Genomic DNA, 269,957 nt, shown 5'->3' with positions numbered 1-269,957 from the left:
CCAGGTATAAAGAAGAAACTTGGTGATACACAGGGAGGGGAGGGAGATCTTAGAGTACTAGGTTAATAAAAAATTATTCGACAGTGTTCCTGATCACACATTTGAAAGGGTTTTAGGCTTTCCCACTAAAACATGAAAGGATCTAACATTCTGTTGAGACTTGATACCGTCTTACGATGGAAGCTGATTTCTTCATTTTTCCCCCGGTATTTTCATGAACCACACATACCTGCCGGGATCTTGTGGGTGTCCCAGGACAGTTCTGGGTTAAGACTGTTGCTCCAGAATATTGTCCCCTTTCATATATGTCGTGGTTTGGGCAGTAAATCATATGACCACCTCATACATGCCTATATATTCGTCAGGCCATTCGTGCAGGAGTTAAAAATTTTCCGCCACTGACAGATGTGGGAGGTGGGGAAAATGGGTCCTTCTGCAGTGAGTGGGGACAAGGGTGTCCTGTGACAAGCCCTGAGTCTTCACAGCTCGGGGAGGTCTCATGAGGTCTCAGTGGCTGTGGGTCCTGCAGAGGGGTGAAGGGCAGGGGCACTTTCCTACGCTTTTCAGTTTAGCTTATTAATTTACTGTCGCATTAAAAATGGTCAGTCTATCGACTTTTATCATTTACTTTCAAGGGGACTTTGATCCCATCGATGCACGTAATGGAACACTTCACGACATTTCTAACTACATTTGAAATTCTACTTCCTTTTTAAGCACCTTTCCTAAGTGCTGAATAATTACTGCCAATCTAGCCAATTAAGCCCAAAAATATGGTGAACTTAGAGGTTCATTAGATGTTTCGCTGCCAAGCATAAATTTAGATTTCATCTCGAAGTCCGAAATGTTAAGGTACACATTTTAAATTAGTTATGAGGCGATCGCGCTAACAGGCCCTAATTTTTTTACAAGTTCACAAAATACCTACTATGTGCGGGTTCTTGCAACACAAAGTTGTTAATACTATGGTTTGGGTTCGTGAAAGTCTTTCTTTTCTCAATTCTATCCTTGTGCCAAGTCTAAGTTCCCACTGGGCTTTGGCTGGGAATCCTGGCACCTAAGAGGGTGTGAGGAAGGCCCGCTTCCTTGCTCCGCTCAAGTGGCTCAGATTTCCAGAGAAGTACCAGATTTTCGCTTTATCACAATCCGGTCCATCTACACCAACCACGTAGTTATTAGTGCAAGATTTACACGCAAGTTGCAGCCAAATGAGTTCTGCCTCCTCCTACATGTTTTTGAGTACATTAGAGCCTTTGTATTTTAAGGTTTCCTTAAATTTTAACAAATTCTGGCTTTGTAGAGCTTTCTTTTAAAAATAGGCTTTATTTTTTTAGAACAGTTTTTGATTTACAGAAAAACTGAAAAGTTAGTATAGAGAGATCGCACATACCCTCCAGCAGCTTTCCCTGTTATTGGCATTTCACATGCATGTGGCACTTTCGTTACAATTAATGAACCAATACTGATTGACACATTCTCATTCACTAAAACCCATACGTTAGGGGAGCCTGGGTGGCTAAGTTGGCCAGGCATCTGCCATCGGCTAGGGTCATGGTCCCAGGGTCCTGGGATCCAAGCCCCACGTCAGGTCCCTGCTCAGCAGGGAGTCTGCTTCTCCCTCTCCCTCTGCCTTCCCCCCACCAACTCATGCTTTCTCTCCCTCTCTCTCTCTCTCTCTCTCTCTCTCTCGTGCACACACACTCTTACTCTCTCTCTCAAATAAATAAAATCTTTTTTAAAAAACATACTTTATTCAGATTTCCTTAGTTTTTATCTAATGTCCTTACTCTGTTTCGGAATCCCATCCAGGACACCACAATCACCACAATACGTTTAGCTGTCCCATCTCCTTGGGCTCCTCTTGGCTGTGACAGTTGTTCAGACTTTCCTTGTTTTTGATGATCTCCATAGTTTTGAGGAGTATTGGTCAAGGTGTTTTGTAGAATGCTCCTCCATTAGAACGGGTCTGCTGTTTTTCTCAAATAAATGGTTAGTCCGGTATTAGGGGTTCGGGGGAGGAAGACCACAGAAATAAAGTGTGTTTTACCACATCATATTGAAGGCAATACTGTTGGCATGATTTATTACTATTGATGTTGACCTTGATCACCGGGGTAAAGTCAGGCATTGCCTTTTAAATTTACACCATTCCCTTTTAAGACCTCCAAGCTCCTTTTTTCACAAAATGCTACTTTCTGGGGGCACCCGGGTGGCTCATTCGGTTAAGTGCCTGTCTTTGGCTCAGGTCACGATCCCAGAGTCCTGGGATCAAGCAAACTGAGTCAGGCTCTCTGCTCAGCAGGGCACCTGCTTCTCCCTCTGCCTCTACCTGCCACTCCCCCTGCTTGCGCTTTCTCTGTCTGTCACATACGTAAATAAGCAAATCTTTTTTTTTTAATGCAACTTTCTTAAGCAACTAAGAACACATAACATGCTATGTATTGTACTGAATTTTGTAGGCACTTGCTAAATGATTCTCCTAGTTATGACTTCTTTTTTATTCAGTATCAGTTGCAAAGACTTTAATTTGACTATGGGAGATCAAGAAGATACCGGTGTCTTAGAATGGTGCGTGATTAACAAGAAATAGTCACATTAAACACAGGCTCTTGAGGTTTTATCCGAACCCTTAACTCCTGTGTCAAAATGTAAACATTTACACACACACAAATGCATGCATACACACACACACACACACATACACACACACACACACACACACACATTTTTATCTTCACTATATAACCCAATTTCATGAGGCCTTTGGATAAATACTTTTGGATAAATACAAAGTATCTTCTACCTTAATGCTATTTGAATTCAAACTTCCAAAATTCAGTTAGAAATTCTAGGACACTAAGCAGATAAAGTTAATAAGCTAATGTTGGGGAAACATATATTCTTTTTTGGGGGGAGGGTGAGGGAGGAGGAGCAGAGGGAGAGAGAGAATCAAGCAGATTCCCCCACTGAGCGTAGAGCCTGACGCAGGGTTTGAACTCACAACCCTGAGATCATGACCTGGGCTGAAATCAAGAGTCGGATGCTTAACCGACTGAGCCACCCAGGTGCCCCAATGTATATTATTCTTCTAATGCTACACAGGAAGTTAAGTTGAAACTTTTCTATGGATTTATGTAATTTTGGATTATCTGAGTTTTAGTGAATGAATTGATAAAAGACACATTTTTCCAGTTGTAGCACATTTCAGTCTCAATGTCTTATACTACTATCAAAACACTGTGTCTCACATCATATTTACAAAAATGCTTTAGCTATTTCATTTTAGTGCAGATACTCAAATTCGTGTTGAAATCAGTTAGGCCAAATTCAAAATCCCTGATCTCACATCATAGATTATCATCTCAGGAGGGGAAAGCAAAATTATGTTTAAAAAAATGAACTCATTGAATTTCCTGGCTGAAACGTTATATAGTGTGTTTTAAAATATCTTTTTAATTTGAGAGGCGGTTAATCCTCTCAAATTCCCGAATTTGAAACAGCATTTTAAAACAGCAGTAAGAGTTACAAATGATCCTCTTACCAACGAAAGGAGTGGAGATCTCTGGGTCAACTACCAACTTTCTAGAAACGTCTTTGCCTTTTATTTATTCTTTGCCCTATAACCTGTTCTTATCAGGAATTTTTCTTTTTGATCTTAAGACTATGCTAAAAATTTGATTTAAAAACATCTTAAATTTCATAGTTTTTAGCTTTACACAATTACACACACACTGTCATACTGCCTTTCTGGCTTGAATCACACAAATGCATTGAATATTTTCCTGGAAATGCAAATTCTTCACATTTTTACTAGTAGAAGCAAATGATCGTTCTTGAGACCCTGAGATTTCTGAACAATATTTTTCTTTCTGACAACATGTTATATGAATTACAGCCCTCCAAGCCCCTTTGGGAAGAAACAGATCCTTCACTTGTAAATTAAAGATCGCCTCAAAATGGAAAACAATTGTTTACATTGGTGCATATGTAAATTTCACCATGCCTCTCCGTTTATTCGCATTCTTGGTTTTGAACTGTCCTCAGAATCTTTGCCGTCCCCTTACCTTGAGGGGAGGTGTTCCTTTTTTTTTTTTTTTTTTTTTTTAGGTTTTCAGCTATAGATTTTATTAAATACAAAAACAGATCAAGTATCTCTGATGCAAATTTAGTATTCAAATTAAGATGTGCCGTAAGTATAAAACATACATGGGTTTTGAAGGCTTGATACAAAAAAGGCATGGAAAATATTTCAACAAGGTCTATGTTTACTACAGGTTAAACTCATATTTTGGATAGCTGGGTTAAATAAACATATGATTGAAAACTAACAATTCCTATTTCTTTTTATTTTTTTAAATGAGACCAGCAGGAAATTTAAAATATACAATGGAATATTACTCAGCTATCAGAAAGAACGAGTTCTCAACATTTGCTACAACATGGACAGCACTGGAGGTGTTCCCTTTTGATCAATTTCAAAAGACACCAAGTTTCAAGGCACTGCAGCAGCCCTTTTCCGTAAACTAGACTTCTGCAGTTAGTCTCGGATCCCTTTACTGCTGTGGGAGCAGAAGTCGCTGGGGAACAATGTCTTCGGGGAGGACCCAGCGGGGTCTTCGGGGGGCACTTCGATCCCCAAGGGAAAGGAGACGTCGATGGCAGGACCTCGAGAGCCTCAGTTGTACAACACAAGAATTCCTGATGCCCACAGAAGGAAAGATCTGGAAGCTCCCCCAAGGACGTTTTAGGACAAAGCCCCACATGCGGGGGTTACTGAGGCTTTTTACTTACTTTTCCAACGGCCAGGCCTTTAGAGCTAATTTTTTCCCACCGTGGGCTGGTGGGCAGTCAGGGCCTGTCTCTTATCTAAGTTGTGAGGGCTTAAGCTTGTGCCTTGGGAGCACTTTATAGTTTTGACTTGATGTCCAACATATGGTTTGGTCATTTCTCCCAGGTATCTGGGTGGAGAGCTATGAAAGGGTTTGGCCTTTCTTTTCGAACTCACCCTGTCATAGCCATCACAGCTTCACCTGGCGTGCTGATCACAGGAACTGTCAGGACAAAATTGTACTTTGAGGCATCTCTGCTGTGCCTGTTCTGCTTTTTAAACAAACTGGATAGGTTGGGGTTTATAATGGTTTAACATGAGCTGAGCAAATGTGGGGCTCCCTTTCAAGCTCTTGAGCTGAAGCATCCCATTAAGTCAGTCTGGCTCAGTGCTTGTCAACCAGGGGTGATTTTGTCCCCCAGGAGACATTTGGCAATGTCTGGACACAATTCGGGGTTGTCAAAACCAGGAGGGTGAGAGAATCCGGTGGATAGAGGTCAGAGGTGTTGTTAAATATCCTACAATCCACAGAACAACCCCCCCCCCAAGAAAGAATTGTCCAACTCAACATGTCACTAGCACCAAGCTTAAGAAACCCTGGTCTAACCTAAGGGTGAAAATGGGGAATTCTAGCATTTTAAAAAATCATGTGGGAAAATTGTAAAAAAGGGGGAGAGGTAGCTTCATTTATGATGCTTACCTTATATGGCAAAGTTTTTTAACTAACAACACCCCAGGAGTGGAGCTGAACCACGGCATCCCCAGGCAGCAGAGGGGAGGAAAGAAAGATGCCTAGAGAGTAAGACATCAAAGGGTCTTAACGTGTGTACACCCAGGCCTCATCTGGCAACGCCCTGCCACCACTCTCTGGGTCCGTGTTGTGCCAGATCCCGCCATGACGATGTTAAAATGTTGCGGGAGGGACTCCTGGGTGGTTCAGTCGGTTAAGCGTCTGCCTTCGGCTCAGGTCATGATCCCAGGGTCCTGGGGTCGAGCCCCCGCATCAGGCTCCCTGCTCAGTGGGGAGCCTGCTTCTCCCTCTCCCACTGCCCCTCCCCCTGTGTGCTCTCTCTCTCTGTCAAATAAATAAATAAAATCTTTTTAAAAAATAAAATAAAATAAAATGTTGCAGGAAGTAAGAGACAGGTACAGAATTGAAAATTAGATTTTGTCATTTACCGAGGCTCTGCATGAAGGGAGGAAGGAGGTTAAGCACTCACCAAGTGATAGCTTCATGACTATTCACTTCTCAATTCCTTAACAGTCAAAAGTATAGGCTTTTTTGCTCCATTGGTATAAACTACGACCCTCTCCAGGAATTGCCTTATGGCCAGTAAAGGAAAGAGGCTTCTTAAGACCCAGGAAGGGGAAAGATCTCATGATACTCACTTGGAGAAGGGAGGGTATTACGGTTACAATCGAGATCAGAAAAGGCTGTTTGAAGAAGTGACAGAATATACATCTGTAAAGGGTCACAGTGTTCATACCTTTAAAAATGTACCTTTTTTTCCCCTCAATTAAAATGCTTTACTTTGAGTGTAACAGGTTTACAACAAAGTACATGACAGTGTCCCCTGCTGCTTGTAAGGGGCTTGGAAGGTGCCGCTCCGTCCCAACCACAAGTAAAACGCTGAACAGACTGAAAAATCAGCAAGGCTTCTTGGATCTACAAGACAGGGAGGACCCAGGGCAAACCAATGCCCCCAAGATCGGAGAGAGAGGCAGATAAAGTTGGAAGAACCCCACTTCGTGATTTTATTTTAATTTTTTATACTGGAATTTCTTTTTTTATTATTTTTGATTTTAAAAACTTGAGTATAATTGATACATAATTTTTTCCACTTCCTGATTTTAAAAGCTGCTACAAAGCAGACTGGAGGTTACCAGAGGGGAGGGGGTGTAGGAGGACTGATGAAATAGGTAAAGGGGATTGAAGAGTACACTTACCACGATGAGCCCTGAGTAACATGTACAAGTGTTGAATCACTATCTTGTTCACCTGAACCTAACATAACACTGTACATTAATTATACTAGAATTTAAAACACAAATGATTTTTTTTTTTTTAAAGAAAACTACTAGGATGGGGCGCCTGGGTGGCACAGCGGTTGGGCGTCTGCCTTCGGCTCAGGGCGTGATCCCGGCGTTATGGGATCGAGCCCCACATCAGGCTCCTCTGCTATGAGCCTGCTTCTTCCTCTCCCACTCCCCCTGCTTGTGTTCCCTCTCTCGCTGGCTGTCTCTATCTCTGTCGAATAAATAAATAAAATCTTTAAAAAAAAAAAAAAAAAAAGAAAACTACTAGGAAGCAACAGTGATCCAGACAATAAACACAGGGGACATCTGGCTAGCTTGGTCGTTGGACCATGCGGCTCTTGATCTTGGGGCTGTGAGTTCAAGCCCCATGCTGGATACAGAGATTACTTAAAAATAAAATCTTAAAAAAAAAAAAAAAGACAGTACTAAGCTGTACTGGCATAAAGACAGACATACAAATCAACTGAGCAGAATATTGAGATGCCAAGATGATTTAATGGGGGAAAATAGTGTTTTCAACAAATGGTGCTTGGACAACTGGATATCTACATGCAAAAGAATGTAATTAGAGGGGCGCCTGGGTGGCTCAGTCGTTAAGCGTCTGCCTTCGGCTCAGGGCGTGATCCCGGCGTTATGGGATCGAGCCCCACATCAGGCTTCCCCACTGGGAGCCTGCTTCTTCCTCTCCCACTCCCCCTGCTTGTGTTCCCTCTCTCGCTGGCTGTCTGTCTCTATCAAATAAATAAATAAAATCTTTAAAAAAAAAAAAGAATGTAATTAGATATTTACCTCAGACCAAATGTAAAATTTTACTCAAAATAGACCAACGACTTCAACATGAGAGGTAAAACTATAAAACTCCCAGAAAAAAGACAAAGGGATAAATGCTCATGACCTTGGGTTTGGCAACAAATTCGTAGATATGACACCAAAAGGCATGAGTAACAGAGGGAAAAAATAGATATATTTGAGTTCATCAAAATTAAAAACATTTGTGTTTCAAAGGACACTGTCAAGAAAGTGAAACAACAACCCAGGGAAAATACTTGCAAATCATGTATCTGATAAGGGACTTGTATCTGGAATACATAAAAAACTCTTTATAACTCAACAATAAAAAGATAAATGACTCAATTTAAAAATGGGTCAAAGATCAGAATAGACATTTTTCCAAAGAAGATCTACAAATGACAAATAAGCACATGAAAAGAATCTGAACATCATTAATCATTAGGAAGATGCAAACCAAAACCATACCCGTCAGGATGGCTAGAATCAGAGTCAGATAATAATAAGTGTTGACAAGGATGTGAAACACTGGAATCCTCACACACTGCTGGCGGGAATGTAAAATGGTGCAGCCACTTTGGAAAACAGTCTGGCAGTTCCCCAAAAAGTAAAACATAGAGTTACCATATGATCCAGCAATTCCATTCCTGCAACAAATGTGATGAAACATTTTATAATGCCAGAAAGTAAGGAAGTGTTCAAAAATTGATTAGGGCATATGATCCCTATGCCCTTATCCTCATATCCCATAATAATCCCACTTCTGCGTATACAGCCAAAAGAAGGAAAAGAGAGATCTTGAGGAAATTTACACACTCATGTTCATCATAACATTATTCACAATCGTCAAAAGGTAGAAGCAACTCAAATGTCCATTGACAGATGAAGGGATTAACAAGATGATACGTGCGTGCAGCGGAATACTATGCAGCTTTAAAAATGAAGGATAAATAAATAAATAAACAAAAATAAAAATAAAAATGAAGGAAATCCTGTCAAATGTTATAACCCGGATGAACCTTAAGAACATTATACCAAGTGGAAGAAGCCAGTCACAAAACGACAAGTAATGTACGATCCCCCTTATATGAGGTATCTAAGTCGTCGAACTCAGAAATAGAAGTGGAATGGCAGGTACCAGGGGCTGAAGAAGGGGCAAGAGGAGAATTGAGTAATGGGAATAGAGTTTCAGTTCAGCAAGATGAAAAAATTCTAGAGATCTATGTAACAACAGCGTAAATATATTTAATTCTACTGAACTGTGCACTTAAAAATAGTTAAGATGGTCAATTTTATATGTCTTTTACTACAATAAAAAGAGAGAATTTATTATAAAAATGGACCATTTACCAGACCACAAAGCAAGAGTCAAAAAATTCCAAAGCATCAATATTGCACAGACCCCGTTCTCTGCCCACATTGCAGTTGAATTAGACGTGAACTACAATCTCAATAAACCCAGATGTTTAGAAACTGCTTTAAGCTGCTGAATAATTTATCCATTAAAGAGAAAAATACAAGTAAGTTGTGTTTATGCAAAATATAAATGTTTTAGTATGAAATATTAAAATTGTGGTATTCAGCTAAAGTGGTATTTTGAGTTAAATTTATCATCTAACGCTTCCAAAACAAAACAAGAAATTTCTACTCAAGAAATGAATAGATTGATGGTTAAATATGGCAGAGTAACAAATATATTTCTCTCTGCCCCGTCTCAAATCCTCACTAAAATGGTATTCAAAAGAGGTGTTAAGCCCTAGGGAAAACGAGATGGGAAATGACATGACGGCAAATGAGGGCTATCAACAGAAATGTGGGGGGAAAATGGTAACTAACCCTGCAGTGTAAGGAAAGCTGACATTTCTGCCAGGATGGGGGCCGCCAATAAGAAGCCACCTGACACCCCAGAACCCAGGGAAGAATCCAGGGTAGAGGCTCTAGGGGTCTCCAAAGGCCAAGGCGTGGAAGCAGGAGGATTGGCTAAAATCCCCTATGAGGAGCAATAGGACCCGTAGGTCCTGCAGCCCTGATGAGCAACTGCCCCACCCCCTTCCAGGTGCTGAAGGGAGAGGACAAATTTAGGTGGATTTAGTGCAGAGGAGAGTGCTGACCAGTGAGATCAGCCTCCCCCAGCCTCCTTTCCCTGTCCCCTCCCATAACCAGTGTAGAACATTGTATACCCCCAGACGAGAAATCTGACCATTCCTCTGCGCAAGCCGATTGGCCCAGGAGAAAATACCCACTTTCTGGTATCTGGAGAGTCCTGCAATGATTTGGCCAGTTCGTATCCAATTCTGTGGTGAAACCCTGCAGCCAACATGCCCCATCCATGAGCTCAAACCTTCCAGTCAGTCTGTTTATGTCTTACTCTTGAAGATGAAGAAAAACCCTCAAAAGAGAGACAGTACAAAACAAACATAAGAACAAATTATCTCAGAGGAAAATGAGATGTATCAAGGAGTAAATGAAAAATTCCAAGAACTCTTCCAGAGAATACAGACTTAGAAAAAGAGACCAGAAAAAAAAATTGGAAAAGCAAGAAGATTAGATGATCAATTTGTCTAACACGAGTTCCAGAAATAGGAGTACAGAAAAATCAAGGAAAGGGAGTTTATCGAAGACATAACAGAAGAAAATTTCCAGATTTTCTGAAAGATATGAGTTTCCGGATCGAAGAGACATCACCATGACATTTCTAAACAATGAAAACAATGCTTTGAGAGGCAGCAAGAGAAAGAAACACTAGCTGCCTACAATGAATTGGAAATTGAATGTCACCTGACTTAGCAACAAAACTATTAGGAGATGGAAGATCATGGAGCACGTTTTCTACATTCTGAGGGAAAAATAATTTCCATCCTGGAGTTCTATACCCAAATATTCTGTCAACCAAGTGCCAATAAAAAGTCACTTTCAGACATGCAAGATTGAAAAGATTGACTTGCCTCTTAATCTTTCTTGGGAATGTCCTTGATGACGTGCCCCAACATATTAAACTAATAATAAAAAATAGAAAAATATGGGATGGAAGAAATAGCAGGTTCTGGGTAATGGTAAGGAATGGCGGTAGAGGGAAACCTCTGGAAGACGGATACGCAGCAGCTTAGAGAACAACTGGTCCAGACGGGGCGGTCCTGAGAAAATCCCCAATAGTTGACAAGAAAAGCCATTTGCTCCTGTATTTGCTCTTTTGTGACTATGTGCAGTAAAGACTTAGCTGGAAGTGGTTCTCGGAAATGGCGGAACACCCAGAAAGCATTGCTGTCGCTCTTGATAAAAGACAGCTGACAAAAAAGAGAGGATTTGCAAGAAGAATTCATGGTGGATTCTCTCAGTTTGGAGATTTCCTACATCTGATTTCACCTCTGCAGAGATTTCTACCACATCCCTGATTGATCATCAGGCCCAGCGATAGAGATGTGCCTTCACCAGGCACACGTCACACTCCCCAGAAGTTCTATTTGCTCAATGGTACCTCCTTAGGTAAAACCAAGTTCTGGGGCGCCTGGGTGGCTTCGGCTCAGGTCATGATTCCAGGGTCGATGGGCTCCCTGCTCAGCGGGGAGTCTGCTTCTCCCTCTGCCTCTGCCCCTCCCCCCACTCATGCTCTCTCTCAAATAAATAAATAAATAAAATCTTTAAAAAAAAGAGTTCTGTCTCTCTGCAACATGTGCCCCTTTCCCCTAGCTCTTCCTCTTGGGGCACACAGAACAAACAGCCATCCCATTCATATTTGCTCATTGCTGTGGGCTTCTCCCCTGCCCACCCTACACATCTTTCTTCTAAGTGTTCTCAAATGTCAGCATGAGCCAGAATCACCTGGAAGCTTTATTTAAACACAGCTTGCCAGGCTTCATCCCCAGACTTTCTGACTCAGTAGGTCTGGTGTGGGGCCTGAGAGCGTGCATTTCTAACAACTTTTCAGGTGTGCTGAGAACCCCTGCGAAGCAAACAGCTCCCCTTTCCTCAGCTGTCGTCCCATGGCAGTTTCTCCATGCTGCTTACCCTCATCTTAAAAGGTGGCACCAAGCCTCCAGAGTGGAGGTAATGATCCTTCTCATAAGCCAAGGACTTCCAGCCTGGGGAGGAGCAAGGAAGAGCCGAAAAGGCGGAGGGTGGTGAGAAAGTGAATCTCTAAGCAATGGCCTCCTGTGGAGGGCAAGTGCCTCCAGTTCCTAGGCAGCCAGAGCAGCAGCCGCAAGCTGAAAATGCCAGGAAGGTATGTCTTCACCTGATCCTCTCCACTGCGAGACTGGCCTCTTTCTACCCTGTCTCTGCCTTCTTTGGCCTTTCCCGGCTCCCTAAAATCCTGGGTCCATGGGATGACCCCTGACCACAGTAGTAGTACCCAAAAAGGCCTCCAGGTGGCGCTTTAAGCTCATTAGTGGCTGCTTTTTCCTCTTCAAGGTGCCAAGCGGACCTAACCTAGGAGAACAGGTAAGCACCCCCCCCTCCCCCGGAAAGGCCGACCCATGAAGGTTACCATGGCCTCAATCCCAGCCCCCAGAGCAGCTGCGGATCAGGTCAGTTTTGTGTGTGAGTGAGGGGTCATAGCGGCCCTTCTGCCAGGAGAACCCCTGCGGCCAATCTCAGAGTTTAGGTTAAGGTCGCCAAATTTAGCAAATAAAAATACAGGATGCTCAATTACATTTGCATTTCAGATAACAAATAATTTTTGGGTTTTCCTTCATGTAGATGTGTCTCAAGGTGTGTGTGTGGCATACTTACGCTAAAAAAGTATTTGTTGCTTAACTGAAATTCACATTTAACTAGGCATCTTGCATTGATTTATCTGGCAACTCTAGTTTAGGTTTACTTACCCTTTTCCACCTACCACACCATGCACGCTTATGGAATACGTGTCAGGCACGTGTTAGACACTACAAGAGGGGAGCAAGTGTAAAGGAAGCATTTACAGATGAGTTTGAGGAAAAGACATATTGACAAATAATTATAGTACAGAAAGTATAGGAAGCAACGGGATAATGGAAGAAGTTCAGGTTTTGGTGTTGGCTTTAGGTTCAAACCATGCTTCTGATGTTCACTAGCTGTGTGATCTTAAGCAAGTTCATTAACCTCTCTGGGCCTCAGTTGTTTATTGTGAAAATGGGAATGATCCCAACCTCAGGAGGTGATCAGGGAGGTTCTAGGAAATTAATCCAATGAGGCCCAGCCTTGATTACCCCTCTGATCATTACGGTGGGCATTTTCCACAAAAAGCAGGGTAACATCTTGCAATCTAAGCCCCGGGTCTAGGGTTGCTGTTCATTCTGGATACAACATGTCATTCATGTTCACAGGTGTGTCTTAAGACCTTCGCAAATTCTACATTTGCACATTGGCTACTATATGATTTAATAGGATATAACTGAGGGGGGGATCAAGTGACCTCCTGACCCTCATGAAAGTTTGGTTATTACTCATAGTTACCATTTATTTGGGTATTTACTGTGTGTGAGGCACTGCTAGGCATTTTTCATACATTATCTCATTTAACCATCACAACAATAGATGAGAAAAACCAAGGCCCAAGTCACATAGCCAGGAAGTATCAGCCCCAATGCTTATGCAACGCCCCCGGGGTAGAGGGCTAGAGTCACTCTCTAGATAAGGTCTCATCTGCTTCATGTCATGTGATTAGAATTCATCCCTCAGCAAACTTACATATTGCTTTACACAGTTGTAAATTTTAAAACCATGTCAAGGCTTTCCTATAGGTGGGAATCAGTCCTATTCGAGAACTTGTTGCACTTTTAGCAGGTTTCAAATGAATCATGAACATCGTTCCTAACACTTCACAGCATCAGAGCTCCCTGTCTCCACCTCATCACCAGGCAGAGCCGCCCTGCATGTTCACCCCTAACATCTAGCCCCCACCAGCCAGAGTTAACCCATTCACTTAGATTCCCGCCACCACTTGGCTTCCCAGTCACCCTGGGAAAAGTGCAGAAAGGTCAGATTGTTTTTAACTTGCTTGGCTGTTTTCAGTTTTGTGTTCGTTGCTAAGAATACAAAAGTAAATAAAAAGCGGTCTTTCAGTTGAGGACCTTCGGTGGGGCAAGAACTGAACGAGCATGGTAACACCAGGTGAGAGGGGACCATGATAAAGAATGTGCCTGGTCCCAAGGAGAATGTGTCAGCTCTCTGGGGGAGGTCCCCGTGTCCCAGGGAGATGACACTAAAGCTTGTCTGGCAGAATAAGACTTTGCCTAACAAAGAGAAAGGAAAGATTCCAAGCAGGGGGAACCTCCTGACACAGGCTTGGCCACAAAGCACAACCACTTGCTTGGTTCACAGCAGGTGGCTTTGTGGCTGACATACAGGGCAAGAGGTGATGAGGCTGGGGTGCACAAAAGGAGAGGCAGGTGAAGTGCGAATGGCTGGTAAAGACCAGATTATAATACAGCTTGTCCACCATGTGAAGGAGACTGAACCCTATCATTTTATCCTCGCCAGCATTTCTTAAACTTTCTGCTAAAGTACAGACATGAAGGTATCTTGAGTTCAAACTCGTCTTTGGGACGCCTGGGGGGGCCTCAGTCCGTTAAGCATCTGCCTTCCACTCAGGTCACAATCCCAGGGTCCTGAGATCAATCACAGCAGCAGGGCTCCCTGCTCAGTGGGGAATCTGCTTCTCCCTCTCCCTCTGCCCCTCCCTCTGGCTTGCACGCGCTCTCTCGATCTCTCTCAAATACATAAATAAAATCTTTTAAAAATAAAGTCGTGTGATTCTTGCATTCTTGTTCATCATATGTCTGTCTTCACATTTGAAAATGTTTTACTGAATCTCCAAGTAAAAATTAAACCCAAGGAAGATGTAACTATTCTCTAGCTGCTCCCCTCCATTTCCTTACATGAATCCCCCATGGCCAGAGGTTGCTTCAGCCAATCTGAGAAGGGCAGCCATGAGGATTTAAGCAGAACATATGTGATAAGATTTATCTTCTAGAAAGAGCCTTCTAGCAGTGGTGTTGAGGATGGATCGGAGGTGGGAGAAGTTGGAAGCAGAGACAGCAGGGGGGAGACCCTGCAACCGTCCAGGCAAGAGATGGTACAGGTGATGGAGAAAAAAGAAAGGTCATATCTGAAAGACATTCAGAAGTGGAACGGGTAGTGTTGGAAAACTGTTCTGGTACAAGGAGTTGGGGAGAAGGTGTGGGATAAGGTCATCCTCGGGTTTTTCTTAGTGATGCCATTAACAATAATAGGAAATACAGGAAGGGTGGGTTTGGTGGAGGAAGGGTAAAAAAGTTTAATTTAAGCCCACTGAATTTGAGGCGCCTATGGAACATAGGGTTGGAGATATCCAGAAGGCAATTCCATATAGGTCTGATAGCTGGGAGAGCTGCTTGGGTCGGAGATACAGCCCCAGAAGTCACGGGAATAGATGAGGCCACTCAGGGAGTATGTATAGAGGAAGGAGAGAGAAAAATGAGATGGGAACCCAGGGAATCATCAGTGTCTAAGGGCAGATTTAGGGAGCAAGGGAGCAAGGGAGCAAGGGAGCAAGGGAGAATGGAAAACGGAACGTCAAAAAGTCAGGAGGACCCATCGTTCCCTGGTGAATGGCCAATTCCAGGGGTGGGGCGGGAAAGGTACAAGATGAGCCCGGAACATCTTGTGTCAGAAAGCAAGGAAATGTTCAAAGAATGATGAAAACAAATCCAAAGGGCACATGAGCCAACTTGGAATTTCTTCCGCGGGCCAAATCTGTGACAAATTGTGTATCAAAACAAATAATTATAGGACAGGATTATAACCCACTGGGAGAAAAAGATCCATGTCAATGCTAACATAAGTAACTGGGAGTGGGTCTGAGCCCTAAACCAGGAACTGGCAACATGTGCCCGGCTGAACTTCAGAATTGCTATGAACTGCAACTGATGTGTTTGCCTTCTACTTTTCTCCTTTTTAAAAAAAGATTTTATTTATTTGACAGAGAGACAGCCAGTCAGATAGGGAACACAAGCAGGGGGAGTGGGAGAGGAAGAAGCAGTCTTCCAGCGGAGGAGCCTGATGTGGGGCTCGATCCCATAACGCCCTGAGCCGAAGGCAGACACTTAATGACTGTGCCACCCAGGCGCCCCTGCTTTTCTCCTTTTTGAGGTGATAACGTCCATAGCAATAATCCCACGCCTGTGCCACTAGTGTATGCTGGGCGTATACGAGGCACACGATGCGTTTCCTTACTTTGCAACGTCTTCAGATCAAGACGATTGATACTCAAGGAGCTATACCCAAGGAACTAGACCTGAGGAGCCATACCCACATGGGGACCTGATTTAGGTGATGAGATCCTGCACTTCAAGCTGGTGCTGTCATGGAATGAGACGTGGGGTCTCAGGGGTGGGGATGAATATATTCTGCATTGAATGGGATGTGGATCGTGGTCATCAGAGGGTAGGGTGTGGCAGATCGTATTTTCCAAAGATGACTTCAACAGTCTCTCGCATCCATGTGCTCATCTTATATGACTTGGACATTCCTCCCATTGAGAGGTGGGGTCTATGCTCCTTCTCCTTCAAGTAGCCTTTTGTGACTTTTTTTCCCAAACAAAAAGATATGTCAAAAGTGATATCTGAGGCTAGGTTGTAAAAAGGGATGCATTGTTTCACTTAGTCACTGTCATGCTCCTCCTTGAAAACTTCAAGTACCATGTAAGTAGTCCAACTGCCCTGAAAGCTAGTTCTGAGACAGCAGGAGGAGAGGAGAGTGGACTGTCTAGCCGGCCCCCTGCTGTTTAAGCTCCTGCCACCATCTGACTGCACTCACAGGAGAAACCCTCAGCCAGAACCACCCAGCTGAGCTCTTTTTGCACCCCCATCCCACAGAAATGGAGATGATGAAATGGTTATTGTTTTAAACCACTAAGTTGGAGAGTTTTGTTTCGGAGCGATAGATACCTGGCACATGGTGAAATGCTAACATGGAGAATCTGGGTGAAGGGTATGCAGGAAATCTTTGTTACGTGGTCCTCTATCCCATGTGTGGCGAACAGGTGGAGCTACAAGCACAGAGTCTCTTCTCAGGATTACTCAGTGCAGTCTATACCACCCCGGTCTATACCGACAACCATGGAGCTGAGCTGGAACTTCAGAATGGGGAAGCAAAATCAACTGAATCTGAAATTTTCCCCTCGTCTTTATAGCATCTAGATGCCCCATGGATACGGTGAGGAGCAGCTTCTGTTCTCCAACTCTGTAGCTAGGAAAACATATAGCCTGGGTTTTCACTCTCCTTACTCCTTGATTTGTCCTGGGAATTATCCTCCACAAGGAGCCCTCTCCTTTCTGAGTTACCTTGGATAGGAGGACAGGGTCTTGACACTCTCTTTTCTTACTTTATTTGTGATAGCTGCCTCCTCCTTCTCCCCCAAGAAAATGGGTTCAGTCCAAGTCCTTTGACACCAATAGTCCTCGGATGGAATCTCTGGGAGCTAAACAGGGAGACTAGGAAGAATGAATTCTTACTTCTGAGTCATTCAGAGAGAATGCAGCATCTCCAGTATGCCAACAAGCTCAGCAGAATCCAGTGATGTTCACCTAGAGAGCTCGATCCACGCTGGGTCAGCAGATGATGGAATGGTAAGGTGTGAAGAGCTTACACTGATTATAGAGGGTGACAGGAGTCATGGAGGAGGTCAGTACCCAGTGAGGAAATTTACTCTAGTGGGTACATCTGGGATAGTATAGAAGGGGACTAGCTAGGGGCAAGGGTTCAGGAAATACAGAATGCCAGAGTCTCCGATAATAGATGACTAGAATTTTGGCATTAAGATGGAGAGCTAAGGGAGTGAGAGAGTTATAATAGTAGCAGTAGTATTAAAGATTAAATATGTGTAAAGATCATAGGGAAAAGGCTGAGACTCGGAGGCAGCCCAGTCAGAGAAAGCGAGAAAGAATGAAAAGAAAATTTTTTTCTGTTTACATTTTTACCTTTTGACTCCCTTCACCTATTTCTTTGGAGTCAAAAAAAAAATCTTGTAGAATCTTTGAAGAAAATCTTTGTCTTCACTTGATTCAATTACAGACACACGTACTGGAACTCGACATGTGTCACCTTCTGTGTCACATTCTGTGCTAGATGCCGAGGGAGCTGATGAATAAGATAGAATTCCTGTCCACAAGGGGCACATAATCTGATTGGGCAGACAGACATGTAAACCAAAGACAATACTGTAGGATGTGCGTAATAAAAGAGATATGTATGTTCAAGGTGGGTACAGAGGTGACCTCAGACGTCTGTGGGAATGAGGGGTGAGGGAGGGAGAGCCAGAAACAGATCATCTGCGGGAAGAGAACCAAGCCGATGAAATCACAAAGGGCGTGAGCATAGTAGAGCCCTGGGTAGAGCACTGAAGGACAAGGACAGTAGGTGTGGACAGGGAGAAGAGGAATCTAGAAGAACTAGGGAGAGCCATAAAAGCAGACTTGGTATATGGAATTTGGGAACACCAGTGAACAACATATCGAGGAGGGAACTAGTTATGAGAAGGCAGAATCTCAACCAGCTAATAGGCAAGATGAAGAAACAAGAATTGCCTACAAGTGCATCGGGAGACAGACAATAAGGTTGATAAAAACTCCAGTGATATGTGTATAGACGATTTTGTTAGCTCAGTTTGGGGGTAAAGGTATGGACCTGGTAAGAAATGAAAAGGTATATTTAACACAGGTAGGAAAAAATTGAATTTGGAGATTAGAGTAACGGGCTGTGATTAAAAACCATAAACCGCGAGGAGATCCTCAGCTCTCTCGTGTTGCTGGAAGAGAAGAAATATGCTCAGTTTTTCCTTTGCAGTAGCCCTGGGGCAGATAGGAATCCGTCATCTGGCTACTACGGAATCAGGTGTAAACGGTTGTTCCTTCTGTGATTAGTTAGACAGGGTGGAGGAATTGTTACCGTGTTGCTAAGGAAAAAGGAAGGGGCTGTTCCCAGTTGCCATGGTGACAAGGTAAGAGAGTTCCCTCGGTACACCATAAATTTATGAGGCGGTTTCTTCTCCTTGTTGCTATGGCAATGCAGAGGGACTGTTCTCGTCGCCCCCCGCCTCCCCGCCGCCGTCGCTAAGACAAGGTGGAGGTTGGGGTTGTCCTTCCCTCGCCGCCCAGTTGCCGTGGAGACGGCGGGTGCCCTGGCCCCGCCCCGCTCGGACTGACAGCGGTGGCCGCATCGCGCCTGCGCAGTGCTCTCTTCCCCCGCAGTCCCTGTGCGTTGAAGCCGGAGACCGCGGCGGCCTCTGCTAGGACCCTTCGCCCCGAAGCCGCCGGCCGGAGCCGCAGCCTCAGCCGCAGCGCCCCCGCCGCCTGTCCCCCGCCCCGCCGCCTCCGCCGGAGCAGCCTCGCGCACTGTGAGTCCGGGCCGAGGCGACCGACGCCGTGGGGCTGAGTCAGCGGGAGGCCCGGGCCCGAGCTGGGGGAGGGGAACCGGGCTGCCCCCCTCGCCTCCCTACCGGCGTACCCGCCCCCCAACCGCGCCTCACCCCCGCCGCCTCTCTCCCTCCATCCCTCTCTCCTGGGGTTCCCGCGGCGGCCGTCAGGCCTTCGAGCCACTCCCCCTCCCTGCCCGCCCTCCGGACTCACCTCGGGGGCTCTTCCTCACTAGATGTGGCGCCACCGCACCTCCACCCCGGACTGATCTCCCCGCATCGCCCCAAACTGCCTCCGGTCCGCGCTTGTCGCTTCTCCGTACTCCTCTTGGGCCTGACACCTCCGGCCTCTCTGGTTTTCCCCAGTGATATGCCAGAAAAAGAGTGACAAGGGAGAGGGCGAGGGGAGACTTGGGGGAGGGGGGGGAACATTCTGCCTGGCCAAATCTTGGGGCCTCAGGTTTCTTACCCACACACTCCTGCCCTGGTTGGTGTGGGGAAGCAGGTCTGGACAGTTCTCACTGACTGCTGAGAGCTTGTGGGGCTTTCAGAATAGATTTTGCTGAGAAGGACTCAGCCCCATGATGATCAGCTAATGTTGAGTGAACACCCGCTAGTGCATGGTGGCCTTCTAGTGGGCTGGGCTATTGCCTTGGCTGGTGCCACGGAGGGGGACTAGAGGTAGTGGAGGGAGGGAGGGGGGAAGATTTCGTTGGGGAACTGAAGTTCCTGCGCTTCCGCTGTGTTGTTGTGAATAAGCATCTTGCAGTACTCTTCAGTATGCATTTTATTTATTTATTTATTTATTTATTTATTTATTTATTTATTTTTGCAGTACAACCCTGGTATAATGTGAGGCCTGATACCATCCATAGCAAGAACTTACTGTTTGTATGTTGAGGGGTTGCGGCAGGACTTAATCTCTGATACCTGTAAATTCCATGTAGTAACCAACTGGGTGACAGTGAGTTTTAACATAACACGTGCAGAGTGGAGAGGAAGGAGGAGAGCCAAGATTTCTCTATGGTATATAGGTCTGCGGCCTCTTCCCCCCGCCTCCTGCAGCTGTGAGTCTTTGTGGGGGCTGTCACCCGATAGGGGTTCTAGCACATTTGGACAATTCCCTGGGTTAGGTTTGCTACCAGTCCACCTGCCCACCCCACGTTGCCTGATCTTGGAGGATCCCAAACTGTTTTCTTTTTCCAGCAGAAATTGAGCTGAAGTCAGAGTTGGTGCCCGCAGCCAGAAGCTCTCTTAATAAACGTGCCTCAACTTGAGGGCTCCTAGCTACTATGCATGTACCTCACTGCCAACTTCCTTTGATTCTTTTTTTTTTTTTTTTTTTTTGGCTTCCAGATTCCAGTGTCCTGTTAGCAAATATATGTAAATATCAGGCAGTTAAACCCTACGAGAGGCTTTGTATTTTTTTACTCCAGCTTGCCAAAGGAGTAGATAGTTTACTTCTAAAAATCATAGTGAAGGACCTACTAATTTGCAGTTTGGGGGATTGCAAACAATGAGAAATAATGATTTTGCTCCTTGACTTTGCTCAATCATGGCCTATTGGCAGCCTCCTCAGAGCCACTCCCCACCCCCATGCCCATCAGATTAGTTTACAGTAGCAAAGACGGCTGTCGCCCTAGTTTTAAACATAGAGATGAAGTTCAGGAAAACTACAGCCCCCATGTAGCAATGCAGTTTCTTCTGTTTCGAATGCCAGTCTGGGGTTTGGCGGGATGCACCTGCCGGTGGGGCAATGGGAGCTGTGGGGCTGAGAGTTACATTCCTTCTGTGTGGTCCTCTGTGTTGCATAGCTCACCGAAATACCCGGGCAGGGCAGGAGCAGACAGCTGTGCCGGAGAGCTGCTCCTCCTGGGTTGAGTGTATTTTGGGAATCAGCAATATTACAGGGGGTGGAGGGTTGTGAATTAAGAAGCAAGAAAATGTGTCAAGGCTAGATAGATGAGGAGGGTGTGAGTAAAATGTTCCCTTTCCAGTTTGCTCTGGGACAGAACATTTTCAGAGCATCACAGTGGTTTTTATATGGGTTAATTTGCCTTTGAAATCTGTACCAGTGTTTTATGAGATAATGATGGCATGCTTTTTAAATGGCTACTACTGGGAAACAGACTAATACCTGTGTCTCACACGTTGCCTATCCTGTTGTTACTGAATGTAATTGTTAAGATCTGGGAGAGGGACATGGTTTGAATGAAGTTAGACCTAAATCTATGTAATCTGTGTTGTGGTTTTGTAGCATTATATTCCTTTGATCCTAAGACACACCAGCAATTTACCAACAGTTTTTAGTAAAACAATTTAACACAACCAGACCAAAATATATCTGTTGATTCTAAGGCACATCCTAATTTCGGAAACAGTAAAACAGCCAGGAAGTGGCAAGACTTGAAGGAGGGATTTGTGTGTTTTAGAACCGAGAAAGGGTGATATTTATAATATTTCTGGCTACGTGATGATGCCATTACTGACCTACCATCCTGAGAGTGCGTGCACTATGCGGATGGATTTCTTCCAAGTCCTTCCTCCAAGCTAGCCCACTTTATGGGCTTATGTGTGTAAGACGATGGACTGCCATTAGGCACAGTAGTTGGCTATTGAACAGAGGAAAGTTCCTATGTGGGAATCCAACCCAAGGTCTTACTATGGTACCTTCCAGAAGCTGAGCCAACTAGCTGGCAGCAAATGTCTTATGAGCTATACATGAATTTGGCTGGGTCATATGTTTCAGAAGCTGAACAGAAAATATTATTTTTCTCAAGCAGAATGCATCTGCCCTGATTTGTTTACAGACACTTTTGTAAAGGTCCTAAAGTACATGCCCAACCCCTGTACGATGTGAGGAGTAGAGGGGACTTCAGATGATACAGCTCAGTGTTCTCATTTACAGATTTTTAGCATGAGACACCAAGAGTTCAGTGATTTGTCTAAAGTCACCCAACTAATGTAGAAAGTATGTGAAAACACTTTGTAAACTGTGTACACCATAGAAATGAGTGGTGGTAATTAGTGGCTGAGTCAGGATTAGGACCCGGATTTCTAGAGCCAGTCTACAATGCTACATTGTCTCATCCCTCATGTTTCATACTCCAGAGGGTTTTAATAAAAATAATTTAGTAGTCTGTAATTAGTCCTGTAGACAAGGACTTGTTTTATTGTCAGAGATGTTGCAGAGCTAGGTAAAATGTAGTGTCACACTGTCTAATTAAATATTTATTCTTGCCACCTTAAAAATAATAATTTTGCCTCACACACTCTGACTTGAGGAAGGTTTTCCGTTCAAAACTTTGCATCATCTAATATAAAGCAAACGTGATGTTGGGTGTGTGTAGACCTCTCAGTTTGTCATCTGTGAGGCTGCCGCGTCCCAGGAGGCAGGGTGCAGAGGGCTGAGAGGGGCCAAGAGGAGCAGTAAATTGGATTATCTTCCAGCTCCCAGACTAGAACCTTCTGTAGTTCCCGGAAGCCCCAGTGAGATTTCTAACCCTTCTCCCGGAGAAAGTGAAGCAGTCTGGCCTCCGAAAGCAGACAGACCCGAGTTCAAATCCTGGTCCTATCACCTCCTGGCCATGTGGCCTTGGGGGGGCTGTGGAACCCCTGCGTGCCGGTTGCTCCCCTACAAGCCTGGGATGATAACCATGTTTTGCCAGGTAATCATGAGGGTTAAATGAAAGAAAGTATGTAGCATGCCTGCTTACCAAGACGTAACAATCACTATTTCCTATTGCTAGGGTATCAAATTAAAAAATAAAAATACTTACAAATTTTTATCATGACTTAAGTCCATCTCGGACCCTCAATTCCCAGCAGCACACTCGTGGCGTCTGACACGCACAGAGATATCTGTCCCCTGAAGACCGGGCTCTTGCAGTGTTATTCCAACTGCCAAAATAGGAGTATATGAAATGCCCCTTTGTATCCGTGTATTCAGCTGACCTGGTTCTCTGAAAGTCTAGCAGGCCAGGAGCACTTGCCTGGGAGAGCACAGACTTGGTGTGTTTTTGCGTGTCTTGGGGGCGGTCCATCCTCCAGTTGCGGAGGCCAGTCTGGGGAGCGAGCTTAATTGGACATGAAAAAGCTGCTGAGCTCTCCCTTGTGACTAAAGCTTCCCTGGCCTTCATTCACTTTCGCTACTGTTAGAGGTGTAGCTCTGCTCCGTGACTTTGCTCGGATCGGCTTCTGCATCTGTCCAAGAGATCTGGAGGGCTAGGCGAAGGAGCCTTCCCTCTTAGCGGGGAAACCTCCTTTCTAGTGAAGAGAGGTAAAGGGAGATCATTTCGGATGGCAACATTTCCAGATGGGGTCAAGGCCGAGACTACCAAGTAATTAAGGAGCCAGGGCAAGCCATTCAGGAACACAAAGGAACCTAAATTCATATAAATTTCATTTGGGAAGAAAATACCCAGGTATAGGCAGCTAAAGACTGAAAAGATAAACACAGTTTTTACCTCTTGGAAGCAGAATTTGGCTGTAGAGGAGAGAAAGGGAGATGCAAAGGAGAACTTTTACTTTATGTGCCTCTGTATGTGAATTGTTATAAGCAGCATGTATGTTTTTGTAAATTCGTGCAGACCAACAGAGTTAGCTGTGGCTGTTTTTCAGTGAGTACATTTTGATACAAAAGAAGCCTTTGCCCTTGCTTGGAGCCTTCAGTACATGGGGCAGTTAAGGTCAGGCTGCTTCCCTCTGGCAGGCCACACCGGTTTGCACCAAGCCCGCCGCACGTGAGGGCAGGAGGCTCCAAAGTGGCCGCTTCCCTGGCAGCCCAGGCTGCTTCATTGACCTGCCACCTCCCCACTTCTTCCTCCTGTTTTCCTTTCCTTCTTAAGAACAGTCCCCTCCTCTTGCCCAGCTGAAGTCATCATTACTAGTCCAATATGCTAATTTAATTTACAACTGTTGATGAAATACCATCTGACCAGATGACCTTTATGAAAAATCCACGACCCTTACTTTACATCAAGGAGGTTTGAAGTTTAGGGGGCCTGGGTGGCTCAATTGGTTAGGCATCTGTCTTCTGCTCAGGTCATGATCCTGGGGTCCTGGGATTGAGCCCCAAGTCAGGCTCTCTGCTCAGCAGGGAGCCTGTTTCTCCCTCTGCCTGCCACTCCTCCTGCTTGTGCACACCCCCCCCCCTCTCTGTCAAGTAAATAAATGAAAAATCTTAAAAAAAAAAAAAAAAAGGAGGGCTCGAAGTTTAAAGGACCTCCAGCTAAAGTGCTGACAGACTCTATGGCATTAGCTGCGTTTTCGATAGAGCACAGCTTTCACACAGCTGATGTGCTACTGCTTCTAGGAAGTACCGATAAACACTGACCGAATACTCACGTACTATCGAGCTTTCATCTTCTCATAAGTTGGTCAGTTGTGTTTCCTGTCCTATTTATTATAGAAAGAAGACCTATCATTTGGACACGTGCTTTGGCTTGCTAACTAGGAGTGGGGATGGGTTATGCTGAGTAATCCACATTCCATCGCCTAATCTTCCCTTTGGCCAAGAGTACAAATTTGGGACAGTTGGCCAGGGCTGGTGAGGCATTCTGTTGCCAAGGATGGTTTTTCCTCTGTGTTGAGTTGACCAGCCAAGACTAGTCTAAGCCCCGTATCTTTCTCACTAGCATCGTGTCCCACCAACTTTGCTAAACAGGCATGATGGAACATTAGCATTTTGAGCTCTAGATGCTTCATTTGCCTGAAGTAAATAGGACCTGACCTATCTAAAATGTTTCGATTCCAAGTAAAATCATTTTTTTTTCCTGAAGCTATTTCCTGTATATGGGAGATACATACCACTGTGTGATATGTTTAAAATAACCGAGCGAGAAGCATTGCTTCAAATCTGACGAGTAATTTTGACAACGTATATCATAAAGCTTTAAAAGGACATACATCCTTCAATCAGAAGCTGCGATTCTAAGAATATTTAGAAAATCGAGGGTGTTTATAAAAACACTGTATAAGGATTTTTATTAATGTAACTTTATTAATAATATCTAATAGTTAAAACAACGAAAGGGTCAACAATTAGGGATTGGTCAGGTTTACCCAGATACAATCCTGCGTGAGCGCACACACACACACACACACACACACACACAAACTGCACATACATTAAAAATCTTGTAGAAGAATATTTGTTGATACCAGAAACTTTTGATACAATAAGTGAAAAACAGATGCAAAATAGTCTGTTAAGAACAATACCATTTTAATAAAGAAAAATGTGAAAAAGTACCAGGGGAGCATCTGCCAACCATAAGTGATAATCTTGAAGTAACGGGATTATAAATGAATAGGTTGTTTTGGTAGTGCTTTTCACTATTTCCCAAACTTTTCTGTGTTAAGCAATTATAACTTTTATTATAAAACTTTTTAAAAAGATTTTTCTTTATTGGAGAGAGAGAGAGAGCATGAGTGGTGGGGGTGGGGGCAGAGGGAGGAGGAGAAGCAGGCAAGCAGGCTCACCACTAAGCAGGGAGCTTGATTGGGGGGGGGACATAGGGAGGGGGTTCGACACAGGGCTCGATGCCAGGACCCCAGGATCATGACCTGAGCCAAAGGCAGATGCTTAACCGACTGAGCCACCCAGGTGCCCCATTATAAAACTTTTAAACCAGTGCTTTACAGATTCCATATAGTAGAGTAATCTCTAAGAAAATCACAAGATATTTAATTTACTTATTATTATTTTGTTTCACCGTTGTCAAGATTAATGAAAAACACATCTCTAGGGTGTTTCTTTAGATACTACTTTATATTCTTTGAAGGAGAACGTGCCTGGAGTAGTACTGTGTGGGTGTGTGACTTAAAACATGGCCTAGAAATGCCGGAGTCCATCATCCAGAGAAGTAATCTCTCTTGACTCAAATGAGATGTAAAAAAAATTTATGAAAAGAAAGTATCTTTTTTTTTTTTTTTTTTTTTTTAAAGATTTTATTTATTTATTCGACAGAGGGAGACAGCCAGCGAGAGAGGGAACACAGCAGGGGGAGTGGGAGAGGAAGAAGCAGGCTCCCAGCGCAGGAGCCTGATGTGGGACTCGATCCCAGATCGCCAGGATCACGCCCTGAGCCAAAGGCAGACGCTTTAACGACTGCGCTACCCAGGCGCCCCAAAAAGAAAGTATCTTAAGATAGTCTTCTTTGCCTCTTACCTTTTGCTGTTTAAATTTATCAGAAGATTTCAGTAAAACCCTGTATATAGGGCTCTGTTTTGGGTGGGCTTTCTTCCTCCATGTCTATTCAGATTCTTTGGATTCCCAGTTCCCCTGTGTCTTGGGGACCTTATCCGAGGCTTGCTCTCATGTTTTGGTGGTTGTACACCTATCTGAACTCCTTTTTTTTTTTTTTTTACGATTGTTATTTGTTGTCAGAGAAAGAGAGAGAGAGAGCACAAGGAAGAGGGGAGAAGCAGGCTTCCTGCTGAGCAAAGAGCCCAATGTGGGACTCGATCCCAGGACCCTGGGATCGTGACCTGAGCCGAAGGCAGCCACTTAACCAACTGAGCCACCCAGGCGTCCCGATCTGAACTGAAAGACCGTGTTCCAGCCTCCTGCAGGCTCCTTCCTGCCTTTGCTTTTGGCCATATTCTGGTCAGCCATCAGCTCAGACGTCCTTTTTCCTCCAAGGCTAGAGAAGGTGGGATGCCCACCACTAGCCACCTGATGGGCAGAAGCCCTCTGCAGGGACAGACTGGGCAGTTCCCTCTTTGCTACACCAGGTCCATGGCTGTGAAGGGAGGGGTGGCCCAGTAGCTGTCCTCTCGCCTCTCTTCCCCATCCACACACACATCGCACCCTGCTTCCATGGCCCAGCCCAGAAGACTGACTCCTGCCTTCCCCCAGTGGTGGTGTCGGCTCACATCGGAGCCCTGGGGATCCAGGTTTTAGAGTTGAGGGACATATGGCCTGTCACACAGTTCGGCCTGTGCTGCCATAAATGTTTGCAGAGCAGACTCTGTCTTCTTCCAGATGGTTCTGACTACCCAAACATTTGTCCCAGATGGGGTGGAGGCCTTCCTACCCTCCTGGGGTTTTTAGTGAACAAGTCTTTGGGTATGGCTAGCAGGAGACACTCCCCACTTGGCGAGAGTGATTGTCAGAGAGGCATCCGTCTCCTCTGGAGGGTGTGGTTGTCCTGGTCACCTTGTCATTGAAATGGGGTTTCCTGATTGGTAGGAAATGAAATCTTAGCCTCTCTGAGTCAGCAAGATCGTAGTTGGACTAGCGTGTGTTGGGCCATGTGAACGGGGCAGGCCTTGCACCACTGGATGAAATTAAATCTCTCTTCCCATGTGAGGAGTGTTTCGCGGAAGGCTTATCTCCCCCAGGGTAATATGCGCTGTGTAGCCAGACTTTTCTACAGCACCAGACTCTTGGCAGATGACTGCCACCCCCAGCCCCTTCCCTGTGGATTATTGCCACTTACCAGGGACTCTGATTTAGTCTCTGATACGTTCTGATTTTAGACAGGTGGAGTTCACAGCTGAAAGCTCCCAGTTTGGGCATCCTATTAACACCTTTAAGTGACAGGACCACTGCTAAGTACAGAGATGTGTTATGCTGGCCCCAAAATAGCACAGTGCAGTGTTTCGAGACTTGACAAGACTTGTATTCCCCAGAAAGGACCATTTCCAGGTTTATAGGTTATTCATATACATTTACATATTTTCTTCTCAAGGCTTTATTCTAAGCACACCCTCAACAAGTACTCCCCAGGTCCTTTCTGTTTTGTATTCTTAGTCGCCATGGGATTTCAAAGAAACGAGACTTAACTCCTGTCTCCATGAGGAGATTGCAGTCTGGTTTGGAAGATAAGATGCATGTGTGGAACGACTCGTGTGTTTGACGACATCAGATGTCCGCAACACATCTGTGATGCTTTGTTGTGTAAGATGTGGTCTTTGCGCTTAAGGAACTTGGCTAACATTCTGCTGAGAGTTGGACGAAAATGATGTAAGTCACTACAATACAAGGGGATGGGCACTCCAGCAGCGGTGGGAAGGGGTGCTTGGGTAACCCAGGAGGAAGAGTGACCCTGAGCCTGTGAGAACTGGGAGGGCTTCAGAGAGGGAGATGCAGGAGCCTGCCCCCCAGACGACAGGTGGGTAAGAGAGTTCAGGTAAACGATGTGAAAAGAACAGTGCATTGCGTGTCCTTAGTACTATAGAGTATTAATTCAACAAGGGTTCTGAGAGGAAAATAATCATTGTGAACTGAGGTAACTGGAAAAGACTTCACAAAGCAAGCAGAGCCTGAGCTTGCCCTGAAGGTAAGCAGGCTTTCAGGAGACAGGACAGCGGAGAGGGCTCTCCAAGAGGCAAGGCATCCACCAAGGAATGACTGGGAGTGAGTGTGATGAGGACCATAAGCAGGTCACCCTTACCACATTGAGGGTGTGACAGTTTGGGACAACATCGGTGACATTAGCCAGAAGTTAGGTAGTTGAAGAGACAATTTGGAGAGAAGTTTCATTTCAGACGTGAAGAATGAGAGGTGACGGTTGGAGGCCTCCAAGTGGAGTGATCCCATAGAACCAGAAGCCGAGGGTGCGGCTGGGACGGAGCCACAGACCTGACAGTCAGTGACACAGGAGAGATGCCCTCCCTGAAAGGGGCTCTGTTCAGAGGGCTGGGTACAGAGCACGGCAACCAGCGCCCCAAGTAATAGGCTTCAAGAATTGTCCATGATGAGGAAAAAAGCAAAGAGGTGTGGGGAAGTTAGGATGCTTCAGCAGCAAGGGAGGAGAAGAGAAATGTCGAGAAGAGCACTTCAGTGCTGTTGGCTGAACTAGACTCAAGGATCTATCCAGAAGAAAATCATGATGATTGCTGAGGGTGCGAGTCCAGTAAAACACTGAAGATGGAAGCCAGGTTGGGTAGTGTGAAGGGGCAAATAGGATAGAGAGAAAACGAAGGCAATGGATGGTCACCAGAGAGCGGCAACAGGAAAAGGGAGAAAAGTAGTTGCCGGAAGAAGCAGCAAGATCAAATTGTTTATTATTGTCATTCTCTCCTTTATCAGCAAATGTATGTAAAAAATTAATAAGAGTGTATTTTTTGCTTATGTAATTTTTATGTATTAAAATGTGCTTCATCTGCAGATTTCTCTCTATCAACATAATCCACGTATTTGTCACTTCAAATATCCCATTCCAGTACGCTTATCTTGATGAGCACTGAGTAATTATATGGAAGTGTTGAATCACTCACTATGTTGTACACCTGAAACTAATATAACACTGTATGTTAACTACACTGGCATTAAAGTTAAAAAATAAATAGTAAAAATAAAATAAACAGAAAACAGATATCCCATTCCTTCTGTGGTGTTCCATTGTACTGATAGCAAAGTATGCTGAACCATCAATCTATTATTGGGCAATTAGGGTGTTTCCAGCATTTTGCAAGTTGCAAGTATAAATATCTCTGCTGTGAACATCACTGTACAAGGCACTGTTTTTCTTTTGTGGGTTATTTCTTCAGAGTATATCCCATAGAGTGGAATACAGAGGCAAAGGGTACAAACAATGCTGGATTTTGTTTTGTTTTGTTTTGTTTATGATTTTCCCATTTGGCCCATTACCCCACCCCTCTCCCTCTGGCGACCTCCAGTTGTTCTCTGTATTTGTGGGTCTTTTTCTTCAGGGCTTTTTTAACTGAGATCTAATTGACTCATAACATCGTAGTGGTTTCCGGTGTACAACATAGCGATTCGGTATTCACATGTATTGTGAAATGATCGCCGCAGAAAGTCTGCTTAACATCCATCACCACACACAGTTACAAATTGGTTTTTGTTGTGATGAGAACTTTTAAGATTTGCTTTCTTAGCAACTTTGAAATATACCATACAGTTGTAACTACAATTACGACGCTGTACATTATATCCCCAGGACTGGCTTCTTTTGTACTTTTTGACCTTCACTCATGTCCCCTAGCCCCTTACCCCATCCCTGGCCCCCCTCTGTCCGTCTCTGTATCCATGGATTTGGTGTTTTTAGATTCCACATGTAAGTTTTTGTCTTTCTCTGTCTGACTTATTTCACTTGGCACAGTGCCCTCAAGGTCCATCCATGTTGTTGCAAATGGCAGGATGTCCTTGTGACAGTCCAGTCTGTATATTACCACATTTTCTTTATGCATTCGTCCGTCAGTGGATATTTAGGTTGCTTCCATGTTGTTGTTTTTATACTAGGCTTATTATGCATTGTTCTCCATGGTGATCCAGCCAACTTACAATTAGAGTAAGAGTATGGCATTGACTTAGAATGCTTTGTGATAATAAGGAGATCTAAACATGTGTAATGGCAAAAGGAAAAGGAGTTATTTGAGGAAAATAATTTGAATGTAAGAGAGAAAGGGAGCAAATGGAGAAGATCTTGGGGACACCAGGGAAGGGGTAACTTTGCAGAGGAAGGTAGGGCTCCCTTCCACAGACTGGTAAGGGGAGAGGGTGTGGCTCTTTCTACCCATGACTTGGAGGGTGAACCCCAGGGGAGATGACTGGCATTCCTGCTAAGAAAAGACCTTTTCCTCAGTGAAATGGAGCCAAGGCCACTTGCTGAGGTAGGGGGTGAGGTCTTGAAGGTCTGAATTAACCGCTGTAAGAAATGAGCCTGGGCGTATGAGAGATGAATAAACGTCTTGTTCAGGGCCGAGGGCTGACTTGGACCCAGGGATTCCTAACGGGCTAAGTCTCTGAAGTCCTCTAGCCTGGGGAAGCAGCAGTGAGTGGCGAGCAGCAAGGGTGGGGGGCATGTTCGGCCCAAGGTTTCTGAGGAGGCAGGATCTAAGATGGCATTGAAGCAGCTGGCCCTAAGGTCAGAGGAGGAGGGAAGCCTACAAATCTAAGAGAGGCCTTGGCTGTCAGCAGAAGGAGGGGGCAGAGTAGTTACCAGCTCAAGTGAGAACAGAAAGGTTTGGAATATGAGTGACGAGTGGTTAGGAGATTGTTGACAGAAGATTTTAATTTTAAATTTTGGAAGAGACCACTTTTACTTTTCATTATTTACCTTTGTGTAATGTTTGCTGTCTTCTTACATGAGCATGTATTACCAGTAACATTTTTTAAAAAGATTTGTTTATTTATTTGAAAGAGAGAGAAAGTGAGCAGGGGTTGTGGCAGAAGGAGAGGGAGAGAAAACCTCAAGCAGACGGCACACTGAGCGGGGAGCCCGATGGAGGGCTCGGTACCACGACCCGAGATCATGACCTGAGCTGAAACCAGGAGTCAGATGCTTAGCTGACTGAGCCCCCCAGGGGTCCCATCAGTGACATTTTTTTTAAACTAATTTAGATCTCAGGAGTAGAGCTGTGCCTCCGGAGTGTCGCTGGACTAGTCTGAGATTGATGAAGGAGAAATAAAGATGCAGGAGGATCCCAGAGTCTGGCTTGATGAGTGTTAAAACTGCAGGGTGTCTCTACTTGTCAACCAAGAGCTCCTGTGGTCACAGCTCATCACTGCAGAGTGGCACCAGCCACCAGCCTGTAAACACCCACATGCCAGTAGTGTTTCAAACCTGAGGACGTCGACCTTCCCTAGGCTTGGCAGCATTTTCAACGTGATGTCGTGTGGTTCTGGCTGTTTCCAACCCTCTGACCAGGTGCCCTACAGAGCCATTCCTCTCTGGCCTCTGTCAGTGAGGGTTCTTCCTTCAGGCAGATCCAGCCCCTTGCCAGGAACACGGTTTTGTGAGTGGAGTGTGGGCTCCATGTCAACCTCACAAATCCCCTCCCTGGGTGCTTGGTGCAGTGTACAACCTCTACGTCCGTATACAGCAGCCCTGTTTCTCTTCTTGCCTGTTTTGAAAGAGGCCCTTCCCTCCTGACCCCTCTTCTTCTCATGCGCTCCTGGATCACCCACTTTGACCCTGATCCTGACCGACACCCATGGCTGTGGCCTGTATTTCACTTGCCTGATTCACATTACCTCCAGGCTGCATAACTGAGCCATTTATACAGCTCACTGTTCACAGCAGTCACAGGGGCTGATAGCAGGGAGCTGAGCAAGGTGGAAACACGTGGAAAGTCAGGTGCCGGCATCAACATGGGGAGGTGGAAAAGTGGGGACCAGTGCTCAGCATTCTTTCCAGGGCTTCAGCTAAGACTAAACTTTGCCTGGCCATTTTGTAAATGCTGTTCCGGTAAAGCCAGGACTGAGCAGGAGTATGGCTCCCTGCCAGTCCCTACCAGGAAGGAACAAACAGCTTGCAGGGCAGGCCTCAAGCCAGGTGGGGTAGGAGCTAACGTGCATTGTTTTGCATGTAGAATTTAATGGAATCTTTGTAAACATAGCCTCCTGCCGTTGCTCTTTTCTCTTTTCTCCTAGGCAGCCTAGGTGAGAATAATTAGTCCTTGGCCCATAACTACTAAATGAAGAGGAAGAGGACAACTGATAGGCTGCAGTACACGAGAGAGCTTGAACCTAGAGTTGGGAGACCTGGGCTCGAAGTTATGTGACCTCAAACAAATCACAGCTCTCCTTGACCCCGTTTCCTTTTGTGTAAAATGATGGGTCTTTGCACAGGCTGCCCCCCCCCCCCAACATTCTTTCCTGGCCTTTTTGGGCTAACTCTCCTTAACCTCGAACATCCGGACCTAAGTGTCATTCCCTCAGGAAAGTGTTTCCAGACCTCCACCCCAGCTCCACTGCAGGCTGGGGCCCCCATGTCAGGCTTTTTCAAATTGTGGATCACAAACTTTAATTGGTTGTGAGATCAGTTTTTTGGGTTGTAACCAGCATTTTGTAAATGAGTAAACCAGAAAATGTCCGAGTGCAGAGTTCATAGTAAGAATAAGAATTGTTTAACGAAACTTTTGTTTTATTCAACGTGTCCATATGTGTACATATATCTCTCCGATTATAATGTAAAATGTATTTTTTACTAAAAGGTTGAAAGCCATTGCTTTCAAAACGCTCTAGTCCTGCATTTTTCCCCTGTAGCACTTAATGTGATCATAATTATAGCGTTACTTGTATGATTATTATATTACTATTTGTCCATTTCACTAGACAACAAGCTCTGTGAGTCAAGGACCAAGACTGACTTACTCATCCACAGCAGACCCAGAAATAATTGAGGCTCAAGAAATAGGTGCTGAACGAGCGGCTTTCTGAGGGGTGTTTTTTTTTGCCCTCGGTTCTCTGTAGTCATTCCTAGGAGAGAGGAGACAGGGACTGTAATGGTAAACTAACGAGCCCGCACACTCCTCCCTAATAGACAAGAGGGCGGGAAAGAGCAGATCTCTGACTGCTCCTGTCGCGGTTGGGAGTGGCGCTGGAAACCAAGAAGGCTCAAACCAGCTCCTCTCAGACAGAGCTAGAAAGCAGATACCACCTCCACCACTCTATTCAATAAGGCCTCACTTGGGCTGAGTCAGCTTTCCAGTAACGTTGAGACCGAGACATGCTGGGAGCAAAACCCACCACGTAATTTGTGCTTACGTTAGAAGAACGTGGGCTGGTCTAGCGCTGCCCTCTCCCAAGGGCGCGTTTCTGGCTCTCGGGGGTTTGGGTGATGGGACCCTGACCTGGGAGCCCACCAGGTGCCCAGGGTAGACTTCAGCAAGCCTTTTCTCCCCACAACCCCGCCACCCTGCCCGCCAGCACTTGCGGAGAACTGATCTACTTCCCGGGGCGTCTTTCCGAAGCGAGCCCGTCTAACAGCAGACAGACTGTGCCTTCCCTGATACAACGAGCCTCTGACTGTAGCCCAGAGACCTTCCTATGGCCGGGAAGGCTCCATTAGCAAGACCCAGCCAGGCACCCCTCTGCCCAGAGCTGTTCTGGGATGTGCTAAAGGTCCTAACTCAAGAGGACTTGTCACTCCTGAGGGCACTAGGAACCCAGTGATAACCAGGCCCTCTGAGGAGTATTTAAGAAGGCCCAATTCGCCCGTTTATCTTTAAAGCTTATCCTTTGAACTCAGATGGTCCTGCCAGCATCTAGCCGTTTTGTGGAAATTATGTTGCCTGCTGCCTGGAGCAGATGACCTCTTTTCGGGCAACAAGGGAATAAATAGTTGTTTTAGAGCTCCCAGAACTGTTAGCTGAAACGCCTTAATGTGTACATTGTGTTCAGCTTGGTTTTCTGGAATTGGCAGCCTTTCTAACTGTCTCTCCAAATAGGCTGCCTGTCGGCTTCTCTCAGAAGCTTTCCCAGGTATCTGAGGCGCAGTTGGGTTGCTGAAGGGAGGAAGCCAGCTGAGAGAAACAACTGAAAACCTCTCACCCCACCCCACCCCGTCCCTTCCCCATACGGGCTGGGGGCTTGGACAGGCATTTCTCCACAACTGCCCGCCACCCGTCGGCTCGCCAGCTATTTCTCTGAAGGACACTCTTGGGAGTTTTGGGTCGCTTGTCCCACTCTCACCCTGGTAATCCATGCATTCTCGCTTGGATCCATGCATTAGCTTCCCGATGAATTAAAAAGAATTCTTGAAAATCACTATTAACTTGCCCATATTTGAGAGAAACTTCTAAGAGTAATGTGTGTTTAACTAATAACTTGAGTGTACAGTAGTCATCAAAACCCCCTTTTTGGATAGCAAGTGTAAGTCAAAATTGTCTTTAAAAGTATTTTAAAATTAAAGCATTATGGGGGCACCTGGGTGGCTTAGTTGGTTAAGCGTCCAGGTCTTGATCTCAGAGTTGTGAGACCAAGCCCCACGCGGGGCTCCACACCCTGGAGCCTACTTAAAAAAAAAAAAATTAAGGCATTATAGAAACACATTAATCAGGAAGTGGACATCTTCCATGACTTTGTCCCCCAAAAAGAATCACTGCTGCTGTTTTGTTGAATATTTCAACTTTTTTCTACACACATACTATTCCTTTAAAAAAAAAAAAAACATGGGATCTTACTATTTTTCATATACAGAACATTGGAAAAGAGAAACAAGTAATTGAAACATGAAAGCCATTTATAATTGTACCACTCAGGTGGTAGTAGTATCACAGAGTGGCTTGGGCGCTGCCCCTCTCCCGGAGCCACCCCAGGGAAACCTACAACCCCAATGCAAAGGTGTGCAAAGGCAGCTTTAAAGACCCTCTTCTAGCTCCCCCTTCCCACCAGACCGCCAGCCCTAAGCCCCCCTACAGAAAACCTGGTGCTGTCATTGCTATTTACTACAGTGACCGTATTATTGCTTTTTCTCCCCGTTTTTAACTAAATTAGATTCCTATCCATTTACCGTTTTTCTAGCAGTCATTTTCAAATCCCAGTGCAGGACACATGGGCAAAGCACTTCCCATTGCTCCAGATAGCATCGCATTTTGTTTTGTCCCCAGTAGCGCTATTTCCAAGACACTGACATAACATGTTGGGGGACTTTGTTTTGAACTCTCCCCTGGAAGACACTGTCACTGTGCTCGTGGAGAAGAGGAAACATAGGGGCGATGACTTGTCTTAGAGCAAAATAAAACTCTGGCTTATTTCAACGTACTTACAGGTGTCTAAATGCCCAGTATCACTGGTTGAACTGCCTACGTTTGCTGAAACTTCTGGAAAGAAGTAGAAGGGACATCCCTAAGTCCTGAATTCTTCCTTTCCTAGCCTGGGTATCAGCTGCTTAGTACCATTTAGGTAGACGTGCTTCAGCCCTGAGACATGTCGGTAAGACATGTGCCATTGAAACCCTTTTCCTCCCTTTGGGGAAGGATCCTGGCCTTTCCCCAGTCAGTCAGAATCCCACCTGGCCCATCCTCCCAGTTCATGACATGTTCCACAATATTCTCGTTCTCGATTCTCTTCTGTACATCTCGTTTCTTCATGTGCAAACACAGCCAGGGAGAGTTCTGACAGTGTGGATCTGAGCGGGCGAAGCCATTCTCATAGGACGAACCTGGCAGAAGTAGGCTCTGGAGACCCACTCCACCACCTCAGGTTTGGCCCAGAGCAGTGCTAAGACCACCGAGCAATCACCATAACCCCTAACCACCTCCGCAAGTGAGAGCAAAGAGGGACTCACGGCTGAGAGTGCAGGTGAGGGCAGGTAGGATCGGTCTGCGGTTCCTACAGCTGCTGGAACAAATTGCCATGTACTTAGTGGCTGTAGAACAACTCATATCTTTTGTACAGTTCTGGAGCTCCCAAGTCCAAAATCAGTGTCCGTGAGCATAGCGGGCTGAATGGTAGCTCCCCAAAAGTCCCATTCCCCAGAACCTGCGAGTGTTACCTGATATGATGAAAGAATGATTACCTTCTCTGACAAAAGGTGTGGTTAAGGATCTGGAGAGGAGGAGTTTATCCTGGATTATCTGGGTGGGCCCTAAATGCAATCACGTGCATCTTTATAAGAGGGAGACAGAAGAAGTTCTGAGAGAGAAGAGGAGGAGATGGTGTGACCAGAAGCGGAGATTGGAGTGATGTGGTCACGAGCCAAGGAGTGCCTGGACAACTAGAAGAGGCACAAACAGATTTCCCCCAAGAGCCTTCGGAGGGAGTGCAGCCTTGCGGACACCTTGCTTTTGGACTCCTGGTCTCCAGAGCAGTGGGACAATACATTCCTGTTGTGTTAAGCCAGTCAGTTTGTGGTAATTCGTTACAGCACCATAGGAAACTACTATAGTGGGCTAAAATCACGGTGCTGGCAGGGCTGTGTTCCTTCTGGAGGCTCTAGGAGAAAATTTATTTCCTTGCCTTTTTCAGCTTTTAGAAACTGCCTACACTCCTTGGCTTGTGGCCCTGCATCCCTCTGACCTCCACTGCCATCATCACATCTTCTCTCTTACAAAGACCCTCGTGATTATATTAGGCCTACCTATAATCCAAAATAATCTTCCCGTCACAAAACCCTTAACTTAACTACATCTGCAAAGCCCTTTTGCCATTTAAGGTAACCTCTTCCCAGGTTCCAGGGATTAGGACATGGACATCTTTGAGGGCCTACCGCAGTCTATACAATCCTCAAGGGCGTGAATAGGAATGGTGGGTCTGTTCACCACATCCCCATGTGTTCAAATTAGATGAACTCATTCAAGTGAGAAAGTATCAAAGGAAAACTTCTTTGAGCAGAGATAGGAAACTGGGAATGCGTTACCCCCACAGGTTCTTCTAGGCAGGAATTATAGAAAGGATGAGGTCAGCTGTGGTAGAAAGAAGGGGTATGGATGTGAGCTGGGCAATGTGAAGTTCTCCCCTTAAGTTTTCAAAGTGATGATGTGTGTGTTGGGGGGTGGTCTTCTATAGCTCTCACCTCTGGTGCTTCTCAGGCAGACTAAGCTGAAGGGGTCTGCAGGCATTTCATGCGGCCATCGGTCATAAAGCTGGTGCCTGTAGAGACACAGCTCCCTGAAGATGATTCGAAGGATGAGTCACCAGAAGTGTACCTGGTACTGGGATTAGAGGTAATGGGGCAAGGTGGTTGTACTGGGAGAGTGACAGCCCATGTGAGAAATATATGGGTCCATCGTAAAAGATGGAAGCCTTTCATGCAGGGTGCTTACTGGTCAGAAGGGAGAGTGAGAAGCTGAAGAGCCACCATGTGGGACATGTTTCCATCTAGAGGCAAGAACTCAGGAGAGAGCAATCCATAATAGCTACTCTTGAAGGCAGGTGGGGTGACTTGAGGGGGTTTGAATCTACATCAAGACCGTCAAAAGCAAAGTTTCATTCTGCTTCTGCCTGTCTCTCCAGCTCTGAGAAAGAATACTTTCTTCCTCAGAAGTAACTAAAACTTCCTACTTGGAAAGGAGAAGGAGGCATTAATTATTAATGTTTATTTTCATATTTACAGATGAAAGGCATGCCAACTTCAAAGAAATAGAGTTGGGACTGGGGAAGAGAACTAATTCTCAGCATTAAAATTATCTACTAGAAAACACTTGTGAATATTTTGAAAGTTTTTCGTGACTGAATATAAAGTTGGAGAATTTTTTAAAGAAATTTGACAACCAATAAAGAGACCGGAGCAGAGTCTCTTAAGACAGAAGTGTTTGTGTTCCTAATCACTCAAACTCATCTCTATGACAAGGCATTAGACAGAGGTGTCCTGCATGCTTGCAAAACATGATAAGAAGTTATGGTGAAATCCTTGGAACCTTGCCAAATAATTAATGGCTTAAGTCTCCTTCAGCTCCTCTTTTTATAACACAGAGGTCTGAGACTCCAGTTAATGAATTTCACTGCAAAAAGCAGCAGCCTGTTGGATACTTGCTCCAGTTTAGAGCATAAAACTCAAGGTAGGAGACAAAAAGAACCCAGCATCCTGGGGCATCTCTCTGTGGTCAACCCTACTCCCACATTGTGGGCAGGTGGGCCAGATGGAAGCTGGGTTCTAATGACCAAGGCCATTGTTATATGGTGTGTCTCTTGGCCCACTGGTCTGTGGTCAGCCATAGCGATGGGGCACCAGTGTCTTTCATGGGACCAGCATGCTGACTTGATGGAAAGGGAGGCTCCTCCTGGATGGTTCTTTAATACAAGGACTTCAGTGTCTCAGCATTGTGGGATGCTGTGAGGTAATATCTGTCCCAATATCTAGCTGTGTGTGTGTGTGTGTGTGTGTGTGTTTAATTTGCATATGTGATCTTCGAGAAAGAACACTGTGTACATTTAGCTTCTTTTCAAATGTTGGCAAAAGAAACCAATTAGCTAAATGAACATTAATAGCTGTGACCCTACCCTGAAATTTTTTTCAGCATCCATATAGGAAGTCAGCACATTTCTTTATATTTGTTTCCAAGTTGCTTTACTCCATCGCAACATTCTAGAATCCAACCAGAAAGAAGACTGAAGCTTTTGGAGACGAGGGGAAACTGCAGTATAAAAATTCATGCTTTTCCATGACTCAGCTTAATGCTGCTCAGGCCACTGATGGTTCACAGTGACAGGAGCCTCAGCTCTGCCTCAGAGCTGGTAAATGGAAAAATCTTGCACGTGCTTTCTAGAGCAGGGTGGTCTCTAGTGTTGTCCTGCTGCTGTCTCATGAGGAAAGCCTGTGAAAAAATGCAGACTTCTGAGCCCTAGCCCACATCTGTCTCTCTCAGGGGACGGGCTCAGGAATCTGCATCAGTAATAGACCAGTCAGATGATCCTTGTGCGCCCTAAATTTGAGAACCTCTGCTCTAGAGAGTTTGGGGTTTGAAGGGGTGGGGTCAGTCTTGGTTTTCAGGGCTTCGTTCAAAGCCAGATGTGACCCTGGCACTCCTCTATCTCCTCCGACCTAGGAAGAGTTGTGCACTAGCTCGGCACCATGGCGTACTGTGAAGTCTCAGGTTTATTATTTATTCTTGCTGTGTGCCAGGCAGACAGCTTCACCTCCTTAACTGTTTTTATAAACAGCTCTGTAATTACAGCATCCTTGTCTCCCAAACTGACACAGAAGTGAAGCCTTAAGATGCAACTTTCTTTGTCTTTTTCATTGTCTGGTAGCATTCTAAAGCTTTTCTTGACACCCTTAGAAGAAAAACTTATGTGGAGTCTCTGATGACTGTTTTGCAGAACACCAAGAAACATCCACTAAGCTCCAGAGCCCCTGGGCAGCTCCTGCTTGGTTGTGGTCAAGGAAAGAAAGGACTTTTCTCTGCTATGAGCTGGGCGCTGGATGCCTTCCATATTTTGCCTCAGTTAATGAGAAAGGTGATCCAGAGTCTGCATAATTCAAGGGAAAGGACAATAATATATGCACAGAACGAGAGGCAGGCTTGAATTCTGTTCTCAGCTTCAGTTTTGACTCAACATGGTGGGAGCCCCCCAGTGCCTCTGTTTATCCTTCTATAAAATGAGGTTATTACCAGTTTCCATTGTCCAATCATGAGGTTAGCGTTGGGAATACTTTGAACTTCTCAAATGAAAGAGGATATAAAACTACAAAGTGAAGAGTTGGTGTAGGAGAAGATGCCACAAGACTAAGAATGAGAGAACTATGTAAGGATATCAGAATCTTCTACTCTGCTACCATGGGTACTTTCTGGGCCTCCATTTCCCTTCCTTGCCTTAATGAAGGATGAGATGAATACACACTCATAGAAAGAAAGGCAGTCTAGTGTAGTGGGTAAGAGCAAAAACTCTGGGGACATCAACCTACCGAATCAGAATCCCAAGGTAGGGGGTGGGGCAGCTGCCCTTTAAAGAAATTCCCGAGGTGATTCTGATGCACACCAAAGTCTGAGGGACAACACGTCCTCACCAGACCACTGGCTGGTGGTCCCTAAGGAGACTGTGTATTTCCACACCTCTCTTACATGCTCAAGCTGTCCACATTCCCTGAACTACCTTTCATCCATCACAGACATTATCTCTTGGCTTTGCTTACTACTAAATGAACCCCAGCTCCTCCTTCAAGGCCCAGATTACAAATTACCTTTGGTCCAAAACTTTCCCTAACCTTTTCAAAGAAATTAACTATTCCTGAATACAAAAGACTATGCAACCATCCAGGAGAATGAGATGAATCACTATACACTTCATAGAAATGTAATCATGATATTTTTAGATGAAAAAAATCCCAACATTTTTATAATATTTTTCTTTAAACATGGAATAAATATGTGTATATGGTTATGTATATTAAAAGGTCTGAAGAATACATATTCCTGGTACCAGAAAACTCTACTTTTTAATTTTATACCCATCCGTGTTATTTGAATTTGATCACCATTAATGTAATTTTTCAAATTCAATAACAATTGAAGTAATGACTAAGAGAGTAATTGCTCAAATAATTACCAGGGAAGAATTGATTGATGCTAAAGCTCTTGTATCTGAGGTTATCTTTGTGTGCATCTCTCTGCACAGTTTAGCTGTGAGTTCCCTGATAGCGGGGGACTCATTTGTTCATCTGCCTATCACCAGTGCCCAGCATAGTCCCTGACACTCAGTGGGTGCACAGTGCATACTTACTGAATTTCAGAGATCTCAAACACAGTCCGGGGATGCTTAGTTGATCAACCCCAGGGATGGTCAGGTCTGCAGCTGAGTTTCAGCCTATCCATCAGTTGGCATGTCTAGTCCTAGTAGGAGGACAATAGCAAAAAGGAAGTGGTAGTAGTGGTTGAGCCAATACTGCCTACAGCCTTGATCATTATAAATATAAAGAGCTTGGCAGTGATGGTAGGGAGAAGAGGACTTTGGAGGTAGTAATTGGCTACAAAAGGTCTGTGGGTCACTGAAATTCACTTTATTAAAAGTCACTACTCCATAGTTATGATCCATGTCTGCTTGTTTCAAAGTGGCACCTACTGTTTTTCAACACAGAATAAAACTCCCCATTCACTCTGTCGAACCTACAGAAGTAAAAGAAATGGGTTAATTTTTACACATTGTCCTTAGTATCTCCTTTCTACCTCTATCCCTCCAAATCCTGCAATTGTGAGATTGCCTAAACCATCTCTCTGGGAGGCCCTGGCAACTTCTAGGCATCCACTCCCTGTCTTACATTTCTAGATCAGACTCTCAAACTCTAAATTAGGCCAAATGTAAACAGGTAACAAGTGTCTGTATTTTTTCCATTCCACTAAAATTAGTGGGCACTCCTCCCCTCCTTCCCTCGTTGAAACAACTCACTCTCATAAATCATGCTGGACTTTAACCTTGTGAGAATTGGTTCCCTGTCCTTCTTAGGCCACACTTGTGAGAATTGGTTCCCTGTCCTTCACTACCACCACCATCCCACACACATCCTTCCTTTATGCCAACTTCCTAAGAGAAAGTGGATATGAGTAATTGTTTAATCTCAATAGTTTGGGAAATCAGAAACTTATTCCTCCTATAATTAAGGGAGACAAATAAATGAGATATGATTGTATTTATTATAGTTACATCTAAAAACTATAGCAATTCCTTTTCTGTCAAAAAATGTGATTTTAAAGTCATATTGTAGTCATTCTCATTGAGTAGTGTTCTCTGATACTTTAAAAAAAAATACTAACCTACTCTATGAGTTGGGGATGGGTTGTTTGAGGGGAAGAGAAGACAGGTTATTCAACAAACATTAAGCACCTACTTTGGGCCATGCTTTGGAATTAAAAATACAAATATAAGACACTGCCTCTGCCTCTGAGTTCCTGTTAATACATTCTGCTGTAGTTACTCAGTACACGTGGGTGTGAGTCCCTGGCTAGTGAGATGGTCAAGTTGAGGACCAGCTGGTAAGCCTTCTGTTTTCTTCTCCACCTTACCAACTCTGTTTGCTGGTTTTAGGAGATAGGGTAGTTCCTGCCCTTTATGCTACTACTGTAGGTCCTAGCCACTGGTCAGGTTTAAAAGGTTAGGTCTGGCAGGAAAGCCAGGACTATAATGGACACCTTGAAAACCATGCTCTTCTGAGTAGGAGGTGGGCTTCTCCCAAAAGACAGAGACTTATTGGGAACATTGACTCTAAGGAACACTCCCAGGATACCCCCAGGATTTGGCTGCAGCCCTAATCTTTGTGGGTGGGAGCTGTCCAACATTTCAGCATACTTTTGTGTCAGCCCACTTTGAAAGAAATATAATAATGATCTGGCTGTTTGACTGTTTTATTGTGTGCCATGTTCTAAGGGAATTGACACAGTTCAAGATCTAGCCTTTCAGGTACTTTTTAAAAGATTTTACTTTTAAGTTATCTCTACACCCAACATGGGGCTCAAACTTACAACCCCAAGATCAAGAGTCACACACTTCACCCACTGAGCCAGCCAGGCACCCCCGTCAGTTCTTTAGATCTGATACTTTAATGATCAGTTCTCCTTAAGGCCACTGAGCCCTGAAAAAAAAAAAAAAACTTACTTGCTCAGGCACATTTGTACCAGAACGTAAATTTAATATAGAAAGGGATATACTTGTTTCCTGTCATGGTGACTTGACAATCAGAAAGGTAATCAAAGCTTGCTTTGTGAACATGAAATCAGAACAGGTAGAATTGGAAAATGTTAAGAAATGATGTGTCATCCACACTATGGTCAAGCTTGATTAATTCTCCCCTCTCCACTAGAAGGCACGCTGTCCTAGTGACCAGAGTACCAATGTCAGTGAAACAGAGTGCCACTTCATTGGACGGTGTTAAAATTGCACTAACATAGTTTCACTTTCCAGCCGTCATTTTTTTTCTAGATTCCATAATAGCCAACCCTGATGTTTATAATTGACTTTACAACCAGATTCTACAACATGCCATATGACAGCTTTTCCAACTTTGTATTTTATTTTTGCATTGATAAAGGTGACATCTAGAGAGACATAGGGAGAGATATTAATCTTTTTACAATTAATCCCAGTCACACTATTCCTCTTGATAGGTGTCCTGTCTATAGTATGTAAATACTTGTTAGCAAAGATCAGCAGACATTTTCTGCAAGGGCCAAATAGCAAATATTTTACACTTTGCAAGCCATACAGTCTTAGTCAAAATTACTCAACTCTGCTGTTGTAATATGAAAGCAGCCATAGATAATAATAGGTGAATGCACATGGCTGGTGTTCCAGTGAAACTTTCCTTACAAAGATATTTCCTTACAATTTGAAATTGCTGACCCCTGCTTATTAGTCATAATCACAGAGGGGGCTCTTTCTTGTCCTTTCCTGTCTTGCTTTGGTCCTCTTTTATCATAAATATTAATATGATGCTTAAGTCTTCAAAAGCGGTTTTCACTCTTCCCTCAAAGGACCAGGAATCCTTAGAGAAATGGCTTCTTTCAGACTGAGGCAGGGAAAGTACAAGTTGAGCCTGGAACATCTTATCCCACCAGAAAGTAAGGAACTTTAAGAATGATGAGAATGTGTCAAAAAGACATGGGAAGGGGCTCCCAGTGGCCAGTACCAGGAAAAGGTGAGCATTAAAACAAATGATCATAATGTATTATAACTCATTAAATAAAATAATCTGGAAAGCTGATCTAAAGAGATAAATGCAAAAATTAACAGGGTAGGAAGGGAAAGCTCTTCCTTAATGATAGGGTAACAAGAAAAAAGTGTTTCTCAAACAGGTTGGAGAGCAATCAGAACCACTTGGGGAGCTTCCCCACATACCTGCATCTTTTTTGAGAGGGGTGTGTGTGTGTGTGTGTGTGTGTGTGTGTGTGTGTTAGAAAAGCTACCCTAGAGACAGTGCTGGGCCTTCCCTGTTTGGGGACCACTGATATGTGATATGTGTTGGGTCTTGAGCTTGCCTGGCCCAATCATGGCTGCTTCTCACCTCTAGTCCTTCTGTTAGTTATCCTTTTCAGTGTGTTTGGTCCTTTTGGAACCTGGTGGGTCCAAAAGGAGGAGCTCCTGCCTTGAGGGTCCTTGGGCAGCCATGGGAAACAAATGAGACATTAAAAGACAGGCGTTTCCTTAACTAGCAGAGACTGCCTCCTCCAGTGTTTCCTTTTTAAGCTCTTGAAAGGAATAACAAAATACCGGGAGGAAAAGTATCTAATGAAGAATTAATTCTTACTTTCCAGGGAATTTTCAGGAGATAAAAGATAAGCCTATTAACAGACAAATTAAAGTCAAGTTGCAAAGTGAGAATTTAAAACATTTGTTTTCTATTTTGAACAAGTAGTAGATATGTGGGACCAAAGAGCTGTAGTACATGATATGTGATGCCTGACTTCGAGGCATGTATCTGTTTGGGAATTTGTTGGGGAAAAATTAAATGACAATATAAAGGATTGGTAATTTAAATATTGTGCAGCAGGCTACATATATACTTAACCACCAAATGAACTATGTAAACTCATAAAATTCACTAAATATAGAGGAGTAAGGGATTGCCAAGGGCTAAGGAGGGCAAAGAAAACAGAGTAATAGAGTCAGCATCTATTGGAAGAGACCTGAAAATAAAAGCTCACCTAATTCAGCCTTCAGGCTGGTTCTTGACACTACTAGAACATCCCCACGGGGTGTCACCCAGCTTAAAAACTTGCCATGATGGGACCTCACCCCTTCCTGGGATAGGCTTGCTGCCTTTAGCCCTGCTGGGTACGTTTTTCTTCAATGGATCAAAATCTGTCTTTCTGTACCTTCAACACTTGGATCAGTGTTTTACCCCTTGTGACCACAGAGAAGTCTAATCCTTACTTGTCCATTCTAGCCCTTCACGTAATTAAAGATAGTTCTTCGGTCACACTGTTTTTCTTCTGTCTCTAAGCTAAACCCCCACCTTCTCCAGCAGTTCCTCACAGGACCTAGTAGGAGTATATTTGCTACATTCACCATCATGGTTACTTTGTTATACTAAAGGTATGCTACCCCTGAACTGAATTCAGAATTCCAAGGGGGAATATTATCACCTTCCCATGCTAGCAGGACTTTAAAATCAGTTATCTGGCTTCAAACCAGTTCTAACCAGTTGTGTTACTTTGGACAAGTTACTTAAACTCTCTGAGCCCCAGTTCTGCTCTGCTAATATCCAAGAACATAGCGTGTGCTGGGCACCATACTAGATGTCAAGGATGCAAAGACTTAATGCCAGCCCTCGAGACACTCATAGAGAAGTAGAAGAAATAACTATGGTAAGTGCTGTCTGCATCAGATGTATGCTCACACAGTGTTACAGAAATACCTAGAAGGCCAACCTAACCCAGACCGGTAGAAGGGGGTAGGAATCAAGGGAAACTTTTCAGGTGAGGTGACACTTGAGATGAATCTTGAGATTAGGTGGGCCTTTTCCAGGTGAAGATTAGTGGCAAGGAAGTACAGGCATTTCCAAAGAAGAAAAGTATGAACAAAAAGCTTCCAAGTTTGACTCCGCTGGTATGGTGTCTTATAGCTGGAACATGCAGTGGGAAGGGGGAGAGGTGATGGGAGGTGAGGCTGGAAAGGCAGACAGGTGCCAGTCACAGGGAGTTTAATGAGGGGCAATGGGAAGACATTGAATCAGGGGTGGCTTTAATGGTAGTCTGCAGAGAAGTAGACATAAAGCCTGTAAAACGGGGCTAATGAGACCTCCCCCCATTGTGAAGAGCAGATGAGATCAATAAAATGTCCAGGAGGGGCAGGCGCATGCCAGGGGCTCAGTCAGTGGTAGCCCCTTCCCCAGCTTCTGTCAGCTCCGTCACAAAGATAACTCATGTCAAGCTCCTATCTGCCTAAAAGCCTTCTGTACTTTGCGCACTCCATTGCAAAGCCTTATGTCTTCTGCCACATCTCTTCCTTCCATTTGGTTTTTAAGATCCAGGTGCAGAGCCTCATGTGTATTTCTTTTGAGTGGTTTAGCCTCTTGCCATGGCCTGTCACAGCAGTTTGGGATCCTGATTCCATCAGCCAGAACTCCTGGAAATGGTGGGGTAGGAGTTCCACCTTAAAAGGAGGAGGGCATCCAGGAACAAGTCAGGGAGGGCATGGAGGGAGTCAATATTAAGAAGACTGGAAGAAGGAGGGCGCCTGGGTGCCTCGGGTGGTTAAGCTTCTGCCTTTGCCTCGGGTCATGATCTCAGGGTCCTGGGATCGAGTCCAGCATCAGGCTCCCTGCTCAGTGAGGAGCCTGCTTCTCCCTCTCCCTCTACCTGCCGCTCCCTCTGCTTGTACTCTTGCTTGCTTACTCTCAAATAAATAAATAAAATCTTAAAAAAGAAGAAGAAGAATACTGGAAGGAGAACAGTCCGAAGCTGAGGGCTTAAAGGATGGAGAAGTCACAGAAAGAATGGGGGTGCTGTGGAGTGAAATTGTGAATACCAGTCCAAGACATTGGTCTTTATCCTATAGGATCTGCATAGACGTAAAGGGCCCCTGGAGCTTTGGGGGAGTTGGATTAAAGCAGCATTTTTGTAAAGTTTATCTTACAGTGAAAGGCAACAAAGTTAAAAGGAGACTAAGAGAAGAAATACTGTTTGGTCATAGAATGGCAACAATCTGGACCAGGATGAGGTCAGCAAGAATGGAAGGGAACGGGAGGGATGCGAAAAACCAATGATTTGACAACTTGGCCGAAGTGGGAGAGGCAGGATTAGGTTCCAGCGTTCCACTTTCAATGCTCCGTTTCACAGATCCTCACAGACTCTTTTTTAAAGCATTTTTGTAGATAATACAGATTTAAAATATAATTTAGTTCTAATATTTTACTGTTAAAATTTTGTTTCCACATTATCATTATTAATGTTCCCATTCCCCAATATTTTTAAACTGCAGTTTGGAAGAAAAAATTCATTTTTCAGGGGCATCTGGGTGGTTCAGTCGGCTAAGCATCTGACTCTTGATTTTGGCTCAGGTCGTCTCAGAGTCACGAGATCCAGCCCTGCGTCAGGCTCTGCTGGGAGTGGAGACTGCTTAAGATTCTCTCTCCCACTGCTTCTCCCCCCACCTCTCTCCCCCTCTCTTAAAAAAAATTTGTTTTTCCAACCTACTAATCTTTCTGCCAATTCTCAGTTATTGGTTCATAAAAATAAAAGTTCCACAAGACTTTAATTTTTAGGATGCAAATAACACATTGCCACTCATTTATATGGATGGCTGATTTTACACCTGAGTGTGTATGTCTGTGTCAGTATTGTGCTTTATCCAAATAACAAAACAATCGAAAACGTGTATTTCACGGTGTCAGGCAAACTTTCGCCACAGTACACAGGAGTGTACTGTGAGTCAGGTGTTATGAAAGGTTCTTGAGAGTCGAACGTCGCGGTGGCTGCTCAGTTTGCTCACTGCTGAGCAAGGGCAAGAGTCCCGTGAACAGAGGAGGACAGTGCAAGGTCATGTGGAATGTGACCGAAGCACAGGTCCAGGGCCGTGGAGGCCGGTCATGCCCATTACGCCATGGCCAGAGGAGGCAGGAGGGGGATTGGAAAAAGGAAGGAGGGAAGACGAGGAAGGAGAAGAGTGAAAGATTTTAAAACAGGGAGGGGAAAGAGGGAGGGAGAGCAAAGTATAAACACGAAGTACAAAGGAAAATACCTTACCCTTTGTTCCAGTTTGTAACGGATGAAGACTTTCAGATAGGTTATCTCATTTGATTCCACCAAGAAGCTCATGAGAAAGCACAAAATGAGCAATGGAGGGGAAGAGATGGGAAGCGAGGCGTACAGTGGAGAGGAGAGAGGAGCTGGGAAGAGCTAGGAGCCCCTTGTGGCCTCCTGGCCATCCCAGAGGCTGCACCCCACTGCTGGGTCCAGACTTCAGCCGGCTTGGTTAGCAGCTAGTGTGGACCTTTTAAAAAACCAAACCAACTAGCCAGGAAGGGCTTGAACCACTTCAAAGAAGTCTGAACCACCCAGACAAAGAACAACAGAAGCCTCTAAGTGGTTCTTTTGTCAAGAACTACTTGCTGCCTGACGACAGCTTTCTTCCACACTTCTCTCCCCTGTTTTTTAAAAATATTTTTGAGTTTTTTCTTCTCACAAAAGTTATACATGTCATTTTTAAAAAATTTAGAAAGTCCAGACAAACCCGAAGAAGAAAATAAAAATCCCCTGTGACCATATCATCAGGTAGAGCCACGATTACTATTTTAGAACACATCCTCACAGGTGTATTTCTGCTCCGTAATACCTTCCCTTCACCTAATATATTGTAAATGTCTTTCCATGTCTTTAGCAGTTGGGATTGTGTTTTGATACAAGTAAACTCTAAGGACAACTAGCAGTGTTAGTTGACAGCAGACCCCAATCCAAACTAACAGTATTCGTTTAAACGAATAATAGGGGTAATTTTCTCACATGATGGGAGTCTGAAAGTAGGAGGTACAGGCTGGTAGAACAGCTCAAGGACGTCATCAAGGACACTCCAGCCCCTTAGCCAGTTGGGTGTTACCTCATGTCTCCAGGTGGCTCTGAGCCATAAGGGAAGCGGGAAGCAAGTACTTCACTTTTCTTCCCCCTCCGGTGGAGACGGGCAAGGGGGAAGGGTGCGGGGCGTGGGTGCTGAGTCCGCCGGCCGGCGGTGCCCGCAGCATCACACAGTCCTACAGCGGCGCTCTCTTAAGCAGCTACGCGGTTTAGATGTCCCGTGATTTATTGAACTGTTCATTATTGTTGATCATTTCAGTTTTTCCCAGTTTTTCATTATTATACATCTATTTTACACATACCCATAATTACTGCTTTAGTACAAAATTCGTAGAAGTAGAAATAAGGTCAAAGAATGTACAAAGTGTAAAGGCTTTTAATATCTTTTTTTTTTTTTTAACCAAATTGCCCTCCCGAAAGACTGCTGAATGACACTCTCACCACCCATGTCTAAAAGAGTACGTTCCTCTGGACTCCCAACAGCAGGTTTTTGTTTGTTCATCATTAAGCTATTATCCTCTGACCATTATGTGGATTTCACTGTGAGCCAGCCCTGACCAGATTCTGAAGTGCCCAGCAGCTCGTGGGGACCCCGAGCAGGGACCCCGAGAGCTTCGGCCAGCCCTTCACCCTTCTCCATTGCTGCCTGGACGTGTGGGTGGGCGGGGCGTTCTGTGCCCCCAGGCAGCCAGTGTGGGTCCTCGTGTTGACAGGCGTCGCGGGGACTCGTGAGGTCTCTGGCGAGCATGTACCTCACTCTGCCGCCACGAAGTCATCCTCTGTCCCCTCTGTCCTAATTCAACACCACCGTGGCTTATTTGGAATTGAGGTGCCCCTGGTACCTGGCCGCTTTTGAAACAGCCCTCCCATACTCTCCCACATCCTCACACCTCACTCTTACCTGATGTACCTCTAGGGTAGCCCCGCAGGCCTGCTTCATAATCTGTGACACAGAGAAGGTGATAGAACAGTATCCGTAGATTCGTGGGCAATGTTCATCCTATTAAGCTGCTTTTGTGACAGGCCGCGGTTTCCTGGGGAGGTGGTCGAAGGGCATCACTACCCTTTGAAATGGTTATTAACTTGTCAGCAGTTGGCCACGATGTACAGTCCTACTCATTAAACAAGGAGCGATCCAAGGACGAGAGCAGCATTCCTCTGGCCCAGCCGTCTCTCTGTACGGAGTAGGCGCTTCCGTGCTCTTGTGTGTGGGCATATGTTCACGTGCGAACACAAGTGAATGGGGAATCCAAGCAAGCCTTGTGCTTAGTGCAGGAACGTAGGCCAGCTCTCAGCACCACACCATGACCCCTCTAAAAGAAAAAAGAAAATTCCAGAATTCTGGTTCCAGGAAGGAAATGAAAAGGATTCTATTTTGGTGGTCCCCTCGGGACCTTACCCTGACCTCCGGAGAGGTGACACCTGAAACGTGAGAAGCGCTCTCTGAAGGAAATGGAAAAAAGCTCTCTGTGAGCTTTCCTCCCAGGGCACGGTTTGGAGCTACTCTCAGTTATTAGCACAAGGGAAAAGGAAGGAAGAGAAACTAAAATGTATGAAGCACCTATTACAAATCCAGGATCATGACACCCTGGCCAGTCACTGCTGCCAAAGGCCCAGCTCAGGGCCCTCTACCCAGGCCCCTCACTTTTCCCAGCTGTGGAATGCTGCCTTCTAAGAGGCCCACAGCATAGATCCCACTCACAACTTACTGTATTTACCAGCATAATAGTCTCCAATCTCCTCTCCCTACCGAATTACATTGTTACTGGCTCTATGTCAAAGACTGAAAAATTCTGTCAGAATTGCATTACCAACCTCTCAGCAATAGCTGTGACTATACAGGTTCTGTGGGAGAGCCCCACTTAGGGTAGCCTCAACCGTCATGCCAGCCCAGCGACGTAGCTACTGAACAGTCATTCATAGAGTTGAACCTTTTTCCTATTTCATGCTTGCCGGCGTTTGTACTTCTTCCATGAATTGTCTGTTCAGAGCATCTGTGTTTTGGGTGCTCACGAGCCGTCCACAGAGTGAGTGACGTCCAAGAGGCATTTTTGTTGCACCAGAACAAACCAAGGCCTAGAGAGGCTGCCTTTGCCCAGAGCCCAGAAGATCATGAGAGGCCGGGCTGGAGCTGGGTTCTTTGGGGTCTGTTTTCCTGTACCATGCTGCCGGACCCCACCGCCAAATGTGCGCATCTGTTTCCTAGGAAATACACCATAAGGCTGCCCATTTTGGACGTGTAGTTAAAGTGGGTGCCTAATTCTCTATTTTTCCTACTTTCAGCAGACTGGTGAAACCCTAAGTTATTTTCCCATTCTTAACCTCTTTCCCCAAAACACTAGGCAAAAATAGGAGAGGCACATATCTTGGTAATGTCTGGCTTTCTCTTGGTTCCCTGGTGATGTGCATTTTTCTCCATTGTTACCAAACTTCCACTTTTTCCAAATCAAAATACATTTTAGCGTAAGTGCAATATAGCAACAGTATTTTTTTTTCATTTTTTAATTTCCTTAAGTGAATCTTCAAAACCTTCATATAAGGACATTTTCTAGTATCTCGTGCTCAGAATAAATTACATGGACTATCAGGCATTTACTAAAAAAGTAACTGTGTCTGGGGCCAGTACAAATTCATCCCAGGACCTTAGATCTTCAGTAAAGATGTGAATAGTGAGAATTTACTATCAGAATTTCCAGATGTTTGTTAGACCACATGGATGACTTGTGAGTTCCTCAAATTCTACAACCCAAATAGTTCATAGACCGATACATTTATATGGGCAATAAACGTAGAACTAATGTTCTCCTTCACTAGTAATCAAAGCAATTTTTTAAAAGAACAAAAAAGGTTTTTTATTAAATCAACACATTTTTTAAAATACTAACATTCTTGTTGGTGAGAGTATGTTGAAATGGGCTCTCAAACTTCTGGAGGAAGAATAAAAGATACCATCTTTTTGGAAAGCTGTTTGGCTTTAAAATACACCAGGCCCTTTGACATAGTAATTCCCTCCCCAGAGGGTAATATTACATTTAGACAAAACTTGAATGTTCAAAGATATTAATTCTAGCACTATCTCAATATCAAAAATGTCCCACTACTGAAGATTGATTTAATTAAACATGGGATATTATGCCCCATTAAATATGACGTTTCCGAATACCCTTACATATTCTTCGTATTCTTCGCAATGTCTGATATGAAGTGAGCTCCTGGTCTAACCCCGTCCTCAGACCTGGTTCTCCTGTACTTTTCTCCATCCTTCCAGTGCTGCGGCCAGCAGCTGTGGGGCCATCCTGGACCTCTCTCTTTCGCGTCCCACAGCTGGCCTGCAGCACATTCTGTCGGTCCCACCTTCCGTACGATCTGCCCTACTTTTCAGGCCTCTTGTAAAGCATGAACTGAAAAGGCTTGAGGAGAAAAGAAAGCAACCCTGAGTGCCCTTGAGTGGCTACGGTTTTGGTTCTTAAATAGAGGCCCAGTTTTTCTCCTTCTTGAATTATCTCATGATCTCTTTTTCCTGGAACAGAAACCGTTGGGCCAAAATCACCTCATTGAAAAGATGACATCTGGAAGTAGGATAGCAGGATTCAATGTATTAGCGCAATGAATAGAAAAAGACGTGAGGGAGAAAATAATAGGATTTCACTGGTGCTAAGCCTACTTACTGAGAAAGGTTGTGTATTTTCAGTGAGCTACAAATACTGTACCGTCTGACAGACCATCCGCTGTAAAGGAGACCCTAGGACCAAGTATACAGAAGCCTCCACTAGCCGAGCTGCTGGGCTGTTGCCCTTAGGACAGGTGTGTAGGCTTTGCCACGGGGAAGAGACACTGCCGTAGACTGTTGATGTCTGATGATTCCCATGAGGTTGAGTCATAACACCAACGGTTCGTCCAGACCTCACATGTACAAATATGTAGAGAGGTTTGTGATAATTAGGTAAGCCCAGACTGGGAAGATGTTGAAGGGCTATTTTAGTTCACAAAAGGCCTCATCATGTTTAAATTCCTAAGGAAGAGGTCTGCATACCGAGGACTTAGGTAACTTGTAAGTGTGATGATTTAGAAATGTTGGAAAGTTGTGAATGGCCTGCAGTCTGTTGAAAGTTTAGGATTTACTTCCTTGGGATGAATCCTGTCCTAGGCAATGAACTTCACTTTGACCACACTGTAACTTCTCTTTGAAAACACTGTGCCCTTTCTGAAAGAAAACAGTAGATCACTGAAATCAGTCTTGGAGTTTACCTGTCTTTAGAGCACAACCCAAGGTCATCCACATGAAGAATCAGGCGGAAATTTAAGATCCTTGAGGTTGTGGTTGAGGTCTTGTGAACAGGAGGTGAGGCCTCAGGAAATCTTTAGGGCGTAACAGTCCAGGTATATTGTTGATTTTCCCAGAAGAAGGCAAAAAAATGTTGACTCTTAGAATCTAAAGGAACACTAAAGAAAGCAGAACATATATTTGCAACTGTAAAATACGCCACCTTGGGAGGCACTAGAGATAAAAGAGTATTTGGTTCTGGGGGCCCCTGGGTGGCTCAGTTGTTTAAGTGTCCGACTCTTGATTTTGGCTCAAGTCATGATCTCAGGGTTCTGAGATTGAGCCCTGTGTCAGGCTCTGCACTCAGCATGGACTCTGCTTGTCCCTCGGCGTCTGCTCCTCCCCCCCCCCCACACTCTCTCTCAAATAAATAAATAAAATCTAAAAGAAAAAAAAAAGAAAAAGAAGGGTGCCTGGGTGGCACAGTTGGTTAAGCATCTAATTCTTGGTTTCAGCTCAGGTCATGATCTCAGGGTCCGGGGATCAAGCCCCACATTGGGTTCCGCACTGGGCGTGGAGTCTGCTTGAGATTCTCTTTCTCTGCCCCTCCTGCTTGTGCTGTCTCTCTCTCTCTCTCTAAAATAAATAAATAAAATCTTTTTAAAAATAAGAAAAAATTTTAAAAAGAGTATTTAGTTCTGGTCAGGGAATGACTATTCTGTTATGGCCCCAAGGTCCTGAGTAAATCCATATCCCCTTCCACTGGGTTTTTTGTCTGAAGGGTAAGGGTGTTACAAGGACTGTTCAAGGTATGATGAGTCCTTTCTGTATTATGCTTTTGACTGTTTTAGTCCTCCTTTGGTTTTAAGAGGGTATTGTGCAAGTTTGGGTAGAAATTTAGACAGGCCATTCTGAACCTTAACAGATTCATCCCTAATAATCTTGCTAATAATTGAATGTTTGAAACATTGTTCCCTTTTTGTTCTAAAGCACTTCTCAATTTTGTTCATATTGAAGGCTCCCCAAATCAACTGCTATACCTCTAAATTATCCTTGATAAAATTGTGCCATAATAAGTTCACAAATTTGGGTTATAGAGTGAATACATGTAAGAAACAAGAATCTGGTCTACAGGGGCAGACCTGGGTTTAGATTGAGCAAACCCATAATTTGGGGAACAGTCAGTCCTCAAAGAGTTGCTTGTGCCCCTGTGTCTCAGCCTCTCCCCCAAACCCAATGCCTGGGCCTCCCAACTACAAACCCCAACCAGCTTTGTAGTTCCAGAGGACAGAAAAACATGGAGAGATCTCTCCCAGGGCCAGACCTTCATGGACAAAGCAAAAGAACACTGAGGAAAGTTCTCATGGGATTTTTTGTAATCACCAAATACTGGAAGCACCCATATATCCTTCAGTGCGTGAATGGATAAACTCTGGTATATCCATATGTGTACCATTGTTTTGGGAATACTACTCAGCAGCAAAAAAGGATTATTAATCTATGTAACAACTTGGATAGAACCCAAAGGGATTATGCTGAGGGGGAGAAAAGCTAATCTCAAAAGGTTACTATATAATTCCATTTATATAGCATTCTCAAAATTACAAAATTACAGCAATGGAAAACATCTATGCTTGCCAGGGGTTAGAGTTGAGGACAAGGCATGGCTGTAGAGGGGCCACACTGGGGAGTTTCCTCGAGGTTATAGAACAATTCTGCATCCGAGTAGGGTGGTGATTATATGAATCTACACATGTGATAAAATTTCGTAGACTGCACACCAAAAAAAAAAAGTGCACATAAAAACAGATTAAATCCAAATAATGTCTGTAGCTTAGTTAATAATGTACCAGTGTCAACTTCCCGGGCTTCACAGTTGTTATGTAAGCTGTTATTGGGGAAGCTGGATGAGGATACATGCGAATTCTTTGTCCTATTTTGCAATTGTGAGTCCAAAATTATTTCAAAATAAAGAGTTTCCAAAAATTTGGAAGGCACTGATTTCCACAAAGCAGCACTTGGGGATCTCTTCAGTTTTTACTAGAAAAGATAATATAAAATAAAGCCTCAAGAATTATAAATTTAATACAGCTTCTAATCGCTGTAACTTCATTTGCTGTAATTTTGATTTGGAAACTATGCTCAGTTTTTTAACTCTAGTATGGTTACAAATATTTTTGTGGTGTTATAAATATATTGTATCCAGGAGGGGAAAAAAATCCCTCCTTGAGTTTCCCCCAGGATGAAATACCCGCTAACCTCTTTACGGAACTCCTGGCGTGTGGCTTCTGTCTACCTTCTTAACCTCATCTCCTGCTCCCAGCATGCATTCTGGTGTGAACTATTTGTAATCCTCTCCCTCTTCCCAGCCTATTCTTCTCTCCTCTTAACACTCTGTTTGATGACCTTCTCCTTCAACACCCACATCAAACTATGCTTCCTCTACAAAGCCGTCCCTGGCCCAGGAAGCAGAGTTGCTCCAACAGCATGCCTTCCTGCCTGTGGGATTGTAGCATAATGTGGAGCCCTTGGATTATTTGTTCAATGGCCTAGCTCTGACCCTGGTCCAGGAACGCCTTAAGGGCCCCAACCAGGTCCCATTCCTTCCTACAGGCCCTGCACCTGGCTCAGTGCCTAGAGCACACACTCCGTAAATGGCGATAAGCAAGTGAGTGAATCGGAGGCTCTGAAAAGTCCTTAGTAATAAATTTTGTGCATTCCATCCTGCCTTAATAGAGTACTTTTCAACAAGATTTTCAATGAAACTAAAGATCGAAAGGGGTTCTGATTAACTACAGTTAAGCACCATGGCAAAGGAATATTTAAAGTATTTTCCAAATGTTCATCTTAGTTAAGACTTTATTATATTTAAAATTCTTCCCATTCTTTCTTTTCATTCATGACACAGTGTTGTAAGCAGCTTTAGAAAGACCATGAGGTTGCACTTGTGAGTCCCCTTGGACAGATAAGACCTAGAACTTAAGAACAGTATATGGATTCTGAAGGAGGAAGGGTGGGATGTCAAGATGAAGAGCGCAAGCCTACCCTCAACCTTGCCTACTGCTTCCAGCTTTGACGAAGAGCAGCACGGTGTCCCCACCTTGTGGGCAAGCCGCTTGCTACTTCGCCCGCCTTGGCAACAGGCACAAATGCCTTGGGTGACAAACTCCCGATTTCCCCCCTCAGCATCCTCATGGGCAAATGATCTGGGACTCCGTAACTGTCTTTGGGTCCAGCTTCTGTCTCCAGCCTCCAGCAAGATGACTCAAACTTTCACCACTTCTTGCACAATCTAATGACCATTTCTCCACCAGAGGTCTGGTAACTTCATTAAACAGGGCAGATAACCTCCTCCTTGAAACCAGCCCCTCCCTTGGCTCCTGACTCATCACCTGCCTCTCCTATCTCCTCTCATGATCACATCCCTAAGAAATCTCCTCAAAGACTCAATCACTGGTCTTCAGCTCATTTTATTACAAAATAAAAAGAACAACAAACTTCTTTCCCATGTCTCTAATTTCCCATTTTCTCTTCACTGCTTTCTGATATCCTATCATCTTTAAAGGCCCAAGTTAGGTGCCCCCCTTCTCCCAGACGTCATCTAACGGAGCCCACGCTCACCCTTTACGCTCTCTTGGAGCACTCGGAAGCCAAATGTACTTTCACTGTTGAGCACTTCTTATGTTCTGTTTTTTTGAGTTACTCTTATTTCTTCAGTCAAACAAAGGTCCTTAAGGACAAGATCCATGTCTTAAAATGACCCCATGTCCCCGTGCTGCCTCGCAAGGTGTTCAGCACCTTATGTCAGCAGTCAGTACGTACTTGGTGATGGAGATTAAGACAACATTGCGGTAGCTTGGAAAAAGAAACCCAAAGAAGAAAACCTTTGAAATTTCTTTTCCCTTCTCCTAATGCTCGGGGGCCTAAATCGGAGCAGGTCATTGCACACTGGAGCTGTGCGAGATCAAATAGCTTTTCCGCCACAGCGTCGGGGTGTAGCAAGAGCGTGGGGTCTAGATGGGTTCACACTGTCGTCTTGCCAGTGGGTGAGCTTGAGCAAGTCCCCTGAACCCAGAGCCTTCATTTCCTCATATTCAAAATTGAGGTAATTACTAAGGCTTTTTGGAGATGAAGGCTATACACCATGAGAGTGTCATTTGTGGTGGGAATTTCAGGAACCATGGTAGACCAGGGGAGAAGCTATTTGAAAGTAGGCAGGCCTTCCTGTACCCTCCTCCCCCAGTGCATAGCCCCATGGAGGGGGGCCCACTGTGTCCTGCAGGGCAGGCTGCTAGAGTCTCAGGGACCTGAAGAATGACAGTCTGCGTGAGAAGACAGAAAACCAAACACTGAAACATGCCAAGTTTGTTCTAGACATCACCAGGGTATTCCTTCTGGTGGCAAGGTTAGAGGATTAAATGAGCAGTCCATCAAAAAGGCAAGGAAATAAAGCCGGAGAATTCTGAGAGGGACTGGCTGTGGGGCAGGAGGAGCTGTGAGAGCAGAGGAGGGCTGAGCTGGGGATCAAGGCAAAGAAGGCTAAACAACCGGTCAGACCCACTCATTCCAGACGTAGGGAGACCATGTCACTGGGCCCAATGACAACGGCAAGCCACAAAGTCTAAAGAAACATCGTTTTAAAGGAAGATAAAGTGACAGGGCTTATATGTGCCCCCTGAGACACAGACCGGCCTTTGAAGCGTGAAGGATCATTACGGAAACATCAGGCGCACTGGGGCTGCAGAAACAAATGTTCTGTCCTCAATGCATCACAGCAGCCGCTGCAGCCCTTCCCTGTCTGTCCTCAGGCTAGCCACCCATGGGCCAGCAGCCCGCCCCTCAGAGCAGGCCAGGGAGAAGCGGGCTGAACAGCAGCTGCGGGCGTATGGCAGCATTACCCAGACCAGCCTGGGGATGCCTCTTTAACAGTTGAGATCATTGTTCAATAGGACATGTCCAGGACCCTGGTAGCAGGACCTCGGCAGGGTTCGGGACCTTAGAGAACAGCCACGTGACCTCAAAGTGTTGTGAGAACAGAATCCTGGAGAGGCTCCAGTCCCTACCTGAACCAATACCATCCAGGTCCCTGGCCTAGATCTGCTGGAGTGGGCGTGTGCTGGTTCCCCACCAGCCCCGGAGCTAGTCCACCTGCCTCCTCTCTACCTTTGACTAATTCAGCTCTGAGAGGCTGAGCCTCCATGTGAGTCAGGTCCTTGCCCCGCCGTGAGAAGGTGATTGGCTGGGCCTGCCAGGGCTTTGTGACCCGCCGGCAGGGCCCCTCCAGCCCCTCAGAACCCTTCGTGCCTGCCTGCACAAATTGCCTCCATGCAACCCCAGAATAACCTGGATGTGTGACCCAAGGGCACAAGGGGTAGCAATTTTGCAGATTTTCCAAACAGGTGACTTCAGCCCCCCTGGGCCTGGGCAGGAAGGGTTAGCCCAGTGACAATGGGCATAGCCCTACGTCAGGAGCGGGAAACGTTTTGGCAGACTCCTGAGTCATCCTCTGATCCCACAGTGCCTGTTCCAGTTCTCCTGGCCGGTAGGATGGCGTCGACAAAGCCGAATAGATGGGGAATCTGGAGTTGGGGAGGGATTGTGGTCAGAGGCCCAGCTTCAGGAAGCCCAGATGGCTGTCCCCAGGCAGAAAGGGTGGAGTTCTGTAGTCTGTCTCCCCCCTGGACTGGCCTTCCTTGGGCTCGGAGACCTGAAGCTGGATACATGTTGGACACCTGCCTCCTCAAACAAGGGCCCTTGGATTCTCGCTGTCTGTCCCAGTGATGCTGGTAACACTGAAACTGTGCCGTGTGCTAGGCTCTGCTCAGTGCTTGGTATGTGTGGTTCACTTAACCCTCATAAAGGCTCTATGAAGTGGGAACTGTCTCCATTTTATAGATGAGGAAATTGAGGTCCAAAGCCAAACTGCTAGGAAATGTTAGAGCCGGGATTTGAATCCAAGTATTCTTAAAGCAGCACCTTTTTGGAGGCTGCTGAAGGCCTGCCCAGTACCCATACGCAGAACTGACAGGCCTGTTCTTTCATAGCCATGCTGGATAGAGGGTAGAGTCCTGGGAACTGCAGGGGCTTCTCCTAGGGACCAAAGAACTGGGGACCCTAGAATTATCTTCAAGACACATTTGTAGAAGATGGATTCCCACTGAAGACTTGGAAACGAAAAGCCAAAATCAGATTTAAACTCGTGATACCGTTCTTAAATATTGAAATGTGAGTTTTCAGAGTTATATAGACTTATTTATGATTTAGGAATATACATACCTAGAGCTAATGTCATCCTAGGTATCTGGGAAGGAATTGGATGGTTTCTAGAAACTCTTCTGACCATGGGAGATTGAGATTTAGTCTTGCCTGTTTCCAAGGCCTTAGGCCACAGAATGGCCAGCAGGTTCACGTCTCCTGATGAGAACTGTAACTGCCTTTCCCATCGCCAGTAAATGCACCCCGAACCTTATGGGCCTAGCATAGGAAATGATTTCGCAAAATCACCAGATTAAACCTCATCACCTTGTCCTTCCCATGACTCCAGACCTGGTAGCCAGAGTCAAGGTCCTGAAGAGCAGGCTTTTCCCAAGGCCACATTCTCAGTCTGATCCTGGAATGGGGTTTCCAGCTGACTTGGTGGGTGACACGCCACAACCCAATCAGGGACTGTTTCCCTTGACAGTCACCATGTGCCAAAGATGATGGTAGAAACCAAGGGACAGGGAAGACCCCACATGGTAGCTTTTGGAACAGAGCCTGACCCCTGGTGTGGTTGCCTACCATTCTCTCCGAAGAGGGAAAGTAACCCTTGGTAACAAGTGTGTTAACTTAAAGAGTTTAGTCAGACCTTTTCTCTGCTGTAATTGGAGGCAATTGGACCACACAGAGCCAGATGCTTGGGTAAATGCTTTATAAAATATCTTTGCCGCCAGAAGCTGGTCTGGTTTAAGTCTAGGTCTGAGTTAACACCCAATACAAAAAGTCATCAGAAGTGGGACCAATTGATGCGTTTAATGTGTGGCATGGGGAGGTCGGTGTAGTTCAGTCCAGAATCTTAGACCCAATGTTCCAGGCCACTCCAGCTGGTCCAGTTCTTAGAGGACATCCAGGTCAGAACGAAGCACTCCATTCAACCACGCCCTGTGCCCTGATACCACGAGCTTTTGACAGAACCAGGCTTCCTCTTTGGGGGACCAGATCAAAGTTAGAGGCTCTCTTTTTCTAAATGGAGCTAGGGAGAGGAGGATTTGGGGCGGGGGGAATGTTTAGGGGAGGTTTTGCTCAGGACCTGGGTGCCCCCTGCTGGCCATAATTCAGTTGTATGTACAGGGCCAAATCTAGGAGAGGAAAATAAAATCCTGCCCTCCCTATCAGAATGAGAGATAAGAGAACTAGGGGGCTGTTTCTTTGTGACCATCTGGCAAGTGTGACAGAAAATCTTTGCAGAGACCCCTGGGTGCCTTAGATGAGTCCTCCTGAGCTAAAATGGACCCCGACCAAGGCAGAGAGTAAGCCAGTCCTGAGTGGAGGTAACGGCTCTGTTCCTAGTATCATCCTCCCACCTCACTCCACCCCACCCCCACCCACTTTCCCAAAAGCCCCATAGGAGGTAACAACAGGATTGTCGGCCCTGAAAAGAGATTTTTTTTTTCCAACTTCCTTCTTACACGCCCTGTTGCCACTTTGGGCACCCTAGATGCAGACTGATGAAAGTTGTGGAAAATGCCCTCCCACCATGAGGCACAGACAGAACTGGGGATTTCTGGCCCAGAAGACTTTGGCATTTTTCAAGTACCTGTGTAGCTCTTGGTGACTCTTGGAGCAAGGTCTTTAGTTGTATTCTGAAAGAAAAATTGGAAGTTTTTCCTGTGCATCCAGGAGGAAGATGTCTAACACTTTCCGCCCAGGGAGGTAACAGAACGTGCCAACATCCCAGCCGATGCCACTGCAATGCCGGCCAGTCAGTCCGAGGCACGCACCTGCGTCAGATGAGGACGGCGTTCTAGCACCTGGTTGTGCACCAGAATCACCTGGAGTGTGTGTGTGGGTGTGCGTTTATGTGTGTGTGTGTGTGTTACTGTAGACAGTTGACTCTTGAACAACACAGGTTTGAACTACACAGGTCCACTTATGTAGATTTTTTCCAGAAATACAGTATGGTACTGTCAATGTATTTTTCTCTTCCTTGTGATTTTCTTAATAACATTTTCTATTCTCTAGCTTTCTTTATTGTAAGAATACAGTATATAATACATATAACATAGAAAATATGTGTCGATCAACTGTTTATGTCATCAGTAAGGCTTTTGGTCAACAGTAGACCATTAGTTCAGTTTTTGAGGGAGCCGAAAGTTATACAGATTTTCAACTGTGCAGGGGATCAATTCCCCTGACCCCTGTATTGTTCAAGGATCAACTGTATACAGTACACTATATATGTCATATATTATATATAAATATATACTAATTTTATATGTAGTACATTATATATATACATAATAGATATCATGTAATTGTATATAATACATATATAGTTATACACACACACATATGCACTTGGGCTTTACTCTGACCTACTAGAAAATCTCTGCAGGAAAATCTGATGTGCCCTTCTAGTAAAGAATGTGAACCATCCCCTGTTCAGTCCCATGGAACCCCAAGAAGGCTGCCTTCAGGCTGGAAGACCCTCGAAGCTCAAATGCTTTCAGTCAAAACCTGGAGAACGAAACCTGGACCAATGCCTCTGCTTTTATTCAGTAGTCAGCCCTTGAAGCTCATATACGCTCAACAGAAAAAAAATCCCTAAAGTGGCTCAGGAACTCCCATGGCCAACCTAAGACCTCCCCCTTTACCTCCCTGAACCAGTCCTGACCAGCCCACACCCTGTGAGGTCTAGCAGAGTGAAGAGCCAGAGCCCCCCCAGTCCCCTGAATCACCCTGCCCCAGGGGCCTTGGGGAGAAATAATCCCACCGAGCTCATGGAAAGCCAGTATTCGCAACAGCTCATCCCCTCTGCACTCAGCTTGGCAGGGCTCTGCAAGGCCCCTGGAGGCCTGGCAGGGTCTGACCACTCCTGTGGGGGCCGTTCAAGCCCATTTCTCTCTAACTCTACATGCTCTCCTTCCTGACTTTCTGTCACACCTACTGTTTCACCACACTTAGGGGGCATTTGGTAATACTCTTCTCCTTTGTGTTTGTCTTCCCAGTAAGACTACAAACTCCCTAAGGAGAGGAGCAAATCTTTCCTATTTCTCATAGTCCCTAACTAAACACTCATCAAAATAAAATGCAATTTCCTCGACCCTACCCATTGCCCCTTTATCAAGTTTGATGTCCATCCATTCCCACTAGCTTACTGATTCAGGTTAGGTGAGTTTCCTAGAAACTCAGAAGCACTCTCCTAAATCCAGTCTCTGCAATTATCGTTCACGGGGAATTGGTCTGGAACCCACAAGTGAATGGAATACAGCCTGGCCATTGAGGAGCTTACATTTAGGTGGAAAGGACAGACATACGAGTGATTTCAAGAGAACTGACATGCTGTGACTGAGCATGCTCAGAGTACTATAGAAACAGAGCGGGGCAGGGCATGTCTCCAGGCACAGGACACAGAGACAGCGTCCTGGAGGACATGATGCCAACATCCCAGCCAACATAAGGTTGAGTGGGGGGAGGGGGCCAGGCCGGAAGTTGATGAAAGATGATCAGAAAGAGGAGAGGCCATGAGGAGGCATCACTCAATCATTCAAACAATTTGCTGAATACCTTGCCTGTGACAGGCCTGGAAACCCCACTTCTGGCTTCAAGGCTCTTACTAACAAGGGGGCATGCATTTAAACAAGTCTTGTGGTTAGAACAAGGGTCAGAATGCAGGGCACTGGGCTCAAAACCATTGTGTAAGAGGAGAAGCAAGTGTAGTCAAAATTACCCTCGGAAATCTCTCGAATTCCTAGCTTCTGAGTCCTTAGAAGCTCCCAAGACAATAATTTTTGTTTGTGTTGGCTTTTTGGCCTGCCTGGCCTCCCTTCCCCTGGGCAATGAAGGGCAAAACAAGAGGGTTTCTCTCTTGATTTTTCTCGAAAACGTCACTGAAGTTAAATGTGCATCTGCTGAGGTTCTATTATGTATACTTGGGGTGGGGGGCGCAAGGGAGCACAGCCTAGTGGATGCCAACTGAGTCTCCTCTATAAAGCAGCTTCTCCAGTTTGCACCCACAGACTCTCTGGCATCATGGTCAGGTGCAGATTCTGACTCAGTAGGTCTGGGGTGGGACTCAAGAATCAGAATTTCTAGCAAGCCAAAGCCCATACAGCACCACTGCTGGGGCTCCAGGGACCACAGTTTGAGAACCATGGGAGCAGAGAATGAGTGGACTTTGGAGTGGGGGCAGCATTCCAGACAGGGTAAGTAAGCATCTGCTGGTGGCTCCCAACTTGGGGGGCAAAGTGAGAGATAGGGCTGGAGAGGCGGGGCCCATTTAGGAGTGTGATAAGTGGTGGGGAGGGTCCCATGATAAGGGCAGATGCCTACAGGGCACAGGGGAGTGATCTGGGCATAGTTCTCCTTCACAGAGACACTTTGTGTATTAAACCTAGAGAAATATTCTTCACTCCGGAAATAAGCACTCTCACAATTCTCAAAATACGCCATGCCTTTGTCTATTTTCTGTTTCTCCACTTCTTATAAAGACCTAGTTACAAGATATATTTCCCTCTTAACAGTGCAAGTCAGTGATAAACAGCAGCTGACACTGGCCCCCCTGAGCGGCTGGGGGTGGCTGGGGAGGTTAAGGAGGAGCTCACATCCACTGGCCAGAAGGGGGCGCCCCTGCCCAGCTCCCACCAATGGTGGCTGTGCAGGAACAAAGGCCCAGGGTTGCCAAAAGAAGCCAGAAACCTCAAGTCGTTTGTGTGAAATGTCCCAACGTTAAAATACTGGGCACTAATTCAAAAATGTTTCCAACACTGCGAGTGCTGAACAGTTGGAGTCTGCAAGGCAAATTCAGCCAGTGGGTGTCTTGTTCATGACGGCTGTGCAGAGCGGTGTGGTTCAGGCTGCTTTTACATAGACTGTGATGGCAGCAGCGTCAGGGACGTGCTGGGAGAGAGACTGGAGGCTGGGTGGCCTTCAGGAAGCTACTGCTGGCCTTGGCCAGAGAGCGCGCATGCGTAACCCCCAGCGCAGCAGGAGAGGTGGGAAGAGCAGGGCACACTGAGACCGCAGAGCTGCGGGACTGGATATGAGGATGCGAGGGAGGAGGGCTATGGAGGGTAACCCCCAGGTTTCTAACGTGCGTGACCGAGTGACTGGTGGTGACGTTCTCTGGGATAATGAATACAAGAGCAGAAGCATGTATTGAGGGGAGGTTCTCGATAAGCAGAATTAAGTCCCTATGGGTCAGCCAGCAGGCCACCTGATGCCGAAATGTGGGGTTTGAAGTCAAAGGAGAGGCAAAGGTTAGTCAGCTTTCTACAACACAAATCTGGTCAGGTTACCGCCTGCTTAAAATCCTCTAATGGCTTCCCGTTGTCTGAACAGAAAGTCCAGACTCCTCATGGAAAACAAAGCCCTTTGCAGTCTGTCCCTGCCAACCTCACTGTACCACACCCCAACACAAAAACCTGCTCCCCAGGGAACAAGCCGTGCCTTTGTTCTTGCTAGCTGCGGTCCCCTTCTACCCCTTCCCTTGTATGTTTGGAAAATTCCTAGTTCTCTCAGGCTCTAGCAGCTCTGCCCTGAAGCCTTCGCTGACCTTGTCAAGCAGGAGAGATCACTCCCACCTTTGTGCCTCCTCGAAACTTTGTGTGTGCTGCTTTTTCTGCCCTGCCACTCCCTTCTGAAAGGATGTGCCTGTGTGTAAACTCCTTGAAGGCAGAGAGCACATCTTACTGCGTCGCCAGTCCCTTAGCACACGTCTGGCACGTAGTAGACACTCAGGAAATGGCTGAAGAGTGAAATGGCTGAAGAGTTTTCCAGGAGGGAGAACTGCAAGGCTGGTCTCGAGGAAGATGCCTTTCACTCCCCCAGGGATTATCTGGCTCTTTCTCTCCTTACAGTTAAAGAACAGTACGAGGACCCCGGGGGCTGACCTTGCCCGTCTTCTTTCTTTGCAGCTGGGGTATGGCCGTCAATGTGTACTCCACATCCGTGACCAGTGAAAATCTGAGTCGCCATGATATGCTTGCATGGGTCAATGACTCCCTGCACCTCAATTATACCAAGATAGAACAGCTCTGTTCAGGTAGGAGCCTGGGAGTGGGGAGAGTGGGCCCTGCTGGAGGCAAGGGGAGGGAAGGTGGGAGGCAGAACGGCCCCAGGAGACAATGGAGTTTGTAATCAGGATTAAGGAGGAGAGCTGCAGAGCCCTAAACTAGTCAGAGTGTTTGGAGGTGATGGAAATGAGGGTCTCATGGAATGGAAAGGGTCAAAAGTGAAGAGCAGGAGAGGCTCAGGGAAGGGCTGCAGGAACGGGCGGGAGCCCCGTATCAAGAGCTAGGACAGGCAGTGAGGCCGGAGGGAAACAGCCTGAGGTCCGGTCTTTCCACTCGGGGCCCAAAGCTCGGCTCTTCTTGCAGCCTAACCCTGGGCAAATCACTAGGTCTCAGTTTTCCCGTCTGTAAAATGGAGAGCACATGCCCTATCAAAGCAGGGCTGCCGGTAGGATGGAGTGCCGTATATGCGGTGTTTGGTGTGGTGCTAGGACGGGACCGCATCAGTCCAGAGTGATTGCTTTTATTCCTGGAATCTGGCCGGGACAAGGAGAGGGAAGAGACGGGGTAGTTTGGGGGAGTGGCCAGCAGAGGGCCTGGGGAAGGGAAGGCGAGGAGCCCAGGCAGGGGAGCGGCCGGACCCGCTCACGGAGCCGAGCTTCCCCACAGGGGCAGCCTACTGCCAGTTCATGGACATGCTCTTCCCGGGCTGTGTGCACTTGAGGAAGGTGAAGTTCCAGGCCAAACTGGAGCACGAGTACATCCACAACTTCAAGGTGCTGCAAGCCGCTTTCAAGAAGATGGGTGTTGACAAAGTAGGTGCCTGCGCTCCGGGGCCCTGAGGAGCTGTGTGACCCTGGGGAAGAAGATGGCCCGCCAGCCGGGCGGCAGGGGCCGCTGGGGTCATTCCAGCTCTCACGCCTCTCTCCACCCCCCTACTTTCCAGAGGGAATGTTCCCCCAGCTCAAGGCATGGTGGAAAACCCCACACTTGACATCCCATCCTGAAGACATTCCTGCCCCTTCCTTCTCTCTGGACCCTATCCAGCTCAGCAACCGAGGCTCAGTCTACCGCTCCTATTAAGTTCCTTCTCTGTAGGGCCTATGAAAAGTCTCTGGGCTCACTCTGCTGCCTCAATGGCCCACAGCCCCTGGTTCCAGCAGCCCCCAGCCCACATGCACACGTCAGCGCCAAGGGACACATCCTCACACAGTGCCTCCCACGCCGGGAGGAGCGGGCCGTCTCTGGATCGCAGGCCCGGGCCACAACCGGGCCATGGGCTCCGGGGCCGCGGGAGGGGCCCCCCCGCTGTGGAGGAGGCTCAGGCCGCTGCAGCCCCGGGGGCTGGCTTTCCTGAGAGCAGCGGCCGGCTCACAGGTGGCTAAAGTTCTCTGCTTGTGTGGTCTATTTCAGATAATTCCCGTAGAGAAATTAGTGAAAGGAAAATTCCAAGATAATTTTGAGTTTATTCAGTGGTTTAAGAAATTCTTTGACGCAAACTATGATGGAAAGGATTACAACCCTCTGCTGGCGCGGCAGGGCCAGGACGTAGCGCCACCTCCTAACCCAGGTGATCAGATCTTCAACAAATCCAAGAAACTCATTGGCACAGCAGGTAACGTGCCCGAGCTGGGGGAGGGAGTGTGGGGGGCCGGGCCGGCAGGGCTCCACAGCCAGGAGCGCCCCCTGGGCCACCGGCCCGGCCCTGCCAGCCTAGAGGAGACTGTTATCACGGAGTTCAGATGACGCCGCCTGCTGCCTGCCTAGACCAGGGGGAGTCACAGTAGGGAGGACAGGGCCGCAAAGATTGCTGCAGATGGAGAGCCACCGGCACCAGCCATGGGGGCAGTGGCGGTGGGAGGCCCAGGACCCTTGCTTTGGTAGCGTGAGCTAACTTGTTTGCCTCGAGATGACGGGGCGGCATGTGGCATGGTTCGTCTGTCCAGGTCCCCCCAGGCCAAGGGCCTGGTGCCAGCAGCACACACTCTTCTTGCCCCCTGCCCACTGGATGCCCCGGGACGGGAGTTTGCCAAGCTTCCCCCATTGGGATCACATCTTCCCCTACTCCAAAGGCCCATAGCCCGAAGTCCTCAAGAGAGGAGTCTTTTGAAAGGAGGCTTTGTCTGGGTTCTAGAAGAGAAGGGAGAGAAGCAGTAGGGCCTTTGGGGGATGAGAGGGTTGGGGAGAGGAAGAGAGAGGGGCAGCCCCAGCATCTGAACCCGTCATAGCAGAGCTGCTCCTCCGTTTGCGCTGCTGCCCCGCCCGGGCCTGCCCCCATTCACCTGCTTGCTTTGCGTTAGAAGCAGCCAGCTCGGACTAGGGAGCGGCCATAGCTAGAAGACAAGTGGCCACAGCATGCCCGGCCTGTGGGGGAGGAGCCAGGGGCCCTGAGTCAGGCCCAGCAGAGAGCACAGAGCCCATCCTGAAGCGGGGAGCCTGGGAGCGGCCGGGGCCCTGAGACTCTGAGGTCACCGCAGGGAGGCTGGGGCTTCTGGTAGGAAGGACCCAGCAAGTGCCAGATTTGAGACCCTGCACCAGCTGCTCTGCCTCAGACTCTGGCTGACAGGACTAGAGGCCCAGCCCTCCCAGCCCCACTTCCCAAATTCGCCTTCCCAGTTCCCCTCACCTCCCCCTCAGGCCAGCTCTCCTCCCTCCCCACACCTCATACCTTCTTTACTCCCTGAAGTCCCAGCTCTCCCAGGCTTGCCAAAGAGCTGCCCAGCTGCTGTGGTGTCAGTGTGGCCATGGCTTGAGGCCTAGATGTAGACGGCCCTCCTGAGTGGGAGAAGAGGGAAGGGCTAGAGTGCCTGCCTTTCGCATGGGCCTGCCCCCGCAGCCGTCACACCAGGCCGTCTCATGCCACGTGAGCTGTGGGCTCACGTGGCCCCATCCGACTTTTCTCCCCTGGGCAGTTCCACAGAGGACGTCCCCCACAGGCCCCAAAAATATGCAGACCTCTGGTCGGCTGAGCAATGTGGCCCCACCCTGCATCCTCCGGAAGAATCCCCCATCAGCCCGGAATGGTGGCCATGAGACTGATGCCCAGATTCTTGAACTCAACCAGCAGGTGAGTAGGGTGGGCGCGGGTCGCTGAGAGAGCCCTCAACAAAAGCTAGGCCCCTGTCAGTTCAGGAAGGGGAGTCTGAGGCCGGGATCTCTGGCCTGAACACTACCTTGTCCCCGAGCAGCTATTGGATTTGAAGCTGACCGTGGATGGGCTGGAGAAGGAGCGCGACTTCTACTTCAGCAAACTTCGAGACATCGAGCTCATCTGCCAGGAACACGAAAGTGAGAACAGCCCGGTTATCTCGGGCATCATTGGCATTCTCTATGCCACTGAGGTGAGCTCTTCCTGCACCCGCTCCCGTCCCAGGCCCACGGGGCCCTGCCCCATCCTGCCCCATGAAGACCCCAAGGGGTAGCCCCCGAGGGGCCTGAGGGAACACGGTGAGGAGAGCCAGAGCCGGCTGAAGTCCGAGCCCAAGGCCACACGGAGATTAGCGGGGGAGGTGGGACTAGAACTCGGCCCTCTCTCCGGAGCCCCAGGCAGCCGTCTCCCTCCCTGCCTGGCCGGCCTGGCTCACCGCTTCCCTCTCCTCTCCTGCCCTCCAGGAAGGATTTGCACCCCCCGAGGACGATGAGATTGAGGAACATCAACAGGAAGACCAGGACGAGTACTGAGGGCGGCCGCAGCCCGGGCTGACTGCACGGCTTCCCGTGCCTCCCCACCCCGCTCCCACCCCACATTATAATCCTTTCCTTGCAGCCTGTCAGCCGGGTGCTTTGCGTCAGTGCCACGGCGCTGGGGAGTCAGGCAAGGAGCGGGGCTCGCGGGGATGGGCCAGGTGAGCAGACAGAGGCCCCGTGCTGCGGGCACCGGCCCAGCGGGCGAGGCCTCTGTCCACTCCTCCATATCCCTATTTATTTCCGTTGTCTCTACGATGTGTCGGCCAACACTTCCCGGGGCGGGGGGCGCTGCTGCCCCCTGCCCCCGCCCCAGCCAGCCGCCTGCTCCCCTGACAGCCAGCAGCTGTATATTTGACAAAGTCATTGGTATATTTTTACTTACTGGATTTTCCTTGCACTTTACCTGTTCTTTTCCCAGGGCTGACAGCACGGGGCTCCAGGGCAGTGTGCCTGGCGTGGCTTCCCTTCCCCGTTGCTGGGAGCCATGGCAGGACTCACCCGTGCTTATTTATTTTGTCTTTTGACTTCCCAGTAGTTGAGGGGAAGGCTGATGTCAGGAGAGGGATGAGGGGACTGGGGAGGGGGTGCCTTAGGCCCCGGCGGTCAGGGAGAGGGAGGGGAGCATGTGAGGGATGATAATGACCTCCTGGCACCAGGCGCCCCCACCCTCAGCCCCCGGCCTCCAGCACTGAAGCCCAGCACTGCCCCGAGGCCCCCAGCCACTCCTCCCGCGGCTCGGTTCATACCACACAGACTCTGCCTGGACCCTCCTGTATGTCTGCCTCCCATCTGCCCTCCTCCCCGACCTCCATCCCCTCGGGCCACCCAGCCTGCATCTGTGTTCACTTTTATTTAAATAAACTTGTGTGGTAAAAGTCCATGCCCTGTCTCCCTCACCGGGGCCACAGCCTGGGTCTCAATGCTTCTCTCTTCTTGAGCACTCCCCTCTCCAGAAGTGGTGGCCCTGGAGCACAGCACCACTGCCACCCTCTGTCAGGCCTGGAAACTGCCATGGGCACTTGGCCTCAGAGCCCAACTCTGACCTCGTCCCCATCGCTCAATACTGGTCCCCAGGCTCTAAGGGAAGGAAGACATGGAGGCCATGACCCCCAATCCCTGGGGAGGAACAAAGTGTGGGGCCATGGCTGTGACAACGGGCAGCCCAGTCAGGTGGCTGGGGTGGGGGGAGTAACAGGGTGGCCTCCCAAAAGGTGCTTTGTTTCAGTCTCCTTCTGGCCAGTCAGGCCACATGTTGTCTCCCACCCCGGGGTCAAAGTGCACAGCCCTCCCAACAGCAATCCAGCTGGGGACAAGGAGAGAGTGGAGTGGGTTACAAAGAGCTAGCAGCTCTGAGTGCTGAAGCCCAGAAGGACAGCAAGGCCTGAGTGGTTCCTTTTGCGGAACAAGCTCTAATGGGAACCAGGAGTCAGCAAGCCTTTCTCATCATCCATACAGCCCTACCTTCCTGGTGTGTGCCCCAGCAAAGGGCCATAGTAAGAATGTCCTGGAAGCCCAACAGGGACCGAGGGTGCTGAAATGAATGTGTGAACCAGGCCCGCTCAAAGAAACCATCATCTAGATTGGCCCCCTCACTTACTGATGAAGGGACTGAGGCCTGGACGTGACACGACTTGCTCAAGGTGGTAAAAATCTGGATTAGAATTCAGACCTCCTGGCTCATGATTCAGCACTCATCCCCAAAGACCACAGAGGTGTGACCTCTAGAATGTTCTGTAGTTGCACGCTGGTAGTCCTGGTAGGTGTTTCCTCACCATCCTGAATATGATCAAATTAGGGCCATGTTTCTTCCTTGACCCTGCTCCATGCACTTCCTCCAGACCACCGCCCTTTCTCTGACAACTCCAGATAGAAGCCTTAAAGAAGCAATTTGTGTCTGTTCATCCCTCATTCACTTCACCTCCTCCTTTTGACTCCCACCCCAACATAGATACTTCTGGCCCTATTCTATCTGTTTTTCTCCCCCAACAATTCCTTGCCTGCTTTTATTGATTTTTATGATTTTTAATTCGCTTGCCTTTTTTTTTTTTTTTAAGATTTATCCATTTATTTAAAAGAGAGAGAAAGAAGGGCAGAGAATCACAAGCATACTCCTCGCCAAGTGCGGAGCCCCACGCGGGGCTCCATCCCAGGACCCTGAGCTCATGACCTAGCCAAAACCAAGAGTCAGACGCTTCACTGACTGAGCCACCCAGGTGCCCCTCCCTTGCCTAATTTTAAAGGGCATTCCCTCCATTATTCTACATAGATACTATAAAGGATAAAGGAGTTGTTCTGTGTTACCCAAAGTTCACCTTCAGGCCAAGACCTCACCCTGCCAGCAAAGTGGGTGTGGTAGGCAGAATAATGCCTCCCCCCAAAGGTTTCCACGTCCTAATTCCCTGAGTTTGGAACACGTTAGGTTACACAGCAAAGGGGAGTTAAGATTCCAAGTGGAATTAAATCGCTAATCAGTTGACCTTAAGATAAGGAGAGTGTGGTGGGTTATCCAGATGGGCCCAATGTAATCACAGGGTCCGTGAAAGTGGAAGGGGGGCAGAAGAGGAGGTCGGAGGGATGCCATGTGAGATGGACTCAATCTGCGGTGTCTGGCTTTGAAGATGGGAGGGGCCTGAGCAAAGAATCACAGGTGGCTTCTAGATGCTGGGAAAGGCAAGAAAACATACTCCCTTGGAGCCTCCAGAAAGGACCACTGCCCTGCAGACATGGTATTTTAGCACAGTGAGACTCTGACAGACTCTCGCCTTCCAGAACTTTAAGATAATAAATTTGTGTTGTTTTAATCCACTAAGTGTATGGCAATTTGTTACAGCAGCAAAAGAAAGCGAATGCAGTAGGTCAGACTGTGAGCTCACTCTTCTTGCCCCCACACTAGACACCCACCTGTCGTCTTTGACCCCACATCTTTTGATTCTTCCCTCAAACCCCACGTGAGTGGGTACCTGCCCCAGCCCACGTGCATGGCTAGTGTCTAAGGCTGCTCTTAGGACACCCAGAGTTCAGAGATCTAAAGTCACTGCCGCCTCCTCCACCTCTTCCCAGGACCCTCATACTAGGTGTCTTTCTTACGGAACACGTAAGATGATGAACTGTAATTTTCTGTTTACACACTTGTCTCTCACACAGGCTTCGAGTTCCTCACAAGTGAGGCAAGTCCTGTAGCTCCAGCTAGCACAGTGCCAGGTGCTTAGGGAGAGAAGGTACTTAGGAAATGTTCCAGGAAAAATGAGCGACGCCTAACCCGTGGATGTCAAGGTACAGCCAATGACCTGCCAGATCAATCCGAGGAGAGACAGCAAAGAAAGTCCCTCCCACCCTTTTATATATCTCCGCCATGGAGTAGACCCCTTCTTTGCCTCTATGGAAAGCGCGTTCTGTGTCTCTTCAGAAAACAGTGTCTCCTCTGTGACTATACATGTGACACAGAAAGGTTGTACAGAGGAGATATTGTTGTTAGACTCTGAGTAGAGCTAAACCAATGATCTGAAAAATGAATTGAATCATGATCAGTTCAGTTATGGTCCTTGGCAAACGCGCTCTATCTCAGAGTGACCTGAGGCAAAGTCGGCCACAATCAGATCAGAAGGGGCTGGAGGACAGGCGGAAGGCAGCAAGAGCTGGTCACCTCCCATCTCCTGCCTTTCTCCCCGCCCCCCATCCCATTCTTCACATATCCCCATTTACCTTTCCAAAACCGTGGCTCATGCCACTTTCTCACTGGTCTCCCAGTCCAAATTCCGCAGACCACAGCATATGGGCTCTGATCCCTTTCCAGTCTTCTTCACCTCCCAAATCCCATTAAGAACCACCACACTGAACTACTTCCAGTTTCCCAGCTTTGCCCTGTCCTGTCCCACCGCTAGGACTTCACTTAAATCAGGAAATCCATACAATTGGCCTGTTCTCTCCACCTGTCCTAATCCCCAACCAGTAAAAATTCTCCCATTCACCATCTCAGATGCCACCTCTTTCAGGAAGCTTTCTCTAATCTCCTTCCTAAGGAACTCCTCACTCCTCAAGCTGTTCATCTGTAGGAATCTGGACTCTATTAGTTCTTACTATAAGGGCTTGCCTATCTTGCACCTCAGTATGGCAGGTTTGAATCTCATCCTCAGATGTAGGAGCGTACATGAAATAACACATTTCCTTAACTGTAATGAATTACTTTCATTTCTCCATCCCTCATCCTCCTCTGCTGGAATGTTTAAATGCTTTAAACATGGTACTACAAGCATGGTGGAAGGCCCTCCAGGGAGAGTGAATGTCAGCACTAACCCGTTGAAGCGGTTCCTCAGGTCTGGGGCTCTTGATTACTCCCTGCCACATCTGGGACTTGGGACTGCCTCTTGCAGTGGAAATCAGAGCCATTCTTTCCCATTGCCTGGAAGGGGAAACAGCCCTGACTGTCCCAGAACCCCAGACTTTACTCTCCTATCAGAAGGGGTCTCCACTCTCCATTTCCTGCCCTCCAAACACTGCCACCCCCCTCAAGCTCCGTCCTCTTCCTTGTTCTTCCACAATAGATTTTTATGGCCCAATAACTCAAAGTTTAACCACTAGCAACAAAGAAGCTAGTACTTTCCTAGAAGGATGAAAGCTTTTAATCTTTAAACTCTTCCTGGAACGAGGGAGAACTTTCCGTTCCATCTTTCCAGCACGGCTACAAAGGAAAGAAAACCCAAAACAGTTAAATTTCCAAGTCACCCAATGCAGTGGCCTTCACACAGTAGGTGCCCAAGTAAGATTTTCTGAATGCAATAGGCTCTCATCTCAACATCTTTGCCTGGATGTTTTTTGCCGGGAAGGAACCCTGAGCCCCCCCCCCCCCCCCCACCCGATCCCTCCCTAGGGATAGCCCCACGAAAACGAAAGACTACAAGTCCCAGGATGCCTTGCGGTCGGCGACACGCGCCGCGAGGCCCTGCGAGGAGACGTGGCAGAGCGCGGCGCCTCCGCGCCGGACCGGAAAGCCCAGGGAGGTGGCAGTGGCGGGAGGGTCTGAGCCATGGCAGCCAAGGCGGCTGGTGGGGGGCGCTGGGAGGTGGTGAAGAAGGGGCGGCGGCCCGGGGCCGGCGGCAGTGGTAGAAGCGGCGGAGCGGACCGCCGGGCTCTCGGGGAGGCGAACGGTGTGTGGAAATACGACCTGACCCGTGAGTACCCCCACCCCGGCCGGCCGGCCGCCCGCGCCGCCGCCCGGCCCCAGGCCTGTCCCTCCGGCGAGGTAGCGGGCAGCCACGCGAGGCCCTGGGCTCTCCTGCCGATCGGCACCCCCCCGGTCAGCTACCGCGCGTTGCCTCGTGAGCCTCACGGGAGGTAGACAGCGCTGGGAGGGAGCTGTCCTCGCCTGGCAGATGAGTAAACTGAGGCCCAGTGGAGTTAGATGCCTTTCCCGAGATCACATGTCAGAGGGGACCAGGACTGCGGTCTGCACACACGCGCTACCAGCTGTTCCCGCCGTAGCCTGGCCTCCCCGGGCAGGTGTCTGCGAGCTGGGGAGAGGCAGCCTTCGTTGTACACGGTGCCGCCTCCTTGAGTAACCAGCAGCGTTGCGGGGCGGGGCAGACGCTCGGGAGGCCTCATTCTCGACACCCACCGAGCATTGTATGTGGTGTCTGTTTTCCCAAAGTCTCCAAGAGGAGTGGGGGAAGCTTGCCACTTGTTGATTAGAGAGTTGTCACAATGGAACCCAGATGGAAAAGTCCTGACCTCCCGGACTGGTAGCCACTGACCAAGGAAGCCAGCCCTCTGTATGCGACCCCTCCACTAGTTCCCACATCCTCAGGTTGATCTAATAAAGAAATGCCTCATCGCTGTGAAAGGGCCTGTGAACTCAAGAGCTGCCATGACTGAAAGAAGTAGGAGGGCTCCCCAGCCTGCTCCCTAAGCATGACAGCAAGCAGGGGTTTTGAGGCAGGTTCCTCGCTGAAGATGAATTAGGTGACAATGTGGGGGAAGGGACCACGGTTCCTGTGAGGCCCTCATGACCTTTTGTCTGCCTGTCATTACCCCAGCTCCAATCCAGACAACAAGCACCCTTTACGAGCGGGGCTTTGAGAGAATCCTGAAGCGGCAGAATAAGGAGCAAGTTCCACCCCCTGCTGCGGAGCCTAAGAAACCAGGGAACAAGAAGCAGACTAAGAAGATGGCAACCCTCACCAACCAAAACCAGAAGCAGGGCCGCTTCCGCAGCCTGGAAGAGGCACTGAAAGCTGTGAGTGTACCTAGACTTGAGGTGGGGAGACGACAGGGACATGAGGTATAAAGAAGATGAAAGGAGCAGAAGGTGGGGAAGGCCACTGAGGCACCTGTGAAACTTGGGACAGTACTGATTGGGAGGAGGCGTTCAGAAAAGGGCAGAAACCCCAAGGGATAGAATGTTTGCATTTAAGATAGGTAAGGAAATAAGTTTATAGGGAAACCTAGATTAGTTCAAGGAGAGCCAGGAAGACTCAGGGATACCGGGGAGAGGGTGGAGAAACGGCCGTGGTTCATCGCCCCCATGGAAGCAGTGATCTTTCATTTTCCACCTGGTCCCCTCAAACATGTGAAGGGCTTGAGAGTATTGGGCCTCGAGATCAGCAGTCCAAGCTGTGCTATGTTATCTAAACATCTGGCTACAGCGATACTGTGGCATTCCACATACTTAACATTTAAAAGCAGAAATCCTTCGTTCCTCTACCTTCACCTAGTTCAACCATTTTCCCACCTCTACCCTGTTTCCCTCTGCTCACTCATAACTCACCACGGGGGGGTGGGGGGCTGTGTCGCTGGCAGCTGGACATAGCAGCTCTGCAGAAGGAACTGGACAAGAGCCAGAGCGTGTTCTCTGGGAACCCATCCGTGTGGTTGAAGGACCTGGCCAGCTATCTCAACTACAAGCTCCAAGCGCCTCTAAGTGAACCCACACTAAGCCAGCATACTCACGGTTAGTTCTTCGAACTCCCTCAAAATCAGACAAGTTCAAGAAAGTACTGAAAGGGCTGTGTGTAAGCACATTGGTCAGTAAGAGAGCCCAGTGCCCCTCACTGTCCTGATTTATGTGCATGATTCAAGCTGTTCTCAAATCATCATGGCTGTGAAAGTGGGCCTTGTGGGGACAGGAAGGATGCCAGCCGAGTGCAGGGACCTCTGCGTGCACTCACCGTTCTCAGAGAGTGCAGCAGAGCTCTCAGCGCTGGCAGAAGCTTCTGGTCCTAGCACTCATGTGGAGGCCTTTCGGCCCCAGATTATCCCTACAGCCTGGTAAGCCGGGAGCTTCGTGGGATCATCCGAGGGCTGCTGGCCAAGGCAGCGGGGTCTCTGGAGCTCTTTTTTGACCACTGTCTGTTCACAATGCTGCAAGAGCTGGATAAGACACCAGGTGAGAGGGGGCCCCCTCTGAGGGATAGCACCGCCCCATACTGGGAACCTACTGCTCCCTTTTTCCCTACTTCCAGATTGGCTGGGTGGTTCTGTTTCCGGCAAAGAAGCGTGCTAATCTCAATACTCTTTTGGAAAGAGAGGAGGAAGTTAGGAGTTGCTGGCTCTGGGTTCTGGGCTCGCAGCTGCTAGAAGGGAGATTTCGGGTTTGGGATACCAAGTAATGTATGTAGGTGTGAGAACACCTGTCTCTCCAGGGGAGTCACTACATGGTTACCGCATCTGTATCCAGGCCGTTCTCCAAGACAAGCCCAAGATTGCCACCATGAACCTGGGCAAGGTGAGCTCAGGGTGGTGGTGGGGACACCAGAGGGGCTAGGACTGGGGAGACTGGGTGAATCTACACTGTTGGACCTAATTAAGGGATAGTGGAAGCCCCTGTAAGACCAGTAATAGTAGCTAACACCGCCAGTCCTTGCTCTGGGTCTGCTTTGTATGTATATGAGGTGGGTACCACCGTTATTCCTGTCTTATAGATGAGAAGATTGAGCCACAGAGGGGTTCTGTAACTTGCCTAGTTAGTGAACTAGTTAAGCAGCAAGTATGTGTGAAGGCCACAGCCTGGTGCGAGAGCACATGCTCTGATCACCACCCTGTGCTACTCCAGTGCTGCGCTGCTCCGTGGCCTGTCCCTTCTCTCCCTTTTGACATCTCTTCCTGCCTGGCTTTGGGGGTGCTCCTGGTGCTTTGCCCTTTTGCAACCTGCCTTTCCCACTGGTCTCCTCAGTTCCTGGAACTGCTAAGGTCTCACCAGAGCCGACCAGCAAAGTGTCTGACGATCATGTGGGCCCTGGGTCAAGCAGGTTTTACCAACCTCACTGAAGGACTGAAAGGTAACCAAGAAGTGGGGAAGAAAGAGGGATGGTCTTGGAGGCAGGAAGCTCCTCTTTAACATCCCCAGTGGGTCCAGGCGCGAGGCTTCCTCCCTGACCTTTGTCTCCTCAGTGTGGCTAGGGATCATGCTGCCTGTGCTGGGCATCAAGTCTCTGTCTCCCTTCGCCATCGCATACCTGGATCGGCTGCTCCTGTGAGTAATTGGCGGGACGGGGGGCAGGGGGTGGTGTCAGCCAGGAAGGCCCATGGTGGCCAAGGTAACTGTTTGAGTAAAATGGGATGCTGTGATGGTGTCCATAGCTGTGAGGAAAACCAGGACCAGCTCCTACCAGTCAGAACGTGATCGTGAGGAAGGAAAGGGGGGAAAGCATTGAGGGATAGGGGGTGGAACTGAGCTCATACCCTTTTTCCTAGATGTTGGTCTCAGCTGGGATCACAGCCTACCTGGTAGTCCGCACCAAGTCTGTTTCTTCCTTTCCCCCATAGGATGCACCCCAACCTCACCAAGGGCTTTGGCATGATTGGCCCCAAGGACTTCTTCCCACTTCTGGACTTTGCCTACATGCCCAACAACTCCCTGACACCCAGGTAGGACTGCCCTGGGGCACACCTGCTGTGAAGGATCCCAGCAGCGGGTCAAGAGCAGGCAGGATATTTCCTGTCCCTTCTTCTCCAACCACCCTAAATCTGGGATTCTCAACCTGCAAGTTCAAGGGATCGGTGAACCCCTTAAAATTATATGGACCCTCAAGTGTGTTTGGCATATGGGCATTTTCCTGGGGAGAAGATCCATGACTTCCAACAGATTTTCCAAGGAGTCTCTGAGTCTAAAAAGACTTAAAGCCATTATAAGGCCCTTAGCGACTCCCCTCCTGCAGACAGGGCAGAGACAGGCAAAGGGACACATCACATAGCTCCATTTAGAGCCTGTGTCTGGCTCTCCTCCCCACCCCCACCCCAGCCTGCAGGAGCAGCTGTGTCAGCTCTACCCCCGACTAAAGGTGCTGGCATTTGGGGCGAAGCCGGAATCCACCCTGCACACATACTTCCCCTCCTTCCTGTCCAGAGCCACCCCCAGCTGCCCTCCTGAGATGAAGAAAGAGGTGAGGAAATGATGGCAGGCCGCCGCAGAGGTCCCCACCTGCTGACAGGGGCCCTGCCTTCGCGAAACCTGTTTCCTGGCCCTCCCCTTAGCTCGCTCCTCAGCACCGCCCCTCACTCGTTCGCCGCCCTCACAAGGACAGAGCTGAAAAGATGCTCGGGTGATCCTCGAGGTCAGGCTCTAGCTTGGGAGCCACAGCCTCCCCCATGGCCTCTCAGAGGTTTCTGGGGTCTTGGCATGATTTCCCCATCCTTGGGGTGGGTGTGTTGCCTGGGTGGCACTGTCCTCCTCCAGCAGCCCTGGACCCCAGCAGTCTCTCCTGTCCCCTGTGCAGCTCCTGAGCAGCCTGACCGAGTGCCTGACGGTGGACCCCCTCAGCGCCAGTGTCTGGAGGCAGCTGTACCCCAAGCACTTGTCACAGTCCAGGCAGGTGGGGGTGGGGGGCTGCCTACCTCTGATTCATACAGAGAAGCCTTAATCCGTGCTTCCCAGCCTGTCCCTGGCCTAGAAGCAGAAGGGGAACATTTGTCACTGTCCTTCGGGTTTGTGCCTCTCCAACTGAGTGGGAACATGGCTGGGATGGCCCCTAGGAAGCTGCTCACTGTGGGAGGGAAGTGAAGGAGCGGGGCCTAATGGGGGACAGGAGGATGGGAGGGGCCAAGTGGGCACCCTGATTGGAAGGGGTTGTGCTTTCCCCATAGCCTGCTGCTGGAGCACCTGCTCAGGTCCTGGGAGCAGATTCCCAAGAAGGTGAGGAGCTGGGAGGACATGGCAGGCTGAGCCTCGTCTGGGTTCTGGGTTCGTACCCCTCAACCGCTGCCCTCCCTTTGCTGACAAGGCACTGTACTGGCGCATTTGGTGCGGACAGTGAAGCAGGGTGGGGGCTTAGAGCTCCCTTACAGGCTAAATGTTATCCTCTCAACCCAGACTTTCTTATCCCACAGACGCAGAAGTCCTTGCAAGAAACCATCCAGTCCTTCAAGCTTACCACCCAGGAGCTGCTAAGGAAGGGCAGCTGCAGCCGGGAGGATGCCATCACCTGCGACACCGCCTGCAAGGTGCCAGCACCCAGCCCTCCCGCACCCCCATCTGGCCGGCACCTCTGTCTCAGCACCCCCAGAGCCCACGCTGCCTCTGGGGTCATGTGAGGGCTTAGCCCTCTTCCTTCGGAGGCAAAGCCCACCCCCTCCCTCTGACCGGCGCTCCCCGCCCCTCTCGTCATAGGGCCTGTTACACCAGGCACGGGGCTACCGGCTGCCGTGGACACGGCTACTCCTGTTGGTGCTGATCTTTGTCGTAGGTTTCCTGTGCCACGACTTCCGGTCACACAGCTCTTTCCAGGGTAAGCAAGAATTGGCAGGCAGGGGAGATGGCATGAGGGTGGGGCCCAGAGCCACGTGTAGCACCCACTGGCCCTAACGTGTAGCTTTGCCCTGATGCTACAGAAGACAGGCTTCTCCGCCCACAACTACGACGTCACCAACTCAGATTGGACCGTTGCTTTCCCATGTAGAAATGTCTGTGTATTTATGGTCTTGTTTGAGTAAGTGCTGTCTCCTTTTTAACCCCTGAGGAAATGGAGGGTCAGGTTTAGCAATTAGCTTAAGAACACAGCCGGTAAGTAGACGGGAGGGCCCTCAAACCCAAGGCTTCCTGCCTCCTACCTGGCTGCCTCCCTCCCGTTCACCAGGCTCAGCAGGAGGAATGGGCTCAGCGCCCCAGGCCCGCATCCCTCGGTGGGAGCGAGCGTGCTCCGGCACAGACTGGAGCTCTGCTCCGGTTCCGAGTTCTGCTCCATCCCGCACTGGGCCCGCTCTGGGGCCTGCAGTGTTTGTCTCCCACTCCCTGCCCCCGTCACCCCCCAGCTCACCAGAGTTCTCCTTCACTCAGCTTCCCTTTCTGGTCGGTTGCTTCGATCATCTGGGTTCTTGCCCGCTGGCCAGCAAGCGTGTGCCCTGATCTACTCCTACAGCCTGCGGGGCTACAGGTGAGCACCTCCTGGGGAGGAGAGAAAGGGGGGAGGGAGAGGGCTCGGTGTTCAGGGTGGTGACAGCATCAGTGGGAAATGATTGCAGTTTTCCCTTCCTAAGGCCTTCCTGCCCCACAGCTGTTCTTGGGGAGCTGAGCCATCTGAGGAAACTCAGCCTTCCTTTCTCTCCCCGTCTTCTCCCGCAGCTGGCTAGAGGAGACATTGCCGGCCTGGGGCTCCCACCTGCTGACTGTGGTGAGGCCCGGTTTGCAGCTGGCCTGGGCCTACACCAATGCCACAGTCAGCTTTCTTTCTGTCCACTGTGCCTCCCACCTTGCGTGGTTTGGTGACAGCCTCACCAGCCTCTTCCAGAGGGTAAGCCAGAGACAGGGAGGTCAGGGAAGGGCTGGTCTCCCCAGGGCTGGAAGGTGCATCTCCACCTGGAGCCGGTCCTTGGGGCCAGGATGCATTCTCCCAGCGCTCTAACCCCTCCACTCTCTGCACTCCGACTACAGATCCAGCTCCCCGATACCCTGACCCAGCTGCTCCAGTCTCTGAGGGAGCTGCTCCTGCTTCTTTACCAGAATGTGCTGCTGCCGTGGTGGCACGCACTGCTGGAGGCCTTGGCCCGGACCCAGGAGCACTGCCACGAGGCGTGCAGGTGAGCCCGTCCTCCCGAGCTCCATCGGGAGCCCCAGAGCGCCATGCCGTCTCCGCAGGGACGAGGCTCAGTGCTCAGTCTCTCCCCGTGCCCCGCCCCACCCCACCCCGCCCCTTGCACATCCCTTGGCTTCTCTGGGATACAGGCTACGCGTCTGAGCTGCAGCCCTGTGACCCGACACAGCGGTGCTTCTCAACTCCCACACATGTTCTGCTTTCCTTGCAGAGGTGACGTGACCTGGGACTGCGTGAAGACACAGCTCAGTGAGGCTGCCGTCTGGGTCTGGCTCCGCCTACAGGACATCACCATGGCTTTCTTGGACTGGGCACTTGCCATGATCTCCCAGCAGTAGGCCCTGCCTCCCTGACCCCCGGTGCTGTCTGGGGCAGGCCGTCTGTGACTGCTGGCGGGTAGAGGAGAGGGTGGCAGTTCCGCATAGGTGTCTTTTTTACTTGGTGCCTGAGTTCTGTCTCCTAGGGAGTGGCTGGTGGCCTCTGCCCCAGTTCCTCCATCTTTGGTGGGGACTGGGCCCAGAGATCTCTCAGCCTCCTACCCCTGATCCCACTGAACACTCATCTGGCCTATTGCATGGAGCTCCCAGCCTCTGTCCTCGGGCTGCTAACCTCTGTCGCCCCTTCTCCTCTCCTGCTCTCCACTTCCTTCCATCTCCTTCCTAAAGCCCAGACAGCTCATCTCCAGAACGGTGGGATTCCACCAAGTGACAGCTGCATTCTTGTGATGAAAGTTTCCTGCTCCCAGACTTCAGCCACAGTGAAATGAGGAAAGAGCCCTCTGGAAGAATTTTGCCCCACGGTGGGCAACGGCAGCGTCACCTCAGCCCACAGCCTGGGCGTGCCTGTCGCTGGACAAGAGGGCTGGACGGAAAGGCCTCTCACCTCCGGATGCCCAGCTTCAGTCCTTTGAGGCCTCTCACTGCTCCCTCCATCGTGGTCCTACTTCTTTACCCTCCACTCCCCTCCAGGGCTGGGGAACTCTGCCTCAGGGTTCAGCTGTTCCCCGTTGCCCACCCCTACCATCCGTCTGGAGAGCAAAGGCCAAGTAGTTTGTGCCTCAGGCCCAGTGAACCTTCCAGCAGCCTGTCGAGACAGCATTCAGCAGATGGCTCCTCAGTACACCTACCAGGTGAAATAAAGGACACAGATTGGTTTCCAGCCTTCCTCTCTGCGTCCTCACAGAGGAGTTCCCATAGTTGTGAACAGGACAACAAAATGTCGGGCACACGCACCTTCTCCTTTGGCCGCCTGTCTCCTGGGGCTTGTAGCCACTGGCAGCAGTTGAGCTTCTGGCAGGGAAAGCTCGTACCCATCATTCTAAACTTTGGCCTGTTCAGACCCTCCTTTTGCTCCCCTAATCGTATTGTCTCACTTGTCACTGTGATTCATGTCCCAAGATTTGCCTTGATAGCTTGAGTATTTTAAGCTGGGGAAAGCAGGGACGGTCTCCCAGGGGAATTCTTTTTTTTTTTTTTTAATGATTTTTTATTATATTATGTTAGTCACCATACAGTACATCCCCGGTTTCCGATGTAAGGCTCGATGATTCAGTAGTTGCGTATAACACCCAGTGCACCATGCAATACGTGCCCTCCTTACTACCCATCACCGGTCTATCCCATTCCCCCACCCCCTCCCCTCTGAGGCCCTCAGTTTGTTTCTCATAGTCCATAGTCTCTCATGCTTCATTCCCCCTTCTGATTACCCCCTCCCAGGGGAATTCTTGGTCTGTGACCGGTGGTGTCCTCTTCCTTGCCAGGACCTTAACTTATTAATTGGTTTTATAAGGCAATGAGTGAAAGATTTAGGACTCCAAGAGACACGTGAGTCAAAGGTCTATCACCAAAGTCCCTTTTTGTGTTTCACCTGAGACTTCGAAGTCAGAGAGCTGAACAGGCTTTCCGCTCTCGCCTCAGGTTGCTTTCCTTGAATGTTTCCCATCTCAGCAGCACCAAAGGCACACTGCCCACTCCAGCTCCCGCAGGCTGGCTCCTGCTTCCATCAGACACCTGCCAGCACAGCATAGTGGTGGCCAGCTACCACTTTCCCATTCGCTTGTCCCCCGGAGACTCTGTCTCGACTTCTCAGTGGCAAGATGATAAAGTAGCAAGTGTAGAAAAATTTTGACACAAAGGTCATGAGTACAATAGCGTCTCATATTTGTGTTCCCTTTCCTCCTTAGGACAGAACTATGTTACCTCTTAAGAGTTAAGCGGCTTACGACGAGCAGAGCCCTGCTCCCCTAGTGGCAGGTAACCATGACCGCTTTTCCCAGAAAAAAAAAAAAAATCCCACCTGGCAACTAAGGTCTAGGACTGCCAGGCAGGTCTGTCCGAGGTTCCCAAGACCTCACTTCCTCCCCGATCAGAAACAAACAGGTTTAGTTCTTAAGAAAAGTGAATCCTTGTAACTGGCCTGTATTCAGGGCAAATTGAAGAACGGGCTGGTGTGAACCTGGGTTGACAACAGCACAGGACAAGTAAAATGATGACCCTGTCCCGATGACATTGAATCACCAAGGCTGCTGGACTGCCATAAGCCAGCAACTCCAAGAATGTCGCCTAAAGTGTGCACTGGTTCCCAGTGCACGTACTAGGTTTACTTTGGTGGGTTCGTTCCATTTCTGACCCAGAATCCTGGGGGGCAACACTTAGTCAACTTAGGTTAGCTGGGGTTTCCACAGCCTCTCACAGGGACGCCTTAATTGGCTTTATTTGATAAACACCATTGTTGGACCCATACTTGAATTGTCCGGAACTTTTCCTGGGTCAGAGAAGACTTGTTTTTTTGTTTGTGGTTTTTTTTTTTTTTTTTAAGATTTTATTTATTTATTTGACAGAGAGACAGCCAGCAAGAGAGGGAACACAAGCAGGGGGGGCCCGATGTGGGGCTCGATCCCAGGACCCTGGGATCACGCCCTGAGCCGAAGGCAGATACTTAACGACTGAGCCACCCAGGCGCTCCCCCCAACACTGCACTTGTTGCCCAGTAAAGCTAAACCAGACTCCCAGATGTTTCACCTTTTGCAGACCTGTCAATGCACAGGAATCCGAGTGGAGCCAGTGTGGACTAGTAGAGTAGATTCGTGCTGACAGGTGGGCTCTCCCACTATGACGATCGGTGTTCCTGGAGGAACAGAAGTAACCTGACACCGCAGACAGTCACATCTGGACATTGTGACTTTAATTTTCACACAGCTGGAGTCCCACAGATACCATGCCAGAAAAGGGGCAGTTTGAGTATGGTTATCTCTTATAAACTTGAGTTATTACCAACTCCTGTATGGTCCTGCAAGTTACAGCACATGACTCATTTGAAACACTTCGTTCCCAAAGTCTTAAAGCATGTTTCTGGATTTGAACCCAGTCTACAGCTCCGGCTTTACAGCCAGGCTGCCTGATGGGTGGTCTGCTTACTAGGGACAGAGAGCATTGCTAGACTCACCTGCAGCATTGCCAGGCCATTCTCAAAAGCCATCACCCTTGGGGTGGAGGGGTTCCCACGGAGATGGGAATTCTGCCCTATTCCAGAAGGACCTGACTGACAATTACACAGAAATTTCAATGGTAGTCTGGCCACTGAGCATTTCAGTCTTCTCTCTCCTAAGGGACATTGGGTTTAAGTGAACACTTAGAGTGATCTGTCCTTTTCTACATACTCTTCATGGTTCTGCTCCCTGAAGGGCTTGAGGGCATGAAGGCTCGCTTTTCCCTATGTGGTATTCCATTTTACTGGGCAGTTTCATTGCCCCGAACTTGAAGTATAAGAAGGAATTTGGGGACAGAGTAGAGGGAGCTTCCACCATTCAGGGTACGAGTGAATACTTGTTGAATATTGAATAATCTGCCTATTAATAAAAACATTGAATTCAGATGCATTGTGGGATGTATATATGTTTTTATTATGTTAGCACACCAGTTATTAATTTTTAATAGACTTTTTTAGTTTTAGGTTCACATCAAAATGGAGTAAAAAGTGCATATGCCTCGCTCCCTGCACTCACTCAGCCCCCCACTGTCAACATCGGTGAACCTACACTGACTTTGCTGTCACCCAAAGTCTAGTTTACATGAAACACAGTTTGTATGATTTTAGTCTTTTTAAGTTTATTGAGACTTATTTTGTAGCCTAACACGTGGACCATCTAGGAGAACTATCCATGTGTGTGGGAAAAGAATGTGCGCTCTGCTATTGTTGGGTGGAAGGTTCCGTGCATGTCTGTTACGTCTAGTTGGTACGTTGATCAAGGCCTCCATTTCCTTATTGAGCTTATCACATATACATCCTTAATGTTAAAGAACACTTACAAACCAAGAAAAGCCCAAACACAACAATAAAAATATGGATAGACAATTCATTTAAAAATGCAAATAAACAATAGACTTAAAGTCCATTTCATTGGCAAAGTGCAAATCTCAAAATAAGTTACCACTTAACTTTTGCCAAAGATTTTTAAGTGATAATATAATCAGTGAATGCTGTGCTAGAACTCAGTGTAATGTTTCTGGGAAGTAATTTGGTAATATTTATCAAAAGGTTTAAGAGTTCCATACTATTTTGCCAAGTAACTCCATTTTACCAAGTAATTCCATTCCTGAAGATATATTCTAGAGACTAGAGAAGTGTGGACAAAGATTTATGTACAAGAATATTTATTGAAGTAGTAGTAACAAGTGAAATTGGGATGTAAATAAATGGTGGCCAATAATAAGATGAACACTATGATAAAACTGTTGTAAAACCGAAATGGAAAATGGCTATTCAAATGACGATTTCAAAGAATTTTTAATGGCGTAGGAAAACTCTTATAATTGAGCTCAATTTGTTGAAGTATTGGCTATAATAAAAAAAAAATACAGAAGAATCTTGGCAAGGAAATGGAGAAATTGGAACCCTCCAACATTGCTGGTGGGGATGTAAAATGGTTCAGCCATTGTGGAAAACAGTTTGGTGGTTCCTCAAAGAGTTAAACATATAATTACAATAAACCCCAGCAACTCCACTCCTGGGTACACACCCAAGATAAATACATATACCCACAAAGAAACTCCTACATGACTGTTTATAGCACTTTTATTCATGAAAGCCAAAAGGTGGAAACAGCTGAAATGCCCATTAATAGATGAATGGATAAACAAAATGATACAATGGAATATTATTCAGCCATCAAAAGGGAGGAGGTACTGACCCATGACACAATGGGGATGAGTTTCAAAAACACTATGACAAGTGAAAGAAAACAGACACAAAGGATCCTATATTTTATTATTTCTTTTATATGGGATCTCCAGAGTAGGCAAATCGATAGAGCAAAAGCAGATTAGTGGTTGCCTGGGTATGGGGGAAGTGGTGGTGAGGAATGACTGCTTAAAGCGTACAGGGTGTTCTTCCAGAGTTATTAAAAAAAAAAGTTTGGAAACTAGAGAGAAGTGATCATTTGCACCATACTGTGAATGCACTAAGTGCCACTGAATTGTTCATACTTTAAAACGGCTAATTGTACGTTATGTGACTCTCTCCCTAAAAACACAAAAGTCAACATAATTGAGTATGTTCTGTTTCCCAGCATCCCCTCCCCTGAAGAAAGAGAGCCAGCCAGCACGCTAAACACAGAGCCAAGAACGCTGCCCAAGTTAAAGCTCTCGGACACAATGGTAGCATTTGCAGCAACAGAATGAAGTTAAACCGAGAAATTGGTGGGAAGACGTCAGCCTCCGCCGTGGTGGGTGGGCGCAAGGGTGCAAGCGGCGCTGTGCTCAATGACATCAGAAACCTCGGACTGAAAGATCCGCCTGAGAGCGCCCAGAAACCATCTCCCAAGCTGGATTTGCGCAGGGCGACCTTGACTCCAGGTAGCACAGGCCGCAGAGCTGGGAATGGCCCGGGGCTCCCCGCACACCCGCTCCCCCCGACCACGAAGCGAGGCTTCGCAGGAGACTTGGGTATTAGGTTTGTTTCAAAGCCTCAGGAACTTCTGGTGGGCAAAGGAGTGGAGGCTGGCATTCCAGGCCCCTGGAAAGAGGCGCGAAGGTGTGACGGGGTAGGGGCCGGGGCGGCGGGGTGAACCCGACCTCGCTCCGGGCCCCGCTCCGCGCCGGCGGCCGGTTCCGAACCGACGGGTTTGTGCGCTGCGCGACCGTGCGCCGCCTGCACGCCGCTGGCAGCTCGGTGGTTCGGCTGCCTCATGCTCCAGCCAGAAGGAAGAGATCCTGACAAAACGGTGGTTAACTGACCGAATGAATGAATGTCCTTCACGTCGGGAGAGCTGTAGGATTTTATGGGCGCCCCCGAGACACCGAAGGGAAAATTAGAGCAAATAACGAAAGTAAACCCTCGGCTTTGCAAACTGGGCTTGCGCCTTGAAGCTGCGGAGCACGCTGCGTCCCCGTCGTGCAGGGAAAATGCTGCCCAGCAGCCAGAGGTTGCGGATGGGATCTCACAGCGTCCGCGATCCTATGAAAGACACGGGGGGTGAGGAGGGGCCGGGTTGTTTGTTTTGTAAAAAGCAGGGAAATGGAAGGGAGGTGTATTGCCCATTTCCTTCGTCCAGAGTTGGGAAGCGGGTCCTTTGCTCGCACTTCTGTTTCCGGCTTCCTTTGTTCTGTGCGACGTGGAGGGGCTCGGCGGAGCGGGCTCCTCTATAAAGTGTTGAGGGGGGGCAGCCTTCCCCAAAGTCTCTTAGATCTTGTCATAGTGCGGCCTTGGTAAGCATTAGGGAGGAACTGGCAGGCGCTGGGAGCAGCGGAGCCTTCGATAGCTCAGTTGGTAGAGCGGAGGACTGTAGTGGTATGTGTTGCGGCAATCCTTAGGTCGCTGGTTCGATTCCGGCTCGAAGGACTTCGTACAATCTTTTTAGCCTCCGCTTAATTCAATTATCCCGTAGGGAGAAAGTTTCACTCAGAGGCCCGCTGTGCATTTGCAGGAGCACTGCAGCTGTTCGGTAAAACGCATGTGCGGTTCGTAGTCAGGATCCAATCCGGCGCTCTTGTGGGTTAGATGCAAAGATATGTATTACTATGGCTTGCGTGTGATTATTATATGCCTGCTTAAAAAAAATCCTGCCTGTGATCCCACTGTACTCTGCTATATAAACATCTTTTACTACGGTCTGTCCTCGGTCAGCGACCAGCCCAGAACAGCCTGTAAGGCAAAGGGAAGAAGAACGGGAGCAAGCGGGGGATTAGCTCAAATGGTAGAGCGCTCGCTTAGCATGCGAGAGGTAGCGGGATCGATGCCCGCATCCTCCACTCGGGTTTCGTTTTTTTTTTTGCCCCGTGCACCGGAGGATCCCTCAATAGCGGCAGATCCGCTGACCGAGGAAGGTGTTTTGTGATGCACAGAGGAGCATGCTGAGCAATGATTTGCTTCGCACATTGTCCTTTTATTTTCGCAGGTGAGTCTTTTCCAGTTTATTTCCTGGTCACTTTGTGTTTTCCTCCTCCCGGCGGGCAGGCCGTTAACCGTCCGCTGGTAAGAGACTGTGGAACCCTCCAGCCGGATCTGCCGGCCGAGTCCCCAAGCGCCACTGGCTCAGGTACCCGCTAACGTGCGAGGGAACCCCTGCGTGCTGACCAATGGCAGCGCGCCTTACTGGGCGGGTAGCCAGCTGTACCCGCGGCCAATAGGCGAGAGACTTCTTGTTTCCTGGCAGAGCGGGGTCCCGGCACCGCGGCGCTCGGGTTTTGTTTGGGTCCTGGGTGGAGGGCCCGGGTGCCGGGGCCCGAGGTGGCGCCTCGCTAGCGGGAGAGGGAGCGGGATCGCCGGCCCCGAGAGAGGTGAGGGGCGGTGCGTGGAGCGCGGGCCCCGCCGGCCCCGGCCCCGCCCCCTTGTCAGCCCCTTTCAGCCCGGAGCCCCTCTGGAATGCCACCCCGCCCCCCCCCCCCGCCCGTCCCACCCCCGCCCCACCCCCGGCCCGGGCCTCCCCGGCCCCACCCCCACGCCCGTGGCCGCACTTTTGACCCCCAGTCCCTGCCTCGAGTGTGAGTCTGTCTCGCCCCTCCATGCCTCCGAACCCCACCCTGCCCTGGGCGAGCTCGGTCAGTGTGAGGCGAGGGTCTGTCGGAGTCGAGGATCGAGAAGCCACCCCTTGCCCCCAAGTGGGTGTCTACCAGCCACTTTTTTAGGGGTGCTCAGAATACCCATCACTCACCCACAACTACTGCCAGCCTAGCTCTTTCAGGGACTCCAGTGCTTTGCAGGGCGGGAGGGGGCTGGAAACAGACCCATGTCCTAACTGGGATTGAGCTACAGTCTCCAGGTGAGCAGGTGGCTTCTGCCCAGTTTCTTTTGTCTTGGCAAAGGCCGCAGTTCTCTAGTTTTCTTTCATAATAGGCATGAGGTAGTAAGGAAAAAAAAGAAAGAAAGAAAGAACCAGCCCTTCCAGGGCTCAGGGGAGCAACAGACCGAATACCTGGTTAGTACTTGTGAGGACGGAGGAGTGGAGAGAAGCAGCTGCCCACTTAAACTTAGAAACTTGGAACTTGGTTCTCTCGGCTTTGCTCTGCTGGAGAGCGGGGAGCCAGTCTAGGAACCAGAGACCCAGAAAGGCCCATCCTTCAAGATGGCCATGTGTTGTGCTGGGTGTATCTGGGCTAGGTGTGGGGAATCTGACCTATTGTTATCCTCTAACCTTTGGGCTGCAGAAATGTTTAGAATCTAGCATTTCTCAACACAGTTAAGCCATTGAGTGCTTCGTTCTGGAATAGCCAAGCTGTTGTAAAATGAGGTCCTTTTAGGTCAGTTATAAACTCTTAGCGTGGGGACAGAATACTGCTTTCTCTTAGCCTTTGGCAGAAGGCCACTTCTACCTTTTCTGAGGTGGAAAGACTCTGTTGCTTCTTAGAGCACTCCCTAAGAATAGCTTTCATTTATCAGGAGATACCCAAAAAAACTTGGTTTCCTTTTTCTTCCTCTCCTTCTTACACCCCCCGCCCCCATTTTTCCCCAGCTCTCAGGGCCAGAGTGGGCAGGAGGATGCTTTCCCAGCCTCACCATGGAGCTGCGCTGTGGGGGCCTGCTGTTCAGTTCTCGCTTTGATTCAGGGAACCTAGCCCACGTGGAGAAGGTGGACTCTGTGTCCGGCGATGGCGAAGGAGGAGCAGCTGGGGCGTCAGCCCCCATCAGCAGCATTGCCTCTTCCCCTGACTACGAGTTCAACGTGTGGACCCGACCAGACTGTGCCGAAACAGAATTTGAGAATGGGAACAGGTAAGAGGAAAGAAGTGGAGGGCGGAAGAAGAAGAGAGATGTCCGCGTCTCCAGATCTCTGACTTACAGTTCCCACCATCACTGCCCTTCCTCTCCCTACTCTCCTCCCTCTCTCCTTGCCGCCTCCTTACTGAAGAGGCCTTTGCCAACTTCGCTTGCTCCAGCTGTCCCACGTACCCTCTCTCCAGCCCTCAGTATCCAGTGACCTGTTTCTCCTCTGGCCCGCAGGTCGTGGTTCTACTTCAGTGTCCGGGGAGGCGCGCCAGGGAAACTCATCAAGATCAACATTATGAACATGAATAAGCAAAGCAAACTGTACTCCCAGGGCATGGCCCCCTTTGTGCGCACACTGCCCACCCGGCCGCGCTGGGAACGCATTCGAGATCGGCCCACGTTTGAGGCAAGTTCTCCTTGAGGAGGAAAGACAGACAGGGGTACTAAAAGTAGAAGGGCCAGAAAAAAGGAGTTAGCCTCGATATGGAGTACCAGGCAGGCGGCACACAAGGTTTTGGTGTCCGCTTTCCCGCCAGTGCTAGCTGGAATCCAAGATAAGCCCCTGCCTTAGGAAGCCTAGAAGGAGCCGACTGTCATATGGAAAGTCCCAGAGGGAGGGAAGTTGGTCACTGTGTGAGGGGGTAAGGTCAGTTCCTGGCGATCCTAGTAGGGTCTTAGTTCTCACACCAACGGTCCCTCCCTCTTCCTCCTCTGCTCCTCAGATGACAGAAACGCAGTTTGTGTTATCCTTTGTTCACCGTTTCGTGGAGGGCCGTGGGGCCACCACCTTCTTCGCCTTCTGCTACCCATTCTCCTACAGTGACTGCCAGGATTTGCTAAACCAGCTAGACCAGCGCTTTCTGGAGAACCACCCTACCCATAGCAGGTGCCGACCCCACCCTTACTCCTGCCACACAGTCCCAGAGCAGACAGCACCTCGGCTGCTTCTGGAACTTGCCCCAGGAGCCCTGAACCAGAAACATCACCATTCTTTTTTCTGTACAGAATGTGGGACTTTGGGTACCTTTGATAAATATGTGTATGACCTTGATCTCACCGTACCACCACCTGCATTCCACTCATCCACCTGCCCAGTTCAAGCCTCTTAACGTCCCAGCTCCCATCAGTTATCCAGAGCTTAGCACTGCCATTGCCCAGCACACCTTTTTTTCTGTCCCAACAGAGGGCAACCGTGCACACAAAGTCATCTATCCTAGGGAGCCATAAACTGGGGAGAGAACAGTAAGTTTATCCTGTCCTGTATGCTGCATGCTAGCCGTGCAGACCACCCAAATCTTCAGCCTCATTTAACATCGTGAGGGACTACAAGGTCCCAAAGGTTAAGGTAAAAGACCAGATCCTACAAATCCTAGGCTGGCGATGAGGCTCCCCTCTTGTTAGGGCTTTAGGGACTTCTCCTGGCTTAATGATTTTTGTCCCCACAGTCCCCTGGATACTATCTATTACCACCGGGAGATCCTTTGCTATTCTCTGGATGGACTGCGTGTAGATCTGCTAACCATCACTTCCTGCCATGGGCTTCGAGAAGATCGGGAGCCCCGTCTAGAGCAGCTATTTCCTGATACCGGCACCCCCCGACCATTCTGTTTCACAGGCAAGAGGGTGAGTGGGAATAGCCTAGAGATAGTACCTTGGCCTTTCCTTAGCCGCAGACCTTGCTAACAGCTTGAGGCACGTTATCTCTGGGCATCCTGGCCACAGCCTTAGCCTGCATTGGGAGGCAAGCATGGCCACTCCCACTCCACCTGCAGACTCAGCCAGCTGGAAATCCAGTGGCTAGTCCTGCCCGCCCTACCCCATGTTCTGTTAGAGTGGACCTACAGAGTAACTGGCCTAATGACCGCTCTCCTCTCCACCTCAGATATTCTTCTTAAGCAGTAGGGTACACCCTGGGGAGACTCCATCTAGCTTTGTCTTCAATGGCTTTCTGGACTTCATCCTTCGACCTGATGACCCCCGGGCCCAAACCCTGCGTCGCCTCTTTGTCTTTAAGCTGATTCCCATGTTGAACCCCGATGGTGTGGTCCGGGGCCACTACCGGTAAGAAGCCTCCCCAGCCTCTCAGGATTGTTCCCAGTCCCCCTCGTGTCCTCCATCCCAGTGAAATACTGTGAGAGCCTCTCCTTTAACTTCTCCTATATGACAGTCCTCTTGCACCGAACAAGGGCAAGCCCGTCTCCTTGTCCAGTGACCAGAGAAGGAAGGTGGCACATCTCGTGGCACTCTCTGGAAGGAGTAGTTAGAATAACCGCAGGTTTTGCTGGGTGCAGGGAGCCCTCTTAGGTCTCTGAGGTAGGGCTGACAGCCGATCAGGGAGAGGGCCTGTCCTCAATGCTTGCCTTCCTCATGCAGCCTGAGTCTCCCATTTTATAAGTCCGTCCCCCATGGGCTCCCTTTCATCCACGCTCACGTCTCCCCCACTAGCCTAGCCTCTCGAGCCTGCTGCAGTCCCTGTCCTCCTACAGCACAGACTCACGTGGCGTGAATCTGAACCGTCAGTACCTGAAGCCTGACGTGGCCCTGCACCCAGCCATCTACGGGGCCAAAGCTGTGCTTCTCTACCACCACGTGCACTCCCGTCTGCACCCCCAGAGTCCCTCTGAGCACCAGCACAGTCCCCGTCTCCCTCCGGACGCGCCCCTTTCCGACCTCGAGAAAGCCAACCACCTCCGAAATGAGGCTCACCTCGGGCACACATCTGACGGGGACAGCCCTGAAGACTGGACACAGACCAGACCAGCGGAGCAGAAGGCCAGCGGCGTGTGGCTTGTGCCACAGCAGTGTGCGGACGCTGAGCAGCCAGCCCCCGACACCATCCCCCCGAAAGAGAGCGGTGTCGCTTACTATGTGGACCTGCACGGACACGCTTCCAAAAGGGGCTGCTTCATGTATGGCAACAGCTTTAGTGACGAGAGCACCCAGGTAGGGACCCCCGGAGTGTCATGGGAGTGCGGGGACTGTGGCAGGTCGGGAGATAGAGCGTAGGCCACGGAGAGAGGAAAGGTGGCCTTTGGTGGCAAGGCCCGCGACTGTAAGAGGTATCCTACCTCCAGACAAGCTTCAAAGGGCCGAGAAGGGGTGGCACTGGGGCTTGGTGTCTCAGTCATTACATCATGACCTTTGAACAAACGTCAAGCTGTCAGCATTAGAGTCTTTATTCTAGAGTTTGGGAAACCAGGGGGAAGGGGAAAGTTTGCATGATTGGAGAGAAGCTAAGAGCTTAAAAAGAGGCGGATTTGTACCTTTCCAACACCTGGAAGTGAGTCAGGCATGCAGTGAGAATTCCGGAACGCCGCCTACTGCTCGTGGTTGGAATGGGATCCGCCACGGGTTTAGTCACACGGCCCCTGCTTGCCGTCGCTTCCTTGTGCGTTCCTCCCTTCTGTCCCTCCTCAGTTGCCTTTTTCTTCCCCCAAACAGGTGGAAAACATGCTGTATCCAAAGCTCATCTCCTTGAACTCAGCACACTTCGACTTCCAGGGCTGCAATTTCTCGGAGAAGAACATGTACGCCCGAGACCGCAGAGACGGCCAGTCAAAGGAGGGCAGCGGCCGGGTTGCGATCTACAAAGCCTCAGGGATCATCCACAGGTTGGCTGGAAGCTGGGCTGTAGCCGATGAGGTACCTTCCCTAAAGAAACCACCACCCCGTCTCGGCTGTCTGAGGAGCGGGAGGCGGCCCAGGCCCTCCCAGGAGACAGGCTCATTATTAGCGCCCCTGTCTGTGGTCCGGGACTCTGTCTTTTGAGGACCTGCTGGGTACGCCGTGCTGTGCCGAGGCTAGGGCTTAGCACTTTGTTCGTATCCACTTTTTTCCAAGTGATGCCTTCTTAGACCACCAAGGCTGCTCCCCATGGTTCTGTCCTGATTCTGTCCAGGCAGGACACTAATAAAGGTCTCTGTGTCTTAGCTACACACTTGAATGCAACTACAACACTGGGCGCTCCGTGAACAGCATCCCTGCCGCCTGCCATGACAACGGGCGTGCCAGCCCCCCTCCCCCGCCGGCCTTCCCCTCCAGATACACTGTGGAGCTCTTCGAGCAGGTATGGATACATGGGATACATGGGGAAAGGGGAACTCCAAGTCTGGAAGGGCCTTCGCTCCTGCAGCCTGACTCGGGTCCTCTGAAGAGAGGCTCACCGCTGTCAGCATCTCACCCCGGGCTTACTGTTCTCAGCTAACCTAAGGGGCAGGCCGTGGCTGTGATGGTATCAGAGGGTGAGCGGGCACTGTTTCTAACCCCATATCGCAGACAGTCCCCGGCACAGCTGAGTCACATTCTTTGCCTCTGAGCTCGTCTTCCTCCTCCTACTGGGTTGTTCACTTCTGGGCTTAAAAGCATCGCCTGTACACTGGTCTTGATGACCCCTGGGGTCCTAAGGCACACAAGAGAAGCAGAAAGAGCTGCAGGTTATAGAAGAGATCAAAGCACCTTCTGCTAGAATTCCTTCCTGGGGCCAGCCAGAAAGCACACCTCCTCTTGCCCGTAAAGGATGAGGGCCCCCAAATGAGCAACAGTCTAGGGAACAGCTTAAATCTGCCGAGATAAACAACCCTGGCACAAAATTTGGGGTACCCACTGAGAAAATTTGAGGCCTGGCCTCTCCTTCCCTTCCACGGTGCTGTGTGACCCACCCCAACAAGCAGCCTGGGCTGGAAGGCCCAGATGCTGAGCCCCCTGGACCACCCCGCAGGTGGGACGAGCTATGGCCATTGCCGCTCTGGACATGGCAGAGTGCAACCCATGGCCCCGGATCGTGCTGTCGGAGCACAGCAGCCTCACGAACCTGCGTGCCTGGATGCTAAAACACGTGCGCGGCAGCCGAGGCCTGAGCGGCACCGTGAGCGGGGCTGTCAGCAAGAAGAGAGGCGCTCGGACGCCACCCAAAAGCAACAGGTAAGACCACAGCGTGAGGGAGGAGACGGTGTGAAGGTGGAACAGGGCTCCAGGGCAAGGAGTTCCCAGGGATTTGTGTTCCTTCCCTATCCTAAAGGACCACATGGTGAATATTTTCAGAGTAATTTAAATTGGTAAGATTAATGCATTTTTTGAAAATGGGATCCTCTTCCATTTTACCTGGAGCTACAGACCCTAGGCATCTGAAAACCAGGCCAGGGGATTCCCTGCTCAGAGCCCTGCACAAAATTAAATATAATTGCAGCGAAGGTGGGGGCAAGGTGTTGGCTTCCAGTGGTCGGGGATGAGTCAGGGTTCCCAGGGCCAGCACCAAGGGAATAAGACGGGAATTCACTGCGCGTTAAAGCTGCCCAGAGACAGCCCTGTAGCTCTTAGTATGCCTTCTGCAGGACCAGCTCTGTGTGAACAAGGGGTCGTAGGCATTCTGAGGTCAGCTGGTGTGCCCGGGTCAGCTACCGCATCCATGGACACAGAGTCCTCCCTTCTCCCTTGCAATGAGTCCCTGAGCCTGTCCCCCAGAGGTGCCTTCCTGAGCACCAGACCCTGGGGAAAGCCTTGGGACATGACCTCCCCGGCCCGCGGTTAACCGGCCTCTGCTTCTTTGCAGCGGCTTGCCTGTTTCCTGCTCTGAAAATCCCCTGAGCCGGGCACGCAGTTTTAGCACCGGCACAAGTGCCGGGGGCAGCAGCAGCAGCCAACAAAACTCTCCACAGATGAAGAACTCCCCCAGCTTTCCTTTTCATGGCAGTCGGCCTACAGGGCTGCCAGGCCTGGGCTCTAGCACTCAAAAGGTCAGCCACCGGGTGCTGGGCCCTGTCAGAGGTAAGCCAGTCTGGGAGCCCCTGCAACAGGTGTTCAGTTGTTTGGGGCATTGCTGGGGGAAGTGAGAGCTTGAAGATACTCACTTGGCTGGGACCAAGGGGTCAACCAATAAAATTAGTTTATAGCAGACTCTGCAGCCTCTCCTGCGACCTTGGTGTTCCCCGCGCCACGAGCTCCAGAGCAGGAGTGTGCGTGGCCCGGGCGGGAGGCCTGGGCACCTGGGCTTCGGCACTTGCTGGGAAGCAGGGGGCTTTTCAAGGACAAAACACTAGCTGAAGGAGGGCCATACGGAAGTGAGGAGCCTCCACGGCAGGGCCGGGGTCAGTCTGTCTCGTTGGGAGCAGTGTAGGGAAATGTCCTCACGACGCCAGCCGCGGCACTGTAGAGCTGGAGACCCCCAGCCCAGGTCTCTGTGGGATGAAATTGTTCCTGGCTTCAGAGCCTGTTCAGAAAGTGGCATCGGAAGGATTCCAGCTCTTCCAACAAAAAATGGAAGAACCACAGACAGCTTGTCTGAGACTTACTAAACAGTCTGGGCCCTTCCAGCAGTGGCCACAGCTGCTCGGTGGTGCATCGGGACCCCTAGGCTTGGCTCGAGGAGACCCTGCCTGATAAGAGATTCTGGGTTCAAATGTGTAACAGAAACAGATGGGCTTTTAGGGAAAAAGAAGAGGAAGGCCTATGGAGCCATTCCTTGGGAGTGACTCAGACTTTGGTGGGGAGAGACTGCCGTGTTGCCACTTCTAGAAGTACACTGACCCCCAAATCAGTATTGTTCATGGCCTCTGGGCTGGAGAAATCCTGCCAGAGATGGAGGCTTGTCAGCTGGAGCTCAGAGTTCTGCACTCATCCTCGTTAGCACTTCCCCGGTGCGGACCAGAAGCACGCACTGGGCCAGTGGGTATGGAAATCCGCACTGGGTACAGCAGCACAGGGGAGAGAGCAGCTTTGACCAGTAAGACCGTTTATCCCCGATAAGCAACGCAGTTACCCCTGCTTATGTTCCAAGCCCCACTCTTGGAGATCCTCCCATTGCTGGTACAGGATGCTTTTGTACACTGTGTTTGAAGGACGGTATTAGAGTAATACTAACGCCGTGTATTTAAATAGCATTAAACAGTGAACAAAACGGTATCACATATATATTTCATTTGATCCTCACAAGGACCTCTGGGGTGGATGGTGTTTCCATTTTTCTGGAGAAAACGGAGGCTGTGGAAGGGGGACTTGTCCAGGATTTCACAGCTCTTAGTGGCAGCATTACTCAAGCTTCTTACTATTCAAACTTCCTCTAATTTCTTTTCCTTTTTTCTGGGTTTTTTTTTTTTTTCCCCTTTTCTTTCTTTGTCAGCCTCTCATACCTCTTCACTCATAGCTCCTGGGAAGGAATGTCAGCGTCCTAGATTCCCCTTCCCTGACTACAAAAGAGAAATAGGAAAGAGTCCTCTCTAGGTCCAGCTCCTCCCTGGAGGATTCTAGGCAGTTTGTAATCAGTATTTTACTGTCATGCCCATCCCCACCCCAATGCAGAGTGCTGTGCGAAGCGCCTTCAGTGAGGGACATGTACTGTCTCTGGTACTTGCCCCAGATAACTAAGAGAAAAGGTGCATATTCAGTACTAAGGATTTCCTTACAGGAAACAGGCCTAGAACAGTCAACAGAGCATAAAAGCACACACACATTATAAACACAGGGGACTTGGGGAGCCACTGTCGTAGATAAACTCAAGAGTAATTAGCCAAAGAATGTTCAGTTGAGGAATGGTTTTGAAGAATGGATGGTAGCATATGGCCTGATAAAAACATTCCAGAGATGAGAATGGTAGCCAGGAGCAGCACTGCTGCGTAGAGAGGACAAGAAGCAGACATATCTTGCTGGCTCAAGGGGCCAAGCCCTTCAGCACAGAAATCAGGTGAAGAGAAGTAGAAGGAAGAAGTTAAAATGCCTTGAAAAGAAAGATTATGAGTTAACTGAGACATACAGCAACGACTGTGTGCTTTAGAGAATGATGAGAACAAAAGATTTATGGAAGAACAGCCTGTGAACTATACACACTGGGCAGGCAGGGGGTGGGGAATCCTCGCCACAGTTTGTACGCGAGATGACTAATGGCTGTGCCAGGGTCCGGAAAGGAGAGATGAATATATGTATCAGCAATAGAGATGGCAGGGTTCAGTGATGGTGGAAGAAAGGCAAACTAAGAGCTTCAAGGCTGTCAGCCAAAGGAAAGAGTCATGGTGATGTTAAGACATTGGAAGAAAAAATGTTGAGTTTGTTTATTCTAGACATGCTTGGATGTCGTGCGCTATCTATATGGAGATGTTCTGCAGGCAAAAAAAAGAGTCAGCATGTAGAAAAGGCGACAGCAAGGTCGTCTCTAGGCGTCATCCACACACGCAGGTAAAACAAGTGAGAAGCGATGTCCCCCCAGGGGAATGAACTAAGAAGCAGAAAAAAAAGAGCTGGCTCAAGTAAGAGACACCTGGGGACTTGCGTCAGTATTTGTAAGAGCTGAGAAACTATGTCTCTGAAGTCAGAGGGTTGAGAAGGGGATCACTAATGAGACCAAACAGGAATACTCTAAGGAGGTAAAAGGTCAGAGTGCTGGAATCTTGACTCCGGGTGCTACAATTTTTGCTACTTCATCTCCTAAGACCCCTGAGAGGCCTACAGGATAGGAGACCAGGCCTGGCTTAGGATAGGGACCTGCAATGCAGACTGTGGTATCCGGACTGGGCTTCTTCAACCAACCCTCGGAAAAACAGCTTCGCCTAGTTGATCTGTCCTGGAGCTTTGTGCTGCTTCCTGGCTCCGCACATCTGGCTCCTTGGCCCCTGCCACACCCAGGCATACTCTGTCTTCCAAGACAGGAAGAACACAACTCCCCTATCTCGGAGACCTAACTGTAAAGCAGCTATACTTTCCAAACCCAAAACCGAGACTGTGATTTGACAAAGGATTTTCTCCTGACTTGTAAATTTATGAGAAATTTCCCACTACTGTATAAAAATCATATCACACTTAACTATACATTTAATTCACGACTATCCTTTATTGGCTAAAACAGCATGAGATTGTGCTATCCAGAATACTTGAGAAAAGATCCAGGCAGCCAGCCAGAAGCTCAAAGCAGAGGTTCAGGGAACCAGTCTGGCAGGTTCTGTCCTCAAGACTGGAGGGTGACATTTCAGAAGGCCGTGTAAAGCAACTCAGGGGTGAAGGCGAATGTTCCTGGGACAGAAGGCTGCAAGAGCGTCCGAGGAAGCCCTGACCCCACCACCGCAGTGCCGGGAGCTGCTTTACCTGGTTCCCCCAGCTGCAAAACAGGTCCTGAGCAGCACCTTCCCGGCTCTGCGGTCAGGCTCCAATCCAGCAGGCGCAGAAGCGCACACGGCACTAGCAGCCGCCCTTGCTGCCGAGGAGGGCGAGCTCATGGAAATAGCTAGTCCACGACTGAGTCAGGGAAGCCCAACGCCTGCAAGATGCTCGTGCAAAAGGAGGTGCAAATACAGCTTGAAGGCAGGCCTGCTGCGGGAGAGTGGATAAGTCACCCGCTTCTCCTGTCAGTCTGCAGGGCATAGGGGCTAAGGTGAGGCCAGTGGGCACCCAGGGCTCAGGGTCAGGCCGAGGCCTCCTCACGCTGTGCACCCTACGTGCTTCCTCCCAGCCCTGGACTCGGGCACGTCTCTCTCCGTAACGGAACCTGGCCCATCTGGCGGGCCCCTGCGGTAAAAGACAAGAGGCTGTGTCAAAGTGGAGCCTGTCAGCCGGCATCCTTCCACCGCCACTGTCCTCCCTCCCAGCTCTGGCCCTTCCACCTGCGGCTCCTAGAACTCTATCCTGGCCTCTGCCGTGCTGTGGTTCAGCCGACAGGCTGCGAGCAGCTCAAGCCCCATGGTAAGTGGAGGCGCCTCTGGAAAGCGAGGCAGAGGACACAGGAAGAATGGCTCCAGCACCACCCTTTCACTTTTACTGCTGCAAATAAGTTTCGTGGTGAAGGGCAGATTAAAGCTTATTTGAGGGCACGACAGGTCTCCTACCACATCCATTTGTTCCCTTGGCACCTAGCACTTATTAAATCATCAGCAAATACTTGTTGAATGAATACAAGGCACGAAGTGGGGAGCCCGATCAATGCTGGTCTCACCTTTCTACCCTTAAGGGGGCATCAGTGAGGTCTGCGATCATGCCAACGACTCAGTAAGATCTAGGGTGCTGCACGGAGGGACAGTTCGAAAGAGGTCTCGGGCGGATGATGCCAGACCCAGGCCCAAGTCAGATAACTGCTCCTTGAAGTCATGAGACCTTTAGAATATCCATTGACTCCTGCACTGGTGCGGGCCGGCCGCCTCTACCTCAGACCCTCGCCCCAGGAAATCCTACCACTCCCCAAATGCAGTCTCCAGCTGATGACCATAAAAATACAGTCTCCCTGCTTCTGGAAGCAAAGCTGATTCACGTATCACTCTGCACTCAGCCTTAAGCCACTGCCTCTATAGCTTAGAACCAAGAAATAACAGAGCTGGGGCTCCTCCCTTAAATCGTCTCAGTGGGGACTGAGTAGGCCTGGATTATATACCAGGGGCCAGAAGTCAAAACATGAGAAGCTGGGCTGTGTGCTCACCCTGCCAAGCTAACAGGCAGGCCTGGCCAGGTTTTAAAACCGTCTAAGTGAGAGTTAAAGTGCTATCTTTAAATGCCTAACCCTTTCCATATTAGGCCTCTCTCCTAAACCAGACTGGTCTCCCATCCTTCAGCTCTCATCAGGGCAGGATTCTTGAGTTGTATCCATAGTCTCTCTCCCAGAATACCTACCTTCACACTGACAGTTTCCACATCCTATGCCTGTTTTGCTTCATACTCTCCTGAATGCTTCTCAGTTCTTGCTACAACCTCCAAATGTCCCAAAGGCTTTCATTCGCTTTCTTACTTGCTCTTTCTTACCTTTCCTGGGGTGGGTGAGGTTCCATCCTTTAACATGATTTCAGCATACCCTTGTGTATAGGTATTCCTCAGATCCTCTAGAAACTATTTCCATCCTTGATCACATTCAGGTTCATTTCTGCCTATTATGCACTGACATTTGGCCATCATCCTGATATCACTGTTTTACCACAGAATTACCCAGGTCTGGGTTCTACAGTATTTCTAAGTCACTGGTGGTGGGTAACACTCGGGTTATTTGACTGTGTCCATGAGTCTCTGACTTCTGTTGTCTTTTAGTGCTGTGTCACCTCTTACTAGGTCCCTACGGTCTGGTTGTTGTTGTTGTTGTTGTTTATTGACGTATAGTTGACAGGTCTGGTTATTTTTGACTCTTGGCTGTAGCCGGTACCCAGCCTCTCAACAAACTTCTCAAAGCTAAAGTACCTTCTGTCCTGAAATCTCTCCCTTTTTTCTATTCCTTATTCATATAAGTATCAATTTTTAAAAATCTGGTTTGGGACTTCCAAAAGTAGCCTGTCACTGCTAGCTGATGCTCAGTAGAGCTGGACAAGTTAATTGTCACCTACTTCCTGAATTAGAGGTGCTTTCCATCTAATACATGTTGCTTTGTTAGGGGCCACTGGCATCCTGGGACCGCCACTGAATTCAGCTCAATGAAGGTTAACAGCCCATTTGGTCTGAGAGTATGTTGGCACCTGCTGTCCCTCTGTGACAAGGAAGGACCTGCCAAACCCGAAAGCCTCCCTACCCAGTGCAGCCACTGTCAGCTCTCAGAACTCGTAGCAGTGAGGCTTTAGGCACGAGGAGTGGACCAGAGAGCGAGCCGCCACCCAGGGTGTAAGCCTATGTCCTTAGGCTCAGAGAGATTACTGAGGCAGCCCATGGTCTATAGTGGGTGTCTGCTCTCCAGGAAAACGAAACCTCTACTAAAGTCTCTGGTTTTCTAGGCAGAATTTTGTAGGCACTGGGATATATAGACTGGAAAAGACAAAGTCTCTATCCTCAAGAGATTCAAGTTTCAAGTAGAATACTAGTTAAGATTTCCTGAATATTATGTGCCAGGCACTATCGTAAATACTTTACCTGTACTAACTTATTTCATAAAGGAGACAAAACCCATAAACAGTAGCCAAGTGAACAAAGAACAATGAGGGAAGGGGAACAGTCAGTTCCACCTGTGATGGTCAAGGAGGCTTCGCCAAGGTGACATCTGAGATGGGACATGAAAGTTAGACTAGAAGAGGAAACGGACGTTGCAGAGAAACACAGGGCTAGCGGCCGCAGGGGCTATGGCAGAGGGCATGAAGGATCGAGTCAGCGTCCTACCAAGGATGGGCAGACTGGAACCACAGTGGGTGGAGCTCCGAAGGCCACATTAAAAAGTTGAGATTTATCTTTTAAAAGACCTTCAATTATCTCCCCCTGGCCTGAACCAAATGATTTTTGATCAGGTTTAGGTTTTGGAATAATTTCCGGAACCACTGTGAAAGATGGATTGTAAAAGGGAAGAGATTCAAGCTAGGGCGACCAGCAGGGAATTTTTTTTCAAAAGCCTGGTAAGAGAGAGAAAGACCTGTATCTGGACAGGGGCCATGGCGAGGGAGAATGGAGGCGAATCCAAGCAAAGGCAGGGGCAGTGTGTTCCCGATTTGGTTAAACACAAACCAAAATGTAAGCGAGGAGTCACAAGCTGAAACAAGGTTTCTAGCCCATTTTTCACCAAGATAAGGAGAACAAAAGGCAGGATGGGAGAAGATGAGTTTTGCCGGGGTCATGAGAGACTACCAGGTAGAAATGCCAGTGGACCGCTGACCTGCAGTTCCGGGGAAAGAGCCAGAAAGCAGCTTGAGAGTTTAGAGGGTACAGAGCAGAAGGAGACCAAGAATAGATTGGGGGGGGGGGGCACGGTGAGCACTGGTATTTGGTGGCAGGAAGAGCAAACGAAGAGGGACGGTTAGAGGTAGGAGAACCCAGGGGAGCCGTGTTGCGGAAGTCAAGCTCAGTAACTTCTGTGCCTGAAGAGAACCGAACTGTTCAGAAATGAACCGGGGAGTGAGCAGGTTGGTTGGCCACAGACAGGTGGATGAGGGCTGGCTGTGGCCTGGACAACTGGAATAAACGGCAGAGGTCTTTCTACCCACGTGAGATTTACTTCTGAAGGGGATGCTGGTGTGATGACAAGCTTGAGAGCCGGCACCTTCTGAGCAGGGGGCGCCGGCGAGGCAGTGCAGTGCCAGGGCCTCGCTTATTTTGCCCTTTTATCTCCTATGTCCCTTCCGCTCAGAGCCCCGAAGCCAGGACAGGAGACGGCGGCAGCAGCCACTGACCCATCGCCCTACTTCAAGCAGCCTGGCCCCATCCCCAAATCCTGCTAGTTCTAGCCCCGCCTCCTCACACAGCATGGGCCCCTGTCTGCTGCCCAGCGCACTCAGCGTATCAGGTCTGTACCCACTGCCAGCGAAATCTGGGTTGGCCAGCCTCCTTCCTTCCTTACCACGGAGGGTATAGACCAGTCTCTCTACTAGGCTTAAAGCAGTCCCTCCCACTCCCTTGCCACCTGACCTGGCCTTCTCTCTTGACTGGATGTAATGCAGCCCTCCACACACCAGGGGCATCAGCTACCCTCCTGGATGGTCCTAAATCCCTAAAGCACCTATGCCCTTCAACAGGAAGCTGGAAATCATCTTTGTATGATAAAATAATAGTTCCCAGTTCCTGAGTGTCTGCTGTGTGGCAGGCACTGCTCTAAGCACATTACCTCACTTAATCCTCATTTTTAAAGTTGAACAACCCAAGTACCTGCTACTTGGAGCTTCCTGACTCCACGAGCTGGGCAACATTAGACAAAACTGAATGAAAAAAGGCAGAGGTCTTTCACCTGTCGTCATGGCAAATGCAGTGTAACCACGTCTTCCACATAAAACCTAGGCCACCTGCTCTCCTTCTAAGTGATACCCCCAGCGGTGTAAAGGACTGAATGGGAAGGAGTCGTAAGACTCCAGTCCAACATCGTGTAACGCCCTCAGAGCTTGTAACTCCCAACCTATCAACTCTCTTCAATGGGCAGCCCTCAATCCACCAGTCTTGGGTACTGACTTGATCCTTAAACACTTACTCATTTGGATGGGATAGGCTCTAAGGTCTGTAAATTCAGAGTGGTTCAGTTTGGTGGACTCTGATTCAAGATCCAAGTTGCTATTCCAGCACTGGGACCAGACTAGAGCATGCCGTGCTTCTCAACCAGGGGCCATTTTGCCCACTAGGGAACGTGTGGCAAGGTCTGAAGACATTTCTGGTTGTTACAGTGGGGACAGGGTTGGGGAAGAAATGCTATCTAGTGGGTAGAGGCCAAGAATGCTGCGTAACATTCTACAGTGCACAAGACAGCCCCCCACAACAAAGAATTATCCAGCCCAAAATGTCAATATTGCCAATACTGAGCAAACCTGATCTAGAGGAAGTTACCTCTTCCTCTCCATGGTCGCCTACCCTGATATGTTTCCTTTGTTTCCTAGGGAGCAGCTGCTCACTCCTGTCCTCAGGGGACAAGCCAGAGGCTGTCATGGTGATTGGGAAAGGGCTGCTAGGACCTCGGATCCCCTGTATCAGGACACGATTGCAGGTAAGTTTTGGGTCTTCCCCAGCCCCCAGCAAAACAACTCTGGCAGAGCCCAGCAAGGCATTGTTCATCTGGGTAGTGGGAGGGAAAATGCTCAGCACTGCTTTACAACTTCTCCCCTCAACCATATCGGAAAGCTCCTCTCGTGCCTGAGTGCCTCTGTCTGTCCGGTGCCCCCAGTCCCTTCAGCTAGGTCCTTGCTTGCTTCCAACCCATGTCCCTGCCAGATATACCCTGACCTCAGCCTGCTAGCTTTGGCTTTGCCTGCCCCTGCCCTTAGCTTCTCCTCTCTTTCTGCCCAGACCTGCCCGAGGAGAGTTCCCGCCAGGAGGGGTCCCGGATTCCCCAGGTAACACAATCTGGTTGCTGCTCCTCAGAACAGCTGTGCCACCAACTCCAGTTCAGTCCAGATCCCCATGCTAAGTTGGCTGAAACTAGGTACAGGCAGAGACTGGATGGGTGAAACCTAAGCTGCTCTGACAGGGGCTGAGGCACAGAAGGCTCTGAGGGAGAGCTACGGATTCTGCAACCACGTTCCATACACTGCTTCTCTAGTTAGCTAGATGTTAGACATGATATAACCATGGAGGTTAAATGCTGGATCCTTCTGCCTCCCCTGGTTCAGTAAGACTTGAAGTCATAGACTGAACCCAAGAATTCTCTAGCTATGATCCTGCCTTACCTTCTCAGCCAGGGACAGTGCCAAGAAATTCAAGGTCCCAATACCCATGCTGACCTCTATACTACATTCTTACGTATGGAAACTCTAGAAGCAAACCCAGAAGCAAAACAGTTCATGGAAGAATCCAGCCTCTTAGCCCACCCCCTATCCATACAGGCTAGGCCCAGGTTGGGCCGGGGCTCACCGCCGACTTGCAGAGGGATGAGCGGCTCTTCCGGCCCCACATCCCCTATAGCCCGGACCAGGGAAAGCAGTGAGCCGGAGCCGGGACCCCACTCTGCACCAGGGTGAGCACCCGGGTCCAGTCCCTCACCCCACCTCACTTCTAGCCCTTCATTCCCATTTCTGCCATTCAGGATCAGAAATTTTCTCCCTTCCCTACTCCCTCTGACCCCAAAAGACTAAAGGTACTTTCATTAAGAATCTTGTCCCTGATTTTTTTCCCATGATGGCCTCAGTCTTCCCTCCAAAGGGACAAGAAAACAACTTCTTGTTAGGGCCTAAGGCCTAGGAGCTGGCTTGTTCCAGCATCAGCCCACTATGCAGCGCTCAACCCCTCTATCCTTACCCATCTCACCTCTCCCATCTCCCAGCCCCTGGCGAACAGACCAGAAGAGGGGCAGAGTTTTCACAACCCTGATTCCTCTCTCTTCTCTGTTGCAGGCTGCCTCAGGCCGGGCCCCCACGGCCCCGCTCTGCCCCTGCCTTTTCTCCTATTTCCTGTAGTCTATCTGACTCCCAGTCCCGGATTTGTTACAGCGGGGGGCCCTTGGGCCAACCTGAGGTTTGTTTTGTCCCTAAATCTCCCCCACTCACTGTCTCTCCCCGGGTCTGACGCCTCAACCTTCATGCCCAGTATATAGCCCCAAGATGGGAACACAGTGAGAAATGTGCTAGTCCCCTCCCTCAGCTGTTGATTCCATGTGACAACCATAGCTCCTTGGAATGCCAGCCACACTGTTCTGAGGCATCCAGAGCACCACCTTGAGACAGGACAAAGCAGGAACCTGCTACCCCATCCCTCCCTCCACAGCACAAGATTTTGGGACCACAAAAAAATATATCTATATTTTTATATTGGGGGGAGGGAGTAGAAAAGAAACCCCTATACTGGGCCCTACTCAGTGGCAGCTTCTTGTTCCATAGGGTTAAGGAAGACTTTGAGGAAATAAAAGTTGTTTGGAAAAATCCAGGTGTAGTTGATTTGTATGTTGTGATGGGTAGAGGGATGAAGTGAAGTGTGAAGGCCCCTCACACCCTCCATCTTGCCTCAGACTATGTCCTGGAACCCTAGAAAAGAGGGGGAAAGACCCGAGGTAAGGAAAATGCTGCAGCTTTCGTCTGGGGAAATCCTTCAGGCATCAACTCTCATCCACCCTGTCCCCCCCTTTACATTTTTGACCCACACTTAAGGTTCCCCCACCCCCGCCTTCCCCTAGGACTTGGGTCTACAGTAGCCAACTGCTAACTCAGTGCCCCTTGCCCCAGAATACGGAAATAGAATTCTACATCTTTACAACCACACACACACACACACACACACACACACACAAAGATGCACACGCACAAATTCTGCCTAAATAAAAGTCTAAACAACCTTAGAGAAGTGAGGACTACTTAAGTGAAGAGCCCAAATCCTCATACTTGGATGGCATCCTCAGTACCTTTATTCCTACCGGTGTCAGTGCCTCCTTGTAGCCAAACCCCCAACTTGGGCATCGGGGTACCATGAAGACAGGGGCTGAGGAGAATTAGGAAACTCACCCCATTCTAGCAGGGAGCAGTTTAAGGGGGAGAGGGCAGGGCACTGCAAGGCTCTCCCTACTGTGTGTGGATAAAGGGGCTCAGTTCTGGACTGTACCATGGTTGGCCCGACACTTTCTGATTTGAAGTTTCGAACCCTGCAGAGCCTGGCGCGGCCTCGCCACTCCACTCTCCGGGGGCTGGGCGCTAAGCCCCGGACCGTTACCTGGGGCGGAGAAAGCGCCACTTTCATTCCTGCTTCTTGGGATTGTTGACGGCCACGTAGTGATAGAGAACGACAAGCAGGAAGAGCGACACGCCCAGCATGTTGGCGAAGATGGCGAGCTGCACGTCTGTGATCATCCTGCGGAGAAGAGGGGGGCCTGAGCCTGCGGCCCGCACACTCCTCGCCCAGGCCGGGACCCGTCCTCGCCCCCAGGACCAGCCACCGCCGAAGCCCCGAGGAGCGCGCTTGCGTGCCTCTCACCTGATCAGCTGGGCTCCGGGTGCTGCCGTCTGCGTACTAGCCGGAGGTAGGAGTCCCAGCCCGGAAGTTGGTAGCGCGAGCGCAAGCCCAAACCAGGCACTTCCGGCCGTGCCGCTTGGTCGGAACGGGCTCTCTAGCCCCGCCGTCTCGCCTGCTCCCCGCGGCGCATCGCAAGGGGCGGGGTCTCGGGCGGGGCTGCGGAGGGAAGGCCAGCCGTAGGGGGCGGGCGAGCCGCGGACGCGCGCCTGGGGCCGGCGGGACGCAGCTGGCCACAGCTGGCCGCCGCTGGCGCGGCCGGGGACCAAGCAGCGCCGTGGTGGCCTCCCGGGAGCCGGGCGGCGGGCTAGGGCGAGGGTGCGGCGGCGTGGCCGGGTGAGAGGCTCGGCCGGACCCCTAGATTCCGACCCCCTTTCCTGCCCTGGCCCCGCGCGCTGCTGCCCACCCTCCGCTTCCCGGCTCGGCCCAGCCAGGTGCTTCCTTTGGGCCCTGCCCTCAGGGTCCCCTCCCTGGCCCCGGCAGCGGAAAGGGGGGTGAGAGGCGGTACAGAATGGGGAGAGAGCTGGGGCGGCCGGGGGCTCCTCTGCTCGGCGCCCGCCTTTTTGCCCCACAGCCGTCAAGTGGAAGGGTTCTGCCTGTGATCTGACCGGTGCCTCCCTAACTTGGGCTCGTTGCCTCCACCCACCCCCGGAGGTGGGCGTCGGAAATAGGGCGGACCCTCCCGGAATCAAAACCTAAACCGTGGGACTTGAGCCAAGTGGGAAATCACCCCCCGGATGTGAGGGAGGGGGAAGGGGGGAAAGGGCTGGGACGAGCCAGGGGGTTGTGGGTTCTGAGCAGAGTGGGTGACTGGGGAGCAAGAAAACTGTGGGTAGATGTCTGAGGGTCTCTGGTGAGGGGAGAGACACTGGAGCTGTACAGCCTTCTGCCCCAGGGAGATCCTACTCCCCCCTCACTGCTTGCTTTCCCTCGGTTTCACCATAAAAGGGAACGGCACGGAGCCAGCCTGGGGCCGGGGGCTGGGCTGTTGCTCTGGAGCTGTCAGGGGTAATGGAAGCCAGTTGCTTTGCGGTAGAGGGGGGCCAGGGCTCAGGGGACGCCTCTGCTTTTCTGAGCCAAGGAAAACTACAGGAGCTGCTATGGGACTGGAACAGCTGGGGCAGGGGACCGTCTTGCTGCCTGTGTGCACCATGAGCCAGGGGTGCACTAGCTCAGAGCTGGCCTCCCTGGCCTGGGACCATCAGTTTGTCCTTCATGCTCCAGGCCAATGACTCCGAAGCTCAGTCTCTGCCTTTAGCAGTCTGTAATTCCCCTGGCCGCCCCCATTTCAGCCCCCAGCCTCCACCCAGTATTTCCCAGAAGTTTCCTATTTAGAATCCCAAGCCCATGTCCCCTCCACATAATAGGGAAACCCCAGGCGTGTACTTCCTCCTCATGTGTCCCTCAGAGAGTGGTCTGTTCCCAGCTCTGCTCTGGGAGAGTGAGGGTCTAGGTCTTAAAGGATTACACACATTATGCTTTGTGGCTCCTGGAAATTTGAAGCAGATCCAAGTCCAACCAGACGCTTAGATCTACTGTTAAGACAGACCTAGACCCTGGAAAGCCGACTTTCTAGACTGCAAATGACAGGAGGGAAGGCCTTGGAAGTGCTTCAGATTTCCAAGGCTGTCCTGAAACAATTGACCATAGACTTTCAGAGCTGAAGGGGGCCTTCAAGATCATTTTACAAAGAAGGAAACTGAGGCCCAGAAGGTAGTTGATTTGACCAGGATTCTACAAATGATTTGAAACCGTCACCTGATCCGCTTTCCTCTATTCCACGCTCTATGTCCAACCATGGACTCGATGGGTTATCCTACGGTCAGGGACAAGAGGAAAAGGATTTGTTTTAGAACCATCCAGAAATATCCTTCACCTCCCAGAACATGCTGTGCCTAGGTCAGCGACTCTTAATCAGCCTTGAATAGGTCATTTGGCCTACTGCCTGGAGGAACTGAAATTAAAAATGGTCCCCAGGACTAAACTAGACTCAGCTAAGAACTAACAAAGCTTGAAAAAAGCTTGGGTGGAAAAACATGTGGGAAGCGAGACAGGCAAAGCCTCACCCTTGGGGGAATTGGAGGAGGGTGAGAATCTGGGGGAGGGGCATATGTGGAACTTAATCTCTGCAATTAGTGTGACATTTTCAAGGAAAAGACATGAGTTTAGGATTAGTCTGCGGAGTGAAAAAGCAACAAGACCCAGGAAAGGGGCCTGGGCCCCGAGTCCAGAGAGGTTGGCTCTTAAAGTATGGTACCTGCAGAAAGGATTGGAAGGAAAAGGAAAATATGCATTTGATCAGGAGTGGACTTTGGTCTAGAGTCCCCACAAGCTTGAATTCCCATCTACGTTTGCATAAACCAAGGCCCGTTTCCTATTATTCTCCATTTCTTCTTCCCAATATTCAGTCCTCTGACAAGGGCATTGGACATGAAATGCTCCTTACCGCAGGCACCCCCAGCTATCCCAGCCTCCGCACCTGAGCTCGTTGCTTAACCACTGATGGTTGACTGAACGTGTTAGTTGCCCCATATAGCCAAGATTTCCCATTGGCACTAGACCCTTGAAAATCTCCTATCTTGGAAAGGTTATAGAATGGATCTTGTCCTAGTGCCTCCAAGGACTTAGCCATTTTTGATCTCAGGAGTTCTCTTGCCAATTGCTTTGGAAATCTGTGGCTACTTGCTAATACCACCGCCACCACCAGTGCATTTTCTCTAAACTCCGTCTCCATTGCGGCCTGCTTGCCCAACACCTCAGGCCTCCCCAGGGAACCCAGAGCCACTGATTTATTTGAGGTATCACAAACATTCATGTCAGCCCCTAGGTCTTGGCTCCTAATTACAGGACTGAATGAAATGCAACCTACTGCAATGCGATTTCAAAGCCAACATTTTTGGCTTGACACACTTAAAATACAACAGATTTTTAAACTTAAGCGAGGCACCCATTTAAACTTTAAGGAATGAGTGACAGCCGGGCAGTGACAAGATGGCTGGGATGACTTTTCAGGTTGTCAGAGGCCCCCTGAAGGGAGAGACGGCGTGGGGGGCGGGGGCAAGATCTGAGAAAAAACTCACAGCAGCAGCCTGGGCAACCTGAAGTGCGGTGGCCTCCGGCCAGGGCCAGGGCCAGGGCCTAGACCTGATGCAGAGACGAGGGACAACGCTGCAACCTTCCACCGACAGCAGCTCTCCAATCAGGATCTCCTGGGACTGTTTCCTTCAAGTCTCTCTTTGCACCAGTCCCCACACTCCTAAGGGGCAGCCACACATTTCCATTTCTGTGGATTCGAGCATTCACTTTCACCATCCTTTCTTTTTGCCAACATTTCTCCCAGCCACCAAGATCACACACTGGGCCATAGGACCTCAGAGGCAGATCACACAGAGTCACATTGAAGAGTTGGTGGCATCCTTTCTCATGGCTTCCGACTATTGCCCTGCAAATGGTTCCCAGAAACAAGACCCACATCTCTGACCATCTCCTGGACACTTATTGCCATCCAGCTATGTTATTCTCATCGTAAACTCAGTATGTCCAGACTAAGGTCATCCTTCTTTGAAAGCCATTCGTCATCTTGACTTCCCCATCCTGGCTCAAACCCCAGAATCTTCTGTGATGTCTCCCTTCCTCTGGCCCCTCATTACCCGGGCATTCCCCGAGCAACCACAGCCTTCTCTTTCCGGGATGCATCACTTTGCAGTGTAGAATTTCGAAGGCGCCTCAGACAGTAGCCAACAGACCTCTAGCGGAGTCATGGCATTGGTTCGCAGTGGTCACATTACTTAAAGGAGGAGCTGGAACCAACGTCCTTGTGCCTAAAACCCTGCCCATGGCTCTTGCCCACCACGTCTTCTTTCTGAAGGCCTATCAAGCTCCTACTCAAAAACTTGTAATCCAAGCTCTTAACCAGTCATCTAGGTCTTCCCCAATTTTTCCACAATCGACTTCTCTGACTTTCTGTTCCCACTTTTTCCTGACACAGATAAGAGCTCTTACTAAACATGTACCACGTGCCAGGCATGATTCTAAATGCTTTATGTGTATTAACTTAATCCTCACAAACCTAGGAAGGAGGGTGCTGTTACGATTCCCATGTTGAGAAATGAGGAAACTGAGGCAGGCCTCCTTCCCCAGCCTGCAGTCTCTCCCCTCCCCCCATCTCTGTGCTTCACTTTTTTCCCCAACACTGTTCAGCCTCTCTCTCTCTTCCAACAGCTCTCGTCTGACTCCCCCGAGCATCCAGCTGTCTTTCCCCTCCCCTTACCCAGAACACATCATCCATTTGTCTGGCCCCCTTGGCACACTGTCTGTCCTGCTTTGTGTTGGTTGTTTTGGTGCCTGTGGCCCATTCCCCAGCGGTCCCAGGTGCTCGTTCCAGAGTGTTACACAGGCCTTTGCTCCCCGGGCACCTCCACGCAGCACGCTCACCTCCCTTCTGTCTGGTACTTCTGCTTCGCTCTTGCAAGCAAGCACCCCTCCACACAGGGACACCTGGGCCCGAGCACCGTGCTGAGGCCAGATGGTGAATGGGGGCCAGCTGACAGATTCGGACTCCTCTCAAGAGGAGCTTTCAGGTCAGGCTGGTGGTTGAGTGTGACTGAGTTCCTTGCCCGCCACAGAGCCTCTGAGGCTTGCCTCCGGGCTGGGGAAGGACTTCCTTTGGGCTCCATAGATACAGATACCACCTGGTCTGCCTCGCTCCTTCCCTTCCCCCACTTCTGGCCTGACCTTCACCGAGACAAGCCTGAGATCCATATTCATGTGGTTTTTTGAGAATGAGTCCTCCTCTCTTGCCCATGTCCTCTCCATGCCTGATGGAAGGCTGCGTGCCCTCACTTCCAAATTCCTTTCTTCCTCTTCTGGCTTCTCAGAATTTCCTGCCTGCCTCAGTGGAGTCCTTTTCCTCCTTGTCCCTGGCCCAGTAGCCCTCTCTCCTCTCCTCCTGCTTTGTCCCAAGTCACTGACCTAGGTATGTAGATTCTAATCGGAGCCCTGCGCTTGGCCTGCCCGGACAGGATACTTAGCTGTTCTGGGCCTCATTGTTCACATCTGTAAAAGGAGGCAGCTGGACTAGAAGGTGAGTGATGTCCTTTTACACTCCTCCCCCCTCCTCTTCCCTCCTGGCTCCCCTCTCGGGTCTTCTCTCTCAGGGGAGGCTTGCCCTAGCCCCAGGGGAGCTGTGGCTCCAGCTCCCGTTCCCTGTCTAAGCGACCAGCCCTGGGCCTCCTCCCCAGCCCTGGCCCCGGCTCCACTCCATGTGGCCCGTCTGAGAGGCTGGCCCCAAGCCTGGCGGCAACTCCACATTTCTCTGTTTTTCCTTTTTTTTTCCTCTCTTTCCCGGAGTTAACAAGAAGCAGATGTGGCGCGCGATGGTTGGAGAGGTGGGGGGAGGAAGGGGGAGGCTGGACCGCCAGCCAGACAGGGGGGAAGGGAGTGTGCAAGAGAGGGAGGCGGGAGGCCAGGGCCCGCCCCACAGCCACTCTTGCGCCTCTCAACAGCCACAGGGGCAAAGCCCTGTCACCTCCAGGATCCGGTCACTGGGGAAAACAGATAGGGAGACCAGAGGAGGGCCAGCTGGGGCAAGGGGGTGGAGGCCCAGGAAACAGCATCTGAGAGGGGCAGGGACCAGGCACAGGAGGCCAGGGGGGCACAGAGAACAAACTCCCCTCAGCAGTGGAGAATAGGAGAGCGGAAGGAACCGAGGGAGGGACGGACAGGAGCCTGAGGAGGAAAGAGGAGGGGGAGAGGGGTCAGGCCAGGCGGCCAAGAAGGAGGCGTGTGGCTGGGGGCTGCCGCAGGAAGCTGGGCACAGGACCCGGCCAGCGCTGTCCCTTGGAGCAGCGGCATCCCCTGCTCCAGACAGAGGCGCCAGCGGCCAGGCCGGGATGTGCCTCTGAGGGCCCCCGCGGAGCACCCCACCATGGCTCCCAGCACCCTCTGGAGCTGCTGCTTCTGCTGCCTGCTGACCACAGCCGTGGGGGCAGCTAGCTACCCTCCTCGCGGTTATAGCCTCTACACGGGGGGCGGTGGAGCCCTCAGCCCTGGGGAACCCCAGGCCCAGAGCGCCCCCCGTCCTGCCAGCCGCCACAGGTAAGAGTCTGGGTCCCAGCCCAGGGTGGGTCAGAAGGTGGGTATCCTGGCCCCCGCCTTGGCTACCCTCCCCAGGGCCGTGTGCCCTAATGCGGGGAGGAGGGGGAGAGGAAGCCCAGTCATCAGGTGGCTCCACACAAGCCCACCTTCCTGCGGAGCATTTCTAGGGCCCCCTAAATAGACAGGTCCCCCTCTAACCTCAGGGGGACCTGTAGTTAGGAGCCCAGGGAAACAACCACGAGGGGCCTGGGCCAGGCCTTCCTGCAAGCTGCCAGCTGCACACCAGCCTGGTATCCTCCGGCAGACCTTTATCCCTTCCTCGGGCTTCACGGGCCCATCCAGTAATCTGTGATTCCTTCTGACACGGCTCCTGCTCTGTTTCTTTGGGCTCTCCAGCCGGACACAGATCAAAGGCCAGCCTGAATGGGGCCAAGAGTGTAGAACGCAAGCCCCAATGGGGGCAGGGCTCATCAATGGCTTATTCTCTACTTAACCCTGAGCTGGACCCCTGCCTGCCCTGTCCTCTCCCCTGAGGGGTGGGTGGAAGCCAGCATCCAGGGGATCACCAGAGGGACCCAGCCAGCTGGCTCAGACAGGCCACGCCAAGCTGGGGATTGACACAGAAAGGGACATGAATGAATGTGTGAATTCAGAGGCTCCCCAGGACCCCCCAGCAATGAGGATCAACTTCTCGTAGTTATGGTTTTCCATTCTGTTCCTTCTCTCACTGTCTTGAAAAGTCTTTACCAACTCCTACTGCTCAGGAAAGCGTGGGGGCAGCTGCCCCTGCCAAAGCCCTGGCTCCCACTGGTCCCCAGGGGCCCTTTATCTTTGGACCCTCCCTCAGCCTCTCTGGTAGCCCCTGGGTCCTCCTCTGGGGCTTGTGTCTCTGGCCCTTGGGCCCAGGTGGGGTTGTACCTGCAGGAACTGGTGTGCCTACGTGGTGACCCGGACAGTGAGCTGCGTCCTTGAGGATGGAGTGGAGACCTTCGTCAAGCCTGACTACCAGCCCTGTGGCTGGGGCCAGCCTCAGTGTCCCCGCAGCATCATGTGAGCTCCCGTGCTGGGGGTTGGGTACTTGGTGGGGGCTGGGCTCGGGCAGAAGGAGGGCAGCCAACTCAGGGAATTTGTACAAAGCAGGCAGCCAGGGGCAGGACCAGGGGCTTCAGTCAGAAGCCCCCGAGGCGACAGTTTGGGGTGGATACTGGAGGCAAAGTTACCTGGGCCACCCCACCAGCCCCCACATGCCTTCTCTGCGCTGAGTCGCCCAAGATGAGGAGTTCGAGGCTCCAGCATAGGACGGGGAGGAAGAACAGGGATTTGGCCCTCGGCCAGCAAGCTGACAGCTGTCAACTGAGCTCAGCCACATGCTGGACAGTAAGGGGGACTCAGCCTGAGGAACAGGCCTCGTCCACCCCCAGCAGCTGCCCATCTCTGAGGACAGGGCCCAGGGTCACTGACAGTACAGGGAGGAGTAAAGAGGCCTCCCTCTGCCTCTCCCAGGTACCGCAGCTTCCTCCGCCCTCGCTACCGAGTGGCCTACAAGACCGTGACGGATATGGAGTGGAGGTGCTGTCAGGGGTATGGAGGTGATGACTGTGCTGAGGGTCCCGCCCCAGCGCTGGGTCCTGCACCCACCACACCACGCCCCCGGCCCCGGCCCGCGCGCCCCAACCTCTCTGGCTCCAGTGCGGGAAGCCACCTGAGTGGACTAGGTGGGGAAGGTGAGTATGGGAGGCACTGGGGAGAGAAGTGGGAGCCGGTGCTGGCCGGAAAACGTGGGGCCAGGCTGCCGAAGGAAAAGCTCCACGCGCCAAGTCAGAAGAAGGGGACAGAGGAAGTAAGAGAGATCCCTGAGAGTCTCTGCCTGCGCGTGCACTGTGTGTGTGTGTGTGTGTGTGTGTGTGTGTGTGTGTGTGTGAGTCAGATAGAAACTGAGAATGAGAGCAAGAGAAAAAGAAGGCAGAGAAAGAGGATGCGCTCACGCACGCCCACGTGTGGCCGAGATACTTCCTAGTTGGGAACCGCTGCGGGAGGACGGGGGCATTCCTTCCAGAAGCTTGGTCACCAAGGGGATAGACAGTTCAGACTACAAGTCCTAGAATGCACCGCACTGACTACAGGTCCCAGGCCCCTCGGGGGCCTCTGGTGATGGCAGGCCCCAGAATGCAGCCGTCCCCGTTGCCTTGCCGCGTGTGCGCGCGCTGGGCACTGCGGATGTGCTGTTTGCCTGCCAGGGAGATAGTCATGCTGTAATGATGGAAACAGGAACTTCTGGCTGACTGTCCCACCTTCCAGCTAGAGCCCCCGCAGGCTTCCCGTGGAGCCTTGTCTATCCCTGTGGTGTTACGGAGAGTTGTTGCTCAGGAATAGCCCCTGTTGTGGGGTCCACAGTGCCCCCTGCATTCCCATTTCACAGAGGAGGAAGCAATTTCTGAGAGACGCTCTGGACAGTAGACTTGGTGGTCAGAGGGAGGAGCTGGGTTTGAAACTTGGCTCTGCCACTTATTAAACTTGTAATCCGTGGCCCAGTTCCTTCATCTCCTCTGGGTCCCTTTCTCATGGTCTGCACAATGGGAAAACCTGCCGTATCCGCCCAGTGGAGTACGTTGTGAGGGGGAAAAAGCCATGGTACGATGTTGGCCTAGAAGCATTCAGTAAATGGAGTTTCCTTCCGTGTTTTCTTGCCCAAATTCCCCAGCTGAGGGGTGGCCGCATCCGCGGGGACCTCCTGTTGGAGCTGGGGAGAGCAGGGCCTAGGAGGTGGGCACTGAGCTCGGAGGTCCGGCCCCTCTGCCTGATGCCTTCCCCTCCCCGCCAGGTCCTGGGGACTCCGAGAAGGTGCAGCAGCTGGAGGAGCAGGTGCAGAGCCTGACGAAGGAGCTGCAGGGCCTCCGAGGCGTCCTGCAGGGGCTGAGTGGGCGCCTGGCGGAAGACGTGCAGAGGGCTGTGGAGACGGCCTTCAACGGGAGGCAGCCCCCAGCAGACGCGGCGGCCCGGCCGGGCGTGCACGAAACCCTCAGTGAGATCCAGCAGCAGCTGCAGCTCCTGGACAACCGTGTCTCCACCCATGACCAGGAGCTGGGCCACCTCAACAACCATCACACCGGGGGCGGTGGCGGCGGTGGTGGCGGTGGCCGGGCCCTGGACCCCACCCCGGCCCCTCCCGGCCACAGCGAGGAGCTGCTGCGGGAACTGGAGCGGCGGCTGCAGGACTCCTGCTCCGTGTGCCTGGCGGGGCTCGAGGGCTTCCGCCGGCAGCAGCAGGAGGACAGAGAGCGGCTGCGGGCCCTGGAGAAGCTACTGGCCTCCGTGGAGGAGCGGCAACGGCAGCTCCCCGGGCCGGCCATGGGCCGCAGGCCCCTTCAGGAGTGCTGCCCTCCCGAGCTGGGCCGGCGGCTGGCCGAGCTGGAGCGGAGGCTGGATGTAGTGGCTGGCTCGGTGACCGTGCTGAGTGGGCGGCGAGGCACCGAGCTGGGAGGAGCAGCGGGGCAGGGGGGCCACCCCCCGGGCTATACCAGCTTGGCGTCCCGCCTCTCTCGCCTGGAGGACCAATTCAACTCCACTCTGGGTCCCTCAGAGGAACAGGAGGAGGGCTGGCCTGGGCGTCCTGGGGGCCTGGGCCACTGGCTGCCCGCTGCCCGGGGCCGATTCGAAAAGCTGGAGGGACTGTTGGCCAACGTGAGCGGGGTGCTGGGCGGGCGGCTGGATCTGCTGGAAGAGCAGGTGGCAGGAGCCGTGCAAGCGTGCGGGCAGCTCTGCTCTGGGGCCCCTGGGGAGCAGGACTCCCAGGTCAGCGAGATCCTCAGTGCCTTGGAGCGCAGGGTGCTAGACAGCGAGGGGCAGCTGCGTCTGATGGGCTCAGGCCTGCACAAAGTGGGCGCAGCTGGGGAGGCCCAGCGAGCTGCACTGGAGGAACTGCAAGGGGTCGTGGGCCAGCTCCAGGGTCGCGTGGACGTGCAGGACGAGACAATCACTGAGTTTGCACTGCAGCTGAATCTCACAGCCACACGACTGGGCCAACTGGAGGGACTACTGCAGGCCCGTGGGGATGAGGGCTGCGGGGCCTGTGGTGGTGTCCAAGAGGAGCTGGGCCGCCTTCGGGATGGTGTGGAGCGCTGCTCCTGCCCCCTGTTGCCCCCACGGGGCCCTGGGGCTGGCCCAGGTGTCGGGGGACCCAGCCGAGGGCCTCTGGATGGCTTCAGTGTGTTTGGGGGGAGCTCAGGCTCAGCCCTCCAGGCCCTGCAAGGAGAGCTCTCTGAGGTTATTCTCACCTTCAGCTCTCTCAACGACTCACTGCATGAGCTCCAGACCACTGTGGAGGGCCAGGGTGCTGATCTGGCTGACCTAGGAGCCACCAAGGACCGTATCATCTCGGAGATTAACAGGCTGCAGCAGGAGGCCACAGAGCATGCTACGGAGAGTGAGGAGCGCTTCCGAGGCCTGGAAGAGGGACAGGCACAGGCTGGCCAGTGCCCCAGCCTAGAGGGGCGATTGGGCCGCCTTGAGGGAGTCTGTGAGCGGTTGGACACAGTGGCCGGGGGACTGCAGGGCCTGCGAGAGGGCCTTTCCAGACACGTGGCTGGGCTCTGGGCTGGACTGCGGGAAACCAACAGCACCAGCCAGACACAGGCAGCCTTGCTAGAGAAGCTGCTAGGGGGCCAGGCAGGCCTGGGCAGGCGGCTCGGTGCCCTTAACAGCTCTGTGCTGCTACTGGAGGACCAGCTTCACCAGCTCAGTCTGAAGGACCTCACTGGTGAGGGGGCAAAAGGAGGCATGCGGTGGGAGGTGGGGGGACCCCCTTCAAGTCCTTTCCTTCTCCTCCCTTCCTCCACAACAGCCAGTCTTAACCTTATATGCATTCTCCTTGCTCTGCCCAGCATGAATTACAGACCCACCACTGTCCCAGGGGTTGGTTCGTCCACAAGAGATGATCCAAGCTCCCAGCTCCCCACTCTCCCCTGGCAGCTCAGACAGGCTGGTGGGTAGGGGTGGAGTGCTGCTCTGCCAGCCAAGTATCCAGCATGGGTAGCCAGGGGCCCCACCAACCTGCCCATGGAGCCATGACCTGCCTTGTCCTTTGGAAACTCCTTTTATGGCTTTCCTTCAACTTAATTTTGTCACTGTAGGGCCCGCGGGTGAGGCCGGTCCCCCAGGGCCTCCTGGGATACAGGGACCACCAGGCCCTGCCGGACCTCCAGGACTTCCAGGCAAGGATGGACAAAGGGGGCCCATTGGGCCACCAGGTATGTGGACTGAGATCCCTACGGCAGCCAGGGCTCCCCATACCTCTAGCAACCCTAGGCTTGGCATTCATTCCTTTTGGAACTTGACAGAGAAGGGAGGAAAGGGGCAAGGAGTTGGGAGAGGGGGGTCCTACATGGCTGACAGTGACTAGGAGCTAGGACAGTCACTGTATGGGCTAGTTGGATATGGTGGCCTTAGTGCTGTATTGAACACTAAGGTTGAGCTCGCAGGGCTATGGGAGGTGTGAAAGGCTGGGGGCTAGTTGAACTGAATGGACCCTATTCCTCCTTTTCTTGATACCCCCATTCCCGCTTTGGAGTCTGTGGGACACCTAGCACAGCAAAAGAGACTCAGCAGATGTTTGCTGAGTGACTTAGTGAGAGCTGCCCCACTTCTCACTGCTCCCTCTCCTCTTCCCACAGGTCCCCAAGGAGAGCAGGGTAAGTTCCCCTCATTCGGTGCTGGAGGGAGGGGAACTGAACTAGGGGTTAGAGACCCAAGGCAGCCCTGGAGGGAGAGATCCAGGAGGGGAAGGGGGCCTGGCAGCTCTGCACTGAGCATCCACTCTGACCCCCACCTTACCCCTACCCAGGAGTGGAGGGGGCACCAGCGGCCCCTGTGCCCCGGGTGGCCTTTTCAGCTGCCCTCAGTTTGCCACGGTCGGAACCGGGCACAGTGCCCTTCGACAGAGTCCTGCTCAACGATGGCGGCTACTATGATCCAGAGACTGGTAAGCCTGGAAGCAGACTGGCTGGGCAACGGGACAGGCCGGGGAGGCTGTGCAGCGGTATGTTCTCATTCTTGCCCCCTTGGGCGAGGGGAATATTTTCATGCTCTGGTTTGGGGAGACCACTGTTTCCTTCATTTATTCATTCTCACCACAGCTTGGGCTAAGGGTGGGGGGAAGGAGTGCTTCTGTTTGGGGGCCTTTATTGGGGGCCTGGGGATGCCTAATGAACAAAACACCAAATTCCCTGGCCTGGTGCAACTTACATTCTAGTGCAAGACACGTGACAAGACCCAGCATGTCTCTCCTTAGTCCCGGAGTTCTGGGTGGGCTCCCCAACACCTCCCTGGCCCCTGCCACCCGTCTCCCCTCCTGACTGCCATCCTTGTCCCCAGGCGTGTTCACAGCACCGCTGGCCGGGCGCTACTTGCTAAGCGCCGTGCTGACTGGGCACCGGCATGAGAAAGTGGAGGCCGTGCTGTCCCGTTCCAACCTGGGCGTGGCCCGCATAGACTCCGGCGGCTATGAGCCTGAGGGCCTGGAGAATAAGCCGGTGGCCGAGAGCCAGCCCAGCCCTGGCGCCCTGGGCGTCTTCAGCCTCATCCTGCCGCTGCAGGCTGGAGACACGGTCTGCATCGACCTGGTCATGGGGCAGCTGGCGCACTCGGAGGAGCCGCTCACCATCTTCAGCGGAGCCCTGCTCTATGGGGACCTGGAGCTAGAACAGGTGTAGACAGGAGGCTGGGCCCGACCAGCCCGAAGTGTCTACGCCGGCCAAAGAGCCAGCGGGGGTGACGAGCCTCCCCGAGCTCCCCGCCTGGGACGGGGCTCGGTCCTGGCACTCCAGCCCTAGGCGAGCCGGCGTACCCGTACCCTCTTTGGCACAGGCGCCCAGAGCACTCTCTCCTCTCCATGGTCTGAACGCGCCGGGTCGGGGACTCTGGGGTCTCCTCGTCCAGACTTTTGGCCTGCTCGCCGTCCCCTGCAGGGCCCAGACTGCGGAGGAGCCGACCCTCGCACCCTCGCTGCTCCTGCAGCTGGTCTCTAGGCCGATGCAGGGCTCTCCCGAGGGCTCCGGCCCCCACCGCCATACTAAACTATTCAGGAATAAAGACACTTGGTTTTTCTAAAAAAAAAAACAAAACAAAAACAAAAACCGTCTGCTCCAGTATGTGTTCAAGGATAGAGAGAAGTACAAGGGACGGGGTGAGGGGGGAGCCCTGGGTTCCCTATCCTGGTCTCCCCGACCTCGCTGCTCGGTGGCTCTCCGCGCGCTTGCTGTGCAACTGCCTGCGGAGAGAGGCGCCGGCTGCTTAGGGTCCCAGCCCCGCGCTCCTCGCCCGAATGCCCGTTCCGCCGCCGTCCGCCAGGGGGCCCTGGGAGCCGACTCCCATCACGTGACTGCCGCCGCTCACCTAGCGGCCCCGCTGCTCCGCGACGGAGGCGGGGCCTCGGGCTGGGATTGGCTGGACCTCGGGGGCGGGGCGCAGCCGCTGCGACGGCGCGAGCGACGGCTGGGGCTGAAGGGGGCAGGCCGCAGCTGCGAGGCGTTGCTCAACCCCGCGGCTCTAGGGTCTGCAGTGCGAGCCGCCGGTGCATGAGAGGGAGGGCCAGCGGGCGCCTTTGTACTGCACTTTTTTTGCATTCAAGAGATTGCTTAGCTGCGCTTTAGAGAGGTTTGCATTAGCTCCGAGCCTGACAAGTGAGGAAACTGAGGCCGAGAAGTGGGAGGCTTTGCCATTTGCTGGGCCACGCCACCTGCTAAGGGGAAGCCGGGAACCAAGGCCTCGGGATCTGCGCTCCCAGGCCCGCTTGAATCCGTGGGCGTGGGGAGCAAGGGACCTGCTCCACTCCCTCCCGGCTGCAGGAGGCTCCCTGGGGGAGGAGCTCGGGCCGCAGAGGAGGAGCCAAGTCAGCCCCAGGAGCAGGGACACAATCCTCTGGGATAAGAGGCAGAGCCCAGGAGGAACCCCGTCAGCCAGGCGGGCAGAAAGCTCTGCGAGCAGCCTCATGGAAGACAAGCAGATCCTGTGCGTGGGGCTCGTGGTGCTGGACATCATCAATGTAGTGGACAAGTACCCGGAGGAGGACACGGACAGCAGGTAGAGGCGCCCGGGCCCCCCAGAGACCCCAGGGGCCGCTGCAGCTCCACATTTGAGCCCGGCAGCCAAGACCCCAACCCCCCTGGCCCCGCAGTGAGCGTCCAGCCTCGGGAGCTGGTATCCCGTGCCCTCCGCCCCTGAAGACCTGGGGAGAGAATTAAGGCCGTTAATAGTAAGACCCAGGCTTTGGATAGCACTGTATTGGCCAGTTCCCGTTTCAGCAATCATTATCCGCGTTTAGAGACTCTTCCAGATGAAGTGATTTATCCAAGGGCACGCAACTGGTAAGGGGCAGGACCAGCTTCTTTCTTTTTAACAAAAAGACCAATGGACTTGTCTCTCACCAGCATTTAATTCTAATTTACCTACCACCTATATCTCATCTGCTTTTTAGATAAAGTGTGAGGTAGCTTACAGTAACAGGGGTGTGCAGTTAGAGTGCAAGAACACTTAAAACCATGGTATCTGAGCTTCACTATGGCTTCGGGGCTTGCTGGCACTAGAGGCGAGTTTGGAAATGCTGTGGGTTATGGATAGAGCTGGCTCATGTGCCATGACCAACTTTCCCTGGTGCTAAATTCCAAAAGGCGTTTACCCACCAGAAGTCCTTTTTACAAAATCAGTGAACAACATCCTTCTTGGTTGTCTAGTAGAAGTTGAAGAGTCGCTCGTTGGCTCTTCTATTTACTCTTGATAAGAACCTCACCGTTACACTGTAATCCCAGGAGGGCATTTCTGTGGGGCGGAATCCGTGCCTTTCTCTTGGTGCTGTCTAGTGCTTGGAATACCGAGAATTGCTCCTTGCCTAGCAGTTTTCTCAGCCAAGAACTGAATACAAGGCTAGTTAAGGTTTAACTCAGACAAGACACTGTAGGCTGCTAGCCATGAATACCCAGGTCTCCCTCTTCTAATTGAGGAGAGAGACCCGGGTACTCTCCAGGCTTCGGGTCCACCCAGCACTGTCACGTACTCTGCTTACAGCAGCCCTTGGGAAGTGTGTAAGGATCAGTCAAATCCTCTCCTTAGAGATGAGGAAGCAGCTACCTCTGTGGAGAAATTAAATAATTAATGTAAGGCCACATAGTTAATGAGTGGCAGAGCAGTAATTACGATTCATAGGAATCTAGTGCTCCAGCCCTCTGTCATCTCCTGAGTTCCCCCTCCCTTTGCTGCTGCCCATCTCATGGAATTGACCCTTTGCTTTGGGCTGCTTTGCCAGAGGTTAGAGCCCTTGCGGAGTGGGGGGCAGGGACAGTGGGGGAAGGGCACAAGGGTAGGCTCTTTTGTAGACCTAGCCAGGTCAAGCCGGCTGCAGGATGCGGGGCACAGTGAGGAGTTAGACCTCCTCTCAAGAGAACAGTGTGGGTTCCAAGGCCGCAGGTCCTCCAAGGACTGGAGGGTCCAGGGAAGACCCGGAGGGCCACTTTCAATGAGAGCTGCAGTCCATTCCCTTTGAGCTTGCTTACGTGGAGAGGCGAGCATAAGGAGATCCTGCCAGCTCCCACCAGGACTGGCTCATTCTGAAGGTGGGCATTCGGGCACCTCTCTAAAGAGACCCTCCCCATGTTCTCCATGCTCCCTGCTCTCAGGACATACCCCCTCCCCCGGACTGCTCCTCTGCGGAGCGGTGTCGTAGTCCATAGGGCCTCTCTCTCTCTCTCTTGTGCCCAGCCCACCCGGCCCACCTCCTGGACTCTTGTGCCTCCCAGGTGAACAAGCCCAAGTGGGGACCCAGTCCTTCCCAGGCATTTCAGCCCCACCTGTCCCAGGGTCTCCGGGCTCCTCAGGCATCTGGGGACTCTCAGGAGCCGCCACCTGGAACTTGGCCAGACCCCCGAGTTATGGCCCTCCCTCCCAGAGTCCAGGCCTAGAAGAGCCTTCCAGAAAGCATCCTCATGCTCAGCAGAGCATTTCCACACAGGACATTGGGTATCAGCGTGCCTTTGAAGGATTTCTGCCAAGTAAAACTGTATACCCTTTCTTGGAAACCTCATCCAAGCTGGGGCCTAACGACTTTCCATTCACAACTACAGGGTACACTGCAGGGGCTTGGGGGTCAGGCCACCTGGGTTCTGATGGCAGCTTTGTCACTAACTATGGGTGTGATCCTGAGTCAGTCAAATCCCACAAGGCTCCCCCTTTCTAATCTGCAGGAAAATTTCTCTAAAGCTCATTGCTTGAGACATGTTTGTCCCTTTACAAATTGGTATCCGTCCTAATGAGATCATGTACCCCTTTTCCCAAGACTGAAGGGAACTTCGGGGTTAAGTTTTGTGTGCCAATATACCTTAGCCCCAAAATTCTGCTTCATGTATTTCTCTTAATTAGTGGTTCTTCTTATTGTAAGCGGCCACAGTTATTCTTTTTGGAACTGGAAAAATAGAAATAACAGCCTGCCCTGTTTGCCCTACAGTCTTGTGCGCGCACGATGAGACATCATTAAAGTGCTTTGATGTGCATAAGTCATTGTTTTTGTTGTTGATAACAACGGAGTCTGGCAGGTGCGTCTCCCGTTGGTCTCCTCAGCGTACACCTTGAGTTAGATTTTCAGCCAAGATAGAGAAAAACTAAAGAAAAAAAAAAGGTAGTCGTGGGATGGGATGGCGTGTTAACTAACCTTACTGTGGTAAGGTATTTTGCAATAGGCCTGTTTCAAATCACGTTGTCTATCTTAAATTTACAGAATGTTATATGCCAATTAGAGCTCAATAAAACTGAAAGAAAAGGGAAACAAAAAAAATGGGGAAAAGAACTGGGCTTCACCCAGTAACCTTTAAACTTCTGGCATTCTGTAAGTTCGCTTCCCCTCCACCGCCCCCCACTTAAATGACCTCAGTGTCCAGGTTTGCTCCCTGTCTTACTTATCTTAACCTGAGTTATTATTGAAGTGGGCTCCCCTGCGACGGGAGCAGGTAGCAGATTTGACACCTGTGGGAAGAGGCACTTGGGGTTCTCCAGCAGTCGGGGCTGAAGGTACAGCAGCTCTGGACCCCTGGGAGAGGCAGGTCGTTGTAACTGTAACGGTCACCCACAGTGGAGCCCTCCTTTGTGGTGGACCTGAATGACTGACAACGAGAAGGCTAATCTAGATGCTTCCTGAGGGAGCTCTGCCAGCTTTCACAAGACATGGGCCCTACCCAGGGCACTGTGGCCGGCCTTGCTTATCCATAACCGCACCAGCCTGCTGGAGCTGCAGGGACCCTCCGCGTGTTTTGCAGGTGCTTGTCCCAAAGATGGCAGCGCGGAGGCAACGCGTCCAACTCCTGCACCGTTCTGTCTCTGCTTGGAGCCCCCTGTGCCTTCATGGGCTCGCTGGCCCCGGGCCCTGTTGCCGAGTGAGTGGAGGAGGGAGCGGGAAGGCCTGTCCACAGGTGGGCGGAAAAGAAGGAAGTCTTGACCCTGGGGCGGGGGGGGGGGGGGCGGGCAGGCCATAAGAAACGGGGTGCTCTGGATCCAGAGCGGGCGGGGGCGGAGTGGAGTACCAGCATCCTAGACCCTCCCAGGTGTGGCTTATCTGCGGCTCAGGTGTTAACGCCGTCCTGTTAAGGCTTTCATTTCCGCAGCCTGTTTCCTTGGCCACTCCCCGGAGCCTGCTCAGTTTCCCACCTCTTCCTTCCTTGCTTCCAACAGACTCTGCGGTGGATATGACTTTGCCCTTCTCCATTCCCCGTGGTCCTGGCTATGCTTGCGGCAGAAGGCAGTCAGGGACATGCCGTACCCATCCTCCCCCCGGGATGTCCAGCATCCATGGTCCCAGGGTTTAGGCCCACGGTTTCTTTCCCCGTTGAGGGGGCAGGGCGAGTGCTTGTGTCCCCGTTGTTCACTGAAGCCACAAGAGCAGCCTGCCCGAGGACACCCTGAAGCCACGTGCTAACGCTGGGCCCAGACCCAGGCCCCAGCTCACCCTCTGTGAGGCTGCAGCCCATGATGGCCCACACGCTTTCTCTGTGTTAGCTGCTGTAGGGACCCAAAAGCCCTTTGACCCCCGGCACTGCCAGTTCAGCAAATGCTTATCAGGAGGTGAGGCCCACACTTTGCCCACTGTGGGCACTAGGGCAGGCTGCCAGGTTGCTGGCCTGTGAAGCACAGCCCTTTGAACCCTGGTGTCAGGGGGGCTGCTGCCCAAGCCCAGGCCCGTGAGCTGCAGCCAGATTCCTTTTCTTGGTGAACTGGCACGAAACAGATCAGGGGGCAAGAGCCTGAGGTGGGACCGAGGGACCTGGAGCCAACAGCTGGTCACTGGTTAACTTTCTTCAGTGGCTGTCTTCCTTCCCAGCAAGAGGCAAGACTGTGGCTCTTGCTTAGGGTACTGGACCCACCCTTATGGAACAATAAGGCTGGAGGTGGGCCATTCCGAATCCCCCCTGTGGTCAACAAACATTCAATGAGCACCCACCGTGCTCCAGACCCTGTGGGGCAAAAAGGCATTTGGAAAACCAAGCCATAGTTTGCTGCTTGGGAAAGTTACTATTGAAAGGATCCTTGAGGTGTAAGACGAGGAATGATGCCCCAAGTTGGTACCTATTTACAAGTCCGTATTGTTCAGCTTTGGTGTTGCCAAAAGTGGGGTCCAGCCATAGTAAGGAAGGTCAGGATGGTGGCTGGACTAGTGGCCACAGGACACTGTTTCCAGAGAGGGCCAGGAAACGTGGGGCTGGCCTCCTTGTTCTGTGGATGCCGTCTCCCCGAGGGGCCACCTACTGCTCACTCTGATTGGAGGAGATTCTGGGGTAAGAGCCCTGGCCCAGGCCCACTCTGAGGAGCATTAGGCAGTGGGAGCCAGCTCACTGCTGGAGGGTACGCCTTGCGGCGAGGGGAGAGGGCAATGAGTGGCCTCACCGAGGCAGCGCCACTTCCGGGCATCATGGAGGCAGGTGTCGAATCATGTTAGCACCGCGAGGGCCTTCAGAGAGAAGAGTACCGTGAGGATGTGTGTAGAGGGCAGCTGGGGACAAAGTACCACCTTGGTAATTATTAATTCTGCCGAGGCTTTGCATGAAACAGGCCACGGTGCCCTCGCCTGCTTTGTTCAAACAGGGTGTACATTCTCTAGGCCCCAGATCTACCCCATCCGGTTGTATGAACTTCAGCACATCCTTTCTGGCTTGAGTCAGACTGAAGGACAGGTTCAGGGCTGGAGTTTATAGGCTCTAAGAGGATGTCCCTTAGTGTTTTTCTGAGTTCCAGGCTATGCCTCCCTGCCTCTCCTGCCCCCCTCTTGCACAGCCTGGGACAGCATGGTGGTTTCCAGTTCCCTCCTGGCCCCCTCTGCTTGCAACCAGGGTCTCTAGTGGCCCTTCTGCCTACCCTCCAGTCCCCAAACCTTTGTCGAGCCGCACCTCCCCCCGGGTTACTCCGTCCCGGCAGTTTTGTCCTGGATGACCTCCGCCGCTATTCTGTGGACCTACGCTACACAGTCTCTCAGACCACAGGCTCTGTCCCCATCTCCACGGTCATCGTCAGCGAGGCCACTGGTAGCCGCACCATCCTACATGCCTACAGGTTTGTACGCCTGTCTGTGCCTTGCCAGCCGCCGCCGCCACCATCACTAACTCTCAGAACAGGACCCTTCTTCTCTCAGAGGCCCACGTGCCCCAGCACCCCTCCCCATCCCTGGGAGGTCCAGGCCACTTGTAGGCTCTAATCTGTTGTCTCCTTGCCCTTCCCTTGGCTCGGGCTCCACCCCAAGCTTCCTGGTGGCTGACTTCAGGCAGCGGGGCGTGGATGTGTCCCAGGTGGCCTGGCAGAGCAGAGGGGAAACCCCATGCTCTTGCTGCATCGTCAACAACTCCAGTGGCTCCCGCACCATTGTGCTCTACGACACGTAAGGCCCCCTGGCCTCGCCCTGGCACACCAATCAGTTCCCTCGCTCGCCACCACGGGCATCCCAGCTGCCCGCTCTTTGCCACCTCTCTCTTTGTACCAGAAATTGTCCCCATGCCAAACTGTTAAGTGATTTCTCAATTGTTTTCGATTAGGGGAGAAGTGAGGTGGGGAAGAGATGTGCTTTGCTTTGCCTGGTGACTTGGCCTTGGTCAGCACCAAGGATGGACAGGCAAGCCTGTGCAAAACATAATTCATGATGTGATTCCTCCTTAATTCGTCAATCAGCAGGCCGGGAGTGGGTGTGGGGAAATTGTTCTGAGGAGAGAGGGATGGATGGGAGATGTGATTCCAACCATCTTACGCCCTTAAGGGGACCCACTGGAATTTCCAGGGTCAGCCCCAGAGTTGCCAGCCTGCAGCACGGCACCAAGGAGCTGGGTTTGGGTGTTCAGAAGAGATGAGCCCACCACGAAGGTCCCTGCATAATAAGCCAGGCCACAAGCCACACACAATTCCCAGCCATTGCTGAAGCAGAGGGAAGAGGAACATTGGGTCAGCAGATCAGGGCCATCAGATGCCATGTGAATTGGGGGGAAGGGGTCCCTTTAAAGTCCCAAGCTACTAGGGAGAGGCCCTGTGGACCCAGACCCTTCTCATCTCTCCCAGATTCCCTCCTGAAGAATCACAGACATTTAGTTTACTAAGAACCTAGTGTATGCTAGGTCCTATATCAGGACTGAGGTGGTCCACACCCAGCAGCCCTGGGGTTCAGGCAGTCCCTACTGCCCAGCATGACTCCTGGACCTGGGGGAGAGGGGGCAACTCTCTTAGGAAAGGCTTTATGGCCGGCGGTCTCTGGGCTCCCTGTGTCCCAGTGAATAAGTGAGTGGGCATATGTGCTGGCAGTGACCTTCTCCTGGGGCAGTCCTAGTCATCTGCCCATTAAGCAATAATCTGTAGCAACTTCCATCAAGGACAACACATGGGTATTCACAGGAAGAGGAGAGGAGCCCAGAGGAGAAACATTTGTTGCCCACCGACCTCAGTGCAAGCATATCCACACACATTACCTCCAACTGCAACAGGCTGGTGGGATTGGACCCACTTACCAATGGTGAAGCAGCCTCAGAAAGGCCCAGGTACACAGCTAGTTAATTAGGTGGATTCAGCTACAGAACGTGGAGGGGAGGACATAGGTTAGGTGTGGGTCTCTGGTCAAGGCAGACCCTTCCCCGGGGCTCCACACCTAAGTCAGACAAACATAAACTGTTCCTCAAGCACCAACCTTGACCTCGGGTTGCAACATGGCGTTGCCAAACTTAGAACAGTGGTGCTGTCCCTGCTGGGACGCCAGAAGTGAACGGGACCAGACCCAGAGCAGCCATAGCCTTTGTAGTTCACCGGGGCACTGCATGCTGGGAGCGTGTGTGCCACTGGCCAGGGGGAATTCTGGGAATTGTAGTCCCTGGTGCTTGTAGAGTATTCTGGGAGATGTGGTCCCCAAGGCACACTCAACTGGCCTCTTAACACCTGCTGCAGTTGAGTTTTCCCTTAGTTAATACCCAAAGGGCGCCCTAGCAAACTGCCTGTAGCCCGCTGCCTGGATGGAGCTGAGTAGGGCAAGGAGTGGTCAGGAGTTTAGCCTGGAACAGGGCCTGTCGTGGAGCTGAGCCTCAGAAGCCTGTGCTGTCCATCCAGCCTCTGGCCATGCTGCAGGCAGCACCAGGCACAGGGGCCCCAGCAGCCAGTTAGCGATCCGGGCCCTGGCTGACCTCACCCAGCCTTTTCTCTCTCCTTTCTGCCCTGTGACTTAGGAACCTGCCAGATGTGTCTGCTGCAGACTTTGATAAGGTTGATCTGACCCGGTTCAAGTGGATCCACATTGAGGCAAGTCCTGCCCTACCTGTGTTTTGAGGGGCTCACCCTGCCAGCCCCTCCACATATTCTGCCTCCTTCTTAGTTTTTTTGAACCATGAAGTACCTTCGAGATAACTGACTCCAACCCCCCTCAGCCCCTCTCCATCTTTCTCTGTGTTTTCAGGTAGGACATGAAGGCCCAGAAACCACCTGACTCAGGTTCACACGGCAGGATGTAGGCCTAGGAGCAGGGCGCTGGCTCCGGCCAAAGGCCCCTGCTTTCTGTGTTATAGGCGGCCTGCCTCCTCCACACTCCGGGAAGCCCTGAGTGCTAATCCTAGCCTTGTCATTTAATCCACCATAGGGCCTTAAGAAAGTCTTCTATTCCTTTGTCTCCTCATCAGTGAAATGGGGCGGGGGGCGGGGGGACTGGTCAATAAGCTCTCCAAGGTCCATGACTGCTCTAGAATTTTGAAACCTAGGATGGAGTTCCAGCCCAGCCTCCCTCTGCCCCTATCCACTCCCCGCCCCCCCCCCCAGAGTTCCAGCAGGGAGGGAGGAGGTAGCCAGAGCAGCCACTCGGCCCAGCTGGTCCTGAGCTGCCCGCCCCGCCCCGCTGCAGGGCCGGAACGCATCAGAGCAGGTGAAGATGCTGCAGCGGATAGAACAGCACAACACCACGCGGCCTCCAGGTCAGAAGATCCGCGTGTCCGTGGAGGTGGAGAAGCCCCGAGAGGAGCTGTTCCAGCTGTTTGGCTATGGAGATGTGGTGAGTGGCCCACGCAGCTTCCCCTTGCCACATCCAGCTCATTTGGGTCTTAAAAGGAGCCTAGCGTTCCCTTGGTTACCGGGAACGCCTACCACCTCTGGAATGGCTTGGTGTCATTGGCAGGTGGGGGGCAGAGAGGCAGGCCCCCAGCTTTGGATTCCTGTGCAGGCCTCAGTGGTGGCCCTGGAGCAGAATTTCTCCATCCCAGTGGGTGCATAGGCATGAGAGTGGCCAGAGGGCTACTAGAGCCAGCCCTGGAGCACCTGCATGGGAGCATCTCCTCTCTGGGCCTCTTCAGGTTTTCCCCCTGTCAAATGAGGGAATAGGACAGTTCTTCCCAGTGGCCTCCAGCTCTGGGGTGGGTGGCAGGCAGTGGGAGCCACTGAGGGGTGAGGGAGGATGGGCAGGGGACTTGTGTAAGGTAAATTTGGGCAGTGTGGGATGGAAATGAATTCTGAGCGACAATCCTAGCATCATAGCCCCAGCTGGCTGGGCCTCCACTGGGGGGCACAAACGTGTGGATGCCTGAGCCACGCCCCGGGGTTTTTATTTGATTGGTGGGGGTGGAGCTCTGCTCAAGTATTTTTTAACAAAACTCTGGCAATTCTAACGTGTAGCTGGTGTTGAGGAAGCTCTACAGCCCCTGCCCCTTTGTTTTAAAGGTGAAGAAACGAGGCCCGGAGGGCAAAGTTGTATTAGGAAAACAAAACAAAGAAACCGCTCTGGAGAGGCGGAGGTGTCCCTCGGCAGTGGTAGTTTTCACCGCAAGATGGCGCTCGAGGCTCGCTTTGGCTTTTCAGTTGCAGGGACATTCGTTGATCTTCGACCAAATAAACCAAGGACTTTTGTGCCACAATTTACAGGGCTGTATTCTAGCGTATCTTGAGCAAGTATGCAAACGCATTCCTGTGGGACAGTGAGATGCTACGTTGGGGATTTAGGCGGCCACGTTGGAGGAGTGGCATTATAATTCGGGGGCAGCTGGGACTAGGTGACGGTGACCGTCAGCCTCTCTTCCACTGCCCACAGGTGTTTGTCAGCAAAGATGTGGCCAAGCACTTGGGGTTCCGGTCAGCGGGGGAGGCCCTGAGAGGCTTGTACGGTCGTGTGAGGAAAGGGTGAGTGGGGGGAAGCCCGGAAGAGGCCTTAGGCCTGGAGTCTGGCCGCGGGGAGGGGGCAGCGCTGCCCTGGGGAGGGGGATGAGGCTGGGGGCCAAGGGTGGGCTGACAGCCCCACTGAGTGGAGGGTCTTGCAGGGCTGTGCTTATCTGCGCCTGGGCTGAGGAGGGCGCTGATGCCCTGGGCCCTGATGGACGGCTGCTCCACTCGGACGCCTTCCCTCCACCCCGGGTGGTGGACACCTTGGGGGCCGGAGACACCTTCAACGCCTCGGTCATATTCAGCTTGTCCCAGGGTGAGTGCCCCGGCAGGAGGCGCCGGGCTGAGGCCCGCCCCGGGCCTGCCCCTGCCCAGAGGACCAGGCTGATCCCGCTCTCTCCCTCCAGGGAAGGGCATGCAGGAGGCTTTGCGGTTTGGCTGCCAGGTGGCCGGCAAGAAGTGCGGCTTGCAGGGCTACGACGGCATCGTGTGAATGCCCTGTGGCTCGGGGCGCTGGCTCACACCAACCCTCCCTGGAGGCTGGCGCCATCGGCTACCGGCTACCGTTGCCTTCTCCCCTCCATCCAGCCTGGCATCTGGGCTGCCCCGCTCCCTCGGCAGATGCAGGCTGGGGGGCGGGGGGGGGGGGGGACTCCGCCTGGGTCCTGCTGAGCCCCAGAGGAAATAAATCTCCTGCCCCAGAGCCGGCTTCCTTCTGCCAGTCTGTCTGTCCTTGATGTGTGAACCGCTCTGGCTGGGGATGCCAGAGGCTTTGATGCTCCAGCCCTTCACCCTCTTTTTCTCTATTCCTCAAATTAGCCTCCCTGAGTAGGCCCAGCGGCGGGGGGGGGGGGGGGGAGGCTACAACAGAGCAGTGGGAAGTACCCCCCCCCCCACTTGCCACCAGCTGCGCCCTTGGTGGGGCCCCAGCTGGTTCTGGTGAGGAGGAGCAGAGCCGCAGGGGTGGGCAGAGACCCTGAGGCTTCCTGGCTGGGGCGGACACTTATCTCCTTGGACCCCAGGGAACTTCCCAAAGACTAGGCCACGAGAAAATCTCCTCTGGACCCCTGGGCTGTCACAAGACTCCAGTCTCATGGCTCCAGGACTGTCCACACAGCTGAGCCAGCCTAACAGGCTAGTGGGGAGGGAGCCTGTTCTGTGGTTTGGTGGCGCCTTCACGGTCCAAAAATATCTCCCCTGTGACTGGCCTGGAGCTGAAGCTCCGCCCTTGGAGCCGCCTGGTAGTTAGGGCGGTGCCTCAGCCACCGATGTGCCCCAGGGCACAGTGTCGCTGCTGCCCCGGGGGAGACCTGAGGGTGAACTGGAATTAGCCAATTTTCATACGGGAGTTGGGGCAGGGTGTGTGAGGCCACAGAATGTGCCAAAGACCACGGGCTTTGCAGTTTGACACACCTGAACTCAAATCTGCCACTTAGTTAGCGGGGTCACCTTGGGTGCATTACCGACTCGGTCTGCCTCAGTTTCCTCATCTGTCAAACAGAGCTAACTCTGCCTGGTCGTAGAATTGTTGTGAGGATACAATCAGACAACATAGAAAATGCCCAGCACGGTGCCTGGTGTGTACTAGGCTCTCAGTAAATGTAGTTTACTGTTTGGGGGAGGGCACCTACAGGGTGGTGGGGAGGACCAGTTCGGAGCTGCAGGAGGGTCCTGGGTGTCCGAACCCCAGGGGAGGGGGAGGGGGAGGAGGAGCTTTTGGGCCCCAGGGGGAGGCTGCGCTCTCTTCTCCCACTTGTCCGCAGCTGGCTGGGCCCTGCTGCTGTCCTCTGCTGGGTCTCAGCACCCTCTGGGAACACTGGGGAAGCCGAAGCCCCTCCCAGAGGCCTGTCCAGTCCCCAACCCCCTGTGTCCCTGAGGCCAGGCTGGCCAGACCCATAAGTGGATGGCCCAAGCAGATGAGTTCATTCAGTTCTTTATTGGTTGTCTGGGCCCTAACGCTGCCCCCTCACCTTCGGGTCCCCGTGAGCTGCACAGAAAGACTGGGGCCCGAAAGTGGGCAGGGAGGTGGTCCTCGTCCCCGCAGTCACACCCCACTCTTCGGGGCTTATGTTCTGGTACTGAGACTTCTAGGGGTGCGAGTCTCTATCCTCAAGCTTTATATCTCATCGTTCTCCAGTTGAATAACATGAGCTTCAAACTCATTTGGGGTGTCCTTAGACTCCAGTGTCTCCCCTGGAAGTGCTGCTGCTTCCTTTCCAGTGTCCCTGGCCTCGGCCTGTCCCGGAGCCTCTGCTCCAGGGCCTGGGGCTTCTCTTTCAGCGTCTGCCTGTCCCCCAGCCTCCTGTACAGGCTCCGAGGACTCCCTTCTGGCCTCTACCTGTCCCCCATCTTCTCTGGGACCCGGGGCTCCCTGCAGCTCTTGTCCTGACAGGCTTTTAACTAACAGGGACTGCCTCCCAACATCTTGGGGCTCTGGGGGCTCTTTGGGCTCTGTGTGCCTTGGGGCCTCTACTGGGAAGTTGATGAGCTCTGCAGGGGTCATGAGCCCATCCCCATTCAGGTCCTGGGTCTCGAGCACCTTGTCCACCACGAGGATCACCTGTGGAAGCACACGGTAGCTGCAGAGTCTACAGGGGACAGAGATGTTCCCGGGAGCCCTGACCCTCCCAGCACCTCTCCACGTGCCTGCCATGCAGGCTCAGAGCACTTCTGTTACAGTGGCTTCACCAAAACCGTCATGACGAAAAAGACTGACGCCCCAAGAAGCCGAGTCTCCTTCGTAGGAGAAGGGGCCCCCCAGCCAGCAGGGCTTACCGGGTTGGCGACGGGAAAATCAGCGGCTCCAGGCGCCAGAGCCGCAGTCAGCATGGACAGCAGCTCCAGGCCATCCAGCTGTCCACTCTGGTCATAGTCGTGGAGGGCAAAGAGGTAGAGGAGAACTAAGGAGGAGAAGCCGCATCAGAAGAGGCATCGGGAACAGGTGGAGGAGGCAGGGGGCAACCGACGGCCCAGGGTCAGTCCTGGCTCTGCTGCCCTGAGTCCCCGGCCCGCTGGCCGCAGTGCCCAGCCCCTCACCCTGCTCCCGGGTCATGTGTTCTGGCTCCTTTTCCATCCTCTCCAGTCCCTGTAGGTAGTTCTGCAGAAGCCTGGCAGAAACATAGAAAGTCAGCCCAGAGAGGCCAGGGTGCAGACCCAGGCCGACCCCCCAGCCCAGCCCACTCACCGAAGCTGCTCCTGGCCTGGCTGGAAGGGGTTGGACAGGGGCTGCTGCTGCACATCGGGGTCCAGCCTAGAGGAGGCAGAGAAGGGCCAGGCTCGCTAAGAGCCTCTCTGAGGACCCGGCCTACCAGCCTTCCACCCTCAAGCTCCTGGCAGAGTTCTCTCCCCAGACCCAAAGGGCGTTGTTCTCTCCAATTCCCACAAACCTTGTGGGGAGGAGGCCCTTCTGGTCTCAGAAGCAGAACCTGACTCCCTCGGACTGTTTTTACAGATTCCTAACTTAGATGTTAAGTGAAAACCCAAATAAAGCATCTGGTTAGACAGAGGCCAGATGAGGCCACACCTAGTAGATACAAGGAAACAGTGCGTGGGTGTCCGGACAACGGGGATCGCGGTCACCCTTCTACTCTGGGGCCGGGCCCAAGGGGCAGGTCTCTGGCTCAGCCCAGAGGCACGGCCCAGGTTTCCACAGACCTGATTTGCTCCACGACACAAGCTGAGGACGCAGATGTTGGTTTTGTGATTTCGATCTGCTCAGGCTCTTTCTCAGGCCTTAAAGCCCAAGATTTGCTCCCAGTTCTGGACAGGGCTGCCTGTTTGCCCAGATCAGTCCAGACCCGTGAGGCCCACTTGCTGGCAGGGCCGCTGCAGCAGCCTTTGTCCCTGCTGCCAGCCTTGCAGCTCTCCCTTTATCTGTCCCCCCACCCCACCCCGCATACCCACACCGGAACCCTTGAGACAGATGCGCACACAAAAGAGAACTGATTTGCTAATGATCTAGAAGGCTCCAGCATTCCCACATAAGGTCTCAAGAAGAGGAGGGCAGCCCCTTCCCGGGCCCAAGCTTCACACCCCATTGGAACTGAGCTCCCAGATCCCAGATGAACTGATCCCAGCAAAGATGTACTGGGTGCCCGCTCTGCGAAGGGCGCTCCTACAGACGCGGGCGGAGGTGGCCGTAGTTGGGGGAAGGAGGCAGATACAGAGCTCAGGGAGCATACACCCCAGTCTCCTGCCTCCCAGAGGGGCCCACCACACCCTCAGATTCTCCGGAGACTCTCCGTATCCCAGCCCCCCGCCGTGCCCTCTGAAGCCTGTTACCTCGCGGTTCCGTCCTTGGGAGCGGCCTGGCTCAGGGGCAGCAGCAGCACCAACACTCCCATTGCCGCCGGTAACAACATCCTTGCCGGAACTGCAACTAGGAGCAGAGTAAGGGAGTCAAGGGGAAGGGATGTCTGCCACAGAGTGGGGGGATGGGAGGGTTAGACAGGAGTGCCTTCTCTCCCTGCCTCCACCTGCAGCCCAGGTGACAGGACTCCCGCTCAGGGAGGAGCCCCACGCAGACATCAGCCCCCGCCCCGTGGAATCTGTCCAAAACAAATCTTACTCCGGACCCAGTGTGAGCACAGAAGGCAGACCTGCTATGGTGGAAGCAGTTCTGCAGGCAGGAGCCCCTCCCCACACCCATTCCCCACCCTGAGGGACCCTGCCCACCCCCCATCCCACACCCCCCCCCCCTGCCAGAGGTGCTCAGAGAAGTTCAAGTACATCTACTCCAGTCCGGTCCCTCATTTTGCAGATGGAAACTAGCTCAGAGATGTTAAGGAAAAAGCCAAATCAGAAATGCAGAGGGTCACAAAAAGACCAAGACTTACACAGAGGCAGATTATTGGCCTGTATTTATCAAAACTCACCCAAGAACGAATCGGTAAAGGCTCAGACTCCTTGAAACAGATCTAAACTCAGATAAGGATTGAAACAAATCAGAGCCAAACCAACAGTGGCCCCAGGACCTATTCCTTTCTCTTGGGACATCCCAAGAGAAAGGAAAAAACAAAAGCTTCCCTTTAGACCTACGCTGTGTAGGCCCATCGGCGACACGAGCACTTGGTTGTATGAAAACAGTCAAACAGAGAAAGGATCAGTCAGAAGCACAGAGCGGGAAGCCTCCTGCCTAGTCCCGGGTGGGCTTACGGATCCTATGAATCCCCACCCCAGCTGAGGCCTGAGACCCCACCCCCACCCCAGGAAGACAAATCCTCAGGTGCAGAGGACCAGGAACGCCTGTCATGGTCCTGGACACTCTGGCTGGCACGGAATTCTCCTGGGGAAATGTCTGTAGCTTTCTTCAGATTCTCAGAGAGTTCCATGGCTCTAACAAGGGGCAGAACCACTGCGAGGCTGGACGGCCGCTGCCTCAGACAGCTGGCCTCCGGCCCGGGGAAGATGCATGTGGGAGGCCGTCTGCCGCTGTGTCAGCAGGGCTGCCTTGAGGAAGAAGCAACAAAACATGGAAGTCCACAAGAAGGTGAAGCTACCGAGAGCCACAGGAACTGGCTTTAGTGTTCTCTGCATACGTGGCCCCGACAGATACCATGAGTCTACACAGTTGACTGGTGTCCGTAATCCGCAGCGGCCAAACGGGTGCTGAAGCCACGGTTCCCCTAAAGGTGTTCACGAACGCTGGCTGACAATTTAGATCCTTGAGCTCCGGTTGTTGCACCCAAGAAAGAAAACAAGTCTTGGGCCATCCAAGGGAGGGAGTTGGAACTGAGATCTCCGTAACATCAACTGGGTGCCCTCAGGGGTCCCGCTGCTGTGGACACATCTCAATGAAAGGGTCGTCTAGAAAAATATCCAAACCTCCGTGTCTGGGAGTATCATAGTAAATGCCCCAACGAAAGTGGTTCCAAAGCTGGATAAAAACAGTATCTTTTCCAATGCATTGAACTGGCAAGAAAGTAAGCAATTCTGAGTACAAAACCACCCTGAAATGGTAATCCTGGGGGGAAATGAGCTTGAAGTTGGCTTTTGCCGTAAGAGTGTCTGCCAGACGGAACCTGGGTGAATTTGTACAATTGGTCTGAGTGCTCGGTGCAATAGAGAAGCCCAGAGGTAAGGCCTGGGCCCACCAGTGTGAGGAGACTAATAGATTAGTCTACCTACCCAAAGCTGGGATTTAAACAGCCCGGCTCAATCAGAACAGTGAACACACAGTAACTGCACCACAAAGAAGGAAGGGCAGCAGAAATCTTGCCTGTCTTGCCCTTGGTGCTGGGCGGAAGGGATAAAGTCTTCCCCGAGAACTTGTAACAAGCCTGCTCTAATGTGGGTCCAACGGCTGAACTAAGCTACCTCTGTGGTTCAAAACCCTACCGCAGATCACTTACATTTTAAGTGGTACCTAGTTGGTACCTCCAGTCGACTAGAAGAGGAAAATATGTATCTTGTCCGAGAAACACAACTCCAATCCAGGCCTCAAAGAAATTCCACTGGTAAAGCGTCAAGGAGCATGACCTCACAGCCAGAAAGTCACAAACATACAAGGGAATAGGACACCGTGAGTGAGAGGCAGCCAACCAATAGCGGGTGAAACCAGACTTGCAAAAAGTAAAGACATGGGAATTATCATACAGAGAACATAAAGGATATTTAATATGTTTCAAGAAATTAAAGAGAAGCTTGAAACTATGGGAAAGGAATATGAGCATAAAAATGACAAGAAGATATGAAGAAGAGCCAAATATAACTTACACGAATATAATGAAAAGATTGGTTTTAAAATGCAATGCGTACATTAGACTCAGACAATGTGAGAATTAATGAGCAAATTATCCAGAAGGTAGCTCATTGAGCCAAAGACAGAAAATATAAAACACTGGTTAAACGGCATGGAAGATGGAGGAGATAACAGAGAAAATTGGATCAAAGCAGTGTTCTAAGATATAACAGCTGAGATTTTTCCAATCTATTGCAAAAACTAATACTCTAATCCAGGAAACCCAACAATCCAAGGAAAATTAAGTAAATAGAATACACACCCAGAGCTGTTCCGAAACTACAGAATACCAAGAAAAAGAGAGGATCTTAAAAGCAGTCAGAAAGAAAACACAAATCCCCCAAAAGGATGATTAGACTGACTGCTGACTTTTCAATAGCAGCAGCGATAACCAGATTACACCAGTATAGTATTTTAACACATTGAGAAGGGGGAGTGGGAAGGGTGGAGAACTGCCATTCTAGAATTCTAGTCTCAGCAAAATTATCTTCCAAGAATGAGATGAAACAAAAACAATTTTAAGAAACAACAAATTAGAGAATTTGCCACTGACATTCCTCCATTAAAGGAAATTCTAAGGAATCTATTGCAGGAAAAAGGAAAATGATCCCAGAAGGGTTTGAAATGCAAGGAAAAACAGCAGAAAAAAAATCAGAAAGTATTTGGGAAAATAGAAACAAACATAGGCTGATAATTATGTTAATAAAGGGGGCAAGAGAGATGGCCTGAACTATAATACTGGACAACATTAAGATGTGAGGACGGTCGTTTGGGAAGAGAGTAGACATACTGAGCAACTTTGTTAAATACGCATATAAAAGTCTTAAGGATAACCACTAAAAAAACAGAAATGGAATGTATGACCTCAAACCATCAGAGAAAAAAAATGAAAGGAATTTTTTTAAAAAATCACTTCAAAGGAAGGCAGTAAAGAGAATAGAGAAACTGAAAAAAATTAAAAAGGAAGGCAAATAGCATACAATAAGACAGTAAGAATATATTTAAGTTTATCAGTGGTCATAACTATAAATTCTTTAAATCCATCAGTTAAGAAGTAGAAAATTACCAAAATGTACACAAAACAAAATACAGTTATATGCAATTTTCAGAAGATGAACCTAAAAGGTATAGACACAGGTTGTTAAGCAAAAGGATGGAAGAAGGATATATAAAGCAATAAAAAAAAAGCAATAATAGACAAAAGAAAGCTAGTATAGCTTTACTGACGTTAGGCTAGACTTTAAGAGGAAAGGCAATATCATAGATAAAAGCATGTCACTACAAAATTCATAAAAATTTAATCCTCTGGAAAGATATCATAGTTCTGAACTTGTACATGGCTAATAACATAGCCTCAAAACATCTAAAATAAAAACTGGCATAGCACTACACACCTATTAGAATGGCCAAAATCCAGGACACTCGCAACACCAAATACTGGCGAGGACGTGAAGCAGCAGGAGCTCTCATTCATGGCTGGTGGGAATGCAAAATGGCGCAGCCACTTTGGAAGACACTTGGACAGTTTCGTATGAAGCTAAACATATTCTCACCGTACAATCCAGCAAATCCAGGAATTGCACTCCTTCACATTTACTGAAGGAGCTGAAAGATTATGTCCACACAAAAACCTGCACATAGATGTTTATAGCAGCTTTATTCATAACTGCCCAAACTCGAAAGCATCCAAGCTGTCCTTCAATGGTGGAGGGAGAAATAAACCGCGGTATATCCAGACAATGGAATATTCGTGCTAAAAAGAAATGAGCTATCAAGCCATGAGAAGGCCTGGAGGAATTTAAATGAATATTACTAAGTGAACGAAGTCGATCTGAAAAGGCTATGCACTATATGAGTCCGACGATATGACTTTCTGGAAAAGGCAAAACTGTGGAGACAGTCAAAATATCAGTGGTTGCTAGGGGTTGGGGAGGAAGGGATGAAGAGTGGGCACAGAAGATTTCAGGGCAGTGAAACTGCTCTTTATGATACTAAATGGTGGAGATGTGTCATTATACATTTGTCCAAACCCACAGAATGTACAAGAATGAACCCTACCGTAAACTATGGACTTTGAGTGATGATGTGTCAGTGTAAGTTCATCCGGTTGTCACGAATGTACACTCTGTCTGGGATGTTGATAATGGGGGAGCAGTGCCTGGGGGGGGCACAGAAGGTATACAGGAAATCTCTGTACCTCCCTCTCAATTTTGCTGTGAACCTAAAACTGCTCTAAAAAAATAAAATCTTGAAAAAAAATAAATAACTGGGCGCCTGGGTGGCTCAGTCGTTTTATTTATTTATTTGAGAGAGCACGAGCAGGAGGGAGAGGCAGAGGGAGAGGGAGAAGCACACTCCCCACTGAGCAGGGAGTCTGACGCAGGACCGAAGGCAGACGGACACCCAACCGACTGAGCCACCCAGGCACCCCAATAAATAAAATCTTAAAAAAAAAGTGAGATGATAATATAAAGAATTACTTATCCTTTTTTTTTTCTTAAAGCTTGCAAATACATAAGTAAGAAAAGATACAAATGTTAGACCACAACTGAGGGAAAGACAGAGAAACAGAATTACTAAGGAAGAGGTCGCACTGGTTGAAGGGGAAGGGTACGGGCCCTAACCTCAGGCTGCCTGATTCCAAATCCTGGCTCTGAAACCGTGAGACTTCTGTGTTTCAGGCTGTTCATCAGATGAGAGCCCCTCTCACGGGGTGTGGTAAGGTCCCAAGACACCAGATTCGGCACACCCTACACATTTTGCTCAGCACCTGCTTGTAAATAACGCCTTTTTCCCTCCAGAAGTTTCCCTGGACTGCTCTGCAATGGCTTCACACACACTCACCATCCTGCTCTCCCCACCTGGACACCCTCAGAATGCTTCCTGCACCCCCACCCCATCTGTTTACTGCCAGGACCTGGGCCCACAGGAGGCCCTGGAGTAATTTAAATCCCTCAGAGCTGTCAAAACCTATTACCCGGGCTTCTCGTGCCCTAGCCGTTGCCTTTTAAAAGAGGACTCTCTGCGGTAGCAATTCGGGCATAAAGGGGAAGCACCCTCAGATCCCACTAATCTACTCACTCGTTAGGCCAAATGTGTTGGCTTGCAAAACGGGTCTACACGTTCCTTGACACTGTTTCCCACAAAGGACCAAGTCTAATTTGCTTTCCTTGTATACGATCTGGACTTAGCCACTCGCTTCTAATGAACAGCTGAAATAAAGCTGCATGACTTCCAGGTCTGGGTCATACAAGGTGCCATCGCTTGTACCTGGCTCTGCTTCTCTCTCCCTCTGTCTCCCCATGCGCTGGAGCCCTGAGCCGCCACGGAAGAAGCCTGGCGTTCCCGAAGCTACCACGCTGAAAAGACCGTGTGGGGAAACCGCGGACAGAGGAGCCCCGGCTGTTCCGGCCTTCAGCTGCTCTCACCTCCCCAGCCCAAGGACCATCCAGGTGAGAGGCCAAACCTTCAGGTGATTCCAACCCCCGGCTTTCAAGGTGCCCCAGTCCACACTGAATGAGCAGAAATATGCTGGTTTCCATAGTCCTGCCCAGACTCTTGCACACTCATGAGCAAAGTCAATGTTATCATGTTCAGTCACTAAGTTGTGAGGTGGTTTGTTAAGCTGTCTTAGTAATCAGAACTGCGTGTGACCTGGGCAGCAGTCACACAGGGCCCACTTCTCAGAGGGGCCCTTGGCTTAGTGTGATGCTCTGTTGTCACCATCCCAAAATTCTTTTTTTTAATTAAGTAGGCTCCACGCACAATGTGGGGCTTGAACTCAAGATCTTGACATCAAGAGTCGCATGTGTTATTGACTGAGCCAGCCCGGCGCCCCATCTTGAAATTCTTAATTTTGTTTTTGTCCTGGGCCCTGAAAATATAGTACCTGGTCCTGAACCCTGCCCACGTGAATTACTATGATTTGCCTCCTCTTGGTCCTACACATCCATTCCATGTATGTAACTATTCAGTGTGTATAGTGGACAGAGACCAGAGCTTTGGGACCCGCCCCGCCACAGGCTGTCCCTGTGACCTTGGGTGGGTTAATAATCCTCACGGAACTTCAGTTACCTTATCTGCACCATGAGATAATAACAGTACTCACCTCAGGCGGTTACAGTGGACAGTGAATGCATAATGAATTAGTTCTTGCACAAATTAACATAGTAGCTCTCTCTTGTCCTTGCCTCTGGTATCTTCTCCATTTAAGGAGCCCTCCAGGGGCACCTGGGTAGCTTAGTCAGTTAAGCATCTGACTTTTGATTTTGGCTCAGGTCATGATCTCAGGGTGGTGAGATCAAGCCCCACGTCCTGTGCAGGGAGCCTGCTTGAGATTCTCTCTCTCCCTCTCTTTCTGCTCCTCCCCCAGCTCACACTCTCTTAAATAAATAAATCAACCTTCAAAACAAAAAAGAGGGGCGCCTGGGTAGCACAGTCGTTAGGCGTCTGCCTTCGGCTCAGGGCGTGATCCCGGCGTTCTGGGATCGAGTCCCACATCGGGCTCCTCCGCTGGGAGCCTGCTTCTTCCTCTCCCACTCCCCCTGCTTGTGTTCCCTCTCTCGCTGGCTACCTATGTCAAATAAATAAATAAAAAATCTAAACAAACAAACAAACAAAAAAAACAAAAAAGAACCCTCCATACCCACATCACATTAATCTTCCTTAGCTAGAACACCACTGCTCCAAAACCTTCAATGGCTTTCTATTTCTATTACAATCCAGAGACCTCACCTGGGCATTCAAGGCCTTCTACAATCAGCTATCAGGTTACCATTTTATATTCACCTTCCAGTGCTCCATTACACTAACACTCGGCTTCAAACAGAAGGGTTACTGGAGTCCCCCAGAGTGCTTCTTACTTTGACTTTTCAGTGCTTTTGCCCAAGCTGCCCCACCCTCTCCCTGGAATACCCTGGGCCCTCCTGACAACCTGAGCATTCCGGGTATAGCTTATTTCACAAACTTAAATAACTGTAGGGCCCACCTCTATTGTTTAAAGGAAGTCAAACAAAGGCACCTCAAGTGACGTGTAATGAGGTTGGTGTAATGTGATTTGTTCACACTTAAGACATTTCTTAGCACTTACAAAAGCTTTTGTAAGCAACAGAAATAAAGCCATTATTGAACCACTGCCTGTCAAATAAATGTGTTCCTAATCATTTCCTACAACTATAAAGCACATAAATGTAATTTACCCTCATGACCACCTGAAAGCCACCACAACTCTGTTAACAGTTGTGATGTAATTCAGTAGTTATTCACATCCTTCACACACACTCACATTCATACACTCATATTCACAATGACTCTCAGGCCTCAAATGTCTTCAAGCCTTTGCACCAGCGTGTGTGAGGAGAGACCAGCCTTGGGGTCAGACCTCTGATGAAATCCTGCCTCTCAGTTCTGTGATCCAGGCGGGTGTCTTAACCTCTCTGAGCCTGGGATAACAGCATGTGTCTTGTAAGGGCCTGGGGGAAATGCAACGGGATAATGCAGCTTAAATGACTGGCATTTGAGTATTTTCAGAGAATCCAGGATGTGACAGGGGCCTTTGATCTTGGGTAGCCTCCCACCCAGTGCAAAACTTTCTTTCACAGCATCCCTGTCAATGGCCATTCAGCCCTTGCTTGACTCTCCAGGTCAGGAGTCCAGCACCTCATAGGGCTTCCATTCCGTTTCTCGCTGAGTCTAACTGTCCAAAAGTTATTTTGAACCGAATCCTAACCCTTAACTTATCCCTCTGGTGCCCCTGTGCCTCCCAGGACACGCCGCTCCCTCCCCCCCCCCCAAAAGAAGACAGAGTAGTTCTACAGCCAAAAAAAAATCCCACACCTGAGAGCGGGTCTCCACCCTGCCACTTCCAGCGGGGTGATAACCCGGGGCCCCTCCCCAGCCCCCCTTTTCTTCATCTGCCAGATGAGGATGAAACTCCCGCCAGCCCCCAACCCCCCTCCCAGGATGTCAGAGCGACAAAGGAGACACCGGAGGGAAACGCTGGTGGGGAACTGGGGAACCCCGTCATCACACCTAGGGAGCTCACGATTCGCTTTCCAGCGAATCTTCCTCGGCCTGCTCTCCTGACCTCCTCCCGGGAGGTGCCCCGAGGAGGGAGCCCCCCTCGCCAGCCCCGTCCACGCCGCAGGGGGCCGCAGAGGGACTGCGCCTGCAGCTGGGGACCCAGAGGCCGGGAGGGCGCCCCGGCCCGGCGGTCCCGCCCCGCGACCCGCGCGTCCCCGCTGGCTTTGGTGGCGGCGGCGGCGGCCCCCAGCCCGCCCAGCCCGGTGCCCGGCCGCCTGAGGCGGAGCGCGGACCCACCTGCGGCGGCTCGGCGAGGGCTGGGGTCCGGCTTCGCGGCGGCTCGGGGCTGTGCGCCGGCCGCGCCTCGGCTCCCCGCCGCCGGGCCCTCCCCTGGGCCGCTCCACGTGGCCGCTCCACGTCGCCCTCCGGCCGGCCGCCGCCCTCGCCCGGGCAGAGTCCGCAGCGCCCGCGACCGCGGGCAGGGCCGCCGCCCCCCGCCGCCCCCCGCGGGCTTCCTCCCCGCGGCGCCGGCGCGTGTGGGAACGTGCGTGCGCGTGTGTGCGCGCGTCTCCGTGAGAGACAGAGACGGACATCCAGAGACAGAGACAAAGAGGCAGACGGTGACGCTGGTTTTGAGGAGAAGCAGGGCTAACTGGGCCGGGGTCGCCGGTGCCACTGCCTGCTGCCCCCCCCCCCCAGGTGCAGGACAAGACAGGGTGGTGGCTGTTAGTGTGACCGTGACTGCTGGCTGTGGCTGTGTGTATGGGGCGCTTGTGACAGTAGGGCTACGGGATGCTGTATCCAGAGTGACAAGATGGCCCTGAGAGGGTATGGCCGGCCTGTCTGGGTGTGTGACAGGAGAGGACATTCATGGTACACGTGTCAGGGTATCTGGTGGAACTCTTCCTGAGTTGTCTGTGATGCTCAAGTGACAGCTGTGACTGCCAGTTTCCAGGGAAGGTGTCATTGTGTGGCTGGGACCGTGTGCATCACTGAGCAGTGGCTCCATAGAGACACGGTTGGGGAGGGGGCTCGGAAAAGGATCATCTTAAGGGTGATGGTGGCAGTCGTTTGCCAGCACAGAGTGTAGCTTTGCCATCAAAATGGTGGGTCACCTACTTTTGTCACAATGATCACTTCCACCTACGCTTCAGACTACATCCTCACCCACTAGCCCAAGGTCTTAGTTCTTTAAAGGAATAACTTCTTATCTCTCTGGAATCTTCGACTTCTCCCTCTCCACCAGCTCCTTCCCATCAGCATCTATCATGACAAACAGACTCTCATCAAGGTCACCCTGTCCCCCTTCCTATGGCGGACATTGCTGGATACTACCTCCTGGAATTATGGTATGCACTGGCTTGAGCAACACCATTCTTTCTCTCGGCATCTCTTCTTCGTTTTCCTTATGTGTCAGAGTTCCCCTGGGCTGTGTCCTCACTCCCCATCTGCTCATATGTTCATCTGTTCGTGTAGCTTCCATCACTATCTGTTATGGGTGGAACTGAGTCCCTCAAAAAGTCATATGTTGTCATCCTAACCCCCAATACCTCAGAATGTAACTTTATGGGGAAATAGGGTCATTGCAGGTGTAAGTAGGGAAAATGAGGTCATGTTGGCCCACGCTACTCCAATATGACTGGTGTCCATACACACACACAGGGAGAACAGCATGTGAAGACGCAGGCGGAGATTGCAATGAAGCTTCTACATGCCGAGGAATGCCAAGGATTGCCAGCAAACCACCGGAAGCTAGAGAAGAGACATGGAACAGATGCTTCCTCACAGCTCTCAGAAGGACCCAGTCTTTCTGAACCTTGGACTTCTAGTCTCCAGAACTGTAAGACAACAAACTTCTGTTGTTTAAGACAGCCAGCATGGAGTGCTCTGTATGGCAGCCCTGCAAACTAGTACATCATTTAAATGCTGATGACTACCGAATCTCAGATTCCAATCTCCAAGCCCCAGACCACTTCAGGAACTGAACATCCTCTAATTTGTGTCTAGATTTTAATTTATAAAGGTGACTAAGTGACGACACAGAGATCAATACCATTGAAAGAAAAATTTAATGTTACAGTTCCCCTAGAAATGAGAGGCACAGCTCACCACACAGGACGGCAGGGGGAAGCACCAGTGTAGAGGGCGGAAGGGAGCAAGGGGAAAGGCATAGGCCACAGCCTTTGTCAAGTGGGAAAGGCAAGGCAAGGCAGACAGTTTAGGATTGGCTAGTTTGAGTCATTCGGGCAGGCTTTGGGACATAGGAACTGTCCCTAGTTACCTGATACCTGACCCTGGGTTGATTTGAGGAAGGGGAAAATATTGGTTTGTTGAGTGAGAATTAGATTAAAGAGGCAGCTCAGAGTATGGGCTCTGGATTGCAGGTGAGATGTCAACTTCGGCTGTTAGTTTGGCCCTGTGATTCACGGATGGCAAGTAGCCAAATACAGAATCTAAGAACACAGATTTATCAGCCCGCATGCTAACCTCTATGTGTCTAAGTCCGAACGAATCCTCCTCCTCCTCAAACCTTCCTCCTCCCCAGATCCCTATCCCAGGGACTGGCACCGCCATGCATCCCTGAGTCATGCAGTCAGAAACCTGGGAGTCCCTCATGATTTCTCCTCCCCCAACCTCCACCCTCCCACCAGGTCCTATCAATTCTGCCTCCTGTCTTAAAGATCTTCACTCCTCTTTGGAGCTTCCTCCAGGCCAGGCAGCCATCTGCCATTCCTAACAGACCTGTTTCCTTTCTCAGCCTCCTCCAATCCATCCTCCAAGTTGCCTGAATGATTCTTCTAAAACACAATTTCGGTCATGTCGCCCACCCCTTCGTAAAACTCTTTGATGGCTTACCTCCACCCTTCATTTGAACTCTAACATCCTTTGTGTAGCTGCTCACAGCCTGTTTCTTGACCGTCTGATATACCCCAGACACACTGGATTTGTTTTGGTTCCTTTAAGAAGTCTCTCACATCCAGGCTTTTGCTTATGCTGTTTCTGCTCCTGGAACTGTTCTCTCCCCACCTCTCCTTTGCCTGGGAAACTCCTCCTGGTTTTTTTGGTTTCACCTTGAATGTATCATCATTTAACATCTGGGTACACTTTCTCTGACCCATGGAGTTTGGACACCCTCCTTAGTGCTCCCACTGCTGCTGTACTTCCCATACCTAGCCCCGTGCCCTAGGGCAGGGGGTCAACCCTGACTACACATTTGAATCTTCCAGAAAACTTCTAAGTTATATTGACACCTAGGATCCTCTCCGGACCAACTACAGCAGGGGGTGAGGCCTGGGCGCTGGTAGTTTTTAAAACTCCCAGATGATTCCAGTCTTCAGTCAACGTTGAGAACCGCTGCTCTGTTAGATTACATATTTGTTTCCACGTTCCAGTGATGACAGGGAACAGCATCCCGGGGTATCCCAAGTGCCTAGTACAAAGTGGGTGATGAGTACATATCTGCTGTGCTTACTCGACAGGGATTATATGAGGCTGTGCAGCGTGACATTGTGTGTGACTCTGTGGAATGCCATGCACTCAACAGCTGAAACCCGTGTGACACTGGGGGGTGTCACAGTGTGAATGTCTGTGTCCAGTATGGGAAGGCCCCTGTGAGTGGCTGAACACGGTGGGACTGCAGCGTGTTGTCACAAGGCGAGTGGCCATGTCCTGAGTGTGAAGGTCACAGGATGTCACCGCAGGAGCGGCTGTGTCCTGTGTGCCGGCGACTGGGGGCCGTGACCAGGCTGCCTACCTCGCGTGGCCGGGGCAGGGTTTGAAGAAGGCGCCGGAGGCACCTCTCACCAAGATGGCGGCCGTGGGCGAGGCCGCTAGTCCTGGCAAGGGGCGGCACTGCCGGTGACCGCGAGGCGGAAGCGGGCGGTGCTCGAGCGCGCGACCCGGGCGGCGGGGCGAGGAGGCGGCTTGGAGGGGACTCGGCTCCGCTCCGCGGCCTGAGAGGTCCCGGCCCCGCCCCTCGGCACGCCCGCCGCTGGGCCCCGCGGCAGTGGGCGGGGCCGGACCCCCAGCGGCGCCCGGCCAGGGTGGCCGTCCCCGCACAGGCCGTCCCAAGGCGTGTAACGGGCGGGGCCGGGCGCTGGAGCCAGTCAAGAACTTGGGGGTCGGAACCCAACTACCCAAGATGCCGAGCTCCTCCCAGAGCCCTCAGAACGGCACCTGGACAGAGCCCTTCTCCCTGCTTTTAGGTCTCGGCGCCACTCTCTACTTGGGCTACTACTGGAGATGCGTGCCCTACGTGGGTGCGGGTCCAGAGCTCCAGCCGGCAGGTGTAGGATCCTCGGGCTTGAGGAGCCGCTTCCAGCCAGGAGCTCGAGCCCTTTGTGGGAGGTGGCAGGACTGGGCCTCTCTCAACAGGTAGAAATTTGATGCCCCCACCCCACCACCAGCCTTGCCGCCTGCTGCAGCGGGGTTCAGCTTTGCTATGATCACCTAACGGAGAGTCCGTTCTTTGCCTGCCTAGATTCTTCGCAGCCCGTATGCTCCCCGTCCCAGTTGGGCCTCTCAGGCACCGGAGGGGTGCTGCTCCCGAGGATGTGGGCAAACATTTGGAGAAGCGCGGGGTAGAAGGCATCCCGAGGTGTCAGGCAAATGCTTTCCTCTTCTAAAAAGGGCAGTCTAGCTGAGTTTCTCGCTAGCTTCACCGAATAAAGGAACTGGAGGCCTGTGTGGCTCTGGCGAACTCCCACCACCCCATCAGCTCAGTAGGGCCTTGCTTCTCTTACCGGCTGGTGGAGGTTCCCCGCCTAGCTCAGGACTAATGGATAACCCTGACGTTCTTTCTGCCCTGTTTTAACTTCTAGGCTCTCCATGTATATATGGTGCAATGGGAAAGTCTGAAGAGGAGATTTTTCTCACTGAAATTTAGATAAAATACATAACTTACATATCCAGAAAAATCTAAATCTTTTTAATCTTCATTAAACTGTTCTAGGTAACTGAGTCTAATATAAAACCTTTTGATTCAAGACCTTAAGAGCTATAGAGAATTTAAATGCTAGCTAGACTTCTATTTTCAGAGCTTCTTACATTGCATGTATTGTCTGCCTTAATAAAAGATCCAAACCTCACAGTCCCCTATAAATCTTACCTTCTCTGCCTGATTTCAAGTCAGTCATTTCAGACCAGAGCTCTCCTTAACTAACCATTTTCCTTGGCTTGCAACCAGACACAAAGAAGTCAGAGACCTCTGCCTCTTTATATCCCAAACCCTCCCTTGACTTCCAAATACTGGTTAAAATGCAGGAAAAGTACATTCTGGAAGTCCTGAGGAGTTTGGATTGTCCAGCATGGTAATGGACTAGTGTCAATTCCTCCACAGCGACCAATGGCATATTACTAATTCTCAAGAATGGGTCAAGAAACTCTTCACTAGAGCTAAAATGAAATTAACCTGTGACCTAATTTGTCCTACACTGCTGAGCTGTTTGATCAAGGATTCCATACACTGATAACAACTCAAAATCCTGGCAATGAGGAGGTAAGAGTACAATGACTAAGAGCTCAAGCTCTAGACTCAGACCTAGGTTTGAATCCCAGCTCCGCCTCTAGCTGTATTTGGCAAGCTTCATGACCTTTGATAACTTACTCAACATTCAAACCTGTTCCCATGGGGGAATCACAGGATCTATGCCAAAATGTTGTGAAAAATCACAGGATATAATCATGTAAAGCACTTAGCACAATGCTTGAAATATGAGCACTCAACAAATCTTACCTGCTAGTATTGGTGGGAATACCAGAATTGTGAATTCCACTTTGCCCCTTGCTTGCTGTGTGACTCTGGGCAAACAATTTCATCTGAGCCATAGTTTCTTCACTTACAAGATACCTAGCCAAGGTTGGGCTTAGCCTAGTACCTGCCCACAGCACACAATGAATCACAAGCATCATCATTCCAGGACTTAAGGAGCAGGGTAGGAGTCACATCTCACGACAGTTGCACTGCCAACTTGGCCTCTCTAGTTCATAATTTATCTTTTTTTTGAGTACTGAGCCTGCAGAAGACCTAGAAATCCGATCATCGGTTTCCTTAGGGCCTGCAACAGAAATGCAATTTCTATTTCTTGAGCCTGAGGCCTTCTGGATTTCTACAGCATACCCCTCTTTCGTAAGCCTTCCACGTGGCTAGGCCCTCTCATTCACTTGGTGAGCATCCAGAAGAACCAGCAGGAGCATTGAAAGTCAGGGCCAACTCCCCACTGCCCTGTCTGTCCCTGCCATTCTATCTCTGTTACCTTCCCTCTGGCTGGCATGAAAGAAGAGAAAAATCTGTTCCCCTCAGGACTGCTCCTCCTTTGGAGTATGCTCTAACAGCAGGCCCCAGGAGTAAGAAAAGGAGATGCTGTGGTCGAAGTCTTTCAGCAGTGAGCACACGCCGTAGGGAATGCGAATATGTGGCAATGCGGTGCTAAAGCCAGGAGCCAGCATGGCCAGAGCTGGTCTTAGGAAGATGTCAGTGTGTGTAATTCAACTGCAGGGCAAAAGTCACAGACTGAATGGTGCGGTACCACTTCAGCCTCTGACCGGGATGCCAGCCCTTTCCACAAGGAGTCAGCTGGGCGATGCCTATTCCCCGCTCTCTCCAAAATGGGGCCGGGGCGCGGCTAGGCTGGGCGGGAGAGTCGGACCTGGGTCAGCTGCGGCAGCGCCCAGCCCTGGCAGTCGGGTCAGGCCGGGGAGGTGGCACTCCGGGACTGGCGTTCTCGAGCGCTCTAGCTGGACGATATTCACAGAAGTGACTGGGCCATTCCGGACCGAGGTGTGCTAGACTTCTCACCACCCGAGGCCGGCCTCTGGAGAGCGTCACGCTGGTGCCGGGCCCCTCGCTGGCCTTGTAAATGCCAGGGGGGTGAGGCAAACTGTGTTGTGCTTGCAGAGGCCTCAACTGGTGACTGGGTCCTGGTTTCTGGCCTTCCTGGAGCAACACTGTCCCGTCACTCTGGAGACTTTCTACCCGACTCTATGGTGTTTTGAAGGGCGGCTACAAACCGTCTTCCGGGTCTTACTGCAGTCTCAGCCTCCAGTCCCTCACTGGAGGGAAGAAGGGACAGAGGGGGTAAACATGAGGCTGCAACTACAGGGGAACCCTGCCTATCTTCTTGAAACTGAAGGCAATCTTTGCCCCCTTTACCCCGGTGCGTTGGGGAGAACAATGAGAGTGGCTATATGGAAGAGCGATTTAACTGCTCAACCATGAGGTAATATTTAATCTTTTATGTCCCATCACACCTTGTTATGGTCTTTTTTTTAAGATTTTATTTATTTATTTGAAGGCGGGGGCGCATGACCGGGGCACAGAGGGAGAAGTAGACTCCCTGCTGGGCAGGGAGCCCAACTTGGGGCTTGATCGCAGGACCCCGGGATCATGACCTGAGCCAAAGGTAGACGCTTAACCAACTGAGCCACCCAGGCACCCCACACCTTGTTAGGGTCTTAATGTCTTACATAATGTATGCCCTCAAATGATGCCAACGGGAAGGTTTGGGAGTTGTTCATTGGGGAAGAGAGGTAAACCTTTCAAAGTACAGGGAGTCCCTAATAGTATCTTTGTGTGCCCTTTTCTCCAAACCACAGTGAAGTCCTCCAAACCCCAGATGGAGGCCAGTTCCTGCTAGACTGGGCTGGCCGGCAGAGCAGCGGTCAGTACCCTGACCCTACCACTCAGCCCATTGTATTACTGCTTCCTGGTATCACAGGCAGTAGCCAGGACTCCTATGTCTTGCAACTGGCTAACCAAGCTCTGCGGGATGGTTATAGGTAAGGATGGGCCAAGTCCAGAGGAAGGGGGTGGGGTCTGAGAACTTGTAATAGGGAAGTCAATAGAGACCCTGATACCTCTGGGGAGAAGGCACTGTATGAAGGGCACCTTCTGACTGGGGTCTTTCTGAAGGCTACCAGAAGGGGGGTGGGGCTTCTAGGGAGGGTCTGGCTGAGATGTACCTGTGTGTGCCACAGAGCTGTTGTATTTAATAACCGGGGCTGCCGTGGGGAAGAACTGCTGGTGAGTACCCACCTTCCTCCTCATAGCCCTTCACCCCACTCCCTGAAGAGATCCTTGGCCCTGGGGCTCTACCTACCTATCCTCCTTCCATGTCCCTTCGATCTGCCTTCTGGCAGGGCCTCCCTCCCTAGCCAATGATCTGGTTTGCCTCAGACCCACAGGGCCTTTCATGCCAGCAATACTGAAGATCTGGAGATCGTCGTGAACCACATAAAGCAGCGCTACTCCCAAGCTCCACTGCTGGCCGTGGGAATCTCTCTCGGAGTGTAAAAGTTGCCTGGGCTTGACCCAAAAGCCCAGTCTTCCTTTGTTTCCTCCTCCATGTCCTCTTCCCCTCTCCTCTGTCCCTCGCCACTAATGCAAAACCTTCTTTCGTGGGCCCTCGTCCATCCTTCAGGATATTAGTGCTGAACCACCTAGCACGAACAGGGCAGGCTTCGGGGCTGGTAGCAGCACTGGCTCTTTCTGCATGCTGGGATTCCTCTGAGACCACCCGCTCCCTGGAGACCCCACTCAACTCCCTGCTCTTCAATCAGCGCCTCACTGCAGAGCTCTGCCACAGTGTGAACCGGTAGGGTCTTGGCAAGTGGGAGGAGGCAGCAGACAGGGTGGGATGGCGGACGTGCCAGTTCTCCCAGAGCTCGGGTCAGTTCTCTATCTGGGTTTGCTCACTCATGAGACAGACAGGCTCAGGTCCAGGAGAGGCAAACCTCTATGAATCTTTTGCAGAAATAGAAAGGTGATGGAAAAGGTGGTGAACGTAGACTTTGTGCTACAGGTATAGCCTTTCAACCACCACCCCCCGCCCAAAGTTGCTCAGTATCTTCTTACTCTCTAGCCTCACCCTAGCCTACCCCACCCTCTACCATGGGCAGGCCCGCACAATCCGCCAGTTTGACGAGCGCTACACAGCTGTGGCCTTTGATATCAAGACTGTGTTACCTACTACCAAGCAGCAAGCCCAAGAACCAAGGTAGATGCCATCCAGACCCCCATGCTCTGCCTCAACGCAGCTGACGACCCCTTCTCCCCAATCCATGGTGAGCACCCTGAATCTGGATGCTTTAGAGGCCCTAAGGAAAATGGGCCAGGAGGCACAAGTGGAGAGCACCTGGGCTCTCAGGAAAGGCCCGGGTTCCTGACCTCCTCTCCAATCCCTCCCCAAGCCCTTCCCCTACAGGCTGCCCAACGCTCTCCCCACGTCGCACTGCTCATGACAGCCCAGGGCGGCCACATTGGCTTCCTGGAAGGGCTGTTCCCCTGGCAGCACTGCTACATGACCCGCCTCTTGCATCAGTACGCCAAAGCCGTCTTCCAGCACCCAGCGGAGCTGCTCAACCTCAGGGATCTCTCACCTTCCGAGAAAGGCAAGAGCTGACAGGAGAACCACTGGGGTCTTAACTCAGCCTTCACTTATTTATTAAATATCAACTTTTCCTGAAGAATGGGCTGAGGTTCATTTTCCCTTTCTTCAAGGCTAGGGTAGACCATCCAGGAACTTACTGTATGTGTAGCCATGCTTGCTTGGAGCCACCAGCTGGACCGAGACGACAGCTTGGGTCTTCCTCTTGCCCCCTCCTTCCCTAACTGCAAGTTCCAGGCCAGTGCCTGCCCCAGCAAACACCAGGGGCTCGTGTGAAGAGCAACTGATGGACAGCAGTCCCTCCGGGTTCCTGGGCATCCTCACATATTTCTGGAGAGGACAAGCTCAACCCTGGAGCCTCTGTTAGGCAGAGGCAAGGATGCAGGTGGCGTGGCGTGGGCTGCAGATCCCACTGTCCTGGGTGGATCCACAGATGAAGAATGAAGGGTTCCCAGGACTCAGACACACACAGGGCCACAGCCAAGCTTTCACGGGGCAGGGCAGGCAATGCCCATCAGTCTCATCAGAAGCAACCCCAAATGTGGACCCAGACGGGGTGAGCAACGGGGTCCAGGCCTCCACTCTGGTCTAGAAGGTGGCACTGTCCAGGCCCGATTTCCCAGGAGCAGCAAGGCTAAAGAAAACCTGGAAAGACACTCTGGAGCAGCACGATGGTCGTAATGATAAGCCCGACACACAGCAGGAGCAGCAGCCACACGGGAACACTCCCTGCACAAGGGGAAGGAAGGAAATCAGCAGGCAGAGGGACTTCACAGCCCTAAGAACAGAACCGTTCAAGAAGGGGGCCGATGGCTATAAATAAGCAGCCCATTCTCCAGGGGGCGAGGTTTTGCGATAGCTAGAGGCAGGGTGGTACCCCCCACCACAGTGACTCACTCCGCGAGGGCAGCAGGTGCAGCTGGCAACGACTATCCACAGCCACAGAGAACAGGGCAGTTTCATGGAACCCAAGGAGCTCTGGACCACGACCCTTCTCAGGTAGAAAGGCCACATCCGTCACGACAATGCCATGAGCCTCCCTCACATAGTAGAGGCGCTGGAGACAGAAGAACTAGTGAGGGAAGGCCCAGCTGAAAACATTCCTTCTGGAAAACATGCTCCCTGTCCCCAGATGGCCTTTCCTCTATGGGCTGGGCCAGACTCCTTCCCCGCACACTTAGACTGAAGCAGGCCTAGATCCCCGCCCCCGCCGCCAAAGAGCCCTGAGGGCTGTGCCCACCTCGACGCCTTACCTGGAGAGAGAAAGCTATGTAGATGGCGACCGAGCCCGTGACTGTGCCCAGGCCTAGGAAGGTACCCGACTCACTGAAACAAACAATCAAGTGTTCACTGTTCTGGAGGCCTGTGCGGCAACAGTCACTAACAGTGGGCTTCAGAGCCTCAGCCCGGACACCTTCCCGAGCTCCCCCAGGCACCCCGCAACCAGTCAAGCCACCACTGTCTCACACCTGACACTAAGGCAGGAGATGACTTCGTGGCCACAGGACTTGGTCCGAAGGGGCAGGAAGGTGGAGCCATCCCAGGCTGTGAGGTAGCAGGGTGGGGGCTGGCGCAGACGCTTGTGGGGAATCTGCACTGTGAAGAGTCGCAGCCTGGTAGGTTGGTCTGGAACCTGCCCAAACCTGGGGGGGGCCAGACGAGAGGCCGTTCAGCTCCTGGGGCCTGCCCGGCCCTTCTCAGAGGTCTGTACCCTCCTGTACCCTGGTCAGGCCTGGGGTAATACCCACCAAGGCTGCAATCCTCCCGGGTTCCCCCCAGTCTTGTCCCACTCCCCCACCACATCTAGGCTGTGCCTCTTTTAGCTACCCTCTGGGGTCTCACACCTGCAGGCCTGGTAGCGGTAAGGCGTGTTAGAAAAGGTGGGTCCGTTCTCTTGCCAGTGCAGCTGTGTCACCAGCTGATCCTTCTGCCACACGGAGGCCTTAAGGTCCCAGCCCACAGTTACCAACTAGTCAGGAATCAAGATTCCAAGGATGGACAGTTAGGGGATCCACTTACTGGACAAGCAGCATAATCACCTACTTTCACCACCCTCTCACTTCCTCACCTTGCCATCAGGCCCCAAAGCCAGGTCCTCAATCTCTCCTTCGTGGGCTCTGAACTCCAGAACTTTCTCTAGGCTGGGTACCTGCGGCCAAACCACCAACATGGTTACCCCAGGTACCTGGCAAGAGCACCATGATCCCCACCCGTCTTCTTTTCTGCCATTCAGCGCAGGCTTCATTCACAAGTTTCCCAGAACCCACGTTCAGTTTCTCACAATTCTGGTCTTGTTGCTACTGATACTGATCCCCTAACCCCCAAAACCACACCTTCCAGATACGAACGAAGCCATCCGTCCCTCCAGTGGCAAGCAGGGTGTTATCGTGGTTGAAGCATACAACTTTTTGAAACGGATCAGGGCTGAAGTCTGTCTGCACCGCTTGCAAATTCTCTACACTGAGTTCTATCCCCTCCTGGTGGGTTTCAACTCCAGACTTCTTCTCCACTGGGGCTGCCCCCTTCCTCTGTCGAGGCCCCTGCTCCTTGGAACCTGCAAAACAAAGAGCCTGCCAGGTTCCAGGCTTCTATAGTAAGTAGCCTGGTCTCCTCCCTAGTGGTAAACATCAGGCTTCTTGCCTGCTACCATAACCCACACTTCCAGCCCCACTTTTTTTAGAAACCAAAATAAGTGATCTTACTCATTTAACCCTTTCCCCAAAGCTAAAGAGGGAGCTTCTCACCTGCCTTCTCTGCCTTAGTTTTGCCCTTCTGCTGATGGGTCTGGAAGCGCAGGAGCTGACAGTGGGCATCCTGCCCTGCGGCAAGGACGTTACCAGCCAGCGCCAAGTTCATGGTAGCCCGTGTCTCTGTGTCATGGGAGTGTAGCAAAGAGGCACTCAGGCGCCCATTAATCTGTTCTAGCTGTAGAAAGTGCTGTGGAAGAGAGAACCAGGATGAGCAAAGTTCAGGGGTGCCCAGAGAGCACGTCAAGGGCAAATTTAACATCCTATAGTCTAAAGCCCGACCCTTTTGGTTACTGCACTTTCTACTTTAAAAGGTTTTTTCCAGCCTACTTGCTTCTTTCCCTTTGTTTCTTTCTTTCAAACCACACAAATCTGTACAGCAAGCAGGGTTTGGATTAATACCTCCAGTTTACAAAATAATAGGGTGACCCTCAGAGGAGTGAAGAAACCTAGCCTGAAGGCCAAATGCAGCACTCCTGCCGCTGCTGAAGAGCAGTGGGACAAGTTTTTGCGGCCTCCTCAGAAAAGACCAGGATAAGACCCCTGGAGCTGCTCTTGAGGTCGAGTTGAAGCCCAAGTTCCTGCCTAAGCGGCGCTGTGTATTGTTTTTATTCTACCTTAGGAGTTCCTGGTGATACGTTCTTAGCTGAAATTCGCGCCGGGGCGCCCGAAAAGCCCAGGCTTCCCACCGCGGAGAGGCAAGGTCTTGAGGTGCGGCCATCCCCAAGACCCCCTACCACCATCACCCCTGGCGTGACCCGGCCCCACTGGCCCTGAGCTCTCACCACGCCATTCTTTATGCCCGTCTTGGCAGCACCTCCTCCGCCTGCAGCGATTAGCAGCCCCGTGCTGGGGTCGACCTGAAGCGCATACAACGGGAACGGGGCCCGGTACAGCTCTGGCGCCCGACGCCGGCCCATCCTGCTCGCCGCGCGCTTCACTGTACGTTCGGCGGCACCCGGGACATGCCGCGCCCGGCTTTCGACCCCTGTCCCGGCAGCTATTTAACTTGGTCCCGCGGCCGCCAGGAGGATTACCGACTCCTCTCTCACACCCTCCGAGTTGTTAAAACTCTAACCCAGAGATTTGCCAGAACCGCACTCGGGGATCCGGGTCTCCGCCCCTCGTCTTAACCCGCTCTGGCTCCTGCGCAGTGCGCACGCGCACCTAGCCCGCTGCTCTCCTTGCGCAGGCGCAGGACCGCCAATACGCGTCAGCACTAGCGGGCGGGTGACCCAACGCCCGCCCCAGGATTCCGTCCCCCTTGTGACGTCAGCCTCCACCATGTTTGTGCAGGTGGGGAGGCGTGCTCCCGTTCCTCCGCTGGGCTTGATGGTTCTGGAGAAACGGAGCTAATAAAAGTTAAGTGATGTTAACAAACCTTTAATAAATCTGTGGGGGGCTCTTAGCTGACTCAGTTGGTAGAGCATGTGACTCTTGATCTTGGGATTATAAATTCAAGCTTTGAGCCCCAGGTTGGATATAGATATGACTTTAAAAAAATCGTTGATTAGGGCTGTTCCCGTTTCAGGAGTGATACACAAGCTCAGCCTTTACCTTTTATCCCAGAGAGGAAGTGATTTGTTCCAGGTCACACACCTTGGAAAGTCAACATTTGGGAACACGAATGATATCTTTTGCCTTTTAATGGAGGCAGCGTGGACTTTAAAATAAAACTGGCTTCAAAAACTCAGTCCACCACTTCCTGGTTTGAGGAAACCGCTATTTATCTTAATAAAACACCTATCCTCTGTGGCAGATGTGAGAGTTGGCCATTCTTGCAGATCTGCACAGTACTCCTGCATTCAAGGGTATGGGAGGGGGCTGCTCCCTGCTGACGCCCTCAGAGGGAGGCAACTTGGCTCCCAGGCAGGGCAGGTCTATTTTCTGCCTGGCATTTCCATCTTCCTGAGGGGGCCCCTTGGGTTTCTGATCTCCAACATCAGACTCTTAATTTTTCTCTTCAAGTGAACCCCGAGGAATGTACGTTCCTTTAAGGAGACGCCTCCTGCTGCTCCCCTGGCTGCCTAAGTAAGCATCCTTGTTAACCTAAGGTGCACTCAAAGGAGTCCAGTGACTTCATCTTTGGGAATGCCATTATCTGTCCCACCAAATTGAATTAAATGTGTGAAGGGCCTCGCAGAGCCCGCTGCACATGTCAGGTGCAGGCCTTATGGATCTCATGCCCTCCTCAGATACACAGCACCTACTCTCCTGGCCACCCTATTTCCTTTGATTCTCCTCCTCCCCTTGTTTAGCTGTGGTCCCCAGTAGGTTCAGCTACCCGCTGTGTCTGCTCAGCAGGACGCTGATGTTACAGCAGGATTTCTTTTCCTTAAATGCCTGCAGTTCTTGGTCTCGCCTCTTCGAAGAATGGGGAGGTAGACCAGATGAAGAGTGGTGGGCAGCAAAGCCAAGTTTATTGAGCAACAGTACAGACCTCTTGAAGGGGGGGGGGGCTAGAAAGTTGCCAATTTGGGTTAAATTTAGAGGTTTTTATGGGCGATTTGGTGGGGGGTGTTTTAATCCGATTAACTCTTCATGCGACTGTCACCCAATCAGGTTTTTTGTCCACACGCTCATCTACCTATCAGGTAATTGTTCACGTGGGAAAGGGTAGAGGGCTCCTTCCCGGGTAGTATTTCATAGTAGCCTCAGGGATCAAGAGGGCGGGGGGGGGGGGGGGGCTACTGCCTTAAGGCATGCTAGCTAGCCACAGGCCACTGCATCGCTCTTAGTTAAATACCCCCTGGCTGTTGAGCTGCCCACCCCACCCCTCACCCCCACCCCCACCCCTGGGGCCTGGGTTAGGACACCCAAGGCCATTCCCTTCCTTTCTGTCACATGAAATCCTCCTAGTAGGAAGACTTAAAAGCTGGGGGACTGAGTAAAGCCTAGAATAACAGAATGGGGTCTTTTTCCTTTTGAGGGTGGTTTCCTCTCAGGATGGATGGGGCAGCGGCGGGGGTGGGGGTGTGCTTACCCCTGCCTGCCTTCCTCCATCAGTGTGGAAAACAAAGGGAAAAGAAAAAATTAAATTTCTTTGTAACTTACCACTTAACAGCCCATCGACAAGTCCTTGAGACAGGTGGGGGGGGGGTGTGACTGTCCTCTAGAAACTCAAATGCCTCAATGTTAATACTTTGCTAGAGGCAAAAGGCAACCTTAGTTTAACATTATGCCAACTTCTAGGATCCTGGAAGTCTCGTTTAACATATTAAAATTCCTCTGGAAACTTCCTTTATCTCTGCCCCCAAGATATATGTTAGCAATCATCCTCCAAGCATATGGCCCACTGATAAACATCCGAAGAGTCTCACGACTAACGTTTTATTAGGCTGGAATAAATGACCTTTTCCTAACAATACCTAGCCCTCTTGAGGTCCTGGAAACCTTGCTTCCAAAATTCCTTGGAGACTTAGGCTATCCCTAACCCCCTCCCAACCTGAAAGTATATAATCAGCCACCCCTCACAACTCCAGCGCAGCTCTTTCTGCCCATGGGTCCCGTCCCCGCGCTTTAATAAAACCACCTTTTTGCACCAAAGACATCTCAAGAAGTCTTTCCTGTTCACTCCAAACACAAACATTTCCACATCAGACACCAACACAAGCTTTGCAGGGTCCGGCTTTATTGACACGCTACAGGCCGAATGGGATCTAAGTTGCCCTTCATCCTCTTCAGCCAGGAGACAGCAGACTCCATAAGGGGCTCCCAGGGTTCAAGGCTGGAGAACACACCTGACCTCCTGCCAGCCAGCCCTTCAGGGTGTCTCGGGGGCTCCCCAAGATCTGGGGCCTGGTGGGGGCGGTGGGGTTCAGAGGAGGTGCTCCAGAGAGCCTCCTCGGCTCTGGAACTAGGGTGGTGACTTTCGGAGAATGGGCTCTGGAGAGGCAGGCCTCTTGGGCGCAGAGGAAGGCCTGGGTTTCGGGGAGACAGTGGCCTGTTTGGGTGCCTGAGGTAGAGGCCCTGAAAAGCGCATAGAGTTTGGTGATTGAAGGCCTGTAGATCTGAGACTCGCCATCCGGGAGGAGGGTGTTCCCCGGGCTGGATCTGCCGGCACCTGAGCCACTGGTGCTTGAGCGGCTGGAGCCTGGGATGCCCGGGTTTGATATCCACGGGCCTGAGCAGCCTTGCGCTGAGGCCCTGCTTCCTCTGGCCTTCTTTCTGGCAACAGATGCAAGGCCCTGGCCTGGCCCCGAGGCAGGCGGAGGCCAAAACCAATGCCTATGCGGAGCGGTCCGGATTCCTGGCCCTGTGCACAGGGCAGCAGCTGGGGGAAGGCAAGCAGCCGGGGTCCAGTCCTGTACCTGGGGATGGGGCAAGAGGGGCTGCGGGGCTTGAGGCACACCAGGCATATAGGATATTCTACAACTGGGGCCTGGCCAGTTCTGCCTAGCCACAGGCGCTGCAAAAGCAGGAGCCGCAGGTCGTGTGCAATGCGGCGGTGCCCCAGGTGGACCACCAGGGCCTGGGCCAGGGCTCCTGGGTCCCTGAACTCTGCAGGGTCCCTCTCGCTTGCCACGCATTCTCCCACCATCCCAGGGGACCCGGTGTCCCCGTACTGATGCCAGGGCCATGTCTGCCTGTTTGAGTGGACCCCACCAGAAGGTAGGCTGGGGGTCGGGGAAGTGACAGTGGAGCTAAGGCAGTCTCCTGGGGGGGAAGGAGACTGGCAATGAGAGTGGGGAAGAGAGGTGTTCTGGAGCTGAGAGGGAGAGGAGGAATGAGTATGAGTAGGGGAGGGGTATAGCCGGTGGGAGGGAGAGGAAGAGGGTGGAAGGGAAAGAGAGAGGTAATTCTGATGAAAGAAACTGGGGGAACTTGGGAGAGAGGAAGAGTAAGGGTGTAGGATAAAGTCAGAATTTGAGTCAGAAGAGTAGAAACCGGAGCCAGGAGAGTGGGACCGTGGGGGAGGGGTGCAAGGGGGTGGTCTCTGGGGAGGCAGAGGCTGTAGGTGGCTGGGTGGGGAGTCCACAAGTTGTGAGGGGCCCAGAGGGGGGCGCCCAGGGGGCGCTGCGTTCTGTAGCAGCACCTGGTTCTTGTTTTGAGGCAACATTGCCTTGAATTCAGAAGGGACTGGGGCCTCAAGACCAGAGACGAGAGACCCGGCAGAATCAGGACCAGTATCTCTGAGGCCAGACCTGGCTGAGAAATCAGGGCCTTCTGTGTCCAAGTGTGACTCCAGTCAGGTGTTGGTACAGCTGTTGGTGGCAGGACAAGGAGACACCCAGCCCCGTAGCACTAGGCTCTCTGAACGTTTGGGCGGGAGCTTGGGTCTAAACTTGGCCTCTCACTTTGCAGTCAGCCATTGATGAGGGATGTCTAGGGATGGAGAATCAGAGCTGCCTCTTGGGAGCTGAGGCCCAGCAGCAATTATCTGGCTGGGCTCGGGAGGAAGACACAGCCCATGGGACCTGTAGAGAAAGAAACAGAATCTAAGATATTGGGAGAATTGGTCCACTTCCGGCTCTGAAGACCGATTTACCAAGACCCTGAATACATGTCACCTTTGGGGTCAGAAGAGCTGGCAAAATGCTCCAGGGAAGGTGAGAGATGAGGAGGAGAAGAATGAGGGTGGGGAGGTAGAATGGAGTCAGAGGAGGGGGCTTGAGGATGGCCCCTGAGATGGGACTAGAAATCGGGGTGTTCTGGTGCTGTGAGTTCTTACCAATGAGGGTTCCTCTGAGCTGTGTTTCACAAGGCCCTTCAGCAATGAGGAACCTGGCTGAGAGAGAGAGGAACAGTCACAAAATGGCAGATACAGCCCCTCTGTCCCCACCTCTGTCACCCTAAACTCACTCTGACCCAGATTTCTGTCTGAACCTTGCCCTCGGTGGTCCTTCAGCCAGGAGGAGGTCTTCTGTTACAGATTTCTGCTCCCCTAAACCCAAGTCAGGGAGTCTACGAGCATCCTGGTTTCCTGCCCCTCCGGTTTCCCTGACTCCTTGTCACCCCTGATGCTGATGTCCTCTGGCTCAGCCGGGCCCTCAGCGCGCCCAGCAGCAGGACCAGCAGCAGCAACAGCAACAGCGGGACCAGCTGGTGAAAACTTCTGGGAGACTGAACTTAGTCTACGGGGCGGCGTTGCCGCCCCCCTTGGGAGCTGGGAGCCCCATTCCCTGGGGACAGCTCTCCCTGGCATCTAGTGCCTATGTCATAAAGGTCAGGTGCTGACATAATACACTCTCCTCCCCCTCAGGGCTCTAGGACCTTCTCTCAGAGACCATCCAAAGGCTGGCCCTTGACAAAACTAAAGCTAACAAAATGCTTTGGGGCACTCAATCTCCCTGTCGGGACCTAACCTTCCCCTTCCTCTCTGCCCATATACTTCACAGTTCCCACTGCCTCCTACATCCGGGGTTCTCTCCAACCCTATGGCCTCTCTCAGCTGGGCTTTCTCTTCAAAGCCCTGTTTTCTTTTGCTTTCTGAGCAGTGGCTCATTATACCATTTCCACCCTTGGGATATACTTCTATGTTTTCATAGCTACTTTCTCAAGAGCTCTAGTGAGGTATAATGTACACACCATACAACCCACACATTTAAAGTGTGCAGCTCACTGTTTTCTAGTTTACTCACAGGTTGTGCAACTATCACTTATATCTAAGCACGTTCTTCTTTTTGATGGTGTCTATATCCAGACAGATCAATGGTAGTTATAGATATATCCTATCGGCGTCTTTTCAAAAAAGTATCTGTTTCATTTAAGTTATCTATTCTTATTGACATACGGTTGTGTGTATTTATGTATAGAGATAGATAGACAGATGGATAGAGATTTATTATAAAAATTGGCTCATGTATCTGTGGAGGCTGAGAAGTCCGAAGGTCTGCAGTCAGCAAGCTGGATACCAGGAGAGCTAATGGCATAGTTCCGGCCCAAGTCCAAAGGCCTGAGAACGAGGAAAGCTGATGGTGTCAGTTCCGCTCCAAATCTGAGTCCAAAGGCAAAAGAAAAATGAGGCCCCAGCTTGAAGATAATCAGGCAGCGAGAGTGAATTCTCCCTTATTCTGCCTTTTTGTTCTATTCAGGCCTTCGATGATTGGATGAGGCTCACCCGCATCGGGGAGGCAAGCTGCTTTCCCACTCCGTTTACCAATTCGGACATTAATCTCATCCGAAACACCCTCACAGACACACCCAAAATAATGTTTAACTAAATGTATGGGTACCCCATGGCCCAGTCAAGTTTACACATGAAATTAACCATCACAATATGTGACTGAAAGATGAGATGCCCTTCCAAGAGGCTATGATGCCTATATTAAAGGAGGCTGTGCCCATATCAATATTTCTAATTGTCAGGGCACCCAGGTGGCTCAATCAGTTAAGCGTCTGCCTTCAGTTCTGGTCATGATCTCAGGGTCCTGGGATCGAGGCCCATGTCGGGCTCCCTGCTCAACGGGGAGTCTCCTTGTCCCTCTGCCTCTCCCCCACCCCCTGCTCATGCTCTCTCTCACTCTCAAATAAATAAATAAATTATTTAAAAAATATATATCTAATTGCCTTTTTTTTTTTTTTTCAGGTGCTCTGGAGGTTTTTTCAGTCCAGGGCGAGTCATAATAGATTTAGGAAAGAGTAAGAGTCATGGCTTGTATAAAGTGAAAGAAGGAGAAGGGCACTTATGAAAAGGTGGTTGGTGGGAAAGGGAAACGAGGCAAAATCTCGGGCGCGTCAGTGTTAGGGAGGAGGAAATAGGTAAGTTGAGATCCGGCCTCCAGGACTGAGGGGCTTCCTGGGACATGACACTTGTAGTGCTAAAACCAAGACAGTTCTAGATAAACTGGGACAATTGGTCACCCTCTTGGACCTAGAGTCCTTTTGGAAAATGTTCACATTTCCCTAGGGGTATGAGGATCCCAATTTGAAGATTGCTGTTCAAACAAAAATTTGTATAATACTTTCAATTTTCACTAACCAATCTCTCCCTTAGTTTGTGTTAATTACTCTACGCTTAGTAAAACTTTATTGACCAAGTGAGTAGAGGTTCTCTAAGCACTTGGCGTCCAAGTTGGAAATGTGATATTGTAATGAACTTGTTTGAGTTTTCTAGTTGTTTCCTATTACAGGTATCATCCACCACACACTCTTCCCACTCTTCACTTCTCCAATCCTAGGCATGAACACCGTGTTTTATTTCTTTCAAATGCCAAATAGCATACTCTTTCCAGAAACCTGCACATGTTTCTTAAGAAGATAGGTGAATGAATGGGTAAATTGAAAATAAATTTGACCTTGGCACTTTTTTCTTCTCTTTTCTGTTTGAGTTGCACATATGATAGAGTAGGAAGGGCCTGTTTGCAGAACTACCTTGAGTATTCATGGAGAAGTCATAAGAGAGATGTCAGTTAACTGCAGATCAGTATATATATTAATATATACATAATATATAATATTAATATATACATAATATATAATATTAATATATATTAAGAAAGGGGAAAAAGACAAATTCTAGGATCTCAAATTGGTTTCTAGTTGCTTGGTAGGAAAAAATTTAACCGGATTATTAAACAGAATGTATATGAGCTCTTAGAAAGGAAACTGATGATCACAAGGGCCAGAGTTGGTTCTAGTAAAGTAACTTGTAAAGTGCTTGGTTCAAGGAAAGTAAGGGCCATCTGGAAGTGGCGTGTATGCTATGTCATTGGGGAAACAATTATATCTGGACTTTTACTTTCCTGGACAAGAGATGTGCTCTTGACCATGCCAACTAAAACACAACAGCCTAAAGTAAGTGCCAGAATGCCAATTTTTAAAAAGTAGCTCACATAAACGGGTAATAATTCACATATTCTCTCTCTACAGTCTAGGAATTTGGGGAGAAAAAATGTGCAGAATCCACCTCATTGATCTACCATGAGAAATCATAGTTGCAGGGACTGACTTATTGCTTTCAATATCATCAGTATTCTCAAATCATGGAGCTAGACCTGCCTGGGAGTCAGAAAGATGTTTGATGCTTGGTCTCAGAAGAAGGGAAGTTGAGCAAATTAATGAATTCATTGCCTAATGACACCAAGCTAAGAGAGTTGGTTTCATTCGCATCAATAGAAATATTCAAATAATGTTGGGCAAAGTTCTACCTTTTCTGTACAGTGCTGGGGTGAGTATGACTGGATTTGCCTCTATGACCCTTGGCTTCTTACTCTTCCAAAGTGGATTGACACATTCTCTCAAACCGGCTACTAAGGAGACTTGCTAGATGGGAACTGAAATCTACATACCTGCGCTTTGACCCCAGGTGAATTGCTTTTGCCTTTCAGCAATGCAATGTATCTTATCCCCAAGTGCTTGTACCTAAATATAGTCCTTAAGTACTTACTACATGTATTTTCCCACATTATTTTTATTTTCTACTTTCTAAATGAGTTTTATAATTTGGGAATTGTAATAATCCCTATATATATATTTTTAAGTTTATTTATTTGGGGTCCCTGGGTGGCTCAGTCAGTTGAGCATCAGACTCTTGATTTTGGCTCTGGTCCTCATGTCAGGGTCGTGGGATCCGGCTCCATGCTCAGTGTGAAGTCTGCTGGAGATTCTCTCTCTCTCTCTCTCTCTCTCTCTCTCCCCCCTCCCTTGCTTGCTCTCTCTCTAATAAATAACTAAAATCTTTTAAAAATTTAAAAATAAAAGTTTATTTATATAAGTAATCTCTACACCCAAAATGGGGCTCGAACTCACAACTCGGAGATCAAGAGCTTCAGCCTTTTCTGACTGAGCCAGCCAGGTGCCCCTCCCTGTATATTTTGATTTCATCAAGGTTTTGACTAAGTATGGTGGTGGAAAAATGTGAGCCAGACAGTTGAATCACTATTGCTTTTTTTGCCTTTTATCTCTTATTGTTCTTTGAAGTATACAAATAATACACAAATAAATTCCACTGTACAAAATCCAAACAGGGGCGCCTGGGTGGCTGTAGGTTAAGCATCTGCCTTCAACTTGGGTCATGATCCTGGGATCCTGGGATCCTGGGATCCTGGAATCAAGCCCCATATCAGGCTCCCTGCTCAGCTGGGGTCTGCTTGTCCCTCTCCCTCTGCCCCTACAGCCCCACCCCCACCCCGCTCGTGCTCTTTCTTGCTCTCTTGTGTGCTCGCTCTCTCTCAAATAAATAAAATCTTTATGAAAAAATCCAAACGATACAGAAGTATACAGATAAAATTTAAAAATTAGCCTTGACTGTCTTCCAATTTTTACTCTCTCCAGGGATATTCACTGTTTGTCCTATATTTTGGATATAGCTAATATCTTGAGTTTATTAACTATCATTCAGTATCTTGGCTTAGGGATCTCTATGTAGTCTATCGGTTACTAAAAGGGGTATGTAAAGATCAGCTCTTCATTGATTCATCTGTTTCGCATTTCTGTCAGTTGTCACTGGATATACTTTTGAGGCTGTGTTATTAGGTGCTAAAATACACTTAAAATGATTCTTCTTGTTCCATTGTTCCTCTTGTCATTTAGCAAAACACAATAACCTTTAAGATAAGCCAACCAAGCTTTCCTTTCAAGAAGCTGGAAAAATGAACACTAGGGGAAAAGTGAAGTAATGAGAAGGAAGAAAATAAAAAATGAGAAGGCTAAAAATTAATGAAATTGACACTTAAAAATACGATAGAATCACACTCACCAGTATGGCAATTACAACACAGAGACCAGAAAATAACAAGTGTTGGCAAGGGTGTGGAGAAATTGGAACCCCTGTGCACTGCCGGTGGGAATGTAAAATGGTGCAGCTACGATGGAAAACAGTACAGCAGTCCCTTCAAAACTTAAAAATAGAATTACCACATGACACAGCAGTTTCACTTCTGGGTGTGTACCCAAAAGAACCGAAAGCAGGGTCTCGAAGAGATACTTGGACACCCTTGTTCACAGCAGCATTATTCGCAGTAGCTAAAAGATAGGAACAACCCAAAATGTCCATTGACCGATGAATGGATAAACAGAATGTGTATAACCATACGACGGAATATTATTCAGCCTTAAAGAGGAAGGACATTCTGACACAAGCTGCAACACGGATGAACCTCGTGGATGCGCAAAGTGAAATCAACCAGTCACAAAAGGACAAATACTGTAAGATTCTACCCCTATGAGGCTCTTAGAATAGTCAGATTCATAGAGACAGAAAGTTCAATGGTGGTTGCCAGGAGCCAGGGGTAGGGAGAATGGGAAGTTATTGTTTAATGAGTATAGAATTTCAGTTTTGGGGTGCCTGGGTGGCTCAGTTGGTTAAGCCTCTGGCTTCAGCTCAGGTCATGGTCCTGGGACCCTTTGATCGAGCCCCTCGTTGGGTTTTCTGCTCAGCGGGGAGTCTGCTTCTCCCTCTCCCTCTGCCCCTTCCCACCCCCCCACCCCTGCCCCCCGGGCTCATGCTCTCTCTCTCACACTCTCTAATATAAATAAATAAATAAGTAAGTAAATTTTTAAAAGTTTTCAGTTTTGCAAGATAACAAATGTCCTGTGAATGGATGACAGTCATGTTTGCACAACAGTGTGAATGTACTTAATACCACTGAACTGTATACTTAAAATGGTTAAAATGGTACATTTTATGTTATGTCACAATTTTTTAGAAATAATTTTTTTTTACCATACAGAGTATTAAAAAAAGAAAGTCTGGTCCTTGAAAAGATAGATAAGCTAAGCATACTTCTGGTAACACTTATTAAGAACAAAAAGAGAGCTGGGTGTAAATATAATACAGAACAACAAAAAAGAAAGTATCTAGAGACATAGTAGAGATTGATTTAAAAATAAGAAAAGAGGGTTCCCATAGTAGTAGTGAAACTTGTAGGGCACTTCTATAATGCTTGAGGTACCAGGAGAAGTTTGAGTGACTATTCTAGAAGGGGAGGAAGAAGGCTGCTCTTCTTTTTTTTTTTTATTTTTTAAAAAGATTTTATTTTTATTTATTTGACAGAGGGACAGTCAGCGAGAGAGGAAACACAAGCAGGGGGAGTGGGAGAAGAAGAAGCAGGCTCCCAGCGGAGGAGCCCGACGTGGGGATCACGCCCTGAGCCAAAGGCAGACGCTTAACGACTGAGCCACCCAGGCGCCCCCAAGGCTGCTCTTCTTTTTTTTTTTTTTATTTTAAAGATTTTATTGATTTATTTGACAGAGAGAGACAGCCAGCAAGAGAGGGAACACAAGCAGGGGGAGTGGGAGAGGAAGAAGCAGGCTCCTAGCGGAGAAGCCTGATGTGGGGCTTGATCCCAGAACGCCGGGATCACGCCCTGAGCCAAAGGCAGGCGCTTAATGACTGTGCCACCCAGGCGCCCCACCAAGGCTGCTCTTCTTATCACCTCCCATTGGCCCCACCGCCTAGCAGAAGGATCTTGAGCTTGTCAGGCACTTCTTTTTCAAAGGGACTTCAATCAGTATCCAAGAGGTCATTGTTCCAAGTGTAAATAACAGCTCCTGAGAGATGGGGCTCAAGTTCTGAGGGGAAGATACTCCTACCCTACATCCACTTCCTCTCTAGACCTTCTTGACAGCCAAATGCGGCTGTGCCTGGGCTCTTGCCGTAAGTAGCCTGTGATAGGGGGGCTGATGGCGCCGTGCTGAAACAAAACCCAGGAAGAGGAGAACCTGTCATCAGCAGTAGAGGCCAACGGAGCAGCCATGAGGCCCAACTTCCACGAGCTGGACAAGTTCCTGGGACCATGTTTGTGTTCAACCCAAGAACTAGAGATCCCAGACCAACTTCAAAAGCCAATACATGATAGAGAAGCTGGGCCTTCACCCATCTGCTGCCTGCATGTTCCACGAAGCCCACCCAGACCAGTGTGGCAGAGCCTGCCCTGGTGTGTCCGTGGCCTAGCTGCTGAAGAGGAAGCATAAAGTGGCGACAAAGTTCCGCTTCGAAGAGCCACCCACACACATTCATACAGGTAGTACCGTGCCACAGAGATAGCCAGGCACAGCATGGACTGGAGCTGTGCCCTGGAGACGAGTTTCACCATGCAGAACCCCACTGCCTTGGAGATCAGCTTGAAGATGGTGGAATGCTAGAAATGGCCTCTGCACCTTCTGGCCTGGGAAGTGCCCCTCCTTGTACATCAGTCTCACTCTCTCCTGGTTCACCACACTGTTGTTCACTGTGTAAGTTTTCCTTTATACACCAACATCCCTGCAGTGGACACAACACCGAGGTGATAGCCTGAGAGTCCCAGGTTCATCTGACCATGACCTTGTGGTCCTTCTGAGGACTGAGCCTTCAGGTAGGGGAGCTCCCCAAGGGTGTCCAGGTCACCTAACTCTGAAAAGGCACTTGGCACAAGAAGATCTCTTTCCACATGGCTCTGAGTGTGGCTTCAATACTTTCTTCCTTCCTACTCTGTGTCCTGCCAAGGCTCAGAAAAGTTGGAGTCAGATCTCCCTTCTTCTCTGATAGGTAAGTTCTTACAGAAGGAAAGAGATACTACGCATTTACCAACTGGAAGGGTTTCCATGGATTCCTCTATAAGTCTGACTTTGGCACTGACCTGATTAAATTTCAGATGGAAGCTTCTGGGAGACGTCTGTCTTAGCAACAACTTAATGACTTTTAAGAAAGAATATTGAACTAAAAGCCTAGGAATATCCACCATTCATTCCATGGGCCACTCCTCATCTCACGGATGGTTAGAATGCAAGAAACTCTGGACTGTCCAATGAGCTCCCTAGAATTTTCTGTGGGTGGCTTTTTGAACCTGGTCTGAGGATCTTGGGATGGGAGCCCCTGCTGACTTTTAGCTCATCACCGAAAGGTTGGCATCTACTACCATCCAGGTAGCTAACATATATATGGGAGGACAAAAGACAGTTCTGTTATGTCTGAAAAATATATTTTTGCTCTATCCTTCAAAATGCCATTCTTCTGTCCTGAGGTCCTGATAGGCAGTTCTCTCAAGATTAGAACAATGTCTGCCCCCAAAGGGGCTGTACTTCCCATAGACATGCTTGCTCTTTTTTTTTGAGAGAGAGAGAGAGTGCGCGTGAGCAGGGGCAGGGGTTGGGCAGAGGGAGAGGGAGAGAGAGACTCTTTAAGCAGGTACCATGCTCAGCAGGGAGCCCAACTCGGGGCTTGATCTCACAACCTTAAGATCATGACCTGAGCCAAAATCTAGAGTTGGACACTTAACTGACTGAGCCACCCAAGCGCCCTAAATCAATTTTAATCTTGCCAGTCCAGCCACAGAACTGTTAGCCTTTTAGAGTCACTGGAACTTTGGGTTTTACCAGAGATCCAAGACCATGACCATTTTTGTGGGCCAAGTGTTGTTCCTGGGCAAACTGCCTGGCCATTCTCAGAGTTCTACACTGTTCTTCTCAAGGCTGAGAAATGCGGACGTTTTTGAAAGAAAATTTCTGCTGAAGAGGACTTCTGTTTTCTTCTCATTTCCTTGGAGACATATTTCTAAGAGTATTTTGTACACTAAATTCCTGAATGAAATGGCTAAATTCATAGAAAAATATAAAATATTAAGTATTGATAAGAAGAAACAAGGCACTTCAATCCATCAATAAGAAACCAAAGAAATTGAGGTGAAAGTTAACATTTCTTCCTCTCTTCACCAAAGGAAAACTAGGCCCGGTGGTTTTACAGGTCAGTTTTACCAGACTTCAAAGAAGGGTTAATTTCTATCTTATGTAAAAAGTTGTTCCAGAAAGTAGAAGAGTGAGAGCTCCCCAGCTCATTTTATGAGGTTAGTGTAACCTCGATCCCAAAGCCAAATAATGACAGTGAAAGAGAAGAAAACTAGACTCTCATTTCACTTACAAGATGGCTGTAAAAATCCTAAACAACATATTAACTATATGAATCAGAGAGTGTATTTAAAAAGAAAAAAAAACTAATCACAAGCAGATGGGATTTATCACAGGAACTCGAGCAAGATTTAGTATCAGAAAATACAACAAAATAATTTAACATATTAATAGACTGAGGGAGGAAAATCATGACTGTATCTCAGTTGATGCAGAAAAAGCATTTGATCAAGTTTTGCATCTACTTACGATTTGAAAAACACACCGAAAACCTCTTAGCAAACAAGGACTAGACGGATACTTCCTTAACTTGGTAAAGGTTATATATCAAAAGCCTACAGCAAATATTACACCTAGTGGAGAAATTCTAGATACATTCTACACAGGGAGGAAAGGGTGCCTGCTAGCATTACTTGTGGCTAACACAGTATCAAAAGCACAAGTCAATGCTCTAAGGAAAGAAAAAGAAGCAAGTATAAAAATTGGAAAGGAAGAAATACAATTGTGATTTTTTTTTAATCTACTTAGAAAAACCAGTGAAAGCAACAGAGTTTTAAGACTAAGAAAGTTCAGCAAGGTTGCTGGATTCAAAACAAACTTTATTTATTTATTTATTTATTTATTTATTTATTTAGTAAACAGGATCTTTTTTTAAAAGATTTTACTTATTCGTTTGAGAGAGAGGGAACACAAGCAGGGGGAGTGGCAGACAGAGGGAAAGGGAGAAGCAGGATGCGGGGCTCGATCCCAGGACCCGGAGATCATGACCTGAGCCAAAGGCAGACACTTAACCGACCGAGCCGCCACCCAGGCACCCCTCAAGACAAACTTTAAAAATTTGCTAGCATTTCTGTATAGCAGCCATCATTAACTAGGAAAGAAAATATAATAAGAGCATTTGCAAAAGCAATAAAAACTATGAACTACTTAGTTCAACAAAACTGTAAACTATTTCACTGAGGCAAGAATACATAGACATTCATGGAGTAAATTCTGCAATTAATAAAGGATATAAAAGATATTTAAAATAAAATGAGAGACATTTCATGTTCTTGGAATGTTTGACTCAAAAGTATAAAGATGGCAATTCTCCCCAAATCAACCCATGTATTCAATAAAATCCCAATCAAAATTTCAGTTGAACTTTCTAGGAACCCAATGAACTTTCTCTAGAATCTAAATGGAAAAATAAGGGTCCAGAAATAACGAAGCCAACCTTGAAAAATAGGAGGAAAGAGGGGAGCTTTATCCTACCAAATAATAAGACATGCTACAAAGTCATAACAATAAAAGCCGTGTGCTATTAGCTCAAACACAGACAAAAAGATCAGCAGGACGGAATAGAGAACTCAGAAATTGACCAATGAATAAATATGGGAACTTATTATATGATAAAGTGGGAGCTGCACCTGAGCAGGGAGACAGAATGGACTGTTCAGCAGGTGATGTTGGGAAAACAGTCTCCCTATATGGAGAAAAATGAAATGCAATCTCCCACCAAGCGCCACACACAAAGGATGCTTGAGCTTGTCAGTTACCGGATAAAGGCAAATTAAAGCAGCCCTTTATAGCTATCCTACCACAAAACTGGGAATCTGGTTGATACCAGGTGGTGTTGAGCACGTGGGGCTGAGGGCCCTGAGCAGGGCTCTTGGACGTGCAGACTCTGCCGCCGCTCTGGATGGCACTCTGGCAATACTTGGTCAGTTAACCCAGTGGGGAACCTGGTCTCAATGACAGTAGAGGGACCTCCTCCCAAAGATACTAGCATGGCCACTTGCTGAGCTGTGGGGGGCCCCCAGATCAGCAGAGCTGCTGGCACAAGAGTCCCAGCTGGTGTTCCAGGGCCCCAGGATCCTGCAGGACTTGGGAGGTTGGTGGGCCACCCCAACAGGTGATGACCCCACAAGGAAGAGGCATTATTGCGGCCTCTGCAGCTGCTGCCACAGCCAGGACTGCAGGGGGGTCCCAACCCAGTATCCATCTGGCCATGGGGGTGTTCCCCCATCTATGGGCTAAGGGGTGCCCCCTCCAGACATGATGGGCTCGCCACCTGGCCTGAGGCCTCCCATGGGTCCCCCGGTGGGGATCCCTCTGGATGAGCAACTCCAATGGGCACGCCCCCTCCAGAGATGCAGGCACCCTCCTCCCACCCCAGAAGTGAAGGCCTCTCCCCCAGGAGTACGCCCACCAAGGCCCTAGACTCATCTTGACCCTTATCAGCTCCCTGCCTATTTCCCGAAAGGCTGTACGTAGTCCTTTTACTTTCTTGTGGCCTGTGAAACTAGTTTATAATAAGCTCTTAAGAATATTATGAAACAGGGGTGCCTGGGTGGCTCAGTCATTAAGCGTCTGTCTTCGGCTCAGGGCGTGATCCCGGCGTTATGGGATCGAGCCCCACATCAGGCTTCTCCGCTAGGAGCCTGCTTCTTCCTCTCCCACTCCCCCTGCTTGTGTTCCCTCTCTCGCTGGCTGTCTCTCTCTCTCTGTCAAATAAATAAATAAAATTAAAAAAAAAAGAGAATATTATGAAACAAACAAAAAGCCCACATAGGATTGAATGGAAGCAGTAACAGTGAAGCTTATCGTACAATACCTACTACCTACTTAATACTGTATTATATACTGATAATATAAAATGCTTTATCATTTTAATGAATTTTAACTTTATTCATACAATGATGCACAGGGTTGAGTAACACATGTTGCATGAGCTCTCTACGGCTGCTTAACAAATCAGCCCAAACTTAAACAACAATAAACATGTGTTGCCTCCTGTAGCTTCTGTGGGTCAGAAGGTCTATGGCTGAGGGCAGCGTAGCTGGGTGACTCTGGCTCTCGGGGACACTCCTGAGTCGCACTCAAACTGTTGACCAGGGCTGCAGTCTTCTGAAGGCTGAAGGGGGGGTGGCACGGGGGGGGGTGGCATTCTGAGGTGGTGACTCCCATGGTGGCAGGTGATTGCGGGCTGTTGGTGAGAAGCTCCCTTCCTCACACCTGGGCCTCCCCTCAGCAGGACCCGACGCCTTCATGACAGCTGTGGCTTCCCCTAGAGCCAGAGGACCAAGGGATCCCAGGAGGAAGCTACAGAGTCTTTTACAACCTAGTTCCAGAAACTGCACGCTGACACTGCTGCCACGTTTTGTTTTGACTTTTTTTTAAGGTTTCCTTTATTCATTTGAGAGAATGTGAGCGAGAGAGAGCGTGGGGGGGGGAGGGGCAGAGGGAGAGGGAGAAGCAGGCTCCCTGCTGAGTGCAGAGCCCTACGAGGGACTCCAGGGTCCTGAGCCGGAGAAAGACATTTAACCGACATTTAACCCACTGAGCCACCCAGGAGCCCCTGTCACGTTTTATCTGTGAGGAGCCCAGTGCTAAGCCTGGCCCACACTCACGGGGACGGGGATGAGGCGCCACCTTTTGAAGAGAGAAGTATCAGAGAATTGGTGCACATATCTGAAAACGACCACACAGACTAGCAAGAGTGTACATTAAATACTTCGAAATGGTGATAGGGAAGAAGAGTGGGAACGGGATAAAAGGTGGAAGGGAGGGAGGGAGGGAAGCCAACCGGAGGCCCGGCGGTTCTGAAGGCCACGGGGTACACAGACCCAGGCGAATGCCTGATTCTCGGCATCCAGAGTAAAACAAACAAAACGAACCCCGTGATGTGCATCTTTTTTATCTAGTTCCGACACATTCATAGAAACACTTAAACCTTCGCGCTTACAGCTCTTGGTGTTTGGTGGGTTTGATCCCGGCTGGGATTTTATCATGCATATCGATCGACAGCTTGGTTTTTCTCACGTAACCATGCGTCTTGGAGAGTTATTTTCATGTCACTCTACAGAGGTCTGTCTGCTTTTCGTGACGGCGCATCATTCCGTAGCATGGAGATACCAGAACGGGTGTGGTCACTTCCTCACCGACGGCCTTTCAGGTGGATTTTCCTTGTCTTCCTGCTTCCTCTCCCTCTGGTTGGCTGCGGTTCTCTCTCACTCTCCGTACAGACGCTTTTACTCTTCTGTCCTTTCTGTCCTTTCTCTTTCCTTATTTTGTCTCCCCTGGAGTTCAAGATGGGCGGACGAGGGACACCTCAGATGGACTGTGCTGCAAGAAGAGGTTGGAACCTGAGGACAGGCAGGGGCTACTAGGGCCCATTTGCTGTTCCTTCAGCCTGACTCCTCCTGGCAAGCTGTGTGGGGCAGAGATGCAGCTGGTCCTTGCCTTCGAAGACCTCACGTCCAGTATGGGGACAGACATGTGAGTGACCCACCCACGGCAGAACGGCATAGGCTGGGGGGCAGCCTTCCAAGTCTAGCTGGCTGCCTGGGCTCTCACCCCACCCCCATCACTTATAGCTGTGTCACCTCCCGATCCCCGTTTTCCCATCTGTAAAACCAGGACATAAGCGTCTCTTTTTTCTTATAAGGTTGTTCTGAGAAATAAATAAGAGAATACGTGTGCCCGGCACGCAGTGATCCAAGAACACTGAGCTGTGAGGGAAGCAGCCAGGGTGTGGTCATGCATCAATTAGGGTACCCATCAAAAGGAGACACGGGCTCTGGGCTCTGTGGGGTTTGAAGAAATCCTCACAAATGAGGGGCATAACCCAACAGACGAGGGCAGCCTTTCCACCTGGAGGAAGGTATTCTGGGGCTGGAGAAGCCCTGGGTTGGGAGCAGGAGGCCTGCTTGGGGGATGGGGCGTAGCGCCTGTGGCTGGAAGGTCACGTTCATGGGCAAGGGGAGGAAAGGTCCTTTGAGGGATGTGTGCAGGCAGGCTTCTGGCAGAGCAGGGGGTTCAGGGCCCTGCCGGGGACTTGAGCCTCAAAGCTAGGGCTGCATGTGCCACGCGGGACTAGGGTCAGAGTCAGGCGGGGCTCTGGGAAGGGAGCTCCCTTCCCACCACCCTCTGGCCTTCTTCAGCAGCGGCCTCCTCCCGGGCCTTGGCCACTCCCGGCATCGGTACACCCACCCCGGAGCTGGTTGGGAGGCAGGCAGGAGGCTTCTCGCGGGGGCTGTGCCGGGTGGGCCGTGTTCCCAGAGCAAGGAGCGAAGCGGGCCTGACTTGGCGCCAGCTCCCTCAGATAGAGGCGTTGCTGGCGGGGCGACCAGCCTGCCCGTGATCTCGAGCCCACGGGCTCCCTCGGGCCCTGTGTTCCCATCCTACGGCCTGCAGCATCCCCCCCCAGGGGTGCGGCATGTCACAGAGGGAGGTCAGAAGGGCACCCGCCGGGCCAGGAGTGGGGCGGAAGCCGGCTCTGGCCCAGCAGCTGGTGGCAGGCCCTGGCAGGGAGAGGAGCCGCCTGAGCAGAACCAGGCAGGACCTGTGGGAAGAGACGAGCTGGAGCGACCGAAGGTGGAGCAGAGCCGCCCCCAGCCCATGCGGGGTCAGGGCCAGGAGCCTGGCTCGTGGCCGGGTAAGGAAACCCTGGACCTGCGGCAGGCGCAGGGGGAGGCAGGGGTTGGGGGGCTTCGGGGTCACCTCCCAGAGCAAACCCTCACCCAGCATTAGCGTCCCTGCCCAAGAGGGGAACACTGGCGCCTTAGACTCCAAGGCTTCACGCTTGGGGGGTTGGGATAATTCAGCTGGTCTCAACCAGAGCATGGCTCAGCGAGCTGGCCCAGCTCACTTCTCTGGGGGAAACTGAGGCCTAGAGGAATGGGGTGAATTCCCCACAGCTCCAGAGCAGCAGCCAGTGCTGGGGCCAGGAGTGGGGTTTGGCCCCTGCTTGGGGGTCCTTTCTTCTTTACTGTGGCTGTGTCTTCATCGCAGGACCTGGCTGGGCAAGGGTCAGCCCTACAGAGCAGGGGAGGCTCTGCGTTTCCTGTGGTCCCAGGGCACCCTGATAAGCAGCATTCAGACTTGGGTGTGGATGGAGCAGGGCTAGAGTGTTAGAGAAAGGAAAGGACTCTCGGCTTCTGAGCTCAGCCTTGCCACCCTGCTGCCACCTGACCCGGAGTGACACCTTCTCTCCATTTCCTCAGCCGTAAAGCAAGGCAGGACTGAGAGCGGACAAAGAGGGCATGAGGTCCTCGGGTCTCTGCTGTTCAGTGCATGACTGCTCTGGAAGGAGACCTCACACTAGAACGCTCTTAGAAACAGGGGCAGATGGGGGTCCAGTCAGACCCACTCACCTGGGGTCCTCTGTGCAGAGCGAGGCCAGTCCCAAGAACGCCGCACGGGAGCGGAGCCGGGTGAGGACACTGCGCCAGGCGTTCCTGGCCCTGCAGGCCGCTCTGCCCGCTGTGCCGCCCGACACCAAGCTCTCCAAGCTGGACGTGCTGGTGCTGGCCACCAGCTACATAGCCCACCTCACCCGCACACTTGGCCGCGAGCTGCCGGGCCCCACCTGGCCACCCTTCCTGCGTGGACTCCGCTACCTACACCCTCTCAAGGTAGGCCACGAGCCCAGGGCCTTGGGGAATGGGGTTGGGGCTGGACTGGACTGAGGCCCCCTGCCCCGAGCAGAGCTGACACGGGGACCGGGGACCGGCTGCTTCCTGCTCTCTCAGAGGGAGAGGAGCCAAGGCTGGCTCTTGGGAATCCGCTGACCCTGAGTGCAGTGGGGGTGGTGATTGGAAATGACTTCGTGAAAATGCGGTTCCTCCAAGAGGAGGGAAATTCACAGAGGCCCCAAGACTCCGGGGTGCCTCATGGCAGAGGAGAAAAAGGAGCAGTTTCCGGGGTTGGGGCCTGGGAAAGGAAACCACACCGGCTGAGTCCTAGATTCCAGGGCACATGACCCCAGCATCATATAATGCCTCAGTGTCCCCTGGACTTGTGGCCATAGGAGGGATTCCCCTCTGGGAGAACAAGGTCTCCGAAAGCCTCAGGGGAGAAGCAGTCAAGCTGGGGTGGGGGAGGGGCCAGCAGGGGGGGCGGGGGGGGGTGCTTCCTGCATGCACCACCTCCTAGACCAGGACCTGCCTTTCCTGAGCCTCAGCTTGGTCGTACATGAAAGGGAAGATAATATGAGCCTCACATCCCCTCTGATATGAAATGAGATCATGAGCGCAAAGTATAATAAGCCACACTTGGCATCGCAGTTAACAGCAGTAACGTTATTTGGGAGCTAAAGTTATGCCAGGAGCCGCGCTTAGCACTCCAGTCCTTTCCGTCTTCTTGTCCACACGAGAACTCAATGAGGATTACTTTACAGATGAGGAAATTGAATCTCAGACAGATAGAGTGGCTCAATGCCGTTTGAGCCCGAGGGTGTCTGACCTCAGGGCCCACGCGCACAGCCACCAAGCAGGCCAAGGGTGCTGTTTGCTGCTGGTCACAGAGTGTAACTGTTATAAAGGACGAGTCATCTCTGCCCTCCGAGGCTAGAAGCACTGGAACGGGGTCAGCCTTGTTTTTACAGAGAGTATGTTCACCATCTCTCTCCCCTAAACACTGTAGTTCTGAAATGTCTTGAAACTTGAGATTTTTTTTTCTTTCATGCAAATATAGCTAAAATGCAAGAACTTGAGACTAAATGGGGGCAACTCTGAAATGCCGACAGTGGCAGAGTCGTTTCCTTAGCCGTAAAGTGACGACCCAAGTCAGGCCCTTGCATGTAGGAGGTGATGAATAAACACACTGAAGAATGAAGAGATGAGAGGCGGTTCTGTCCAGAACTCGGGCAGCGTGGTGCCGCGGGATAGTTAGCGGGGAGCAGTGGCCCTTTGGTGCTCCCCTCCCCCCACAGAGGGGCTGCCAAGAGGAGGGCACCCCTCCGAGCAGAGTCAACTGGTGTTTTCTGGGGTTGTCACACTCCCGCTGGAAGGATGTGCAAGGAGGTCCCCGCCTTAGATCGAATGGCAGCACCGAGAAGTGTGGCCAGGGGTACTTGGGTCGGGGCTGGGCAAGAGAAGAGGTCAGGACTGTTCAGTGTCAGGAGGAGCCTCTCCTTGGCCCGGCTCTGCTGCCCTCCCCACTGCCCAGCCCCTGGCTGCTGCGGCTCTGCCATCCACCTCCCTCCCCACCGTGGGGGGGCTCCTTTCAGGGCCCTTGCTCTCCTCAGCTCCTCACGAGCCTCTCTACCTCGGGGGGTCAGGAGAAGGCATGGGGCCGTACGCGGGGGTGAGCCCAAGACCACTGTCAACACAGCAGTCATGGTGGGGGAGGTCTCAGGGAGGGGGGCTAGGGAAGGCCAAGTTTGGGGTGCCAAGGACGACAAGGGGCCACAGTAGCGAGCAGTACTCACTTTCCATCCCCGTGTCTTGCAGAAGTGGCCCATGCGATCTCGTCTCTATGCTGGAGGCCTGGGGAGCTCTGGCCTCGACTCAACCACAGCCACCACCTCAAGCCAAAGAACAAAGGAGGCAGAGGCCGGGCCCCAAGTCTCTGAAGAGGCAGACGCTCCCTCTCCCGCGAGGCCGCGCTCCCCAGCTCTCAGTGACAAATGAGCATCACACTTTCTCCTAGACTACGAGCTTAGGGACCTGGGTTCTCTCCCGGCCCGGGCCCGTCTTCCCTCTGACTCTCACTCCTCGCATCAGACGGACTCGGGTTCGGCTCCCAGGTTCCAGCACGCAGACCAGGGAAAGCAGTGGGCCCTTCAGCAACAGGAGGGTACGCAGGAGCCCTGGGGGAGGCGGGTGCTGTGGCAGCTGCAAGGACGTGGGAGAGGAAGGGGTGTGCCTGGGTTGGACGTTGAGTTAGGGCGCCGCCCCCTGCTTTCTCCCCTAAGCTTCCCACAAACCCTCTGGATGAGCAGGTGCAGAGGTAGCCTAGGATGACAGCAGTCGCCGGTGCCAATGGGAAAGCCAAGGGCTGGACAGGCTCTGGGCGGCTGTGAGTGTGAACAGAAATGGGCCAGGGTCACGTAGCCAGACGGAAACTGAAGGGAGCCTGTTTGTTATTGTTCTACGAGACCTGCCTGATGTCCAAGGGGCAGGGGAGAATTTAGGGATCTCGTCTGCACTGTGGTCTCTCCAGCTGCCCGTCATCCCTACATTTCCTCCCTCTCCGGGCCCTGCGCCCTTCCACTCTTCTCTTGATATGCCTTATATTTACGGGTTAAGCCAGAAAGCTCGCATTGCTTGCATTCCAGTTTCCAGAGAAACTTTTCAATGGTCCCAGCTGCCTGCTTTGACATGATCTTATCCCAGAGGCAGGCCTACCGGAACCGAGACAGACAGCACCTGAAGGCCTTGCATCTGAAGGCTATTGGTGGGCCTGATTACGCCCTTGAAGGACCTTAGAAGGAGAACACTTATCTTTTCCAGGGATGATAATTAGTCTTCTCTCTCCATTATGTTAGAAACCTAACCTCCAGGAAAAACAAGACAGGCCTGGGTTCAGTGGGTTCTTTGTATGATTTTGGCCTCAGGCCTCACTGGGTCTGGAGTTATTTCTACAATCTGTCTACAGATAAGCTCCCCCAGAGGAAGCTCCTCCCCACGGGCTCCGTCCTCCCAAGCACTCCTTAAGTCTCGCCACGGGGTGCCGGAGATCTCCGAAAGCTTTAGTGGAATTTCTCTCTGGCTCTGAAGAAATAATTTGAGGACTAATCATAGAGTCTACACACACTAAAAGTAACTTTCCAGATCAGGTTCAGGTTCAAACTCAAAGGCCCCTAAAGTCCAGACAGAGTAGGAACCAGCTTTCTGTTCAAACTTCAGTGCCTCAGAGCGGGAGGGGATGGGCCAGGCTGACTCGAGTCCCAACACAGGTAGCCCTAGAGCCACCACTGTCACTGTGAGACTAAACGAGGCTCTGGCATGACGAGTCACTGATCCTCGTCCGGGCTGGACAGGGCAGCAGGGGAAAGGGGCTGAGGGGTGTCTCAGCAAGTTGGGGTGGAGGCAGACAAAGACACAGAACGTCCCAGCCGCGGGCCGCAGGGGACGTGGGAGCGCAGCTGAACGGTGGCTGGGAGCCATGGGGAGAAGGTCTCGGCCAAGGCTGAACTCGTAAATCTACCAAGTCTCCACGGAGGGCCCCCTGAGAACGGCTCCTGAGCAGCTGGACGAGGCCGGGCAGGGGCAGAGACCAGGTGCGGGTGGGCATGAGCGCAGTGTGCTTCACAAGACCATAAAAGTCGAGCTCGAATGTTCTGTTTTTAAAGCCAAAGAGCAGTAGCTTCCTGGTTGAGTCTGTAAGTGGTAGGCAGACGAACAGATGAGTCTCTTCCCAGGATGGTGGCGCACAATCTTCTTCTGGGGAATGAAACTGGGCAAGCTAGTTTGGGGCATGCATGGGGGGTCCCCTTCTGATAGCCAAGGAGACTAGTCTGGAGCCTGCCCCACCCTACGATACTCAGACTCCAGCCTTTGCCCAGTAGTATCAGACCCCCCTGCGGTGACCTCATTACCCTGGTAGAGAAGACAAGGACAGCAAAGGAAGATGAAGCTGGTGGAGGGCTGAGGAAGGGCAGGTGCATTTGATACCAGTTGCTCAGGCGGCCCCAGGCTCTGTCCAGGCAAAGCTGTTTCCCTTCGTGCCCAGGCCAGTCTGGGGTCCGGAGGCGGCTCTCCCAGCCAGAGAGCACCCGGCGCAGGCCAGGTTGCCAAGGGCTGCGAGGAGGGAGGCGGAGTCAGAGGAAGGACCAAGGGACGAATGGGAATAAGCAGAGGAAATGTCAGGTCAGACACTTGGATCCACAGAGGAACGGGAACCAGGAGTTCTTCGCCTTTGCAGCAGAGGGAGAAAAACACCTGCTCACTGGGAGCCTTTTTATTCGCAGCAGGTCTAAGGGCACGGGGTGGGCAAGAGTGGTAAGAGGCATGTTAAGACTCAGGTCGGAAGACAGCTTTGGTCCCCCTGGGAACAGGGGTGTGTGGGCAAGAGGCTCCCAAAGGAAAGAGAAGCACAGATGACATGTCACTAAGGTGGCCTGGCTCAGGAGTTGGGGGGTGGCTGGCCCACTTGGCTAGCTTGCACTGCCTGCCCAGGTGCCCATGACCCGAGGGGGCGGGCGAGGCAGTGACGGCCAGGACAGCTTCTCCAGAGTTGGGGGGGCATCTGCTTCCCAATGAGCAGCAGAATTGCAGGTCAGAGGCTCGGGCCAGGGGAGAAGCAGAGCTGGCCGAGGGATGTCTAAGTAGAGGTGGAGACTATGGATCTTACCAATTGGGAACTAGGGTCATTAAAACACAAGATCCCGTCTTCTCTGAGAAATTCCTTTTCTCTTCCTCTGGAAGGGGCCTGGCTAGGATGAATCAGAGGGCACTGTCCTCTCCCTTTTGTGGCACAAGCCCTAAACCCAGGACCCCTGCAAGCTCGGGGCTGTAGACCAGGAGTTGGCTTATTGTACCAAATCCAGCCCACCTCCTCCCACCCCCTGCAGGTTTTTTGTAAATAAGTTTTTGTGGCAACATGGTCACGCCCATTTGTTTACATGTTACTAGAGCGGCTTTCCTGATACCACATCAGAGTTCAATAGCTGCGACAGGTTAAGCCTAAAGTATTTACAATATGGCCCTTTAAGGAAAAGCATACTAACTCCCACTCTAGATTACAGGTATTCAGTGTGGTCTGGGAACTCTTGGGGGGGGGTGTCCCTGAGGCCTTTTCTAAGTGGCCCAAACCATTTTCATAATATAAGATGCTATTTGCCTTTTCTTACACTTCTCTCATGCATCATGGAATGTTCCAGAAGCCATACAACATGTGATATCGCAACAGATGGGGTGTAGAAGCAGACAGGAGAATCCAGCTGTCTGTTGCAACAGACATTAAAGATATTTGCAAAAATGTAAAAGAATGCCACTCTTCTCACTACATATTTTTCAATATGGAAAATAATTATTTTTCACAAAAATGTTATCTATATTCACATATAGTGGGCTAATTAATGTCATTTTTTAAAGATTTTTTTCTTTATTTACTTTAGAGAGAGCATGAATACACATGGGGGGGCAGAGGGGGAGGGAGAAGGACAGCAGATTCCCCAATGAGCGCAGATCCCCACAACCCTGAGATCACGACCTGAGCTTCAACCAAGAGTCAGACACAACTGACTGAGCCACCCAGGTGCCCCTAATTAATGTAATTTTTAAATAGCAGCCAGATGTCAGCTGTTGAGGAGCAAAACAAAGGACAAGGGACCGCCTCAGCTGCCCAGGGCGGGAGCTGCGGCATTATGTGTGACCTACAGAAGATAGCTGAAGAAGCTGATGGTACACTGAATACACTGAGAGGTAATGAAAGGGCAAAGACGACGGAGGTTTTTTTTTAGCCTGAAAAAACTTAGAAAAAAATGTGATCCAGAAATCAGAATGAACACAGTGCTCCACGGTAAGGATACTGGAAGGAGAAACACAAGCTCCGCCCATCAGGCCGAAATCCCATCAGTTACCTCCCGGCTTCAGCGGCCTGGAACCTCTGGGCTGGGGCCAAGTTGGATGAAAATAGATTCCATGTCCCACACCCCAGAAACCACAGCTAACGGCACGCCGGGGGGCAGAGCCCCTGGAGCTCCTGGTGCAGATACGGGTACACCCTCTGCAAAGGTACAAATTTTAAATAGGGCTTGGGGGAGGGAGCCAGCCATCATCGACGCACCCATGTCCGGTGAACAGATAACTTTCAAGGTCTGATACGCTCTGAGACGTGTAGTGGCATAAACCAGGAGTGGAAGCAAAGCTCGGCTGTAACCGCGGAAGTGTGGGCATGTGCCAAGCCTGCTGGGGAAGGCTACATCTCCCTGCCCGGTGCTGGGAGCGCTGCCAGACGTGGGATGTGCCCATCAGCGAAACTCCTCCTTACACGCCCGGCGGGTTGAAGGCGCCTCGCTAACGCAGTCAGACGACTCCACCAACTGGCCAAGGAACTGAGACTCCCTTTCGACCCGTCTCATCGGTCTTGGCAACAGCGCACCACCACCATTATTTCCACGGACAGAAAGGCAGACCAGGACAGACCTTTGTTTTGCTCTTGGAAGCTTTGTCATAAAAATATGCCATTGGGGGAGACTGGGTGGCTCAGTTGTTTAAGCATCTGCCTTCTGCTGGGGTCATGGTCCTGGAGTCCCGGGGTTAGAGCCCCGGGATCGAGCCCTCATCGGGCTCCCTGCCCAGTGGGGAGTCTGCTTTTCCCTCTGCCCCTCACCCCTGCGCACACTTGTGCTTTCTTCTCTCTCTCTCTCTGAAATAAATAAATAAATAAATAAATACATAAATCTTAAAAAAAAAAAAAGTGTAACTCAAGGGGAGCCTGGGTGGTTCAGTCTCATAAGCCACAGACTCTTGGTTTCAGAACAGGTCAGGATCTCAGGATCATGTGATCAAGTCCCACCTCAAGCCCCTTAGGCTCTGCGTTCAGCTTAGAGCCAACTCTTTCTCCCTCCTTCTGCCCCTCCCCTCGGGAGTGCTGGCGCCGCCCTCGTGCTCTAAATAACTAACTAAATAACTTAATTAATTAATTAATTAATTATTTTAAAAAAAGAAAGAAGGAAAGAAAGGTGGAACTCTATATGGGGGGAAAAATGGTGTTACTAAAAAATTATGAAATCCTAGGCTGTATTTGAAATCCCAGGCTGAGTACAGGACGCAGGGTTAATAGATTTTCACGCGGCTCTTGTTCTGTGGGAGCTCTGGGTGCAGGGGAGGAAGAACTGGAGAGCCCTTTCTGAAAGGTGGTGTCACTTTGTAGAAGAGATCTTGATATGGCAAATCGCTCCAAGAAACCAGCCGTTAGAAACGCTGTCGGTGAAATTGTGGGCGTGTTATTAATGCCGTGCTTATATAAGACCTAGAACGGAAAGGGGCTGGCCTCATGCATATTAAAAGAAACCAGAGCCTTCAGTAGCCTCCCCCGAAATTGTACTAATCCTAAGTCATCGTTACACATCCGTCCTCCTAAAGCCCTTTTAAGAAGTGTTCTTTCCAGCCCAAGATGACACAGAGATTGGTGGGGCTTTCTGCCCCACTCCCTTTACTGGAGGATTTTTTTTTCACTACCGTAGTACAAGGATGACTTTGTACAAGGTCAGAAGTAGAACTGTCAAGAAGCCTCCCGCAAAGCCCCAAATTGACAAAGCACCTATGTTGAAATACCTCTTCTGGCTTTACCAGAATCTTCTGTTAAATTTACATCCCAAGCCAGGGAAATCACTTATTTTGAAATAACTCCTACCTCCTCCCAAATTGCAAAATGGTGGAGGAAGGTGACTCTGATCTTGCCAGAAAGGTTTCTAAGGGAATTGGTCAGTTCTCCCATAATCTTTATTTTATCCCAACTTGATGTGGTCCTGGGTGATCATCTCATTATCTAGTACAATAATTGCTATCCTCACAAGGCTTTCATTCAGTTTGTGCTCAGTTACGGCAACTATGCAACTCTGTTTCTCCAGAGACACTCTAAACATACACGAAGAAACAGAGCAGGAAAGGGAAATCTTGGGTTTGTAAAACATACTTGACTGCGAAGTAGAAATTACCTGCCTTGTAGTACTCCCGCTTGAGTGACATGTTTTCTAAGAAAAATCATTGGATTTCCATTTCTGACAATATGGTGGACTAGATACGCAGGGAAATCCTCTTGGTACAGAACACTCAAAATGATGGATAAAATATTAAAAACATATTTTTAGGGGCGCCTGGACGGCTTAGTCGGTTAAGCGTCTGACTCTTGGTTTTGGCTCAGGTCATGATCTCGGGGTTGTGGGATCAAGCCCCACATCGGGCTCCATGCTCAGTGTGGAGTCTGCTTGAGATTCTCTCCCTTCCCCTCTGCTCCTCCCCCAACTCAAATAAATTCATAAAATCTTTTTTAAAAAACATGTATTTTTTTTAAGATTTTTTGTTTATTTATTTGACAGGGACAGAGACAGTCAGCGAGAGAGGGAACACAAGTAGGGGGAGTGGGAGAGGAAGAAGCAGGCTCATAGCGGAAGAGCCCGATGTGGGGCTCGATCCCAGATCGCCGGGATCACGCCCTGAGCCGAAGGCAGACGCTCAACCGCTGTGCCACCCAGGCGCCCCTAAAAAACATATTTTTAAATGCATTGTTGGGCCGGCAGAAAAGTAGGGGAAAGGAGTAAGAGAAGGGATAAGAAACCATAAAACCAAAAATGGTAAGCCAGCACTGAGGCCAGGACCGTCTGCAGATTGTTGGCGACCCAGGCGGGGGGTTTTAATAGGCCAAATTTGGGTACAAGAGACAAAGCCTGGGATCCATACAAAATGGGAAGTTGAGTCAGAGACCCTGTCATAAAGCTGGGGTCACCAAAAGGCAATACCCTCATTGTGTAAAAAAGAGTTGGCAACACTTGCTCAAATAAACCTTGATGGGGGGGGTTCTCCAGAGATTTCTAAGCCCTCAAACCCTGGGGGGCTGAAAAAGCCAAAAATTTTGATGGGTCTCAATTAAGTAGGGTTTCTAGACACAATCAAGTACAATTCCTCTCTGGAAGAATATACTTTATTATTATTATTTTTAAAGATTTTATTTATTTATTTATTTGACAGAGGGAGACAGCCAGCGAGAGAGGGAACACAAGCAGGGGGAGTGGGAGAGGAAGAAGGAGGCTCCCAGCGGAGGAGCCTGATGTGGGGCTCGATCCCAGAACTCCGGGATCACGCCCTGAGCCGAAGGCAGACGCTTAATGACTGCGCCACCCAGGCGCCCCTGGAAGAATATACTTTAAATCTAGGCTTTGAAAGATTCCCATGAATAAAATTCTAACAAACTTGAGCTCAGAGCAAACAGTTATAAAAATCTGAAGGAAACATAGGCCGCTCTAAACAAGCGATCGCAGAAACACCGAACTGCAGAGTCACCCTTGCAGGGACTGCAGTATGGGAAGGTTCAGGTACACGATACACATTAAACATGTTTCATATGTTTAAAGAAATAACTAGGGGGCGCCTGGGTGGCACAGCGGTTAAGCGTCTGCCTTCGGCTCAGGGCGTGATCCCAGTGTTATGGGATCGAGCCCCACATCAGGCTCCTCCGCTAGGAGCCTGCTTCTTCCTCTCCCACTCCCCCTGCTTGTGTTCCCTCTCTCGCTGGCTGTCTCTCTCTCTGTTAAATAAATAAATAAATCTTTAAAAAAAATAAATAAATAAAAATAAAGAAATAACTAGGATTTTGAAAAGACAATGCAAGAACAAGAGGCTAAAAATGACCAGGGAGAAGTGGGGGAAAACATAATAATTTCTAGAAATTAAAAATATAATTTTTTAAAAGACTTTATTTATTTATTTGACAGAGAGAGACACAGCGAGAGAGAGAACACAGCAGGGGGAGTAGGAGAGGAAGAAGCAGGCTCCCAGCGGAGCACGGAGCCCGATGCGGGGCCCGATGCGGGGCTCGATCCCAGGACCCTGGGATCACGCCTAAGCAGAAGGCAGATGCTTAAAAACTGAGCCACCCAGGTGCCCCTAAAAATATATTAGAAACTGCTGAAAACAGAACAAGTAAACTGGAAAATAAATCTGAAAAAATGATTCAGAATTCAGTACCCGTGGACAAAGAAAAGAGAGGGAAAATAGAAAAAGAAGAGGGGTGCCTGGGTGGCTCGATCGTTAAGCATCTGCCTTCAGGTCCTGGATGGAGCCTGCATGGGACTCCCTGCTCAGCCGGAAGCCTGCTTCTCCCTCTCCCACTCCCCCTGCTTGTGTTCCCTCTCTCGCTGTCTCTCTCTTCTGTCAAATAAATAAATAAAATCTTTTTTAAAAAATAGAAAAAGAAAAATATAGGAGAATATGTTCATGAATCTGGAATAAGGAAATACTGCTTAAAGAGAAAACAGCACAAACTCTAAAGGAAAAAAATCTGATAAGCTGTACTACATAAAATTAACATCTATTTATCACAAGAGAGCAACTGAGTGAAAAAGACAAACCCACAGGCTAGGAAAAGATATTTGGGATGCGTATAATCTAAAGGGCTTATATCAAGAATATATTAAAAATCCCCACGGAGCGATAAGAAAAAGGATGACCATCCAACTGTAAATGGGCTAGAGACTTAATGAGGCACCTTTTTTAAAAAAACATTTTTAAGTAATCTCAACACACAACGTGGGGCCTGAACTCATGACCCCAAGCGCCCACATGAGCAACCTTCCTAAGGAGGACGTCCCAGTGGTCAAGATGGCCAACTTCAATAGTGGTTAGAAGTACGCAAATTAAAATCACAATTCACATTCCCCAGAACGGTGATTATCTGTATCTATTAAATCTAGCAAGTACACTCCTAGGTATATACGCCCAAAATATGAGTGCACAAGTGCTTGGGGGGCTGTGCTCACAATAGCGTTAACTGCAATAGCCCCAAGCTGGAACTTGGTATTCCTTTCCTATGGCTGCTGGGGTCGGGCTTGTGGCAACCACAGTTGTCTTTGCTGGCCGGCCCCTTGTGAAGCTCCGCCAATAGGGGGTGCTAAAGGAAGCCTGCAAAGTGGGAGGAGAGGGAGGGGACTTGCTTCCCGCACCTGAGTGTAGCCAGAGCTCCCTGCAGTCCACCACCCCTCCACCCTCGCCCCTACCCACCCGCTGCCTCAGGGGAGGCACCAGATTCCACCTTTTCCCCTTCTTGGCACCAGCCTTAATTGTGTCCCTTAAAGAGATCAGCACCAGCTTTCCAGGACTCCTTCCTCTGAGGTCTGAGTTCTGCCTCCCCCGGGCTCCTCCTCTATGCTTGGGGTTCCAGTAAACTTGTACCTTTTCACTTTGTTAACCGCTACCTCTCCAGGAGCTTCCTCTGTGTTTCCTTGGCATTTCCCCTTGGCTTTTGCTGTCCTTATGATAAATATCCTCTGTTAAATTAACTGGTCTGTGTACCTGTCTGGACCCTGCGTGATAGGACGGCTGAGGTTTGATTCTTTGGCATCTGGCCTGCCGCCTGACCAGGAGTGCATTGAACATCACTCACTCCCCTTTTAAAGAGGAAACCTGAGGGCTGCGACAAGCGTCACAGATCCTCACGGCCTCGCTTGGTTGACTGTCGATGGCGTCTTGACCTGGTTACAGAAATCAACCGGAGCCGAAGAGAGCAGAGCATCCTGGGTGTCTACCTCTGTGACTGCCTGCCAGGGGGACACTTAGGGTCACACTGATCCTTACGAACACTCTCTGGCTGGGCTTTCTTTTCCTTCTGTGAATGCGCACGGGAAAATGGCACCTTTCCTAAAGTCTCCGTGTCCCTTCTCAATAGGTCGTTGAGGAAACTAAATTTGAGAGCGTAGTCTAACGTCTAACTCCGCTGTTGCTATGGCCACCATTGTGTATGGATGTGTTTAATAACGTCATCGTAAGGGCTGATTCTTTAACCAGATTGTAAACATGTGTGCAGAGGTTGCCCAGCAAAGGAACAAGACGGTTATGCAATTTGTAAGCAAAACAACGAGAGCTAAGACCTTGATGGGCCATGATTTTTCAGTGTTCTTCCCTCAGGATGCTGTATCAACCATTAGGAATCATTCTAAACCCAGACCACCCTCCCTCCCCCTTCAAAATCCCTCATGGTGTATAATTTTCCTAACTCGGGGACACACCTCCCTAGCTCCAACCATTTAAATGTGTGTCTAAGTGAGGCAGAATACAAGCCATTATTTTAAAAAACCTATTTTTATTGACACTTTAAGCCAGAAGATTCTCGTAAGATTTTCCTAGTGTATCAATTCTAGATTGCACAATGTTTTGGTTCCGTCCAGAGGCATTATCCTTGGGATCTCAGTTCCTCACCTCCTCAAACGCAATTTCCTATTGCTTTACTGCAGCCGCCCACCGCCATGGTCATGACCTTTACCTTATCATCGCTGGTAACTGCGTTGTCTCCAAAATCTCTATTTCAAGAATTCCGACTTGTTCCGTATCTGCTATCCTCCTCCTCCCGCAGGCTAGTGCATGCATTCCAGCATTTCTTCAGTCTTACTGAAACCTGTGACTCATCTATGAACCATCTTGCCTCATGTCCTCACTTCCTCTTTATTCATGTCAGATTCCACGTTCATTATTATAATTGCTCCCTTGCAAATACGCCTATCCCTTGCCTTCCCTCCACTGTTTATGCTTGGCAACATCCTGACCCTGTAGTAGTTTCCACTCCAGGCTTTCCTGACACGGCTGGAGGTGAACACACAACTTGCTCGGTGGCCTCCCTTGAAATTTTCCCCGTGAATCCCCAACGGGCACTCAGCACTCCGTGGCAACTTTCCCTGGTGCGTTTCCCTACCACATTCTAGCACATTGATTTCCCGTTCCTTTTCTCTACTCAGACCTCCCAGCTTGCCTTCACCACATGCTTCATGGAGAAAACAAGAGTCATCAGGCAGGAACCCCTCCGTCATCATACCCAGCCGCACCTCCCAATTTCCCAGCTGTGTGCCCACACTCAAAATGGACAAAGCCTGGCTTCTATGTGAAGCAAGATCCCACCCCCTCTTGCCCTTTAGAAGGGCCTCGCTTCTAAAAATATTCCCTCTGCCTCCTTCTGCATCCTCAGCTTTTTCCACCCCTGGGTCATTTACAGCGGCACACGAACACTCCCTAGTATAATGTCTCCCATTGTAAAAACTTCCTTGACCCCATAGCCCCATCTCGCTACCACCACACTTCTCTGTCCCACTGCATAGCAAAACTCTTTTTTTAAGAGTTATTTATTTATTTGAGAGAGAGAGAGAACAGGGGCAGGAACAGAGGGAGAGGGAGAGAGAAACCCGAGCTGACTCCACACTCAGCGCAGAGCCCGATGCAAGCCTCGATCCCACAACCCCGAGATCATGACCTGAGCCAAAATCGAGTCGGACGCTTAACGGACTGGACTACCCAGGCGCCCCTGTAGAGTGAAACTTTAAAAAATACTCTCTGTTGTCTTTCCTCATCCACTCACCCCAACCACGTGTCTATCTACATCTTACCTCTAAAACTGCACTGGTAAGGTCACTGATCGCCTCCCTTTTGCCAAATCCAACGTTCATTTCAATGGCCTCATCTTAGTGTTTTGTTTCGAGCATCATTTGACCCTTTTGACAATCCTGTCCTTTTTTTTTTTTACTTTTTTTTTTAAAGATTTTATTTATTTATTTGAGACACAGAGAGAGAGAACACAAGCAGGGGGAAAGGGGCAGAAGGAGAGGATAAGGAAGAAGCAGACTCCTCACTGAGCAGGGAGCCTGACACGGGGCTCAATCCCAGGACCCTGGGACCGTGATCTGAGCTGAAGGCAGACCCTTAACCAACTGAGCCACCCAGGCACCCCTTACATTTTTTTTTTTTTAAGCAGGCTACACATCCAATGTGGGGTCTGAACCCATGACTCCAAGATCAAGAGTCGCATGCTCTACCGGCTGGGCCAGCCATGTGCCCAACTCTGTCCCTTCTTTTTTTTTTTTTTTTAAAGATTGATTTATTTATTAGAGAGCAAGAGAGTTCATGTGCCCAAGTAGGGGGAGGAGCAGAGGGAGAGGGAGAGAAATCCTCAAGCAGACTCCCCACTGAGAGCAGAGCCTGACATGGGGCTGGAACCCAGGACCCTGAGATCATGACCTGAGACGAAATCAAGAGCCAGATCCTTTACCAACTGAGCCACCCAGGCATCCCCAACTCTACCCCTTCCTGAAACACTTTTCTTCTTTAGGTTCCCGAACCAACTGTTCCTTTTCTTCTTCCTGGCCCCTCCTTCTCTGTTCTGTTCCTAAATGTCAAAGTACCATGGAGAAAATTAGCAGGATAAAAATCACTGTAAGCCAAGTCAAAAGGCCAATGACAAAATGGACAACTGTAATGGAAAAAACTTCATTTTTCCCTTCCGAAGTAGGGGAAAACCCAGTTCTTCCCTGCTCTGTGTTTTTCTCTTGTGTGTCTCCTTCACCTTTACAGAGAATAGTTCACTTCTGACACTTCTGGTCACCATGTATGAGGGTTTTCCCCCCAAACAATAAACAACTCTCCTGACACCAGCTGGGCGTCCTACCATTTAACTCACTCCTGGCATTATCTGCCTGAGAAAGAGTCAGATGTCGTAGGTGAGGGCTCAGTCCCACCAGACTGCTCCACACTCCCACCTTCACTTCAGACACCAGCCTCGAGCTCAGGTTATCACCTGTGCTTCTGATCTCCTGGCTATAGACCCGTCCTCTGTTTAATTAATTTGCTAGCGTGGCTCACAGAACGCAGGGAAACACTTACACTTGCCAGTTTATTAAAGTATATGATAAAGGATACTAATGAACAGCCAGATGAGGAGACACACAGGGCGAGGTCTGGAAAGGTCCCACGAGCAGGAGTTTCTGTCCGGGTGAATTGGGGGTACATCACCCTCCTGGTGTGGATGTGTTTGCCAGTCTGGAAGTTCCCTGAACCCTGCACTATTGGGATTTTATGGAAGCTTCCTCATATAGCCATGATCAATTATTAACTCCATTTCCAGCCCCCTCCCCTCTCTGGAGGATGCGGGGGGCTGAAAATTCCAAGCTTCTCATCATAGTGTGGTCTTTCTGGAGACCAGCCTCCATCTAGGAGCCCACACAGAATCACCTCATTAGAACAAAAGATACACCTGGTTCTCTCATCCCTTAGAAACTTATGAGGGTTTTGAGAGCCCTGTGTCAGAGATGCCCCTGGTGCTCTTACCATTTAGAAAATTATAAGGGTTTTGGGGCACCTGGGTGGCTCAGTTGGTCGGGCGGCTACCTTCGGCTCAGGTCACGATCCTGGAATCCTGGGATCGATCCCCACGTCAGGCTCCCTGCCCAGTGGGGGGTCTGTTTCTCCTTCTCCCCGCGCCTACTCATGCTTGCTCTCTCTCTCTCTCAAATAAAATTTTTGAAAAATTACAAGGGTTTTCGGAGCTCTGTGCCAGGAACTGGGGGCAGAAGCCAACATATATATTTTCTATTATCTCATAACAGTATTTACAGTTCATGTCATGGACATAGTGATAATATCCCTAATATTTCAAGAGAATTCTCTTTATCCTAGAAATCAATCAGAAAGAGACCAATCACCCAACAGAAAAATGGAGAAAGAATATGAACAGATGGATCTCAGGAAAGGGATACAAATTCCCTTTAAGATACAAAGACATAGACAAACTCATTAATAATAAAGAGAAATAAAGATGAAAGTCACACCAAAATACCATTTTCAACTATCATACTGACAAAAATCCGAAAGTTTGACAGCATGCCGTATGGAAAAACAAGTCTCATATATTGCTGTGAAATTAATATGAAAAGATCTCTGAGATAGATTTTTTTAAAGATTTTATTTATTCATTTAAGAAAGAGAGACAGAGAGACAGAGAGAGCCCAAACAGGGGGATAGGCAGAGGGAGAAGCAGACTTCCCGCCGAGCTGGGAGCCTGAGCTGTGCTAGGAGCCTGACATGGGGTTTGATCCCAGGACCTGGAGATCATGATCTGAGCCAAAGGCAGAGGCTTAACCTCCCAGCTACCCAAGCACCCCTCTGAGATTTTTAAATGGGTAAAAGGAAAAGGACAAACCAGCCTGTATATTATGCTCCCAGAGCATATATGATTTCCATTTTTATTTGCATAAAGACACACACACACACACACACACACACACACACACACACAAAACAATGAAATATAGTGGAACTGGAGTGGATGGGGGATAAGGTGAAAGTCAATCTTTTAAGTGTACATCTTTTAACAAAAGAAACAAAGAACTACGGTCCAAGGAATTTCCTAAAAGGTAAATCATTATATGTGATAACAGAATACTGTTTTAAAAAAAAGTATCCAGAAGTTTTGAAATGTACCCTTATGGCTATGACTCCTGTATGTACAATTGCAAAAATGTTCTTGTGTGTGTGTCTGGATCCTGGCATGACTGCTTATTTCAGAGAAAACTAATCGGCAGAGAACTTTTTTTTTTTTTTACATCAAAAGGGTGATTAAAGAGTATCTAAAGTGCCAGAAAAAATAATGTGGTGCAATGGCTTCTTGGCAGCCCTTGGTCAGGATGTTACAACACATTTCCCAAACATTCTGTTAATAGGAATCCTCCTGGCAACACAGAATGACAATGAGCTTATTTCATATGAAATGTGTCAATATGGTAGTTATGAATAATCTGAGAGGCAGAGCAGGAAATGGGCAGTCGAGTGAAATACTGTCACCGAACATTTATGACATCAGAATTTGGCGTCGTTTCCATCATTCAAAACATGTTCTGACTGGGCAAGAGAAGCGACACAACCAATTGATTTAAAAAGACAAATATCATATGATTTCCCTTATATGTGGAGTCTAAGCAAACAACCAAACTCATAGATACGGAGACCGGATTGGTGATTGCAAGAGGCAGGGTGTAGGGGGTGGAAGCAATAGGTGGATTTTTTCTTCTTTTTTTTAGTTTGAATAAATTGAATAAAAAATTTTTATAAAGATAAAACATGGAAGCAACCTGAGTGTCCATTGACAAATGAATTGATAAGCAAAATATGGTATATACATACAATAAAACAGTATTCAGCCTTTAAAAAAGGGAAATTCTGTAATATGCTACAACATGGATGAAACTTGAAGATGTTAAGATTAGTGAAATAAGCCGGACACAAAAAGACAAATACTGTATGATTCCACTTACATGACGTACTTAGAGTAGTCGAAATCATAGAGACAGAAAATAGAATGGTGGTTTCCAGGACCTAGATGGAGGGGGGAATGGGGACATATTGATTAAGGGTATAGAGTTTCAGTTTTACAAGATGAAAAGAGTTCTGGAGATGGATGGTGGTGATGGTTGCGCAATATGAATGTATTTAATACTTCTAAACCATACACTTTAAAATGGTTAAGATGGGGACGCCTGGGTGGCTCAGTTGGTTAAGTATCTGCCTTCGGCTCAGGTCATGATGCCAGAGTCTGGAATTCAGTTCCCACATCGGGCTCCTTGTGCAGCAGGGAGCCTGCTTCTCCCTCTGCCTGCCACTCTCCCTGCTTGTGCTCTCACACACACTCTCTCTCTCTTAAAAATAAATAAATAAAATCTTTTTTTTTTAATGGTTAAGATGGTAAATTTTAAGTTCTGTGTGTTTTACCACACTAAAAAAAAAAAGGAAAAAAAGAAAGCTAGCGTGGCTTTGTTAATATCAGGCAAAGTAGACTTCAGAACAATAGAACGACTAGAGATAAAGAGGAACATTTTATAATGATAAAAGCGCCAATTGACAAGGAAGAAATAATAATCTTAAATGTGTATTCACCTAATGACAAAGTTTTAAAACACATGAATTAAAAACTGATAGAAACAAAGGGAGAAACTGACAAATCCACAATTATAGTTGGAGATTTCCACACTTCCCTCTATGTAACTGATAGAACAAGTAGACAGAAAATCAGTAAGCACAAAGAGGCTCTGAACAACACCATCAACCAATTTGATGGAATTAATATTTATAGAACAACAACAGCAGGCAGTCTTTCTTTTCAAGTGCACATGAAACATTCACATCCAATAAGGTGGACCATATTCTGGGCCTTAAAATAAATCTTAACAAATTATTAAGAATTAAAATCACACAAAGTATATTCTATAACCTCAAAAGAATTAGAGTAAAAACAATAACAGAAAGATATCTGGATAATTCCCAAATAATTGGATATTAAACAACACACTTCTAAGTAACCCATGGATCAAGAATAAAGTCTTCAGTGAAATTAGAGAAAATACTTGAGCTAAAGTAAAATGAAAATAGAGTATATAAAAACTTGTAAAATGCAGATTAAGCAGTGCTCAGAGGGAAACTTATAGCATGAAAAGCTTTTATTAGAAAAAGTGATCTAAAATCAATCATCTAAGCTCCCACCTTAAGAAATTTCTTTAAAAAATTAAAAAATAAGAACGAATTCAGCTGAAAGCCTGCAAAAGAAAAGAAAGATAAGAGCAGAAATCAATACAATTGAAAACAAGAAGACAACAGAGAAAAATCAATAAAACTAAAAGCTAGTTCTGGGAAGAATAATACAATTGATAAACCTCTAGCCAGACTGAAAAAAAGAAGACACAAATTATCCATGTAGGAATAGAAGGAAATATCACTACAGACCCTACAGACATTAAGTGTATCAGAGAATACTACAAAAAAAAAAAAAAAAGCAAAACCAACCAAACAAACAAAATCCTCTATGCCCATAAATTTGACAACTGAGATGAAATGGGCTGATTTATTGTTAAAAGATACAAATTACCAAAAACCATTCAAGAAGAAATAGATAAGCTGAATAGTCCCATATCTATCAAAGACATTGAGTTCACTGTGAAAAGCCTTCCAACGAAGAAAACTCCAGGCTCAGATGGTTTTACTGGCAAATTCTATCAAATATTTAAGTAAGAAATAATACCAATTTGACATAATCTCCTCCAGAAAATAGAAGAGAAGAAAATAGACATCCCAAGTCATTTATGAGACCAACAGTTCTATCTTAGGTCAGGCTGCTATAATGAGGTAGCATAAACTGGGTGGCTTATAAACAACAGAAATTTATTTCTCACAGTTATTGAAGCTGGAAGTCCAAGGTTAGGGTACCAGCATGGTTAGAATTCTGGTGAAGGCCCTCTTCTGGGTTACGGACTGCTGTCTTCTCATTGTATCCTCATATGGTAGAAAGAGTGCAGGAGAGCTCTTTGGGATCCCTTTCATAAGGGCCCTAATATCATTCAAGAAGGCTTCACCTTCATGACCTAATTACCTCCCAAAGGCCCTACCTCCTAATACCACCACATTGGGGGTTGGTATTTCAACATATGCATTTGGGGGGAAACAAACTTTCAGTCCAAATGCAATTACCTTTTTTTTTTTTTTAAGATTTATTTATTTATTTATTTGACAGAGATAGAGACAGCCAGCGGGAGAGGGAACACAGCAGGGGGAGCAGGAGAGGAAGAAGCAGGCTCCCAGTGGAGGAGCCCGATGTGGGACTCGATCCTGGAACGCCAGGATCATGCCCTGAGCCGAAGGCAGACGCTTTAAGGACTGCGCTACCCAGGCGCCCCAAATGCAATTACCTTAATATCAAACCCAGAACCAGTGTGGTATTAGGTTAAAGGATAGGCACATGGGTCAATGGAACAGAGCACAGAGTCCAAAAATAGACCCACACAATTGATTTTTTTTAAATAGGCTCCATGCCCAGTGTGGAGCTCAGCTAGGGGCTTGAACTCACAACCCTGAGATCAAGACCCGAGCTGAGATCAAGAGTCAGACACTTAACTGACCAAGCCATCCAGGCACCCCCACACAATTGATTTTTCACAAAAGTGCAATGGCAATTCAATGGAGAAATGATTGTCTTTTGAACAAATGGTGGTGGAGTAACTGGAAATCCATTTGCAAAGCAAAATGAGCCACAACCATACTTCACATTATATGCAAATTTAACTCAAAATGGATAATAAATTTCAATATATAATCTAAAAGTATAAAAACTTTAAAAGAAAACACAAGAGGGAATCCTGGTAACTTGGAGTTAGGCAAAGATTCTAAGAAATGACACCAACAGCACAATTTATAAAAGAAAAACTTGACAAATGGGATTTCATCAAGACTTAAAACTGACTCTGTGAAGAATACTGCTAAGAGAATGAAAAGACAATTCATAGATAGGAAGAAAGTATTTACAAATCACATACCAGACAAAGGACTTGGATCCAAGATACATGAAGAACTTTTAGAATGCAATGAAAGGAAACCAATTTTTATTTTTATTTATTTTTTATTTTTTTAAAAAGATTTTGCTTATTTATTTGACAGAGACACAGCCAGTGAGAGAGGGAACACAAGCAGGGGGAGTGGGAGAGGAAGAAGCAGGCTTCCAGCGGAGGAGCCTGGTGTGGGGCTCGATCCCAGAATGCCGGGATCACGCCTGAGCCAAAGGCAGACGCTTAATGACTGAGCCACCCAGGCGCCCCAGGAAACCAATTTTTTAAAAATGCACCAAGATTTGAAACTATAAAAATACTAGAAAAGAGCACAGGCAGTAAGTTCTCTGACATTTTTCTAGATACGTCTCTTGAGACAAGGGAAGCAAAAGCAAAAATAAACTACTGGGACGACATCAAAATAAAAAGCTTCTGCACAGCAAAGGAAATGATCACCAAAACTAAAAGAGAACCTACTGAATAGGAAAAGATATTTTCAAATGACATATCCAATAAAGGGTTAGTATCCAAAATACATAAAGAACTTATACAACTCAACATGAAAAAAACCCCAAATAATCCAATGAAAATGGGCAGAAGGGGTCCCTGGGTGACTCAACAGTCAGTTAAGCATCTGACTCTTGATCTCAGCTCAGGACTTGACCTCAGGGTCATAAGTTCAAGCCCTGCACTGGACTCCATGCTGGGTCTGGAGCCTACTTAAAAAAAGAAAAGGGCAGAAGTCATTTCTCCAAAGAAGACATACAAATGGCCAACAGACATATGAAAAGATGCTCAACATTATTCATCATCAGGGAAATGCAAATTAAAACCACAGTGAGATATCACCTCACACTGGTCAGAATGACTAACATAAAAAACACAAGAAACAAGTTTGGTGAGGATGTGGAAAAAAAGGAACCCTTGTGCACTTGGTGGGAATGAGAACGGGTGCAGTCACTATGGAAAACAGTATGGAGGTTCCTCAAAAAATTAAAAATAGAATTACATATGATCCAGTAATTCCACTACTGAGTATTTACCCAAAGAATACAAAAACATTAATTTGAAAAAATATATGCACCCCTATGTTTATTGCATTATTCACAAGAGCCATATTATGGAAGCAGCCCTAGTGTCCATCCATAGATGAATGGATTAAGAAGATGTGGTATAGGGGCGCCTGGGTGGCTCAGTTGGTTAAGTGTCTGCCTTCGGCTCAGGTCATGGTCCTAGGGTCCTGGGATCAAGTCCCACATCAGGCTCCCTGCTCAGTGGGGAGCATGCTTCTCCCTCTGCCTCTACCTCCCTCTCTTTCTCCATCTCTTATGAATAAATAAAGAAAATTTTTAAAAAAGAAGATATGGTATATACATACAATGGAATGTTACTCGGCCATAAAAATTAGTGAAATCTTGCCATTTGCAACAACATAGATGGATCTAGAGAGTACAGTGCTAAGTGAAATCAATCAGAGAAAGACAAATACCATATGATTTCACTCATATGTAGAATTTAAGAAAGAAAACAAATGAACAAAGGAAAAAGGAGACGAAAAAAACCAAACAAACCAGACTCTTAATTATGGAGAACAAATTGATGGTTACCAGAGGGGAGGGTGGTAGGGAGACGGGTAAAATGGGTAAAACTGATGGAATGGGTAAAATGGGTAAATGGTGAAACACTTATGAGCACTGAGCAATGTAAAGAATTGTTGAATCACTATATTGTACACCTGAAACTAACACCGTATGTTAACTATACTGGAATTAAATTAAAATTTTTTTGAAAATGGGGCAAAGATTTGAACTAATTCTTCACCAAAGAAGCTATCTGGATGGCAAAAAAGTATATGAAAAAATACTCAAAATCATTAGTACACTGCAAGTCAAAATCATAATGGTATACCACTTTATACCCACTGAGATGGCTATAATAAAAAATACAGACAACAAGTGTTGATGAGGATGTGGAAACATTGGAACTCCAGTACACCACTGGAGGGAATGTAAATGGCACAGCTGCTGTGAAAAACAGTATGGTAGTTCCTCAAAAACTTAAACATAGAAATACCATATGATCCAGCAACTCTGCTCCTTGATATATGCCCAAGAGAACTGAAAACACGTTCACACAAAAACTTGTCCACAAACATTCATAGCAGCATTATTCACACCAGCCCACATGCAGAAATAACCCAAATATGTGAGTGATGAATGGATGAGCAAAGTGTTGCATATCCGTACAATGGGATATCATGCAGCTATGAAAAGGGACGAACAACAAGGATAAACCTTGAAAACATCACGCTAGGTGAATGAAGCCAGACACAGAATGCCACGTGTTGCATAACTTGATCCCATTTCTACGACTGTCCAGCACAGGCAAATCCACAGAGACAAAAAGTAGATTAGTTATCGTTGGAGGATGGGGGTAGAGGGAATCAGCAGATATAGGGTTTCTCTTGTGGGGTATCGTAATCAACTGCAGCTACCACAACAAAATACTATAGACTGGGTGGCTTAAGCACAGAAATTTAGGGACGCCTGGGGGCTCAGCTGGTTAAGCATCTATCTTCAGCTCAGGTCATGATCCCAGGAGTCCCGTGTTAGGCTCCCTGTTCCGCGGGGAGCATGCTTCTTCCTCTGCCTGCCACTCCTCCTGCTTGTGTTCTCCCCCTCTCTCTCTCTCTTTGATAAATAAATAAATAAATAAATAAATAAATAAATAAATAAATAAAATCTTCAAAAAAATATAATAAACAACAAATTTATTTTTCACATTTCTGGAGGCTGGGAGGTCTAAGGTCAAGGTGCTGGCAAAGTAGGTTTTATTTATTTATTTATTTATTTTAAAGATTGTATTTATTTATTTGACAGAGATAGAGACAGCCAGTGAGAGAGGGAACACAAGCAGGGGGAGTGGGAGAGGAAGAAGCAGGCTCATAGTGGAGGAGCCTGATGTGGGGCTCGATCCCATCACGCCGGGATCACGCCCTGAGCCGAAGGCAGACGATTAACCGCTGTGCCACCCAGGCGCCCCGCAAAGTAGGTTTTATTCTGAGGCTCTTCTCTCAGCTTGCAGAAGGCCTTTTTGCGTACTCACGTGGCCTTGGTGTGTGCGTGTAGAGAGAGAGCGAGATCTCTCCTCTTCTTCTCGTAAGTGCACTAATCCCATCATGAGGGCCCCACACTCATCACGCCATCTATCTCCAATTACCTCCCAAAGACCCCATCTCCAAACACCTTCAAATTGGGGAGCAGGAGTTCAACATGCATTTGGGGGACAATTCAGAGCAAGCAGAGACTGATGGAAATGTTCTGGAATGAGATGGTGGTGGTGGTTGTACAACTTTGTGAATATACTAAAAACCACTGGACTGTATACTTAAAACACACACACATATAGTAAGATACCACCACACATCTGCTAGAATGGCTAATGTTTAAAAATAAATAGGGGCACCTGGGTGGCTCAGTCGGTTAAGCGTCTGCCTTCAGCTCAGGTCATGATCCCAGGGTCCTGGGATCGAGCCCCACATCCGGCTCCCTGCTCAGCGGGAAGCCTGCTTCTTCCTCTCCCACGCCCCCTGCTTGTGTTCCCTCTCACGCTGTGTCTCTGTCTGTCAAATAAACAAAATCTTTTAAAATAAAAATAAAAATAAATAAATAAATAAAACAAAACACAAATGACCATATGAAGTGCTGCCAAGAATGTGGAGGAACCAGACCTCTCATATATCACTGATCAGAGTGTAAAACGGTGCAGCCACTCTGGAAAACAGTTTGGAAGTTTCTTACAAACTTAAACACACACATACCGCACGACCCAGGAATTTCACCCCGTGTTATTTGCCCAAGTGAAACAAAACCCTGTGTTTACAGAATAGCTGAAAAACCACTACACAAATGTTTTACAGTAGGATTGTTTGTAATCACCAAAACCTGGGAACAACCCAAAAAATTGTGGCACACCTATAAGCTAGATTGCTAGTTAGCCATTAAAAGGGGAAAAGGTATTGATACTACAACAGCACAGACGGCTCTCAAATGCCTTACGCTCTACAAAATAAGCCAGAGTCAAAAGACTTACATACCGCTCCATGCCATTTATGTAACGTCCGGGAAAGACGAAAGTGCAGGGACAAAGAACCAATCAGTGGTTGCCAGAGACGCATGGCGCCTTCTGCTCCTGACCCTTCGCTGTGTTCGCTGGGCCAATCAACTTTCTCTTCATTGGTGTGCCCTGCACTCCCCACCTCTACCCGAAACACCCCTCCCACAAGCGCCCTTAGGCTTAAGCTTCCTCATTCCGCTGAATCAGTTCTAGTCCTCCTCCATCTGCTTTCATTTTCCAGAATTGTGTTGACATTTCTTTTTTTTTTAAAGATTTTATTTATTTATTTGACAGAGGGGGAGAGAGAGAGCACAAGCAGGGAGAGTGGCAGGCAAGGGAGAGGCAGAAGCAGGCTTGACCCTGGGATCATGACCTGAGCAGAAGGCAGACGCTTAACCGACTGAGCCACCCAGGTGCCCTGTGTTGACATTTCTTAACTCCTGTCATCTTTTCTCTTCTCTTTAACCCTCTGGGCTTATGGTTTTTTTAGTTTTTACTGTTATTATAGTGGGGATTTGGGAGGGAACAGATAAATACCTATTCAACCTTTCATGTTAACTGACACAGCTCTTCTTTAATCAAGTCTACAACATAAATATAGTTTAGGAAATGGATACTATTTATATATACATATATATCATATATATTCACATATATGATATATAAATATATATCATATATATTCATATATATGTATATATAAATATATATCATATATATATATATAAAGTTTATCACTGGCCAACCTTGGAAAATATAGGTGTTTACCAGACATGATCCCAGTAAGTATATCCATGCAAGCCATCTGATTTTTGTCTCCCAGAGGGGACACACTTAAAAGGGTTGTCCAGTCTAATAGCGAGAATTTCCAACAGCTGCCTAGGCTATGGGCCAGAGTTCATGAGAGTCTGACAAACCAACGGTTTTACATGGGGCTGTGGGAACCGGGGCAGCCCCCGAACAGTGGTAAGCTGGTGAGTCAGCAAAGGAGTTGTAGGTCTGTGTATGTCTATGAGTAACACCCCAGCAGTCACACTGACAATCAGGACCCAGAAATGCCTTCTCATTACTTACGTCATAATCATCCCCTTACATAAATGCATAAAAATAGTGTTGAAAGAACACTGACTCCCATAGGAAACATTCCTGTTCTCTCTCATCATTTCTATGGCACTGTGATCGTCAGTCCCAAGTGATCTTTGAAAAGGCAGTAATACTCAGATCCTCCACATCAGGAAAAATCCAAGGTCTCAGGAAGCAGCTGGGCAGTTGTTTCCTCTTCTTTAGAGGCCACACAGCAAAACTGAAGAACACTAGGTAGTGGCTTTTCAAACGTTGGCTCATACAAATGTAAATTGCAGGTTGTAACATGCTCTACACACATCTTACTTTTAACAATTCTGTCACTGTTCATCTTTGCCAGCTCTCTCTCTCTCTCTCTCACACACACACACACACACACACACACACACACACACTAACACCTGGGCACCTTGTGCTATGTGAAACCCTGGGCCATGTAAACCAGAACTTTCTATTCTGTGTGTGAGGGCATACACCGTATTTTATCGATGGTATATGATTAGGTAGGGCTCCCTAAATGCCGCCCCTCCTTCAGGGGATCTGGGATGGAAACTGTGTTGAGGACGACAGATTTTCAGTGTATCAGGAGTTCCGTTTGGGGCAAGGACTCCCCAGCAGCTGGGGCCTCTCCTGCTCTCCCTGGGGCTGGAGTTCCTGGGACCCTTATTTCTGGGAGACCATGAAGGTCCGTCACTCTGCTGCTACAGACAAATTCATTTTCATCACAGGAAATGAGCTTGACAAAGTCATGGAGGGCAATGTCAGCCCCAGCATCAAGGGTGGAAGAGTACATGTCACTATTAAAGCTGCAGGAGACAACCTGGTCCTCAGCACAGTCCAGGATGCCCTTGAGGGGGCCCTCAGATGCCCACTTTACCATCTTCTTCTATGTTGTCCTATTTGGCAGCTTCCTCCAAATGGCAGGTCATGTCCATGACCAACACATTGTGGGTGAGGATATGGAAGGCCATGCCAGTGAGCTTCCCATTTCAGCTCAGGGATGACCTTGCCCACAGCCTTGGCAATACTGGTAGAAGCAGGGATGATGTTCTGGACAGCTCTTCAGCCATCACCACACAGCTTCTCAGAAGGGCCTTCTACAGTCTTCTTTTGGCCAGGGGGCCAAGCAGTTCTTGGTGCAAAAGGCATTGCTGACAATCTTGAGAAAGTTGTCATAATTCTTTCTCATGTTTCATGCCATCACAAGCAGAAGAAGCAAAGATGATGACCCTTTTGGCTCTACCCTTCAAGGGAGCAACAGCCTTCTTCAGGGTAGCGAAGATATCAGTGGATTCCACAATAAATTCAGCACCGACGTTACTCCGTTTGATGTTAGTGAGATCTCACTCCAGGAAGATGGAGATGGGCTTCCCATTCTCAGCCTGGACTGTGCCCTTGAACTTTCCATGGGTGGAATCATACTGGGCCATGGAGACCATGTATTGAGGTCAATGAAGGTGTTATTGATGGAGACAATATTCACTTTGCCAGAGTTAAAAGCAGCCTTGGTGACCAGGCACCCAACATAGCCAAAGCCATTTAGTTGGGCCTTCACCATCATGTCTCAGGGACACAGCTGTTGTCAAATAGGGAGGGGCAGAGAGCCAAAGGGAGCCAGGATTTTCTTGAACAGAAGTTGAAGGAAATCTTGTAAAGCAAAGAGGCAGACTGTTGATTGCTACTTTTAGGCACTACTGTCTTATTCTTGCTAGTGGAACACAGCTTTTGTTAAGTATGATCTGGCAACAGACTCAGGAAAGATGAGGGTGTCACCCAGCAGCATTGCCAGAGTCTCAAATAAAAATATAGGACGTCCAGTTAAAACTGAATTTCAGACAAACAAGCAAGGAGAAACCTTATTCACCCCACCCCCCGACTCTCCTCTGGGGATGAACTGTGATTGGTTAAGACAAGCGTGGTACTCCCGTTACCCCTTGCTAAAGATTGGTTTGGAGGTGGGCGTATCACACACTTCCGACCAACTGCATGTGGTCGAGAAATCTCCTGGGGGCTTCTGGGAAAGATTTTCCTCCCTGATTAAAAACAGGAGAGCCAGCACGCGAGCAAGTGAGAGAAAGCACAAGAGCAAGCAATGTGGAAGTCCTTCACACTTCATGCCTTCACTAATCTCACGTGAAGATATGTGCTGGCAACAGCAACAGTCATTTTGTCACCATAAAGGGAAAATCACAAGGAAGTCAGAGAGATTAAGCCAGAACTCTGTCATTGTTGAACTTCTGAATGAGGCAGCTCTGGAATTCTCTTCGCCAGACTTCTTGTTATGTGAAATAATGAATGTCCTCACTGTTTGAGCCTCTTTCAGTTGGGTACTCTGTTTATGCTGCTGGAAGCATTTTAAATGATTCAGCTGAAAGTATTTTGAGTCTCACTCAGTGGGTGTTAAATGGCTGTGTTTAATAGACCCAATCTCCTACCCAGATAAACAAAACTATTTCGTTATAACATCTCCTGGCCTCGTAATGTTGCATGGATCTTTCTCAAATTCTCACAAAAGAATCACAGAAACCCTCCCACAGACTTTGGAGTGGGCAGGAGACCATTTCTTGCTTCTTAGGATGGAATAATTATTAACAGTTCTCTGTATCCTCAATGTCACTGACCGCTTCAGAGATCTGAACTGGGTTCTTGGGGAGTGCTAGCCAGGCACGCAGGTTTTATGGGACCGGTGGATGCTGTTTCACAATTCCGGGTTTGAGATGGGCAACCTTTAGCCCAGAAGAAGTTGAAGTTGTTGACCCTGAGATATCATTAGCATCAGCAGCATCTGGGCTGTCACTGGTAATCCCAATGCAGATAATCCCCACTGTTCATTGGTTTTATTTCCAAACATGCTGAAGTGAATAAAATGTATCAACTGTTTACTGGCCACAATTTATATATGTGGCAAACATTTTTACTTTTTCAAATTTTGAATAGATTCTACATGCATATGGCATATACAGAATTCAGACCAGTAAGTCCCCCGTCCATCCTGGTCTCCTTTTTCCCTTCTCTAGAAGCAGTCATTGTTATCAGTGTCTCGTGTGTCCTTCCAGACTTTTGTCTACATGGACAAATATATAAATAGGTATAGCTCTTTTTAAGATACAAATGATAGACTATAATACGCATCAGTTATATCTTGGAGATTCTCCCACATCCTTATTTTTTAAACTACTTTACTCCGTTCAAGAGCTGCATTGTATTCTAATGCACGGATGTGCCACAACGTATTAGCTCTCTCCAATAAACAGACACTTCAATGGACATGTGTCATGTTTTCGGGTTGGCCAACTCCTTTGGAACATTTTTCGTGTTCGTGGAAATATTCACTCTCTAGTCTCCTTTGAAACTCCACCAACCAGCTGTACCCATGCCAATCTCCAAATCAGAAGTGGACCCCAGGAGGAAATGGACTTTTGGCAGGACACCTATTAGGCTGGCAAGGGTGCAGGGCAGCCCTATGGCCTTGGGGGCAGCGTGGGTTTCAAAGCGAGTTCCTGATGCAGAAGAGATATTAGTGGCGCTACTGTGAGTGACGGTTGCAACTGCAGTCAGGCTCTTGGTGGCAGTGCAGATTTAGCATCTCGTTTTTGGTGGCAGCAGAATTCTTCTGGGCCTTTTACACATCAGGTTATTTATACATGTGGTTTGTGGCTTTCATTCTTGAGGATTATCATCAAGCCTATTCTCTAGTCCTCACAACAATGTTCTTTGTAACAAACGACTTTCTGCTCATCAGCCAAAGTCGCTTCTGCTGCTTGCGACCAAGAGCCCAGTCCGAGACAAATGTTTTGTTTCCTTCGAATTTGTAATTTTATCCTCTAATTCATTATTTATATTATCCTTGCATATATGTCTTTGTACCTGTGCACAAGTGACTCTGTAGCATAAAGTCCTAAAAATGCAAGACACATCCGATAAAGGGGTATCATCCAAAATATACAAAGAACTCTCAAACCTCAACGAGACAATAATCCAATTAAAAAATGGGCCAAAGACCTTGCTAGACACCTCACCAAAGAAGATACATTAAATAAGCGTCTGGAAGGGTGCTCTACGACATAGAGCGTTCAGGAAATGCAAATTAAAACAATGAGGAAAATAATTTTTAATAAAATTCTGATTCTTTTCTGGAAGAGGAAATGTTCAATAACAGTCCCCAAAATCTGAAAAAGAATACCGCGTGGGAATTTGCCCTACAGTATATGAAAATATAAATATAAAAATATATAAAGCTATGTAAACATAATACAGATTTTGCAACCTACGATGAAGGGATAAAAATAGATCAGTGGAGTAAAGTGCAAAACATTCATGTATCTGCGCAAATGCAACGCTTATTTAGTTAGTTAATTTCGTTAGCGACAACACTTACAATCTATGAAGGAAGGGTGGCTTTTGCGACAAATCATGTGAGATAATTGGCTATCCACTGAAGAAAAAATAATATTAGATTGAACCTCCTGCCCCATCACATCAAATACGGCTGGTACAAATAATTAAACATTTAGAGGGAAAAAGTTAAAATATTTTAAACTATATTTTAAAATAATATTGGGCTGGAGAATGCCTGCCTAAACAAGACACAAAACCCAGAAGCCATAAAAAACTAAGAGATTTGTTTCCAAAATTTAAAACTTCTGTTAAAAGAAATACTATAACAGAAGTTATAAGAAAAGGGAAAGTGGAAAAAAAAAAGAAAAAAGGGAAACTGTGAGGGTAAATTACTGCATGGAATTAATATCCAGAATATAGACAGAATTCTGACAACGATTATTTAAATCAACAGAGGATATGATCAGGAAACTCACGGAAAAATCCAAACCAAAAAAGAAGGAGGTAGAGGAGCAAAAAAAGGAGGTGGAGAAGTGGGGGAGCAAGGAGAGGAGGAGAAGGAAACGGAAGAGAAAAAAAGAAAGAGAGAAAAAGGAAAGGTGCTCAAACAATAGTAATCAAGAAAAGTAAATTAAATTTTTTTTTGCCCATCAGATTGCTCAACATTTAAAAGATTGCTTGTCTGATTGCTCTGTAATGATCTAGTTGCAACATAATTCTGAAATGATTTATAATTTCCAGTTCTAATGGTTTAAAATTTCCAATGTTATGTTTGATACAGGTTCATTTAGAAGGATTTTTTTAACTTCCAGATGTATAGGGCTTTAAAAACATTTTAGTATTGGTAATACATGAGCTGTTCAACATCAAAATGTGTAAGAAAGTATAGAGAGATGAGAGAAAAGGTGCCCCCCACCTCTGTCTTCTTGTCATCCCATCCCCTTTCACAGGCAGGGAGACTCCCCTCTTCATCATTGTAAGTTTCTTCTGTACCCTTCCAGAGACACTTTGCGCGGGTACAAACAAGTATTACTGTGGTCTTTTCCACATCATTTTTACTACAGTTACATATATTATTCTGCATCTTGCTTTTCTTCTTAATAATGTTAGGAAAGACAGCTATGTCAGTGAATGGTATTAGTAGATTAAAATTTTTTACTGAAAAATGTACATAGAGCCTATAAGACATACTCGTAATGTTTGAAGTGAACCTTTATGATATTCCCATTCAGTGAAGAATTAGAATATGGCCGGAGTCTGCAAAGCCCGTCCCTGGTCACATTACCCACCCTCTTCACTTGAGGTCGTCTCTCTCCTGTCTTTAGGTTAATCATTTTCTTGCTTTTAAAAAAAAAATGGTCTTACCACCTTTGTATGGGTCCATTAACAATAAAGCATAGTTTTTTTTTTTCTGTTTTGAACTTTAACAAATGCAATCACAGTGTCTTCTTCCATTACTTGCTTTCTTTTAATCAGCACTTTACTTGTTGGTGTGCGTGGTCGCGGTCATTTTTGTCATTGCTTACATAGCATTCCTGTAAGGATGTAATACTCGTTTTTATGGACTTTGGGGTTGTCTCCAGGTTGGCGCTATTATGTTGCTAAGAAAGTTCTTGTTCCTCTTCTTGCTTAGGGTAACAGTTCCTCAAGTGTGGTCCATGAAACCCTAGGGATCTCTGGGACCTTATCAGGGAGTCGCTGAAGTTAAAACTTTTTTCTTTCATGCTAATACTAAAATGTAATTTGCCGTTTTCACTCTGGGACTACTGTTGGAATTACTAGGTGACTGTAGTCACCTTAGCACAAATCAAGTCGATTTGGAGACATTTTTTGCCAGTTTGGTTAAGTATGTAATTGTATGTTATTTTGGTTTTAATTGTCATCGGCCTGGTTACTAATAAAGCTGAATTCTTTTTGTCCTGTTTGTAGATCAGTCGGATTTCCTCATTTGTAAAATGTCAGTCCAAATCTTTGCCCCATTTTTGAGTTGTCTTTTTTATGTTGATCCTTAGTTCATGTCATATGTTCTTTGTCAGATATATGCGTTACAACTTGATTTTCCCTTTTTACTACATTGTCTTTTTCACTTTTAATGATGTCTTTCACTGAAAAGAAGTTTTTAACATGTCAAATTCATCACTTTTCCTTTGTTCTGAGCTTTTGTGTGACTGCTCGCTAGAATATCAAGTACAAAGGTGAAATGAAATTATAATAGCAGCTTTATCTCGTTCCTGATCTCTAAGCGAGAACTCTCGACACCTCAGCATCAATCCCCACCACTGTTTCCCTTTTTAAACAACTTTGATTAGAGTTAAAAGAATTAAATTATTTCACCTTTAATTTTGATTATAGTTATAAAAGCTTTGTTGTAGATTGCTTTCATATATACCCTTAATCAGGTTAGGGAAGTCCTTGTAGCGCTAGCTTTTCTCCTAAATTAATGTCGAACTTCATGAAACTCCGATTCTGCCTGTTGAGATGGTCGTGAGATTTTTGCTCTAATCTGTTAACGTTAGGGATCATATCATTTGAGTTTCTTTTTTTTTTTTTTAAGATTTTATTTATTTATTCGACAGAGACAGACAGCCAGCGAGAGAGGGAACACAAGCAGGGGGAGTGGGAGAGGAAGAAGCAGGCTCCCAGCGGAGGAGCCTGATGTGGGGCTCGATCTCAGGACGCCGGGATCACGCCCTGAGCCGAAGGCAGACGCTTAACTGCTGTGCCACCCAGGCGCCCCTTATCATTTGAGTTTCTATTGTTAAAACAACCTCTCGTTTCTGAGATAAACTCAATGATGATGATATATTGTCTTTTGTATATACATTGCCGAATTCAGTTCACTAATATTTTGTGATTTTGCAGCTGCGTTCATAATATTGATCTATACTTTTCCTTTCTTCTTATGCCATCTCTGTCTGGTTTTGGTATTGGATTGATGCTATGATAAAAGACATTTAAAATTTCATGCTTCAAGTATTGCTGGAAAACAGAAAACACATTCAAGAAGTTTCCCTCTTTGGGACGCCTGGGTGGCACAGCGGTTAAGCGTCTGCCTTCGGCTCAGGGCGTGATCCCGGCGTTATGGGATCGAGCCCCACATCGGGCTCCTCCACTGGGAGCCTGCTTCTTCCTCTCCCACTCCCCCTGCTTGTGTTCCCTCTCTCGCTGGCTGTCTGTCAAATAAATAAATAAAATCTTAAAAAAAAAAAAAAGAAGTTTCCCTCTTCATCTATACTCTGGAATCGTTTACTTAAATTTAGAATTATTTATTCCTTCAAAGATTAGAATGCAACAGTGAAGCCATGTGGGCCTGGGGATTTCCTCATGATTAGTTTTATTTAATATTGTTCCTATTTCTTTAATGGAAATAGGACTGTTCAGATATCCTATTGTTTCTGGAGTCTGTTTTAGTGATATTTTTCTAGTAATTTGTCCAGTTTTATCTAAAATTTCAAATTTGTTGGCCTAAAGTAGTTCATAGTCTGATTACCATGTTAATATCTAGATATCTGTAATTATGTACCCGTGTTATTTCTGGAATTATTTGTATCTTCTCTTTTCTCTTGACAATTTTTGCCAGTTGGTTTTATTATTCTTTCAAAGTTCCAAATTTGGACTTACAGCAAATCCACAGGAGAGCTGATTTGATCTTCCAGAGATTTTATTCGCTGCTCTGCTTGGCTGTAATCCAACTCTCCTTGCACTGGCCTGGCCCCTGTGCGGGTGTCCATCACCCTGCTTAGGCTGACACCACACCCCATACTGCCTCACCCTACTTGGGCTCCCATCTAACCAGAGGTCTTTCTTCCATACAGATACTCTCGCTCCACTCAGGTTCTAACAGCCCAGGCTGGGCTGCTCCCATGTGCAAATCCCTCTTCACTCTGAGTTCTGATTCTCCAGGTGGGACACATACAGACACACATACACACTGGCTCTGACAACCCCCCATCAGGCCACCTTCCATGTGGTTGCCCTCCTCCCCTGCTCTGACTCTGACGTCTGAGTTAGGCTACTCCCATGGATGGTCTCCCTCATTTCATTTGGGCTCTGATAGGCACACCAGATGTCCCCAGCTCCAGTGCTACCTTGCACTGCTCCACCTAACGGCTTTAGGACTGAATAATACAGGGAAAGGGAAGAGGAAGAGATCAGAAAATATTAACTATACCCAGAGGTATTTTTTCATGAAATGTTTTAGTAACATAATGCAATGTATGGGTGTACTGGATCATAACATGAGTATCCTTCACCGTGGGTCAAAGGTTTGAAAGCCACTGACCTAGAAAGGTTTTGGAATGATAGTATAGTAGCTCCCCATTTAGTGTGTGATAGTTTTCTGGACTACTGTCTCAAGATTCCCTGCCACCTGTGTGAACACCCCATCCAAACTGGCTCTTCCCTGGCAAGAGATACAATTTTGGTGGGCTACTGGGAGTCACAGACCTGGGTTCTAGTTCTGCCCCTCAACTTCTCACTAGCCAATCTGGTTACCTTATACATTAAAAATGCAGATGATATGTGACATACCTCCCTCCCAAGGCATAATATCAGGTAGTAGATGAAAAGTGCTTCAAGAACTACAGAAAATATGATCACAACTCATATCTGATGAATGTTTAAGTCCTTTACATGCAATGTAACTGAATCTTTAAACAACTCTGTGAAATTCATTTAATAGATGAGGAAACTAAAGCTTAAGGAGATTAAACGGAGGGAAGGGTATTTGAATCCAGGTCTGTGCATTCAACTTCCCCCTCATAATCATTAAGCGTTTTGCTTAGTTGACAGAAAGAGCACACAAGCAGGGGGAATGGCAGGCAAAGGGAAAAGCAGGATCCCCACTGAGTAGAGAGCCTCATGACCTGAGCTGAAGGGATGAAGCAGTACTTTGAAAGATTTTAAATAATCTCTACACCCAACGGGGGGCTCAAACACAACCCCAAGATCAAGAGTTGCCTGCTCTTCTGACTGAGCCAGCCAGGCGCCCCATAAGTGGTACTTTCATCATACGTAAGTTTACTTTGTTAGAAGCAGAACATCTTTGTTCCGTTACGGAGTTTTATATGGATACGGAGAACCAAATTTATTTACCATTTCCTCTTAAACATCGTAATTCTTGAGAGCTTTGAATCCTGCGGACTTTCATCTTTTCTATGCAAATATAGCTGACAGGCAAGGATTTGAGACTGAATGAGGCCACTGTGAAATGGTGGTGGTACCTCTACAGCGTCCTGCGGTGGCAGTCATTTCCTTAGATGCAAAATGGTGGCCAAGTTTAAGGCCCTGGCATGTAGGTGATGGATAAATATGTTGAATAATGAACAAATGGGAGCCTGGTTAGGTCTAGAACTCTGGCAGCTTGGTGGGGTGGGGTAGTTAGCCAAGAGCAATGCCCCCCAGCCCCCAGGTTGAAGGCCTACAAGAGGGCAGACCTCAAGGCAGAGTCCACTTGGCATTTTCTGAAACTGTCCACAGATCTGCCTGGGATCAGGTCTCTGCTGAGGGGCCTGGAAAACCTGTTAGAGCTCCTTCTGAGCAGCCGGATGAGGCCAGGGCAGGGCCCAGGGGTGGGTGGGTGTGAGCATAGTGTTCTTCACTAGGGTCCAGCTCAAATGTTCTATTTTTAAAGCCAATAACAGCATTCTTCCTCCAGCCCCAAAAGTGAAAATCTGAGCAGCAACTGATTGTTCTGGTCAAGGGCAAGGTGGAGGCGGGACGGGAGACAGAATGAGCCACAGGGGATGAAGAGCAGCAGAGGGAGAGCGTGCATCTTCCACCCAGATAAGCACAACGCTGCCCCGAAGACATGCCAGCCAGTCTCCAAACCTCTACAAGCCAGTGCCAGTCCACTTTCACCTCTCCTCAGAGAAAGACTGTGCAGGACAGGAGGGAGAGCTTTACCCCTGCCATGGATGGGACAGGGGTGGACCAGAACAGCTGTGAACAATACAGGAGCCCAGATTCTAGGTCCAATAACAGTTTTTATTCCCTTGGAACAAACATCTGTGAGAAACAAACTCCAAAAAGGAAACATGAACATGAACAACAAAATGACACTAGGGTGCTGTGCCAGGTGGAGGGCACACTCCACAGTGGACCTGGTCATGCCCTGGTTTCTCGGATCTACATGTGCCCCATCCCCAAGTGCCCATGACATAGGTGGAGGGTGGGGGCAGTGAAGTGGAAAGCTTCCCTACTCTATGCAAGGGAGATGAAGGTACCGGCCTATTCTGAGGTCTCTCGGGGATACCAGACCCTCCCCCTCAAGAATGGAGGTAGACAGGGAAGAATGAGAGGGGCCTGGGAATCAGATAATTGAAAGTAGTCACAGACCCTTTGTGGCTGACAGAATCTATGCTTAAAATAGTACCAGAAGAGAAGCAACAGCTGGCCAAGACGGCTTTGTGTTTCCTGGTAAACATGATCAACCTTGTCAAATCAGGCCCCAGAGCAGTGATAACGCGCACTCCTGTTTCTATTCACTTCAAAGGAAGCTGATGATGGTTAATCAGAAGCCATTTCCCCACAGGATTTGCCTCGATCCCCTTTTCTAGCAAAATCCTGTCCCCTGCAAGCCTGGTCCTCTAGAGAATAGACTCTCAAGGGACAAGTAAAAACCTTATCGTACCCTCACACTTCCCATGACATGACAGCTTCTACTGCAGCCCAAACACCTAAAAACAAGGTCCTTTGGTGGGCTAGATAATCCAGTCCTCGATTGTCCCTACATGGTGTATCACCTAACTCATCGCTACACTACAGGATGGCCTCTGTCACTGAGACCTGAGCCCGGATCACAGTGAGGTCTCCTGGAGGATGAAGGTGGGGCTGTTCCCTTGGTGGGCTGAGCCTTCCTCAGGCACTGCCACGGCCTCTTTGTCTCTGCTGTTCTTCAACGTCCCATTACTCATCTTTTCTGGAAATGCAGCAGTGTCCACCGAGAGGTCCTGAAGAACACAGAGAGCAAAGAGAGTGGAGAGGTTGGGGTGAACATGAGACAAAGGGGTGAAGGAACTCAGGCAGAAAAGGTGGAAGACCCTGCTTTGATCCCTGCTGGAAGGGAGATCAGCAAAGGGCAGTGGGGGAGAAAGGGAGGAGCAAAGCACGAGGTGAGTGGTTGCGGGGGTGGGGTGGGGGTAGGGAGAGGAAAGGCCAGCACACTAGGCTGAGACCCTTCTGCCCACCAAGCCAGCACCAGCCACCCTACTCTGAGGGTAGAAGCCAGAGCATTTACTGGGGGACAGTCCAGGTTCAGACAAATAATCGGAGTTGCTGGGGAGGAGAAAGGAAAGGGATGGAAGGCAATCTGGAAGGTCCAGTAGTAAGAGAGGAAAGGGAGGGTATAATCTGGACAACTTAGCTGCTACCTGGCTGTAGCTTATGCAGTGAAATCGCTTCTGACAGGACATGGGCAGGAGGGCAAGGAGCTTTGGCAACACTGGGTAAATGGTCCGAGGATTCAGGGTCCGGCCCCGCATTCCCCCTGAAGGCAAAGGCACTTCTGAGTCTCCTACTGTGAAACCAGTGCACACCCAGCAAGCCATCTGTTCTCAGGCTCTGAGACCCCAGCCCCTGCCCACCTCCCAGAGCTCAGCTAAGAAGCCCAAGGAGCCCAGAGAGCAAGCTCAGTTCTCCCCCAGAATCCAGATTCCTAGTGGCCTCCCTCAGTCTCGCTTCTCTGGGTCCCCATTCCACATGCCCTCACCAGTGAGTAGACTGACAATCAGGCCCACCACAATGACTGTGGTCGAGTTGTGAGCGCTGTACCATAAATACGACAAGGAGTAGAGATGCTGCAGCCCTGTAGGCCTGGGGAGAACCAGAATAAGAACAGTTAGCAATTCGGTGATGGGACATTTCTCAGAGACACAGTCCCAGGGTCTTGAGACCCAACACCCAACATTTCCCTGAGGACTCTGGTGGCCCATTTCTTAGCAAGACCCCTGGGAAACCCCTCAAAAATGAGCTATTCTCCCCAAGGAGAGAGTGAGCCCCAACTCACTTGGAGAGGGTGGTTGGGGGCATCAGCGTGGTCATGGTGACAGTGGTCAGGTTGCTAGGCAGGGAAAAGCTGGATATATTAGGGGGAGAGGGTGCCACACCGGAGGCCATGTTGGTCACTATGCTCCCGATGCCGATCCAGAAGGCCATGATGAGTCCAGCCAACAGGCCCACAATGGCACCCTGCCCAGAGACACAACACATTCTCCTGTCACGATGCCAGCCCTAATAAATCTTCACACCAGTTCCCAGAACTCATTGGGAGCGCCCTGCCAAGACATTTCTCAGGTCCACCCGTGTACACGACTGTGGAGCCAAATGGATCACTCACAAGAGGGTTGGCACAAGGAAAGAACATCCCAAGGCAGAAGAGTCCGAGCAGCGGTCCCCCAACCATGCCAAAGATGCTGAGCGCCGCCTGTGGAGGACAGGGTTGAGGAAAAAAAGAGAACATTCAGGCTCAGAGCCTCCCAGCCTCACCAATGTAGAGCATGGCCACCTGCCAATGTCTCAGCACCCCACTTGTCAGATCTGTCTGTATCTTCTACCTGGAAACATCAGAATGCAGGATTCCAGAGGGCGAATCCTGGGAATGTTACGGGAATGTACTTTGGGCTGTCCTCTGAGGCTGATCCCCAGATGTCTCTGAACCGACAATATCCTGGGAATGACTCTAGGGAAGGCTAGCTAATGGTGGTCCATCAAAGGTGAATTTTTGACACTCATCCCTATACCTTTCCTTTCACATCAGCTGTCTTCCTCAACTTCCTGTTTCAATCAATTCCTTTCTTCCTTAAAAACTGTTTTCCTCTCTGCACAGTCCTTACCTGTAGCACAGATCCCATCTGGGAAGAAATATAGGCCATTCCCAGACAAAGTAGCCCATAGCCAAAGGCTGGGGGAAAAGGGAGGAAACAAGCAGAGATAAGTTAACACATTTTGGAAAGTAGAGCAAAGCTCCTTCCCCAGCCAACTACCTCTGTGTCCCTAGAAATGGCATATTCCCTCCTGCCCCAGCTCCAGGTCCCTCCCACCCAGTCTTCCCACCTATGTGACTCAGAGACCTTCCCTTGCCCTGAGATGTCAACAAGGTCACGTGCGTTTGGCAAGCGCTGAGCCCAGGCTAAAGCTGGTGCTGAAAAGCAGACTGATGACAGTGCTTAGGGTGTGTCTTAGACAGAATACAACTGACAAGATGAAGAAGCATAACCCCACCGAGGATTCTGGAAAGCATGATGGCCTGGACTTCAGAGAACTGAGGGAACCAGGGTCGGATCAGATCTTCCATCGTAACAGTTGCCAGTGAATTAAAAGCAGAAGATATGGTGCTGAAAGGAGGAAGACAAAAACGAGTCATGCTGAGTCTGGGAGCTGAGAGGCAAAACCAACAGGGGCCCTGCTGAGGGAAGAGCGCCCTAAAGGCAGGAGAGGACATATGCAGCCAGAAGCTGTCCTCACAGCTGGCAGCTGAGGAAGAGGCCCAGAAGGCAAGGACATTTGTCCTTTTCTGAATGGAATACAGGTTTTGATCAAGTAGAATCAATTCCTGATGTTGTAAAAGAAAAATCCTTTGCCAGCGAGGGGGCACCTCCTGGGAGAGGACATGCTCTATTCTACACAGATGAGCCGTCCCTCGTCATCCACAGAGAGACGGGCACATTGAGAAACTCACAGAGATCCCCTCCTCCATCTGCCACCTTGGGACAAGTAGGGATCAGGCGCATCAAGCCTGAGGGAAACGGTCAAAGAGGGTACCTGAGGGAGCCACTGAAGAGGCAGGCGACAAAGAGCCCAGGCAGGCCCGGCAGGCCTTTCAGGAGATCCATCACAAAATACAGGACGAACTGCAGGCAGAGCAGAAGTGCACAGCTCTCTTGAGAGAGGAGCCCTTCCCCAGGGTAAGGCGTGTGGGAACCCCCCTGCCAGTGCCCCCACCAGTCTATGGATAGTGGATGATTAAGAAGGGGGCTAAGCACTGAGGGTAACCCAGTTAGTGGAGAGAAAATGGGCTCTGGATAAAGAATAATGACGTTCACACCCAGCCCTGCCCCTGACTAGCAATGTGATAAGCATTCCGGCCACCTCGATGAGGCTTTTTTCTTTTCTGTAAAATGAGGCTGTTGTAAGGATTAGAGGAGACCAGGTTGGTGACAGCTCCCGGCAAAGCACATGGCACAGTGCACAGTGGTGAGCCAACAATAAAGGCAGGTCCCCACCCCAGCAGGGTGAGCGCTATGATTAGGCGATGCCGGCCAGGGGCTGGGACCCTCGTGCAGACTGTAGAATCCCACAGTGGAAAACGACTTACATCCATTTCCTACCCAGGGTGAGAATCCTTTCTGCAGCCAACCAGACACTCCTCTTGGGGGGCCAGGTTGGCCCTCATGGGCAGAGAAGGGTGCCAGGGAGGACTTCTCACCTGGTCAGGGGCTGCTTGAGCCTGCTGGGTGCTCATGGGATACTCCTGGTAGTAGACAAACATGACCAGGCCAATGAGGCAGCTCATGCAGAGGACCAGCTGCTGGCAAGGGAAGACTGCATAGCAGGAGCTGCAAAGAGACCCGTGCCAAGGAAACAGAGACTGTAATAGACACCCTCAGGCATGTCGCCGAGCTCCGGAAAGCAGACCTGTATCCTGACCCCGACGGGTGTGTGCGCACGCTCTGGCATCCTGCCCCAAGCCCAACTGCCCAGGGGAACGGGGCCCACTCTCCTGTCCACCTCCCTGGTCTTCCTGTCCCTGTACTCACAGCACAGCAGCCTTCTCCGTGCGGGAACTGAGGTAGCGCTGCACCTGAGCCTGGTTCACACCATACAAGGACAGCATCATGAAGACACCCCCAAAAGCCAATGTCCAGAAAGTGTGCCGTACAAAAGGATCTGGATCCAGCCTACAACAGATGCCAACTGGTCACTGTGGCATAGCCCCAGACAGACACAGCCTTCCTCACACTCCTACAACGGGGGCAGAGCGGCTACAGGGTGAAGGAGCTACTGAAGGCAAGAACCGGCTAGACACAAGAAACAGGGCAGCGAGATGGAGGAAGGGTTCCATCCCTCCAACACAGCCTCATGCCAGGTACTAAAGACATCTTGACCCTCCTTACCCACCAGCCAGATCTCTGTGATCACCCTCCATCCCTGCAGTGCCAGCTTCCCACCCGTCTCCGGGCTGCCCCTAAGGCTGCCAGTTTGTCCTGTTTCCTGCAGCTCTAGAGGAGTTCAGGCTCTAGGATGCGCTCGGCCCCCAGGCACTACAGACCCCAGCCAAGGGAAGGGGGTGTACTTACACGATCCCAGAGATGCGGCCATGCTGGGAAGCCACTTCCCACACATGCCCCAAGCCGCCCACCTTGGCTGACCCCACAATGATAACCACCAGCTGCCCTAGGAACATGACCAGCGTCTGGAACACGTCTGTCCAGATGACTGCCTTCAGCCCACCCTGCAGGGCAAAGAAAGCGTGCCTGCCACAGATGTCTTTAAAACCACCCACAAGTGAAGACACCATACCTACCACCAGCAAGGGATGGTACTGCCACCAGGGGCACAACTGCTGAGACTCTGTTGACATCATTCCCACCCTATCTCCTACTCCACCGACGTCCCAGCCCATCTCCTACATCCTGTTTCATCCCACTCCAGAACTCCATCCCATTCTCACCTACATTTTTACCTCATCCTTTCCTTTCTTTTTCCTCCCATCGCCCCTCCCTCGCCTAAGACTTAAAACCACACTTACCAGAGCAGTATAGACAGTACAAACAATGCCTAGGGTCAGCACTGACAGCCACAGGTCAAAGCCAGTCACTGCAAACAGATAAAAACCACATTCCTGTCTCTGGAAGAGAGTTTCCCAACAGAGAAACCAGAAAAACCCCAGCAAGACATGAAGCATTTGGTCATTACAGATGAAATAAATTATTCACCACAATGGAAAAAAAATGTTTGAATCCCACCAAAAGGTGTTGATTAACCAGTTCAGATGAGACATGGTAATGTTTGATTAGCTTTCAAGTGAGGTGAACCAAGGTACTTCCACCTCCAGCAGAGACCAGCCAAGGGCTCGCGCGGTGAAGTACGTCCCTGGCCAAGGTCGGATTCTTTTCTGCACAGTCTCCTCTACCTGCCCCTCCCAAAGGTGTTTTCCCAGTCTACTGTGGCTGAGAGCCAAGGGCTGTGACTCCTCACCTGCATTGAGGGCCAATGATGGTGCATAGAGCACAACTCCCATGTAGATCACCTGTTGCGTATGGAAAAGAGAGGGGGAGGGGAAAGGAAGATGGGCAAAGAGAAAAGATGGACCTCAGCTCCAATATCCTAATGGCCCCCCTTCGTCTAGGCTCACTTCCCTCTCCCTTCTTCCAAATCTTGGCTTGCTGCCACCATAGTGACTGTGCTGCAACTGGAAGGAATAGGAAGTAGGATGCCTCCGGTGGCTTCAGGGACACTGACCCCTAGTGGGACCTTCAATCTTGCCAATTTGCAAGCAGGAAAAGCTCAGAATGCTTCAACATACCAGAGTTTGGGTCCCTCTACCATATCTCAGGCTTAAATTCTACCCTCATTTCTACTTACCATCTGAAAGATAAAAGTCACGGTCCCACAGACCCGCACAGCTTTATTGAATCGGAGCTCCAGGTACTGGGTAGGAATATACACACACACACACACACACACATATACATATAAATAAATAAATAAATAAATAAACAAATAAATAAATAAATAAATAAAGGTTTTCCTCCCCACTCTACCCCCACAATTCCACTTCCTTCAAGAAACCCAGGAACATGAAGGAATACTCAACTCATATCTACTCTGGGCCTCTCAGCACAGCACCCTCCTTCTCTCCCCACCTGATCGCACCCAGAAGAACTTGGAAACACACAATGTGTCCCATCGCTCTCATTAGGCAGAAAACGTCCAGGAACCGAGATCCCTCATATACGCCCTCTTCCTTCTTTCTACCCCTGACCCTGATGGTCCTGTGTGCTCCTCCTCCTCCCTGCTCACCTCATAGGCACTGGTGAGATGCAGGCGGTAGAAGACAGGGATGAAGACGTGTGCAGGGATCAGCAGGCCCAGAAAATAGCAGCAGCCCAGGAACCAATACTGGGTCCCAAATCGATAGATCTCAGACGGCACACCCAAGATGGCCACGGCTGATTGGAAGGTGGCCAGCAGAGACAGAGCCACAGGTAGACAGCTCATTTTTCGGTCTGCCATGAGCAGCTGGCCAACAGTATGCTGGCCCCAGCCCCGAAAGGCATGGTAGAGCCCAATAGCGAGGGAGAGAACCAGCAGCAGCACAAACACTACATAGTCCACGAGGGAGAAGGTAGATGTGACCACGTCTGTGTCCGAGGTTGGGAGCAGGGGAGCAAAGGTGTTCACCCCCGCACTCATATCTTCACTGTGTCTGTGGCCTACAGCCACTTGCTGCTCCTGGGCTCTAGGCTGCCACTCAGCCGGGCACTGGCAGGTAGGTCAACCTGGCTTCCAGCCACGATCTCACAGTTCTTCTCCACCAAGTGACATTATCCAAGGTGAGCTGCAAAGGAATCAGCTCCTAGTCAGGCTTACCCTGCCTTCATGGGCACCCATCCTCAGGCCTGTGTATCTCACACCCATCAAACCTGGATCAGCCAGCTCTGTACAGCCCTTGTAGGTCTGGAGAACCTAATACGGATTTCGTAGGGGAGGAAGGGAGCAGCAGAGTGAGACAGCCAGGAGACAACTGCTTGTCCAAGATCATTTTGGGCATACACAGCTGTGAAATATAAGAACCTTCTTGGGGGGGGGGGCGCCTGGGTGGCGCAGTCGTTAAGCGTCTGCCTTCAGCTCAGGGCGTGATCCCGGCGTTCTGGGATCAAGCCCCACATCAGGCTCCTCTGCTAGGAGCCTGCTTCTTCCTCTCCCACTTCCCCTGCTTGTGTTCCCTCTCTCGCTGGCTGTCTCTATCTCTGTCAACTAAATAAATAAAATCTTTAAAAAAAGAAAGAAAGAAAGAAAGAAAGAAAGAAAGAAAGAAAGAACGAACGAACCTTCTTGGGGCACCTGGGGAGTGCAGTCAAATCATGAGATCGAATCCTGTGTCAGGCTCTGCACTCAGTCTGGAGTCTGCCTAACATTCTCTCTCCCTCTGCCCCTCACCATCCTCTCTAAAATAAATTACATCTTAAAAAACAAAAACAAATACAAAAAGCAAATCTTCTTAGGTCTCCACCCCAAACACAAAAGAAAAATCCAACTCTAGCCCACATTCCTTCTCAAAGACTTCCCTGCCCCCACTTGCAGGCACAGACCCAGTCACTACAGCGTATTAAGCCAGCAGACCCCAGCCTGGCGCCACAGCCCATCAGGGAAGAAGAAAGGAAGACTAGTAACAGCATGGCTTCCTCTTTCCCCTAGCCTCAGCTCCCATCTCCCATATTCCCAGGGTCACCTTCCTAACAGGACCCCTTCTCAGCACTGATCCCCAGTGAGATTACCTACACGGCAGCCCCAAACTCCATTCTACATATCCCCAGGCCAACCACTTCATTCTCTCCAACACCACTAGATAAGCCCTGCCACCCACCTCTCAGCTCCTCTCCCTGCAACACTACTGTCAAGAGCAGATCTGGGTAGACTGCTGGGATTCAAAAGTAAGAGGGCAATGTGCTGGAGCCAGGAGTTCAGAGTTACAATTACAGACAAGCAAACCAGCCAGGGAGCTGGGGCAAGGGAAGAGCCAAGGAAAGTGCTCCTCTCCTCCTGGAGCAGGAACCTACCTATAGAAGTAATCTCTGTTCTGAGGCAGCGCTGCCTGGAGAAGCTTTGTGTGTCTGGAGCTGGGCAGAAGCTGAGGGTCTGGCTCTATAAGTAGCTGAGGTGAAATCAGGAATGAGGGGCGGAGTGAAGCTCAGCAGCTATTTGCTCTGGCCCCTTCGGGGAACCAATCAATGGCCCTATCACCCTATGGCCCCCAAACTCCAGCTCAGTCCTAGAGGCTCCAGAGTGGGGAACAGAGAGCTCACATTCAACAGCATTCCTAGCTGGATTAGGCTTTCACTGTAAGTCACACTTGGCACCGTGTGCTAGAGGGAATTAGAAAAGAGGAGCCCAGGGAAACGGGAAAGTTGCTTTTCTGACTCCTGCACCCAAAATACTAATCTTCAAAGAATACAGCATTATCCTCAGAATAAGGACAGGATTATCTACTTCAAAACTTAACGGAACATTAAGAGATCACTATCACCACCCCCTCAGTTACCAACAAAGATACTGAGGCCCAGGTGACTCAAGTGATCTTTCCAGAACCACAGGGCCGATTACTGTCAGTCTAGATCAGAGCTCAGGTCTATTGATTCCCCATCCATCCACTCTTCATTTATACCATAATGTCTTTAGAGAATATCCACAATATACTCATCGATATGGAGAAAAAATTACCAAAACATGTCAGGTTTTCAGATAGCCTAAATGATGACAGTTAACGCTTTTTGAACACCCCCCTTTCCTTCTTTTTTTTTAGTGAAGCAACTCAGCTCTTACTTTTTGCAACCCAGCAGTGTACCATGAACTTTATGAACTTTAATAATGATAATGAAAAAGTACCCTTTGCTATCACTTTTAAAACACCACCTCTCGGTTTATGAACTACACTCTCTAGTTCTCAAGGAAATGGAGTCAGAAAAGTTAAAGAACTTCCTTAAGATTACGGCATGATACAAAACAAGGGAGAAAGAAAGAGTGCTATCTGCAGGTAAGGCAGGTGATCTGCCAAGGGGCCCATCCTTACTATTCCCAGAACCAGGGCGGGAGCAGAATGTTAATTGGAGTCAGTCATTCACAGAACAAAGTTTAGATTCCAGCTAGTCTAGACACACATTAATATAACCTATGTCTTCTGTTCTTGCCCACTAGGAGAAAGATCAGCCCCACTGTCTTCTGGTTCACTCACACTGCGTTCTTGGGCAGATGTCGCCCGGCTGGCATGATACGGTCTTACACAGACCAAACCTGAACTCTGAACCTCGTGGGGCCAACAAAGAGAAGAAATCAGAGGCGGCAACTCTTGGATCACATGTTCTACGAGTCATAAATGTTAGTACCCAGAACAGTGTTCCCAGCAGGCCACTCTGGTTTAACGTAAAGATGCCCTGGGTCTTTGTACATTGCAACATCTTTAGTTCTCACTCCTCTTTGGCATGATACATCTTTAGTACATTGCAACATCTTTAGTTCTCACTCCTCTTTACTATGATAGAGGTGATGGAAAATACTGGGGAGTAAGAGGTGGTGTCTGCTGTGTGCAAACAAGAATGCGTAGCTCTAAAGGGTTAGCATAAAGCCTACAGTGGTTACAGAAAGGAAAAACGGTCTCAGTGTAGGCTAGAACACAGACATACAGAACTGGAGGCTCTCCTGCTGGGGTAAATTGGTAGAGCTTCTTAATAGAATTCTATTTGCATGAGGTGTAGAGAACCTTCCTGGATGGCTGAAGAGAGAGCCAGGCAAGACAGGAAAAACCTGACCCAGTAACAAAGTGTTCCTCAGACAGACTCTGATTCTAAGAACAGGACAGGTAATGACTTTCTAATACACTGCTCTAAACCCCATGGACTTGCATCTCTGAGAGGGGGAGCCGAAAGAGTAGAGTGGTTTCACTAAAACTCTAACACACACGGCACAAAGAGTGGACTGTGAGACCCTTTTTTAAAAGTATAACACACAGAAATGGAAGAGGATCATTCTACACCACCGTTACCTCCCTTCGACCGCCTGCACTGAATTGCCTTGACTCCCACAAAAGGCAAAGGGGGCTAATGCAGGACCCACTGTCCCCAAAAAGATTCCTTCAAAATCTGCCCTTTTGCCTAGAATTCTTCGAGGTCTGAAAGCTTTGGTACCCTCATTACAATGCTAAGAACTACCAATGCCTTAGAGACGTGCCAGCCAGCTGAAAGTAAATCCTTTCCAGGAGATTCCACATACCTGCGGGTACGTGGAAGGGAAGCCGGGGCCGGCCACTCAAGATGAGTCAGCTTTGCAGAGCTTTTGCCTGGCCCTAATCACAGGCAACACGCAGTCTCTCCGGGCGCGGGGCTCCCCAGGGCCACCCGGGGTAGAGCTCGCCTTTCCCTTACCTCCGTGGCTCAGCGAGGGCTAAGAAGGTCCAGTCGTTTTTCCCGAGATCAGCATCGCTCCGTTCTTCAGAGAAGGCAAAGGACATGAGAAGGCAGGCAAGCGCCTATCCCGCCCCTCCCTCCTCACCAAGGATCCGGCCGCCGCGCGGTCTCCGGACTGAGGTGCCAAGGGTGCCCGGAGCCTCCCCAGGCTCGTCTCCTCCCGCCGGGGTTTGCCCTTCACTCTTCGCTCTTCTATCACCCTTACCCTCTTTATTTGCTGGCTTCCCGCCTTCCCTCCACACGTGAGGTAGCTTAACCACTACACCACGCGGTCTCAACTCAGATCTTCCCGTTCCTCCACGCAGGGAACCAGCTCGCCCCGCCCCTCTCCGCCCGCGCCCCCTTCTCCGGAGCCTCTGGGCATTGGCCCCCAAGCGCTTGCCCGCCCGGGTGCGGCCCATTTGCCAGGTCTCCACCTTCGGGTGCAGCAAGCCGGGCCGGCCACATGCCGGCTGATAGCGGGGTCCCGCCCCCTGGCCGCCTCACGTGGCGCCGCCATGTTTACTGAGGGCGGATGGAGTGGGCCCCGAGCCACTGTGGTGACGCGACCTCGGCGTCCGGAAGCGAGGAGTGCGGAGCTGAAAGAGCGGCGGCAAGGAGGCCTTCGCTAACACGGGGAAAGGAGAGGGGGTTGTCCAGTCCGCCTTAACGGGGCCTAGTGTGCACAGAGAAGAGCTCTGACCTCCTCAAACAGTGGCAAGCCCTAGCCCATGCGGGGCGACTAGGCCACGCCCGGGGAGGGCGGACCCACACTCGCAAGTATCGCGATGCGCTGAAAAGGACGAAGGGAGCAAAAAATGGCTCCTTGCAGGCCGGGGAGTCGTTCGTTCGTGGTCCCTTGGGCAGCGACCCTGCTCCTCGCTCTGGGCGCGGAAAGGGCTCTGGCGCTACCCGAGGTACAGAAGCAAGTTAGAGGTCGGGCTGAAGCAGAGCTGCTAGGCAACCTTGTTTCGTGCTCTCCCGCCCTCGGCACTCCCCTCTCTCCAGCCAGCCCGTGGCTGGGATTTGGTCCCTGAGGCTTACCTAGCTGTAGCCCAGCCGGCTCTGGCTCTTTAGTGCTCACGCTGCGCAGGTGTCCCGGTGCCCTTCCCTGATGACGTAGACCTTTAAAATTTGATCTCCTTGTTCCTTAATCTTTGAATAACTTTAAGTTTTTCGGCTACCGACGAGTCCTGGCTCTTCAAGCTCGTCACTCGCGAATGCCGTATGTCGCGCTCTGGCCGTACTGTACCTTGTGTAAAGCTTGATGAGTTCTTTGTGTACCTGCAGTGCTTTTATACCTGGCCAAACCGGGTCTGTCAGATTGAGAAGTCACTGGAGAGGGCATAATAAATGTGTTCGAACAGTGATCTTCAAGGATGAGGGCCTTTCCTGGGCAAGGTCTGGTCTAGAAAGTCTCTAGTGTGCTGATTTGGCTCCTGGCTCCAGGCGAAGAAATGAATCAATCCCCTAGTCAAACTTGATATAAAGATAGGGCACTACTGCCCAATGTTAAAGGGATTCTGAAGAGCGTACTGGCAGTTAACTTTTGCTACCTGTTTGTTCTTTTATTGGCTTTTCTTTCTGGAATCCTAATAGTTTTCTCTGTTCTGCAGATATGCATGCTGTGTCCAGGGAGTGTGCGAGATTTGTCACAAGTGACTCTTTATTGTAAGCAGACACCAGAGCTAATGCTGCACTCCCGCTGCTGCCTGAATCAGGAGGGCACCATCGTGGGGTGAGGGAGGAAAAGACAACTCTGGATACTGGAAGAATTGCACACCTGATTCTTTTTTTTTTTTTTAAGTAGGCTTCACACTCAATGTGGGGCTTGAACTTAGGACCCTGAGTTCAAGACTTGGGCTGAGATCAAGAGTCCAACACTTAACCCTCTGAGCCATCCAGGCACCCCCCCCCTCCAGCCCGGATTCTTAAAGGCTTGCCTGATTGGCTTTTGGGATAAATATCAGTGCCTGTTTTGGGGTCATCCAAACCATGACTTTCATACATTTAAATGTGTTACAGCATTTTTAGGTAGGTAAACAATCCTGTGATTCTTCCTGGTTGAAACTGCAGAGAAGTCATAATTTTTGCTCATTAAAAAAAAGCCCCTTATGGCTTCCTTTAATTATTTTTTTAAGATTTTATTTATTTACTTATTTATTTGAGAGACAGAGTGAGCAAGAGAGTACGGGAGCAGAGGGAGATGGAGAAGCAGACTCCCCCACTGAACAGGGAGCCCGATGCGGGGCTCAATCCCAGGACTCCAGGATCATGACCTGAGCCTAAGGCAGATACTTAACCAACTGAGCCACCCAGGTGCTCCCATGGCTTCCTCTTAAAAGAAGTTTTGTTTTTTTATTTATTTTCGACTCTGGATTACTTAGTGTGTGTCTCCATGAAATGGCTCCCTTAGCCTCCAAAGCACTTTGCTAATAGGGTATGCTTCCCTTCTGATGAATTCGTGTTTGTCTTTGAGACAAATTCCTCTTCTGCAAATTGTCCCCTTATGAAGTTTAGTCCCTCCATTTTCTCCCTTTACACTCTGAGGATTCACTCTTCTTATGGCTTCAGTTATAACTACCATGCAGGTGTTCCCCAAACTAGATCTGTTTTAGTATCCTTGGGCCCCTCTCCAATCTGAAGGTATACATGAGTACTTCTAGCTTCTATTGTACTTCTATAGTACTATTAAACATTTCTTCTTGAGTACACCCTCACTTCAGAATCCTAAATGTCATCTGTCTTGCTTCCATTCTCCTCTCTCCCTAATTACCTAAATACTTCTCTATAGGAAACTCTCTGAAAACCAATTTTTCCCCCATCATCCTTCTCTGGTTTTAAAACTAAAATTGTCTGTTGCCCTCAGGATAAAGTTCAAACCATAAACCACTACGGATTGGTCTCAATCCAACTTTCAAACATTTTTTTCCAATTACTTGTCCATTAAAACCCTTGATGAGGGTCTGGCTTGAGCCAGACTTGCCTACTTCCAAAAGCAATCCCTTTTTTGTTTCTTTGTTCATTCAGACCTCTCTCCTTACCTGACATGTCCTTCCTCCACCAAATTAAAACATACCCATCCTTTAATTCCAGCATCGTCTGTGAATGCTTCCTACTCAATGCTAGAATAGTATCTCTTTTTTTATACTTATTTTAATCTTTACTCAATGCTAGAATAATATCTTTTTTTTTTTTAGTTATTCTAATCTTTAGTGTCTACACCACTCAAACTTATTCATATAGTGTCCTGTGGTTTCTTTCAGATTATAATTTAATGTTTACACTGTTTTTATACTTGGCGATGGTCTTTCTCTACGATATTGTAAGCCATTTGAAAGTTAAGATACTGAGGGTTTTCTTTTTATTCTCCCAATTTTTGCAGTTAATGGGCACTCAGTAGGGGTGCCTGGGTGGCTCAGTCATTTGGTTAAGTGGCTGCCTTCAGCTCAGATCATGATCTTAGGGTCGTGGTATGGGGTTCCCTGCTCAGTGGGGAGTCTGCTCCCTCTCCCTCTGCAGCTCCCCCTGCTTGTGCTCTCTCACTTTCTGTCAAATAAATAAAATCTTTTAAAAAAAATAGGCACTCAGTAAATATTTGAAGAATAAAGGAACAGACAGCAATAGATAGTGAAGAAAAAAATAATGTTGGCATGGTCTTTAGTATCCAGTAATTTGTCTCCAGTCTGTAGTAGAAAATGCACTTGGAGAAAACTTTCATTTATGTGACTTGAATTTTTTTTCCCATTTGAAGGCCCTTTGTGGATCTGAGAATTATAATACTACAAAGTGAGATTCACTAACATAGACAAGGAAAAAATTTCTTCCAATATATTCACAGATGCATAGATACACTGATTAGAACAGTACTGTCTGATAGCACTTCCTTTTATGATGAAAATGTTCCATATCTGTACTCTCCAATATAGTAGCCACTAATCACATGGTGAGTGGTTACTGAGTACTTGAAATGTGGCTAGTGCAAATGAGAAACTGAATTTTTTTTTTTACCTAATTTAAATAGCTACACGTAACTTTGGTGACTGAACTGGACAGTGCAGAATTAAAACATCTACCACAGCATCTAGTTTGTGGCCCTGAACACAGCTGTGTTCAATTAATATTAGCTGAAAAGAGGGTTATATTAGCTTACCATAGGTGAAGAAAGACATATAATTACACTGATTACTGTGTTTCCTCAGGTTGGATCTCCAGAACTGTTCTCTGAAGGACCCTGGTCCAAACTTTCCTCAGGCACATACTGCTGTCATCATGTAAGTGGTTAGTTATCCTCTCTCCCCAACGGCAACTATGGTGAAGGGTTGATGGGAAAGTCTTTGAGGATGGCCTTCTAAGAAGATGTTTGAATATTAATGTCCAAACTTGGACAACTCAGAATGAGAACTGGATTACCAGCCCAGGAAGATGTGGGAATGGAAGTAGAGTGTTTTCCTAGAGCACAGCACTAACAGTGTGTGCTTTGCAGAGACCTGCAAGCAAACCCCCTCAAGGATGACTTTGCCAAGACCTTCCGTGGCTTTACCCAGCTCCAGACTCTGTGAGTAAGGCTATAGGGTTGGGGAGAGAACCAAAGAAGGACAGTGCTGTGAGCTCAGCAATTTGGGGCTGTTTGTTATGACTGCCTGTGTTGTGTTCAGGATACTGCCCCAAGATGTCAGCTGTCCTGGAGGTATTAATGCCTGGAATACTGTCACGTTTTATAAGAACAACCAAACCTGCCAAGGGCAAAGGAACCTTTGCAACAGCACTGGCGACCAAGGTATGCTGTCTTACCTCCACCATTCCAGGAATTGCCTTTCCTCCCTTGTATTCTCCATTTTAGATCTGACAGTAAAGCGGCTTAAGTGCCTCTGGTTCAAGTTTCTGAACCTCTAACCCCTTGAAAGAGAAGGTCATAAGATGTATTGTTGTTGTGCTCTTTTAAAAAATTTTTTATTTAAATTCAATTAGCCAACATATAGTACACCATTAGTTTCAGCTGTAGTGTTCAATAATTGATCAGTTGCATATAACACCCAGTGCTCATCACATCACATGCCCTACTTATGCCCATCACCCAGTTACCCCATCCCCCACCCACCTCCTCTCCAGCAACCCTCAGTTTGTTTCCTATAGTTAAGAATCTTTCTACGCAACTAATGAATCGTTGAACACTACATCAAAAACTAATGATGCACTATATGCTGGCCAATTGAACATAATAAGAATAAAGCAAGATTCTATAACGGTTTTTCTCCCTCTCTGATGACTTCCCATTCAGTTTTCCCTCCCTTCCCCTATGATCCTCTGCACTGTTTCTTATATTCCACATATGAGTGAAACCATAGGGTAATTGTTTTTCTCTGACTTTGTTGTTATATTCTGATTATCTGAAATCATCTTCTGCCTTTGACCTAGAAATAATTGAGATAATCTAAGTTGAAGCAGATATTTGAGAAACTTACGTAATGAGATTCAGTGATGTCTTCTGTTTTTCTCTGGCTCACAGAAATGTGTCCTGAGAATGGATCCTGTGTACCTGATGGTCCAGGTCTCATGGAATGTGTCTGCGCTGATGGCTTCCATGGCTACAAGTGTATGCGCCAGGTGAGGAATTAGGCCTTCTAATTAGGGATAAGAGAAATGCATAAGGAAGAACCTCTCTGAAAGAAGAGCCCTAAGACCAGAGCTGATGCAGATCATGTAGAGAAGGAAACTATGAGAGAATTGCCCTGGATAAGGGGATAGATACACCAGGAAAGAACTAGGTGTTCGGATGTAGTCCTTGGTGTCACAATGTATGAAGGGTTTTTTTGGTCTGTCATTCACAGGGCTCCTTCTCACTGGTTATGTTCTTCGGTATTCTGGGATCCACCACATTATCCATCTCCATTCTGCTTTGGGGGACCCAACGCCGAAAAGCCAAGACTCCGTGAACCACATAGGTCTTCCTGCTGATCTAAAGATCTTGATCTATCTGAGCCCAACTGGGGAGATTTTCTTCCTAGACAGGCGTGGTTGGCCAGCAGCTCCTCCTCAAGAGTGAAGCCACCTTTGGCAGGAAGGTGGAGAGTTGCATAACCTTGGGGTGTTGTGGACACAGTAGTCCAGGAGTGAACGGGGACCGGTGCCCCGTTTGTGCTTGACTATAATAAACATCTTTTCTTGTCGTTCTTTTTTTGTTGTTGTTGTTGTTTTATTTTTTAGAGAAAGGCGACCTGGCTTTGTGTATTTCTTGGTTAGAGTGGGAGAGACCGCTTTAGAGTAGTAGGTTTTCTTTTCCAGTTTTCCCGGGGCTTTGTAGTGGGGCGGAGTTGGGGGGAGAGGAGACGCCGGGCACGCTGTTGCTAACTTGGCCCCGCCCCTTACGTGCTGGGCCCCGCCCCTCACGCTGCCGGCAGCCCGCGCCGCCGCAGTCAGCCTCCGCCCAGCGCGCCTGGAGCTCCGGCGCCTTGCGCGGCCCGCGCTCCAGCCACCGGCGCGGTTAGCCACGTGGACCGACTCCTGGCGCGCCGACCTCACGTGGTTCCAGCACCGGCTGGGGCTTGCTGCGCTTGCCGCTTCTCTGTGCTCGCCCCCGCCTCTGAGCTCCGTTCCCATGGCGGCCCTGATGTTGGAGGATGGGTCGGTCCTGAGGGGCCAGCCCTTTGGGGCCACTGTGTCGACTGCCGGGGAAGTGGGTAAGCAAGCTCCAGCCGGCTGCCGACCTCATCCCACTCTCCGCTGCCCCTCTCTGCCCAGCTTGCCCTGCCCAAACCCGCCATTTTCCCGCCTGCATACCTTCCCTCCCACCCCCATTTGGTGCCCCTGTCCCCATCCCAGCCCCTTTCATCCCTCAAGGTCAAGGCAGCCTCCGCTGGGGCACTGTCATCGCGCAAGGCGGTGCTGTGAAGGGTGTCCTGCCCGAGCCCCAGCCCTGCCTTTTTCTTGCAGTGTTTCAAACCGGCATGGTTGGCTACCCCGAGGCCCTCACTGACCCTTCCTACAAAGCACAAATCTTAGTGCTGACATATCCTCTGATCGGCAACTACGGCATCCCCACAGACGAAGTGGATGAGTTCGGTCTCAGTAAGGTAGCCACACCCAAATGCTTTCTCTACTTTCCTTTTCAAATCAATGATTGTTATCTGTTAGTCAAGTGAAGACATTGGCATTAAGTTAGGCATCCTGGAGAGAACAAAGATACACACTGAAGTGATAGGACAAATCCTACCCAGGGCTTGAAGTACCTTGAGAGGCACAGAGCGCGGGATGCCAAGCCAAAGAGTCTGGGCTTCGGTAAGGAACCGGTGAAGATTTTTTTACCAGCAGAGTGATGTGATGGGGGCAATGCTTTAAGATTACATAGTGGGAAAGAGACAGGAAGCTAGGGTCACACCCTTCCCAGTGTGAGAGTGGGTCCCAGTTCACCTACCAAACAGTCAAGTTGATAATCTTTTAAACCTATTTTTCTTACCTTGACTCGTTTTTGACATTTTATGGAGTTCTTATCTCTAGATAAGAAAACTCAGTCTCCTCCCACAGTGAAGTTCCACCTATTCCTCCTCCTCTGGAATTTGGAAACTAAGTTGCACTGAGAGTTCAACTAATGAAAAAAATGGACAAATTATTAGTGGAAACCACCCCAGCCTAGGTACAGTATTCCTCGAAGCGCATTTTGTCCTGGTTTTCCAGGCTTAGTGAGCCTTTAATTCTTTAATTCACCCTGACTCTTAGGAGAGGGAACTCTAGGTAAGGGACACACTTTGTTAATCCTGGAAAGGACCATTCCTCATCACAAATCTGTAAGTAGACTGCGTTCTTGTTTAAAATGCAGTATGCTGGTTAACATGGCAGTCTTCAGCTTCGTCGGCTGTAGACACACTGACAAAGTCAGTGTTACAAACCTGCAAAATCGAGGCACTTAACAGAACCAGGGTGAGTAAGGCCTCCTAGAGCCTCCAGTCCCCCACGGATGCTCTTGTGGCACACGTGCTATAAAAGCACCAGTCCATACGTGGACGAGTCTACCTGGCCATGGAGCGTTCTGCCGAACTACCCTGCAGATCCCTAAAACTCTCAACAGCCATCATCTTTTAAACCTTCTGCTACTAAACATATGTGACTTCAATATGCCATCCCCTCCCACATAAATGACCCAGGTCTCTATTTAGTTATTAAATGCTTATGTACTGGGTAGCAAATTTGTGTTAAATTTTTTTTAATGATAATCCCCTACTAAGGGGGGAGGGGCATAATCATGCTTAGCGTCGTACCTTGAACCTTTATTTTTATTTAATAAGGTATTGTGCGTCGACCTTACATTCTGCTTTTATCATACTCTGTAATTATGATCTTGTTTATTTGCATGTTGCTTTGTTAATTTTCAGGCTTCTTAAGTAGCAAATTAACATGGTGAAGACCGGGACCTTGTCTTTTTGCATACTCACTGCTCCTCCCCCAACATCTATTACAATGCCTGGGACTAAGTGGGCACTCAGTAAATGTTTGTTGACTGCTACTATGTGTCAGGCACCTTGTTCCTGAAGCGTTCGTCGTTCTGTGCGTTCGTCGTTCTGTGACAGGGAGACACACAAACACATTTATATACAATGTAAATAGCAAAAACAGTGGAAATAAAGTGAGTTTAGGTGAACCCTAAGGAGGAGGCACAAACTGCCATGGGTGAGAAGGCAGTATCTTCACAGAAGTGGGATTTGTAATTTCCATTTTGGATAAAGAAAAGGAAGGAAAGGAAAAGCTCGTTCTCAGTTATTAACGAGGGCCTGGTGTTCAGTGTTTCATATGGGGAACAGCACTGTTGGTAAAGGACAAAAGCATGAGGTGCTTGGTGTGTTAAAGGAACAACCGGGCCTTTCAGTGTGGCTGACGTGTAGGGCCCCTGCCGAACGATGGGAAAAGAAGATAGGAAGATAGGTGGCCCCAGGCTCCTCACAGTCTCTTCCTTCCACCGACAGTGGTTTGAATCCTCCGGGATCCACGTGGCAGGACTGGTGGTGGGAGAGTGCTGCCCCACGCCCAGCCACTGGAGTGCCACCCACACCCTGCACCAGTGGCTGCAACAGCATGGCATACCTGGCCTGCAAGGTATGGCGCAATGCGTGAGCAGGATCGTATCTGGCCAGAGCCCAGGTGCCTGGATGGAAAGAATCAAGAGGTCTCTTGTGCACTGTTGGGCCTTGAGTCCAAGGTTGTGATAGAATGTATCAGATGTGGAAGGTTTACATTGGGGTCTGGGGTTTGGAGAAGGAACTGAGCTCTCACTCTAATGGCAAATTTCAAACATACAAAAGGAAGAAATAAAACCCCAGCTTCTGTGATCATTAACTCAGGACTAAACTTATTTCACCACTACCACTAGAACCCCCTCATTTTTTCGAAGCAGATCTCAAACGTTCATTTCATCCACAAATAGTTCACTGTCTGAAAAAGGAATCAGGAATCCTTTTTAAAACAAAATCGTGATAACATTATCGTACCTTTTAAAAAGTAACAGTAATTCCTTAATAACAAAACTCCAGGCAGCGTTCACAATTTTTCTATTATCTAATTGATTTTTACCGCTTATTTGAATCCGGATCTCAGTAAGATCCATGTATTACATTTGGTTGGTATGTCCCTTGGATCAATGGACCTTATAACCCATTTGACAAAAACAAGTCAGTTTTCCTTTAGCGTATCCCACAATCTGCATTTTGTTGATTACGTTCCTGTAGTGTTGTTTAGCATATTCTTTGTCTCCTGGTATTATTTTCTGTAAACAAATCTAGAAGTCATGGTTCAATTCAGATGTGATATTTTTAGCAAGAATACTTCATGGTAGTGTACTTCCATCAGGATGGCCCAGGATTTTGATGCCCCTAGAACAGCTGTGTGTGACTCAGGGTTCCGGAATGCAGTGCTTCTGAAAGTCTAACCTCATGCATGACTGAGTTGGGGGAGTGTGATCTCTGAGACTGTGCTATTTTGACAGGAGTGGATACTCGGGAGCTGACTAAGAAGTTGCGAGAACAAGGGTCTCTGCTGGGAAAGCTGGTCCAGGATGGGACAGAGCCTTCAGCCCTGCCATTCTTGGACCCTAATGCCCGCCCCCTGGTGCCAGAGGTCTCAATTAAGGTACAGAGGTAGAGTGGGAGAGTGTTGCAAGCCATAGCTTGGTAGTTTTATTCTGTCCATAACTGGGGTTATCACTTGAGGGCAAATCAGAAGAGGCCTCAAAGGCAGGGATTGGTGTGTGTTTATCTGTCCTCACTGATCACAGCTGCCAACTGTTGTCCTTTATTCCTCAGGCTCCACGGGTGTTCAATGCAGGGGGCACCCCTCGGATCCTTGCTTTGGATTGTGGCCTCAAGTATAATCAGATCCGATGCCTGTGTCAGCGTGGTGCTGAGGTCACTGTGGTACCATGGGACCACGCCTTAGACAGCCGGGGTGAGTAGCTGGGCTGTGTAAAGGGCTACAGGCAGGCAACACGGGTGGAAGATCTGTCCCTTGGTCTAGTCGCTATAAGTTGCAGGGAAGGAGACAGAGATCAGGGCTTTTGCTCTGATGGTAAGGGCTGCAAGCGCGTCTCTCTGGTTAAACTATTGGTTTTGACATCATCTTTTCTGCCCACTCCAGAGTATGAGGGTGTCTTCCTGAGTAATGGCCCTGGTGACCCCGCCTCCTATCCCAGTGTGGTATCCACACTGAGCCGTGTCTTATCTGAGCCTAATCCCCGACCTGTCTTCGGGATCTGTCTGGGACACCAGCTGTTGGCCTTAGCCATTGGGGCCAAGACATACAAGATGAGGTGGGACTTGTGGGGAGAGGAGGCCCACACTACTGACGTGAGCGGTGGGGAGTCTTGGGGATGGGAATAGAGTTGGTGTTGGTTAGTGCTGAAACAGGAGCAGGGGCCGGTTGAGGGTGCTGAGCTCAACCGAAGCTGGGATGGGTACAGTGGTGAAGGGGGGTGATGAAAGGGGCCAGTAACTTCAGTGTGCTTCCATCTCCAGATACGGGAACCGAGGCCACAATCAGCCATGCTTGCTGGTGGGCTCTGGGCGCTGCTTTCTGACATCCCAGAACCATGGGTTTGCTGTGGAAACAGACTCGCTGCCAGCAGGCTGGCTTCCTCTCTTTACCAACGCCAATGATCGTTCCAATGAAGGCATCGTACACGACAGCCTGCCGTTCTTCAGGTGAGTCTGGATGATTCTGGCAGGGTGAATGAATCTCTACAGCTTGGAAGCCCCAGGGTCTTGAAGATCAGAAGGTAAAGCACAGCAGTGGGCCCCAGTCATCTATCCCATTACCTACCCCCAAGAGTGCCAATTCCAAGCCAGGGATGATGGCAGGTTTCATGATCCCATCTCTTCAACAGTGTCCAGTTTCACCCAGAGCACCAAGCTGGTCCTTCAGATATGGAGCTTCTTTTTGATATCTTTCTGGAAACTGTGAAAGAAGCCACAGCTGGGAACCCTGGGGGCCAGACAGGTAAGCGTCTGAGTAGACCTGGGTCATGGAGAACTAAGAACAGGGTTGGCTCTGGGATGGACATAAAATGGACATGCCCCAGGAAATTGAGATAGAGATATGTTTGGGAGGTTAAGGGGATGGGGCAGGAAAGCAACCAAGCCACAATGATTATTTATGCCTCTTCTGTGGAAAGGAGCTCCAGCGTCATGAGTTCTGGGTTCTCGTCCTGCCTCTGCTACTCATTGGAGGCGTGACTTGTTTTGGATTCTTCTGTAAAGCGAGGGGGTTCATGTAGATGATCTCTCAGGTCTCCTTCAGCTCTAGCATTCTATGACTTTCTTTGCCTCCACAGTTCGAGAGCGGCTGGTTGAGCGCCTCTGTCCGCCTGGAATTCCCACCCCAGGCTCTGGGCTTCCACCACCACGAAAGGTTCTGATCCTGGGCTCTGGGGGCCTCTCCATTGGCCAAGCTGGAGAGTTTGACTACTCTGGCTCTCAGGTAAAGCATGTCCATCCCTGCCCCTCTGGGTGTGTGACCCTCAGGAATGGATAGTCTTGAGGAGAAGGCTGAGGCGTGAACATGGGTTGTAAGGAGGGAACGAACCAGGAGATCTGGGGAATGTGTGGAAAGGTGAGGTGCTGAGGAATCGGAATTGGTTATTAGGGACTGAGAACACAGGGAGGGAGAGAAGAAGAGACACACTGGTGGTCTAAGACCATTGATAGCAGGCGACGCTGATAGGCCATTTTTGTCCCCCTAGGCGATTAAGGCCCTGAAGGAGGAAAACATCCAGACGTTGCTGATCAACCCCAACATTGCCACAGTGCAGACTTCCCAGGGGCTGGCTGACAAGGTCTATTTCCTTCCCATAACACCTCACTACGTAACCCAGGTATGACTGGGGTAAGGGTGGACTGAGGAGGGGACCCACGTGGGTAGTGGGATCCTGTGGTCATTCTGGTTTCTATACGTCTTTGGTCCTCTCCTTGTCCCCCACGGTCCTAATGCTTATTATTCCTTTCCTCCCTCAGGTGATCCGTAATGAGCGGCCAGATGGCATCTTACTGACTTTTGGGGGCCAGACAGCTCTGAACTGTGGTGTGGAGCTGACAAAGGCCGGAGTGTTGGCTCGGTATGGGGTCCGGGTCCTGGGCACACCCGTGGAGACCATTGAACTGACGGAAGACCGGCGTGCCTTTGCCTCCCGGATGGCGGAGATTGGAGAGCATGTGGCCCCCAGTGAGGCGGCAAATTCTCTTGAACAGGTTTGAGGGTGGCTGGGGGACGGTGGAATGATGTCGTTGTCTTTGTATCTTATTTCCTCTGGGGCTGGGCACCCTCTGTGCAGCAAGCAGTCGAGGCCTGATCTGTTTGTCCATCTCTTCTGCTCCTTACAGGCCCAAGCAGCTGCCGAGCGGCTGGGGTACCCAGTGCTGGTGCGTGCAGCCTTTGCCCTCGGTGGCTTGGGCTCTGGCTTTGCCTCTAACAGGGAGGAGCTCTTTGCTCTTGTGGCCCCAGCTTTTGCCCACACCAGCCAAGTGCTGGTCGATAAGTCCCTGAAGGGATGGAAGGAGATTGAGTACGAGGTGGTGAGAGATGCCTATGGCAACTGCGTCACGGTGAGTAATGGATGCGGGGGTAATGTCAGGCAGTATGAGCTCTAGTAAGAGCAGAGCCCAGGGCTGAGATCTTTGAGGGTTCAATGTCCCTGAGACCCACAGTGGGGTTTCACCAGAAGCAGCAGGGCCCTGGGATGCAGTCTCCTATCTCTCTTGACTCCCTTTGGCAGTGACCTCCATGGGACTTTCCTTTCACAGGTGTGTAACATGGAGAATTTGGACCCACTGGGCATCCATACTGGTGAGTCCATAGTGGTGGCTCCAAGCCAGACGCTGAATGACCGGGAATACCAGCTACTGCGGCAGACCGCCATCAAGGTGACCCAGCACCTTGGAATCGTTGGGGAGTGCAATGTGCAGTACGCCTTGAACCCCGAGTCTGAGCAGGTGAGACTCTAGGCCCTGGAGCTGATATTCTAGTTGTTAGACCCCCGTCCATAATTTTGGGGCTTTTTGACCCTACGGACCTTGGAGTAGAAGTCAGGATTGTCTGTGGGAGGGTTGGACTGGGGTGGGGCTGGTGTTTTTTGCTGTCTTTCCCTTCGGAGAGGGCTTTGTTTTTTGGCCCTTCTGATATCTCTCTTCGGTAGGCTTTCTGGGCCAGTTATCTGGTGACACACTCTCTCTCTCTCTCTCTTTGCAGTATTACATCATTGAAGTGAATGCCAGGCTCTCTCGAAGCTCCGCCCTGGCCAGTAAGGCCACAGGCTATCCGCTGGCCTACGTGGCAGCCAAACTAGCTTTGGGTATCCCTCTGCCAGAGCTCAGGTACGAGGGTGGGGAAAAGATCAGAGAGAGGGAGGGCAGCTGAAGAAAACATTCACAGGACAGGGATTATGAAAAGGACATTGGTCCGAATGTGTGGGGGCGGAGCATGCTATCTGGAAGCTCACTCTTTACATCTCCCACTCTGTCCTGGCACCTCCACGTGGTGGCTCCCAGGAACTCCGTGACAGGGGGAACAGCAGCCTTTGAACCCAGCCTGGATTACTGTGTGGTGAAGATCCCTCGCTGGGACCTCAGCAAGTTCCTCCGTGTCAGCACAAAGATTGGGAGCTGCATGAAGAGCGTTGGTGAGAGAGACACAACCCAAGAGACCCTTTCCCAGGTCACCTTCTGGGGTCCCAGCAGTCTTAAGAACCTAGAATGTCATAGAGTTAGTTCCCTGGCATAGCCTTTCAGATCCTCTATTAGCAGCAGCTTGGGAACGTGGTTCCCAGAACTCACAGGGATGTTTCAAACTCGGTAGTCCTCATCAAGAGTGGGAATGAAATGCATCTGGAAATCTGTGCCAGAGTACACATGCCACCTCCACTCCCCAGATGGCGGGTGTGTCAGAGTCTCTGGGGTGGGGTGATAGCCATCAGACTAGCTCATCTCTCCCGCTTTACAAATGCGTAAACTGAGGTGCCCGCAGAAGGAAAGTGACGTGGCTGAGGAGAGGGTAGAGCCAAGAACGGAAAACTAGATCCAGTCACTCCTTACTCGCACCTCTGTCCCCCTCTGTTGCCTGTCGGCGGTGAGACTGGCTTCGTGAAACTCTACCCACAGCCTTGCGTTGCACTTTGCCAGGGCTTCATCACTAGGCTGTTAATGCCAGTGACAGTTTGTTCTCCGTGCAAATTTAAATAGTGATGCTTCAGGGAAGTGAGGCCTGCTATTCTGTGAACCCTTCTCTATCCAGGTCAGCGCGGTGGCAGCCACGTCAGCCCAGCTCCTTCACCAGGCGCTTTCTGCCACAGTCACCACATTTTTTTTTTTTAAGCACAACATTTAAGATCAGAGCAGGACATCTGAGACCTTTTTCATAAAAACAAGGAAATGTAGCAGTGAACAATGAGTGGGTGAAATGGTCAACATCCAAGCAGTGGTCAAATGTGCTGGAATTGAGTTAACAGGCTTCCCTGTGGTGTCCCTTTAAATCACTCTAGACTGTTCTAAAACATTTCAACCAAAGCAAGCATTTCACATACCACAGTGCTTCCAGCTAAGGTTAAGAACATTTCATTGTGTTCCAAATTTCCATTAAGAGCAATAGTAGCCTTTAATAAACAAGCAAGTCTAAGTAAGCTCAGATATTATTTTGGAATTTTTAGAAATCGTACAAGACTGCCAAGTTGTTCCTTCTGGAGATGAATTTCTGTTATATGAAAATTATAATAAACATGGGAATGAAGCCATAGTTAAGTTGTTGGTAAAAAGAAGTGGACTGAAAATAGGACAAAGATTGATTTCCAGATGAGACATTTAAATGTTTTGCATCTCTTCAAGTGTTCTTGGAATGTGATCTTTGATAATTTTTTATAACTTTTATTATGTAAGTATATACATGCACCATTGAGAAATTAGCAAAGTAGTTGAACCAAAAAAGAGTAATGACCTATAATCATGTCACACAGAGATTGATTTGGGTATATATATATATTTGATTCCAGAATCTTCCTAGGCATGCATATATGAATATGGCGGGTTTCTCTTTTGCCCCAAATCAACGCTTTTATAATATAATCATATTACAAAGGAATTGAACAAAATCACTTATCATCCACTTTCCTAACACTGCTATTAGCAAAAAGAAAAATATAATTGGTAAGAAAACTTGAAGACCCTAGGGCAAATTGTCAAAACTTTATAGAAGAGGAAATCAATAAGCAAACCTGGAGGGTTGTAGAGACGGGAGTTCCCTCTTATTAGTACATAGAGATCTATTTACAATGAGGTAACATTTTTGTTTATGAGCAAAAATTGTTTAAAATAATTGTACATACTTCTTAGAAGGTGGTTAAACTTATACTGTGTATTATAACTCACAGACTTTTATGAAGCAAGTAATATTTATTAAGGGCCTTATCTATTGCCCCTGCACTTCTGAAAATTTATCGTAAGGAGATAATCCAAAGCCCCAAAGACATGACAGCCTCACGTAGAAGGATAAACACTTCGAGGCTAGGTGTCCTTCCACAAGTGAGCAGTTAAGTTATGGCAAATCATACAGGAGTTAAACGGCTGGTAATAAGATCACACGGCAACGTGGGAGCAAGCTTACGATGAGAGAAAAAGCAAGTTAGAAATCGTACATATTCTACAATCATGTACAAAACATGCATTTGAAAAAAGTCGAGAAAGAAATACTTTGAAATAAGAGCGGTAAACATGATTATCTCTGGATGGATTCAAAGAGTAGTGGGATCATCTTCCTATTATCCAGACTGTTGAGAAGTTTGAAAGGACGAGACCTCCCAGGTGGTGTCATTATAATGGGAATAAAGCAAATAACCGGATAACCATCAGGGGTGGGTCCACTGTGCCAAACTGTAATATGTTCTAGTATCCCCATGTCCATTCTAGGCATTTTAATTCCGTGGTCACTAATAAACACGACATGAAAACGGTAAGGAAAGGAACTTCAGTTTAAGGTTCCTCAATAATGAAACACCATACATAAACCACTGTGGGACTCGACCCCGGAATCTCCCAGAGACCTGACTAAATGATAGAAATTCTGGGCAGCACTTTCTGCCTCCAGGCCCTCAGTCCTCACATCCTATTCCTCCAGGTGAAGTCATGGGCATTGGGCGTTCTTTTGAGGAGGCCTTCCAGAAGGCTCTTCGCATGGTGGATGAGAACTGTGTGGGCTTTGATCACACGGTAAAGCCAGTCAGTGATATGGTAAGTGGCTCCCTTCCCCTGGCAACAACCCTGAAATGGACCCCTGCTGCCCCCAGCCCACGGACTTGTTACCATTAGTAGCAGCAGTCGTTACTGGACATCTGTGTTTTCATGTTGCTGAGAATTTTGTGGTTCATCTCCTCTATCATTATATGAGGATATATTCTTAAGCTCGTTTCCAGGGGCAAGGAAGCAGGCCTACAGAGCTTGTGGAACTTGCTGTCTAGCTGCACAGCCAGAAAGAGGCAGAGCCAGGGTTTGCATACAGGCTTTTGCAATCCCAGAGCTTTGGCTCTGGTGCTTCCTTTCCTAAAACAGTGGTATTCCCGCTTTCAGGCTTTTGGAGGTGCTAAAAGCAGATTGGGACTGTTTTGTTTAACATTTGGACATCTCCCTCTCCACAGTCCTTCCGTATCCATCTGTCTGCTCTCCCCATTAGGAGCTGGAGACGCCAACCGACAAGCGGATCTTCGTGGTGGCAGCTGCTCTGTGGGCTGGCTACTCGGTGGAGCGGCTGTATGAACTCACACGCATCGACCGCTGGTTCCTGCACCGCATGAAGCGGATTATAGCACACGCCCAGCTGCTGGAACAGCATCGTGGCCAGCCTTTGCCCCCAGACCTGCTGCAACAGGCCAAGCGCCTTGGCTTCTCAGACAAGCAGATTGCCCTTGCGGTTCTGAGGTCAGAGGTGGTGGTGAGGGCCTGGGGCTGAGGATGTGGGGCAGAGACTGTACTAGGGAGGGGCCCTTGGAAGGGAGCTTTGGAGGCTTCTGGCCTTCGTCCCCGGGGTATTTTCCTCTCAGATCCCTGCCCCGGGGTCTCACTCCTCTATTTAATCCACAGCCCACTCCCAAGGCTCTATTTTTGACCCTTCTTCTCCTTTAGCACAGAGCTGGCTGTTCGCAAGCTGCGTCAGGAACGGGGGATCTGCCCAGCAGTGAAACAGATCGACACAGTTGCAGCCGAGTGGCCAGCCCAGACAAACTATTTGTACCTGACATACTGGGGCACCACCCATGACCTCACCTTTCGAACGCCTCACGTCCTGGTCCTTGGCTCTGGCGTCTACCGGATAGGCTCCAGCGTTGAGTTTGACTGGTGTGCCGTGGGCTGCATCCGGCAGCTCCGAAAGGTCCGAGAGCTAGTCTTTCATACTGTTTTCCTTACTGTTCCACGCAGTTCTAGTGATTGCCTTCCGCCCACACTTAATCCTGGCACTTTGTATTGATTGTTCCTCTTACATCTATGTTAGGGCTTTGGGAGGTGTCGGGGGAAGCCTGGTTGGGGGGAGCCCTGCCCTTAGGCCAGCTTGTGCCCCTCACAGGGCATGTGTCTTTTCTCCCAACGCTTTGTGCCTATGTCTCTGATACCTACAGTGCTGGGCCTCCTTCCCTCCCAAGACAGGTGTCCCTGACAACCATTTCAGAAAAAGCTGAGATGTTGTTTGAAGTAGGGGTTTTGCCTTAGTTTTTCAATGTTCTTCCTTCCACCTCCTAGCTAAATCTCATTTCCCTCTCTATCACAGATGGGATATAAGACCATTATGGTGAACTACAACCCAGAGACAGTCAGCACTGACTATGACATGTGTGACCGACTCTACTTTGATGAGATCTCTTTTGAGGTGAGAGAAATGAAGACCGCTCATTAGCCTGGGTGGCCAGGGTCACGTGGGAGTGGCTGGCTGACCTAAGATTCTTTGGAACTTGCGGGGTCTGAGGGGAAGTGGGTAGAGGGTGAGGAGCAGTGAGCAGGAAGGCTCGGATCCCTGACCACTTGCTCCCTCCACTCGATCCTTCTCTTGCACGAAGGTGGTGATGGACATCTATGAGCTCGAGAGCCCTGAAGGCGTGATCCTGTCCATGGGCGGGCAGCTGCCCAACAACATGGCCATGGCTTTGCATCGGCAGCAGTGCCGGGTGCTGGGCACTTCCCCTGAAGCCATCGACTCAGCTGAGAACCGTTTCAAGTTCTCCCGGCTCCTCGACACCATCGGTATCAGCCAGCCTCAGTGGAGGGAGCTCAGTGACCTAGAGGTGGGCTGGGGCCTGGTGGGGGGCTGGGAGCTAGAGGAGGTCATGGGTGAGTGTGACCAACCCAGCTGCACCCTTAGTCTGCTCGCCAGTTCTGCCAGACGGTGGGGTATCCCTGTGTGGTGCGCCCCTCCTACGTGCTGAGCGGCGCTGCTATGAATGTGGCTTACACTGACGGGGACCTGGAACGCTTCCTGAGCAGTGCGGCAGCCGTCTCCAAGGAGCACCCCGTGGTCATCTCCAAGTTCATCCAGGAGGCCAAGGTAGGGCCCCAAAGAAGTCTCTTAGGGCAGGCTCCCCAGCCTTGGTGGAAATTCCCCTGTCTGTTCCTGTCTGCACTTTGTAGGCACAGTGGACTGGGAAGGATGGGTTGTACCAAGGCTCTTAAAGGAAGGGAACCTCCTGGGGCAAGTGGGAGAAGAAAATCGCCCCCTGCCCTGTATCACATTGCCCTCACGTCCCCCACTAGGAGATTGACGTGGATGCTGTGGCCCGTGATGGTGTGGTGGCAGCCATTGCCATCTCTGAGCACGTGGAGAATGCAGGTGTGCATTCAGGTGATGCCACGCTGGTGACCCCACCACAAGACATCACTGCCAAAACCCTAGAGCGGATTAAAGCCATTGTGCATGCTGTGGGCCAGGAGCTGCAAGTCACGGGACCCTTCAATCTGCAGCTCATTGCCAAGGTAGTAAGAGGGGACTGCAGGAAGGTCACTGGGACTAAAGGGTCTTAGCACCTCCTCATTTTGTGGGGCCACAGTGCCAGTGAGGCTCACTGTCTCCTGCCCTCATAGAGTAGGCCTGAAAGCTAGAGGACGGAGTCCTAGCTAGAGCCCACAGTGTTGTCAGGGTTTGTGACCATCAGTTACCCTGACCCCTGTTCCAGATTGATTGCCCACAGAGTGGTAAGTCAGGGGCAGAGTCAAGGTCAGTGGAGTAGCCTCAGCAAGCCCAGCCTGCAGAAGGCCTGACCAGTCTCTCTCTGCCCCAGGACGACCAGCTGAAAGTCATCGAATGCAACGTGCGTGTCTCTCGCTCCTTCCCTTTCGTCTCCAAGACACTAGGTGTGGACCTAGTAGCATTGGCCACACGCGTCATCATGGGGGAAGAAGTGGAACCTGTGGGGCTCATGACTGGCTCTGGAGTCGTGGGGGTAAAGGTACGGAGGACTGAAACTTTGAGGTTAGAAGTCAGAAGCAAGGAGACAAATAGTGGGAGAGCGTTCACTTACCACACACGTGATAGGTCAGTCAGCACGTAAACCGAGCATCTGCTGTGGGCAAGGCATCACTGGGCCATAACGGTGATGAGATGGTCTCTGTCCCTTAGGAGCTCGCATTCGAATAATGGGGGGCAAGGGAGGTTGGGTCCAAAAGCAGCTTGCTTCTATAACGGTCTGTGATAAACCTACATATAGAGATAAGGATAAAATGCTAAAGGAGTTTACAGACAAGAGATGCCACTTCCAAAAGGGTGACCTGGGAAGGCCTGGGAGGAGATCTGGTGCCTGAACTGAGTCCTGAGGGACGGTCAGGATGTTTGATCGCTGAGCTTGTCGAGGAAGTGCTCCTAGGCCAAGGAATAGGCCTTGTGGAAGGGAACAGCCGAGCGGAAACGGAGGGAAGACCTGAAGTACGTTTGCGAAGCAGGGGACTGACAGGCAGAGCCGCAGCTGGGAAGGCTAACCCTGGGATGAGACCAAGGAGAAGGGACCGTGGCTGCCGCTCCTGGTGAGGAGAGGCGGGCCCCTTCTGCCCTGGCAGCTCGCATCCTGCTCCCTCAGGTCCCTCAGTTCTCGTTCTCACGCCTGGCGGGGGCCGACGTCGTGCTGGGCGTGGAGATGACCAGCACTGGGGAAGTGGCTGGCTTTGGGGAGAGCCGCTGCGAGGCCTACCTCAAGGCCATGCTAAGCACTGGCTTTAAGATCCCCAAGAAGAACATCTTGCTGACCATTGGCAGCTATAAGGTACGGACTCCGGGGGGGGAGGGGGGCTGCCCAGAGAGGCGGCCCAGAGGGGCTTGGCTTTGTGGGCCTGGGCTGACCTTGAGGTGGAAGACGGGACAGACACAACCTCATCCTCCTTCTGCTTGCTTCAGAACAAAAGTGAGCTGCTCCCAACTGTGCGGCTGTTGGAGAGCCTGGGCTACAGTCTCTACGCCAGTCTGGGCACCGCCGACTTCTACACTGAGCACGGCGTCAAGGTACAGGGGCTCCCACAGCTTACCCCACGCTGTACCAGAGAATTCCCTCTGTTCCCTCATCATTGTACAAGTCCTATATATTCCACGTAGGGCAAATAGAATATCCAGAAAAGCAAGGGAAAAGTTCCTTACAGTTTCTTTATCACTGTTAACGTTTTGGTATATTTTCTTCCAGAATATTATTTCTGTATGTACAGGTGTGGGCTCATACTGCACAGAGTCCTTGGTAACCATAGAGTATATGTCTTTCCCGTCAAGAAATACACTTTGCCGGTAGCAAATAGAGCAGCCCTGGTCCCCACCCTGTGGGTCCTCTGTCTCCTCCTTATGGGTTCCTGGGCCACCTTCCCTCCCTTTAGGCTGTCCTTCCTGATTCCTGCCAGGCTCAGGTTAGCCCTCGGCCTTGTCTCTGGGCCACAGGTAACGGCTGTGGACTGGCACTTTGAGGAGGCAGTGGATGGTGAGTGCCCGCCGCAGCGAAGCATCTTGGAGCAGCTGGCCGAGAATCACTTTGAGCTAGTGATTAACCTGTCAATGCGCGGGGCTGGGGGCCGGCGTCTCTCTTCCTTTGTCACCAAGGGCTACCGTACCCGGCGCCTGGCCGCTGACTTCTCCGTGCCCCTCATCATTGATATCAAGTGCACCAAACTGTTTGTGGAGGTGACTGGGGCCCGGGTGCTGGGAGGGCAACAGCCAGTGTTAATGGGGCAGGAGGGAGAGGTGAGTGGTCATGGGGTTGGGAAATCTCGGTATGAAGTAGTTATGCTAATACCCAGGCTTTGTGGCTGCAGAGAGAGAGAAGGTGGGTAGAGAGGGGTAGAGCCTGGTTTATGGGAAAACCCAGTTCCTACTTATAACTCCTGGGATGCCCTTAAGTCACAGCTGACTACGGTTTTCACCTGCAGGCCCTGGGCCAGATTGGGCCAGCCCCCCCTTTGAAGGTACACGTTGACTGTATGACTTCCCAGAAGCTTGTGCGGCTCCCTGGTGAGTGCATCTTTTGGGAGAACCTGGCTTCTGTACACTGGTGGCAGCTGGCACAGGCACTGGCTTTGGGGCCCACACCCCGCCTGGACGGCACAGAGCGTGGGGGTCAGAATCTTTCTCACTGAGCTCTTTCCTCCCGCGACCCCTGTGCCCCTGATGGAGGAAGCTTGCCACCTCTCTCTCGTATCAGTTGCTGCTGCTTTTCCTGCCACCCCAGTTCACGTGTTTGATGTCCTTAGTGTCTCTGCACCGTCCTCTAATCTTGCCACGTCCGTGTTCTCCCAGGATTGATTGACATCCATGTGCACCTGCGGGAACCCGGGGGGACACACAAGGAGGACTTTGCCTCGGGCACCGCCGCTGCCCTGGCTGGGGGTGTCACCATGGTGTGCGCCATGCCTAATACCCGGCCCCCCATCATTGATGCACCGGCCCTGGCCCTGGCCCAGAAGGTGAGCCCTGGCACTCCTGCTTTATGGTGACCCAGGTGTCTGCCTGCCTTCCAGATCCCTCCTCCCTCTGCCCCACCCAGAAGCCTAGGGGCCCAGGCCTCCGGTGCCAGGCTGGCATGGATGCCAGTAGGCCTTATCTCACATGTACCCTCTCCAGCTGGCAGAGGCGGGTGCCCGCTGTGACTTTGCCTTATTTCTCGGAGCCTCGTCGGAAAATGCAGGGACCCTGGGTGCTGTCGCTGGGTCTGCAGCTGGGCTAAAGCTCTACCTCAATGAGACCTTCTCTGAGCTTCGGCTGGACAATGTGGCCCAGTGGATGGAGGTAGGGAGCGGGCCAGTGGGAGGAGGCAGCCAGCCGGTGCCTCCTGGCTTGAGGACCCCGTAGAGTGGGCTGACCGCAGTGAAGTGTCAAGAGCTCCCTGAAGGCTCTGGGCTCTGACGAGCTCAAATAATGGAAGGCTCTGCACGCTCGCTGCTAAATTCTTTTTGTCCCCAGCACTTTGAGACATGGCCCTCCCACCTCCCCATCGTGGCCCACGCAGAGCGGCAGAGCGTGGCCGCTGTCCTCATGGTGGCCCAGCTGACCCAGCGCTCGGTGCACATATGTCACGTGGCCCGGAAGGAGGAGGTGAGAGTACACCAGAGGTCCCGGTGCCCTTCCTGCTGGGGGAAGGAGGGGGTGGGGAGCATGGAGCCACCATGCTCGGCCTGTCTGCCCTGTAACTTTCCTAGAGGGGACGTTGGATGCGGTGGCTTCATGGGGCAGGGCCTGAGGGAGGCCTCCTCTAGATCTCCCCGCTCTCCCCCTGCCCAGATCCTGCTGATTAAAGCCGCCAAGGCACGGGGGCTGCCCGTAACCTGTGAAGTGGCACCCCACCATCTGTTTCTGAGCCGCGATGACCTGGAGCGCCTGGGGCCGGGGAAGGGGGAGGTCCGGCCTGAGCTTGGCTCCCGCCAGGACATGGAGGCCCTGTGGGAGAACATGGCTGTCATCGACTGCTTCGCCTCAGACCACGGTGAGAGGCCCCACAATGTACCTCTCTGCCCAGCAGGGCTCGCGCCCCAGCTCAGGGCCTCCGGCCTCCGCAAGGGCTGAGACTTGATCTGTGTAGCACGGCACCGGGGCTGTGTCGGGTGCTCGATAAATACTCCCTGAAGGAGCTGATGGGCAAATGAGTAAAGTTATAAATAAGAGAAGGTGGGTATAAGCTGTGGTCCCCAAAAGATGGCAGCCGCCCCGGTTTACCCGTTTTCCACATAACCGGAAGAGATGAGCATCGGGGCTGGTGAGGCAGTGCAGTCCCAGTGGCCCGTGTGACTTCCCGGACGGGGAGCTGATCGGCCTGACGGTGCTGCTCTCTTCCCCCCCAGCCCCCCACACCTTAGAGGAGAAGAGTGGGCCCAGGCCTCCCCCCGGCTTCCCGGGGCTGGAGACCATGCTGCCGCTGCTGCTGACAGCAGTCAGTGAGGGCCGGCTCAGTCTGGATGACCTGCTGCAGCGGCTGCACCACAACCCGCGCCGGATCTTCCACCTGCCCCCCCAGGAGGACACCTACGTGGAGGTGAGGACCCCTCCGTGGTGTGGGCCCAGTGGGGGGCGGGGGGCTCTGCAGCCTGTGGCTCTGTTCCGTGTGCCGCCCTGCCCGCGCATAACCCGAGACTCTGGCAGGTGGATCTGGAGCACGAGTGGACCATCCCCAGCCATATGCCCTTCTCCAAGGCCCACTGGACGCCCTTTGAAGGGCAGAAGGTGAAGGGCACCATCCGCCGTGTGGTCCTACGAGGGGAGGTGGCCTATATCGACGGGCAGGTATGTGTGTGGCCGAGCCCCATCCCGGTAGTGACTTCTTCTGTCCCATTGTCCTCCCGCCCCAGCCTGTCTCTGGTGCCACGACCTCCCCCAGCTGCCCTGGACAGGGGTGGGCACAGGCGCCCTGAGGCGGTCTTTCTCTTTGCCGGCTTCCACTCCTTTAGGATCTCAGTCCGGCTTTTGCCCCCTGCTCACTCGCCTGCTCCTGCCTTCTGTCTGCAGGTCCTGGTGCCCCCGGGCTACGGACAGGACGTACGCAAGTGGCCTCAGGGGGCTGTTCCCCAGCTCGCGCCCCCAGCCCCTGCCACCAGTGAGATAACCACGGTATCCACAGTGCTTCGGAACCAGGGGGCTGGGCTGTGTCGGGGGTGCAGCCAGGGACAGGGCTAACAGCGCAGATGTTTTCATTGGTGGTTTAGGGGGTGGAAGGCTCTGCACTCGACACTTAAAACTTCCACCACCTACTTCTTTGTCTACTGCCAAACACAGAATCAACTCTGAATTTGGGAGCTTACCTACTTAGGGGAAACACAAGTCCCTTATTAACCCAACCAGAGATTTATCTGGGGCCCTGTCATATGGGGCTCACACATGCCTCTAAAAGGCTAGTTTGTCTCTCTCTGTCAAGGACAGCATAGCAGAAGGATGGACCTGAGGGGAGGTGACGGAGAATGGGATCCATTCCATTCTCACTGTGGACAGTGAGCAGTTTGGCTTTTCTTGAGGAATTGAACTTGAGGAAGCGTTGGGTCAGTACTTCTCAAAACGCTAGGCCCGTGTCTCTCCAGACGCCGGAAAGGCCCCGCCGGGTCGTCCCAGGGCTTCCCGATGGCCGCTTCCACCTGCCACCCCGAATCCACCGAGCTTCCGATCCAGGTCTGCCAGGTAAGAGGGAGGTCCTGTGATGTGGAGGATGGGGCTGCCTGGACTTAGAGATGCGTAGGGACAGGCTCCTCTTCGCCCACAGTGTCCCTGATGGACGGGGATCACTTTGGTCCCCTTACCTTGTCCTTCCTGCCATCCCCTCACCCTAGTCTGATCCGCTGTACCCTCCTTTGCCTAAATCAGTCTGCCCAGTGTGAGGTAGGCACCCCCACAGCTTCTCACGGCCCTTTCTTGTTGTGGGCAGCTATGTTCCTCCGCCCGGGAGCTGGGATCCCGCGGGGCAGCAGAACGTGGGGTAAATCCAGGTTGTTGGTTGGTGTGAGCCTGGCCGTTCCCCTTGCCTAGGATCCCTTTGCCTCCTGGGGGGGCCCTGGGAGGGCACCACTGCTCACACACAGCAGCCCCGTGGGAAGTCACTTGTGTCCCCCGGGCTGCTGGTCCTTCTTGTGTTCCCCTAACCTGCTACAGCTACTGTTGTGTGAGTTGGTTTAACACAGACACTGTGATCCAGAGTGTGGGGAAACGGGGGCTCTTCACAAACCGGAGTTGCAGTCTCACATCTATCCTGTTGCCCTGTTGTAGCTGAGGAGCCAAAGGAAAAGTCCTCTCGGAAGGCAGCGGAGCCAGGTGAGACTCCCCTGGAACACACACTCACCTCGGGGACCTGTCTCATCTGGCCTGCGTAGGAGGAACCCTCTGATCCCCCTCTTCTGCCCCGTCCCTCACTGCAGAGCTGATGGGAACTCTCGATGGCACCTGCTACCCTCCACTACCAGTACCTAGACAGGCGTCACCCCAGAACCTGGGGACCCCTGGCCTGCTGCACCCCCAGACCTCACCCCTGCTGCACTCATTAGTGGGTCAACATATCCTGTCTGTCCAGCAGTTCACCAAGGATCAGGTGCCTGGGGGAGGGAGGATGGGGACACCCAGAGCTTTGAGAATCTGGAAAGTTGGGGCTAGGACCTCTGGGGACCACTGCCTTTCCAGCTGACTTGGGGGTCTTTCTTAGATGTCTCACCTGTTCAATGTGGCACACACGCTGCGTATGATGGTACAGAAGGAGCGGAGCCTCGACATACTCAAGGTCAGGGTCAGGGCTGTGGGCTACGGGTCCAGGACCCTGTCAGCAGGGCTATGCAGTGATTAGAGGGATCTCCCTCTCCTGCCATAGGTCCCTTCCTGTGAGTCTAAACCCTCCTCTATAAGTTATTCGGCCTTCTCTACTCTGGGAGATCCCGCTGCCCTGGGCCCCCGACCCCCACGTTTGCCCTCCTCAGACCGGTAGTTAGCTGACTTACAAGGCCCTGAGCACCAGTGTATCAGCCTGTTAATCTGGTCACTTGGTCTATGCAGATGGATTCATGGGGTAGAACTGGGGTATTTCCTTCTCCCCCAGAGAACAAGTATCTGATTCAGATACTTACCAGTGGTTTTTTCGGAGGCGGAGCCTTTAGCTTACTGTGACACTAATGGAAATGTCAAGGTCAGGACAGGTCACGAGGCGGTTTGCGGGGAGGGGTTCTCTCAGTACCCCTCCTGTGGGAGTGGGGGAAGCAAGCCACAGCCCATGCTTTCCCCAAGATGAGCACGCACGTTTACATCGAATCTTGCCCTCCCGCCAGGGGAAGGTGATGGCCTCCATGTTCTACGAGGTGAGCACGCGGACCAGCAGCTCCTTTGCCGCAGCCATGGCCCGGCTCGGGGGTGCTGTGCTCAGCTTCTCGGAAGCCACGTCTTCGGTCCAGAAGGGCGAATCCCTGGCTGACTCCGTGCAGACCATGAGCTGTTACGCCGACGTCGTCGTGCTCCGGCACCCGCAGCCTGGAGCGGTGGAGGTGAGGCCAGCTGCTCACTGGGGCAGGGTCGCATAGGATGGGTCCCGGGACATGAGTGCAAGTCTCTGGTTGGACCAGACGGGGAAGGGGACCCAGGAAGAGGGGGACTCAGGCCGGGAATGGGGGCCACTGAGATGCAGAAGGCAGGGCTCTCCTTTCTTGTTCCCGTTTTCCCAGCTGGCAGCCAAGCACTGCCGAAGGCCAGTGATTAACGCTGGGGATGGGGTCGGAGAGCATCCCACCCAGGCCCTGCTGGACATCTTCACCATCCGGGAGGAGCTTGGGACTGTCAATGGCATGACGGTGAGGGTCGTGGCAACAGCTGGACCAGGCCTGCATGGGGGAGGTCTGGAGAGGAAGGCCGTTGGGAGGTGCCTTCTCTGCTCCAAGGCCTGCCGCAGCAGGAGGCCTGCATCCCGGTCCTGAGACAGCTGTGAAATGTGGGTGCAGGTGCTCAATCTGGGGGCCCTCTTGGTGATTGGGTTCCTCCCCTAGATCACCATGGTGGGGGATCTGAAGCATGGGCGCACCGTGCATTCTCTGGCCTGCCTGCTCACCCAGTACCGTGTCAGCCTGCGCTATGTGGCCCCTCCCAGCCTGCGCATGCCACCCAACGTGCGGGCCTTTGTGGCGGCCCGTGGCACCAAGCAGGTGAGACCCTCGGAGGCCATGGGGCACGTGGGCTGAGCAGTGAGAGCCTGGCACTCCATTCACTCCGGCTCTGCCTCGCCCTCCAGGAGGAATTTGAGAGCATTGAGGAAGCACTGCCCGACACTGACGTGCTCTACATGACCCGAATCCAGAAAGAGCGCTTCGACTCTACCCAGGAGTATGAAGCTGTGAGTGCCCCGGCTGAGGGGAGGCCAGGGCTGGAGCTGCGGGGCATCTAGACTAGTGGCCGGGAAGTGGGGCCCCAGGAGCTGGACTGGGCCTCTGGGTCGTGATAACTGAGTGTGGGTGTGGAGGGAACCCTGGAGGATCCCAGGCTTGTGGCCGCACGGCCACCCCAGCCCTGAGGTGCTGATGGGGTCCCTGTCTGCCTCACAGTGCTTTGGCCAGTTCATCCTCACTCCCCACATCATGACGCGGGCCAAGAAGAAGATGGTGGTGATGCACCCAATGCCTCGAGTCAATGAGATAAGGTGGCACGGCTTCAAAACGAGGCTAGGCCGGGGGCTGGCTGCGGGAGGGCACCTAGTCCCCGATAGGCCATCGTGGGCTGTGTGCCAACCGTTTTCCTTCTCTTGCAGCGTGGAGGTGGACTCGGACCCCCGAGCGGCCTACTTCCGCCAGGCTGAGAACGGCATGTACATACGCATGGCTCTCTTAGCCACCGTGCTGGGCCGCTTCTAGGGCTTGGCTCCTCAGACTCTTCTTGTCAGGCCCAGCTGCTGGGCACGAAATCGGTGCCCCCCACGGGGGCAGCACACTTCGGAGATGCTCTGGGGCGTCCAGATAGCTCACGTGCTCTTAGGCACACCTGCAGACCACGCGCCAGGCACTGGACTGGACTGGAGTGCTCTAGCATGGGGGTGGGGCCCCGTCTCCCTTAACCCTGCACCGCAAACCTGTAAAGTCATTTTTCTACTGACTAAATAAACAGCTAAGCTGCTTGTAAGTGCCTGCTTCCTCGCATGTATCCTGGCTTCAGCATAGGATGCTAAGTGTCATGGGCAGGGCTTTCTTCTGGAACTTGAGAACAGTTGCCCAAATCCAAGAGCAGCCTTGCTGGGCAGGCTCTCGCTCTGGCTGCATTTTCAGAGCCATGGCTCTTTGGGGTCTGGGCGGGAATGTGCTGTTACGTGGTGCTCTCTGGGTCCTGCACTGTCCCGATCCCTGTCCAGCTGTCTTTCCTCAGTTCGCACTCAAAATTCTGATATGAGTTACAGGGTCCTGCCTGGTGAGGCCTTTACTCTTCTCCCCTCTGTGTGTTTAGTCCTCTCCTTCAGTGGCTGAGGTAGCCATTGTGTCCTCAAAACCTGGCTTGGATTTCAGCTGCCGTCACTGTTAGGAGCTCCTCCCACCTACTCTCCCTGGGAGCCTGTGGCTGACACTGGACTTTCAGATACCGTGGAGGGCTGAAGAGCGCTTGGCTTGGAAACCCTGGGATTGGAGACTGGGGTGGAGTAGCTCATGTGTCTTTGCAGGTCAGGGCTTCCGTGGATCATACAGAGTACGTGAGCTATTCCATTCCATTCCATGAACTTTAGTAGCCTTAAAGAAATTTCTTGATCCAGCAGACTTTACTTACCACCCCCTGAGTACAAAGCACCATGTGTAATGGGAGTGCAAGAATGAACAAGAACATTTGAGACCTCAGTTGGTAAGGCATCCAATGACTTCTACAGATTGGACTGCCACATGCCGGCACATGATGGTCCAGACTGCGCCAGCGTCATTCAGGAAGAAGCCACTTCGTGTCCAGAGCTATTAGCGTGTTACAGAGATGGGAAAGAAGGAACTCTTTTTCTGAAAACGATGTGAGCACAAACTTTCACATATTCTAATGTAATCTTATATCAGCTTTCTAACCATTTTGCAGATGCAGAAACGGGCTCAGAAACAGAAAAGTTACTGGGTGGCTTACCCAAGGTCACGTAGCTAAGATTCCTGTATAGGACCCCTTGACAGCAAATCCATCTTTCCGGTAAAACAAAAAGGAAAACGTCATTTCAGGCTTTAAGGGGCATCCAAAACCAGGGTAAGAGAAAAGCCACACAAACGTGAGCCAGCAGAGAACCAGTCTAAGGTGCCTGGGGAGCCAGTTTTCAGAAGAGAGATCAGCACGAACCTGGACTCCTGTCCATGGAATGGGGTTTGGGCTGTTGCCTGAGGAAAGGGCAGGCTCGGGCAGGTTGGATGGGAAGAGAATCTTATGGCCAGCACAGCTTGAACACAGGCGTGGGAATCCTGTGTCTGCAGCACTGAGGGGCTCCACACCCAGACCCAGCAGAGCCGCTCCTGCTTTGTACTGTTGGGGTGGAGAGGGGCAGACCGGAGCAAGAGGTGTGGGTGTGCGTTCAACAGAAACAGGAGTTCACAGCCCACAGGCACCGCTGGAAGGAGGGTGCGGCTAGGTGGCACTCCACCTGCTCCTGGCGAGCTGAGACCTCTCCTGCCCTGCTAATGTTAACCCTTCCGGGCTTCCTGGACCCCAACCCCTGACAAGTTCTCCCTCGTGGGCCCAGAGAACTTCATTGGTTGGAAAAGGATCATTCATAGAATGCTTCTCCTTTCTAGAGCTTCAGTTACGCTTCTGAGGTTATTCAAACAAGGGATTATTTTCCCAAGTACCTGGGAATCTGTCACACACAGATTCCCACAGAACTCGGAGAGCCTTGTCCTCAAGTAGAAGCAGCGTTTGCTGCCAAGCAGCACACTCTAGACTCAGTTGCTAGGTGGTGGGAGGTGTTCCTGCTCTGTTCCTTTCTTTGGCTCTTCTAATCATAACACAGCTCTAAGTTGAATAAACTTCTTTCCCCTACAACCAGAAATGAGATCTTAGTACCTGGGGAAATAAATGAAGCTATCAGCAAGAAATAAAAACAGCTCTTTAAACAGAATGTCCGTATCTAAGGTCGTTCCACATCCATTGAGAAACAACTTCATATGCTCCATGTGGTTGTCATTAACTATAAAAAGTTTTAAAAATTTTTTTTCTGGTCTCATTTCCTCCTGAGTTACTTAAGCAATTTGATTTATTTTTTTTAAGTTAACATGGCTCTAAGTATGTGCCAAGCACTGTTCCAGCACTTTACAAATATTAACATTCTTTTTCACTTTTACTTTTGGATGAACCCTTTAGATAATACCCCTCCATGAAAAAAGGTCTGACCTAATGTGTTCCTTTATTATCATTGCAAAGTCATTTTCCCCAACTCTTCACTGTCTACGCTTGTGAAGAAGAAAATCTCGAAATAGGCATTCCCCTTGGAGCTTGGCCACCTGTTACCATTAATGAGCTGCCACCATGGCAAGTTGGGGCAGCTTCCGGCTTTAGCTGAGAGGGTGGAGCTGGGAGTTCCAGGGTAACACTGGTAGGTGTCTGTAATTCTGTAACGATATCCCACAGACCCACAGACGGTGGGGGCTGGGAGGGGAATGTGAGCTGGTGGAGGTGTGGAGCTGACAGTGAGTGCTAGGAGAAGTGAGTGCACGGGGAAGGGGAAGACTAACCTGGAGGCAGCATCTGGAAGGGATGGGGGATGGGAGACATTCCACCGTCAGGGAAGCCAATTAGGACCCCGCTGCACTAAATGCAGATGATGGATGAAAAGGGTCTGGACGAAGAGGCAGGGATGGGTGTTATGAAATGTGAAAATACTAAGGATAGGAAAGACAAAAAAATGACTCCATGGCATGGGACGTTGAGATTGGGAGAATAAGGGCTAACGCAGATCAGAGAGCCAGTTTGGGATGGGGAAGGACGAATTCTGTTTGGGCATGATACTTTTCAGCTGCTGTGGGACATAGATGGAGATGTCGTGTAGATAATGAAGCTAGGGAGTTAGGCAACATGCGACACAGATAAATGCGTGATTGCATAAGGGATGTTACTCACTAATACATCCCAAGCACCAAGAAAAGTATTGAGCCCATAGCAGGGGCTCAGTAAACATTTGTCGACTGAATCATTAACATAAAGGTAATCAAAGGGGGCGCCTGGGTGGCTTAGTCAGTTAAGTGTCTGCCTTCAGCTCAGGTCATGATCCCAGGATCCAGGGATTGAGCCCCCACGTCAGGCTCTCTGCTCAGCGGAGGTCTGCTGCTCCCTCTCCCTCTGCCCTTCCCCCCCCCCATGCGCTTTTGCTCTCCCTCTCTCGAAAATAATAAACAAATTGAATAAATAAAGGTAATCGAAGCTCTTTAAATATGTACCTCTGTATTAGTTCACCAAGAGAATAACAGCAAGGAGAAATGAGCAGAATCTCAGAAAGGAGGGGAGGAGAACGCAGAAGAAAGCCCTCAAGGAGTCCCAGAGTTGGTGTGTGAGGTCTGGGGCAAGGTGTCAACAGCCAGATCCCGCAGTAGGTCAAAGAGAATGAAGTCTGAGGCATGGACTTGGTCATGGTAGTTACTCTGATGTTTTGTGGCTGTAAGGTGGACACCATATTTCATGGGCTTCGTGAGGAGCTAGTCTAGAAGCTGAGGTCATTGCCAAGAGGCAAGGGAAAAAATGGGTGTGGCATTAGGACCAGAGACAGTCCTGAAAAGGCTGGGAAAGCTGTGATGAATCCTCAGGAGAGTAATAAAAGGGTCACGGAGTGGGGCTCAACAGGAAGACAGACATCGTGAGCTTGTGGTAGGGGTGGGGAAGCAATGTCCACGGCAGGACCAGGGGATAGGCGTGTCACCCACCGTGCGGGACTCTGGCAGTATCAATGACTTCCTCCTAGAGGGGCACCTGGTTAGTTACCACCAAGTGCTGCTGCAGATTTGCGCTGGAGAGTCAGCTTGCAAGGCACTGGCCCCTTGGCCTATGGGTGGGAGCCTGGGGACTAAGATGGCCCTTTATAAGGGCACCTGGCTGGCTCAGTCAGTAGAGCATGTGACTCTTGATCTCAGGGTTGTAAGTTTGAGTCCCACGTTGAGTGTAGTGATTACTTAAAAATAAAATCTTAAAAAAAAAAAGATGGCACTTAATAGATTTTGTATGACCCCACACCCATTCATTTACCATCTTCTCATCCCTTCATTCCTGACAGTCATTACCAAGTGTCTACTAAGTGCCAGGCAAACATGGGAAAGCAGTGCCTTCTTCCGTCCGGCCCTGTGCGGTTTGCAGAGCAATCTCACCCCGTCCCCATGCTTCCCAGAAGTCCTGTGTGACCGAGTCCTGACCCGAACCCTGCCCTAGTGCAGCAGGTGGGCTGGACGGAAGGGAAGAGGGAGGCAATCTCTGGGCCAAGGAAAAGCAAGTTTGATAGTGCAGGGCCTGAAACCTGCTTATTTTGGTGAGCTTTAACTGTCTTTTAGTTCCTGGGTTTGGTTCCATTTTGTTTCTCCTTAGGTTTTTGGCTCCAGTCCTTTTAAAATTTATAGTCTGTCTTGGTTGAGCCAAAGAGAACAAGAGAGTGGGATTGAATGTTCAGACTGTTCGGATCAGAGAGAAAGTCAGGCAGTAATCCCCGGGACCAGGTGTCATGGGCACAGCACCAAACTGGAGAGAAAAACTCCAAAGGGGTGCACCTGGAGGCCCCCTACACTGCTCTATTCTGGGAAGCTTTTGTTTCCCTTTAAGAATGGAAACCGTCTCGTACAAGGAACCTACAGCCTCCCCCTAGGAGCATAGTACTAAGCTAGGGTGGAAGAGGGTGTTGATGGCTGCACTTTCTTTCTCTTCCATCCTGAGGCATCCACTTGGCAATTGACCAGAAAGTCTCCCGCAGGGAGTGGGAGTTCTGGTGCAGGAGTCGAGGAGGGGAATGGCCCATGAGTGGCCAGGAGAGGTGTCCTTCCTGGGGTGGCCACAGTGGCCTCACACTGGTGCCTAGTGCAGAGGGTCACCCTGACAGGGACAAGACCTGTTCTCTAAGTGAGCTTCTCCAGGCCCAATGGGGGCTACTTCCTGGGGCTTCAGGATGTGGTAGCCAGAGAGCGGTGAGGAGGGCTGGGGCAGAGAGAGGGGCAGGGAGTAGGGGGCTGAAGGAGAGAGACACAGGCTCTGGCCACCCTGAACCCCTCCTTGCTGCGCGATCTCGCCGCCCACTTTCTCTGGCTGGTTCTAGCAACAGGGCCCACTTTATAGGACCATTTGTGATCGCCTCAGACTCTGCCCCACTGTCCAGCACCCCTTGGAAGGTGTCGGTCAGGTGGTGACGGGATGGCCCTTGGGCTTAAACCAGGGACGGGGAGGCCCTGGGAACGCCCAGAGTTGGGGACAAAGAGTCCTTCGAGTACAAAGGGAACTCCCTAAATGCAGTTCTCCACAGGGGAGGGGGAATCTGCCAGGAACAGGGCCAGGGCTCTTCGCACCCAGCCTCGGTCCTGAGTTATATCCTCCACGGCCTCTGGCCGCCTCCGCTGCTATCATGGCGTGGGCCTCAGGGGGGCGCTGCTCCCCCTCGGATGGTCTGGCTAAAGGCGGCCGGGACCGGCTCCCAGCTCACTGAAGTTCCAGAAAAGGCAGCAGGGTCCCCAGAGGGAGACCAATTTATCACCCAGTGCTTCCACCTGGCCCCAGACACGCCGTTCCCCTGGTGAGCTGGATGTTCAGGTCTCTCTCGGACCCGGGGGTGCAGCCCCGCCCCGGCCAGCGGGCCCCAGGTGAGCCCCACCGCGAGGGGGCGGGGCCTGCCCTTCGGCCCGGATGTTCCCACGCCCCCTCCCCGTAGCCACACAGCCCGCTTCTGGCTTTTCTGTCTGCTCCTCGGTCTCACGTCTCTCTCTCGAACACTCCCGACAACTGCCGACAACTGCACTCTCAGCATGACAGGCCCGCCCCTCCCACCGCACCCCCCTCCACCCCATCTTTGTCGGGTCCCTGTCTGCCTCACAGGCGGCCCTCTCCCGTCCCCTCCCCTGGTTAACCCCCTGTGTAAAGAGCTGCCAGGGCTGGGCTGATGGATGGGCCCTTCCCCGGCTTTGCTCTTGCTCTGGCCTTCCCTTCCGTCCCCTCCCCGCCAGCCCTTGCTCCTCAGCTCACCCTCCACCACATATTTTATCATCAGGAAAGGGCACCAAGAGGAAAGGACCTTCTGGATAAGCAAGTGGAGGTGGGTTGGGGAGATAATGGGGGGATGCGGGCAGCTCCTGCAGATAAGGATTTCCTGAACTCCCCAGGGGGTGGGGGGAGCACTGTATGAATGAGGGAAAATGCTCCTGATCCTTCTGTCCTTCCTCGTCCCTGACTGAGCAAAGCCTGAAACCGGGAGATGGGTGGAAAGGGAGGGCGGTGTGTAAAAGGGCTGGGGATTTAGAGAAGCCAGAACTGAGTCATTATCTGCATGACCTTGAGCAGGTATGCCTCCGTTCCTCCATCTGTAAAGTGCAGGTAAAACCGTCTAGGGTGCCTTGCACCGGTGGAAGCTCAGTAAATGTGGGCTCCTGTCCCTGCTGTGAGGGTGCGGGGTCACCCTGTTCCTCTGAAAGCTCTCCCCTGCATCCTGGATTCCACCCAAGAGAACCTATTCCCACATGCCCTCTATATACTGGGCACATTCACGCCCACAGTGCTATGTAATCCTTCTTTTTATAATTAGGAAAACAGGAAGGCAGAGAGGTTAAAGTGACCAGTGTATTAATAGAAGGCCACGGCAGAAGCAAGAAGCCCGAGTCCAGAGCCCCAGAACCTGCCGTGCCAGTGGCAGCAGGTTGCTGAAAAAGCTGAGCAAAGGTTGACTGAGAAATTCAACTGGGTAGGAGCTTCCTAGAGGCCTGAGTGGGAGTGAGAACCCTGGCTCTGCTCCTGCCCCAGTCACTTGCTGGGTGACCTTGGGGAAGTCCTTTTCCTCCTCCGAGCCTTAGCTTCTGCTTCCTCATCTTGCCAGAGTGTGGGGCAGAGATGGACTGCATCCTTTGTGAGGTCTCATTCCGCCCTGAACACTGTGTCCCCTCCCCAGCAAAGGGACCCAGCATTGTGATAAAGAGTGGGGCTGCAGCTTCAGGCTGGTCTTAGGGTGAAAAATCTCATCCTCATTTTCCCCACCCTCCATTTCCTCCCTCTTCGCAACCCCCATCCTGTCGCTTGGGGCCGCTAATCAATGAGTCGTAAAATGAGAAAGTATCAGGAACGAGCAAAGCATGGAGAGCAGCTGGGGCAGCCTCAGCGGCACGGAGTGTGATGGACTGCCAGCCCTTCACCTCAGCCCAGCCTCCCACGCCTGACTCAGGCCAGCCGGCCAGCCAGCCGAGACTCACCCAGCCTTGGGGGGAGGGGGCTGCAGCTGGAGACCAGAGTAGGGAGGCCTATTTTCAGTGACTCCAAAAGCCTCACCTTACACAGAGCAATGAGATCTATGTGTATTGACATGGAAAGGTGCAGCCAGGACGTGTGGTTGAATCATAAAAGCAGGTTACATGAGCTCACCTATAAAGTGATCCCGTCTATGTTGTTATGAAGAACTGTTTGTACGAACATAAAAATACGGGCAGAGAGACTCCAAATGGTGAATAGCAGTTACCTCTGGGAATCGTGGAATAGGGGAAACACTCACTTTCCACTTTATACACCTTTCCTTTGTTGGACTCTTCAAGCATATATTGCTTTTATAATAATTTTTAAAAGATCATCTTATGTTAAAGACTATTTCCAGGGGCGCCTGGGTGGCACAGCGGTTAAGCGTCTGCCTTCGGCTCAGGGCGTGATCCCGGCGTTATGGGATCGAGCCCCACATCAGGCTCCTCCGCTAGGAGCCTGCTTCTTCCTCTCCCACTCCCCCTGCTTGTGTTCCCTCTCTCGCTGGCTGTCTCTATCTCTGTCGAATAAATAAATAAAATCTTAAAAAAAAAAAAAAAGACTATTTCCATGATGCTGAGGAAAGCCTTACAGAAGTATGCACAGGCTAATGAAAATGCTCAGGATCTTTGCTTCAGGCTGGAAGTGTATCCATCTAGGGTGGCAAGGCCCGTGAACTCCTGCTGATCCAAAGCACTAGCTCTAAAATCAAAGCACAAAGAGTGTGATTTCTTGAAAGAGAAAATCCACAATCCCTTAAATTTAAGGGATCCCTGAAGAGTAACAGTAGTCCCTTAAATTTGGCTTATAAAGACTAAATCTGTCAAAACATGAGATTCTTTAAGGCAAAGCGTTTGGAATAATGGTAAAAGAGGTCCTTGATGTCCGCAGCCCAAAACTGGCCTGGGGTTGGCTGCTGTCAGCCAGGGTTGGGGCCCTCCCCTGACGCCTTACACAGCTTGGGAACCGGGCCCACATCAGCATGTGGTGCAACCACTCGCCCCCAACGGGACTAAGCTTCCCTCTGACCAGCCTGAGGCCACGATGGCCTGTGGGAGACTTTAGGACTGACTCTCCAGGATCCCTTGGCTCCTTGCCTTCCAGCTTTCTCCTGCAACCAAGCCCAGGGCATGTGCAGGCTCTCCCTGAGCCGGAGACCCAGGCTGTGGAGTAGGGGAGGGTAATAAAGGGACTGGTGAGTTTGGGCCCACATGGGAATGGATATTTGAGGGTAGAGAGGGTGGAGGGGCTGGGTAGGAGGTAGGAGGGCTGTGGAAGGTCACTCTGGCTGCGGGACTCTCTGTGCCTCTCCTGATGAGTCAGTACAGGGACCGAAACTGCACTTAGACACAAGTTTATTGGTGGAGCTGCGGCGGAGTCCTCCCTCTCTCTGGGACAGCCGAGGGCACAGCACCAACAGAGGGATGGACAGACAGACCCCCAAAAGGACACATGGATGGTGCAGACTCAGAGAGACCATAGCACAGCCACATAGGCACAGAGACACACAGGCCACAGCACCAAGAAACACACACACACACACACACACACACACACACTGAGACAAAACCACAGGGCTAGAACACACAGACAAAGTGCGGGCTTTGGGGCTCCTGCATAGACAGAGCGAGGACCACATGGGGAGGGGGCCCCTGCTGACCTCCCCCAGGCATAGGCACACCAACAGCACACAGACAGGCAGATGCCCCCAGCCAGACAGCCAGCCTGCCACACAGACAAATGAACTGCATGGAAAGGACGCTTGTGCTCCCCAAACCTCAGGGAGGGGGGACCAAGGGACTTCTACACACCCCCACCAATTGATTCCCGCTCAGCCTGACCCCTGCCCCACCCCACCCCCCCACACACTTTGGTCTTGCCCACTGGGGCTGGGGGCTAGGGAGTGGGCCGGTGGAAGGAGGGAGAGAGGAAGGGGTACGGGCCCAGCTCTGTCCCTTCTGCGAGAGCAGGGAGGCAGGTACTGAGAGTCCGGGCCTGAGCCAGGGCCTGGCAGTGGGGTGAGGGCGGGGCCTTGGCTCAGGCTTGGGGGGGCTCCCGGCAGCGCAGGCACTGGGCCATCTCAGGCTGGTACTGCTCAACCTGCAGGGTACAGCTGGAGAATCCGAACCGGGAGTGGAGCTGGGATGTGGCTTCAGCCAGGACAGCTTCAGGGTCCGCCGTGGAGTCTGTGGGAGAATGATAAGAGGCAGCAGGTTCCCAGGGGAGTCGGGAACCAGGCAGGGGCCAAGATAAGGACGGGTGCAGGGGGACCCCATGGCTTGCACAGCATTAAAGCCCGGCTTGAGTGAGGGGCTTTATTTTCTGTCTGTATTGTATGAACAGCGTAAAAATGCCCAAGAGGAGGTTGGAGAGACTCACCCCCTGATCAACCACGCCACCATGCTAACACGCCACACTGTTCTTATTTTTCTATTCTCTTCTGCTCTTTGACTACCCATTTACAGCTGTACGTTTCAGCAGCCACAGCGCCCAACTCTCCAAGACAATCCAGATGTTAAATATTTTCTCCCATTGTCCCTCTAGAGTTACCATCAACTATCCCACAAAGTATAATATTTTTGGCATCCAAATTGCATGTCTCTGATTGCTTCTTGCATCTGGAAGAAACTCAAAAATCCTTTGTCAGCTTGTGAGTCACCATATATATTTTTAATAGTTGAATCATAATGTAGATATAATTTTACATTCAGCTTTTTTCTCTTACCATCATACCATAAACATGTCTCCTAGTTGCCACACAGTGTTCATCATCATCAGTTTGAATAGTGATACCCCACGGTCACCACTTACCTAACTGTGCCCGTTGCCAAACCTCTTGGTACTAGTGATCTTTTAAAGGGTTGCTGGTTCTCTACACTACTTCAGAGAAGGCGAACCCCCCACCCCCCTGAACACCCTGTCCAGGGTGCCTTGTCTCCAACACGCACATGTGTCAGAGAGAGATCAAGAAAGGGAGATGGAACTCAGACCATCTTTCCAGGTGTGGAAGGGGAACGGGGCCAGGGCGGTGGTGGGGGCTGGGTGGGGGGGAAATATTTCTAGGAGGTAACTGGCTAGGGCCAGTGTGGACTCACCAATGGCCAGGTGTGCAGAGGCAACATGGTAAGTAAGCGTAAGGGACCACAGGTGCAGCTCATGAGTTGCCCGGACTCCTGGCACTGACAAAAGTGTGTCGCGCACGGGCTCAAACCCCACACTTCGGGGGGAACCTGCAAGCAGCACCAGCCATGCCTTACTGCCAAGGCCACTCCTGCCCAAGGGCGGCCCCTCACCAGACTCTACCTCCCCCATCCTGTATCCACTCACCATTAACTGCTCCCTCCCAATTCACCCTGTGCCTGAATCCTCCTTCTAGCAATAGACCCCAGGACCCAGGCCTTCTCCTGACACTCTCTTGAGAGAAGAGAGGTGGGTCGGAGCTGGAGTGAGGTCAGAGAGGGCCCTAGGTGGGGAGCAGTGGCATCGGATTTACCTTCCATGAGGACACGAAGAACATCTCGGAGGGTGGGAGCCGTGGATCCAAGGGCACAGATAGAGAAGAGGAAGGTGCTGATGGGGTCAGCTGCCTTGTACTGAGGCTGTAGAGAAAGAGACCTCTAAGCCCAGGAAACAGGAAGCCTCCAGAGGAAGACCTAGGGGTATCTTGGGCAAACAGGACCTGAGAGGCCCCTGAGAGCTCTGCTGAGGGGAAAGGACCATGCCCTGAGCCGGGAGTTCTGGGGAGCTGGGAGCTGGAGGGGGGTGAGAGAGGCCAAGGGTGCAAGGAGGGGGCCGGGGTGTGGAGCTGGGGGAGGAAGGCTGGGGTAGGCCTGCGTGCACAGTACCTTGAAGTAGATGAGGACAGAGGCGGCCAGTACCCCAAGGCTCTGCAGGAGGTCCCCCAGCACATGCACAAAGGCTGCCCGGACGCTGGTGTTCCCCAGGGGCAGGGGCTCCCCCGGCCCCTCCTCCAGCGGTGCATACTCCGCCCCCCTAGACCCGTGGCTGTGGGGGGGCCCGGCCTGGTGCAGCACAAAGGCCATTCTGAGGGGGAAGCAGAGCAGCTCAGCCCAGGCGGCCTGTTTCCAGCCCCCTCTGCCCTCTTTCTACGTCTCTCCACCTCACCTCCCCGGGAGCACTTTCTCCACCTATGTCCTCCCTTTTCCCAGCCCCAGGAGGAAGAAAACATTGGCCAAGGGACACAAATCGCGCAGCCTGGGGGAAAAAGTACCGTACTTGGTGCTGGAGACATGGATTCAGATCCTGACCCTGCTACTTACACCTGAGCAAGTCACCTGGCCTGTCTCGGGTTCTGTGTCATTACCTGTACACTAGGGTGGCTACTGTCTACCTCAAGGGGGGGGGGGTGTGGGCCTCAAATGAGACAGTGCTGATGAAAGCCCCCAGCAGAGTGGCTGGTACACAGTAGGCCCTCAGTAAATGTCTGCTGACTCTGGATTCCAGGTCTCCCTCCCGTCTGTCCTCAGACAGCCCTAGGGCAGGTGACAGGTGAGAACTGTGTGTGCCTGTTGCACGCCTGTCGGGGCAGGGAGAGAGCCAGCGTCCCCCATGGCGCCTGCTCCATACTGGAACGTACAGCAGGTTGGCACAGACTGCGATGCTGGCGGTCAGCAGCATGGCACCCCCCTCGATGTGGTAGTCGCTGTGCAGCAGGCGGATGAAGGCCAGGTACAGGAGGATGCCAGTGACCATCCAGAGGGAGACCACAGAGGCCAAAGCCCCCAGAGTCTCTGCAGGGGGAGACAAGCTATCAGAGACCTGCCCGAGACCCTGTGAGGTACCTTCTGGTAAGATTAGAGGCTCATGGGGCCATGCAGGGCCTTACCTGAGCGGTGCCAGCCGAAGGTCATGGTGCGGGTGGCTGGACGGGTGGAAAGCCAGAGGGAGAAGAGGCTGCCTATCATGCTGCCCACGTCCGCCAGCAGGTGGGCTGCGTCGGTCATAATGGCTAGGCTGTGTGCCAAGTACCCACCTGCAAGGGTAAAGCAGTGCACGGTCTGGGTCCAGTTAGAAAGTAGCGTGCATGGGGTGCCTGGTTGGCTCAGTCGTTAAGCGTCTGCCTTCAGCTCAGGGCCTGATCCCAGGGACCTGGGATCGAGCCCCGCAACGGGCTCCCTGCTCTGCTGGGAGCATGCTTCTTCCTCTCCCACTCCCCCTGCTGGTGTTCCCTCTCTCGCTGGCTGTCTCTCTCTCTGTCAAATAAATAAATAAAATCTTAAAAAAAAAAAGAAAGAAAGAAAGAAAGAAAGAAAGTGTGCACTGTGGCAGTGTGTGTAGAAGCAAGGAGACTGGGGGGACCTGCACCCAAATGTGAAATATGTTTTTCTCTGGTGATGGGATTGGGGGGGAGGTTATTGGCTTCTTTTCACTCATTCACATTTTCTAGTTTTTCTGTAATGACACCTTTTAATATCAAGAAAATAGGACTTTTAAAATTAAGACTAGCTAGTGCTGAGAAGCCAGCCCTGGCCCTCGGCCGCAGACCTGGCCCTGAATTCCCCTTGCTGCTGTCCCCCACCCTCTCCCACTTCCTGAGTCCCGGGCACCCAGTCCCCCCTGCAGCCATCCCCTTCTCCGCCTCCCCCGCCTCCCCACAAACATCACTGGGGCTCTGAGTGGAAAGTGGTTCGGGCAGGGGTGGAGAGGATGGGGCTGGCGGAGCTGCCGTCCTACTTACCGACCACCTCCCCAGCCATGAAGACGCAGCACACGGCACAGGCGGCGCACAGCTGCCTCTGTGCCTGCAGCCTCTCGGGGGTGAGGCCGGGCTGTGGCAGCGGGTCCCTGTGGCAGTGGTGGAAGGGCATCTCCACAGGTTTGGGGTCCTCGGGGAGGGGCTCCGAGGGCTCTGTGAAGAGACTGAGGTGGGCAGCACGATTCAGCCTGGGGCTGACCTGTTCCTCGCTCCCAGGTCCTCAGTCCCGCTAGCCGGCCTTCATCAGCTGTGGCCCAACACTCGCTCTGCTCTGTCGGCCCAAGGCCTGGTCAAACCTGGGAGCCTCGGGGACTGAGGGCCACAGGACCGATGGGGGCTAAACAGCTCAGATCCCAGCTCCCTGTTCCCTTCATACACACAGGCATAGAAGTGCACAGCCAGAAAGCACCATAGAGATGGTCTAGTCTGACGCTTTTTACAGAAATTACAAGTATGAGGCTCAGAGAGGGAGGAGACATACGGAGGCCGCACGGCTCGTTGGTGGTACGGAGCGGACTCCACCATAATGCATGGATAGGCACCATAAGGAACACAAAATGAGCAGGATCTTGCTGACCTCTGGGAGCTTTTGGTGAACAAGACAAAGGTGTACCTAGGTGCTGTGATAATATAGCAAGAAAGTAGCTGTTGCCATCAAAGTGCTCTCAGGGCTCAGAGTCAATGAATTAGGATGAAATCAGAGAGACTGAAGGGGGCGCCATGAGAAGGGCTGTGAAGGATGGGGAGGGTTTGGGGAGGACGAAGTGCAGACTGCTGTGGCTGGGGTGGTAGTAGTAGGAGCACTGGATTTGGAGGCTGCCACATGTTAGCTGGACCTCGGTCTGACCCTAAGCCCCCAGCGGAGGCCACCTTAACTGTACGGTGACATAAGCCTCCTTTGATAAATGAATGGGGCTGGAGCCTCACCTGGGACACCAGTGACTGAGGGCAGGCTGAGTTTTAGGTTCATCCTGGCCCAATTCTCACCCCCACGACTACCCAACCTGAACCCCAGCAAGGCCAGAACCTTCCATAGAACAAAGGACCTAAACAGAAAATACAGTCCTAGAAATACTCATGGACGTGTGACAGGAATACCCATGAGTGAAAATCGAAGGCTCCAGATAGAAACATGGTCACAGCAGTAAAGTGAGGAGGAAGGCCTGGAGCCTTCTGGCTGAGAAAAGCTCTGCCAAGTGGGTGAATTGAGGTGTGAGGGAGGTGGGCGCACATTTGGTGCTTGCAGGGAAGATTTGAGTGCCAGCAGGTAGATTAATTTCTTGGAATTTTCTTCCAAGATTTAGAATCTCAATGTGTATGATTCTGGGTGTGTTTGCAGAGGAGATAGGGAGATGAGGGTGGCTTTGAAACCCATCCTCATTCTTCAATGAGGTATACACATAGTTGGGTGCCCGGGATTCAGGTGGCAAGCAGTTCACACACATTGTGAAACCCAGTCTAGTGGGAGAGACAGATGTGTCACAAATGACTTACTAGGCAAGGAGAGGCCAGGGCCAGGAGGATTATGAGTGAAGGACTTTGGAGCACCAGGGAGGGAGTGACCACCTGGGGTGGGGGTGGGGACAGCTTCACAGAGGAAGAGATGTTGAACATGAGATCTAGGTGAAGAAGGGGGCTCCACACACATGGGATGTCAATGACAAGATCAGTGGCTAGGAGTTTTAAGTTTCAGGAGCCAGGGCAAGGGCTGAGGAGGAAAACGAGGACTCAAAGGAACATCAGGGAGATACACTGATTGATTTCACATATCTATCCCAAGCCCTGAGATGACCTTGCTGATGTATATTAGTCTGGAAGGGGGAGAGGAGAGGAGATGGAAGGATCCAGAATAGACCAGGCCACAGATTCCCTGCACCGAATTCTAAAGGAGGGGCAGGTAGGTTAGGGAAGAGCCTCTTTCAGAAAATACTGCAGGATTTGGTGACTAATGGTCATATGAGAATGAAAATGAGCTGGGAGTCTGGAGATGCGGGTCTGGATAGCAAGCAGAGGCTGTGTGGCTTTGGGGCAATGGGCAAGATGCCTTTTTTGTAAGGCACAGAGTAGCCAGTCATCAAGGTAGCCACCCATCAACAGGCTGCTCCCTTTTGTTCTGCATGAATTGGGCACTAAAGAAGCCTCATTGTTGGGGTGCCTGGCCGGCTCAGTTGGTAGAGCATGCGACTCTTAATCTCAGGGTCATGAGTTCAAGCTCCATGTTGGGCCTGGAGCCTACTTTTTAAAAAATACATTAAAAAAAAAAGAAGCCTCATTGTTGGTGTGGGTGGGTGTGTATGTGGGTGGGGGTCTACATGCTGTTTAGAGGGAAGGAAAGGCAGTTTTCTCTCCCTGGCCCTTTGAAACCCCCAACACACAACAAGTAATATTGAGTGGGTAGAGGGGAACTATGAGGAGGGGACGAGGGCCTGAAGCAGAGTCAAAAGAATATGTGAAGAGACGCCAGTGCCTCGGCTGGAGCCTCCACAGCTGCCCACGTCTGCAGTCCCCTGCAGGAAGGAGTCAGACGGGAAGTCTGTCCTCCCTTCTGTTCATCCACTCCCCCACCCAGCCAGGTTTACGGCCCCCACCCAGGGAAAGAGCGAGAAACACACAGAGGCACCACATCAAAGACAAAGGGAAAGGTGGTCGGAGGGAAACAAAACGATTGGGAGAAATGAAGGAAGAGAAAAAGCCGAAGAGAAAAAGCCAGAGAGCCTGTCAAATTTCCGAGACAAACGGACGGTCAGCCAACAGACAAAATGGCCAGCGGAGGTGGCCAGGATGGGCCTGGCGCGGCCGCTCCGAGGGACAAGGCGGACAGAGCGGCGGGCGCCCGGCGCGGGAGGCCGGCGGGACGCGGAGGAGGTTCTCCGGCCGCCCCCGGCCCGCTGTCCCGGCCGCTCTGCGCGCCTCATTTCACACCTCGCCGCCCCCGGCCCCGTCTGTGCGGAGCCGGGAATACCCCCTGCCGCCCAGACCGCACCTGCTCCTTTCCTGCCACCCCCTCGCTTCCCAGAGGCCGCCGCCCCCCAGGGGCCGGGAAGAACCGCTGTGGAGCCCGGGCCCATCTTCGGCCCGGGTGCGCACAGCTGGCCGTGGCTGGAGGGGGCGCCCCGAGCCGGGGCGCACAGAGGGAAGGGCCAGGGGCCTGCAGCGGGGGCTCCGAAGCCTGGGCGGCGAGCTGCTCCCACCGCCAGGGCAGTGGAGCAATGCAGACTTCGGGGCACCTGGCGTGGACTCCCGCCCGACGGAGGGGCAGTTGCTCGCGGGGAAGTCGGATGCGCCGAGGGCGGCAGAGGGGTCCGGAGGCTTGGGGTACCGGCCGGGGAGCCGTTTTGCGGGACCGAGAAAAAGAGCGTGGCCGGGAGGAGGCGGAGCGGACTGCTGGGAGGGTCGGGGGGTTCTGGCGGTGTGGCCGGAGACGACAGAGCCGGGCGCCGCGAAGCCGAGGGACTTGCGGTGCGCTGAGGCGGCCAGCCGGGGCCACGCCGAGGGAGACAACGAAATGGACGGATGGCATGAGGGTGGAGCCCCCGGGCTGAGGGCCGGCCCAGGTCTGTCCTACCTCTTCAAGCGCAGGCCGCCGCCGGCGCCGCCGCGATCCCGGGGGCTCACCAGGCGAGTGGTCTCCGAGCCCCCCGTGGCAGGAGAGGGCTCCATGTCACCGCGGCCCCGACCGTCTAGGCCCCACCGAGGAAGGGAGAGGCGGGGCCGGCCCTGCACCAAGTCCGAGCGGCCAGCCGACCCCCGGACTCCCCGCAGGGCCGCGGGGCCACCAGAGTAGAGGGAACTGCAGCGACTGTGGCGCGGGGAGTCCGAACTGCAGATCCCGCGGCCTTTGGAGCCCCGCCCCGCGTGGGGCGAGCTCCCCAAGCCCCGCCTCCAGGCTCCCGGGCCTCACCCCCAAGCCTAAGCCCCGCCCCCGGAGCCCCGCCCCCATAACCAAAGCCCCTTTTCCCAGTGCCAAAGCCAGGTGGGGGCGACGGGAGCCCTCTGAGACCCCGCAGGGTTCTAGAGAACGCCTGATCTCCATAGCCCCGCCCCCACCCAAGTCCCGCCCCCGGGTTCCAAGACAAGCTCCCCAAGGCTGGCACCTCCCGACCAACCTTCCCCCAAGGAACACCTCCCCTTGCAAGCCTGCACGGGGGCGGGGTGTCGTCCAGCCCCCCCACACAGAGGCAGAAACAGGTGCGGGTCCATTACCCAGTTCGAGAGAACCAGAGTGTGGGGTGAGCAGCGACACATCCGGGAGAACTCCAGGGACTCCGGCCAGAAACCCCTCTGTGGAGGATGTGGGGTCGGAATTTGCATGCAAAATATGCTGCCAAGCACTGTACCGCTCATTATCATTTATTTTTATAGAGACTTTGGGTGACAAAACCTTCCTGTTCTCCTCCAATCCATTACTGTCCCTATTTTTCGGATGAGTAAACTGAGTTCCAGAGGAAGA

The 269,957-nt window shown here is 50.3% G+C and overlaps 15 protein-coding genes, 2 non-coding genes and 1 pseudogene across 40 annotated transcripts; 12 read left to right on the top strand and 6 right to left on the bottom strand.

The window, feature by feature from the left end:
• Window positions 1–18,837: 18,837 nt before the first annotated feature.
• MAPRE3 (microtubule associated protein RP/EB family member 3) lies at window positions 18,838–69,697 on the top strand. Of its 5 annotated transcripts, none has more exons than XM_026520535.4 (7): window positions 25,949–27,993; window positions 65,037–65,164; window positions 65,802–65,947; window positions 66,546–66,702; window positions 68,045–68,199; window positions 68,321–68,473; window positions 68,745–69,697. In XM_026520535.4, exons 1-7 carry the CDS (start codon window positions 27,989–27,991, stop codon window positions 68,811–68,813), a joined length of 813 nt encoding a protein of 270 aa, XP_026376320.2. In that variant the 5' UTR covers window positions 25,949–27,988; the 3' UTR covers window positions 68,814–69,697. The 5 variants fall into 5 exon arrangements, with proteins under 5 accessions (XP_057165112.1, XP_026376320.2, XP_044246665.1 ...); XM_044390730.3 differs by having other exon boundaries at window positions 66,546–66,747; XM_057309129.1 differs by lacking the exon at window positions 25,949–27,993 and adding an exon at window positions 18,838–19,004 and having other exon boundaries at window positions 66,546–66,747; window positions 68,321–69,697.
• A 4,083-nt stretch (window positions 69,698–73,780) lies between these two features.
• TMEM214 (transmembrane protein 214) lies at window positions 73,781–81,988 on the top strand. 2 transcript variants are annotated; one of them, XM_026520553.4, is made up of 17 exons: window positions 73,781–73,987; window positions 74,849–75,048; window positions 75,612–75,762; window positions 76,063–76,197; window positions 76,454–76,536; window positions 76,984–77,089; window positions 77,202–77,283; window positions 77,577–77,678; window positions 78,052–78,193; window positions 78,527–78,618; window positions 78,894–78,942; window positions 79,137–79,250; window positions 79,417–79,534; window positions 80,083–80,179; window positions 80,368–80,536; window positions 80,677–80,822; window positions 81,048–81,988. In XM_026520553.4, exons 1-17 carry the CDS (start codon window positions 73,843–73,845, stop codon window positions 81,172–81,174), a joined length of 2,058 nt encoding a protein of 685 aa, XP_026376338.1. In that variant the 5' UTR covers window positions 73,781–73,842; the 3' UTR covers window positions 81,175–81,988. The 2 variants fall into 2 exon arrangements, with proteins under 2 accessions (XP_026376338.1, XP_026376330.1); XM_026520545.4 differs by having other exon boundaries at window positions 73,794–73,987; window positions 76,430–76,536.
• Window positions 81,989–87,583: 5,595 nt separating this feature from the next.
• On the top strand, window positions 87,584–87,673 carry TRNAY-GUA (transfer RNA tyrosine (anticodon GUA)). The gene is given in 2 exon segments: window positions 87,584–87,620; window positions 87,638–87,673. It is a non-coding gene; the product is annotated as a tRNA-Tyr (tRNA).
• A 337-nt stretch (window positions 87,674–88,010) lies between these two features.
• TRNAA-AGC (transfer RNA alanine (anticodon AGC)) lies at window positions 88,011–88,083 on the top strand. The gene has a single exon. It is a non-coding gene; the product is annotated as a tRNA-Ala (tRNA).
• Window positions 88,084–88,465: 382 nt separating this feature from the next.
• On the top strand, window positions 88,466–106,236 carry AGBL5 (AGBL carboxypeptidase 5). Of its 2 annotated transcripts, none has more exons than XM_026520578.4 (15): window positions 88,466–88,611; window positions 89,784–90,043; window positions 90,272–90,443; window positions 90,760–90,923; window positions 91,483–91,660; window positions 91,920–92,098; window positions 92,524–92,980; window positions 93,479–93,648; window positions 93,968–94,103; window positions 94,755–94,957; window positions 95,586–95,800; window positions 103,032–103,187; window positions 104,263–104,369; window positions 105,205–105,335; window positions 105,712–106,236. In XM_026520578.4, the coding sequence occupies exons 2-15, from the start codon at window positions 89,829–89,831 to the stop codon at window positions 105,881–105,883; spliced, it is 2,655 nt and encodes an 884-aa protein (XP_026376363.2). In that variant the 5' UTR covers window positions 88,466–88,611; window positions 89,784–89,828; the 3' UTR covers window positions 105,884–106,236. The 2 variants fall into 2 exon arrangements, with proteins under 2 accessions (XP_026376363.2, XP_026376390.1); XM_026520605.4 differs by adding an exon at window positions 104,669–104,715 and having other exon boundaries at window positions 88,479–88,611; window positions 105,205–106,236.
• OST4 (oligosaccharyltransferase complex subunit 4, non-catalytic) lies at window positions 93,198–107,403 on the bottom strand. Of its 2 annotated transcripts, XM_026520617.4 has the most exons (4): window positions 107,279–107,403; window positions 107,018–107,155; window positions 94,848–106,338; window positions 93,198–94,436 (listed from the first exon to the last, which is right to left on the bottom strand). In XM_026520617.4, the coding sequence occupies exon 2, from the start codon at window positions 107,152–107,154 to the stop codon at window positions 107,041–107,043; it is 114 nt and encodes a 37-aa protein (XP_026376402.1). In that variant the 5' UTR covers window position 107,155; window positions 107,279–107,403; the 3' UTR covers window positions 93,198–94,436; window positions 94,848–106,338; window positions 107,018–107,040. The 2 variants fall into 2 exon arrangements, with proteins under 2 accessions (XP_026376402.1, XP_057165110.1); XM_057309127.1 differs by lacking the exon at window positions 94,848–106,338 and having other exon boundaries at window positions 107,279–107,379.
• A 5,370-nt stretch (window positions 107,404–112,773) lies between these two features.
• Window positions 112,774–120,540, top strand: EMILIN1 (elastin microfibril interfacer 1). Its single transcript, XM_026520565.4, has 8 exons — window positions 112,774–113,410; window positions 114,335–114,460; window positions 114,914–115,134; window positions 116,232–118,166; window positions 118,540–118,656; window positions 119,080–119,097; window positions 119,250–119,387; window positions 119,780–120,540. The coding sequence occupies exons 1-8, from the start codon at window positions 113,241–113,243 to the stop codon at window positions 120,115–120,117; spliced, it is 3,063 nt and encodes a 1,020-aa protein (XP_026376350.1). The 5' UTR covers window positions 112,774–113,240; the 3' UTR covers window positions 120,118–120,540.
• Window positions 120,541–120,871: 331 nt separating this feature from the next.
• Window positions 120,872–131,738, top strand: KHK (ketohexokinase). Of its 6 annotated transcripts, none has more exons than XM_026520628.4 (8): window positions 120,872–121,486; window positions 124,705–124,821; window positions 127,176–127,310; window positions 129,127–129,199; window positions 129,792–129,938; window positions 130,968–131,056; window positions 131,194–131,351; window positions 131,443–131,738. In XM_026520628.4, exons 1-8 carry the CDS (start codon window positions 121,395–121,397, stop codon window positions 131,526–131,528), a joined length of 897 nt encoding a protein of 298 aa, XP_026376413.1. In that variant the 5' UTR covers window positions 120,872–121,394; the 3' UTR covers window positions 131,529–131,738. The 6 variants fall into 6 exon arrangements, with proteins under 6 accessions (XP_026376413.1, XP_057165104.1, XP_057165101.1 ...); XM_057309121.1 differs by lacking the exon at window positions 127,176–127,310 and adding an exon at window positions 126,854–126,988 and having other exon boundaries at window positions 120,887–121,486; XM_057309118.1 differs by having other exon boundaries at window positions 120,887–121,486; window positions 131,194–131,738.
• Window positions 131,739–132,952: 1,214 nt separating this feature from the next.
• On the bottom strand, window positions 132,953–144,550 carry CGREF1 (cell growth regulator with EF-hand domain 1). Of its 2 annotated transcripts, none has more exons than XM_026520659.4 (6): window positions 144,093–144,550; window positions 135,317–135,413; window positions 134,220–134,285; window positions 134,072–134,142; window positions 133,811–133,935; window positions 132,953–133,595 (listed from the first exon to the last, which is right to left on the bottom strand). In XM_026520659.4, exons 2-6 carry the CDS (start codon window positions 135,394–135,396, stop codon window positions 133,152–133,154), a joined length of 786 nt encoding a protein of 261 aa, XP_026376444.1. In that variant the 5' UTR covers window positions 135,397–135,413; window positions 144,093–144,550; the 3' UTR covers window positions 132,953–133,151. The 2 variants fall into 2 exon arrangements, with proteins under 2 accessions (XP_026376444.1, XP_057165107.1); XM_057309124.1 differs by having other exon boundaries at window positions 135,317–135,407; window positions 144,093–144,378.
• A 3,342-nt stretch (window positions 144,551–147,892) lies between these two features.
• Window positions 147,893–153,260, top strand: ABHD1 (abhydrolase domain containing 1). The gene is given in 10 exon segments (XM_057309125.1): window positions 147,893–148,050; window positions 150,691–150,837; window positions 151,357–151,571; window positions 151,770–151,815; window positions 151,969–152,081; window positions 152,213–152,386; window positions 152,545–152,593; window positions 152,691–152,736; window positions 152,739–152,855; window positions 152,982–153,260. Coding segments are annotated over 10 exon segments (1,233 nt in total). The 5' UTR covers window positions 147,893–147,936; the 3' UTR covers window positions 153,194–153,260.
• PREB (prolactin regulatory element binding) lies at window positions 153,218–157,135 on the bottom strand. The gene is made up of 9 exons (XM_026520671.4): window positions 156,711–157,135; window positions 155,923–156,115; window positions 155,512–155,732; window positions 155,247–155,327; window positions 155,023–155,147; window positions 154,648–154,821; window positions 154,432–154,504; window positions 154,076–154,235; window positions 153,218–153,907 (listed from the first exon to the last, which is right to left on the bottom strand). The coding sequence occupies exons 1-9, from the start codon at window positions 156,843–156,845 to the stop codon at window positions 153,813–153,815; spliced, it is 1,257 nt and encodes a 418-aa protein (XP_026376456.3). The 5' UTR covers window positions 156,846–157,135; the 3' UTR covers window positions 153,218–153,812.
• Window positions 157,136–159,534: 2,399 nt separating this feature from the next.
• On the bottom strand, window positions 159,535–201,440 carry PRR30 (proline rich 30). The gene is made up of 3 exons (XM_026520683.4): window positions 201,336–201,440; window positions 161,597–161,649; window positions 159,535–161,342 (listed from the first exon to the last, which is right to left on the bottom strand). Exon 3 carries the CDS (start codon window positions 160,982–160,984, stop codon window positions 159,782–159,784), a length of 1,203 nt encoding a protein of 400 aa, XP_026376468.3. The 5' UTR covers window positions 160,985–161,342; window positions 161,597–161,649; window positions 201,336–201,440; the 3' UTR covers window positions 159,535–159,781.
• LOC113267977 (small nuclear ribonucleoprotein-associated protein B'-like) lies at window positions 171,670–172,982 on the top strand (annotated as a pseudogene).
• TCF23 (transcription factor 23) lies at window positions 175,559–182,383 on the top strand. The gene is made up of 3 exons (XM_026520688.4): window positions 175,559–176,107; window positions 176,844–177,086; window positions 178,905–182,383. The coding sequence occupies exons 1-3, from the start codon at window positions 175,889–175,891 to the stop codon at window positions 179,082–179,084; spliced, it is 642 nt and encodes a 213-aa protein (XP_026376473.2). The 5' UTR covers window positions 175,559–175,888; the 3' UTR covers window positions 179,085–182,383.
• An 11,300-nt stretch (window positions 201,441–212,740) lies between the features above and the next one.
• Window positions 212,741–225,159, bottom strand: SLC5A6 (solute carrier family 5 member 6). 6 transcript variants are annotated; one of them, XM_048222772.2, is made up of 17 exons: window positions 224,980–225,159; window positions 223,915–223,978; window positions 219,797–220,334; window positions 219,359–219,424; window positions 218,972–219,023; window positions 218,523–218,590; window positions 218,071–218,225; window positions 217,531–217,671; window positions 217,200–217,329; window positions 216,536–216,624; window positions 215,996–216,108; window positions 215,608–215,675; window positions 215,112–215,198; window positions 214,782–214,963; window positions 214,485–214,588; window positions 214,147–214,262; window positions 212,741–213,726 (listed from the first exon to the last, which is right to left on the bottom strand). In XM_048222772.2, exons 3-17 carry the CDS (start codon window positions 220,187–220,189, stop codon window positions 213,574–213,576), a joined length of 1,917 nt encoding a protein of 638 aa, XP_048078729.1. In that variant the 5' UTR covers window positions 220,190–220,334; window positions 223,915–223,978; window positions 224,980–225,159; the 3' UTR covers window positions 212,741–213,573. The 6 variants fall into 6 exon arrangements, with proteins under 6 accessions (XP_048078729.1, XP_048078728.1, XP_026376571.1 ...); XM_048222771.2 differs by lacking the exon at window positions 224,980–225,159 and adding an exon at window positions 224,373–224,690; XM_026520786.4 differs by lacking the exon at window positions 224,980–225,159 and adding an exon at window positions 224,162–224,408.
• On the top strand, window positions 223,905–230,109 carry ATRAID (all-trans retinoic acid induced differentiation factor). 2 transcript variants are annotated; one of them, XM_057309116.1, is made up of 7 exons: window positions 223,905–224,010; window positions 225,552–225,673; window positions 228,138–228,209; window positions 228,422–228,493; window positions 228,594–228,715; window positions 229,445–229,542; window positions 229,767–230,109. In XM_057309116.1, exons 1-7 carry the CDS (start codon window positions 223,999–224,001, stop codon window positions 229,869–229,871), a joined length of 603 nt encoding a protein of 200 aa, XP_057165099.1. In that variant the 5' UTR covers window positions 223,905–223,998; the 3' UTR covers window positions 229,872–230,109. The 2 variants fall into 2 exon arrangements, with proteins under 2 accessions (XP_057165099.1, XP_026376607.1); XM_026520822.4 differs by lacking the exon at window positions 223,905–224,010 and adding an exon at window positions 224,752–224,852.
• Window positions 230,110–230,340: 231 nt separating this feature from the next.
• On the top strand, window positions 230,341–254,546 carry CAD (carbamoyl-phosphate synthetase 2, aspartate transcarbamylase, and dihydroorotase). Of its 5 annotated transcripts, none has more exons than XM_057309115.1 (46): window positions 230,341–230,615; window positions 230,869–231,008; window positions 232,893–233,022; window positions 233,909–234,051; window positions 234,225–234,366; window positions 234,556–234,727; window positions 234,933–235,118; window positions 235,301–235,413; window positions 235,748–235,893; window positions 236,156–236,287; window positions 236,427–236,660; window positions 236,793–237,014; window positions 237,213–237,401; window positions 237,658–237,782; window positions 237,957–238,087; window positions 240,571–240,683; window positions 241,123–241,367; window positions 241,572–241,818; window positions 242,212–242,310; window positions 242,498–242,722; window positions 242,800–242,982; window positions 243,189–243,407; window positions 243,713–243,880; window positions 244,505–244,687; window positions 244,819–244,923; window positions 245,344–245,583; window positions 245,829–245,910; window positions 246,196–246,362; window positions 246,520–246,684; window positions 246,859–246,990; window positions 247,177–247,378; window positions 247,734–247,924; window positions 248,032–248,172; window positions 248,395–248,496; window positions 248,961–249,057; window positions 249,302–249,352; window positions 249,640–249,684; window positions 249,789–249,958; window positions 250,070–250,144; window positions 250,683–250,895; window positions 251,073–251,198; window positions 251,391–251,546; window positions 251,633–251,734; window positions 251,943–252,037; window positions 252,146–252,198; window positions 252,832–254,546. In XM_057309115.1, exons 1-46 carry the CDS (start codon window positions 230,534–230,536, stop codon window positions 252,849–252,851), a joined length of 6,699 nt encoding a protein of 2,232 aa, XP_057165098.1. In that variant the 5' UTR covers window positions 230,341–230,533; the 3' UTR covers window positions 252,852–254,546. The 5 variants fall into 5 exon arrangements, with proteins under 5 accessions (XP_057165098.1, XP_026376502.3, XP_044246718.3 ...); XM_044390783.3 differs by having other exon boundaries at window positions 230,342–230,615; window positions 252,146–252,202; window positions 252,891–254,546; XM_057309114.1 differs by having other exon boundaries at window positions 230,342–230,615; window positions 252,146–252,202.
• Window positions 254,547–261,129: 6,583 nt separating this feature from the next.
• SLC30A3 (solute carrier family 30 member 3) lies at window positions 261,130–269,305 on the bottom strand. Its single transcript, XM_057309113.1, has 8 exons — window positions 269,073–269,305; window positions 265,490–265,671; window positions 264,638–264,784; window positions 264,389–264,542; window positions 263,637–263,835; window positions 263,285–263,390; window positions 262,887–263,021; window positions 261,130–261,977 (listed from the first exon to the last, which is right to left on the bottom strand). Exons 1-8 carry the CDS (start codon window positions 269,165–269,167, stop codon window positions 261,829–261,831), a joined length of 1,167 nt encoding a protein of 388 aa, XP_057165096.1. The 5' UTR covers window positions 269,168–269,305; the 3' UTR covers window positions 261,130–261,828.
• Window positions 269,306–269,957: the final 652 nt, after the last annotated feature.

Source organism: Ursus arctos, unplaced genomic scaffold, assembly GCF_023065955.2.
Source record: "Ursus arctos isolate Adak ecotype North America unplaced genomic scaffold, UrsArc2.0 scaffold_8, whole genome shotgun sequence".
Lineage (NCBI taxonomy): Eukaryota > Metazoa > Chordata > Mammalia > Carnivora > Ursidae > Ursus > Ursus arctos.
Note: the sequence above shows the minus strand (reverse complement) of the source record. Positions and strands in the feature narration are given on the sequence as shown.

Bases quoted from the DNA above. Each gene is read 5' to 3' on its own strand.
- MAPRE3 (XM_057309128.1), top strand. The intron at 66,748-68,044 runs GTAACGTGCCCG...TCCCCTGGGCAG, and splicing joins GAAACTCATTGGCACAGCAG to TTCCACAGAGGACGTCCCCC. The intron at 68,200-68,320 runs GTGAGTAGGGTG...GTCCCCGAGCAG, and splicing joins TTCTTGAACTCAACCAGCAG to CTATTGGATTTGAAGCTGAC.
- TMEM214 (XM_026520545.4), top strand. From the start codon at position 73,843: ATGGCAGCCAAGGCGGCTGGTGGGGGGCGCTGGGAGGTGGTGAAGAAG. The intron at 75,049-75,611 runs GTGAGTGTACCT...TGTCGCTGGCAG, and splicing joins TGGAAGAGGCACTGAAAGCT to CTGGACATAGCAGCTCTGCA. The intron at 79,251-79,416 runs GTGCCAGCACCC...CTCTCGTCATAG, and splicing joins CCTGCGACACCGCCTGCAAG to GGCCTGTTACACCAGGCACG.
- AGBL5 (XM_026520578.4), top strand. From the start codon at position 89,829: ATGGAGCTGCGCTGTGGGGGCCTGCTGTTCAGTTCTCGCTTTGATTCA. The intron at 90,444-90,759 runs GCAAGTTCTCCT...TCTGCTCCTCAG, and splicing joins GAGATCGGCCCACGTTTGAG to ATGACAGAAACGCAGTTTGT. The intron at 94,958-95,585 runs GTAAGACCACAG...GCTTCTTTGCAG, and splicing joins ACGCCACCCAAAAGCAACAG to CGGCTTGCCTGTTTCCTGCT.
- OST4 (XM_026520617.4), bottom strand. From the start codon at position 107,154: ATGATCACAGACGTGCAGCTCGCCATCTTCGCCAACATGCTGGGCGTG.
- EMILIN1 (XM_026520565.4), top strand. From the start codon at position 113,241: ATGGCTCCCAGCACCCTCTGGAGCTGCTGCTTCTGCTGCCTGCTGACC. The intron at 118,167-118,539 runs GTGAGGGGGCAA...TTGTCACTGTAG, and splicing joins CAGTCTGAAGGACCTCACTG to GGCCCGCGGGTGAGGCCGGT. The intron at 119,388-119,779 runs GTAAGCCTGGAA...CCTTGTCCCCAG, and splicing joins CTACTATGATCCAGAGACTG to GCGTGTTCACAGCACCGCTG.
- KHK (XM_057309118.1), top strand. From the start codon at position 121,395: ATGGAAGACAAGCAGATCCTGTGCGTGGGGCTCGTGGTGCTGGACATC. The intron at 124,822-127,175 runs GTGAGTGGAGGA...CTCCACCCCAAG, and splicing joins GCCCCGGGCCCTGTTGCCGA to CTTCCTGGTGGCTGACTTCA. The intron at 127,311-129,126 runs GTAAGGCCCCCT...CCTGTGACTTAG, and splicing joins ACCATTGTGCTCTACGACAC to GAACCTGCCAGATGTGTCTG.
- CGREF1 (XM_026520659.4), bottom strand. From the start codon at position 135,396: ATGTTGTTACCGGCGGCAATGGGAGTGTTGGTGCTGCTGCTGCCCCTG. The intron at 134,286-135,316 runs GTAACAGGCTTC...TGCCTCCTCTAG, and splicing joins CCCAAGGACGGAACCGCGAG to GCTGGACCCCGATGTGCAGC. The intron at 134,143-134,219 runs GTGAGTGGGCTG...TGTTTCTGCCAG, and splicing joins CCAGGCCAGGAGCAGCTTCG to GCTTCTGCAGAACTACCTAC.
- PREB (XM_026520671.4), bottom strand. From the start codon at position 156,845: ATGGGCCGGCGTCGGGCGCCAGAGCTGTACCGGGCCCCGTTCCCGTTG. The intron at 154,505-154,647 runs GTGTGAGACAGT...TGTTTGTTTCAG, and splicing joins ATCTCCTGCCTTAGTGTCAG to TGAGTCGGGTACCTTCCTAG. The intron at 154,236-154,431 runs GTAAGGCGTCGA...TTCTGTCTCCAG, and splicing joins ACATAGCTTTCTCTCTCCAG to CGCCTCTACTATGTGAGGGA.
- PRR30 (XM_026520683.4), bottom strand. From the start codon at position 160,984: ATGTTGCCTCAAAACAAGAACCAGGTGCTGCTACAGAACGCAGCGCCC.
- TCF23 (XM_026520688.4), top strand. From the start codon at position 175,889: ATGTCACAGAGGGAGGTCAGAAGGGCACCCGCCGGGCCAGGAGTGGGG. The intron at 176,108-176,843 runs GTAAGGAAACCC...TCCTCTGTGCAG, and splicing joins GGAGCCTGGCTCGTGGCCGG to AGCGAGGCCAGTCCCAAGAA. The intron at 177,087-178,904 runs GTAGGCCACGAG...CGTGTCTTGCAG, and splicing joins GCTACCTACACCCTCTCAAG to AAGTGGCCCATGCGATCTCG.
- SLC5A6 (XM_048222772.2), bottom strand. From the start codon at position 220,189: ATGAGTGCGGGGGTGAACACCTTTGCTCCCCTGCTCCCAACCTCGGAC. The intron at 219,425-219,796 runs GTGAGCAGGGAG...ATTCCTACCCAG, and splicing joins ATCTCACCAGTGCCTATGAG to TACCTGGAGCTCCGATTCAA. The intron at 217,672-218,070 runs GTAAGTACACCC...CATCTGTTGTAG, and splicing joins GGCCGCATCTCTGGGATCGT to GCTGGATCCAGATCCTTTTG.
- ATRAID (XM_026520822.4), top strand. From the start codon at position 224,754: ATGGCTCCTTGCAGGCCGGGGAGTCGTTCGTTCGTGGTCCCTTGGGCA. The intron at 224,853-225,551 runs GTACAGAAGCAA...TCTGTTCTGCAG, and splicing joins GGGCTCTGGCGCTACCCGAG to ATATGCATGCTGTGTCCAGG. The intron at 228,716-229,444 runs GTATGCTGTCTT...TCTGGCTCACAG, and splicing joins CAACAGCACTGGCGACCAAG to AAATGTGTCCTGAGAATGGA.
- CAD (XM_026520709.4), top strand. From the start codon at position 230,534: ATGGCGGCCCTGATGTTGGAGGATGGGTCGGTCCTGAGGGGCCAGCCC. The intron at 243,408-243,712 runs GTAGTAAGAGGG...TCTCTGCCCCAG, and splicing joins ATCTGCAGCTCATTGCCAAG to GACGACCAGCTGAAAGTCAT. The intron at 251,547-251,632 runs GTGAGACCCTCG...CTCGCCCTCCAG, and splicing joins CGGCCCGTGGCACCAAGCAG to GAGGAATTTGAGAGCATTGA.
- SLC30A3 (XM_057309113.1), bottom strand. From the start codon at position 269,167: ATGGAGCCCTCTCCTGCCACGGGGGGCTCGGAGACCACTCGCCTGGTG. The intron at 263,391-263,636 runs GTACTGTGCACG...CTTTCTCTACAG, and splicing joins CTGTCCTCATCTACTTCAAG to CCTCAGTACAAGGCAGCTGA. The intron at 261,978-262,886 runs GTGAGTCCACAC...ATTCTCCCACAG, and splicing joins CTCTGCACACCTGGCCATTG to ACTCCACGGCGGACCCTGAA.